At 44.1% G+C, this 288358-nt stretch overlaps 3 protein-coding genes and 2 long non-coding RNA genes across 16 annotated transcripts in view; 1 reads left to right on the top strand and 4 right to left on the bottom strand.

Moving 5' to 3' along the window:
- The window catches only part of LOC139575827 (uncharacterized), an 11690-nt gene extending 3672 nt beyond the window's left edge, over positions 1–8018 (top strand). For both annotated transcript variants that reach the window (XR_011675017.1, XR_011675018.1), the window contains exon 2: positions 7032–8018. This is a non-coding gene — a long non-coding RNA (uncharacterized lncRNA). The remainder of the gene's footprint in view (positions 1–7031) is intronic.
- A 58090-nt stretch (positions 8019–66108) lies between these two features.
- LOC139575826 (uncharacterized) lies at positions 66109–68104 on the bottom strand. The gene is made up of 2 exons (XR_011675016.1): positions 67831–68104; positions 66109–67456 (listed from the first exon to the last, which is right to left on the bottom strand). It is a non-coding gene; the product is annotated as an uncharacterized lncRNA (long non-coding RNA).
- Positions 68105–75425: 7321 nt separating this feature from the next.
- Positions 75426–90082, bottom strand: LOC139575824 (retinoblastoma-like protein 2). 2 transcript variants are annotated; one of them, XM_071401173.1, is made up of 15 exons: positions 89945–90060; positions 81803–81915; positions 79988–80114; positions 79563–79675; positions 79378–79481; positions 78927–79064; positions 78487–78657; positions 77985–78282; positions 77663–77820; positions 77373–77549; positions 77120–77191; positions 76938–77016; positions 76610–76800; positions 76191–76355; positions 75426–75997 (listed from the first exon to the last, which is right to left on the bottom strand). In XM_071401173.1, exons 3-15 carry the CDS (start codon positions 80035–80037, stop codon positions 75752–75754), a joined length of 1962 nt encoding a protein of 653 aa, XP_071257274.1. In that variant the 5' UTR covers positions 80038–80114; positions 81803–81915; positions 89945–90060; the 3' UTR covers positions 75426–75751. The 2 variants fall into 2 exon arrangements, with proteins under 2 accessions (XP_071257274.1, XP_071257272.1); XM_071401171.1 differs by lacking the exon at positions 81803–81915 and having other exon boundaries at positions 89945–90082.
- A 2046-nt stretch (positions 90083–92128) lies between these two features.
- LOC139575823 (chromodomain-helicase-DNA-binding protein 9-like) lies at positions 92129–213354 on the bottom strand. 9 transcript variants are annotated; one of them, XM_071401161.1, is made up of 40 exons: positions 213265–213354; positions 199465–201229; positions 171373–171821; positions 147157–147268; positions 145771–145920; positions 145234–145302; positions 144499–144554; positions 143945–144062; positions 142231–142317; positions 138661–138798; positions 138447–138568; positions 136540–136783; positions 132042–132218; positions 131570–131713; positions 130223–130321; positions 129932–130088; positions 128302–128512; positions 125152–125347; positions 124637–124810; positions 122322–122507; positions 121974–122084; positions 121630–121826; positions 120178–120377; positions 119825–119984; positions 108830–108919; positions 107614–107717; positions 107075–107192; positions 106608–106665; positions 106378–106426; positions 103541–103811; positions 103166–103371; positions 101974–102870; positions 101646–101812; positions 101162–101431; positions 100077–100263; positions 99478–99626; positions 98912–99145; positions 98499–98648; positions 98307–98411; positions 92129–97867 (listed from the first exon to the last, which is right to left on the bottom strand). In XM_071401161.1, exons 2-40 carry the CDS (start codon positions 201103–201105, stop codon positions 96872–96874), a joined length of 9249 nt encoding a protein of 3082 aa, XP_071257262.1. In that variant the 5' UTR covers positions 201106–201229; positions 213265–213354; the 3' UTR covers positions 92129–96871. The 9 variants fall into 9 exon arrangements, with proteins under 9 accessions (XP_071257262.1, XP_071257266.1, XP_071257267.1 ...); XM_071401165.1 differs by having other exon boundaries at positions 101213–101431; XM_071401166.1 differs by having other exon boundaries at positions 100077–100260; positions 101213–101431.
- Positions 213355–214832: 1478 nt separating this feature from the next.
- Positions 214833–223514, bottom strand: LOC139575822 (AKT-interacting protein). Of its 2 annotated transcripts, none has more exons than XM_071401160.1 (10): positions 223296–223514; positions 222267–222374; positions 220400–220611; positions 220000–220064; positions 219587–219687; positions 218105–218193; positions 217302–217400; positions 216494–216601; positions 216241–216301; positions 214833–216004 (listed from the first exon to the last, which is right to left on the bottom strand). In XM_071401160.1, the coding sequence occupies exons 2-10, from the start codon at positions 222312–222314 to the stop codon at positions 215897–215899; spliced, it is 891 nt and encodes a 296-aa protein (XP_071257261.1). In that variant the 5' UTR covers positions 222315–222374; positions 223296–223514; the 3' UTR covers positions 214833–215896. The 2 variants fall into 2 exon arrangements, with proteins under 2 accessions (XP_071257261.1, XP_071257260.1); XM_071401159.1 differs by having other exon boundaries at positions 222138–222374; positions 223296–223506.
- Positions 223515–288358: the final 64844 nt, after the last annotated feature.

Below are 288358 nucleotides of genomic sequence, written 5' to 3'. Positions count from 1 at the left end.
TTCGAGAATTTGTGAAGGGAATTGAACAAAGCCTATAACAAAGGTAACCAATCTGTCCGACACAGAATTAAACAGTATAAAATGTATCTCTTCTCTGCCCCCCTTCTTCCTCACAATACACTCCTTTACGGTCTCATGGTTAGCATCACAATAAAGCCTTTTAATTGACATATTAAATAAGGAAATCAGGAGAAAAAACAGGAGTCTCAGAGGAGTGTGTTTTGTGTTTGGCTGGGCCTTGATGCAGTAGCACTGTTCTCCTAATCAGATACTGTATGAATGCATGACTGGGAGAGAGTGGCCCCTCTAATTGGCTGTGTGTGTGTGTGTGTGTGTGTGTGTGTGTGTGTGTGTGTGTGTGTGTGTGTGTGTGTGTGTGTGTGTGTGTGTGTGTGTGTGTGTGTGTGTGTGTGTGTGTGTGTGTGTGTGTGTGTGTGTGTGTGTGTGTGTGTGTGTGTGTGTGTGTGTGTGTGTGTGTGTGTGTGTGTGTGTGTGTGTGCCTGCGCATGCTTGTTTATGTGTGTGTGTGTGTGTGTGTGTGTGTGCGCGTGTGTGTGCCTGCGCATGCTTGTTTATGTGTGTGTGTTTGTCTGCCGATGGCTCTGCCTCCTTCAAGGACCCGGCAGCGTCCCATTGGTATTCACCCAGGGTCACAGTGTGCTGTTCTAATAGTGACGCACCACACCATTAGTGAGAGACCCCGGAACCTTCCATTTCCTTAACAAGGGGGACTCTCTCTCTACACTGGGCTGGACTTGATCCTCCCAAGGCATGTCAAACGTTCCCAGAACCCCTTCTTTACAGCAAAGACACCTTGAAAAATGTTTGCTGCTAATTTCTTGATATGTAACATACAGAAGAAGTATTTCATTCCAATAATCGTTGTTTTGTAACTGACCCTGTATCGTTTTGTAACAGACGGATTATAAAGGTTTTCATCTATTTAATTGGCTTAATCTATTTTCATCTGTAATTGGAAACTTCGGGTGCAACCCCTTTTAATGTTGGCTCGGTGTTCAATCTTTTATGAAAAATAAGTCAAATCATCAGATTTCAGTTAATTATTGATATTATCCCATTTTTTCTTATCAGTTTAATTGCACTGAAATGTACTCCGCTTTCTAAATCAAAATGGCTCAAAGTACAGTATCAGGGTATCACAGATATGGTTATACATTAGTCGCTTAATCAGAATTGGAAATACATATTCTCGTCCACAGATACATGTTATAACTGAGACACAGGGGAACTAAACTAAACCATAACTCGATCAACAGGTGTACACATGAAACAGACAGAATACAAACAGTACCCATAGCACAAACAGTACCCATAAGCTGTCTACAGAGCAATTGCATAATCAAATTTAAGCTTTATTTGAACAAAACACCTCATGGAATTCACAGTAGCCCAAGGACTGAAATGACAACCCATGGAATCTGTTCTCATCTATATTTAATTTCTACAAATGTGAAAAATGATGCCAGGCCATTGTTCTACTGAACTGTCTGCCATGCCATTGTTCTACGGAATTGTTTAGCACGCCATTGTTCTACTGAAATGTTTAGCACGCCATTGTTCTACTGAAATGTTTAGCACGCCATTGTTCTACTGAAATGTTTAGCACGCCATTGTTCTACTGAAATGTTTAGCACGCCATTGTTCTACTGAAATGTTTAGCACGCCATTGTTCTACTGAAATGTTTAGCACGCCATTGTTCTACTGAAATGTTTAGCACGCCATTGCTCTACTGAAGTGGTCTGCGATATCGCTATATTCTATAAGTATTCAGCAGTGTTAGACAAGTGGTTCTGTCCAGCAGTAAAACATCACAATTACACCACAGGAGAAGTGCATCAACTACCTATTAGGACAAGTGCCCTAATATACTACTATTCACTTAGAAAAAAAGGTGCTATCTAGAACCGAAAAGGGTTCTTCGGCTGTCCCCATAGGAGAACCCTTTGAAGAACCCTTTTTGAGCAGGTGAGTAGGTCCTATTCACCCATGCTTCGCTTACCAATGATCTGCAGGCTTTAAAAGCATACAGCTAAAAGTTGGCAGACAGAATTGCAGAACAGACGAGTACTTTGATATTTTTTCCAATATAGTTCTCCTCTTATAGTTCTCTGCTTTTTGGTTCCAGGGAGAACCCTATTGGGTTCCATGTAGAAGCCTTTCCCCAAAGGGTTCTACATGGAACCCAAAATAGTTCTACCTGAACCAAAAAGGGTTATCCTATGACAGCTGAAGACCCTTTTTTCTAAGAATGGATGTCGTCAATGTTCCCCAGCTCTGCTACAAGAGGAGAACTATATTCTTCATTGGAAATAAGGTCAAAGTACTCGTCTGTTCTGCAATTCTGTCTGCCAACTTTTAACTGTATGCTTTTAAAGCCTGCATATCATTGGTAAGCGAAGCATGGGTGAATAGGACCTTCTCACCTGCTCAAAAAGGGTTCTTCAAAGGGTTCTCCTATGGGGACAGCCGAAGAACCCTTTTCGGTTCTAGATAGCACCTTTTTTTCTAAGTAATAACCGCTCAAATGTTCTGCTTTATTTCATGCCAAAATAACTGCATAACCTACAGCCTAGGCATGATTATGCAACCATTTGGATCAGTTTAGGTCTATTCTCTACAGTTTAGAAGTTCATGAAAGGTACATTAGCAGGCCACTCATATGGTGTAGTCCGTTGTTAAGATAGGCCTTCTTTCCAACTCCCCACCTGTTCTTAATGCTGTAGCCTATTTTACATTCAGCAAGCAAGAGCAAGCGTGCTTCTATCCTCCAATAGACTATTAGTATATAAAATATGGCGAAATAAGTTTCCAACAAACTTTTGTAGTCTGACTTTTCCTGGGACTACCCCCCCGCACTCCTTGACCATCCCATTGGTTGCTGCATGAACGACCCCCTCAAGCGCGACATATTCATGCTTGTGTGAAACTTTTGAATATGGGCCAAAAAGGAGCTAGGAGTCCAAGGAGCGCCTATAGGAGTCCTCCTTGCTAGCTAGCGGGAGCGACACCGGTAGACAGTGTCCTTCGCTCCCGCCTGCCCTGACTGCCATTAACAGAACTGCGGGAAAACAGAGCCTGACAGATGGAGGCAAAGGACACAGTCTACCGGTTGCCCCTGCCTCCCGCTAGCACAACAGGTGGGAGATTGGGGCGACACTGTGTGCTAGTTAGCTTAGTCTACTAGTTAGCAACACTGTGTGTTAACTTGCTAGTTAGCTAGCTAGCACACGGTGTCACCCCCGCCTCCCGCCTGCATATTAGCCCATAATTCATTAACTTAATGTTAGCCTTAATACTGGAGTAAATTGTCATAGCTGAATCAGAGTTAGTTAGGTAACATAGATAAATAAGATGTTTAATCTATTTTATACTTGTCATTAGAATGTCTTCTTTTGGACTATACTGTTGGCAGTTGCATTTTCCTTTCTCTCTAGGGAAAAGTCACTTGGGGCGCAGAGAGGGGAGTGGTCAGGCTTGTCTTTTACATGTCTGGTAATAGGCAGAATATCAGAAAGGGAGAAGTCAGGTTTGAACATTGTCTTCATAATGAATATATCTGTGAAACCATGTGAAGGGCTCCACTATGTCTGTACTCCAGTCATTCCCTCCTTTTCCCATTGTGGGGAGGAGTATGGCAGTGTCTGGAACCATTATACCACCCCTCTGATGTTGAACTTATCTTTCATAGTATATGACCTAGAGGTTCACTCCCCTTAGTGAGCTTCTCCAGGAGTGGGGAGAAGAGGGGGTGTATTTGAGATGGGGGTATCTAGAATTGACAATTGATATATGCCATTGGATGAGGTAATGTTTTGGTACTAAGAAGTACCAAGAACGAGATTAGAACCTCGTCTTAGAATGCAAACTGAACGATAATTTATAGCTAATGCTATCTGGCTATGGAATACTCCTCTCTCAAGTAAAAGTCTTTCTTTGTGAACTGTTCCTGAGATCTGTGGTTCGTCATGTAAATTGAGAGGGGTGTATCTTGGCTATAAAAGATACTAAGAATTGTTTTGTAAGCACTCTCAGAGAATTCATTTATAGACACTGAATTGATCTGAGAGTCAAAGGGCTATGGTGAAGCTCATATAATTAAAGATGGACTTTAAAATATAACTCTGACCTGTGTGTGGTTTGCTCTCTCATCATTTAGTAATAGCCGAGTGGATACCACATCTCGAACTGAGTTTTTTTTAAAGAAAGAGGTGAGCGAACCATACACACTTGAAGTCGAGTTTTTAGAAAACCCTCTGTTACGTTGGCTCTGATTGTATTCCTTTGAAAGAGAGGGCACCTTGGAGGCGTAAACAGGGCCAAGTCAGAGGAGAGTAATCTGAAAGTTTGCGGACTCAAAGAATACTCTGCTATTGGTCGGTTGCGGGCGAGTTAGAGCCGTCCCGACACTGAATTGATCACAGTGGGGATTGGTACGGTCTGTGGGGGTGAGGGGCCAGGGTGACTGTGTGTTCTGTGTGAAACACGGTACTTGGTGAAGCCCTATTGGTAGAAGGACCTCATTCTGAAAGTGTCTGTGTGACTGTCTAAGTGACCCTCAGAGGTGGTGAATTCCAATTATTTTAAATGTGCTAGCCAGGTATGCCCTGGGTTACTCTGTGTGAGTATTTTGTCATGGGATCACTAGGTAATATTTGTAGGAGCGTTCTGTGTGAGCGGGGTAGGTTGACTCTGTGTGGGTAACCTTTTAATTATGTTCTGATGTTCTGTGTGAACATCTGACCAATCCTGTGTGGGGGATCCTAAAGTTCTGTGTGAGTACCTAAGCATTTCTTACGTTTTATATGGATTCTGTGAATATTTGAAAATATGATAAATTGTATGTGTGTATAATCGATTACTAGAGAATTGATAAAGTAATGCTGAGAATATAATTAGATACAATTTAAACCACCCATTCGTAGACGTACGTAGGTTTTGAGTTGGTATCTTTAATGGATAATTTGATAAAGATGAGGGTTTAAGCACTATTAAACTAGTCTACAAAATCTGGGAAATTGAGCTCTAGAAGCTGATTAGAGTGTGTCGACTTTTACCCTAACGATGGAACTATAAAACGCTTATTGGATTATCTCCGTCTGGGTACAACATTTGAAATAAAACTGCCCTTAAGGTGTGAAAATGTTTTATATTTTCTTCCCAGTATGAGAGGAGTTGTGGGATTTATTGAATAAACCATTTTCCATAAAGTTAGAGCAAATTTAAAGGGAATCTCGACGTAATTCATATTGTCGTACAAAGCCTAAGGTTTCCACTAATTATCATTGCGTGAGTAATGTGATGTAGTAAAGTAATTGAAATGAGTAAACATAATCTACTTTTATTAAAAGGCGCAAGATCTGTTTCCTAGTCTATAAATGTCGATTTTAATCTTTGATTGCTAATCTATTCATTTGCCATGTGAGAATCATAGCCAGAATAACGCTTGGACCTTTACATTAGGGCTATTTTTCTGGGAAGTGTCTTGATTTTACGAATACAGACAATTGTAAAGTGGGTTTATTTGCGGAGCGTCTTAGTCATTCAAATAGCATTGGTGATTCAGTGGTTAAATAGCTGCCTTCTAAGCTTGAGACCTGAGTCCGGTTCCCGGCAAATGCACTAACTAAAATCAGAGTTTTTGATTGTAATTCAACTATTTGTTTGTTTTGCCTGGAAAGATACGGTCGCTAGTGTTTGTATAAGATATAAACTGAACGTTTTAATAGCTTGTTTGGTTCAAATTGAAAGAAGGGATAAATTGAACTTTTTAATAGATTGTTTAGGTTAAATTGATAGACTAATTCATTCAAAATAATAGCGAAGCGAATTTCGATGCAAGACGGTGTCTGTTGCCTAAATGATCTGCTGGAATAATGTATTGAGAATGTAGTCGTATTTAAATTACTGTATCATAGAGGAGACAGTTACCTAAATTAAAGTAATTCTAAATAATAGCGGAGAGATAATGGCGATAGAGTGGTGCCCACCAAAATGTTTTTCATTCTTATGGATTGACTGACATATGTTATAAATTTGGCGGTGCGTGGTATTTTTTTAAAGTCTTGGACATTTCATAAGTGGGAAGAGGAAAGAGAAGAGAAAGTTGTGAAGTTTGGTTTTAATCTTACGATAAGAGGTAAGACAAAACGTTGTTGGAGAGGGGTTATGTTTTGCCCACTGGAAAGAAAGAAAAATAGGATATGTTAAGCTGAAAGTGATTTAGATGTGAGTAAGGAAACATTGTGATAATGTATTCTGATGGTTATTGATTATTGGTTTGATTGTTTAGTTAACACCAGTGAATTTGAGCAGAAAGTTCATGTAGTCTAACATTGTGATCTGTTTCCATTACGTGGAACAATGTCAGGTCATTAAAGTTGATTGCAGTTTGAGTAGTTTTTATTTTTACAGGGACAGTGCATCATTAATCACAGTTGTGTGTGTCTAATGGCAGGGTAATCCAGACATGGGAAGCTCTCAGACTGAAAGCAGATTGGCTAAAGGTACTTTTCCTTAAAAACAACCTGAGGATTGATTATAAAAAACATTTGACATGTTTCTACGACCATTACGGATACTTTTTGGAATTTTCGTCGAACGGAACGAGGCTTTGGTTTTCTGAACATAACGCGCAACCCAAATGGCGTTTTTTTTGTTATAAAAGTAATATTTATCGAACAAAAATAACATTTATTGTGTAACTGGGAGTCTCGTGAGTGCAAACATCTGAAGATTATCAAAGGTAAGCGATTAATTCTATTGCTTTTCTGACTTTCGTGACCATGCTAATTTGGTGCTAGCTGTTCTAGCATTGATTGATACACTCACAAAAGCTTGGATTTCTTTCTCTGTAAAGCATATTTTCAAAATCTGACACGATAGGTGGATTAACAACAAGCTAAGCTGTGTTTTGGTATATTTCACTTGTGATTGTGCAATATACCAAAACACACCTTAGCTTGTTGTTAATGAACTGAACTAAACTGTTGTTCTGATCTGTTCTTTTGAGGTTATCATGAAAAGTGACATCAGACGGTATCTTAATGCATGGAAGAGATAATTGGACCGAACAGTGTGTGTACCTCAAAACCTCCTCTAACTGGCTGAAGAAGAGTGGCAAAGGCGTTGAATATAGCCCTGTCTGGACCACTTCTACCGGGAGAAGGGAGCCAAGCCAGAAATCGGTGTACAGTATCCGATCGAAGCTATCAACTGCTTTTCTCTCATGTTTCTCTCAGTAGTGTGAGAGGAGTCCACGTGGAGTGAGCATGGAGAGAGATCTGTTCGAAACTTTTCTTATGTTGCTGGTATATTGGTTGACGAATGGACAAGACATAATGAGTGGTAAAGGTAGAGACATTGAAATTGGGACATTATCATGGGCCATCCACTTTGAACTGTAAAGTTATCTGAAGAAGAACGAAAAGGACGCCAGAAGAATCAGTGCCTGAAGGAGGGGGTTGGTCAACTGTGCCAATAAATTGTTTTAGACCTTTGGGGTATCAGGTTGATTGTAGAGGTCTACACCACATAAAATTATAGTAATTTAGATTAAGAAATGCATTGAGATACTGATCTGTATTATAATCGTGATTAAAAAGTTAATAGTAGAATTATGGGATAATTATACTGAATGTTAATATGAATGTAAATTCTGCCAATATTGATGTGTGTTAAATTGAGTTTTTTACTTTGAGTGACAAGACCAATTTGAATCACCGAGGAATGTCATTCAAAATTTTGGTTGAATAATTAATTGGGTTTTTAATTATGATTTGGAATATGAATGATTTCCCTGACCTATTCTGAGCATAAGGACTTAGAGGGAAGACTGTCCTATATGTTGTGATGAGGCCTGTGTTTAGATACTGGTTCTCATGTAACTTAGGGAGCATTTCTATGTTCTGTTTTATATTTTTATTTTTCTCAACAATGGATTATTCTGTGTGATTAAACCTGTGCAAGTCTGTCTTGTAGAATAAAGGTTGTAAACTTAGTTTCAGAAGGGAGAAAGCTTACATATAATCTAAGGTACTTGACATTGAAGGGATTTGATTCTTTATTTTCTTTTACATATTGATACATTTGTTAAATTCATATACTCTGTAACTACTGTTAGTAAGGTGTAAAGTTACTGTTCTGATTCTCCAGAAGGGACAGAGTCCCTTGAGAGGGGAATGTAGTAGCTGAATCAGAATTAGTTAGGTAACGTAGATAAATAAGATGTGTTTATCTATTTTATACTTGTCATTAGAATGTCTTCTTTTGGACTATACTGTTGGCAGTTGCATTTTCCTTTCTCTCTAGGGAAAAGTCACTTGGGGCCCAGAGAGGGGAGAGGTCAGGCTTGTCTTTTACATGTCTGGTAATAGGCAGAATATCAGAAAGGGAGAAATCAGGTTTGAACATTGTCTTCATAATGAATATATCTGTGAAACCATTTGAAGGGCTCCACTATGTCTGTACTCCAGTCATTCCCTCCTTTTCCCATGGGGGGGGGGGGGGGGGGAGTATGGCAGTGTCTGGAACCATTATACCACCCCTCTGATGTTGAACTTATCTTTCATAGTATATGACCTAGAGGTTCACTCCCCTTAGTGAGCTTCTCCAGGAGTGGGGAGAAGAGGGGGTGTATTTGAGATGGGGGTATCTAGAATTGACAATTGATATATGCCATTGGATGAGGTAATGTTTTGGTACTAAGAAGTACCAAGAACGAGATTAGAACCTCGTCTTAGAGAGCAAACTGAACGATAATTTATAGCTAATGCTATCTGGCTATGGAATACTCCTCTCTCAAGTAAAAGTCTTTCTTTGTGAACTGTTCCTGAGATCTGTGGTTCGTCATGTAAGTTGAGAGGGGTGTATCTTGGCTATAAAAGATACTAAGAATTGTTTTGTAAGCACTCTCAGAGAATTCATTTATAGACACTGAATTGATCTGAGAGTCAAAGGGCTATGGTGAAGCTCATATAATTAAAGATGGACTATAACTCTGAAATATAACTCTGACTTGTGTGTGGTTTGCTCTCTCATCATTTAGTAATACAGGAAATTACCACAACAAAATGTATCCAGTTAATCATAGGTAGCCTACGCTATGTGCACTCCTAGTCCCCGGGAATGCAGCTCGAGAAGCTACCCTATTGATTCAGTTTTTTAGGGTCAATAAATGTATCCTACCTAGGCTACAACAAAACAATGTAATGAAGAATGTTATTATTGTTTTAAGTGAGTAAACAACTCTAGTCTAGGCTGTAAACTGAAGTAAATAGCCTACGTCACTTCAATAACCACTGAAAAGCCTGGCATTTTGAATGCATATTAATTAAGAAATAAGTGCATCTAGCCTACCTGATTGGGCAACCATTTGGATCAGTTATGGGGGTTTTCTCGTTAGTTTAGCCTACAAAGTCCAGGCACATTAGCAGGCCAGTAATATGGTGTATTTTGTCAGGATGTATTGGCTAACAGAAACATGCTAGTGCAGGGATTTCTAGTGGCGCGACAATCATTGAGGGAGTTGTATCCATAGTTTCCCTGTTTGCCTTCTGTGTTTACAAAAGTGATTGAAAATGGGATGTCAAAGGATGTTTTCACCACATAGGTTAAGGTTAAGACCAAACTCTTTGTGTTTCAGACCCTTATCCCCCTGTATCACTGTGAAACCTTGTTCTATCTTACAGTATCTCAACTGTCAACAATGATACTCCTAGCCTGGTTCCGGATCTGTATGTGCTGTAGCCTAGCGGTTAGAGCGTTGTGCCATGCAAAAAACACATTTCCATTTCACCATACACTGTACAGGTTACACACTTGTACATGTGTGAAACAGAACAAATATAAGCACCCCCACTTTGACTTGTATTGCCAACACCATAGGAGTTAGACATTAGACCATCTTTAAACAGCCCATACTGTCTGTGTTGAATTAATGGGATATCATCTGCCACACCATACCACAGCACCACAAGAAGTATAGGTCCCCCCTGTCTTGGCACGAGATGGGGGGTAGTACCCCGTGGACGTTCACCGGCCTATATCAAGCCCTGATCAGTCATCTCCCAACACACCCCCTGAAGTATGGGGCCCATTGATTGGCCGGCCAGATCTCCTTCAGAAGGTTTGGAAGGGGGATTGGATGTGGGCTTGTGAAGGGCGCTGTTATTGACCTGGTCCTGCAGTTCTGAGTTCTCTGAAGAAAATTCTGTTTGTAAATCCATTTATGGAGGCATGTTAGGTTAATAAAAAACAACGGAGACAGAACAAAGGGAAAGAGCTTCGCTGTGAGAAAATATCCTCTCTTGTTTCTGCTTCCTCTGGCTTGAAGGCAGACAGAGTTGTTTTGATAGACACAGTGCATAAGAGAGATAGAGGATAATTATGATCTCTGTGTCAATTAGTTTTCACATCCTGGGATGGGAGCAGTAATGTATGCAGACGGACTCTCTCGTCAGCTGCAATCCCACTCAGAGTTAGGTACATCAGAGACGGAAGAAAGGTGTGTAATGAGCGTGCACCACTGTATTTACAGTTAGATCTCAATTCAATGTCTTCTGATAGCACTCGTTCTCTCTCTCTCTCTTTACAGATATTTAAATTCCAAACCCAGATGAGATCAATTGGCCCTGATAACCTGGTCCATGCAGTTCTCTCTCTGTCTCAAAGGAAAATAAGAGATCTTATATTTAAAACATTACTATACATTATGCACTCAGATCATACATTATTAAACCTGTGCTGCTGATATACACTGCAATGGTGAGATGCAGCAATGTGCTTTCCATCCAGAGACAGAGAGAGATTCGAGGTAGCTCGCTGCCTTTAGATTGCGCTTCACACATTGTGGCAGAATAATAAGCATCAGTACACAAAGAGAGAGAGAGAGATGAAGGAAAGACAATAAACAATTTGACATCTATGGGGTGCAACCAGGAGTACTTGCCTTGTTGTGTTTGGCTTGCATTGCCTGTTCTACGATGATGGGGCTCGGAGAAGAGCTAGAACTCAGATAGCGGTAGGGGGGGGGAGTGAAGAAACTCACAGATCCGGAGTGTAGATGTTGATTTGAAGGAAGAAAAGAAAGAATAATAGGCTTTGATGTGAAGAAATAAAAGCAACCAATTCTCGGCTTTGATGGTTGAATGTCAGGAAACAGCCAACTAATTGGTGTTGTAATCTCCAAGGAAACGGATAGGCTGAGGCTTTGTACCCCACATATAGGGGTGATGGGGCTTTATATACCCAACACTTTGTACCTCAAATCTACTGGTTAAAGGGATGATGGTGATGTATACTCTGTGGCTGAAGGTATAACCAATAGTTTGAACTCTACATCCACTGACTATAAGGGATGAGTGTAGATATAGCTGGAATTTATTGACATTGACATGCAGGTCTAATGTTGATACCAGATGATGTTAGGATAGAAACTTGGTACGGTACAGTATTTAGCTAGTTGCGAGTTGCATCCAAGAAAGACTTTAGTATACTGGAGTCATAACATTGTTGAAACAAGCTGAATTTGTCAGGTCAATGCTTTCAACTTGAACAGATTGAATTAAAACACAGACATTCCACAACAGGCTGCTTGTATTTATTTACATTTCCCTAGCCGTACCTTTATGATCAAATGAATAATTTACTATTCAGATCATATTACTAATTCAACTCGGCAACAACACTCTCTCTCGCTGCATGTTAAAATATTGATTTCATCTTTTATAAACAGCAATTTAAAACGACAGCATCACCTCGACAGACTCAGCACTGAACCTCAACAAGCAAGCAGAGACAGGCAGAGCTAGTTTTATTTGCTTTCAATTAGAGACAGGAGAGAAAAACACTTGCTATAATTGTATTTACAGCAATGGAGATATTTCTAGTAATTAAGTGTCTCTGTACTATAAAAACATTGATAGTACAGTAATGAAATAAGCCATGTTACCACTGAGGCCTTGGACTCCAGGACAGTAGCTAGGAGAGTAATTGTAAATGAGGAGCCAGTTGTGTTACCCAAAGCTCCATTAAAATTTCATTTCCCATGAATGGCATTATTCAAATGAGGTTAAATCACATCAGTTAGCCTGCTTGGCAATGCAAAGACTCACGTGACTATGACTGAGGTGAGATTTCCCAAAGTCTAGAATGTGCCGTATGTCGTTTATGAGGGTACTTCATATTTAGAGCATAAAATATACTGGTGATTCCTGGCCTTGGGCCTTCATGTATTTGTAACAGTATAAAGACAATGGACCATAGAAATTCACTATAAGACCTAAAACCTTTTTTTTATTATCCCTCTAAGACAAACCTTTCTTATTGCTTTACAAAATTATTAGAAATATGATATAGCGATTCTTGAATTGAATTGACAAGCTAGGTAATGGGTCACAATGCCAGATCAAGTTGATTGTATTTACATACATTTTGGGTGGCCCACTGTTACCTGCTGACTGAATGAGAATGTGTATTTCTGATCTCTAGTTCACCCTTTGAGTAACGTTATAAATCCCCAGTACAAAACGCCTCAAATCTGATGTCACTGGGCACCGGTATGTTCCTTCTGAATTGTATGAAAATATCAATGTGAAGGAGGTACAAAGACAAAAGCCATATTGGATGTAGGGCCAGCCTCAGCATTTGATCCAGCCCTCCTGCCTTGCCCATGTACTATACACCCATAAGTCACCCTGGTAACAGAGTGAGTGTTGATTGTTTTAACTCTGGCCACAGGAACATCATTAGGATTATAATGAGTGTGATTTTATGATACTTGGTCATTAATAATCTATGATAAATAGCAGTGAGAAGGGAACAAAGCCATGTGTAATATTAGGTGACCCTATGTTATTAGTGCTGAGAGAAACCATTAGGGAGTTACCTTAACCTGTTTTAATGAGGTCTCTCTGCTCATGGGGGAAAAAAGCCTGATTCGTGCATATGTTATAAAGGAGCCAGCAAACGCAGCGCAGGCAGGCATATTGTAGGTCTAACCACGTACAGAGGTGTTAACAATACGGCCTCGATCACTGCTGCTTTACTGCCATTTCTACCTCCATCGAGGACGTACTTTATCACTCTTTGTCAATGGGCGTCTCAGGGTTAATATACAGCAAGCCAACATTGTCTCTAGGCCCTAAATGAATGTGCTAACAACACTACAGTGCCACAGAATCAGCTATTCACACACACACAGACATACACACATACTATGTTATGTTCTTCTATCCTCGTGGGGACATAAAATTAATTTCCATTCAAATTCCTATTTTCCCTAACCCTAACCTAACCCTTACCATAACTCAAACCTTAACCCTAACATGGGACGTGGGAACTGTCCCCACAAGGGTGAATTTTTCCTGTTTTACTATCCTTGTTGGGACTTTTGGGGATTTTAGGTCCCCACAAGGACAGAAGAACCAACACACTACTACTACTACTACTACCGCTACTACCGCTACTACCACTACTACCACTACCACTACTACTATTACTACTACTACTACTACTACTACTACTACTACTACTACTACAACAACAACAACAACTACAACAACACACCTCTCTATCAGTTTGGACAGAGTTGAATAGATAGTTTGCTGGTTTAACAGAGCAGTTCATGTCAGCTAAATGATACAGAGCTTTAAATATACAGACTGAAGTCATGAAGCTAATTAAGTGAGCCGAGTTAATTAACAGTGTGGCCCTCCTTATGGTCCTGTCTAAATGACTGGCAGGAAGGACGGGACTGGGAAGGAATGAATGAGGGAGCAGAGCAGGCTGACTGATGGACTAACAGAACCTCCAGCAGTGGGCCAGGTGGCAGGAGTGACAGCAGACATGAGAGATGTCTCACAGAGTGTGTACTGGATGTGCAGTATGTGCATGTGTGTGCATTTGTTTTGTGTGTGTGTGAGTGTGACATGTGACTGCGTACCTGAGTCGGTACATGCACACGTCAGTATTTATGTGTGTGCACATGTATGTGTCTTTAATAATGGACATTGGGGGTGGGGGGGGGGGGGGGGGGGGAGGTACAGGGTATGAACATGGGTCCTACTTGGAGACACCAGGGCATTGGTCTGCAGATGCGTGATGGGGCCTCATTACACACACACACACACACACACACACACACACACACACACACACACACACACACACACACACACACACACACACACACACACACACACACACACACACACACACACACACACACACACACACACACACACACACACACACACCAATAAAACAGAGACTTTCCCAAGAGCGTTTATTACATTGGGTTGTGGGGGAAATCGATATGAAATGACAGCTGCTTAGTCCATTCGTGAACAAGTGAGAGTTGACCTGTACACATTGGGACTCTAGTCACCCAAATGACAGTCTACATGAAGCCTCTGCAGTGGTCTTATAAAGTAATGGACAGCTAGGGAAGGGGCCATCAACACTATTACTATATTCATTCTAAAGTGCGTGGGACACATCCATTGATATGATAAGAATATGCTCTTTTAATAGTTTGGTGTGACTGTGGTGTATGACATTGCTTTGTGACACACTGCCTATAACATGAGAACTGTGAAGCTACCGCACTCTCTTTTCTGGGCTGTTATGGCTGCTTCTAGTTGTTCTCATCTATCTTTAAGAAGAGAGAGAGGGAGATAGAGAAACAGAGAGGGGGGAGAGATAAAGGGAGAGAGAGAGAGAGAGAGAGAGAGAGAGAGAGAGGTGGGAGAGATAAAGGGAGAGAGAGAGAGAGAGAGAGAGAGAGAGAGAGAGAGAGAGAGAGAGAGAGAGAGAGAGAGAGAGATGATTTTCCCAGTTCACAAGAAGACAGCCAACTACACTCAGGCCTCACTGAAAAGTAGAGGGTATCAAATGGTACCTGATAGCTCTAGTACTATATATTATCCACTATAGAATTCAAAACATCCATACTGCACATCTATACTTCTATCACTATCAATGTTATCAATCTCTGGTGAGTGCAGGGCATGGTAGGCCCCTGCTGTTTGTTAGTTTTAGTGCAGCCATTGTCCAGAGCCCTCCTATGGCAGCCAAATATTTATCATTGTTTTGACCTACAAAGTATAGGACAGCATGGTGTATGTAGATACTGTGAGAGAGAGGGATAGAAGACCTCTGTAGCAGAATAACTCACTAGTAAAGGACCTTTGTATGTGCTACGGTCTTGTGGATTTCACAAGAACCCATGTTTTCACTCCTTACTTTTTCTGTAGCTTAGCGATCTCTGATCGCCATTATCTCCTCCCCCTAAAGCCTTTAGCATTGAGTCAGTCTTGAGTCAAACTGGCTGAACAGTATGGCCATCATAGGGCAGAAATGAGAGGTGCTATCTATGCTGCAGTAAGCTGATGATAACCTTGATATTGTGTTTCTCTCCCTCTCTCTCTCTCTCTCCCCCTCTCTCCATGTCTTTCTCTCTCTCTCTCTCTTTCTCTCTCTCTCCCTCTCTCTCCTTTCTCTCTCTGTCTCTTTTCCCCATTTAGTCTTTCCTCTCTGGCAGTGTATGCAGCCAGGACAGTTCTGCTTTATTCTAATTGCATATCTTCGATTAAAGAAGCTTGTTTTCCTTGATTACTTTGATGTTGAAATGGGAGCAGGGGAGCAATTCACATTCATTCGTCAGTATGTTTCCCCCCCTCCGCTCTTTTGTGCTAACAGCAGAATTCCTATTTATATATTGGCACTGGAACTAAATTACTGCAAACATCTCTGTGTGCCAGCCAGACAGAACGGATCGGGATTGGATTGTATAACATGTCAGTGCCCCCTGCTGGTCACCACTGGAAAAGCACCATGCCCGGTCATTCCAAACACGTATAGCACGAGGGCCAAAAGGAACACATTGGAATGGGTATCATGAATCTTTTCTGAATGAATTCCTCATGGCTAGATTCTTGACTGTGATCTCAAGACATCACACATTTGTGCTCCCATATTCACAGAGCAGTGGAGCGGTATGAATGTCAAAGCTCCTTCAGAAGAACATAATGACAGGGTATAGGATTCAACCAATATAAAGATGACAAAGCTATTCTTCTCCATATGTTTTAAATGCCATGACCACATACAGAAGTCTACAATGAGACCCTCTTGTCTTGTGTTATTGAGAGGACACTTTTTCAGGCCTCTTCCAGAGATGATCTGAAGCACAAAGCATCAGATGTCCTTCTTTAATGAGACTTTATCACAGTGGAGTCTTGGAGCCTCCTGCTGTGCTCCCTACTGGGATCTGAGTGCCTCTCCCCAGCAACTCCCCAGAGTCCTATCACACACGGGTAACAACACAGGAACACATCAAGGGGATTCTTTAACTTTACCAGGGTCCCCATTTCTCCCCATTCTGATTCTGAGAGCCTGCGTCTGTGTTTTACCCAGGCCTATATCAACTGTGTGGAGAGTTATATAAGTGTCCACAAAATGCAACAAACACTTTGGCTAATTAGAAGTTTAGCAGTCAGATATGGGTCAATTAAGGGTTTGATTTAGCTGCTGAGAGCCCAGCTGGAGTCAAAGCCCAGAGATTAAAAGGTTCCTTTTTTCCCATGTATCTAGAGAGAGAGAGAGAGAGAGAGAGAGAGAGAGAGAGAGAGAGAGAGAGAGAGAGAGAGAGAGAGAGAGAGAGAGAGAGAGAGAGAGAGAGAGAGAGAGAGAGAGAGAGAGAGAGAGAGAGAGAGAGAGAGAGAGAGAGAGAGGATGGGGGAAAATAGAAAATACATCCCATTGAGCTCCAGCATCATTCGCAATAAAGATAAACACGGTGCAATTCAACCCTTGAAACTAACCAGTTATTTTATTTAGATCTTCAGAATCAAGCCTTTCTTCTGAGAATGTTATCTACAGATCCTTACATGAACACCTCTTATATTACACAATAGTAAAGCTGTGGTAGCCTGTTATAGCATGTTACAATATACAGTATCTATTCTATATAATAATTGATAGTGCAGAATGCCGTTGCATGCCTTAATTGCTTGAGCCAATAATACCATTATGTGTGTGGCAGCACCTGGGGAGAATAAGAATGATTGTCTTCATTAGTATCCTGTGTTTTCTCTCTCCAGTGTTGTGTTGTTTCACACAGATGAGATCCCCCACTGTTCTGTTCTGCCTATTGAAAGGCCAGAGACACAACAGTATGTAGGTCATGGTTTAATCGTTTTTGCGGTATCTCTGTCATTCTAAGAGGTGTTTGTTTTCTATTAGCCCGGATGAATTTCCCACACTGGGGATGGAGGGATAGAGCAGCTGGTACTGCACAAACCCTGCTGCCAACCTTGAGAATAGTCGAGTAGGAGGACAGCAGGTTTCCCAGGGGCTCCGTACCCACCTGGATATACACCTACATAAACAACTGTGATGCTTGTTGTACTGTTCACAAGACAAAGTGAATGAATCAGATACTGTAGATGAAGACCTCCTGGGCTGACAGGGACATCTTCCCTTTAATATGCTTTCATTGTACATATAAAGGTCACTCTGCCAACACTAAACATGTCAGACCAGATGTTGTTGTTGATACCGCGCCTGTCACGGACAGGGAGTTCAGGCATATAAACATACATGCACCTCCACACACACACACCAATGTAGACACACACGCAAACACACACACTCAAATATAGGCCTACACACACACACACCAATGTAGACACACACGCAAATACACACACTCAAATATAGGCCTACACACACACACACCAATGTAGACACACACGCAAACACACACACTCAAATATAGCCCTACACACACACACACCAATGTAGACACACACGCAAACACACACACTCAAATATAGGCCTACACACACACACACACACACACACACACACACACACACACACACACACACACACACACACACACACACACACACACACACACACACACACACACACACACACACTAACAGATACGCCTGGAGTAATATCGGATGTGGATTAACCTCTATAATGGCTTCATCCATAAAGCAGATGCAGATATGAGATCTGCATAATCATGTACATGTAGCATATCCCATCTCCACTGTATTCAGCCTGCTGCTGAACGGAACTAATGACGTGAAAATGTATGCAAAACCATTATACAATGTGAACTTTAATTAAACCAAGAAGCAACTTAGAGGAGGTGGAATTGTTCAATTTAGACTTCATTTACAAGTATTACAACTCAGTCCTAAAAAGGAAAACATCAAGTAATGACAGCAGTTTTATGAACCTCTCAAACTGTTGTTTCAACCAAACACTGTTCTATGGGGCTATCTGTTCTCCCCCCTCCCTCTCATCAAAACTGACTGTAGATGGAGAGCTACTGTCCTGCTCTTCACTGAGAAGTCAGACTGATTAGCATTTGTGATTTAAGCTCATCCTTAATTAACCTTGATCTTAATTCTCTCTCCCGCTAATTTCCCTCTGGAGACAATGGGGATACTGCAGTGAAGGCTCATGGGATTGCCCATCCTTACCACTCTCTGGGTGATAGAGAGACTGTGTGTCTTTATTCGCCATATGTCAGCGTAGCACATTATGGCATCTCTTGCTGTACTGTACAAACAACCAGCAATCAAGACAAAATCACACTGACGATTCAGTAGCTCTAGGTCTGGGAAAAGAAGCTGTCAAATTCTAATGACAACACGTTTACTTAATATATCACGTAATATACTGTAAATGTATAATAATATAATACACTGTATGCAATTTAGCAGACACTTTTATCCTAACTTACATACATTTTAGGTATGGTTGGCCCCGGGAATAAAACCCACAACCCAGGCGGTGCAAGCAGCATGTGCTACCAACTGACCCATACAGGACCACCAACTATACCAACTGACCCATACAGGACCACCAACTATACCAACTGACCCATACAGGACCACCAACTATACCAACTGACCCATACAGGACCACCAACTATACCAACTGACCCATACAGGACCACCAACTATACCAACTGACCCATACAGGACCACCAACTCTACCAACTGACCCATACAGGACCCCCAACTATACCAACTGACCCATACAGGACCACTAACTATACCAACTGACCCATACAGACCCACTAACTCTACCAACTGACCCATACAGACCCATAACTCTACCAACTGACCCATACAGGACCACCAACTATACCAACTGACCCATACAGGACCACCAACTATACCAACTGACCCATACAGGACCACCAACTCTACCAACTGACCCATACAGGACCCCCAACTATACCAACTGACCCATACAGGACCACTAACTATACCAACTGACCCATACAGACCCACTAACTCTACCAACTGACCCATACAGACCCATAACTCTACCAACTGACCCATACAGGACCACCAACTATACCAACTGACCCATACAGGACCACCAACTATACCAACTGACCCATACAGACCCACTAACTCTACCAACTGACCCATACAGACCCATAACTCTACCAACTGACCCATACAGACCCACCAACTATACCAACTGACCCATACAGGACCACCAACTATACCAACTGACCCATACATGACCACTAACTCTACCAACTGACCCATACAGGACCACCAACTCTACCAACTGAATCATACAGGAAAACCAACTATACCAACTGAATCATACAGGAAAACCAACTATACTAACTGACCCATACATGACCACTAACTCTACCAAACTGACCCATACAGAACAATCAACTCTACCAACTGACCCATAAAGGACCACCAACTATACCAATTGGGCCATACAGACCCAACAACTATACCAACTGACCCATACAGTGCCACCAACTATACCAACTGACCCACACAGTGCCACCAACTATACCAACTGACCCATACAGACCCACTAACTCTACCAACTGACCCATACAGACCCACCAACTATACCAACTGTTTCATACAGGACCACCAACTATACCAACTGACCCATACCGACCCACTAACTCTACCAACTGACCCATACAGACCCACTAACTCTACCAACTGACCCATACAGACCCACTAACTCTACCAACTGACCCATACAGAACCACCAACTATACCAATTGACCCATACAGACCCACTAACTCTACCAACTGACCCATACAGACCCACCAACTATACCAACTGTTTCATACAGGACCACCAACTATACCAACTGACCCATATATGACCACTAACTATACCAACTGACCCATACAGACCCACTAACTCTACCAACTGACCCATACAGAACCACCAACTATACCAACTGACCCATACAGACCCACTAACTCTACCAACTGACCCATACAGACCCACCAACTCTACCAACTGACCCATACAGGACCACCAACTATACCAACTGACCCATACAGGACCACCAGCTCTACCAACTGACCAATACAGACCACCTAACTCTACCAAATGACCCATACAGACCCACCAACTCTACCAACTGAATCATACAGGACCACCAACTATACCAACTGAATCATACAGGACCACCAACTATACCAACTGAATCATACAGGACCACCAACTCTACCAACTGACCCATACAGGACCACCAACTATACCATCTGACACATACAGGACCACCAACTCTACCAACTGACCCATACAGGACCACCAACTCTACCAACTGTTTCATACAGGACCACCAACTATACCAACTGACCCATACATGACCACCAACTATACCAACTGGGCCATACAGGACCACCAGCTCTACCAACTGGGCCATACAGGACCACCAACTATACCAACTGTTTCATACAGGACCACCAACTAAACCAACTGACCCATACAGGACCACCAACTCTACCAACTGACCCATACAGGACCACCAACTCTACCAACTGACCCATACAGGACCACCAACTCTACCAACTGACCCATACAGGACCACCAACTCTACCAACTGACCCATACAGGACCACCAACTCTACCAACTGACACATACAGGACCACCAGCTCTACCAACTGACTCATACAGAACCACAAACTCTACCAACTGACTCATACAGAACCACAAACTTTACCAACTGACCCATACTGGACCACCAGCTCTACCAACTGACCCATACAGGACCACCAGCTCTACCAACTGATCCACACAGGACCACCAGCTCTACCAACTGACCCATACAGGACCACCAGCTCTACCAACTGACCCATACAGGACCACCAGCTCTACCAACTGACCCATACAGGACCACCAGCTTTACCAACTGACCCATACAGGACCACCAGCTCTACCAACTGACCCATACAGGACCACCAACTCTACCAACTGGGCCAAACATCTCTTGAATATCTGAAAATACGTTTTCTTCTTAATCCTTATTGTTGACTGATTGAACTATACATCACTAAATTAATTTTATCAGAACAAAACAAGCTTTATCTTTTACAAATTGAGAAGCCAATTAAACTCTTTCTGCAAAATGGAGTTACTAATTCCATGCTCCCATTTTAGATTTGCATTGTGTTCATCATTTTACATTATACACATTATAAATATGTCCACAGTAAATTTTTCCTAAGAGTAGTTAATCAATCTCTATTGATTAAGCTTTTCTCTGGGCTTTTCTCTGGGCAAACAGTTATATTTACCAAGGCAGTTGGTGAGACAGAAAAAAGAATGAGGGAGGCAGGTCCAGATAAATGCTCTGCATGTAATGAGTGTTTGCATCTCAAATGGCACCCTATTCCCTATATAGTGCACTGCTTTTAAACAGAACCCTATGGGTCCAGGTCAAAAGTAGTGCTCTATGTGGGAATAGGGTACCATTTGTGATATAATCAGTGAGTGTTAGTTCAGCAGGCTGGCTGGCTGTAGAGCAGAGGCAGAGGCCACAGAATTAGGTCGCCCTGTTTACTGAGCTGCAGTGTAGTCGTCCATACCCCCAGAGATCCACGGAGCTAATATTGTTGTTCAGAGAGGGAAACAGACTGAAAGGACCATAGAGAGACCACGACAACATGTATCAGCTACCACCCAGGAGCCCACCACATAGGGCTTCACAATGGATCTTGTGACACAATATGGAGCGTCAGTAGTGTATGGTTCAGGAAATTCTGCTATGATTATGCAAGAGCCTAGCTCAATAATCTAGCTTTTTGCATACATCAATGTAGAATGTGCAATTTGTACAGAATACAGTATGTGTTTATTTCTTTGGTTAGAGTGAGAATCAATTCAAAAACTGATTTTCAGATATTAACATGTTTTTGTTTCTTAGTCTAATTCCATGAAGATGAACGTACAAATTGTCTGGTGGAAAAGAAAGCATTCACATGACATAAAACATCAAAAATAATCAACATCCTAATCCCTCACACAGTAAATAGAAATCACAAATTTCAACTGTAATGAATTAAATTATATACACTGCGTAAACAAAACATTAAAAACACATTCCGAATATTGAGTTGCACCACTCTCTTTTGCCCTCAGAACAGCCTCAGTTCGTCGGGGCACTGTAAAAGGTGTCGAAAGCGTTCCACAGGGATGCTGGCCCATGTTGACTCCAATGCGTTCCACAGTTGTGTAAAGTTGGCTGGATGTCCTTTGGGTGGTGGACGATTCTTGATACACACGGGTAACTGTTGAGCATGAAATCCCAGCAGCGTTGCAGTTCTTGACACACTCAAACTGGTTGTGCCTGGCACCTACTACCATACCCTGTTCAAAGGCACTTAAATCTTTTGTCTTGCCCATTCACACTCTGAATGGCACATACACAATGTCTCAATTGTCTCAAGGCTTAACAATCCTTCTTTAACCTGTCTCCTCCCCTTCATCTACACTGATTGAAGTGGATTTAACAAATCAAATCAAATTTTATTTGTCACATACACATGGTTAGCAGATGTTAATGCGAGTGTAGCGAAATGCTTGTGCTTCTAGTTCCGACCATGCAGTAATATCTAACAAGTAATCTAACCTAACAATTTCACAACAACTACCTTATACACACAAGTGTAAAGGAATGAATAAGAATATGTACATAAAAATATATGAATGAGTGATGGCCGAACGGCATAGGCAAGATGCATTAGATGGTATAGAGTACAGTATGTACATATGAGATGAGTAATGTAGGGTATGTAAACATTATATAAAGTGGCATTGTTTAAAGTGGCTAGTGATGCATATATTACATCAAGATGGCAAGATGCAGTAGATGGTATAGAGTACAGTATATACATATGAGATGAGTAATGTAGGGTATGTAAACATTATGTGAAGTGGCATTGTTTAAAGTGGCTACTGATACATTTATTACATACATTTTTCCATTATTAAAGTGGCTGGAGTTGAGTCAGTATGTTGGCAGCACCCACTCAATGTTAGTGATGAGTGTTTAACAGATGGCCTTGAGATAGAAGCTGTTTTTCAGTCTCTCGGTCCCCGCTTTGATGCACCTGTACTGACCTCGCCTTCTGGATGATAGCGGGGTGAACAGGCAGTGGCTCGGGTGGTTGTTGTCCTTGATGATCTTTTTGGCCTTCCTGTGACATCGGGTGGTGTAGGTGTCCTGGAGGGCAGGTAGTTTGCCCCCAGTGATGCGTTGTGCAGACCTCACTACCCTCTGGAGAGCCTTACGGTTGTGGGCGGAGCAGTTGCCGTACCAGACGGTGATACAGCCTGACAGGATGCTCTCGATTGTGCATCTGTAAAAGTTTTTTGTGACGAGACGAATTTCTTCAGCCTCCTGACGTTGAAGAGGCGCTGCTGCGTCTTCTTCACCACGCTATCTGTGTGGGTGGACCATTTCAGTTTGTCCGTGATGTGTACGCCGAGGAACTTAAAACTTTCCACCCTCTCCACTACTGTCCCGTCGATGTGGATAGGAGGCTGCTCCCTCTGCTGTTTCCTGAAGTCCACGATCATCTCCTTTGTTTTGTTGACATTGAGTGTGAAGTTATTTTCCTGACACCACACTCCGAGGGCCCTCACCTCCTCCCTGCAGGCCGTCTCGTCGTTGTTGGTAATCAAGCCTACCACTGTAGGGCCATCTGCAAACTTGATGATTGAGTTGGAGGCGTGCATGGCCACGCAGTCATGGGCGAAGAGGGAGTACAGGAGAGTGCTGAGAACGCACCCTTGTGGGGCCCCAGTGTTGAGGATCAGCGGGGTGGAGATGTTGTTACCTACCCTCACCACCTGGGGGCAGCCCGTCAGGAAGTCCAGGGCCCAGTTGCACAGGGCGGGGTCGAGACCCAGGGTCTCGAGCTTAATGACGAGTTTGGAGGGTACTATGGTGTTAAATGCTGAGCTGTAGTCGATGAACAGCATTCTTACATAGGCATTCCTCTTGTCCAGATGGTTTAGGGCAGTGTGCAGTGTGATGGCGATTGCGTCGTCTGTGGACCTATTGGGGCGGTAAGCAAATTGGAGTGGGTCTAGGGTGTCAGGTAGGGTGGAGGTGATATGGTCCTTGACTAGTCTCTCAAAGCACTTCATGATGACGGAAGTGAGTGCTACGGAGCAGTATTCATTTAGCTCAGTTACCTTAGCTTTCTTGGGAACAGGAACAGTGGTGGCCCTCTTGAAGCATGTGGGAACAGCAGACTGGGATAAGGATTGATTGAATATGTCCGTAAACACACCAGCCAGCTGGTCTGCGCATGCTCTGAGGACGCGGCTGGGGATGCCGTCTGGGCCTGCAGCCTTGCGACGGTTAACACGTTAAAATGTTTTACTCACGTTGGTTGCAGTGAAGCAGACCGTGTCAGTGGCACTGTATTGTCCTCAAAGCGAGCAAAGAAGTTGTTTAGTTTGTTTGGGAGCAAGACATCGTGGTCCGCGACGGGGCTGGTTTTTCTTTTGTAGTCCGTGATTGACTGTAGATCCTGCCACATACTTCTCGGGTCTGAGCCGTTGAATTGTGACTCTACTTTGTCTCTATACTGACGCTTAGCTTGTTTGATTGCCTTGCGGAGAGAATAGCTACACTGTTTGTATTCGGTCATGTTTCCGGTCACCTTGCCCTGATTAAAAGCAGTGATTAGCGCATTCAGTTTTGCGCGAATGCTGCCATCAATCCACGATTTCTGGTTGGGGAATGTATTAATAGACGCTGTGGGTACAACATCACCGATGCACTTCAACATCACAGATGCAATTGCTAATAAACTCGCTCACCGAATTAGCGTATTCATCAATGTTGTTGTTCGACGCTATGCGGAACATATCCCAGTCCACGTGATCGAAGCAATCTTGAAGCGTGGAATCCGATTGGTCGGACCAGCGTTGAACAGACCTGAGCACGGGTGCTTCCTGTTTTAGTTTCTGTCTATAGGCTGGGAGCAACAAAATGGAGTCGTGGTCAACTTTTCTGAAAGGAGGGCGGGGGAGGGCCTTATATGCGTCGCGGAAGTTAGAATAACAATGATCCAGGGTTTTGCCAGCCCGGATCACGCAATCGATATGCTGATAAAATTTAGGGAGCCTTGTTTTCAGATTAGCCTTGTTACAATCCCCAGCCACAATAAATGCAGCCTCAGGATATGTGGTTTCCAGTTTACATAGAGTCAAATGAAGTTCTTTGAGGGCAGTCGATGTGTCTGCTTGGGGGGGAATATACACGACTGTGATTATGATCGAAGAGAATTCTCTTGGTAGATAATGCGGTCGGCATTTGATTGTGAGGAATTCTAAGTCAGGTGAACAAAAGGACTTGAGTTCCTGTATGTTGTTATGATCACACCACGTCTTGTTAATCATAAGGCATACACCCCCGCCCTTCTTCTTACCAGAGAGATGCTTGTTTTTGTCGGCGCGATGCGTGAAGAAACCAGGTGGCGTTACCGACTCCGATAGCGTGTCTCGAGTGAGCCATGTTTCCGTGAAACAAAGAACGTTACAGTCTCTGATGTCTCTCTGGAAGGCAACCCTTGCTCGGATTTCGTCTACCTTGTTGTCAAGAGACTGGACATTGGTGAGTAGTATGCTCGGGAGCAGTGCGCGATGTGCCCGTCTACGGAGACTGACCAGAAGACAGCTCCGTCTGCCCCTTCTGCGGCGCCGTTGTTTTGGGTCGCCGCCTGGGATCCGATCCATTGTCCTGGGTGGTGGGCCAAACAGAGTATCCGCTTTGGGAAAGTCGTATTCCTGGTCGTAATGTTGGTGAGTTGACGTTGCTCTTATATCCAATAGTTCCTCCCGACTGTATGTAATAAAACCAAAGATTTCCTGGGGTAACAATGTAAGAAATAACACATAAAAAAACTAAATACTGCATAGTTTCCTAGGAACGCGAAGCGAGGCGGCCATCTCTGTCGGCGCCTGGATCATAGCTTTCACAAGGATTCACCTGGTCAGTCTGTCATGGAAAGAGAGCAGGTGTTCATAATGTTTTGTACACTCAGTGTATTTCCTTCTGTGTGCTCCATTTATAAATTCATTAATAACAGACACACAATGTTTGACAGACAGTTTACCTGTAACGATTTCTTAGAAGTAGTGTGAGTGTGTGTAGTTTGTATGTGTGTGTGTGCGTTCGAGTCTTTGTGGGTGGTGTGTGTGTGTATATGTACGCATGAGCGTGAGTGCCACTGTGTGTGTTTGTGTGTGTGTGGTGTGTGTGTGTGTGTGTGTGTGTGTGTGTGTGTGTGTGTGTGTGTGTGTGTGTGTGTGTGTGTGTGTGTGTGTGTGTGTGTGTGTGTGTGTGTGTGTGTGTGTGTGTGTGTGTGCGTGCATGCGTGAGTGTATGTTTCTCACTGTAAAGGTGATGATTATTCGTATTAGAAATGTGTTGTGTTCCAGGGACTGTAACAGCACAACAGGCAATGTCATCTGCCAATGTCATTTCACGCTCGGTCGGGTGTGAATCAATTTCATTCCATAGAACAATTACTCAAGATTGCAAGAATTTTTCTCAGTCCAATCATAATACTTGAATCAGATCATTGTGCACAGCTTCAACATACAGTATCAGGATGGGAATAGACAGGTCAGGCTCAGTGCTTTGAGAGTGTGACAAAGCAGACCATGACAGGTCATTTCCACAGAGCCAGCCACAAAAATCATCAATCTTTTGATTTTTTGTATTTTAATCTACAGCTGAAGTGAAATATTTCCCATTTCTTTTTTTTCTTTTCTGGCTAAATGAATAAATACCACTCGTGATCCCTGTGAACTCTGAGAATCCTGCCGTTTACATAGTGGAGGCAGGCTAGTCAAACAGTACACTGAATGGCTAGAAGATAAAGGCTCTCAAACTTTCCCATTACTCACAAGAAGAATGTTATAGCCTCTGGCTGAGAAGAGGAACAGAAAACCTGGGGTGCGTCCCAAATGGCACTCTATTCCCTCTATAGTGCAATACTTTTGACCAGTCCACTGGACAAAAGTAGTGCACTATATAAATCAAATAAAAATAAAATAAAATTGTATTTGTCACATGCGCTGAATACAACAGGTGTAGTAGACCTTGCAGTGAAATGCTTACTTACAAGCCCTTAAAACTTATCTGGGATATGTGGGACGGTAGCGTCCCACTTCGCCAAAAGCCAGAAAAAATGTAGCGCGCCAAATTCAAATATATTACTATAAAAATCAATCTTTCATGAAATCACACATGAAAGACACCAAATTAAAGCAACACATGTTGTGAATCCAGCCAACATGTCTGATTTCAAAAAGGATTTACGGCGAAAGCACACCAAACGATTATGTTAGGTCAGTACATAGCCACAGAAAAACACAGCCATTTTCCCAGCAAAAGATAGTAGTCACAAAAAGCAGATATAGAGATAAAATGAATCACTAACCTTTGATGATCTTCATCAGATGACACTCATAGGACATCATGTTACACAATACATTTATGTTTTGTTTGATAATGTGCATATTTATATCCACAAATCTCGGTTTACATTGGCGCCATGTTCAGAAATGCCTCCAAAATATCCGGAGAAATTGCAGAGAGCCACGTCAAATAACAGAAATACTCATCATAAACTTTGATGAAAGATACATGTTTTACATAGAATTAAAGATACACTTGTTCTTAATGCAACCGCTGTGTCACATTTCAAAAGAACTTTACGTAAAAAGCACACCATGCAATAATCTGAGACGGCGCTCAAAAATAACAACATTTCTCCGCCATGTTGGAGTCAACAGAAATACGAAATTACATCATAAATATTCCCTTACCTTTGATCATCTTCATCAGAATGCACTCCCAGGAATCCTAGTTCGACAATAAATCGTTGTTTTGTTCGATAATGTCCATTACTTATGTCTAAGTAGCAACTTTTGCTAGCATGTTTAGTGCACATGTCCAAACGCTCGCGCAGAGCGAGGTCGAATAAACTGGTCAAACTAAGTAGAGAATCAATCTTCAGGATGTTGTTATCATAACTATCCAATAACGTTCCAACCGGAGAATTCCTTTGTGTCTATAGATGTTATGGAAAGCAAGACGATATCGTTTGGAACGCGCGTGACCAGGAACTGGCATTCTGCCAGACCAATGACTGAAACACCTCTCATCCGGCCCCACATCACACTAGAGGCTTCATTCCACGTTCTACAGACTGTTGACATCTAGTGGAAGGCAAACAGATCCATATCTTACAGGGAATTGAATAGGCGATGAGTTGAACATTGACCAGTCTCAGAATTCTCACTTCCTGTTTGGATTTTTTCTCAGGTTTTTGCCTGCCATATGAGTTCTGTTATACTCACAGACATCATTCAAACAGTTTTAGAAACTTCAGAGTGTTTTATATCCAATGGTAATAATAATATGCATATATTAGCATCTGGGACAGAGTAGGAGGCAGTTCACTATGGGCACGCAATTCATCCAAAAGTGAAAATGCTGCCCCCTATTACAAAGAAGTTAACCAACAATGCCATTTTAAGAAAATACCTTAAAAAAAGTAAGAGGGAATAGGGTGCCATTTGGGAAATTTGGGACATAATCTGGATTCTTATAAGAAACGCTTATAAGAAGTCCCGCTGTGCCCTCCGACGAACCATCAAACAGGCAAAGCGTCAATACAGGACCAAGATCAAATCCTACTACACCGGCTCTGACGCTCGTCGGATGTGGCAGGGCTTGCAAACCATCACAGATTGCAAAGGGAAATTTAGCCGCGAGCTGCCCAGTGACTCAAGCTTCGAGGCAAGAAACACTGAACCATGCATGAGAGCCCCAGCTGTTCCAGACGACTATGTGATTACGCTCTCCGTAGCCAATGTGAGTAAGACATTTAACTTCTTAGGGCTGCAATCCCGTTAACGGGATCGATATGACAACAGCCAGTGAAAGTGCAGTGCGCCAAATTCAAACAACAGAAATCTCATAATTAAAATTCCTCAAGCATACAAGTATTTCACACCATTTTAAAGATACACTTCTTGTTAATCCCACCACAGTGTCCGATTTCAAAAAGGCTTTACAGCGAAAGCACCACAAACGATTATGTTAGGTCACCGGAAAAATCACAGAAAAAAACAGCAATTTTTCCAGCGAAAGACAGGAGTCACGAAAAGCAGAAATAGAGATAAAATGAATTAATCACTAACCTTTGATGGTCTTCATCAGATGACACTCATAGGACTTCATGTTACACAATACATATATGTTTTGTTCGATAAAGTTCATATTTATATCCAAAAACCTCAGTTTACATTGGCGCCATGTTCAGAAATGCCTCCAAAATATCCAGAGAAATTGCAGAGCCACATCAAATAACAGAAATATTCATCATAAACTTTGATGAAAGATACATGTTTTACATAGAATTAAAGATACACTTGTTCTTAATGCAACCGCTGTGTCAGATTTCAAAAAAGCTTTACGGCAAAAGCACAATATTCAATAATCTGAGAACAGCGTTCAGCCACAAAAGCAAGCCATACAGTTACCCGCCAAATTGTGGAGTCAACAAAAGTCATAAATAGCATTATAAATCTTCACTTACCTTTGCTGATCTTCGTCGGAATGCACTGCCAGGACTCCCACTTCCACAAGAAATGTTCGTTTTTTTCGGTAATGTCCATCATTTATGTCCAAATAGCTCCTGTTGTTAGCACGTTTGGTAAACAAATCCAAAGTCTCGAAGCGCGTTCACTAAAAGCAGACGAAATGTCAAAAAGTTCCGTAATAGTCAGTAGAAACATGTCAAACGATGTATTGAATCAATCTTTAGGATGTTTTTAACATAAATCTTCAATAATGTTCCAACCGGAGAATTCCATTGTCTTCAGAAGTGCGATGGAACAGAGCTCGCTCTCACATGAACGCGCATGGTCAGTGCATGTTCAGGTCAGGGCAGACCTTACTCATTCCCCTCTCCTTCGGCCCCACTTCACAGTAGAAGCATCAGACAAGGTTCTAAAGACTGTTGACATCTAGTGGAAGCCGTAGGAAGTGCAAACTGACCCATATCCCACTGTGTATTCGATAGGCGATGAGTTGAAAACCTACAAAGCTCAGATTTCCCACTTCCTGGTTGGATTTTTTTCTCAGGTTTTTGCCTGCCATATGAGTTCTGTTATACTCACAGACATCATTCAAACAGTTTTAGAAACGTCAGAGTGTTTTCTATTTAATATTAATAATAATATGCATATATTAGCAACTGGGACTGAGAAGCAGGCAGTTTACTCTGGGCACCTCTGGGCACCTTTTCATCCAAGCTACTCAATACTGCCCCTGCAGCCATAAGACATTTTAAACAGGTTAACATTCACAAGACGGATTACCAGGATGCGTACTCAGAGCATGCGCTGACCAGCTAGCAAGTGTCTTCCCTGATATTTTCAACCTCTCCCTGACCCAGTCTGTAATACCTACATGTTTCAAGCAGACCACCATAGTCCATATGCCCAAGAACGCCAAGGTAACCTGTCTAAATGACTATCGCTGTAGCACTCACATCTGTAGCCATGAAATGCTTTGAAAGGCTGGTCATAGCTCACATCCACACCATCATCCCAGACACCCTAGGCCCACTCCAATTCGCATACCGACCCAACAGTTTCACTGATGACCAATCTCTATTGCTCTCCACACTGCCCTTTTCCCACCTAGACAAAAGGAACACCTGTGCGAGAATGCGGTTCCTTGACAAGAGCTGAGAGTTCAACACCATAGTGCACTTCAGCCTCATTACTAAGCTAGGGACCCTGAAATTAAACACCTATCTCTGCACCTGGATCCTGGACTTCCTGACGGGCCACCCACAGGTGGTTATTAGGGTAGGTAACAACACATCCGCCACGCTGACCCTCAACACGTGAACCCCTCGGAGTGCATGCTTACTCACCTCCTGTACTCCCTGTTCACCCATGACTGCAAGGCCGTGCACGACTCCAATACCATAATTAAGTTTGCCGGTGACATGGCGGTGGTAGGCCTGATCACCAACAACGATCAGACAACCCACAGGGAGGTCAGAGACCTGGCAGTGTGGTGACAGGACAAAAGCCTCTCCTTCAATGTCAGCAAGACAAAGGAGCAGATTGTGGACTACAGGAAACGGAGGGCCGAGCACTCCCCCATTCACATCGACGGGGCTCAAGTGGTCCAAACACACCAACACAGTTATGAAGAGGGCACGACAACACCTATTCCAACTCAGGAGGCTGAAAAGATTTGTCATGGGCCCTCAGATCCTCAAAAAGTTCTACAGCTGCACCATTGAGAGCATCTTGACTGGCTGCATCACCGCTTGGTATGGCAACTGCTTGGCATCTAACCCTAAGGCGCTACATAGGGTAGTGCGTATGGCCCAGTACATCACTGGGGCCGAGCTCCCTGTCATCCAGGACCTCCATATCAGGCGGTGTCAGAGGAAGGCCCTAGAAATTGTCAAAGACTCCAGCCACCCAAGTCATAGACTATTTTTTCTGCTACCGCACAGCAAGCGGTACCGGAGCACCAAGTCTGGGACCAAAAGATTCCTGAACAACTACCCAGACTATTTGCATGAATCCCCTTTTTTTTACTGACCCTCTTGCACTGGCTCTATACACACACTCACCGGACTCTCCACACACACACACACACACACACACACACACACACACACACACACACACACACACACACACACACACACACACACACACACACACACACACACACACACACACACACACACACACACACACACACACACACACACACTCACTCACTCATAGACACACTCTTCACATACAGTACGCTGCTGCTACTCTGTTTATTGTCTAATCTGATTGCCTAGTCACTTTTATCCTTACCTCAATGTACTGTACATATTACATCCATTACCTCAACTGCCTCTGCCTCGTACCCCTGCACATTGACTCGGTACTCCTTGTTTATAACCTTGTTATTATTTTATTGTGTTACTATTTCCATTTTTTTTGTGCGAAATTGTCTTACTTTTTAACTCTGCATTGTTGGGAAAGGGCTCATAAGTAAGCATTTCACGTTAAAGTTGTTTTCCACGCATGTGACAAATACATTTGATTTGATTTTGATTCCACCACCATTACTGGACCAACTGACAGTTATTTCTGGCCTCAGAATGGGAAGGATTTCAAATGAGGTTCTAGAACAGAACGGCATGAGGAGAACGCCATGGTTGAGCAACTAAAGAGGTTGATCAGTTAGATTAAGAGATGGTGAGTGAAATCTTGTATCGTTTGAATCAGGGCAGTATTTGAAATCCAATGGTCAGAGAGCAAGGTTAATGATCATATGGATTGAATCTCACAATTATTGGCATAGGGATAGCTCACCAAAATAACAAAATTACATTGGTTTCTTTATCCTGTAAGCAGTCTATGGACAAGGTGTGTCAGCAATACAATCTTTGGTTTTGTTTCCATGGCACAGTTTCCACATGCTAACGTTTTAGCATTTGCGGCACAAATCCCATTCATGTCATGGTACCGATATTAGCATTTCTCATGCATCATGTTCAAATCTTCTATTAGTGACTTTGTTGAGCTTCACAATACATTTTAGACCCTTTTGGCTGATTTGGACATGATGCGCGACAAATGCTAATATCGGTACCATGACATGAATGGGATTTATTCCACAATTACCAAAATGTTAGCATGTGGAAACAGTGCTAAGGAAACTAAACCAAAGTATGGATTGTTGTCATACCTTGCCCATAGACTGTTTACAGGGTTAGGAAACCAATATGTAATTTGAGTGAACTACCTATTAGTTTAACACTTTAAAAAGGACAGGGTAATGCCTGAAGTGGGCCATCTCTAGTTGACATTTGCAACCAACTGGGCACAGACGTCAGTTCATAGTCTATTTTTTATTTACATTTTGTTGAGTTGTCAAGTAACTCAAGTAATTCAATGTGAAATCAACAAAAGATTTCAACATGACATTAGATTTACAGTGCCTTCAGAAAGTTTTCACACCCCTTGACTTTTTCCACATTTTGTTGTGTTACAGCCTCAATTTAAAATGGATGAAGTGTAGAATCTTTTAGTCACTGGCCTACATACAATAATTATGTTTTTTGACATTTTTACAAATTAATTAAAAATGAAAAGCTGAAATGTCTTTAGTCAATAAGTATTCAACTCCTTTGTTATGGCAAGCCTAAAATTTAATTCAGAAATAGAAATGTGCTTAACAAATCACACAAAAGTTGCATGGATTCACGCTGTGTGCAATAATAGGGTTTAACATGGTTTTTGAACGACTACCTCATATCTGTACCCCACACATACAATTATCTGTAAGGTCCCTCAGTGGAGCAGTGAATTTGAACCACAAAGACCAGAGAGGTTTTCCAATTCCTCGCAAAGAAAGACACCTATTGGTAGATGGGTAAAAAGAAAAGCAGACATTTAATATTCCTTTGAGCATGGTGATATTAATTACACTTTGGATGATGTATCAACACACCCAGTCACTACAAAGATTCAGGCATCCTTCTTAATTCAGTTGTCGGAGAGGAAGGAAACCTCTCAGGAATTTCACAATAATTTTTTTTTATCTATATATTTAACCTTTATTTAACCAGGAAGGTCTCATTGAGATTTTAAATCTCTTTTTCAAGAGTGTCCTGGCCAAGATAGGCAGCACCAAGTCATTACACAATTTCAGACAGAAAACATGAAAAACTACAAGTAATTTAGTAAAAAACATAGAAATCACAGAAGTATAGCGAAATCATAAAACAGCAAATTAAAAACATTGACAGGTCAAGGAATCAGCCTCAAAATCCTTATCAATGATTTTTTTTTTATAATCGGGACAACTCTTCCCGTTTAAAACTATTTGTAAGGTGTTCAAAGCCGATGGCGCAGAGTACCAAATTCATGAGGCCAATGGTGACTTTAAAACAGTCACAGAGTTTAATGGTTGTGATAGGAGAAAACTGGGGATGGATGAACAACATTGTAGTTATTCTACAATACTGACCTAACTGACAGAGTGAAAAGAAGGAAGCCTGTACACAATAAAAATATTCCAAAACATGCATCCTGTTTGAAGAAAGGCACTAAAGTAATACTGCAAAAAATGTGGCAAAGCAACTCACTTTTTTACTACAAAGTGTTATGTTTAGGGCAAATCCAATACAACACATTACTGAGTACAACTCTCCATATTTTCAAGCACAGTGGTGGCTGCATCATGTTATGGGTATGCTTGTAATTGTTAAGGATTTTTTCAGGAGTTTTTCAAAAAGAAACTTAGCACAGGCAAAATCCTAGAGGAAAACCTGGTTCAGTCTGCTTTCCACCAGACACTGGAAGATGAATTTACCTTTCAGCAGGACAATAACCTAAAACACAAGGCCAAATGTACACTGGAGTTGCTTACCAAGAAGACAGTGAATGTTCCTGAGTGTCTGAGTTACAGTTTGACTTAAATCTGCTTTAAAATGTATGGCAAGACTTGAAAATGGTTGTCTACCAATGATCAACAACCAATTTGACAGAGCTTGAAGAATTCTAAAAATAATATTGGGCAAATATGGTACAATCCGGGTGTGCAAAGCTCTTAGAGACTTACCCAGAAAGAATCACAGCTGTAATTCCTGCTAAAGGTGATTCTAACATGTATTGACTCAAGGGTGTGAATACTTATGTAAATTAGATAATGTAAATGAGATCATATTTTTCAATACATTTCTAACGTTTCTAAAAAAATATGTTTTCACTTTGACATTATGGGGTATTGTGTGTAGATGAGTGATATAGAAAAATCTATTTAATACATTTTTGAATTCAGGCTGTAACATAACTAAATGTGGAATAAGTCAAGGGGTATGAATACTTTCTGAAGGCACTGTAGATTACAAGCAGTGGAGGCTCCTCAGAGGAGGAAGGGGAGGAACATCCTCCTCAGTGAATTTCACAAACATTAAATTTGTAAAACATTTTAAAAGTTATGCTTTTTAGATAAAACTATACTTAATATAATCACATCATCCCCCCAAAAAATGTAAACACACTATTTTGCAAAAAAGGTCTACAGTAGCCTCGACAGCTGTCTTCTGTCCCCCCTGGGTACATTGACTTCAATACAAAACCCAGGAGGCTCATGGTTCTCACCCCCTTCCATAGACAGTAATTATTACAACTTCCAGGGGATGTCCTCCAACCTATCAGAGCTCTTGCAGTATGAACTGACATGTTGTCAACCCAATCAAAGGATCAGAGAATTAATTACATTTACATTTAAGTCATTTAGCAGACGCTCTTATCCAGAGCGACTTACAAATTGGTGCATTCACCTTATGATATCCAGTGGAACAACCACTTTACAATAGTGCATCTAACTCTTTTAAGGGGGGGGGGGGGGGGGGTTAGAAGGATTACTTTATCCTATCCTAGGTATTCCTTAAAGAGGTGGGGTTTCAGGTGTATCCGGAAGGTGGTGATTGACTCCGCTGACCTGGCGTCGTGAGGGAGTTTGTTCCACCATTGGGGTGCCAGAGCAGCGAACAGTTTTGACTGGGCTGAGCGGGAACTGTACTTCCTCAGAGGTAGGGAGGCGAGCAGGCCAGAGGTGGATGAACGCAGTGCCCTTGTTTGGGTGTAGGGCCTGATCAGAGCCTGAAGGTACGGAGGTGCCGTTCCCCTCACAGCTCCGTAGGCAAGCACCATGGTCTTGTAGCGGATGCGAGCTTCAACTGGAAGCCAGTGGAGAGAGCGGAGGAGCGGGGTGACGTGAGAGAACTTGGGAAGGTTGAACACCAGACGGGCTGCGGCGTTCTGGATGAGTTGTAGGGGTTTAATGGCACAGGCAGGGAGCCCAGCCAACAGCGAGTTGCAGTAATCCAGACGGGAGATGACAAGTGCCTAGATTAGGACCTGCGCCGCTTCCTGTGTGAGGCAGGGTCGTACTCTGCGAATGTTGTAGAGCATGAACCTACAGGAACGGGTCACCGCCTTGATGTTAGTTGAGAACGACAGGGTGTTGTCCAGGATCACGCCAAGGTTCTTAGCGCTCTGGGAGGAGGACACAATGGAGTTGTCAACCGTGATGGCGAGATCATGGAACGGGCAGTCCTTCCCCGGGAGGAAGAGCAGCTCCGTCTTGCCGAGGTTCAGCTTGAGGTGGTGATCCGTCATCCACACTGATATGTCTGCCAGACATGCAGAGATGCGATTCGCCACCTGGTTATCAGAAGGGGGAAAGGAGAAGATTAATTGTGTGTCGTCTGCATAGCAATGATAGGAGAGACCATGTGAGGATATGACAGAGCCAAGTGACTTGGTGTATAGCGAGAATAGGAGAGGGCCTAGAACAGAGCCCTGGGGGACACCAGTGGTGAGAGCACGTGGTGCGGAGACAGATTCTCGCCACGCCACCTGGTAGGAGCGACCTGTCAGGTAGGACGCAATCCAAGCGTGGGCCGCGCCGGAGATGCCCAACTCGGAGAGGGTGGAGAGGAGGATCTGATGGTTCACAGTATCAAAGGCAGCCGATAGGTCTAGAAGGATGAGAGCAGAGGAGAGAGAGTTAGCTTTAGCAGTGAGGAGCGCCTCCGTGACACAGAGAAGAGCAGTCTCAGTTGAATGACTAGTCTTGAAACCTGACTGATTTGGATCAAGAAGGTCATTCTGAGAGAGATAGCAGGAGAGCTGGCCAAGGACGGCACGTTCAAGAGTTTTGGAGAGAAAAGAAAGAAGGGATACTGGTCTGTAGTTGTTGACATCGGAGGGATCGATTGTAGGTTTTTTCAGAAGGGGTGCAACTCTCGCTCTCTTGAAGACGGAAGGGACGTAGCCAGTGGTCAAGGATGAGTTGATGAGCGAGGTGAGGTAAGGGAGAAGGTCTCCGGAAATGGTCTGGAGAAGAGAGGAGGGGATAGGGTCAAGCGGGCAGGTTGTTGGGCGGCCGGCCGTCACAAGACGCGAGATTTCATCTGGAGAGAGAGGGGAGAAAGAGGTCAAAGCACAGGGTAGGGCAGTGTGAGCAGAACCAGCGGTGTCGTTTGACTTAGCAAACGAGGATCGGATGTCGTCGACCTTCTTTCCAAAATGGTTGACGAAGTCATCCGCAGAGAGGGAGGAGGGGGGGGGAGGGGGAGGAGGATTCAGGAGGGAGGAGAAGATGGCAAAGAGCTTCCTAGGGTTAGAGGCAGATGCTTGGAATTTAGAGTGGTAGAAAGTGGCTTTAGCAGCAGAGACAGAAGAGGAGAATGTAGAGAGGAGGGAGTGAAAGGATGCCAGGTCCGCAGGGAGGCGAGTTTTCCTCCATTTCCGCTCGGCTGCCCGGAGCACTGTTCTGTGAGCTCGCAATGAGTCGTCGAGCCAGGGAGCAGGAGGGGAGGACCGAGCCGGCCTGGAGGATAGGGGACATAGAGAGTCAAAGGATGCAGAAAGGGAGGAGAGGAGGGTTGAGGAGGCAGAATCAGGAGATAGGTTGGAGAAGGTTTGAGCAGAGGGAAGAGATGATAGGATGGAAGAGGAGAGAGTAGCGGGGGAGAGAGAGCGAAGGTTGGGACGGCGCGATACCATCCGAGTAGGGGCAGTGTGGGAAGTGTTGGATGAGAGCGAGAGGGAAAAGGATACAAGGTAGTGGTCGGAGACTTGGAGGGGAGTTGCAATGAGATTAGTGGAAGAACAGCATCTAGTAAGATGAGGTCAAGCGTATTGCCTGCCTTGTGAGTAGGGGGGGAAGGTGAGAGGGTGAGGTCAAAAGAGGAGAGGAGTGGAAAGAAGGAGGCAGAGAGGAATGAGTCAAAGGTAGACGTGGGGAGGTTAAAGTCACCCAGAACTGTGAGAGGTGAGCCATCCTCAGGAAAGGAACTTATCAAGGCGTCAAGCTCATTGATGAACTCTCCAAGGGAACCTGGAGGGCGATAAATGATAAGGATGTTAAGCTTGAAAGGGCTGGTAACTGTGACAGCATGGAATTCAAAGGAGGCGATAGACAGATGGGTCAGGGGAGAAAGAGAGAATGTCCACTTGGGAGAGATGAGGATCCCAGTGCCACCACCCCGCTGACCAGAAGCTCTCGGGGTGTGCGAGAACACGTGGGCAGACGAGGAGAGAGCAGTAGGAGTAGCAGTGTTATCTGTGGTAATCCATGTTTCCGTCAGTGCCAAGAAGTCGAGGGACTGGAGGGAAGCATAGGCTGAGATGAACTCTGCCTTGTTGGCTGCAGATCGGCAGTTCCAGAGGCTGCCGGAGACCTGGAACTCCACGTGGGTCGTGCGCGCTGGGACCACCAGGTTAGAGTGGCAGCGGCCACGCGGTGTGAAGCGTTTGTATGGTCTGTGCAGAGAGGAGAGAAGAGGGATAGACAGACACATAGTTGACAGGCTACAGAAGAGGCTACGCTAATCTAGTACTAAAAGCATAAGCTACAGTTAGCTAGCACTGCAGTGCATGAAATGTAATTGACGCAAAGAGAGAGAAAGACAGTAGTTGAACAGTTTTGAACAAATTAATTTCTTCCAGAATGTAGGAGAAGCAAGAGAGAAATAGAGAGAGAGGGATTTCATCATTTATTTTCACTTTCAGTTTCACTTACTTAGCTAGCAAATGCAGCTAGCTAGTTTAGCCTACTGAAACACCCTGCTCAAACAGAGGGATGCTATGTTAGCTAGCAAGGCTATGATTTTCCAACACACCACTGGAACTCTTCCAAGTCAAGGTAAGCTTTTGGTTTTACTCATTTATTGCCATACGTGAATGTGTCCAAACTCTCGTTTGCGACCGTTGGACTAATGATTACACTCAATATCCGCTAGATGCAGGCCGTGTGTCACTGTCTGTCACCTCAGATTTGTCTATCGACCTGCGCGCACGTACGTTGTAAACTGTCATTCATAGGCTAGGTTGTAGCAACCCCATGATGGGTGTAGGCAAAATGTGAGTATCATGTAGTAGCCTAAACCTATCGATGTTACATTGAAATGGGTGAATGAAATATGAATGACAGTCATCCAATATGCTGTAATAAAAATAAGCCAATGCTCATGAGAAAAATAAAATGTAAACGGCACTGACCACCAGTGGTTGGTTACAAGGTGGGTGAGAAAAACATTATCCCTTACGTTGATGACTTATTTCAAATCCAATCAGTTATCCACATTGATTCAAATTCATCACATTGAATTTTGTTGTTGAAATGATGTGGAAATGTTTCTTTTTTTTAACGTTTTTGCCTAGTGGGTAGGGTTTTAGACCAGAGACATTGTTGTCATTTCTATCATGAACACAGGAAAGAGGATCACAAACGGGAGTGTGAACATGAATTCAGAATGCTGCTTTATGTGTGTAGCATGGGGGACAGGTGATGTTTCATTGTGTAGCTATTCCCCTTACACCCACAGTTTGCAAAGCACAGCTTCGGCAGAGTCTGAAGAAAGACACCCCACTTGTTGCGTGTTGTGTTGCCACAGAAATATTTATATTTATCATGGAAGACAACTATACAAATAGATGAAGTACAACAACATAACATTTTCTGTACTTCAATTACTTTACAGGGCTGAGCCACGTGGGTTAAAAACCAACAAACCATAACTTTCCCTGAAACTTCCTCCCCTCACGGTGACCGTTGATGGATTCTCCCTGACAAAGCGTTCATTGTCGCAGAGAACAGAGTGCACTAAAATCTCTTCTCCTTTTTTCTCTTCCCTCAATCCTCTAGCTCTCTCTCTCTCTGTCCAAGTCAAGATGAACACTGTCTGGTTGCAAAATGCAATCTGACGCTATAGTGAAAAAACTGCTCTGACGCTATAGTGAAGGTAGTGACTATTCCATGACAATCAGAAAATAATATATTTTATAGCTGTAGCTGGTACCATTATTGTGCTCTGCTGCATGACCAGAAGTGCAGATCAAATGGAAACAACTGCTGAGTGCCAGTTAGGAACTGATCCTGGTACAATGGGAGAGACTGCTATGGAAATGAGAATGAGGAGGCAGGATCCTGTGCTACTGCAGATTAGACTCTTTTATTGTTTATCTGGGAGTTCAATGCACTGGGCCTCAATGGTATCCAGACACACACAGTAGGTCCAGACCCAGCAGTCTACACCCCATCAAAAGATCACAGCTCTGACTGAGCCAGGATATTATGAACATTTAAGAAATATACAGTACATGTTGCTTAGTCAATTCTGTTGGAATCGTTCACATTACTGAAGCACTAGTTTCATTTAATAATTGGTTGTGGCAGAATCTTTTTGTAAAAATTATATATATTTGTTAATAGAAACATATTTCCACATTAAGAACAATGTCAACATGAGTACAGTATGAGCCAATGAAACACCACAAATATGCTTTTTAATACATATACAGTACATACACCCAGCATTGTAGGCCTCTCAGAACTGATTGTGGCAGATGCAGTAGAATTATAATTATTTCCTAGGCCTGATAGAACCAGTGTAGAAATCAAGATTTCTTCAAGAGCTTCACATCGCAGAGAGAAACCTACCAATTCACTCACTGCAGGACAGCAAATACTGTAAATAAAAGAGTAACCCTGTGGCAGTAACAAGCCAGTAAAGTATGGCTATGTTTTACAGGTGAGTGAGAAAATGGAGCAAAAAGGATGGTTACCTTGCCAAATGTCACTCTGTACTTTTACAAGGCATGGACAGAGTCTGTCCAGCAGAGCACTCTCTGTTATTAAGGGTTAGGATCTGACAGAGAACTGTGGTTCCATCAATAACCCTGTGATGGAGATTCTGTGTGATGTTGTGAATGGTTGTGATGATGATGATGATGATGATGATGATGATGATGATGATGATGATGATGATGGTTGTGGTGGTGGTGATGGGGATGATGATGATGAGTATTTGTTAGGTTTAGGTATAATTTATAATATACCCTTTGCAAATAAAATATAGTATGTGTGCTAAGTAAGAACTAGAAAACCAAAATTCAAACATGGAATGAAATATGAATTAATCTTAGCCAACAACAGAAAACCAAAGCAGGGATGATACTGTACGTAGCTACAGATGTATGATCTTAATTAAAACCAGTTTGCTAAAGCAGGAAAATAACCCTGAAGCAACAGGAAATGTGAATTATTATGTGGATTATACTGAATGGGCATTTTTGTAGGTGTTGAAACGTTTCTCGTAAGGGAAAATCAAGTCTTAAATTTCAAAGTGAAAATAACAAACTTCAGAAGCCAGTTTTAAATGTCCTGCATTGCAGGAAAGTTCTCCTGCGACAGGGTGATCAAATTAAGACCCTACATCTGTACTGCTAGTCAAACAGCACTTACTCTACCTCTGCCTACTGTGTTTACACGGCTTGTTTTACCGAAAGCACAAAAACAGCAATGCACTAACTCACAGCCCTCAATTACCAGGAGCCGCTGAGCAGCCAAAACACTGGCCTCATCATGTCAGCATTAGCCTTCTCCAGTCCACCGAGACTGCAATCACCAGCGCACAACACAAATATAAACACATTAGACTTAATTAGATCACGGCCAGGGCTTTGACTCAATCAAATCTCATACATATTATGTTGAATTTAATCCAGTTGGTTTCTATGGTGTTGTTGTTTCAGTATGTGGGGAATGAGGCAATGAGGCAATGCAGTGCTGCTGTGGGCTGGAGCTTTGTTTATGTCTCTCTGGTCCAGCCATTGTTTGGTGGGTGTGTGTGCGTACGTACGTGCGCGTGTGTGTGTGTGTGTGTGTGTGTGTGTGTGTGTGTGTGTGTGTGTGTGTGTGTGTGTGTGTGTGTGTGTGTGTGTGTGTGTGTGTGTGTGTGTGTGTGTGTGTGTGTGTGTGTGTGTGTGTGTGTGTGTGTGTGTGTGTGTGTGTGTGTGTGTGTGTGTGTGTGTGTGTGTGTGTGTGTGTGTGTGTGTGTGTGTGTGTGTGTGTGATCCTGCGTACACATGCGTGTAGGTCACTGTGAACATATGCTCCTTTCCAGCTCTCCTCCTAACTATGTTGAACACTGACCTCTACCACATGTCAGGCCTCTGGGTGTGAGTTGATCCAGGGGGACACCATTGGGGTGGGTCCTGGTGCCACGGGTGATGGGTGGGGGGTTCTCGGAGGGGCTGGAGGGGGGCTGTCACAGGTTTGTCCATCTGCCTGCTCACAGCCAGACGGTACTGGTTTACTCAGCCGACAACTCCACACAGAGAAGAGAAAAAAGGAGGAGGAGAGAGGAGGGGAGGGGCAGGGGGGAAGAGGAGGGGTCAGAGCGGTGGAGGCAAAGCAAGTTAGAGAAGATCAGAGTGAAGTGGACAGGGGCACCATCACTAGTGAAGTCACTGTAGACTGATCGTAGCCCCCCGTTCATACCCATCGCTGTCCCTCCTTGTGTCTGCAAATGCCATGCCAGTGTTAACTCTACATGACACCATGGATCACAGAGATCAGTGCTAGTGCTCCTGAGAGAGACCAGCGGCCTCCCTCATCTGTACCATTAGAACAGCAGGCAGCACCAGGCGCCCTACAGACATCTCTCTGTCCACACCCTGGAATCAATTAGACACCTCTGTCTGCCTTGGCACTGGGCAGGTCCATACCACTGACATCATCCTCACCCTCAAGTCATTATTAACATCTGGAGCTGGTGCTGGTGGGAGAGGAGAGAGGAGACTTTTTCACTGTAAAAAGTTAGACGGTGCTGTTGTTCATGTGAAGTGCTTTTACTCAATCTATTCTATTAAATGTGTCTCATTTCAAATAATAAATTCAAGCCACGCCTCCAATTATTCAAAATGGCTTTCAACACCTCATGCGCATGCCCATTGCATAATGGTGGGGACAATGTAGCGGCGGCAGCCTATCAGAATAATTGGGGGTGTGGCTTATTGGGGGTGTGGTTTTCAGTTTGTTGTTTTGGCCACCCGTGATAGTGAATGTCATTCTAATTAATGTGTTCTGTTCTCTTCGTTAGACAAGGTTAATCTTGTACATTGCCAGCACTGAATCCATAATGATACTTGTATAACTGCATGTGATATTAAAGAGTCTGGTAAGGTTTCTATTGTTTTAAGGATCTCTACAGATTGGTGTTCCACCCACGGCATGGTTGAGCTAACGTAGGCTAATGTGATTAGCATGAGGTTGTAAGTAACAAGAACATTTCCCAGGACATAGACATATCTGATATTGGCAGAAAGCTTAAATTCTTGTTAATCTAACTGATTAACAAATTTACAGTAGCTATTACAGCGAATGAATACCATGCTATTGTTTGAGGAGAGTGCACAGTTATGAACTTGAAAAGTTATTAATAAACCAACTAGGCACATTTTGGTAGTCTTCATACAAAATTTTGAACATTAATGCAATGGTTTGTTGTATCAGTCTAAAACTTTGCACATACACTCTTGCCATCTAGTGGCCAAAATCTAAATTGCACCTGGGCTGGGATAATATATTATGGCCTTTCTCTTGCATTTCAAAGAGGATGGTATAAAAACAATTTTTTTTAAATGCTTTTTTTCTTTGTATTGTCTTTTACCAGATCTAATGTGTTATATTCTCATACATTCATTTCACATTTCCACAAACTTCAAAGTGTTTCCTTTCAGTTTCCCTTCAGGTCCTGAGCTTCAGGCAGTTAGATTTGGGTATGTCATTTTAGGCGAAAATTGAAAAAAAGGGGCGGATCCTTAAGAGGTTTTAAGATAGTCAACATTTGGCTACAATATAATTGAAAAGTCATGTAATAAATATGTTTGGAGTCATTATTTCATGTTATTGAACTAACTTAATTTATTGATTTACAGGGAATTTATTAAATTGCTTGTAACCCAGCTGAAGAAATTAGAATAGGTAATTTCAAAGTTTAAAATAGATTTGGAACAGGATGAAAAATGTGTATTTACGAGAAATATTAGTTTGTATTTATGTTATTTATTAGGTTTAACGAAAGGGGAAAAGTAAGTTCAATGTTGAAAGAAATAAGTTGTAACTTGAAAAATAAGTTTGTTAATAATCAAATACAACAATTGATATCGATTGAATCATATACTTGGTTTTCAATTGAGAAAACCTAACTTATTTACTTGTAACCACTTTAAGTAATTTTTTAGGTTGACCCAAAGAGTAATTTTTTACAGTGTTGTTTGTAGCAGACCAGGAGGAGCATGATTATGATCGATATGCCCCTTAATTCACAGGCCAGACAGAAAACGCCAAATGGTCATCCATCTGGCGTTATCATGATGGACCCTCACGGCTCTGATTTCTCACCTCTCTCACAGTGTGTAACCTTTATTTAGCTAGGCAAGTCAGTTAAGAACAAATTCTTATTTACAATGATGGCCTACCCCGGTCAAACCCGGACGACGCAATGCCAATTGTGCGCCGCCCTTTGGGACTCCCAATCACGGCCGGATGTGATGCAGCCTGGATTCGAACAGAGAGACAGAAGTAGGTGTATCTGCTGCTAGTAACCTGACCAGAGCCTGCTGCCTGCCATCCTCCCGCCGGCCTCTTTCCCACACTATGAAACCACTCAAATGGCACAGCCGCTGCCTCAGCAGCTTCCTGGCCAACGGACACAATGAGTGACGTTAAGAGGCCCATTGCAGTAATGTGCAAACATCACTGTTTGGGCTGTTTGGCTGGACCCAGCCATTCTCTCCCCCCAGAAGGAATCCCAGAGCAGAGCAGGACCCAAAACTGTGTGCAGTTACAAATCTCTAATCCTGTAATTACTGGCCCATCAGCGCCTAGTAAAACCATAATTGGAAACAGCTGTCTGTTTGTTTTTCCTTTTCCTCTCTCCCCAATCTGCAGCCATGACCAATCTGACATTTGCTAACGCATCTCTGGACCGCCAATAGAGGGGTTTGGGTTCGGGTTGAGAGATCCGGTCCAAATTACACTTGGCTGAGTCCCCGTGCCAAGGAGGGGTAGAGTGAGCAACCTCAAGTATGGCAGCAGCTCTTACTCAAACATCCCATTGTTCCAAAGGCCAGTGTTGACTGGAGTGTGATCTCAGAGAGAAATGGATACAGAAACTAAGCTGAAAGAAAGACAGAGAAACAAAAGAGGGATGTACAGACAGACAGTGAGATACCCCAAGGGCAGTCTTTGCTCTGGACTCAGATGATCAATAGAGACATGTCTAACTTCATTCCGTTCTGTTTTCTCAGTGAAGGTCATTGTTTGCTTTTCTCTCTTTGTACATGTTACATTTCACAGTCTATTGCGTCATTATCATATAATGACTTGAAGGCTCCTCCATCTCATTTGCAAGAAATGATAGCAGACATGACAGACAAAATGACTTCAATTCAGCTCCACAGTAAGAAATACATTATGCACCATGTAAAGTAGCCTACAGCAGATAAATATCAAATGGAAAAACAGAGACAAAAACTGTCAAGAAATACAATCAAAAAACAATAAAGCCAAACAACACAATCAGACCACAGAGGAATGACATGAATAAAGTTGTTTATGATACCAAAATGGAAATTATTTTTCTAAATTGTCTTTCTACAATATTGCTTCTTATGTGGTTAGGGAGACAGTGCAACCTCATATACTGGGTAATTCTGCATACCGGTATACGCACAACATGTTATTAAAATAAAAGAGGTGCAGAAAATACACACCTGATATTATGTATGAATAAAGGTAATACGGCATACGTTAATAAGATCATGACATATAATCTGTAGACTTCATAAACTACTGTACACTGGTTTGTGAGATAGGCTACCTTATCCCGCATTACCTCTGGGTTCTGGCAACACAGGATCATTTAATGGGTTTCATTCCTGCCAATCCCCAGGAGTCAGCATCAGACAGAGACAGGAGACAGGCAGGCATTCTAATGTGCTGCTTGGCTCTCTGTCCTCACTCTGCTGTAGCAACGCTGATAGAAATGATGGTTTTTATATGTATCTCTCTGAGTGGCAGCAGATGTTTCTCCATTCTACCGGCAGCGCTCTATTCCTGAGGGAAATCAGGGAAAACTACACACTATAAAATTAAACCACTGACACTTCACCAGCCCTGAAAGCAAGTTGGCCTGCAGCATCGGCAGCTAGCAAGCTGGAGCGAATCCATCATTTCTCATTCTAGTTGCTGGTCTTCTCTCATCTGCAGCTAATGTTCATCAACAGTGTTGGGATCAACAGTGGACTTTTTAATGGATAAATACAGTCTTGTTTTATACAATGGGTCAATTGTATATGATATCAACTAATAACATACTGTACTGAATATAGGATTAAAAGAATCCCAGATGAGAATCCTGGCAGCTGCTGTACACTGTACACACAAACACTAACTATTTACATTAGCTGGTGCCACAGTTGATTTTCTGCTTCTACACCAAAATGCAATTGTGTTGAACATCAGTGTGTTCCAGTTCAAATCTGGTCTTCTCTGGTTTTGAAGATGTTGAATTGTTATTATACACTATTGTTGAAAGACATCTGAAGATGTTGGATTGTCATTATGCTGTAACTAATGTTGGAAGAATCTTGAAAGATGTGGGTTTTATAAAACAATTGCTTGGTGAAACTGAAACCATGTTCTTCTGGCCGAGCCAAAAACACTATAAACATGAAACCTACTGTACACTGTGTGTACAAAACATTAAGTATTTCCATGACATAGACTGATCAGTTGAATCCTGGTTAAAGCTATGATCCCTTATTGATGTCACTTATTAAATCCACTTCAATACGTGTAGATGAAGGGGAAGAGGTTAAATAAGGATTTTTAAACCTTGTGACAATTTAGACATGGATTGTATATGTGTACAATACAAAATATTCAAGTTTCTTTGAAAGAGGTATGGTAGTAGGTACCAGGCGCACCAGTTTGTGTCAAGAACTACTTTTTATGCTCAGCAATTTCCCGTGTGTATCAAGAATGGTCCACCGCCCAAAGGACATCCAGCCAACTTGACACAACTGTGGGAAGCATTGGAGTCAACATGGGTCATTATCCCTGTGGAACGCTTTCAACACCTTCTAGAGTCCATGCCACAACAAATTGAGGCTGTTCTGAGGGCAAAAGAGGGTGCAACTCAATATTAATGTTTTGTACACTCAGTGTATGACTGTGTCTTATTAAAGAGCAAATGAATGCAAAAAAACGACTTCTCTGATTGAAAACAACATATGTGGCATCAATATTAGTCAGAAACATTTATTCCAGTGCCAACGTTTACAAAAAAGTGTAGAAAGAATAATTTTGGTGATAAAGGGAGTATATTATTGTGAGATTTGTGTAACTGAGGTTGTCACGCCTTACATGAGGGTTGGGTTTGGATTACAATCATGCCCACTTGCCCACTAACACGAAATGAACAGCTGCGCTGATTGTGCTCTATCCAATCGTAGCCTCCAGACAGTGAGACAGACCTGTCTATTAGGCAGTGCCTCGGACTTGTTTACATAAGACAACACGTCGCCAATGTTATGTTGATGGAACACTAGGCCCCTAAGACTTTTTTTTTTCAACCCACCTCCACCCCCAAACATTTAAGGGACTAAACTATTTTATTATTAATTATTATTATTTGTTTTTATTTTTCTTTCCTTGTCTTTTTTACATATTTTCTTAATCATAGGCATGTACCATTGACAGCCGTTACAAATAACCATCCCATAATAGGGGAAATCTTTTGGAGTGGCCACTTGCTGATGTGTTTGATAGAGACCACAGTCTGCCACTGTTTAGGGCAAAATGAGAATTGCGACGATTCACACTTGCATCCTAACTGCCACTTGTCAATATTCCAAAATTCAAAACCCATTCACAAGCATCTTGTGTCACAACCTTTGTAACATGATTCTCTATGAAACAGCTTGTGCTTTATTTACCATAGTTTGACAGCTTGCTGATGAAGTTGTGCTCAGAAATCAGTTCTGAGCACAGCCAGAAACAGTTGACTCACTTTATACTGTCTGCAGTGCACTGACTTTTTTATGCAAATTTTTTTACTGGAGAAATATTGCACTAAACACCAGCTAGACGTTTTTGAGGTAGTGGTAGTCAAGTGGCTATGTTGTCGCTACTGTGCCTCAAGATGGACAAACAACAGTACCTGCCAGGGTACGATATGCGAACATAACACAACCACATCCATAGAGCGGCGCACAATTGGCCCAGCGTCGACTGGTTTAGGGGAGGGTTTGGCCAGAGTAGGCCGTCATTGTAAAATAAGAATTTGTTCTTAACTAACTTGCCTAGTTAAATAAAGGATAAATAAAATACATTAAAAAAAAATTTTGCCGATCTTGGTGTTCTCTGGCAAATGCCAAACGTCCTGCACGGTGTTGGGCTGTAAGCACAACCCCCACCTGTGGACGTCGGGCCCTCATACCACCCTCATGGAGTCTGTTTCTGACCGTTTGAGCAGACACATGCACATTTGTGGCCTGCTGGAGGTCATTTTGCAGGGCTCTGGCAGTGCTCCTCCTTGCACAAAGGCGGAGGTAGCGGTCCTGCTGCTGGGTTGTTGCCCTCCTACGGCCTCCTCCACGTCTCCTGGTGTACTGGCCTGTCTCCTGGTAGCGCCTCCATGCTCTGGACACTACGCTGACAGACACAGCAAACCTTCTTGCTACAGCTCGCATTGATGTGCCATCCTGGATGAGCTGCACTACCTGAGCCACTTGTGTGGGTTGTAGACTCCGTCTCATGCTACCACTAGAGTGAAAGCACCGCCAGCATTCAAAAGTGACCAAAACATCAGCCAGGAAGCATAGGAACTGAGAAGTGGTCTGTGGTCACCACCTGCAGAACCAGTCCTTTATTGGGGGTGTCTTGCTAATTGCCTATCATTTCCACCTGTTGTCTATTCCATTTGCACAACAGCATGTGAAATTTATTGTCAATCAGTGTTGCTTCCTAAGTGGACAGTTTGATTTCACAGAAGTGTGATTGACTTGGAGTTACATTGTGTTGTTTAAGTGTTCCCTTTATTTTTTTGAGCAGTGTATATACACACACCACCATTCAAAAGTTTGGGGTCATTTAGAAATGTCCTTCATTAAATAGTACCCTCAAAACACCAATCTCAACGTCAACAGTGAAAAGGCGACTCCGGGATGCTGGCCTTCTAGGCAGAGTTGCAAAGAAAAAGCCATACCTCAGACTGGCCAATAAAAATAAAAGATTTAGATAGGCAAAAGAATACAGACACTGGACAGAGGAACTCTGCCTAGAAGGCCAGCATCCCGGAGTCGCCTCTTCACTGTTGATGTTGAGACTGGTGTTTTGCGGGTACTATTTAATGAAGCTGCCAGTTGAGGACTTGTGAGGCGTCTGTTTCTCAAACTAGACACTCTAATGTACTTGTCCTCTTGCTCAGTTGTGCACCAGGGCCTCCCACTCCTCTTTCTATTCTGGTTAGAGCCAGTTTGCGCTGTTCAGTGAAGGGAGTAGTACACAGCATTGTACGAAATCTTCAGTTTCTTGGCAATTTCTCGCGTGGAATAGCCTTCACTTCTCAGAACAAGAATAGACTGTCGAGTTTCAGAAGAAAGTTCTTTACTTCTGGCCATTTTGAGTCTGTAATCGAACCCACAAATGCTGATGCTCCAGATACTCAACTAGTCTAAAGAAGGCCAGTTTTATTGGTTCTTTAATCAGCATAACAGTTTTCAGCTGTGCTAACATAATTTCGAAAGGATTTTCTAATGGTCAATTAGCCTTTTAAAATTATAAACTTGGATTAGCTAACACAATGTGCCATTGGAACACAGGAGGGATGGTTGCTGATAATGGGCCTCTGTACGCCTATGTAAGTAGATATTCCATAAAAAATCTGCTGTTTCCAGCTACAATAGCCATTTACAACATTAACAATGTCTACACTGTATTTCTGATCAATTTGATGTTATTTTAATGGACAACAAATTTGCTTTTCTTTCAAAACAAGGACATTTCTAAGTGACCCCAAACTTTTGAACTGTAGTGTATATATATATATATATTTCCCTCTCTCTCATTCTCTCTCTCTGGCTCTATCTCTCTGACTCTCTTTCTGGTTCTCAATTAAATTCAAAGGGCTTTATTGGCACGGAAAACATGTCTCTCTCTTGCTCTCTTTTGCTCTCTCTCTTCGCCCAGAGATCACAGTTAGCATTCAACAACAGGAAGCTACAGAGAGATTATCACAACACACACACACACCTACACACTGCCCATGGTTGAATCAACGTTGTTTTAACAGAATATATCAACATATTGTGATGTGGAATTTCTGTGTAAAATACATTGGATTTGCAAAAAGTCATCAACGTAAACAATAGTTTTGAGGGTGAAATTTCAACCACAGGATTATGTCATCATGGTTACAAATTTTCAACATAGACAAAACATAAAATATGTTGATTTTGTACCTGAAACAACATCAGATCTCCAACGTTTTATATCCACTATCAGAAAACAACTAAAGGCTGGGCAGCACCTCCTACTGGATGATTGATCTATATACAGCTATCCCTTTGGTCTCCCATCCAGAGATTCAACCAAGCCCAGCCCTTATTAGCTCTGATATTTGTCTCTGACTATTACCCCATCCTATCGTGAGAATGTGTGTTGAGAGATCTCCACTAAATAGATTCACTGTTGCTGTTAAGTCATTCCAAAGGGAAGGTTTAACAGAGCAAATGAAATGTGACCATACTTTACCACTCATATATCATCAATGATGCTATTTAGGACTATATAGCATTTTCAAAATAATCAACAGCTATTGTTTCATTTCAAGCCAGGATTCAACAAAAAATGTACAATTAACAAAATTAACAAGGCCTAGGGTTTCAAGCTTTGTTTGAGATCAAATTTAATCTAGAATTTAAGAATGTATATGTTAGATTCACGTCTCAACCAAAAATCTAAGTTATTAAAGAACCAGATAAAATAAAACGTTATTTAAAGTGGATTTAAGTTTGATTTGATTTGATTTATTCTTTAACTTAGATTTTAGGTCGAGATAGAGACATGAATCTAACATATCAATTATGAATTATTAGACAGACAGACAGACAGACAGACAGACAGACAGACAGACAGACAGACAGACAGACAGACAGACAGACAGACAGACAGGAGTAGCTCTAATTATTTTCACTGAGATGAGGTCAGACCCAGCAGCCAGCGCCCAGTCATGAAGAGAGGCCCAGGCTTGTTATCTTGAATCTGCAGACAAACAAACAAACATGCACTCTAATATACAGCCAGCTCCCTTCAGCCTTCCAGCTCTAGTCAAGTTTATTTTTTGTGAAGAAAAAAGGAGGGTGGTTTGCGTCCGTGTATTGATTATCGAGGTCTCAATTCTATCACTGTGGGTTTTAGTTACCCACTACCTCTCATCACTACGGCGGTGGAATCACTTCACGGGGCGTATTCGGGAGGGAGATGAGTGGAAAACCGCGTTTAGTACCACATCTGGCCATTATGAGTACCTCGTCATGCTGTACGGGTTAAAGAAGGCTCCAGCCATCTTTCAGTCCTTCGTCAACGAGATTCTCAGAGACCTGCACGGACAGGGTGTGGTGGTGTATATTGACGATATCTTTGATCTACTCCGGCACACGCGCCGCGCATGTGTCTCTGGTGCACAAGGTTCTTGGGCGACTGCTGGAGCATGACCTGTACGTGAAGGCGGAGAAATGTGAGTTTTCCAAACGAGCCGTTTCCTTCCTGGGTTATCGCATTTCCACCTCTGGGGTGGTGATGGAGTGTGACCACGTCAAGGCCGTGCGTAATTGGCCGACTCCGACCACGGTAAAAGAGGTGCAGCGGTTCTTAGGGTTTGCGAATTACTACCGGAGGTTTATCCGGGGTTTTGGCCAGGTAGCGGCTCTCATTACCTCACTGCTGAAGGGGGAGCCGGTGCGTTTGCAGTGGTCAGCAGAGACGGACGGAGCTTTCCGTCGTTTGAAGGCGCTGTTCACCGACGCGCCAGTGTTGGCGCATCCGGACCCTTCTTTGGCGTTCATAGTAGAGGTGGACGCATCCGAGGCTGGGGTTGGAGCCGTGCTTTCACAGCGCTCGGGTACGCCACCGAAGCTCCGCCCCTGTGCTTTTTTTTCGAAGAAGCTCGGGCCGGCGGAGCAAAACTATGATGTGGGGGACAGGGAGTTGTTGGCTATGGTTAAGGCCCTGAAAGTGTGGAGACACTGGCTTGAGGGGGCTAAGCACCCTTTCCTCATCTGGACTGACCACCGTAACCTGGAGTATATCCGAGCAGCTAGGAGACTGAATCCTCGTCAGGCAAGGTGGGCCATGTATTTCACTAGATTTCGATTTACGATCTCGTATCGGCCAGGTTCCCTCAACACTAGGGCCGACGCGCTGTCCCGTCTCTACGACACTGAGGACCGGTCCATCAATCCTACTCCCATCATTCCGGCGGCTAGGCTGGTGGCACCGGTAGTATGGGAGGTGGACGTGGACATCGAGCGGGCGCTAAGGGAGGAACCTGCGCCTCCACAGTGTCCGAAGGGTCGTAGGTACATGCCGCTCGCTGTTCATGATCAATTGATTCGATGGGCTCATAGTCTACCCTCGTCAGGTCACCCGGGTATTTCGAGGACAGTGCGAGGTCTTAGGGGGAAGTACTGGTGTCGCACCTTAGTGAGGGACGTGCAATTCTATGTCTCCTCCTGTTCGGTGTGCGCTCAGAGTAAGGCTCCTAGGCACTTGCCACGAGGGAAGTAACAACCCCTCCCCGTTCCACAACGGCCGTGGTCCCATCTATCGGTGGACTTTCTCACTGACCTTCCCCCGTCTCAGGGAAACACGGCGATCCTGGTCGTTGTGGATCGGTTCTCGAAGTCCTGCCGTCTTATCCCGTTGCCCGGTCTCCCTACGGCCCTACAGACTGCGGAGGCTCTTTTCACCCATGTCTTCCGGCACTACGGGGTGCCCGAGGACATCGTTTCTGATCGGGGTCCCCAGTTTACCTCCCGAGTGTGGAGGGCGTTTATGGAACATCTGGGGGTCTCGGTCAGCCTGACCTCGGGGTATCACCCGGAGAGTAATGGGCAGGTGGAGAGAGTGAACCCGGAGGTGGGTAGGTTTCTGCGGTCGTATTGCCAGGACCGACCAGGGGAGTGGGCGAGATACATCCCCTGGGCTGACATGGCCCAGAACTCACTAAGCAACTACTCTACCAACATGTCACCGTTTCAGTGCGTGTTGGGGTACCAGCCGGTCCTGGCACCATGGCATCAGAGCCAGACCGAGGCTCCTGCGGTGGGTGCAGTGGGTGCAGCGCTCTAAGGAGACCTGGAGGGCCGTCCAGGAGTCATTACGTCAGGCGAGTGGACGGCAGAAGAGGAGCGCTGACCGTCACCGCAGTGAGGCCCCCGTGTTCGCACCGGGGAACTGGGTCTGGCTCTCGACCCGAAACCTGCCCCTCCGCTTGCCCTGCCGGAAGCTGGGTCCGCAGTGTGTGGGGCCATTTAAAGTCCTGAGGTGAATAAACAAGGTTTGTTATCGATTATTACTTCCTTCGTATTATCGTATTAACCCTTCGTTTCATGTGTCTCTCCTCAGGCCGGTGGTAGCTGGTCCCATGCAGGAAGGTGAGGTTCCGGAGGTCCCTCCGCCCCCTCTGGACATCGAGGGGTCCCCGGCGTACACGATACGGGCCATTCTGGACTCGAGACGCCGGGTGAGGGGCCTGCAGTACCTCGTGGACTGGGAGGGGTACGGGCCGGAGGAGAGGTGCTGGGTCCCGGTGGGGGACATATTGGATCCATCTATGCTGAGGGAGTTCCATCGCCTCCATTCGGATCGCCCTGCGCCTCGGCCCCCGGGTCGTCCCCGAGGCCGGTGTTGGCGCGCTGCGGGAGCCGCGCGTCGGGGGGGGGGTACTGTCACGAATATCACCGAAGGTGGCTCCCCTTCCCGTTCGGGTGGCGCTCGGCGGTCGTTGTCACCGGTCTACTAGCTGCCACCGATCCCTTTTTCCCTTTTCACTCCACACCCATTCACTCTTTGAGCGTTACAATAACAAATAACAATAATGAGTTAAAATAACATGGCTACAAATGCCTTCAGAAAGTATTCACACCCCTTGACTTTCTCCCCAAAATAGTTTTTTACAAATTGGAATAAAATAAAAATGCATCTACACAAAACACTCTGTAATGTCAAAATACAAGAAAAATTATACAAATAAAAAAAAGATAAATGCAATATAAAACACTAATATGACTTCATTAGATAAGTATTTAACCCCCTGAGTCAGTGCATGTTAGAATCACCTTTGGCAGCGATTACAGCTGTGAGTCTTTTTCAAAATTCTTCAAGCTCTGTCAGTGTTACGGCTGTCGTCTTCCTCCTCCTCCTCGGACGAGGAGAGGAGAGAAGGATCGGTGGACCAATACGCAGCGAGGTAATTAGACATAAATGATATTTATTGAAACACGAAGACGAAATACGAAAACACTTGGAAATTACAAAATAACAAACACGACGTAGACAGACCTGAACATGGAACTTACATAACTACACGCAGAACTCACGAACAGGAACAGACTACATCAAACGAACGAACAGCCAAGACAGTCCCGTGTGGTGCACATACACAGACACGAAAGACACAGGAGACAATCACCCACAAACAAACATTGAGAACAACCTACCTTAATATGACTCTCAATCAGAGGAAATGCCAAACACCTGCCTCTAATTGAGAGCCATACCAGGCAACCCTTTAACCCAACATAGAAACACAACACATAGAAATGCCCACCCCGCTCACGCCCTGACCAATAAACACATACAAAACAAGAGAAAACAGGTCAGGAACGTGACATAACCCCCCCCCCTTAAGGTGCGAACGCCGGGCGCACCAGCACAAAGTCTAGGGGAGGGTCTGGGTGGGCATCTGACCACGGTGGTGGCTCAGGCTCCGGACGCTGTCCCCACACCACCATAGTCACTCCCCGCTTCTGTATCCCCCTCCCAATGACCACCCTCCAACTAAACCCACCTAAATGAAGGGGCAGCACCGGGATAAGGGCCAGCACCGGGATAAGGGGCAGCACCGGGATAAGGGGCAGCTCCGGGATAAGGGGCGGCAGCTCCGGGCTGAGGGACTCTGGCAGGTCCTGGCTGAGGGACTCTGGCAGGTCCTGGCTGAGGGACTCTGGCAGGTCCTGGCTGAGGGACTCTGGCAGGTCCTGGCTGAGGGACTCTGGCAGGTCCTGGCTGAGGGACTCTGGCAGGTCCTGGCTGGACGGCTCTGGCAGGTCCTGGCTGGACGGCTCTGGCAGGTCCTGGCTGGACGGCTCTGGCTGGTCCTGGCTGGACGGCTCTGGCAGGTCCTGGCTGGACGGCTCTGGCAGGTCCTGGCTGGACGGCTCTGGCAGGTCCTGGCTGGACGGCTCTGGCAGGTCCTGGCTGGACGGCTCTGGCTGGTCCTGGCTGGACGGCTCTGGCTGGTCCTGGCTGGACGGCTCTGGCTGGTCCTGGCTGGACGGCTCTGGCTGGTCCTGGCTGGACGACGGCTCAGTCCAGACGAGCAGTTCATGCGGCGTTGGGCAGACTGGCAGTTCAGGCGCCGCTGGGCAGACGGGCAGTTCAGGCGCCGCTGGGCAGACGGGCAGTTCAGGCGCCGCTGGGCAGACGGGCACACCTGTAGGGAGGAGACGGAGAGACAGCCTGGTGCGTGGTATAGGCACTGGCTGCGCTGGAGAGGAGGAAAGCTCTGACAGCGCTGGACAGGTGGGAGCAGCTGGAGAGAGAACCCGGAGAGACAGCCTGGTGCGGGGGGCTGCCACCGGTGGACTGGTACTTGGAGGTGGCACCGGGTATACCGGACCGTGAAGGAGGACACGTGCTCTTGAGCACCAAGCCTCCCCAACCTTACCAGGTTGAATGGTCCCCGTAGCCCTGCCAGTGCGGCGAGGTGGAATAACCCGCACTGGGCTATGCAGGCGAACCGGGGACACCACCTGTAAGGCTGGTGCCATGTACGCCGGCCCGAGGAGACGTACTGGAGGCCAGATACGTTGGGCCGGCTTCATGACATCCGGCTCGATGCCCAACCTAGCCCTCCCAGTGCGGCAAGGTGGAATAGCCCGCACTGGGCTAAGCACGCGTACTGGGGACACCGTGCGCTTTACCGCATAACACGGTGTCTGACCAGTACGACGCCCTCTCACTCCACGGTAAGCACGGGGAGTTGGCTCAGGTATCCTACCCGGCTTTGCCACACTCCTCGTGTGCCCCCCCCCCCAAGAAATTTTTGGGTCTGACTCTCGGGCTCCCAACCGCGTCGCCGCGCTGCCTCCTCATACCAGCGCCTCTCTGCCTTCGCTGCCTCCAGCTCCGCCTTGGGACGGCGATATTCCCCTGGCTGAGCCCAGGGTCCTTTGCCGTCCAGGATCTCCTCCCATGTCCATGAGTCCTGGTTGCTCTGTTGAGCTCTCCCCCGCCGCTTGGTCCTAGTTAGATGGGTGATTCTGTTACGGCTGTCGTCTTCCTCCTCCTCCTCGGACGAGGAGAGGAGAGAAGGATCGGTGGACCAATACGCAGCGAGGTAATTAGACATAAATGATATTTATTGAAACACGAAGACGAAATACGAAAACACTTGGAAATTACAAAATAACAAACACGACGTAGACAGACCTGAACATGGAACTTACATAACTACACGCAGAACTCACGAACAGGAACAGACTACATCAAACGAACGAACAGCCAAGACAGTCCCGTGTGGTGCACATACACAGACACGAAAGACACAGGAGACAATCACCCACAAACAAACATTGAGAACAACCTACCTTAATATGACTCTCAATCAGAGGAAATGCCAAACACCTGCCTCTAATTGAGAGCCATACCAGGCAACCCTTTAACCCAACATAGAAACACAACACATAGAAATGCCCACCCCGCTCACGCCCTGACCAATAAACACATACAAAACAAGAGAAAACAGGTCAGGAACGTGACAGTCAGATTGGTTGTTGATCATTGCTAGACAACCATGTTCATGTCTTGCCATAGATTTTCAAGAAGATTTAAGTCAAAACTGTAACTCGGCCACTCAGCAACATTCACTGTCTGATTGCAACTCCAGTGTAGATTTGGCCTTGAGTGTTAGGTTATTGTCCTGCTGAAAGGTGAATTTGTCTTCCAGTGTCTTTTGGAAAGCAGGTTTGCTCAAAGGGATATTCAGTATCTGTTTGTTTTTTTACCCATCTACCAATAGGTGCTCTTCTTTGTGAGGCATTGGAAAACCTTCCTGGTCTTTGTGGCTGAAACTGTGCTTGAAATTCACTACCCGACTGAGGGACCTTAAAGATAATTGTATGTGTGGTGTACAAAGATGGGGTAATCATGCGCATGTTATGTGTGTGTATGTATGTGTTGGGTTGTCAGTGTAAGTATGTGTGAGTGTGTGGGTGAGTCCAGTGTTTGTGCATAGAGTCAGTGCAAGAGAGTTAGTGCAAAAAAGGGTCAATGCACACGCCCACAAGAGCGGAAATTCAAATGAAAGACGATGCCTCTAGCTTACCGATGATGTTGCACAAGAATTTAAAGGGCAACTCCACCATATTTTCAATATCTCCAGCACAGAAACGGCACATTTCTACGTTTTGTAGAAAAATGTTAATTAAAAGTTTTACCCTATGACATCATCTAATGTTTAAACATTTTTAAAAACTGTGATTTACAAACACTATGAGATTTGCGGGGATGTGGGGAGCAAGAACATACCCTCCTTTGGGCTAGAAAGTCATTGCAGGTTTTGATGATCACAGTCTTTTACTTTTAATCCTACTCTGTGATGTCACAGGGAAGCATTTTTTTTAGGACGTTTCTTTTTATCTTTTGAACCACAGATAGAAATAGAAATGCACTGTTTTTACATGTAGACACTGGTTTGGTGCTGGAGATGATGAATAGGAGGTTGAACAGTGGGGGTTGAAAAGTGGATCATTTGTCAAGTTTCACTTATTTCAGAGCTAGTTTGTATTTAGAAATATATACAGTACCAGTCAAAAGTTTGGACACAACTACTCATTCAAGGGTTTTTCTTTATTTTTACTATTTTCTAAATCGTAGAATAATAATGAAGACATCAAAACTATGAAATAACACATATGGAATCATGTAGTAACCAAATATAGTGCACTACTTTTGACAAGAGCCCTATGGGCCCTAGTCAAACGTATTGCGCTATAAAGGGAATAGGGTGCCATTTGGGACGTGAACCACACCGCCTGTGTAACCTACAGCTTGTAGAAAATCTATCAGGCCCTTCACATGCAATCAGATCCATGCCCCCTCTTATGAATAATCTCACTGTATTTGTAGTTATCGGTTGACGGGCCACGGGCTTGGTTTGTATTTAGCGCTCCCATTAATAACTATTTTCCTGAAGCGGACACATAAATATTGAGGGGGACTAATAGTTGTAGAACAGTGACTTCTCTGTGTTTAGGGTTGCAGCTGGGAGTGGGGCATTCAGAACACACACAGACACACAGACAGACAGACAGACAGACAGACAGACAGACAGACAGACAGACAGACAGACAGACAGACAGACAGACAGACAGACAGACAGACAGACAGACAGACAGACAGACAGACAGACAGACAGACAGACAGACAGACAGACAGACAGACAGACAGACAGACAGACAGACAGACAGACAGACAGACAGACAGACAGACAGACAGACAGACAGACAGACAGACAGACAGACAGACAGACAGACAGACAGACAGACAGACAGACAGACAGACAGACAGACAGACAGACAGACAGACAGACAGACAGACAGACAGACAGACAGACAGACAGACAGACAGACAGACAGACAGACAGACAGACAGACAGACAGACAGACAGACAGACAGACAGACAGACAGACAGACAGACAGACAGACAGACAGACAGGAGTAGCTCTAATTATTTTCACTGAGATGAGGTCAGACCCAGCAGCCAGCGCCCCGTCATGAAGAGAGGCCCAGGCTTGTTATCTTGAATCTGCAGACAAACAAACAAACATGCACTCTAATATACAGCCAGCTCCCTTCAGCCTTCCAGCTCTAGTCATAATCCTATCAAACTAAACACAAATCTAAACATATTAATATACAAGCACAAAGATCTAACCATGAATAGGAGTTATACAAACACGATGATGACTGCAATCCTATAGTTTATTTTTCTTCCACAGACCATGCTGTGCTGTTTCTTTGGCATGATGACACATGAAGCAGTAGAAATGCTATTAGGTTGCTTCCCCTCATCTTGGATGTCTACAAGGAAACCATTATCTAAATGCCTCAGTAATGTTCCCTGATGGTTGGCCTTGGCCAGTTGTCATGGTGAAAGCTATAAGTGTTAAATCCGTGATATGAATGGTTACATATGAGTAGTTTGTTTTTCAGTGAATAGACAATAAAATACATGGCATATTCTAATACAAATCAATGTATGTCCATGTAGATCCGTCAAGGACTCGCTTCATAATGTGGTAAAAGGAACTCCAAATCATCATATCACATAATCAAACTCTATCATAACAAATATTGCACGGCATACAGTGAGATGACAGCACTCTCTCAAGGCACATCGAACACAACAACCCTTTGACATACGTAGTCATTTATGATGTAGGGAGATATGCAGTATGCTCCTGTAACAGTAATGTATGGCCTAACACTTAGGGAAACAATTTTTCTGCTTTTTTCCGCCTCCTGCACATTAGGTTGTTGTTGTTTTTTTAAATGTGTACAAATTGTCCTTCTATTTGTGCAAATGAACATAGTAAAACATTCCGATGGTCATGACCAGAGAACAGAACAGACTGTTAAACCATAGAGCAGCTCCAGAACCAGTTCACCTCCCCCATATCAGCCATATTCTGCTCACCATCAAGGCTCCATCACGTGGACTCCCTTTCTTATCAAATTTGATATTTTGCAGAATCCACTTGTCCGCATTTCCAAAAGGGAGAGATGATTCTCTTGAAGGTCACCTCGACACTGGTGCTGAATGAATGACATTTAGACTACATTTTCCTATTTTTCTCCATTTGCTTTGAAAGGACTTTCTCTCTCTACCCTCGCACACTGCACCAATCAAAACAGATGTGGAAAGATGAATAGCTACACCTGCCGCTGTAGCTTTTGTATTGTACTTCACTGGGTCTCCCATAATTACACAGCAGCTGCCTGCCTCGGCCTCAGCCCCTCACTCACAATCCAACCCTCACCTTAAAGAACATCAGGCTCAACAACATGCTTGATAGAAACAGAAACATCTACAACACAACGTGATTCACAATGTCCACTCTGTTCTCAGAATAGAGTAAACAACTGTGTAAAGAGTGTAAGTAGGGCCTAGTAAATGTAAACCTCAAATGAGCCCAGACGCCTTGCTATAATCATGAGCCAATGGTTAAAACAAATGGATTAGAATTATCCCAGTGAGCACAATACTACTTTTTACATCATGTACTCATAGGGGTGTATGTGTTGTGCAAAAATGGATGCTATGTAGGTAAAATTTCTATAGCACATACTAGTCTTTACCACAGACAACATTGATAACAGCGTACCTACAGTGAACCATATCAACATGGTACCTTGAAATATGTAACAAAAACAACATGTCTTCTTGTGTTTCCTATCCAGAATAATCAAGTTATCTTAATCCATATGTCCGAGCCTTCCTCCAGCTACCTGACCTTTTTCTCAGGCTAAATCTTATCTGCCTTCAGGATTTCTACTCACTCATAATCTATTTGCGATGTCCTACAGACGTTTCATTGGCATGACATTTAACGAAAACCTAATGGTAAGATCAGCGATATGATTAATTTTGAGGTTGACTTTGCCTGGATACTGTAGGATATAGTAGGTTATACCTCTGAGGATATACCTGTGAAGTGAATAAGTTCACTCACTCAGGGTCTCAGGCCCCATTTCTCTGAAGTCTAAAGAAATTACCTTCTGGACACAAGCTCCATTAAACAGCACTGACTGTCCATGGCTTCTTCTCAAAAAAACTCAAATATGTTCTGTGCAAATAAACTTAGTCTAGTTCCGATTGTTCATTGTCCACTAACAGCAGTGTCTAATGGACTGCATTAAAGCTGATGAATCACCAGCTAGCTTTAAGTGTTGTCTCTAGCAGGGATTTTCTTTGTCATCTCCATGGTGACCTTTCCTTTTCTACTATTACTTTAGAAACAGAGAGAGAGAGAGAGAGAGAGAGAGAGAGAGAGAGAGAGAGAGAGAGAGAGAGAGAGAGAGCGTGCGTGCGAGAGAGAGAGAGAGAGAGGAGAGACGGTGCGAGAGAGAGAGGAGAGACGGGGGAGAGAGAGAGAGAGAGAGAAAGAGAGAGAGGAGAGACGGTGGGGGAGAGAGAGAGAGAGAGCGTGCGAGAGAGAGAGAGAGAGGAGAGACGGTGGGGGAGAGAGAGAGAGAGAGCGTGCGAGAGAGAGAGAGAGAGAGAGGAGAGACGGTGGGGGAGAGAGAGAGAGAGAGCGTGCGAGAGAGAGAGGAGAGAGAGGGGGAGAGAGAGAGAGAGAGAGAGAGAGAGAGAGAGAAAGAGAGAGAGGAGAGACGGGGGAGAGAGAGAGCAGAAAAATTAAGTGCTGTGGATTCAAAGGGGCTAAACACCATTATCAGGTAGAGCATGCACTGCAGTATATGAGGGATTCATACAGGTTTTATTTGTGTATAGTCAGAGAAAGTATGACACAACCACTTAGAAGTATTAGCTTCTGTTAACAGTTGTTTACTTATTCGTTGGTAGAAATTCCACGTAAAATGAGTCAGAGTTTGTTCTGAATACCATCCTTCCACCGTGCAGACCAAATAAAGATCAGACTCAGAAAAACAGAAATGTTCCAAACGTCCCCATTCTGTAAGGCAGAAACCTAATGCTTACATCTCAGTCTCCAGCTCCTAGATAATACAGACAGCATTTGGGGTGTATACATACGCTTCCAGAATCACAAAAAAGGGGGAAAACGCTGTATCTGACTTGTCTTTAAATGAAAGTTGACCTCTTGGCACACATCTGTTTTTTTTGCGCTCAATCAACTGGTGATGTGAACAGGCCACTCCAAAGGAACCACTGTGACACTTCAGAACAGATGGCTTTGACAAGCAATTATGAATATCTGGGTGATTTCATAGTGAAATAAAGTCCCCATAAACAAACAGTAGATGTGATCCACACGCACACGCACACGCACACGCACACGCACACGCACACGCACACAATGTGGATTTGATCAGCGCCGCTCCCTGCAGTTACAGGGAGATCAGTGACATTCTTCAAGGCCAGAGAAAGATTAAAGATGCTCTCTGTCTGTCAGGGTTCTGATCATATATTCACAAACGAGGCCTGTGAAGAACACATCTTTAAAGAGTGGCTTGCAGGAAATAACATGAATACTTATTCTAATGACAGACCATTATACTAATCATAAACTCAGTAAAAAAAAAAATATTTGTACTTATTTGTATGAACATAAGATTCAGCAACTGAGACATAAACTGAACAAGTTCCACGGACATGTGACTAACAGAAATAGAATAATGTGTCCCTGAACAAAGGGGGAGTTAAAATCAAAAGTAACAGTCAGTATCTGGTGTGGCCACCAGCTGCATTAAGTACTGCAGTGTATCTCCTCCTCATGGACTGCATCAGATTTGCCAGTTCTTGCTGTGAGATGTTACCCCGCTCTTCCACCAAGGCACCTGCAAGTTCCCAGACATTTCTGGGGGGAATGGCCCTAGCCCTCACCCTCCGATCCAACAGGTCCCAGACGTGCTCAATGGGATGGAGATCCGGGCTCTTCGCTGGCCATGGCAGAACACTGACATTCCTATCTTACAGGAAATCACGCACAGAACGAGCAGTATGGCTGGTGTCATTGTCATGCTGCAGGGTCATGTCAGGATGAGCCTGCAGGAAGGGTACCACATGAGGGAGGAGGATGTCTTCCCTGTAACGCACAGCATTGAGATTGCCTGCAATGACAACAAGCTCAGTCCGATGATGCTGTGACACACCGCCCCAGACCATGACGACCCTCCACCTCCAAATCAATCCCGCTCCAGAGTACAGGCCTCGGTGTAACGCTCATTCCTTCGACGATAAGCGCGAATCCGACCATCACCCCTGGTGAGACAAAACCGCGACTCATCAGTGAAGAGCACTTTTTGCCAGTCCTGTCTGGTCCAGCGATGGTGGGTTTGTGCCCATAGGCGACGTTGTTGCCGATGATGTCTGGTGAGGACCTGCCTTACAACAGGCCTACACAGTCCAGCCTCTCTCAGCCTATTGTGGACAGTCTGAGCACTGATGGAGGGATTGTGCGTTCCTGGTGTAACTCGGGCAGTTGTTGTTGCCATCCTGTACCTGTCCCGCAGGTGTGATGTTCGGATGTACCGATCCTGTGCAGGTGTTGTTACACGTAGTCTGCCACTGCGAGGATGATCAGCTGTCCGTCCTGTCTCCCTGTAGCGCTGTCTTAGGCGTCTCACAGTACGGACATTGCAATTTATTGCCCTGGCCACATCTGCAGTCCTCATGCCTCCTTGCAGCATGCCTAAGGCACATTCACGCAGATGAGCAGGGACCTTGGGCATCTTTCTTTTGGTGTTTTTCAGAGTCAGTAGAAAGGCCTCTTCAGTGTCCTAAGTTTTCATATATGTGACCTTAATTGCCTACCGTCTGTAAGCTGTTCGTGTCTTAACGACCCTTCTACAGGTGCATGTTCATTCATTGTTTATGGTTCATTGAACAAGCATGGGAAACCGTGTTTAAACCCTTTACAATGAAGATCTGTGAAGTTATCTGGAGTTTTACGAATTCTCTTTGAAAGACAGGTCCTGAAAAAGGGAGGTTTCTTTTTTTGCTGAGTTTATAAATGGCACATTACAAGAGGAGCAGATTACACCCCAGAGTAGTGTTCAGATGCCCTTTTTCATTTTAGACTGCCAGGCTAGCCTTTATTAGTTGGCACATCTCTGTTTGAAAATGATGTTTCTAAACCTAATATTCACAATATTCCCTTATCAACAGCTAGACTTCTGAACCACTATGGTTTAGTGACATAATCATCCTCTATAATGTTTGTTTTAGTCATGAAGCATGTATATCATTCTAATGTACAATCATACGATCAACCATAACAACATCCACTGCTATGTGAAATTTGGCTCAAACCATAAAGATAAAAAGCTAATGACATTGTGTAATGTGCATAATACAGAACATATGCTGAGGGCCATTTATGCACAACTGGAAAGATATCCAGTCAGACTAGTTTCTATAGGACTTCATATTTCACTGATAATACAATATGCACTTATGGCAGTGGAACATTGAAGATCAGGACATAAATTAATTTGACTTTCACCCAGGTTTTGCTTCAACGGGTGAGGCATTGGATTCTCTAATAGCCAAACCCTGGCAGAGTGAGGAATTTAATATCTTAGTCCCTTATGTATGTCTTTCAAGTAAAACATTTCCATATCACTCTTCAAAACATCTCTTTCTTAGGTATACACAGTGCACCAAATGGCTTGTTTCGTAAAGCTACAGTACCATAGAATAGCTGCTAACTTAAATACAGCCAATCAAATAAGAGTTGCTGTGTTTAAAGATACACCTCCCAGAGGGGAATGGTGATGTCATATTGAATATGATGTAAAGAATTTGTTTTTCCTTTTTATTTTATTTTAATTAAATTGTCTCTTACAACAATTAAAGACAATGTCAATCATGTGTCTTATTTCTCCATAAAGCAACAGAGAGAGAAGTCATCCATTCCAAGGCCATTACAACATCAATGTCTCAATTCTGCTAAATGGCAGAGGAAAGATAATAGACATGTGTGCATGCATATTAATTAACTGATAATGAGAAGATAAGAGCCCTTCTCTCTGCAGGTGTGGAACCACTAATCAATTGCCAGTGAAAATGGAGTAAAAATGTGTTTTCTTTTATCCCACATCTGAAATTAAAAAGCTATTTAGCACCACATTTTCTAACAAAGTGCTTTCCATTTATCTTCTCAAACACATTATTCAATCACACTTTCCATTTGTATAATGGTAATATTTTCATGTAATTTCCCGCTTCCTCTGTGATGGGTATTTGTGATATGGGCTTTGTGAAATGGCTATTCCCTTCCAGCTCTATTCACTCGCTGGTAATACATTTACAACATATATTTCAGATTAAATGTCTTGAGTAAATGGACCAGGGCATTGGATAGCCCACCAAATACTGATGGATCACTTCTGCACCCTGGTGGTGACAAACATAACTGCAGCTGTGTTTACATGCCACCTGGTGGCAAAAAAAGGCATTGCAGTATATAGTATTTATATCTATGGGAACCATTTCCTTTACGGGTAATAACAAGCATGCTGCTGTCTACCCAAACACAGAGCTGTAACAGCTTCCTGATGCAGTGTTATGTAGTGTTGGAGCCTAGGACCGCTGGAGTGATCAGTAATATGCTGTACAGCTGCAACAAAAACTGCCTATAAAGCCTACTGATTTGGCTGCTGTTTGGTTTAGCCTGCGGCAGGGTTGGAAGCTTTTGAAATAACTGATTGTAACTGCCACCTTGGAAGAGAGGTGTGTGATAGAGAGTGAGATAGAGATGGAGGTAAGAACAATAAAGGACATTAGTCAGATTGAATCTGTACATTTACTACCATGTCTCATTGTTGTTACAATGACAATACTGGCACATTAACAGGATATAAACATGGCACTGTGGACACTGAAGGTCCAGTTGAGAGATTGAGAGAGAGAGTGTTCTGGACCAGCAACAGTAGACAGAGTAAGGAACCTGTGGCTGGTAGGTTACATCACAGAGTGGAGTGGGGGTGTGTGGCTGGTAGGTTACATCACAGAGTGGAGCGGGGGGTGTGGCTGGTAGGTTACATCACAGAGTGGAGTGGGGGTGTGTGGCTGGTAGGTTACATCACAGAGTGGAGTGGGGGGTGTGGCTGGTAGGTTACATCACAGAGTGGAGCGGGGGGGGTGTGGCTGGTAGGTTACATCACAGAGTGGAGCGGGGGTGTGTGGCTGGTAGGTTACATCACAGAGTGGAGTGGGGGGTGTGGCTGGTAGGTTACATCACAGAGTGGAGCGGGGGGTGTGTGGCTGGTAGGTTACATCACAGAGTGGAGCGGGGGGTGTGTGGCTGGTAGGTTACATCACAGAGTGGAGTGGGGAGGTGTGGCTGGTAGGTTACATCACAGAGTGGAGTGGGGAGGTGTGGCTGGTAGGTTACATCACAGAGTGGAGTGGGGGGGTGTGGCTGGTAGGTTACATCACAGAGTGGAGTGGGGGGGGTGTGGCTGGTAGGTTACATCACAGAGTGGAGTGGGGGTGTGTGGCTGGTAGGTTACATCACAGAGTGGAGCGGGGGGTGTGGCTGGTAGGTTACATCACAGAGTGGAGCGGGGTGTGTGGCTGGTAGGTTACATCACAGAGTGGAGCGGGGGGGGTGTGGCTGGTAGGTTACATCACAGAGTGGAGTGGGGTGTGTGGCTGGTAGGTTACATCACAGAGTGGAGTGGGGGGGGTGTGGCTGGTAGGTTACATCACAGAGTGGAGCGGGGGGTGTGGCTGGTAGGTCTACATCACAGAGTGGAGTGGGGTGTGTGGCTGGTAGGTTACATCACAGAGTGGAGTGGGGGTGTGTGGCTGGTAGGTTACATCACAGAGTGGAGTGGGGAGGTGTGGCTGGTAGGTTACATCACAGAGTGGAGTGGGGGGGTGTGGCTGGTAGGTTCCATCACAGAGTGGAGCGGGGTGTGTGGCTGGTAGGTTACATCACAGAGTGGAGTGGGGGTGTGTGGCTGGTAGGTTACATCACAGAGTGGAGCGGGGTGTGTGGCTGGTAGGTTACATCACAGAGTGGAGCGGGGTGTGTGGCTGGTAGGTTACATCACAGAGTGGAGCGGGGTGTGTGGCTGGTCTGGTCCCAGATGACACAGGGGTTGATGTACAGTTGTGCAGCATTGCCTTCCTCTGCAGAGAGAGAGACCATTTCCTTTACCTGCAGACAGGCCAATTTGTACATACACACACACACGCACGCACGCACGCACGCACGCACGCACGCAGAGATAGAGAGACCATCTCACTAGCTATACATCACATCTGGTCATGTCAAATAGCCACAGACAGACAGAGAAGTAATAGAGGTGATTGTATCATAGTGTTACCCAATGGGATAGTCATCATTTGTTCAACTTGTTTATGGCTTAATCATTAGAATAGCTAACTTCCATTTGATAGAATAAAGAAAGTGACCCAAAACGTCATACAGATAATTGTATTTGTCCATATTTGGGTGATGAGATATACTTTTATGCTAACTGTCAGAATGACAGATATCTTACTTTGAGGAGTTTGGATTAAGAAGAAAGATGGATGTCAGTCGCAGCTTGATATGCCTTCTGTTTCATCTTTGTCTTTCTCTGTAGTTTCTTTAGCCTCCTCAGCGGTGGCCTTACTGGTTGAGCTGGCCGACGCTGGTCTGGTCTCTGGCTTTTTAGAAGGGTCCACCACGACAGCATCCCTGCTGGTGTTGCATCCCATGGTTCGGTCCAGTGGGAGACTGATTAAAACAGACGTCCTGTTGAGGTTGTTGGTTGTTGATGAAGTCTGAAAAGCGTCTGAAGTTATTACCAAGCAGAACTTTACCTTAAAACCTCCAGGACTGTTGTGGAAGCAGGTCCCCCTGGTTTCCTGTGTAACCATAGAAATATAATCCCTAGAACGGACATTCCGATTAAAGTTAATGGGTCTGAGGGCTTGCCCATTCTAGGGATTCTATTTTCTTTAATGGCCTCTCAGGGTTTTAGTTTACAGGCCTTTGTTGATTGGTTCTTAGAGGATTATTGTGATTTGCTTGCCAAGCAACATGGGTTAAGAATCAACTTCCCATAGCGTGTCAGGACATAGTTACTGATAAACAGTATGGGTATTGTTACTCAATCACTAGGCCGTCATGGAAAACTATTTTCCCCACTATGAAAAGTGAATGGCCATTTGTTCGGATGTTTTTCAAAATATGCCATTTTGAAAATTAACAAAATAACCATTTTACTATATCAACATGAGACTAATATACCAAGACTGATATGTCGCATTCTGTTTATGACCTTGTTGTCTCTGAGTGCAAAAATATCCAACATGGAGCTATGTTTCTTTTCCACAGTGGCTCTCACTATGTTGTGGTAATGTTGACGGTAGGGTAAGGAGATGTTTGAGTTTATTTTATTTTTACAGGGGCAGTGCACATTAAAACGTCTCTAGGATAGGGGGCAGCAAATTCACTATTGGATAAATAGCGTGCCCAATTTCAACTTCCTTCTACTCATCCCCAGAATATAAAATATGCATATTATTAGTAGATTTGGATGGGAAACACTCTGAAGTTTCTTAAACTGTTTGAATCATGTCTGTAAGTATAACAGAACTTATGTAGCAGGCAAAACCCCGAGGACTAACCATAATTATTTTCTTTTTTTTAAGTCACTGTCTGTTCAATGAGTTTTCATTGGAATACTGGATTTCTAATCACCCTGTTTTCAGTTCCTACCGCTTCCACTGGATGTCACCACTCTTTGGAAATAGGTTGAGGTTATTCCTTTGTGCAATGAAGAAGTAAGACCACCTGGAAACAATGTAACGTCATGTGTACTGTTTGAGAGTTGCGCAAGACTAGAAAAGTAGCGTTAATTTGTTGATCTCCTGTATTGAAAACAGATAGACCCGTCTTCAATTTGATCGATTATTAACGTTTACAAATACCTTAAGTTGTATTACAAAAGTAGTTTGAAATGTTTTGGCAAAGTTTAGAGGTAATTTTTGAGATATTTTGTAATGACTTTGCGCAAATTGGAAGCTGTTTTTTTCTGGAGCAACCGCGCCAAATAAATGGACAATTTGGATATATATGGACGGAATTAATAGAACAAAAGGACCATTTGTGATGTTTATGGGACATATTGGAGTGCCAACAAAAGAATCTCGTCAAAGGTAAGGCATGATTTATATTTTATTTCTGCGTTTTGTGTCGTGCCTGCAGTGTTGAAATATGCTACACTCTCTTTGTTTACTGTTGTGCTATCATCAGATAATAGCATCTTATGCTTTTGCCGAAAAGCCTTTTTGAAATCTGACATGGTGGCTGGATTCACAACGAGTGTAGCTTTAATTTGGTATCTTACATTTGTGATTTAATGAAAGTTTGATTTTATATATATTTTTTTAATTTGGCGCTCTACATTTTCTCTGGCTATTGGCCAAGTGGGACGCTACCGTCCCACATATCCCAGAGAGGTTTAATCAACGTTTCAGTAAAAGTGACGGTTTTAGCCGGCCGGCTAATTTTCAACCGCAGTCCCTGGGCAGGTTATTAAAAACAATTACAATACAGACAATCAATGAGCAGTGAGCACACGCAGATCAACATAGGACAAGTAAGACATAGCATATAGACAGAGCAACATAGCACAAAAAGCTACAAGACAAATGTAAAAACAGAGATATGTTTATCCAACATCACAACACAAAGAAGTAAAGGATTTGTACCACAGACCAGTACAAATTCAACACTGGTAGAGAAAAGAATGTGCCAATTAAACAGAATATTATCTAACATCTGGTCCTAACAGATACATTACGCTGTATAATAATTTTAAAAGGCTCACCTATATACCTCCAATGTACTCACATCCTACCTTACCTTTGTCTGTACACTATGCCTTGAATCTATGCTATCGAGCCCAGAAACCTGCTCCTTTTACTCTCTGTTCCGAACGTGCTAGACGGCCAGTTCGTATAGCATTTAGCCGTACCCTTATCCTACTTCTCCTCTGTTCCTCTGGTGATGTAGAGGTTAATCCAGGTCCTGCAGTGCCTAGCCCCACTCCCTTGGTGCTCTCATTTGTTGACTTCTGTAACCGTAAAAGCCTTGGTTTCATGCATGTTAACATTAGAAGCCTCCTCCCTAAGTTTGTTTTACTCACTGCTTTAGCACACTCTGCCAACCCGGATGTCTTAGTCGTGTCTGAATCCTGGCTTAGGAAAACCACCAAAAACCCTGAAATCTCCATCGTTAACTATAACATTTTCTGCCAAGATAGAACTGCCAAAGGGGGCGGTGTTGCAATCTACTGCAAAGATAGCCTGCAGAGTTCTGTATTACTATCCAAGTCTGTACCCAAACAATTTGAGCTTCTACTTCTAAAAATTCACCCTTCCAGAAACGTCTCTCACTGTTGCCGCTTGCTATTGACCTCCCTCTGCCCCCAGCTGTGCCCTCGATACCATATGTGAAGATGAGCTCGTGCTACTAGGTGACCTAAACTGGGACATGCTTAACACCCCGGCCATCCTACAATCTAAGCTTGATACCCTCAATCTCACACAAATGATCAATGAACCTACCAGGTACAACCCTAAATCCGTAAACACGGCCACCCTCAAAGATGTCATCCTAACTAACTCGCCCTCCAAATACACCTCTGCTGTTTTCAATCAAGATCTCAGCGATCACTGCCTCATTGCCTGCATCCGAAATGGGTCTGCGACCAAACGACCACCCCTCATCACTGTCAAACGCTCCCTAAAACACTTCTGCGAGCAGGCCTTCCTAATCGACCTGGCCGGGGTATCTTGGAATGACATTGACCTCATCCCGTCAGTAGATGATGCCTGGCTATTCTTTAAAAGTGCCTTCCTCACCATCTTAAATAAGCATGCCCCATTCAAAAAATGTAGAACTAGAAATAGATATAGTCCTTGGTTCACTCCAACCTGACTGCCCTTGACCAGCACAAAAACATACTGTGGCGTTCTGCATTAGCATCAAATAGCCCCCGTGATATGCAACTTTTCAGGGAAGTTAGGAACAAATATACACAGGCAGTTAGGAAAGCTAAGGCTAGCTTTTTCAAACTGAAATTTGCATCCTGTAGTACTAACTCAAAAAAGTTCTGGGACACTGTAAAGTCCATGGAGAATAAGAGCACCTCCTCCCAGCTGCCCACTGCTCTGAGGCTAGGAAACACTGTCACCACCAATAAATCCACTATAATTGAGAATTTCAATAAGCATTTCTCTACGGCTGGCCAACCTTTCCACCTGGCTACCCCTACCCCGGTCAACTGCCCGGCACACCTCCACAGCAACCCGCCAAAGCCCCCACCATTTCTCCTTCACTCAAATCCAGATAGCTGATGTTCTGAAAGAGCTGCAAAATCTGGACCCCTACAAATCAGCCGGGCTAGACAATCTGGACCCTCTCTTTCTAAAATGATCTGCCGAAATTGTTGCAACCCCTATTATTAGCCTGTTCAACCTCTCTTTCTTATCGTCTGAGATTCCCAAAGATTGGAAAGCTGCTGCGGTCATCCCCCTCTTCAAAGGGGGTGACACTCTAGACCCAAACTGCTACAGACCTATATCTATCCTACCCTGTCTTTCTAAGGTCAAGTTAACAAACAGATTACCGACCATTTCGAATCCCACCGTACCTTCTCCGCTATGCAATCTGGTTTCAGAGCTGGTCATGGGTGCACCTCAGCCACGCTCAAGGTCCTAAACGACATCATAACCGCCATCGATAAGAGACATTACTGCGCAGCCATATTCATCGAACTGGCCAAGGCTTTCGACTCTGTCAATCACCACATTCTTATTGGCAGACTCGACAGCCTTGGTTTCTCAAATGATTGCCTCGCCTGGTTTACCAACTACTTCTCTGATAGAGTTCAGTGTGTCAAATCGGAGGGCCTGTTGTCCGGACCTCTGGCCGTCTCTATGGGGGTACCACAGGGTTCAATCCTTGGGCCGACTCTCTTCTCTGTATACATCAATGATGTTGCTCTTGCTGCTGGTGATTCTCTGATACACCTCTACACAGACAACACCATTCTGTATACTTCTGGCCCCTCTTTGGACACTGTGTTAACTAACCTTCAGACGAGTTTCAATGCCATACAACTCTCCTTCCATGACCTCCAACTGCTCTTAAACGCAAGTAAAACTAAATGCATGCTATTCAACCGATCACTGCTCACACCTGCTCGCCCGTCCAGCATCACTACTCTGGACGGCTCTGACTTAGAATACGTGGACAACTACAAATACCTAGGTGTCTGGTTAGACTGTAAACTCTCCTTCCAGACTCACATGAAGCATCTCCAATCCAAAATTAAATCTAGACTCGGCTTCCTATATCGCAACAAAGCATCCTTCACTCATGCTGCCAAACATACCCTCGTAAAACTGACCATCCTACCGATCCTCGACTTCAGTGATGTCATCTATAAAATAGCCTCCAACACTCTACTCAACAAACTGGATGCAGTCTATCACAGTGCCATCCGTTTTGTCACCAAAGCCCCATATACTACCCACCATTGTGACCTGTACGCTCTCGTTGGTTGGCCCTCGCTGCATACTCGTCGCCAAACCCACTGGCTACAGGTTATCTACAAGTCTCTGCTAGGTAAAGCCCCGCCTTATCTCAGCTCACTGGTCACCATAGCAGCACCCACTCGTAGCACACGCTCCAGCAGGAATATCTCACTGGTCACCCCCAAAGCCAATTCCTCCTTTGGTCGTCTTTCCTTCCAGTTCTCTGCTGCCAATGACTAGAACGAACTGCAAAAATCTCTGAGCTGGAAACACTTATCTCCCTCACTAGCTTTAAGCACCAGCTGTCAGAGCAGCTCACAGATTACTGCACCTGTACATAGCCTTTCTATAATTTAGCCCAAACAAATACCTCTTCCCCTACTGTATTTATTTATTTATTTTGCTCCTTTTCACCCCATTATTTCTATTTCTACTTTGCACATTCTTCCACTGCAAATCTACCATTCCAGTGTCTTACTTGCTATATTGTTTTTACCTCGCCACCATGGCCTTTTTCTCCCTTATCTCACCTCATTTGCTCACATTGTATATAGACTTATTTTTCTACTGTATTATTGACTGTATGTTTTGTTTATTCCATGTGTAACTCTGTGTTGTTGTATGTGTCGAATTGCTATGCTTTATATCTTGGCCAGGTCGCAGTTGTAAATGAGAACTTGTTCTCAACTAGCCTACCTGGTTAAATAAAGGTGGTTTTTTTTTTTTATATATATATATATATATATATATACAGTGGGGAGAACAAGTATTTGATACACTGCCGATTTTGCAGGTTTTCCTACTTACAAAGCATGTAGAGGTCTGTAATATTTATCATAGGTACACTTCAACTGTGAGAGACGGAATCTAAAACAAAAATCCAGAAAATCACATTGTATGATTTTTAAGTAATTAATTAGCATTTTATTGCATGACATAAGTATTTGATACATCAGAAAAGCAGAACTTAATATTTGGTACAGAAACCTTTGTTTGCAATTACAGAGATCATACGTTTCCTGGAGTTCTTGACCAGGTTTGCACACACTGCAGCAGGGATTTTGTCCCACTCCTCCATACAGACCTTCTCCAGACCCTTCAGGTTTCGGGGCTGTCGCTGGGCAATACGGACTTTCAGCGCCCTCCAAAGATTTTCTATTGGGTTCAGGTCTGGAGACTGGCTAGGCCACTCCAGGACCTTGAGATGCTTCTTACGGAGCCACTCCTTAGTTTCCCTGGCTGTGTGTTTCGGGTCGTTGTCATGCTGGAAGACCCAGCCACGACCCATCTTCAATGCTCTTACTGAGGGAAGGAGGTCGTTGGCCAAGATCTCGCGATACATGGCCCCATCCATCCTCCCCTCAATACGGTGCAGTCGTCCTGTCCCCTTTGCAGAAAAGCATCCCCAAAGAATGATGTTTCCACCTCCATGCTTCACGGTTGGGATGGTGTTCTTGGGGTTGTACTCATCCTTCTTCTTCCTCCAAACACGTCGAGTGGAGTTTAGACCAAAAAGCTCAATTTTTGTCTCATCAGACCACATGACCTTCTCCCATTCTTCCTCTGGATCATCCAGATGGTCATTGGCAAACTTCAGACGGGCCTGGACATGCCCTGGCTTGAGCAGGGGGACCTTGCGTGCGCTGCAGTATTTTAATCCATGACGGCATAGTGTGTTACTAATGGTTTTCTTTGAGACTGTGGTCCCAGCTCTCTTCAGGTCATTGACCAGGTCCTGCCGTGTAGTTCTGGGCTGATCCCTCACCTTCCTCATGATCATTGATGCCCCACGAGGTGAGATCTTGCATGGAGCCCCAGACCGAGGATGATTGACCGTCATCTTGAACTTCTTCCATTTTCTAATAATTGCGCCAACAGTTGTTGCCTTCTCACCAAGCTGCTTGCCTATTGTCCTGTAGCCCATCCCAGCCTTGTGCAGGTCTACAATTTTATCCCTGATGTCCTTACACAGCTCTCTGGTCTTGGCTATTGTGGAGAGGTTGGAGTCTGTTTGATTGAGTGTGTGGACAGGTGTCTTTTATACAGGTAATGAGTTCAAACAGGTGCAGTTAATACAGGTAATGAGTGGAGAACAGGAGGGCTTCTTAAAGAAAAACTAACAGGTCTGTGAGAGCCGGAATTCTTACTGGTTGGAAGGTGATCAAATACTTATGTCTTGCAATAAAATGCAAATTAATTACTTAAAAATCATACAATGTGATTTTCTGGATTTTTGTTTTAGATTCTGTCTCTCACAGTTGAAGTGTACCTATGATAAAAATTACAGACCTCTACATGCTTTGTAAGTAGGAAAACCTGCAAAATCGGCAGTGTATCAAATACTTGTTCTCCCCACTGTATCTGTGTTTAATTTGTTTTAAATTAGTTATGCTTTTTTTATTTTGAATACTGCACTGTTGAGTCGGGCTTGCAAGTTAAGCATTTCACTGTACTTGTGCATGTGACAAATTAAACTTGAAAATGTAAACTAATTACGTACTGTATGTTCCAGAGAGAGACATCTCTTGTCTCCTCCCTCTCACCAAACACAAACTGTACACAGTGCTCAGTACCAACACAAATCCTTTACTGCTTCCTTAGGATGAATATATACTGTATATGATATGATATTTGATACAGAGCCCTAGTTACCCTCAGATTATTACATTACCCTCATTATTATTACAAATCAGCTTTTTTAATCATGAATATTGTTTGCTAAGAGAACTTCACTGAGTGCTAATGATGCCAATTCTTTCTAACATTTCTAACATTGTAGATCCACAGCATCCATTCTCCCATCATCAGTGTCTGTTGTCCATATTCTTCCAATGAGTGTAGACCTGCAAGAAGTATGAAGCATGACGGTAAGTCAAAGAAAGTGAGAAGTCATCGATGCGTCCCATTGTGTGCTGTTGCCTGGTGCTGTGCCTTGGCCCTGGTCTGGGCTTGTTGCTGGTTCTGGGCCCTCGTCAGTGCCTGGTCGAAGTCCCTGAGCTTTCTCTGCAAGTTTGACGGTCTATCCTGACAGGGTCTCTTCGCAAGCGGCCCACCATCCTCCTGCAGCTGGGCTGCACAGCGCTTCCTGGTGCGTGACTGAAATGTCTTCATCATGTCGCTGATCTCTCTCAGACTCTGTGGGATACAACGATTAGCAACACACATGACTAGTTATGTACTGTGTATTCACGATGACTAGGCCTTTTGCTTTTCACAGTTACTGAAGTTAAAATATGTGTAATGTTAGTTAGGCTTCAGACAGGAAGTATAGAAGAGGGTCAGTTAGGGAACCGTTAGCAGGGTTAGAGAGGTATGTCCAACCTCTGACCTTTGAGAGGCTTCTGCTGAAGATGTAGAGGACCCCAGTGCAGGGGGAGGGGTGTGTGCTGGGCTTGTGGGGGGAGATGTAGAGGGAATGGTGGTTGGAGGGGCGGAGTCTGCGCAAGGATCCAATACGCTGGCAGGGGTATGGTGAAAGGGGAGGGGTTTCAACCTGTGCATGGAAAAATAATCCGAATGTGGTCAGAACCTCTGTTGGACAATGATGATAGCACTGGGCCTAGGAACAATGCACTGCATCTGTTCAAGGACTTCTCTTACTTATATTACAGGATCAGATGACCTGTAAGTACCCATGATATTATACCAGAGTTTGGACATATCTGAGACCACTGGTAAATTGTTTCCTACGTATTGTGTATGACGACTACTGACTCCATTAGGTAGTATATGAAAATGTCCCCTCACCCCGGCTATGGTCAGAGAGCTGGAGTTGTAGCGCAGGGCAAAGTCTTTCATCTGTTTGACATAGACGGTGTTGTAGAAATAGATGAGGTGTCTTCTCTCCCCCTGGTCCTGTCTACAGGGAGCTCTGGGTCCTGTAGGATGGGTGGGAGGGCTCTGGTATGTAAGCAAGCTACTGCTGGGGTCTACATCAACTGGGAAACAGAGCAGCATCACCATCAAAAATTATCCGTTTAAATACTTAATTATTTCATTAAATTATTTGTTAATTCATGCATATTATGATGCAAACATATCCATGTGAATGTATGTATTTTTCTATTTGTCTAACTGTTTTCTCTGTTGGATCCACCAGGAGAGTTTTGTGAGGTCTTGGTGTTTCTCCCTGAGATCAGAACACTTCTGAATACCTGACAGGAGGACAATACAGACTTCATCAACTACACAATAACAAACAAGCTGGATTTAACTCACTTACACACACAAAAGCAAGCAAAACATTTATCTCCTTACACAGTTGCTTGCTTGAGGCTGAGTCTTGTAGCACTGCATGATGAGCTTGAAGGGCATGTCAACGTTGGTTACCTGCACAAGCAACACACAGCATAAACATGGAAATTAAGGTATTATAATACATTATTATCATCAATACACAGCTGAAGAAGTATAGAAGGCTGAATGCCTTGCTGTCGATCACCCAAGTCATAAAACCATCTGCATTAAGGAAGTATAGCAAAAACTCTAGAGGAAAAGCAAATAGTGCTACCTTGGCCATGACATAGATGGCACACATGAGTATTTGGTCCAGGTGTCGGTCTAGCATGAGGTCAGTGCAGTGGACCAAGGAGTGTTCAACGCAGGTCCAGATCTTCAGCCGCAGCGCCTCACAGATGTCCAGTTTAACACAGATGTCCCTCAGACGCATGCTCACCAGGTGGTAGACCTGAGACAGAGGGAAGGAGTATGGCCTTTGTCTTGTGGATCTTGTAACTAAATATCTAGGCTCATAGCATTCAGGCCAGCTCAGGTATGTAGAAATCTGTGAGTAAAGCCTACCTTGCGGAGGAACAGTGAGATGGAGCCCTTACTCTGAGGTCTGTGTGTGACTGGGTTCTGGGGCTGCTGGGTAGAGGTGCTGGAGACTTGCTGTGGAGGAATGGGCTGACCCACAACACTGAGGGTAAATGTGATGGCTCCCCGGTCATTGGCAATGCCTGGGTGTGGAAGAGGTTTAATTGAACAAAGAGCACTGGTTGTTGTGATATGTAAACAAGGTATATAACATGTTTATTACAAGATGTATTACATTATGTCAGTATTCTATTAGAGTTGTCATTTCTATGGCCATATTGGGTTTCATCTGAGGGAAAGTCTTTACCTCGAACCGGTATGGTGACTGACTGGCCATTGTTGGTGGTGACAGTGGCTGATGCCATGGTGACTACAGTCTGTCCAGTAACAATGACAGAGGAGGACTGGGATGGGCTGACTGGTGTGGTAGGGCAAGCAGCCATCTTTGAGCCAGCAGGGGGTGAGCTGTAGCGTTCATGGTGGGTAATCGGAGGGTTCAGGTCATTTCCATGGATCCCATTCAGAAGGCTTGAGGTCAAGTGTGAAGGGGTGGGAGGGATCTTGGCCATCTTGTCTGTGTCCTCTGAGTATTGGGGGAGCATCACCTGGAACACACATAGAACCATCTGTTACCTCAAGTTTGGGATCATTTTGTTTCCTCTTTTTAATGGAACGACAGCCGCCATGCTGCCATATTAGACCAACGTGTTTCGAGTGCGCCAGCGGTGTTGCTCTATATATTTTGACAGGGTGCACTGTGTATTTTGCCCAGTTGACAAACAGGTGAATTTGAACCGTTGCCCACTGACCTGATGGTATGCAGGCAGCTGTCCCTGTCCCTTAGCAGCTCTGATCTGGTCCCAGAGTGGTGAGTCTCTCCTCCAGGCCAGACTCTCCAGGACCTGCTCCTCTATATGGGTCAGATGCCTGACCACACCCGGCAGCAAGCCCTCCTCAGCCCGCAGCACCAGCTCTATCACCTGGCACACACCACACACAGTAGAGGGTTAAACAGCACCTAAACAGATCACTAAGATTACAGTAGACGTGTTTGAACCCAGGACGTCTGTATGCCCCAAGACTGTGTAAGCCCTCTGAGCCCAAGCCTAGGCATTAGCTTGAGGAGCTAACACAATGCTTCAGTTTTCAGGTAAGGTTACTTATCACGTGAAACCACCTCCTTTATACAAAACCTATGATGTTACAGTACAGTATGACATGTACTGCAGGTGTTTTGTGTAGATGTTACCTTGTAGAAGTCGTATGGCGCCAGGCTAAAGATGTCAATGACCAGGGGGAAGCTGCCTGGTGGCTGATGGGAGAAGTTGACCATCTCCAGACAACAGGCCACTAGAGAGCGCTGGAACAGATCATGCTCCAGAATGCCCTGCCAAGAAACAAGTCATCAAGGACAACCTCTATACTATACATGTCTGTACAACATTTTGTCTGATATTTATATTGTATTTATTTATTTTAATCCCAGGCCCCTGTCCCCGCAGGAGGCCTTTTGCCTTTTGGTAGGCCGTCATTGTAAATAAGAATTTGTTCTTAACTGCCTTGCTTAGGTTAAATAAAGGTTAAATAAAAAATACATAAATAAAATACAACAGTGCCCCCAGAGGGAATTGTAAAGTGAATGCTTAATGACACTAAACAGTGCAGTTCCATTCGTACACAGCAGAGGGCAGAGGACTCACTAAAAGGTCTTTGGCTCCCAGCCTCTTCCTCTCTTGATTGATGACAGCCTCTAGAACCCTGTAGTACAAAGCCTCTGTCTGGCTGGAGAACTTCACTCCTCTCTCTACAAACAACAGGAAGTTACTGAAAAGTGCACATTAATGTCAATATATCAACACATGCATACACACAGACACACACACACCTCTGTCTAGGCTGCGGTTCTCTTCCCATGGTTCCTGGTAGTGCTGGATGAAGGTGTGGAGCATGTCTCTCAGTCTAGTGGAGATGACCTCACTAGGGTTTCTGGCACAGAACCTAAACAAAATACACCTTAAAGAACCATACAGTCACTTTTCCACCCCCATAGACTACTGATAGATATTGCCCACCCATAGGTATGGATAAGCTTATCTTCCCCCAAATCATAATCTTCTCCATAATGGGAAGAATGTGTAACATAGTAAAAAAACATGTATTTTCTTACTCTTCTACAAACTCAACACCGACCATAGATCACAGTGTACTCTATCATAGGCTACAGGCCCAAATACATTTCCCCTGCGGCACATTACAGTCTACTACAGTTACGTATGAGGCCCACACAGGCACATGCCCACCATAGCTGACCTGAATGTTCTAGCCAGACTGTCACTGGGTACATGTCTCTGGGTTGCCATGACGACCTCCAGCCGCTCACAGCACCTCCGCTGGTAGAGTGTAGCTCCGTGTCAGTCAGTGGAGTAGCAGTGGACACCTGTACATAATTCATACACCAGGCAGAGGTTTGAAAACCCTTTAGAGCGGTACATGAGACCGTATAAATAGGATCATCATTATACTTCCTTGCATGAGAAACATGTGAAACAACGGTTTAAATTTATAACACGAACCACACAATAATTATACTAAGTCATCTCAGAGATTATTGGGCCCAAGTTAATGTGTGTGTGTGTGTGGGGGGAGGGGGCTGGCCTTCAGTTATGAGATGACAACGATGATGAACTGCCAAAATACAAATATTTCTCTGTTTGTCAAGCAGTTCTACAGTTCTGCTGTGGAAGGATTCAGAGAGAGAGAGTGAGAGAGAGAGCCCATATCCCATCATGGAATATACAAGGTCTGAAGTCATCTGCCTTTGGACTAAAGAGCAGGAACCCAGACTTCCCCACTATTAAATAAATCAAAACAGGAACATTTTACATCTGCTTAGAAATAAATAAATAAAGAATCTCAACAGATAAAAATGTTGTCCTGTGTGCTACCTACACACTTACATTTTTTTTGCTATAGAACCTTAAAGGGTTCTTCGGCTATCCCCATAGGAGAACCGTTTGAGGAACCATTTTTGGTCCAGGTAGAACCTTTTTGGTTCAAGGTAGAAACATTTTGGATTTCATGTAGGACCCTTTCCAGAGAGGGTTCTACATAGAACCCAAAAGGGTTCTATGTGGAACCAAAACGGGTTCTCCTACGGGGACAGCCGAAGAACCGTTTGGGAATGTACAGTACTGTATATCCCCCCACTAGAAATCCCCCATACTTTAATAAAGACAGCTTCTCCATCCTAAAGGGGGAGCTCAATCATTTCCAGACCAAGGGACATGTCCTAGTCTGTGGAGACCTAAACGCCAGAACTGGACAAAACCTGACACACTCAGAACACAGGGGATTAAAACCTACCTGGAGGTGGCAGCATTCCCTCCCCAATTTGCCCAACAACTATGACAAAACAACCAACAAAAACGGGTCACACAACTCCTGCAGCTCTGTCGCACGCTGGGTCTGTACAAAGTCAATGGTGGGCTTCAAGGGGACTCCTATGGTAGGTACACCTACAGCTCATGTCTTGGCAGCAGTACTGTAAACTACTTTATCACAGACCTCAACCCAGAGTCTTTCAGAGCGTTCACAGTCAGCCTACTGACACCCCTATCAGACCACAGCAAAATCACAGCCTACTTGAACAGAACAAAACTCAATCATGAGGCATCAAAGCCAAGTAAACTGCATACTATTAACAAATGATATAGATAAAAGGAAAGTAGTGTGGAAACCTACCAGAAAACAATTAGCCAACAACAAAATCAATCCATTTTAGACAATTTCCTGGACAAAACGTTTCAGTGCAAACTTAGCAGTAGAAAGCCTAAACACTAAACAAACAACAACATGAAGAGCTATCTATCCAAAATGGACATGCATGGATAAATGACTTCTCCAAACTTTTCTGGCACTATAACAAACAGCAAAAACAAATAGTTCGGAAAGTATTCAGACCCCTTGACTTTTTCCACATTTCGTTACGTTACAAACTTAATCTAAAATGTATTTGTTTAAAGTATTATCCTCAGCAATCTACACACAATACCTCATAAGGACAAGGCAAAAACAGGTTTTTAGAAATGTTGGCAAATTTATAAAATAAAATAAAAACAGAAATACCTTATTTACATAAGTATTCAGACCCTTTGAAATGAGACTTCAAATTGAACTCAGGTGCATCCTGTTTCCATTGATCATCCTTGAGATGTTTCTATAACTTGATTGGAGTCCACCTGTGGGAAATTCAATTGATTGGACATGATTTGGAAAGGCACACACCTGTCTATATAAGGTCCCACAGTTGACAGTGCATGTCAGAGCAAAAACCAAGCCATGAGGTCGAAGGAATTGTCCATAGAGCTCCGAGACAGGATTGTGTCGAGGCACAGATCTGGGGAAGGGTACCAAAACATTTCTGCAGCATTGAAGGTCCCCAAGAACCCAGTGGCCTCCATCATTCTTAAACGGAAGAAATTTGGAACCACCAAGACGCTCCCTAGAGCTGAGCCTAAGCACACAGCCAAGACAACGCAGAAGTCGCTTCGGGGCAAGTCTCTGAAGGTCCTTGAGGGGCCCAGCCAGTGCCCGTACCTGAACCCGATCGAACATCTCTGGAGAGACATGAAAACAGCTGTACAGCAACGCTCCCCATCTAACCTGACAGAGCTTGAGAGGATCTGCGGAGAAAAATAGAAGAACCTCCCAAATACAGGTGTGCCAGTACTGAGTAAAGTGTCTGAATACTTATGTAAATTTGATATTTAATTTGTTTCATTTTTTATAAATTAGCAAACATTTATTTAAAAAAAAACGTTTTTGCTTTGTCATTATGTGCTATTGTGTGTAGATTGATGGGGGGGGGGGGGGGGGGTGTAAAAAGTCAATGGGTCAGAATACTTTCCGAAGGCACTGTACATGATAATTAAAAAATCTTAGTGAGCTATTAAAGAGTACCAGAATCCACTGGATTCTCCAATTACACTGAATGAACTACAGGACAAAATACAAACCTCTCAACCTAAAAAGGCTTGTGGTGTTGATGGTATCCTAAATAAAATGATAAAATATACAGACCACAAATTCCAATTGTCTATACTTAATCTCTTTAACATCCTCCTCAGCTCTGGCCTTTTCCCTAATATTTGGAACCAATGACTAATCACCCAAATCCACAGAAGTGGAGACAAATTTGACCCCAAGAACTACATTTCTTCAGTGAAAACAGTCCTGAGCAAATGTCAAATTGGCTTTTTACCAAATTACCGTACGACAGACTACGTATTCACCCTGCACACCCATTTTGACAAACAAACAAACAAAACAAAAGCAAAGTCTTCTCATGCTTTGTTGATTGCTTTTGACTCAATTTGGCATGAGAGTCTGCTATACAAATTGATCTAAAGCGGTGTTGGGGGGAAAAACATAAAATCCATGTACACAAACAATGTGTACAAGTACAGTTGAAGTCAGAAGTTTACAAACACTTAGGTTGGAGTCATTAAAACTTGTTTTTCAACCACTCCACAAATTTCTTGTTAACAAACTAGTTTTGGCAAGTCGGTTAAGGACATCTACTTTGTGCATGACACAAGTCATTTTTCCAACAGTTGTTTTAGACAGACTATTTCACTTATAATTCACTGTATCACAATTCCAGTGGGTCAGAAGTTTACATACGCTAAGTTGACTGTGCCTTTAAACAGCTTGGGAAATTCCAGAAAAGGATGGCATGGCTTTAGAAGCTTCTGATAGGCTAATTGCATTCATTTGAGTCAATTGGAGGTGTACCTGTGGATGTATTTCAAGGCCTACCTTCAAACTCAGCGCCTCTTTGCTTGACATCATGGGAAAATCAAAAGAAATCAGCCAAGACAAATTAGCCAAAAATTGTAGACCTCCACAAGTCTGGTTCATCCTTGGGAGCAATTTTCAAATGCCTGAAGGTACCACGTTCATCTGTACAAACAACAGTACGCAAGTATAAACACCATGGGACCACGCAGCTGTCATACCGCTCAGGAAGGAGATGCGTTCTGTCTCCTAGAGATGAACGTACTTTGGTGCGAAAAGTGCAAATCAATCCCAGAACAACAGCAAAGGACCTTGTGAAGATGCTGGAGGAAACAGGTACAAAAGTATCTATATCTACAGTAAAACGAGTCTATATCGACATAACCTAAAAGGCTGCACAGCAAGGAAGGAGCCACTGCTCCAAAACCGCCATAAAAAAGCCAGACTACGGTTTGCAACTGCACATGGGGACAAAGATCGTACTTTTTGGAGAAATGTCCTCTGGTCTGATGAACCAAAAATATAACTTTTTGGCCATAATGACCATTGTTATGTTTGGAGGAAAAATGGGTAGGCTTTCAAGCTGAAGAACACCATCCCAACCGTGTAGCACTGGGGTGGCAGCATCATGTTGTGGGGGTGCTTTGCTGAAGGAGGGACTGGTGTACTTCACAAAATAGATGGCTTCATGAGAAAGGAAAATTATGTGGCTATATTGAAGCAACATCTCAAGACATCAGTCAGGAAGTTGAAGCTTGGTTGCAAATGGGTCTTCCAAATGGACAATGACCCCAAGCATACTTCCAAAGTTGTGGCAAAATGGCTTAATGACAACAAAGTCAAGGTATTGGAGTGGCCATCACAAACCTCTGACCTCAATCCTATAGAAAATTTGTGGGCAGAACTGAAAAAGTGTGTGCGAGCAAGGAGGCCTACAAACCTGACTCAGATACACCAGCTCTGTCAGGAGGAATGTGGAAGGCTACCCAAAACGTTTGACCAAAGTTAAACAATTTAAAGGCAATGCTACCAAATACTAATTGAGTGTATGTAAACTTCTGACCCACTGGGAATGTGATGAAAGAAATAAAAGCTGAAATAAATGATTCTCTCTACTATTATTCTGACATTCTTAAAATAAAGTGGTGATCCTACCTGACCTAAAACAGGGAATTCTTACTAGGATTAAATGTCAGGAATAGTGAAAAACTGAGTTTAAATGTATTTGGCTAAGGTGTATGTAAACTTCCGACTTCAACTGTATGCAGCTAAAATTGGCACACAAAAAAATTGCCCCACTCTCTTCAACATTTATACCAACAAATTGGCAAGGGCTCAGTCTGAAGCACCCGGCCTCACCCTACGAGACTCTGAAGTCAAATGTTTACTGTTTGCAGATGATCTGGTGCTTCTGTCGCCAACTGGGGGCGGCAGGTAGCCTAGTGGTTATTGCGTTGGACTAGTAACTGAAAGGTTGCAAGATCGAATCCCCGAGCTGACAAGGTAAAAATCTGTCATTCAGCCCCTGAACAAGGCAGTTTTAAATTAACCCACTGTTCCTAGGCGGTGATTGAAAATAATAATTTGTTCTTAACGGACTTGCCTAGTTAAATAAAGGTAAAAAAAATTCTAATAATGAAGCAGCACCTAGATCTTCTGCAGATTCTGTCAGACTTGGGCCCTGACAGTTAATCTCAGTAAAACAAAAATAATGGTGTTCCAAAAAAGGTCCAGTTTCCAGCCCCACAAATACAAATTCCACCTAGACACTGTTGCCCTAGATCACACAAAACAATATACCTACCTTGACCTACACATCAGCACCACAGAAGCCCTCTATGGTTGTGAGGTCTGGGGTCCTCTCACAAACGAATAATTCACAAACCCCAAATTGAGACTCCATGCAGAAATATGAAAAAATATGTACAATGTAAAACTGCAAATAATGCATTCAGAGCAGAATTAGGACAAATACCGCTAATTATCAAAATCCAGAAAAGAGCAATTAACTTCCACAACCACCTAAAAGGAAGCGATTCTCAAACCTTCCATAACAAAGCCCTCACCTACAGAGAGATGAACATGGAGAAGAGTCCCCTCAGCCAGCTGGTACTGGGACTCTGTTCACAACAGGACAGCAACACAATTAGACCCAAACAAATCATGAGAAAACAAAAAGATAATTACTTGACACATTGGAAAATATCAACAAAAAACTGAGCAAACAGTAGCAGAATACCTGACCGCTGTGACTGACCCAACATTAAGAAAAGCTTTGACTATGTACAGACTCAGTGAGCATGGCTTTGCTATCGAGAGGTCAACATCGGCAGACCTGGCTCTCAAGAAAAGACAGGCTATGTGCACACTGCCCACAAAATGAGGTGGAAACCAAGCTGCACTTCCTAACCTCCTGCAAAATGTATGACCATATTGGAGACACATACAGAGCATTCAGAAAGTATTCATACCCCTTGACTTATTCCACATGATGTGTTACAACCGGAAATGTTTGATGTGTTACAACCTGAATTCATGGATTAATTGATTTACACACAATACCCCATAATGAAAACATGTTTTTAGAAACGTTTGCTAATTTATTGAAAATTAAATACAGAAATCTCATTTACACAAGTATTCACACACCTGAGTCAATACATGTTAGAATCACCTTTGGCAGCGATTACGATCTACGAGCTGTGAGTCTTTCTGGGTAAATCTCTAAGAGTTTTCCACATGTGGATTGTACAATATTTGCACATTATTATAAAAAAGATATTCAAGCTCTGTCAAGTTGGTTGATCATGGCTAGACCGCCATCTTCAAGTCTTGCCATAGATTTTCAAAATTGTAACTAGGCCACATTTAATGTTGTCTTGGTAAGCAACTCCAGTGTATATTTGGCCTTGTGTTTTAGGTTATTTTCCTGCTGAGAGGTGATTTTGTCTCCCTTTGTCTGGTGGAAAGCAGACTGAACCAGGTTTTCCTCTAGGATTTTGCCTGTGCTTAACTCTATTCCGTTTCTTTTTACTCTACAAAACTCCCTAGTCCTTGCCGATGACAAGCATACCCATAACATGACGCACCCACCACCATGCTTGAAAATATGAAGGTGGTACTCAGTGATGTGTTGTGCTGGATTTGCCCCAAACATAATACTTTGTATTCAGGACATAAAGTTCATTTCTTTGCCACGTTTTGCAGTTTTGCTTTAGTGCCTTGCTGCAAACAGGATGTATGTTTTGGAACATTTCTTTCTGTGTAGGCTTCCTTCTTTTGACTCTGTCCTTTAGCTTAGTATTATAGAGTAACTACAATGTTGTTGATCCATTCTCAGTTTTCTCCTATCACAGCCATTAAACTCTGTAATAGTTTTAATGTCACCATTGGCCTCATGGTTAAATCCCTGAGCGGCTTCTTTCCTCTTCTGTAACTGAGCTAGGAGGGACGCCTGTATCTTTGTAGCGACTGGGTGTATTGATACACCATCCAAAGTGTAATTAATAACCATGCTCAAAGGGATATTTAATTTCAGCTTTTTTTATTTGACCCATTTACCAATAGGTGCCCTTCTTTGCATTGGAAAACCTCCCTGTTCTTTGTGGTTCAATCGGTGTTTGAAATTCACTGCTTGACTGAGGGACCTTACAGATAATTGTACAATATGTGTCGGTTACAGAGATAAGGTAGTCATTCAAAAGGTAGTCGTTCATGTTAAACACTATTATTGCACACAGAGTCTATGTAACTTATTATGTGACTTGTTAAGCACATTTTTACTCCTGAACTTATTTAGGCTTACCATAACAAAGAGGTTGAATACTTATTGACTCAAGACATTTCAGCTCTTAATTTTTAATTAATTTGTAAACATTTCTAAAAACATAATTCCACTTTGACATTATGGGTATTGTGTGTTGGCCAGTAACACAACATCTCAATTTATTCCAAATAAAAATACAGGCTGTCACGCAACAAAATGCAGAAAAGTCAAGGGGTGTGCACATTTTCTGAAGGCACTATATTTCCCTCAGATTACAGACCCACAAAGAATTTGAAAACCAATCCAATCTCCCATATCCATTAGGTGAAATACAACAGTATGCCAACACAACAGCAAGATTTGTGACCTGGAGCACAAACACCATTGTAAATACAACCTATATTTATCTGCTTATTTATATTACCTTTCATACCTCAACTATTTGCACATTGTTACATAGCACTGTACATAGCCAGCGATATAACATTTGAAATGTCTATATTCTTTTAAAACTTTTGTGAGCGTAATGTTTACTATTCATTTCTGATAGTTTATTTCCCTTTCCCTTTCCATTTTGTTTGTCTATTTCGCTTGCTTAGGCAATGTAAACATATTTCCCATGCCAATAATCGCCTTTGAATTGATTTGAAATTGATGGAGTAAAAGAGAGATTGTGCTGATTCAATGGTAACTCAGTCTCCTCTCCACAGCGATAATCATTTGCACGTGTTCTCCATTTCTCTACCATGCCAAGTTACTATCACAGACTGTGTGAGTGTGTGGTGCACAGATGCTGCCTGGGGTAGAGGATCTGTCTCTCTGAGTGTGTAAAAATGAAGAAGTTAAACTGTGGTTTTGAATATAAACCAGATATGTCAGTAAGTGGGGAGGTGGATGCTGATTCCGAACATGTTGTGTACTATATCTGAGGACTAATTCAAATTATAGTAAGTCAGTGAGATACGCTGGGTGTGGTTATTGGGAAGGTATTTGAGGATGATGCTAGCAATGACTGTTGTTATGGGTTGCAGGTGATAATCAGTTTTACTTTGTCCACACTAAGGAGTACCACTTTGGGTAGAGACCAACACAGAGAGACAGAGAGGGAGCAAGTGAGAGCAACAGAGAGGTAGCGAGAGAGAGAAAGAGCAACAGAGAGAGAGAAACAGAGGGCTACAAGCTAAGCTGTAAGGTTATACCAGGTGAAGTTCTCGATATTCTGACGTGACTCATAACTGTACACCTGTAAATTACAGCCAGAGCCAGGCTGAGGCTGGACAGGCCAATGTTGAACCACATCAATTCCTGTGTTCTGTCAGAGTCAAACCTGTACACTACGTTCCTGTTCCTGGGCACTGTCACACAGTACACCGCTGTCACACAGTACACCGCTGTCACACAGTACACCGCTGTCACACAGTACACCGCTGTCACACAGTACACCGCTGTCACACAGTACACCGCTGTCACACAGTACACAGCTGTCACACAGTACACAGCTGTCACACAGTACACCGCTGTCACACAGTACACCGCTGTCACACAGTACACCGCTGTCACACAGTACACAGCTGTCACACAGTACACAGCTGTCACACAGTACACCGCTGTCACACAGTACACAGCTGTCACACAGTACACCGCTGTCATTGAATCTAATAATACCTTCCATTCATTCCCTACGAGCAACCGTACTGTTCAAACCCCAGACACTGGCCAACAGGCCTGGGTTGCCTGCGGCCAACAGGCCTGGGTTCAAATACTATTTGAAATCTTTCAAACACTTTAGCTGGGCTTGATTGAGCTTGCTTTGCACAATTGAACCAATAGAATAGCCGTATAAGTGCAAACCCTGCTCATATGGCATTACAGGCTTGTTCTAAAGCAAACACTAAAAGTATTTGAAAGATTTCAGATAGCATTTGAATCCAGGTCTGCTGGCCAACCTATCCCTCTCTCACTCTGCAGTATTGGGACGAAGCCTTGGTTGGCTTGGCTCTACTCCATCCACTACCAGGAAAATGGATTTAGCTCACCTCCCACTGAGTCAATTCAACCTTCCTATCTGTTCTGTGTAAGTTGATGGTTATAGTAAGGCTTTAACTCTCACTGTAACATCCCTCCTGAGAGCAAGCCAGTCATAAGGGAGAGGTAGCTACTATGAGCCATGTGCTCGGTACTAATATTACTATGCATATGCTCTCACCCATGTGGGGTACACACCGGATGTGGGCTAGTGGCCCACCAACTGACAACGTGTGTCACCAGCTGCCAACTCCTTCAGAATCAGTTTATATCATCTTACCCACCACCACCACGCCTCTCTCTGTTCCCATGTTGGCTCTCTGTCACACTGCAATATCTTTAGAACTGACTGACTGCAGCATCAGTGACAACCTCCAGAATACTTTTACTTTCTACAGTCATTTTGGGGCACACACATCATTCAAAATACATATACAACTGAAGTGTTTTGCATCCATTTCAGAGAAATGGAACAGAAAATGTTGCATTTTATCTTGGAAATCTAACAACTCCTACCAGCCACAAATCATACATGATCATCATCCATAATAACGTTCTCTTCCCGTCAGTTAGACACACATCAACCCAGGACAAATAACATCCTGTGACATGTTATTTCCTGTAGTGTTACAGAGACAAAGAGAGACAAAAGAGCTGCAGTGATGCAACAAGCTACTTACAGAGGCTCAGGAGAAGGATCTGATTCTGTTTTGTAGAGGCTTGGAGACACACAGCCTCTCTGCTTCTCTCTCTGTGGGGCTAGCCAGGCTGAACAGCTGTGGGTGTGTGGGTGAGCATCAGAGCAGCACAGAGCAGTGAGCACCACTATAAGTGTACAGGCAGGCAGCAGCAGGCTGCAGTGCACTGAGACAGAGAGGAAGCTGAAGCTCTGGCTCAGCCCATTGGCTTACAGCTCACAACAGACAAGCCCCAACTTGTCATCTGCAATGGGTTGCTATGATAAGAGGCCTGAGGGCTGAGACTCACAGAGCAACAAGCGCCCCCTGGGGTGGAGTAGGAACATAATAGGGCATAAAGGAAGCAGAAGAATAGCAGTACATTAATCAGTAATGCTTTACAACAATATACAGTAGGGCAAAAAAGTATTTAGTCAGCCACCAATTGTGCAAGTTCTCCCACTTAAAAAGATGAGAGAGGCCTGTAATTTTCATCATAGGTACACTTCAACTATGACAGACAAAATGAGAAACAAAATCCAGAAAATCACATTGTAGGATTTTTAATGAATTTATTTGCAAATTATGGTGGAAAATAAGTATTTGGTCACCTACAAACAAGCAAGATTTCTGGCTCTCACAGACCTGTAACTTCTTCTTTAAGAGGCTCCTCTGTCCTCCATTCGTTACCTGTATTAATGGCACCTGTTTGAACTTGTTATCAGTAAAAAAGACACCTGTCCACAACCTCAAACAGTCACACTCCAAACTCCACTATGGCCAAGACCAAAGAGCTGTCAAAGGACACCAGAAACAAAATTGTAGACCTGCACCAGGCTGGGAAGACTGAATCTGCAATAGGTAAGCAGCTTGGTTTGAAGAAATCAACTGTGGGAGCAATTATTAGGAAATGGAAGACATACAAGACCACTGATAATCTCCCTCGATCTGGGGCTCCACGCAAGATCTCACCCCGTGGGGTCAAAATGATCACAAGAACGGTGAGCAAAAATCCCAGAACCACACGGGAGGACCTAGTGAATGACCTGCAGAGAGCTGGGACCAAAGTAACAAAGCCTACCATCAGTAACACACTACGCCGCCAGGGACTCAAATCCTGCAGTGCCAGACGTGTCCCCCTGCTTAAGCCAGTACATGTCCAGGCCCGTCTGAAGTTTGCTAGAGAGCATTTGGATGATCCAGAAGAAGATTGGGAGAATGTCATATGGTCAGATGAAACCAAAATCTAACTTTTTGGTAAAAACTCAACTCGTCGTGTTTGGAGGACAAAGAATGCTGAGTTGCATCCAAAGAACACCATACCTACTGTGAAGCATGGGGGTGGAAACATCATGCTTTGGGGCTGTTTTTCTGCAAGGGACCAGGACAACTGATCCGTGTAAAGGAAAGAATGAATGGGGCCATGTATCGTGAGATTTTGAGTGAAAACCTCCTTCCATCAGCAAGGGCATTGAAGATGAAACGTGGCTGGGTCTTTCAGCATGACAATGATCCCAAACACACCGCCCGGGCAACGAAGGAGTGGCTTCATAAGAAGCATTTCAAGGTCCTGGAGTGGCCTAGCCAGTCTCCAGATCTCAACCCCATAGAAAATCTTTGGAGGGAGTTGAAAGTCCGTGTTGCCCAGCAACAGCCCCAAAACATCACTGCTCTAGAGGAGATCTGCATGGAGGAATGGGCCAAAATACCAGCAACAGTGTGTGAAAACCTTGTGAAGACTTACAGAAAACGTTTGACCTCTGTCATTGCCAACAAAGGGTATATAACAAAGTATTGAGAAACTTTTGTTATTGACCAAATACTTATTTTCCACCATAATTTGCAAATAAATTCATAGAAAATCCTACAATGTGATTTTCTGGATTTTTTTTCCTCATTTTGTCTGTCATAGTTGAAGTGTACCTATGATGAAAATTACAGGCCTCTCTCATCTTTTTAAGTGGGAGAACTTGCACAATTGGTGGCTGACTAAATACTTTTTTGCCCTACTGTATACTATATCAGTTTATATCAGTTGAAAATGACTTTTTAGCGACACTATTAACTGAGACATTATCATCCTATATTTACATCACCAGTGAACAATAAACAACATTGTAATTGTGGATACCTTAAAGTGCCTGTAACTGGGTCAATGTGAAATAATAGAGAAAGACAGGCTTCATGGATAGTCAGAATATGTTTAATAAAAATAATTAAACTTCAATTTCCTCTATATAACTTCATAGAAAGTAATCCAATAAATTACAAATGACTTTTTAAGACGCTTGTCCTCCCCACTACATAACATATTATTTGACTACACAGACCACAACTTGCAAATATTGCAACTGTCCAAAAAACAACCAAACAAAAACCAGAACAGACTTGATGACTTTAGGATATTATCAAGCTTGAAACAAAAAATACAATGCCAATAATCTATTTTCATCATTTCAGCAACTACTTTACCCAAAATGAAAATTCTAATTAACGTGTAGTAGTGTGTGCTTTATTAGTCTCTGTCTGTTGCATATTGGTCATTTCATTGTGCCAGTGAGGCGAGTCTATGACTGCTTCTAATCAGTCAGTTCAGCACTGTAGATGTATGTGACATAGGGAGACCTATAACAAACTACCAGAAATATCTAATCATAATACATAATAAAAACAAATATATTGTTCCATCTTTAGTCAAATACAGCTCTCCCCTCAGTACTAACATTTCAACTTAAACAGAGCTATCGGTCTGCCTATAGCAAATTCAGCAGGCTTCTTGTCACACCAGTAGGAATGAATCCTTGTCTGCCTGTTGGGTCTGAAAATAAAGCCTGTAAAACAATCATATTTGGGTCAATATTGTAACCTGGAAGCAGCAAAGGCTGGGCTTCTGCCAAAGTGCACTGGTCGTTTTAGGGATCGACTAGGTATGAAGTGGAACAAAATGACAGTTGAAGGTTGTTCTATTGAATTCACTAGGCTTGTGAGACCTAGTGGTCGGAACCAGCTGAAACTAAAGTGGCAAACTGACAATGTTAAATCTATTTAGGTTGACTTTCAGGACGAGTAACAACCTGGCTGTCTCTGAGTTTACACACAGAAACCATGGTAAAGGACATCACAGGTGAATGGGAAAAACAAAACACCTTTAAAGTAAATGTTATTTCAGTGAGTGGAGTGTCTTCATCGGTCTTGGTTTAGACAACAGGGCAGGGCTGTCTGTCTGGTGGGCTTGTATACGTTGATGAATGGGTTCAATATAGGCTCAGTGAACAGCTACATGCAGGCTGAAAGAGACTACATGAATGTCTCTACCACAGATGTAACCTGTTGTGACGTTTTATTGTCACCATGTAAAATAAAACGTCCCATTCCTCTTCAAGATCATTTCCAAATGTGTGCCTGCCTAGCAGTCCAATGTGTACCGACAGTTCACCTACACGGTGCTGTATCAATCCGGAAAGCACTGTTCCACTAAATATAATTACAACAGGTACTTAGGGTATACTGAATTCCAGTCTCAGTGTCTCCCTTGGTTACCACGAGGATGAGCACAGATGAGCCATGTCATATGGTAATGAATAAATACACCGCCATTGAGCCGTAGAAAATAAGGAACATAAAACATCTATCTATTAAATCACATCAGATACTGACTGGAAGTTGAGTGAGAAAGTGAGGGTGTGAAATACACAGAGGTACAGCGAGCGTAAGGACACTTCTACATCAGCATCAGTCTGTCTGCAGATCAAGTCATCAGTGGATTGATCAGTAAGACATATGGAGAAATTAACTAGCCTGGTGAAACCAGACTGAACAATGTGTTTAGTGATGAAACAGCATATCAGTTTGGATTCCAGGCTAGAAATTAACACTTAAAAGCCTCCAATTCCCATGAAACAGAGAGATCATAGTCAGCAAAGCAGCTCAGTTCTAAAGGAAGGTCTGGATATTCAGTCTTACTCAAGCCTAAACTTAACCTACCATAGCCAACCCAATACTATTCAGAATCACTGCAATCGATGTATAAACTATGCTTTTCTACAGTCAATTAAGAAAAGAATTTTGATGACTCAGTAATCTACAATTATATCAGAGACAATACAAACCCCTGTGATCCCTCAATACACATACGGTGTAGCTACTTCATTACTAGTTTATGATAGCAAGGTAATTCAATACAACAGGGACACACTGTGTTCAGAATGGAAGACTACAGACATCACCCACAGTCAGAGCTCATTGGAGATTCTTCAGCTCACTCGATAGCAGAAGGCGGCACTACGAGTAGAACACAGATACTGATGGGCTTTTAAAGTATTAAAGATGACTCAGGGGGTGTTGATTATACGATGTCGACTATACCAGCAGTCACTGTTTATGTGACTTCACTTTTGGTTGTAGAACCCAATGCTCTAGCCTCCCCAATACACACCACCATACACAATGGCCCGATTGATGCTGCACCGCATGGGACACAATCAGTACAGGGCCTGAAGAACACACTGACTCAGCCAAAATGTAAAGAAACGCCCACGCAAACAAACACACACAGCCAGAACACAGTGAGTGGTAGTCTCTCTCGCAGACTCAAGGCGTTGGAAGAGACTAAGCGAGTGGAAGCTCTCAAGAGTATGCCATGAAGAACACACATTCCAGTGGGGACGAGTGAGCCAGCCTTGCCAATACACACACAACGGGATGTATTTGCAGTGTACTCAATCCCTTCTATACTCCGCTGAGGTAACGATGCAGTCAAAAACACCGGGGTGGAATTGTGTCTTTTCTGTCCCAGCGAGAGCAGCATTTGGCGCAGCCTGTCAGTTTGCTGTCCTTTCAGTCCTCAGGGGAGAAGACCCAACTGGTTATGTGCTAGCGAGTGTAATATGGGAAACTAAAGAACCATGTGTGTTGGTTGTGCGAGACAAGCAGGGGAGACTACATTCCAAAATGCACACTAGCATACTACTTAGAATGAATGTCCAATACATTTCTTCATTGGAATAACTGTGTTAGTGTGGACATTGGAACAGAGACTGAACACCTCTCCCTTGTGTGAGAAACATGGCTGATGAGGGATCTACAGCTTCAGTCACATTCATTAGCTGCCCGAGTTATTGCTGACTTTTCCAAACGTATGATCCGCAAAGTATACTGTAAGTGTCAAGAAGAAAACCTGTAAAAGTACTTACAAAGAAAAGCTAAATATTCAGGGTCTTTTACTCCCACTACAAAATATATTAAGAGTACAGCTCAGCAGAGAGCCTATATTTATTTCCTCTTTTTTAATCAAATTAAATCCCAACATAATAATTACAATAATGCCATTTTGATTTCTTTTTCTCAGTTTGTTGCAATTGTACATCAATGTGTGTAGGCCTAATACAAGTTCACAAAGTTCAGAAATCTACTAAAGTTTGACATGCAAAATGTCTCTCAAAACAAGATTGTACCTTTTTGAACAAAGACTGAAAGTTCATTTCAGTTTATCCGAGGTCATGGTTCTTCTTTTTTCATTTTTGTAGTCTTTATTACACAACATTTTAGTTCGTTTTCTATATTTACATTAAAAGAAATCACAATGTAAGTGCAGGGAAATCCATATATATGTGTAATATATACAGTACTAGTCAAACGTTTGGACACACCTATTCATTCCAGGGTTTTTCTTTATTTATACTATTTTCTACATTGTAGAATAATAGTGAAGACATCAAAACTATGAAATAACACATATGGAATCATGTAGTAACCAAAAAATTGTTAAACAAATCAAAATATATGAAGGTCAGTCAATCCGGAAATTTTCAAGAACTTTGAAAGTTTCTTTACAACAATCAAGCGCTATGATGAAGCCGGCTCTCATGAGGACCGCCACAGGAAAGGAAGAAACAGAGTTACCTCTGCTGCAGAGGATACGTCCATTACAGTTAACTGCACCTCAGACTAGAGCCCAAATGAATGCTTCATTCAGACACATCTCAACATCAACTGTTCAGAGGAGACTGCATCAGGCCTTCATGGTCGAATTGCTGCAAAGAAACCACTACTAAAGAACACCAATAATAATAAGAGATTTGCTTGGACCAAGAAACATAGGCAATGGATATTAGACCGGTGGAAATCTGTCCTTTGGTCAGATGAGTCCAAATGTAAGATTTTTCGTTCTAACCGCCATGTCTTTGTGAGGCGCAGAGTAGGTGAACGGATTATCTCTACATGTGTGGTTCCCACAGTGAAGCACGGAGGAGGAGGTGTGATGGTATGGGGGTGTTTTGAATGTGACACTGTCTGTGATTTATTTAGAATTCAAGGCACACTTAACCAGCATGGCTACCACAGCATTCTGCAGCGATACGCCATCCCATCTGGTTTGCATTTGGTAGAACTATTAGGACCATGACCTCAGAACAGACCTCCTGGCTGTGTAAGGGCTATCTGACCAAGGAGAGTCACGGAGTGCTGCATCAGATGACCTGGCCGATGACCTGGCCGATGACCTGGCCTCCACAATCACCCGACCTCAACCCAATTGAGATGGTTTGGGATGAGTTGGACCACAGAGTGAAGGAAAAGCAGCCAACAAGTGCTCAGCATATGTGGGAACTCCTTCAAGACTATTGGAAAAGCATTCCAGGAGAAGCTGGTTGAGAGAATGCCAAGAGTGTGCAAAGCTGTCATCAAGGCAAAGGGTGGCTACTTTGAAGAATATAAAATATATTTTGATATGTTGAACAATTGTTTGGTTACGACATGATTCCATATGTGTTATTTCATAATTTTGATGTCTTCACTATTATTCTACAATGCAGAAAATAGTCAAAATAAAGAAAAACCCTTGAATGAGTAGGTGTGTCCAAACTTTTGGCTGGTACTGTATGTGTGTACATTTCTAATAGATCCATAAATAGATTTATATTTTCATTAGGCTCAGTCTTCATCGCTGGAGTCTGATGACCCATCAGATGATGAAGAAGAGCTCCCAGACTCTGATGAAGAAGATGAATCCGCCTTCCCCGAGCCTTCTGGACCACTGTTCTCCTCCTTGTGTTCCCCTGACTCCTCCCTCTTGTCACCAAGACTCTCCTCTTCCTGACACTCTGGTGTTCTCCTTGGCGACAGAGGTTTTGAGGGGGCGGTCTTAGAGGTCTTAGTGGGCTTGTGGTCACTCTTTGAGTCACTGTGTGGCGGCTGTGTGGTGGACACAGGAAGGTTAAGGCCTGGAGTGAGAAGCATCCCTGGGTAAAGCATACTGGAGAGTAACAAGGGGTTAAGAGACAGAGGGTGACTGGAGGCTGCCTGGGCAGCAGAAGCACTTAGTGGGGTGGTGGTGGAGGTGGTGGCAGAGGAACTGGAGGGGGAATGGACACTGGGAATGCGGCCGTCCCCGTCCCTGCTTTGACCTTCTGTCCTTTCACCTTTGGTGTCCGAGGTGTGGGAGAGGCCGTGGGAGTGGGAGGAGGAGGGGGCTTTGGAGGAGGCAGATGAGGGCTCCCCTCCTCCTCCTTTTCTGCTTCCCTTCCTCCTCTTCCTCTGCTCAGCTCCCCCCGTAGTGTCCTGTGGGGGCTTTCCCAGCAGACCCCCCATGCTAAGGAGGTTGGGAAGCCCAGCCATACCAGAGAGCATCATGGGAAACATGGCGGCCAGGTTGTTAGCATCGGTGGGCAGGCCCATGAGGCCGGCAGTGAGCTGCAGTGACTGGAGACTTTGGAGGTTCTGCTGGAAGGCCTGTAGACTAGATAGATCCATGCCAGAGAGGAGGCCGTTGGCCAGCAGGGGGTTGAGGCCCAGGGATGGGGCCCCCTGGTTGGCTGTAGCTGCAGCCTTGGCCAGGGCGCTCTTGGGCCTCCGTCCACGCCGACTCACCTCCTCTGGTACGATGGGTCCTGTCAGGATCCGGTCAAACATGCTCTCTGGGAGGTAGCCCTGAAGGACAGACAGGGTTAGCACTCTAATCAACAACTTCATTAGATAACCACAGTTAGAAACTGGGTAGTTCCGGCCCCGAATGCTGATTGGCAGACACCCGTGGTATGTCAGACCGTATACCACGGGTATGACAAAACATGTATTTTTACTGCTCTAATTCCGTTGGTAACCAGTTTATAATAGCAATAAGGCACCTCAGGGGTTTGTGGTATATGGCAAACCATATTGCGTTGTGCATAAGAACAGCCCTTAGCCGTGGTATATCGGCCATATACCACAGCCCATCGGGCCTTATTGCTTAACTATAAAACAGCTACTGCACTGACAACTAGCCAAGCTAGATACATGTAGTTCTATTATTACTCTTTTATACACGTCAAGTAGACTTGTGGGGTGTTCTACAGCATATGAAGGAGGTAAAGGCTATCAGACTTACCGACTGCTTGACGACGTCGGCCCACTCTGGTGGAACCCCGTACTCTGGGTTCTCTTGAAGAAACCGACACAGGTCCTTTAGAGGGGGGGCGAAGGCCCCACCAACCTGGGGAGAGGACAGGAGGACAACATGAGACAAAGTAGAAGTTGTACAACACACACACACACACGCACAAGTCTACTGCCGCCTCACCTTGCGTGCATTTCTCCTGTTGATGATCTGGACCCTCTCCTCTCCTGTCAGACTGTTGACATCGATCTTGTTGGGGTTTCTGCAGCGATGCCTCTTCTGCTTGGGTCTACCATCCTGCTGGAACTGCTCCAGCTGCCTCTTATTCACTCCCTGAGGAGGAGATGGGAGGGTCAGGGATACAGAGGTTCAACTACAGGACTACATACAAAACAATATCTACTGTCAATGAAAAGTTGATTCAAATTGCAAATGGAATTTCTGTTTATGTCATGAACTGACTGAATGGAAATGCCCGTAACCCTGACGGATGTCTATTGTAGTTGTACAGTATATTCACAGCCCTTAATAAACCCTGGGTTAGGGATAGAGGAATGGAGAATCAGAGGGTGAGGAAAAGGAAGGGAGGGACTCACAGGGATGAAGGCCCCTGTGTCGGCCACAAAGCCTGGGTGTTCTTTTAGCCACAGCTCCAGCTCCCTCCTCCTGGGGGCATCGTCTCCGGCCAGACGGGTCCCATCTTTCAGGTTGATGACAGAGACCCTGCTCTCTGTGTCCATAGGGCCCTGGCCCCCTAGGGGGTTACCCTGCCCTGAGGCAATAGACAGCCCAGTGCCAGCCTGACCCATACCACCCCACGCCGGGGGCACCTGGAGATGCAGGGTAGACATCATCCCATCAGTGAATATCAAGTGGCTAGTGTTTGTATAGGCATGCTAGCATACCCCTCATACGGCCTCCTATACTTCAGTACACACAGTAAATCCTAGATTTTATTTTCAATTGCTAGGTAAATACATTTAGGCATACTCTTCAAACTTTAAATATCTCTTAAAACCATGCAATCACATGTAGCTTCTCAGTACCCAGTGTTTAAGGACTAAATGTTGAAGGACCTAAGATAGCAAGATAGGAGTGAGAGGATTGACAGTGAAGACGTTGAGGCCCAAAGAGAAGAGAGAAAAGTAAAGTAAGATTTTACGCTTTCAGGCACGGCTGGTCCTCTTTTCCTGTTCATATAGAGCAGGTCCATCCCCTCCACATTCTTCCTCCTTCCTCTCCTCCTCTTCACCACCGGCTGGCCATCCATACCTCCGTTCAGCTTCATCTGACCCGCCAGACCTGTAGAGGCTGGAAACACACAAACAACGTGTCCCTGATTAAAACAGAAGACTAAAGCAGTACACACCATCACAATCATGAATGTACAACACAAAGGGAAATGTATCTTTGCTGCCATCTAGTGGTAGGAAATAAAAAACACACAGTTTAGCTTTGAGATTTCTCATTACCAGACAGGAATTTTATTTTTTTTAACCTTTATTTAACTAGGCAAGTCAGTTAAGAACACATTCTTATTTTCAATGATGGCCTAGGAACAGTGGGATAACTGCCTTGTTCAGGAGCAGAACGACAGACTTTTACCATGTCAGCTCGGGGATTCGATCTTGCAACCTTTCAGTTACTAGTCCAACGATCTAACCACTAGGCTACCTGCCTAGTATGAACTATCAATTGTATAAACTAACAATACATTGCTGTAAAAACAGGACTTTGTGGTCAGCCCTAGTCTGTATGTACCCTGTGGGAAGCTAGCAGCCTGGGGCTTGGTGAAGTCAGCCAGACTGGTGTCTGAGGCACTCTGGAGCTCATGGAGCCTTGTAAGGTACTGCTGCTGGCTCAGGGGCCCCTCCTCAGGCTCCAGGGGCCTCTTCAGGGGCTGGCCGGGCCCCTGCTTCTGGAAGGTCAGCTTCAGACCCCCCTCCTGCTGTAGAGAGAGAGACTGTCAGTCAATTACACAGAAATACGAGGTCACACTGTCTGATGGCATTGGAGCCCCTTCTACAGAGAAAAAACTAACCAAAACATAACAGAAAAAAGGGAGGTGGTCTAAGTGCTTGTTTTGATTTTCACTGCATTGGCACAATACTTTGTTGGCTTGTCATACAGAGCATTCTGTATGCTTGGAAGTAGGGATAGTTATGGGTAGGGACACAGCATATACTGTAGCAACTAGAAGCATATAGGGGAAGTTGTCTATGCAATGTCAGGAGTTTACTGAAGGACTATGTCACAGGGAAGGCTGCAGCTTTCAGCATATTCCTTATTAAGGTCAAGATTCCAGCCAAACCGGTCAGGAAAGCCCCAGCAACCCTGTAGCAGCAGTCAGTGGCCATTTTTATAGAATATTTGACACAAATGCTCCTCCCTCTGTTGATATGGCAATTTAGGCTCATAGCTAGCTACTGTAGTATTAAAGCAAGCAGGAAGCAGGCCTGCATGGTTAATAGCCCAGCTGCTATCAGCCCCATTAGAGACAGAACACCCACAGTACTAGAGCCCCATCACAATCCCCCACAATAGCGAGCCAGCCCCATCTCAATCAGATCAACCCTCTCAAACCCCAGTGTCTCTCCACACTAAGCTTCTTATTAGCTTCCCATCCATGAATGACTGATATATGTAAAAATTTAATTACAGCCCCGGATCCCAATCCACATGGAGTGGGAATAAATTAAAGAGGGTATTACTATTAAACAAATCAGTTTAAGGCAGCAGACAAAACAACAAAATCAAAATCCCCAACAAAACATGCTGAAACACCACAATTAGGCTTTGGAGTGGTGTGGGGTCCTACGAGAGGGGAGTAACGGAAATCAACATACTTCATTCATTTTCACTGAGAACTCCTTTTCTCCTGCAACATGCTTCTTCACCTTTGAACCCTGAGGGGAGACAGAGGGGTCCTCTGAGGCCGAGGCGGAAGCTGAGCAGAGGTTGCTGCTGTTGTTGGCCGCAGCTGCATTGTCCAGCAGCTTGGTGGTGTAGAAGGAGGCTACGGCCCCTCCTGCCTCGTACGACCGCCGGGCCCCCGGCCACTTCCCCTTCAGCACTGCTTGGCAGATACTGTCCAGACGGTTGATCATCACACGGTCCTACAGGGGGACAGGGGACATTATAAAACAAGTTGTTTGGATCCTGGATGCTGATTGGCTTTTGCCTGGACTATATCGTCTGGTGGAAGGATGAAATAAAACTGGATTATCGTGAACAGCACCCTCCTAAGGGCTGTTTCAACATGGTTGGGATTCTCAGGAAACTAACTCAGGCTAGAACTGAAACACAAAGAGGTTTGGTGTGTGTGTTTACCTTGGGCCAGTAGGATGCAGCCAGCATGTATCCTCCCTGGAAGGGGTGGTGGTGGGAGTTGTTGCTGCCGTTCTCTGTCACGTGACTGTCCTGCATCTCATCCTGAGTGGTGCTGAGAGACGCCACACTGTCTTCGTCAAATCCCTTCACGATGGCCACTGTCGGGACTGGAAGAACATGCAATATAACTCTACTTTAGAAAACCTCAAAGTATACAACACAACTTCAGACAGCCTAACAACTTTGGCAAAATTACAACATTGATTGCCTCAACAGTACTGTAAAAGTCTTTCACTGCAAGAACCAAAATAATAATAACAGCACTCACCCTTGATCTTTCCTTCCTCTCCCTCACTCTCACTGTCAACAGAGGAAGATGAAGATGAGGAAGATGAGGAGCCTGATGAGCAGGATGAAGACGAAGAGGAGCTGGATCCGGAGCGGGAGGAGGAAGAGGACGACGATGATGAAGAAGATCGTGATGAAGAGCTGGAGGAGGAGCCGTCCGAGTCGGAGTCTGATGCTGCGGAGGCGGCTCGTCTGGCCTCTCTTCGACTTCTTTTATTGGCTTTCTTCTCTTTCCTGGCGGCTGAGTTGGGTGTGAGTGGCTTGGTCCGTGCCGCCACCAAGTGGCTCTCGTTCTCTCCTTTCACCACCCCCAGGTCAGGCTTCTCCTCTATCCCTGTAGGAGTGAGAGGGGCAGGCTGGGGACTCCACCTCTCCCCCTCCACCTGACCCCCTCTCTCCATGCGCTCCTCCCCCTCCGAGAGAGGTTCTTCTTTGGGCACTGCCCCCGGGATGTCCTCCCTCTCCATCTGGGCTGGGGTTGGCACTGGGGACTCTGCCAAGGCTGGGTCTCTACTAGCCTGGTACTGGGGGTTCAGGAGCGGAGTAGGGGTCTGAGATGGCTGTTGGACTCCTTTATTCTGGCTGTAGTTGCGCTGGGAAGCCATGAAGCAGAGCTCTGGGTCTCGGAGGATGTGGTAGTCTGTGCGGCTGACGCCGTGCTTGGCGGCCCCGATTAGGAGATCTCGGTCGTGGGTACCGGTCTCCCACCACACGGGCAGGTCCGAGCCCAGCTGGCACAGGGGCAGGCGCTCATAGAGCGAGGGGTGGCGCAGGACCTGTTCCCTGACCTGGCGTAGCAGCTCTACTCTGTAGAGGGTACGAGATGCACGCTCCTCTGTGATGGGCTGAATGGACAGAGAGGGGTCCACCGCTGTGTCTAGAGAGAGGGAGAGAGAGAATAAGGCTGTCCTGCATAATTCATACATCTGTGTTTTCATTTTGTGTGAACTCATTCCACTCTCTGTTTAACTTTCCATTGATCGTTAACCTTATCACTTGCTTGTTTCCCCAGCATTTCCTGAAATCATTAATCTTGAAATACTGTAGCACATTATCAGCAGGTATTAGTAAGCACACAACTCCTCTAATAAACAACACAGTATACAGCTTATAAGTATATTGACTTCCACACCTTTTCTACAGGTGGCACAGATGAACAGTATCTCTCTCACCTCCTTCTCTGGGTGGCAGGCGACACACTCTCCTGCACATGGCAGTGAAGGCCCACAGGTACTTCTGCAGACTCTCATCTGTCTTCTTGTGCAGCCGAGCCATGGCTCTGAACTTGGTCCAGTCGAAACAGCCCAGGTCTGGGTCAAACACCACACCAAAGGTAGACACCACACGGTAGAAATCAGCTTCCTCTCGCCTCGTCCATCTGGGGAGAGACGGAGGGAGAGAGAAACAGAGAGAAATAGAAATAGGCGTAGAGATAGAGATATACACAGAGAGAGGGGGGAGAGAAAGAAGACAGAAGGAGACATTGGTATAAGTTATAGACCGTGGCTAACTTTATGTTTCTGTCCAGGCCTTGCAGCTTCACTCACCTCTGCTGGCGTTCTATCTTGGCGGCCATCTTGGGGTTGATAGTGTCGTTGAGGGTGGGTGGCAGGGGGCACAGTGAGGGTGTGACCTGGGTGGTGTGCTGTGTCTGGGTCTGGTGGATGTGGAGGATCTGTCTGGACTTGGTGTAGCGCTGAGAGGCTGTGATCAGACGTCTCAGTCTGGCTGTTAGTACTGAGGAGGAGGGCCAGTAGGCTGCATCTCCTCCTCCTCCACCTCCACCACCTAACTCCTCAATCATCATTGGAGCACCCTCTGGAGAGCACAGACACAACACACACATTGTTTAACCAGGGAGAACGCTTTTTAAGTTGTTTTATAGTAGTGGAAGAAGTTGTAGTAGTTTCAGCAGTAGTAGCACTAGTAGTATTACTATTACTGTTTGTAATAGAAGTGACTGTTGGTAATAAAATATATAGTAGTTGTTGTTGTTGTAGTAATAGTAGTGACTGGTTGTAGTAGTAGTGACTGGTAGTTGTAGTAGTGGTGGTGACTGGCAGTAGTAGTAGTATTAACTAGCTGTAGTAGTAGTGAGTAGTAGTGGTAGTAGTGAGTAGTAGTAGTAGTATTAGTCGTGACTGGTAGTAGTAGTGGTGGTGGTGACTGGTAGTAGTAGTAATAATATTAACTGGTAGTAGTAGTAGTATTAACTAGTTGTAGTAGTAGTGAGTAGTAGTAGTAATAGTAGTATTAGTAGTGACTGGTATTAGTAGTAGCAGTAGCTGGTAGTAGTAAACTCAGTAAACAACTGCGTTTATTTTCAGCAAACCGAACATGTGTAAATATTTGTATGAACATAACAAGATTCAACAACTGAGACATAAACTGAACAAGTTCCACAAACATGTGACTAACAGAAATGGAATAATGTATCCCTGAACAAAGGGGGGGGGGTCAAAATCAAAAGTAACAATCAGTATCTGGTGTGGCCACCAGCTGCATTAAGTACTGCAGTGCATCTCCTCCTCATGGACTGCACCAGATTTGCCAGTTCTTGCTGTGAGATGTTACCCCACTCTTCCACCAAGGCACCTGCAAGTTCCCAGACATTTCTGGGGGGAATGGCCCTAGCCCTCACCCTCCGACCCAACAGGTCCCAGACGTGCTCAATGGGATTGAGATCTGGGCTCTTCGCTGGCCATGGCAGAACACTGACATTCCTGTCTTGCAGGAAATCACGCACAGAACGTGCAGTATGGCTGGTGGCATTGTCATGCTGGAGGGTCATGTCAGGTTGAGCTTGCAGGGTACCATATGAGGAAGGAGGATGTTTTCCTTGTAACGCACAGCGTTGAGATTGCCTGCAATGACAACAAGCTCAGTCCGCTGATACTGTGACACACCGCCCCAGACCATGACGGACCCTCCACCTCCAAATCGATCCCGCTCCAGAGTACAGGCATCGGCGTAACGCTCATTCCTTCGACTATAAACGCAAATCCGACCATCACCCCTGGTGAGACAAAACCGCGACTCGTCAGTGAAGAGCACTTTTTGCCAGTCCTGTCTGGTCCTTTGACGGTGGGTTTGTGCCCATAGGTGACGTTGTTGCCGGTGATGTCTGGTGAGGACCTGCCTTACAACAGGCCTACAAGCCCTCAGCCCAGCCTCTCTCAGCTGATTACGGACAGTCTGAGCACTGATGGAGGGACTGTGCGTTCCTGGTGTAACTCGGGCAGTTGTTGTTGCCATCCTGTACCTGTCCCGCAGGTGTGATGTTCGGATGTACCGATCCTGTGCAGGTGTTGTTACACGTGGTCTGCCACTGCGAGGACGATCAGCTGTCTGTCCTGTCTCCCTGTAGCTCTGTCTTAGGCGTCTCACAGTACGGGCAATGCAATATATTGCCCTGGCCACATCTGCAGTCCTCATGCCTCCTTGCAGCTTGCCTAAGGCACGTTCACGCAGATGAGCAGGGACCTTGGGCATCTTTCTTTTGGTGTTTTTCAGAGTCAGTAGAAAGGCCTCTTTAGTGTCCTAAGTTTTCATAACTGTGACCTTAATTGCCTACCGTCTGTAAGCTGTTAGTGTCTTAACGACCGGTCCACAGGTGCATGTTCATTAATTGTTGATGGTTCATTGAACAAGCATGGCAAAAAGTGTTTAAACCCTTTACAATGAAGATCTGTTAAGTTATTTGGATTTTTACAAATTATCTTTGAAAGACAGGGTCCTGAAAATGGTCCGTTTCTTTTTTTGCTGAGTTTAGTAGTAGTAGCGGTGACTGGTAGTAGTAGTGACTGGTAGTAGTAGTAGTGACTTGTAGTAGTAGTATTAGTAGTAGTTACTGGTAGTAGTAGTGACTGGTAGTATTAGTAGTGACTTGTAGCAGTAGTATTAGTAGTAGTAGTAGTAGTGACTGGTAGTATTAGTAGTGACTTGTAGTAGTAGTATTAGTAGTGACTTGTAGTAGTAGTATTAGTAGTAGTAGTAGTAGTTACTGGTAGCAGTAGTGACTGGTAGTATTAGTATTAGTAGTAGTATTAGAGACTGGTAGTAGTAGTGCCTGGTAGTAGTAGTAGTGACTTGTAGTAGCGATATTAGTATTAGTAGTAGTAGTGACTGGTAGTAGTAGTAGTGACTTGTAGTAGCAGTATTAGTAGTAGTGACTGGTAGTAGTAGTGACTGGTGGTAGCAGTATTAGTAGTAGTAGTAGTGACTGGTAGTAGTAGTAGTGACCTGTAGTAGCAGTATTAGTAGTAGTAGTCGTGACTGGTAGTAGTAGTGACTGGTAGTAGTAGATATTGTAATATGATGTGTATTGGTTGTGATAGTACAAAAGCTGAGTAGAAAGAGACTTGAATAGAAAGATGTAACTGACCTCCAGGGTTGTCTGTGACAACCAGGTCTCCAGGAGAGGAGGCGTCATCCTATGGAGGAGAGAAGTGTGTGTTCAAACACTGGACACAGTACTGGACACAATAACACTCAAAACAACCTGTATTGTCTAGTCTCTACAGGGGCAGAGAATACACATGCCAGTCAGTGTGTACAGCAGCCTTATCTGTTGCTGTGCTGGCTCTGTTCTGCCCCCCTTCGTTGTGGCCTCACCTCCATATCGTCCTTCAGCAAGGCTGGGGCAGGCTTGTATTCTGGGTCATCCACGTCCCTGCAAACACAGATAACAACCGTCAGTCAGCCAGCCAGCCAGCCAGCCAGCCAGCCAGCCAGCCAGCCAGCCAGCCAGCCAGCCAGCCAGTTATTCAGTTATTCAGTCAGTCAGCAAGGGCCACACAAGGTAACAGACAGGGGAACTTGCAGGCAGCTCCTAACAGCTCTGAACTAAACACGGACTCAGATTCACTTCAGAAAAGGTTTTTTACAATAATATCAGTTTCTGGTTTCTTCCTTTTCTATCATAGCTTTATGACTGGTTATAAAAAGTGTTACAACAACTGAAACTTTTTAAGTGTGTCATTGTGTGTCTAAGCCCTGTCTGACTCAGTGGAGGAGACCGACAAGCTAACTAGCTGACTCAGTCAATCAGTCAGTCAGCCATGATGTGTAATGTTACCTACCCATCCATGAAGTCATTGGCTCTCTGTTCAGCAGCGATGGCCTTCTCGTCTGGCCGGCCCACTCGCTCTAGGAAGCAGAAGGCAGGGTCTGCACGCACCGTGTTGTACTTCTCATAACCTGTATGAGTGGACCACAGTGGAGAGGTAAGCAAACAGAGCTTAGAACTTGGAAACTTGAAGAGATAAAAAACAAACATACAGATGGCCACTTTCCCCCAAAGGTGAGTGTGACAGCTGTCATCCAGTGTAAACTACATCCCCATGGAGGAACACCTACAGTGCATTTTCCACATGACACTAACTCAGAATTGTACATACTATACCGTATCTGATTAATTCCCCCTGACCCGTTTTCACTCTCTACATTTGTCTAGGCTCTGTTCCTATATCCATTCTAGTAAACCCACTTAGAATACATGCCCAATACATGACTTTATGCTAAGTGTTATGTTAGTATCGTAGCCCTAGTATCACACATTCCTAGTTGTCTCAGGCCTGTGGGTCAGTTAGTACATCCCTGGTCCCTGTTGTCGACTCACCGTGCTTGTAGACCCCCAACAGCAGACACTTGTCAGAGATGTTGTCCCACCACAGGGCTGGTAGCTCAGAGCTGTCGGGCTCAGGAACCCAGATCTTGATCTCACTGATGAGGAGGAGGGGGCGTGGACACAACATGTCAGGAGGAACAGGTCTATATATGTATAGCATGGGGGACTCATGGGTACTACGACAGCTGGGTTTCCATCCCAACATAGATGCTCAGATAAGCAACAGCGTGGTACAGCCAAAACCATGAGCTCCGATAAGACTTTTAGGTCAGCATCAAGGCTGAAAATGTGTCTGGAGGCTAGAAATACTCAACGTTTTTCCACAGCCACCTCTGTATATCCTCAGCAATAGTATTGGTTTTAAGAAGCTGCTGATCCATCTTTAAACAGCAGGTGGAGTGACTACTGACTTTCCTTCCCTGAGTCTGACTAGCTGTGCCCTCCGTTATACATGGACTTTCCTTCCCTGAGTCTGACTAGCTGTGCCCTCCGTTATACATGGACTTTCCTTCCCTGAGTTTGACTAGCTGTGCCCTCCGTTATACATGGACTTTCCTTCCCTGAGTCTGACTAGCTGTGCCCTCCGTTATACATGGACTTTCCTTCCCTGAGTCTGACTAGCTGTGCCCTCCGTTATACATGGACTTTCCTTCCCTGAGTCTGACTAGCTGTGCCCTCCGTTATACATGGACTTTCCTTCCCTGAGTCTGACTAGCTGTGCCCTCCTTCATACATGGTGATAGATAGAGACAGCTACAGTATGTATGGGAACAACCTGTCATGTTTGGTCTATGTCCTTACCATGGAAAACATGAACAACATGGGCCTATGAATGAACAGGTTTTTATTTAAAAAGTGAATGTAAACGGAACCTTCTCAAACGATGTGTCAGCTGAATTTGAGTGCCAGCAGCTTACCAGAAATACCAGAAAACTTAAACAAATACTGGCATAGTGCTGGCAGCCTGGCTGAACTGGTTGGCATAACATTCAGTCTAGCCTGAATAGCCACCGATCAATCCGACCATCTCAAAATAATGGCGTAAATAGTGTAATCCTCTTCAAATAATCTAACAACTGAAATGACCAATTAGAGGATAGACAGAGAGAGCATTAATGAGCTTTGGAAATGTTGTGTACTCTACTCTAAGGGTGTCTGTCAATGTTCAGAGCTGTTTGGTTGTAAAAAAGGTGAAAGTTCAGCTCACCTGGAGTCCACGCCGTCTAGTATCTTCTGTGACTGGCTTCCCATCACCTCTTGTTTCAGGTAGTAGAGCATTCTAACCCGCAGCAACACCCTGCACACAGACACAGCCCCGCCCGCGGTCACCACAAAGCCTCAGCACGCACAAACGCTGAGAGAGCAGAACGGCTTTCACACGCACTCACGTCCGTAAATACACACACACACACACTCACACATTCGCGAACGTACAAACTCATGTATATACACGCAATCAAAATATCACACTCTCTATCACACACATTCTCACTTTCCTCCTGGATGACTGAAATGCTGTGCCTAGCTCGTCACGGTAGCTGACTGAAATAATGTGCCTAGCTCGTCACGGTAGATGACTGACATACTGTGCCTAGCTCGTCACGGTAGATGACTGAAATACTGTGCCTATCTCGTCACGTAGATGACTGAAATACTGTGCCTAGCTCGTCACGGTAGCTGACTGAAATACTGTGCCTAGCTCGTCACGGTAGATGACTGAAATACTGTGCCTAGCTCGTCACGGTAGCTGACTGAAATACTGTGCCTAGCTCGTCACGTAGATGACTGAAATACTGCGCCTAGCTCGTCACGGTAGATGACTGAAATGCTGTGCCTAGCTCGTCACGGTAGATGACTGAAATACTGTGCCTAGCTCGTCACGGTAGCTGACTGAAAAACTGTGCCTAGCTCGTCACGGTAGCTGACTGAAATACTGTGCCTAGCTCGTCACGGTAGATGACTGACATACTGTGCCTAGCTCGTCACGGTAGATGACTGAAATGCTGTGCCTAGCTCATCACGGTAGATGACTGAAATGCTGTGCCTAGCTCGTCACGGTAGATGACTGACATACTGTGCCTAGCTCGTCACGTAGATGACTGAAATGCTGTGCCTAGCTCGTCACGGTAGATGACTGAAATGCTGTGCCTAGCTCGTCACGTAGATGACTGAAATGCTGTGCCTAGCTCGTCACGTAGATGACTGAAATACTGTGCCTAGCTCGTCACGTAGATGACTGAAATACTGCGCCTAGCTCGTCACGGTAGATGACTGAAATGCTGTGCCTAGCTCGTCACGGTAGATGACTGAAATACTGTGCCTAGCTCGTCACGGTAGCTGACTGAAATGCTGTGCCTAGCTCGTCACGGTAGATGACTGACATGCTGTGCCTAGCTCGTCACGGTAGATGACTGAAATGCTGTGCCTAGCTCGTCACGGTAGATGACTGAAATGCTGTGCCTAGCTCGTCACGGTAGATGACTGAAATGCTGTGCCTAGCTCGTCACGGTAGATGACTGAAATGCTGTGCCTAGCTCGTCACGGTAGATGACTGAAATACTGTGCCTAGCTCGTCACGGTAGATGACTGACATACTGTGCCTAGCTCGTCACGTAGATGACTGAAATGCTGTGTCTAGCTCGTCACGTAGATGACTGAAATACTGTGCCTAGCTCGTCACGTAGATGACTGAAATACTGTGCCTAGCTCGTCACGTAGATGACTGAAATACTGTGCCTAGCTCGTCACGGTAGATGACTGAAATACTGTGCCTAGCTCGTCACGTAGATGACTGAAATGCTGTGTCTAGCTCGTCACGGTAGATGACTGAAATACTGTGCCTAGCTCGTCACGTAGATGACTGAAATACTGTGCCTAGCTCGTCACGTAGATGACTGAAATACTGTGCCTAGCTCGTCACGGTAGATGACTGAAATGCTGTGCCTAGCTCGTCACGGTAGATCAACTGTCCACACAAAGGGAATCATTTTGTATTGTTGTATATACTGTATAAATGTTGACTTCAATGATACACACATGCCCAAAATGGAGTGGGATAGAAAATATGCAGTCAGTACAGTCACTGTGTAGTCAGTCCCTGAGAGCGAGACAGTGTCTGTGCCAGAGAGCGAGACAGTGTCTGTGCCATAGAGAGCGAGACAGTGTCTGTGCCAGAGAGAGCGAGACAGTGTCTGTGCCATAGAGAGCGAGACAGTGTCTGTGCCATAGAGAGCGAGACAGTGTCTGTGCCATAGAGAGCGAGACAGTGTCTGTGCCATAGAGAGCGAGACAGTGTCTGTGCCAGAGAGAGCGAGACAGTGTCTGTGCCATAGAGAGCGAGACAGTGTCTGTGCCATAGAGAGCGAGACAGTGTCTGTGCCAGAGAGCGAGACAGTGTCTGTGCCATAGAGAGCGAGACAGTGTCTGTGCCATAGACAGCGAGACAGTGTCTGTGCCATAGAGAGCGAGACAGTGTCTGTGCCATAGAGAGCGAGAGTGTCTGTGCCATAGAGAGCGAGACAGTGTCTGTGCCATAGAGAGCGAGACAGTGTCTGTGCCATAAAGAGCGAGACAGTGTCTGTGCCATAGAGAGCGAGACAGTGTCTGTGCCATAGAGAGCGAGACAGTGTCTGTGCCATAGAGACTGAGACAGTGTCTGTGCCATAGAGACTGAGACAGTGTCTGTGCCATAGAGATCAGTGGTGTGATATGATGTGATCTCTGGGCTGGCAGGGAGAAGAGAGAAGAGAGAGGCAGGCTGAGTCAGAGGAGAGATGCTGTTTCCATGACACATCCATTTTTTAAAATCTGTCTAACAGTGTGGCAGGTTAAAAGGTCCAGTGTAGATTTCTTCAGATGGTGTGTGTGGCCCTAGCTTTACACATCCATTATGACACTAGTGGAAAGGGAGTGACATGAGAACACCCCCTCTTGCAGGCAGGGCTGTGAGCTCCAGTGCTGAGGTTCAGGTCCAGGCCTCTCCCCTCCCTCCCTGCCTCTGAGGGGCTGTGCCCTGGGTCTCCCCGCAGCAGCTGCTGTTTCCTGTGGCTGTCAGCAAGGCCCTACATCACTCTTTCCCTCTCTCTCTCTCTTACACTCAGACAGACAGCCTGGAGTGTGGGAGGTATCTGACAGAGAAGGGAACCTCTCTGCACCAGACATAGAGCTCACACACACACACACACACACACACACACACACACACACACACACACACACACACACACACACACACACACACACACACACACACACACACACACACACACACACACACACACACAGACTTGGAAAATACCAACACACTCATGTACATACTGTACTTACTATACACGCACATGATACATAAAGGTAAACACACACCCACAATCATATGCATGTACTAGCACAAGTCATACTGAGAATGTTACACATATCCCAACAGAACACAGGCCTCGTCAGTCTTAACCTTACATTTCCTAACAGGCCAGTACTAGTAGCTACACAGTATTGAACACATATCTTCTAAATGTCATTATCATAGGACAGGGTTCTGGATCTCTGTGTGGGACAGGGACAGTAGGGGGCCATGCCTGTGCATGCCCCATCCCCACGTCAGTCCACATTCCTCCCTGAGGGGAAAACGCGGAGGTCAGCAAATACACAGACTGTGTCCCCGTTTGACCAGCGTGCCTCCCATCGGACGATCCCTGGCTTCAGCACTACTGCTCTGGGAACAATGGGGAACTTTCTGTGGAAGCCCTGCATGACTCTGTGTTTAAAGCAGGACGGCAGGAGACAAACCCCCAAACAACCCCCTTTAGAAAGACAGCAACCTGAATCTATTTACTGTAGTTTAACACATTTCAACATCATCTTTTTGGCTGTGTTTTATATCTCATGTGTTTTATATCTCAACAACCATCATCTATTTGACTATGTTTTATATCTCAACAACCATCATCTATATGGCTGTGTTTTATATCTCATGTGTTTTATATCTCGTGTGTTTTATATCTCAACAACCATCATCTATTTGGCTGTGTTTTATATCTCATGTGTTTTATATCTCAACAACCATCATCTATTTGGCTGTTTTATATCTCAACAACCATCATCTATTTGGCTGTGTTTTATATCTCATGTGTTTTATATCTCATGTGTTTTATATCTCAACAACCATCATCTATATGGCTGTGTTTTATATCTCATGTGTTTTATATCTCAACAACCATCATCTATTTGGCTATGTTTTATATCTCATGTGTTTTATATCTCAACAACCATCATCTATTTGGCTGTGTTTTATATCTCATGTGTTTTATATCTCATGTGTTTTATATCTCAACAACCATCATCTATTTGGCTGTGTTTTATATCTCATGTGTTTTATATCTCAACAACCATCATCTATTTGGCTGTTTTATATCTCAACAACCATCATCTATTTGGCTATGTTTTATATCTCAACAACCATCATCTATTTGGCTGTGTTTTATATCTCATGTGTTTTATATCTCAACAACCATCATCTATTTGGCTGTTTTATATCTCAACAACCATCATCTATTTGGCTATGTTTTATATCTCATGTGTTTTATATCTCAACAACCATCATCTATTTGACTATGTTTTATATCTCAACAACCATCATCTATTTGACTATGTTTTATATCTCAACAACCATCATCTATTTGACTGTTTTATATCTCAACAACCATCATCTATTTGACTGTTTTATATCTCAACAACCATCATCTATTTGACTGTTTTATATCTCAACAACCATCATCTATTTGACTATGTTTTATATCTCAACAACCATCATCTATTTGACTATGTTTTATATCTCAACAACCATCATCTATTTGACTATGTTTTATATCTCAACAACCATCATCTATTTGGCTGTTTTATATCTCAACAACCATCATCTATTTGACTATGTTTTATATCTCAACAACCATCATCTATTTGGCTGTTTTATATCTCAACAACCATCATCTATTTGGCTGTTTTATATCTCAACAACCATCATCTATTTGACTATGTTTTATATCTCAACAACCATCATCTATTTGGCTGTTTTATATCTCAACAACCATCATCTATTTGGCTGTTTTATATCTCAACAACCATCATCTATTTGACTATGTTTTATATCTCAACAACCATCATCTATTTGGCTGTTTTATATCTCAACAACCATCATCTATTTGACTATGTTTTATATCTCATGTGTTTTATATCTCAACAACCATCATCTATTTGACTATGTTTTATATCTCAACAACCATCATCTATTTGACTATGTTTTATATCTCAACAACCATCATCTATTTGACTATGTTTTATATCTCAACAACCATCATCTATTTGGCTGTTTTATATCTCAACAACCATCATCTATTTGACTATGTTTTATATCTCAACAACCATCATCTATTTGGCTGTTTTATATCTCAACAACCATCATCTATTTGGCTGTTTTATATCTCAACAACCATCATCTATTTGACTATGTTTTATATCTCAACAACCATCATCTATTTGACTATGTTTTATATCTCAACAACCATCATCTATTTGACTATGTTTTATATCTCAACAACCATCATCTATTTGGCTGTTTTATATCTCAACAACCATCATCTATTTGGCTGTTTTATATCTCAACAACCATCATCTATTTGGCTGTTTTATATCTCAACAACCATCATCTATTTGACTGTGTTTTATATCTCAACAACCATCATCTATTTGACTATGTTTTATATCTCAACAACCATCATCTATTTGGCTGTGTTTTATATCTCATGTGTTTTATATCTCAACAACCATCATCTATTTGGCTGTTTTATATCTCAACAACCATCATCTATTTGACTATGTTTTATATCTCATGTGTTTTATATCTCAACAACCATCATCTATTTGGCTGTGTTTTATATCTCATGTGTTTTATATCTCAACAACCATCATCTATATGGCTGTGTTTTATATCTCAACAACCATCATCTATTTGGCTGTTTTATATCTCAACAACCATCATCTATTTGACTATGTTTTATATCTCAACAACCATCATCTATTTGGCTGTGTTTTATATCTCATGTGTTTTATATCTCAACAACCATCATCTATTTGGCTGTTTTATATCTCAACAACCATCATCTATTTGGCTGTGTTTTATATCTCATGTGTTTTATATCTCAACAACCATCATCTATTTGGCTGTTTTATATCTCAACAACCATCATCTATTTGGCTGTTTTATATCTCAACAACCATCATCTATTTGGCTGTGTTTTATATCTCATGTGTTTTATATCTCAACAACCATCATCTATATGGCTGTGTTTTATATCTCAACAACCATCATCTATTTGGCTGTTTTATATCTCAACAACCATCATCTATTTGGCTGTTTTATATCTCAACAACCATCATCTATTTGACTATGTTTTATATCTCAACAACCATCATCTATTTGACTATGTTTTATATCTCAACAACCATCATCTATATGGCTGTTTTATATCTCATGTGTTTTATATCTCAACAACCATCATCTATTTGACTATGTTTTATATCTCAACAACCATCATCTATTTGACTATGTTTTATATCTCAACAACCATCATCTATTTGGCTGTTTTATATCTCAACAACCATCATCTATTTGGCTGTTTTATATCTCAACAACCATCATCTATTTGACTATGTTTTATATCTCAACAACCATCATCTATTTGGCTGTTTTATATCTCAACAACCATCATCTATTTGACTATGTTTTATATCTCATGTGTTTTATATCTCAACAACCATCATCTATTTGACTATGTTTTATATCTCAACAACCATCATCTATTTGACTATGTTTTATATCTCAACAACCATCATCTATTTGACTATGTTTTATATCTCAACAACCATCATCTATTTGACTATGTTTTATATCTCAACAACCATCATCTATTTGGCTGTTTTATATCTCAACAACCATCATCTATTTGGCTGTTTTATATCTCAACAACCATCATCTATTTGGCTGTTTTATATCTCAACAACCATCATCTATTTGGCTATGTTTTATATCTCAACAACCATCATCTATTTGACTATGTTTTATATCTCAACAACCATCATCTATTTGGCTGTTTTATATCTCAACAACCATCATCTATTTGGCTGTTTTATATCTCAACAACCATCATCTATTTGGCTGTTTTATATCTCAACAACCATCATCTATTTGACTGTGTTTTATATCTCAACAACCATCATCTATTTGACTATGTTTTATATCTCAACAACCATCATCTATTTGGCTGTGTTTTATATCTCATGTGTTTTATATCTCAACAACCATCATCTATTTGGCTGTTTTATATCTCAACAACCATCATCTATTTGACTATGTTTTATATCTCATGTGTTTTATATCTCAACAACCATCATCTATTTGGCTGTGTTTTATATCTCATGTGTTTTATATCTCAACAACCATCATCTATATGGCTGTGTTTTATATCTCAACAACCATCATCTATTTGGCTGTTTTATATCTCAACAACCATCATCTATTTGACTATGTTTTATATCTCAACAACCATCATCTATTTGGCTGTGTTTTATATCTCATGTGTTTTATATCTCAACAACCATCATCTATTTGGCTGTTTTATATCTCAACAACCATCATCTATTTGGCTGTGTTTTATATCTCATGTGTTTTATATCTCAACAACCATCATCTATTTGGCTGTTTTATATCTCAACAACCATCATCTATTTGGCTGTTTTATATCTCAACAACCATCATCTATTTGGCTGTGTTTTATATCTCATGTGTTTTATATCTCAACAACCATCATCTATTTGACTATGTTTTATATCTCAACAACCATCATCTATTTGACTATGTTTTATATCTCAACAACCATCATCTATATGGCTGTTTTATATCTCATGTGTTTTATATCTCAACAACCATCATCTATTTGACTATGTTTTATATCTCAACAACCATCATCTATTTGACTATGTTTTATATCTCAACAACCATCATCTATTTGGCTGTTTTATATCTCAACAACCATCATCTATTTGACTATGTTTTATATCTCAACAACCATCATCTATATGCCTGTTTTATATCTCAACAACCATCATCTATTTGGCTGTTTTATATCTCAACAACCATCATCTATTTGGCTGTGTTTTATATCTCATGTGTTTTATATCTCAACAACCATCATCTATTTGACTATGTTTTATATCTCAACAACCATCATCTATTTGACTATGTTTTATATCTCAACAACCATCATCTATATGGCTGTTTTATATCTCATGTGTTTTATATCTCAACAACCATCATCTATTTGACTATGTTTTATATCTCAACAACCATCATCTATTTGGCTGTTTTATATCTCAACAACCATCATCTATTTGACTATGTTTTATATCTCAACAACCATCATCTATTTGACTATGTTTTATATCTCAACAACCATCATCTATTTGACTATGTTTTATATCTCAACAACCATCATCTATTTGACTATGTTTTATATCTCAACAACCATCATCTATTTGGCTGTGTTTTATATCTCATGTGTTTTATATCTCAACAACCATCATCTATTTGACTATGTTTTATATCTCAACAACCATCATCTATTTGGCTGTTTTATATCTCAACAACCATCATCTATTTGGCTGTGTTTTATATCTCAACAACCATCATCTATTTGGCTGTTTTATATCTCAACAACCATCATCTATTTGACTATGTTTTATATCTCAACAACCATCATCTATTTGACTGTGTTTTATATCTCATGTGTTTTATATCTCAAGAACCATCATCTATTTGACTATGTTTTATATCTCAACAACCATCATCTATTTGACTGTGTTTTATATCTCAACAACCATCATCTATTTGGCTGTTTTATATCTCAACAACCATCATCTATTTGGCTATGTTTTATATCTCATGTGTTTTATATCTCAACAACCATCATCTATTTGACTATGTTTTATATCTCAACAACCATCATCTATTTGACTATGTTTTATATCTCAACAACCATCATCTATTTGACTGTGTTTTATATCTCAACAACCATCATCTATTTGGCTGTTTTATATCTCAACAACCATCATCTATTTGGCTATGTTTTATATCTCATGTGTTTTATATCTCAACAACCATCATCTATTTGACTATGTTTTATATCTCAACAACCATCATCTATTTGACTATGTTTTATATCTCAACAACCATCATCTATATGGCTGTGTTTTATATCTCATGTGTTTTATATCTCAACAACCATCATCTATTTGGCTGTGTTTTATATCTCAACAACCATCATCTATTTGACTATGTTTTATATCTCAACAACCATCATCTATATGGCTATGTTTTATATCTCATGTGTTTTATATCTCAACAACCATCATCTATTTGGCTGTTTTATATCTCAACAACCATCATCTATTTGGCTATGTTTTATATCTCATGTGTTTTATATCTCAACAACCATCATCTATTTGGCTATGTTTTATATCTCATGTGTTTTATATCTCAACAACCATCATCTATTTGGCTGTTTTATATCTCAACAACCATCATCTATTTGGCTATGTTTTATATCTCATGTGTTTTATATCTCAACAACCATCATCTATTTGACTATGTTTTATATCTCAACAACCATCATCTATTTGACTATGTTTTATATCTCAACAACCATCATCTATTTGGCTGTGTTTTATATCTCATGTGTTTCATATCTCAACAACCATCATCTATTTGGCTGTTTTATATCTCAACAACCATCATCTATTTGGCTGTGTTTTATATCTCATGTGTTTTATATCTCAACAACCATCATCTATTTGACTATGTTTTATATCTCATGTGTTTTATATCTCAACAACCATCATCTATTTGGCTGTGTTTTATATCTCATGTGTTTTATATCTCAACAACCATCATCTATTTGACTATGTTTTATATCTCAACAACCATCATCTATTTGACTATGTTTTATATCTCATGTGTTTTATATCTCAACAACCATCATCTATTTGGCTGTGTTTTATATCTCATGTGTTTTATATCTCAACAACCATCATCTATTTGACTATGTTTTATATCTCAACAACCATCATCTATTTGGCTGTTTTATATCTCAACAACCATCATCTATTTGGCTGTGTTTTATATCTCATGTGTTTTATATCTCAACAACCATCATCTATTTGGCTGTGTTTTATATCTCATGTGTTTTATATCTCAACAACCATCATCTATTTGGCTGTTTTATATCTCAACAACCATCATCTATTTGGCTGTTTTATATCTCAACAACCATCATCTATTTGGCTGTGTTTTATATCTCATGTGTTTTATATCTCAACAACCATCATCTATATGGCTGTGTTTTATATCTCAACAACCATCATCTATTTGGCTGTTTTATATCTCATGTGTTTTATATCTCAACAACCATCATCTATATGGCTGTGTTTTATATCTCAACAACCATCATCTATTTGGCTGTTTTATATCTCAAGAACCATTATCTGATAACTTATAGGTTCATATTTCAAACCATTTCATTGGATGTAAGAGTTGTTTTCTTCTTCCCATCATCTATGTAGCTTTATATAAAATATAATAAATCCCTGGCTGTAGTGTAATCTGTTTTTTCTATCTGTCAATAAAAGATCAATGACAGCTATTAGTTTGGGTTAAAATCCCATTCAGATGATTATCATTCAGCAGTGTAATCTATAATCTGATTCACGGTCATTAATAGAGGAAAGCCACAGATGGAGAAGATGGCTGCTTCAATTTGTCTTAATTACAGACAGTGGTGTTGATGTGCAGGAGTCAACACTCTGCTACTGACAAAAACATACAATTATGTTTTCACACAGGCTAGCGTCAATACACTGAAGCCAACTGAGGGAAATACAAAATATGAGACGTTTCAAAAATGTTCTCTCAACTCTATATACGACAGAGACAAGAACCTATGTTAATTTCCAACATCAATAAAAACCAAGCTAAGCCACATTTACAAAGACAAGTTGTTTGTTCCAATGTAACTATTTAACAACAACACCATTAAAAATCTAAAAGTGTACTGAATATATTTAATACTATAGGCCTATAGTACCAAGAGTAGCTTCTTACTTGTTGCAGTGGTGTTTGAGGTGCTTCTTGTATCCCTCGTCCTGCAGCATGTGTTCTGGGTTGTGCTTCCTGATCCACTCAGCCTTCTGGATGTCAAACGTGCTAGACTGAGTCTTCATCTTCTTCCCCTTCCTGCCTCTGGGGACCGGGGTCGACAGACCTGAGGGAGGAACACAGATTCAATTTGTGGTTATGGATACCGGTTTATAAACCCACATTAAAACCATTAACAGTAAACCAATAGCACAGTGGTAAGGGGAAATGTCCTTTAAAGGAAGAATTCTTTGAGAGGAACCAGATTCTAATCTGTGGTTGGACCCCTGAGGTTTGGTCATTGTGAGGTTGTAACGTACCCAGGTGGTTCTGTAGTTCCTTGGTCTGTCCGTCCTCGGAGGGGGCGATCAGGTCCCACATGAAGCTCTTGATCTTGTCGTCACCGCGGTAGTGAACCAGACAGTAGGCCAGAAGGGCTCTGCAGATAGACTCTACATCACGCTCTGTCAGCTGCTTCTTAAAACGACCATGGAGCAAGATGTCCTTCCAACGACCCCACCTGGACGACACAGGAGGAGAGGGTCAATACTGGAGACAAATACTGTACAATATAGATGGACAACACAGGAGGAGAGGGTCAATACTGGAGACAAATACTGTACAATATAGATGGACAACACAGGAGAGGGTCAATACTGGAGACAAATACTGTACAATATAGATGGACAACACAGGAGGAGAGGGTCAATACTGGAGACAAACACTGCACAATATAGATGGACAACACAGGAGAGCTTCAGTACAGACACAATACTGTACAATATAGATGGACAACACAGGAGAGCTTCAGTACAGACACAACACTGCACAATATAGATGGACAACACAGGAGAGCTTCAGTACAGACACAATACTGTACAATATAGATGGACAACACAGGAGAGCTTCAGTACAGACACAATACTGTACAATATAGACGGAGGACACAGGAGAGCCTCAGTACAGACACAATACTGTACAATATAGATGGACAACACAGGAGAGCCTCAATACAGACAACACTGTACAATATAGATGGCCAACACAGGAGAGCCTCAATACAGACAACACTGTACAATATAGATGGCCAACACAGGAGAGCCTCGATACAGACAACACTGTACAATATAGATGGACAACACAGGAGAGCCTCAATACAGACAACACTGCACAATATAGATGGACAACACAGGAGAGCCTCAATACAGACACAACACTGTCCAATATAGATGGACAACACAGGAGAGCCTCAATACAGACAACACTGTACAATATAGATGAACAACACAGGAGAGCCTCAATACAGACACAACGCTGTACAATATAGATGGACAACACAGGAGAGCCTCAGTACAGACAACACTGTACAATATAGATGGCCAACACAGGAGAGCCTCAATACAGACAACACTGCACAATATAGATAAACAACACAGGAGAGCCTCAATACAGACAACACTGTACAATATAGATGGACAACACAGGAGAGCCTCAGTACAGACACAACACTGTACAATACAGATAAACAACACAGGAGAGCCTCAGTACAGACACAACACTGTACAATACAGATAAACAACACAGGAGAGCCTCAGTACAGACACAACACTGTACAGCAGTAACACTAAGAACAAGATGGGGTTGGTCTGGGCTGAAACTCAAGTCTGCACATCCTGTGGGTCCCCAAGATATGTATTAAAGAACATTGTTATTTAGGTTCAATGTTGGTTTGTATATTATCTAGCATAAGTGGTACAGTCACTGACACTGACCCGTATACTAGTAGGTTCTTCTCCACTCTGAAGCACTCTGTCCTGCCGTAGCTGTTGAGACGGTCGTGGGGCCGGCGGAGCTTGGGCTTGTCCTCGTTGTCACTCTCCCCCTCTGACAGCTCTGCCAGCTCGTCCTTAGTGGCACTGAAGGGTCGGGTCTGCTTCCTCACCCTCGGAGTGTCAATTACCAGGCTGTTCTGTTGTGAAATAGGAGAGGAACACACACAGATACTCAGATACTATTGTAGCAAATTCACTCATGGCATTGATCTTATCTCCTATATAACATATCTCATCATGGCCAGAAAGAGCAGGTTCAGTGTTTAAACTAAAGCATTACTTACTCTGCCATTGGCAGTGTCCATGTCAATCTCAGCCTTCTTGGCCCACTTGTCCCAGAAGTTGGGGTCATCCAGAGAAATGTCTGTGCGGTTTCCGGATGCCACAAAACTGGCCTGAGAGAGAAGAAGACATTATATCACATTAAACCTTGATAATCTGATTCACTGTTCCTTCCTGAGTCTCCTTCAATGAGAAGTCTGAGTCTCCTAACAGAGCTGAGAGTCTGTGATGAAGAGTGACATGAGAGTAGACAGGAGACACGGGTTACTACTGCTAGTCATGCAGAAAGGAAAAGGATAGCAACATTCAAACAATGACCACTGTGTGGTGCTCTTTCAGTCACTGGGTACCTTGGCAAAGGTAGATCCCCGTCCCTCAGACTCGATGGTGATGGTCTTGGTCCTGCGTTGAAGGATTTGGTCGATGTCCTCCTCACAGAACTTGGCCCCCTCATCCTCATCGTCCATCAGAGCTCCATACGCCCCTTTCCTCAGCAGGTCCTCGATCTCCTTCTTAGACAGCTGCTGCTGGGTCGGCTGGAGAGAGGGGAGGGGGAGAAACAGAGAGGGTGTCAGGGGAACTGATGATGGACTACAGTAGATCACAGACTACACATTACATCATTGTACACACAAACATGTGCACAACACATGCACATGCATTAACACCACACAAAAACAAACAGACACTCTAGTGTGAGAAACGCCGAGGAGAGAGACAGTTAGTTGAACTGAAGCTGAACTGGATCACATGCTAGACCTTTTTAAATCTGAAAGAGTAGCAGCAACCACCAGCTGACCCATGGTGTGTTAGTATGCAGCTGGTGGTGCTAATGTCTGCTCAACACTTTCTTCCTGATAGTCCAGCTAATCCAGAGAGAGAAACAGCTAAGCTCCTCCTACACACTGATGATGCACTAAGAGGATATCTCAAAGCTGTGTTTATTATATTGACTAGTCCATTTTCTACACTCTCATTTCGTAGAATGGACATAACATTTTTTGCCTTCAGAATATATTCTGACCCCTTGACTTTTTCCACATTTTGTTACATTACAGCCTTATTCTAAAATTGACTAAATAATTTTTTCCCTCATCAATCTACACACAATAACCCATAATGACAAAGCAAAAAACATATATATATATTTTTTGCAAATGTATATATAAAAAAAACTGAAATATGACATTTACATAAGTATTCAGGCCCTTTACTCAGTACTTTGTTGAAGCACCTTTGGCAGCGATTACATAATTGAGTCTTCTTGGGTATGACGCTACAAGCTTGGTACACCTGTATTTGGGGAGTTTCTTCCATTCCTCTCTGCAGCTCCTCTCAAGCTCTGTCAGGTTGGATGGGGAGCGTTGCTGCACAGCTACTTTCAGGTCTCTCCAGAGATGTTTGATCGGGTTCAAGTCCGGGCTCTGGCTCGGCCACTCAAGGACATTCAGAGACTTGTCCCGAAGCCACTCCTGTGTTGTCTTGGCTGTGTGCTTAGGGTTGTTGTCCTGTTGGAAGGTGAACCTCCGTCCCAGTCTGAGGTCCTGAGTGCTCTGGAGCAGGTTTTAATCAAGGATCGCTCTGTACATTCATCTTTGCCTCGATCCTGACTAGTCTCCCAGTCCCTGCCACTGAAAAACATCCCCACAGCATGATGCTGCCACCACCATGCTACACCATAGGAATGGTGCCAGGTTTCCTCCAGATGTGACGCTTGGCATTCAGATCAAAGAGTTCAATCTTGGTTTCATCAGACCAGAGAATCTTGTTTCTCATGGTCTGAGAGTTTTTAAGTGCCTTTTGGCAAACTCCAAGCGTGCTGTCATGTGGCTTTTACTGAAGAGCGGGTTCCGTCTGGCCACTCTACCATAAAGGTCTGATTGGTGGAGTGCTGTAGAGATGGTTGTCCTTCTGGAAGGTTCTCCCATCTCCACAGAGGAACTCTAGAGCTCTGTCAGTGACCATCGGGTTCTTGGTCACCTCCCTGACCAAGGCCCTTATTCCCCGATTGCTCAGTTTGGCCGGGCGGCCAGCTCTAGGGAGAGTCTTGGTGGTTCCAAACTTCTTCCATTTAAGAATGATGGAGGCCACTGTGTTCTTGGGGACCTTCAATGCTGCAGAAATGTTTTGGTAACCTTCCCCAGATCTGTGCCTCGACACAATCCTGTCTCGGAGCTCTACGGACAATTCCTTCAACGTCATTGCTTGATTTTTGATCTGATACGCACTGTCAACTGTGAGACTTTATATAGACAGGTGTGTGCTTTTCCATATCATGTCCAATCAATTGAATTTACGACAGATGGACTTCAATCAAGTTGTAGAAACATCTCAAGGATGATCAATGGAAACAGGATGCACCTGAGCTCAATTTCAAGTCTCATAGCAAATGGTCTGAATACTTATGTAAAGAAGGTATTTATGTTTTTTATTTGTAATACATTTGCAAAAAACTCTGAAAACCTGTTTTTGCTTTGTCATTATGGGTTATTGTATGTAGATTGCTGAGATTTAAAAAAATATTTAATCCATTTTAGAATAAGGCTGTAACATAACAAAATGTGAAAAAAGTCAAGGGGTCAGAATACTTTCCGAATGCATAGAGCATCCACTGGACTGATACAGGTGCTGCAGTGTGTGTGTATGATGAACACAGCAGACTCACCCCTCCTCCCGGCACGCTGTTCTCTCTGCCACTCATGCTCTGCAGCACAGCCTTGTCCAGGCCCAGTTTGAGGCTGGCCCGGTCAAACATCTCACGCTCGTAAGAGTTCCTGGTGATCAGACGGTACACCTTCACCGCCTTGTTCTGACCAATCCTATGGCAGCGAGCCTGGGCCTAATAATGAAAAATAACTTGGTTATGACCAACCCAATACATTTTATATTTGTCCAATAAAAATCACTTTAGGATCAAGATCGTTGCTCTGCTATAATAATATAATATATGCCATTTAGCAGACGCTTTTATCCAAAGCGACTTAGTCATGCATACATACATTTTACTATCCAAGCTGTGCCAATGAAAAAGTTAAACTATTATAATAGGATATAAAAGACACTTCTCAATTCAAGGACTTTCTGAATTGACTGAATTTAAATAGAAAGTGACCACACCTTTGTTGCTAATTTATTACAGTGGAGGCTGGTGTCACTTTAAATGTCTGTGTGTGTCTTTACCTGCAGGTCGTTCTGTGGGTTCCAGTCTGAGTCAAAGATAATACAGGTGTCAGCAGCAGTCAAGTTGATGCCCAGACCTCCAGCCCGGGTACACAGCAGGAACACAAAGCGGTCCGAGTCTGGTTTGCTGAAACGGTCTATAGCTGCCTGACGCAGGTTACCTCTCACTCTGCCATCGATACGCTCATACAGGTACCTGAGGAACACAGGACCATGCAGGGTTGGAGGAGGATCTTCTAGTACACATAATTACACATGTTCTAGTGTCACATCCAAGTATCATGAATGTCAACATTTACATACAGTACGACACAGAGTTTTACAGTAGCTGATACAACACCAACCATCACACATTAAGGGGCCTCCAATTGCCACACAATATTTCCAGGAATTTGTTTTTGTCACCCACTTTCAAACAACATTCACTAGTTCTCTCCTTCTTTCCTCCATTCCTGTCTCTCTTTTCCCCTCTCTCTATTCTGCTCCCTCTTCCTCCTTTCATCCTTCCTCCCCCTCTCTCTGGCAGAGAACAAGGTGGTTTAGCTCGCTGATCACGGGCAGCCTCTTTCCCAGGAGCCCTGCCCTCGCCCCTGCCTTACCCCACATCCTACCCCTCATCTTCTTCACCTTACACACCTCACCCCCTCACCTCTACAGTGACCCACTTCCCTCCGCCCGCCCACAGACTCCTCTCTCCCTCTGTCTGATGTGGGAGTGCCCCGAGGGAGTCTGTGACCTGCCGCTGATCCCCGGCTAAGCCTTGCCTAGCCACTGAGCGGAGCGACTCGCCTTGTGTGTTTACACTGGTTTTGTTCGGGGTTTGAGTGCCAGAAAGAAGCAGGGAGGGGAGAAGAACACAGGGCCAGGCCCGGGATAGTGAGAGAGACAAGAGAGGATAGAAAGAGGGAGAAGAAGAGAGAGGACAGAGATATCAGGAGGGAAAGGGAGGAAGATATAGAGAGACCACACAGACCAGGCCAGTCGCCCGCTTTCCTCAGCTTAGACGGGCTGCTGGGATAATATCCTTTTCATTTAGCGTGCAAACAGGAAGCTCATTAAGCCAGGAGATTAAGACCTTGAATGAAAGGGTCTTGGTACATTCTTCTGCTTCTGTTACACAGTCTTTATCATCTCCCTGCTCTGGGTAGCATTATGGAGTGATGAGCACAGGGGGCTTTAAAAGGCTCTTTCTCAGACAGTCACTGGAGAGAGAGGCTAATGCTTAGAGATTCAGCATTTCTCTTCAACTACATTCAATTTAATAAGGGAAAGTACTGGAGTGATTCAGCTTTTGCTGCACTGCAAACTGCTAGCTAGCTAACACCAGATAATAAACCATAAATACATCACTTTGAAAATGGAGCTGAAAAATGGATATTACAAAGTCTATTACCCTCTCAAGCATGATTCTGCATGATTGCATGATTGTGAGAATGCTGTTCATCGACTACAGCTCAGCATTTAACACCATAGTACCCTCCAAACTCGTCATCAAGCTCGAGACCCTGGGCCTCGACCCCGCCCTGTGCAACTGGGTCCTGGACTTCCTGACGGGCCGCCCCCAGGTGGTGAGGGTAGGTAACAACATCTCCACCCCGCTGATCCTCAACACTGGGGCCCCACAAGGGTGCGTTCTGAGCCCTCTCCTGTACTCCCTGTTCACCCACGACTGCGTGGCCATGCACGCCTCCAACTCAATCATCAAGTTTGCGGACGACACTACAGTGGTAGGCTTGATTACCAACAACGACGAGACGGCCTACAGGGAGGAGGTGAGGGCCCTCGGAGTGTGGTGTCAGGAAAATAACCTCACACTCAACGTCAACAAAACAAAGGAGATGATTGTGGACTTCAGGAAACAGCAGAGGGAGCTCCCCCCTATCCACATCGACGGGTCAGTAGTGGAGAAGGTGGAAAGTTTTAAGTTCCTCGGTGTACACATCACGGACAAACTGAATTGGTCCACCCACACAGACAGCGTTGTGAAGAAGGCGCAGCAGCGCCTCTTCAACCTCAGGAGGCTGAAGAAATTCGGCTTGTCACCAAAAGCACTCACAAACTTCTACAGATGCACAATCGAGAGCATCCTGTCGGGCTGTATCACCGCCTGGTACGGCAACTGCTCCGCACACAACCGTAAGGCTCTCCAGAGGGTAGTGAGGTCGGCAGAACGCATCACCCGGGGCAAACTACCTGCCCTCCAGGACACCTACACCACCCGATGTCACAGGAAGGCCATAAAGATCATCAAGGACAACAACCACCCAAGCCACTACCTGTTCACCCCGCTATCATCCAGAAGGCGAGGTCAGTACAGGTGCATCCAAGCAGGGACCGAGAGACTGAAAAACAGCTTCTATCTCAAGGCCATCAGACTGTTAAACAGCCACCACTAACATTTAGCGGCCGCTGCCAACAAACTGACTCAGCTCCAGCCACCTTAAAAATGGGAATTGATGGAAATTATGTAAAAATGTACCACCAGCCACTTTAAACAATGCCACCTAATATAATGTTTACATACCCTACATTACACATCTCTTATGTATATGTATATACTGTACTCTATATCATCTACTGCATCTTGCCATCGTATGTAATACATGGACCACTAGCCACTTTAAACTATGCCACTTTATGTTTACATACCCTACAGTACTCATCTCATAGGTATATACCGTACTCTATACCATCTACTGCACCTTGCCTATGCCGTCTGTACCATCACTCATTCATATATCTTTATGTACATATTCTTTATCCCTTTACACTTGCGTGTATAAGGTAGTAGTTGCGGAATTGTTAGGTTAGATTACTTGTTGTTATTACTGCATTGTCGGAACTAGAAGCACAAGCATTTCGCTACACTCGCATTAACATCTGCTAACCATGTGTATGTGACTAATAAATTTGATTTGATTTGATTTGATGATTCCTGTCTTTTTCTGCATCAGCCTAGCTGAAACTGCAGAGGGCGTTTAAAATTCTACATGCACTGACACAAAGTAATAAACATTATATATCTCATCTCAAACTACATCATCTCACAATATGAAATATCTGAGGAGAGAGAACCTTGATTTCCAGGCTTCTATTGGAGTGGAGTACTTGGGAGCATAGTAATACAAGACGAGAGGCAGGCAGCAGTACCTTCTCTGGATGAGGTAGTCCTCCAGGATATCCAGACAGCGGACCATCTGGGAGAAGATGAGGACCTTGTGTCCCCCGGCCTTCATCTTGGGCAGCAGCTTATCTATGAGGACCAGTTTACCAGCCGACTGCACCATGGCCTGCAGGTGGAAATCAAAGGCAACAGGGCTGTACACCTCTCGGAAGTCCTCCAAGATCTTCTCCTCAGCACCTGGGAGAGATGGACAGACAAATAAACTCAGTGATGGTATCAGTGTTTCTGCTACAATTGTACAAGCAGGGCGGGGCCCCCGTCTAACGCTGTTGCCACCAGAGTTTGGCTTCTATTGGGAAAAGACTGGATGACACAATCTGGTACCATGCTACCATTTTGACCTAATCTGTATACAGTACCTACTTTAAGACAGATAGGAATAGCAACTCAGTCATGGAATAGATTTTGTACAATATGGTACTGGAAAAAAGAGGGTGGACCTGAGTGAGGTGGCGGTACAAGGAACTCTCTCTCTGGTCACTGGTTAGAAGGATAATGACCAAGCAACTGAATGACCAAAGAGACAGGTCACACACACAGCTCACTGCCTCAAACTCACAAACCAGCATTGATGAAGAAAGGTACCATAACTACACTAATCTGTATGCAGGTCAAAGACAATATGAGAATTAGGACTTCTATAATGCTTATCAAGTCTAACAACCCCTTTTTTGATTTGACATACTAAAAACTCCCGGATATGAAAAACTGGGTGGTTTGAGCCCTGAATGCTAATTGGCTGACAGCCGTGGTATATCCGACCGTATAACATGGGTATGACAAAACATTTATTTTTACTACTCTAATTACGTTGGTAACCAGTTAATAATAGCAATAAGGCCTTATTGCTATTATAAACTGGTTACCAACGTTTATTTATTTATTTAACCTTTATTTAACTAGGTAAGTCAATTAAGAACAAATTCTTACTTACAATGACGGCCTACACTGGTCAAATCCGGACAACGCTGGGCCAATTGTGTGCTGCCCTATGGGATTCCCAATCACAGCCGGTTGTGATACAGCCTAGATACGAACCAGGGTGTCTATAGTGATGCCTCTAGCATCAGTGTCCTAGACCGCTGCGCCACTCAGGAGCCCATATACCACACCCCCCCGTGACTTATTGCTTAATTAGAAAGCCTTCATATTTCCATTTGGCAGTTTATCAACTCTAAAGCTGATCCTTTAGTTGTCCTAGCCCTCATTAAAACTGTTACACACACACACACACACACACACACACACACACACACACACACACACACACACACACACACACACACACACACACACACACACAGTGTAGTACCTTTGATGAGATGAGGTAAGGCTGGTTACAGCAGCTTCTCAGCTCCATCATGGTGTTGACCAGATTGAGTTAGTCAGGCTTGGGGCAATTCCATGTCAATTAAGGAAGTAAACTGAAATTCCAATTCCAATTCTCTTCAATGCTTTTCAATGGGGAAAATGGGAATTGGAATTTGGTTTACTTTCTGAATTGACTAGAATTTCAATGGAATTGACCCCAACCCTGGTTACAGTTAGGGTTAGGTAGGGGTCAGGGTCAGGGTCAGGTAGTGGTGTGTTCAGTACCTTTAATGAGGTAGGGGTGGTTGCAACACTTCCTCAGCTCCATCATGGTGTTGACCAGGTTGGGGACATTGGCCTGGCCGACTCCTTTAGACAGGAAGGAGAAGTTCTTCTCTAGGATGGCTCTGTAGTACTTCTTCTGGATGTTGGTCAGCTCCACCTGACCACATTATATAGAAACATTCAATTATATAAGACAATACACAGAAACCACATCAGTCAGCAAAACTAAGACAAAAAAACACAAAAACTCAATCTCAAGCACACACACAACGCAAACACGCACATACACACCTCAATGATGGTTTCCTCCTTAGGAGCCAGCTTCTTCTCCACGTCCTCCTTGAGACGACGCAGCATCATGGGCTTCAGGATGGCCTGCAACTTCTGGACCTGAGAGAGACCGAGATATGCATGTTCATATATGGATGGACGCATGCATACGCACTCATACACACAGACACAGTTTACAGTAATACGTGAAGCTTTTTGACCTGAGACACAGAGAGACGGATACAGAGAGATGGAAGATACACGTTAACATGTGGAGAGTCTGGAACAGGAACGCCCACTTTCACACACTCACGCACCCACACATGAACCCACACACGCACCCACACATGCACCCACACATGCACCCACACACGCACCCACACATGAACCCACACACGCACCCACACATGCACCCACACACGCACCCACACATGCACCCACACACGCACCCACACATGAACCCACACACACACGCACCCACACATGCACCCACACACGCACCCACACACGCACCCACACATGCACCCACACACACACCTACACACACATGATTTTAACAAGAGGTGCTGAAGGATTAGCAGGATTAAGAGGGGTTGACCATGGGCCGGTCAGTGGTATGATTGTCAAACCAGTACAATACACTGAGTGTACAAAACATTAGGAACACCTTAGAAATCCAAAATATTTAAGTGCCTTTGAACGGGGTGTGGTAGTAGATGCCAGGAACACCTGTTTGAGTGTGTCAATAACTGCAATGCTGCTGGGTTTTTCACACTAACAGACTGATGAAGTCCATGAGGTTGATTATAGGGTTTCTAAATAACTGTAATTACATGAGCATAATGCTACAGGGCCTTTAACATAACTTTCCAAACCTGCCTGCTTGCCTGCCTGCCTGCCTGCCTGTCTGCCTGTCTGTCTGTCTGTCTGTCTGTCTGTCTGTCTGTCTGTCTGTCTGTCTGTATGTCTGTCTGTCTGTCTGTCTGTCTGTCTGTCTGTCTGTCTGTCTCTGTGTGTGTGTGTGAGCTCTATTCTCCTTCAGAGTTCCATCTGTACCAACAGGATCATTATCTCCACACACTGACACACTGTTCAAACACCAGGTGGGGTGAGTGGGGAAAAACACACTCATGTCCCCTGATACCATATGAAAACAAATTAGCTTCTGTATTAATAATCATATTCATTATGATCAGTGATGGTAAATGACACACTCACACACAGGCAGAGACTAAACTATAACACACAGTATTTCTCACATACACTTTGTTGATAGGAACCCAACAACATAATACTCACACAGTCACACTGACAGCGACACACTTGATACGAACCCAACAACCACATGATAGAATCACACAGCCTCACCTGCTCCTCAGTCTTGAGGTCTCCAAACTCCAGCATGAAGGTGTTCTCTGAGGGGAAGCTTTGAGGCTCCAGGAAGTGCAGCAGACTGAACAGCTCCTCTACCGTGTTCTGGAGGGGGGTCCCTGTCAGGAGAACTTTGTATTCCTGGAGAGAGAGGAGAGGGAAGAGAGAGATGTGAGTTAGAAACAATACAAGACACACAGCATTGGAACTCCAACCTACAAGCTGTGCCTCCACTGAACACAACTACAGAGAGGGGAGACCTCAATCACAAACAATCTTAAGATCCAACCAGATTGGTGTACAGTGATGGTTACCATTAGGGCACGTTTCACTGCTTCTCTCCACACACAAATAAGATATTGATTGGAGACACACTAGGCCTAGGATCTCAAACATTCAAGCTGTAATGGCTGCATTTCTACCCTTTGCTCAGTTCTGCTCTACAGTATGCTCAGTGACTTGGACATACCAGATTCATGAGCTTGAAGCCCTCTAGCAGCTTGCAGTTCTTGTTCTTGAGGCGATGGGCCTCGTCGATGATGACGCAGCGCCACTCGATGGCGTTGAGCTCTGGACAGCCGCCCAGGATCATCTCAAATGTGGTGATGAGGGCGTGGAACTTGTAGGCTCCCCGCACCACACGACCCTGGAGGGAAACCAGGAAGAAACGCACAGGGAGTCAATACAACTCTTCCATTCATTCCCTGTGTGTTAAGGTGATTCCCTGTGTGTTAAGGTGATTCCCTGTGTGCTAAGGTGATTCCCTGTGTGTTAAGGTGATTCCCTGTGTGTTAAGACATCGATGCAAGACATCGAAGGTGGTGAATCGCATCTCTGCATGTCTGGCAGACATATCAGTGTGGATGACGGATCACCACCTCAAGCTGAACCTCGGCAAGACGGAGCTGCTCTTCCTCCCCGGGAAGGACTGCCCGTTCCATGATCTCGCCATCACGGTTGACAACTCCATTGTGTCCTCCTCCCAGAGTGCTAAGAACCTTGGCGTGATCCTGGACAACACCCTGTCGTTCTCAACTAACATCAAGGCGGTGACCCGTTCCTGTAGGTTCATGCTCTACAACATTCGCAGAGTACGACCCTGCCTCACGCAGGAAGCGGCGCAGGTCCTAATCCAGGCACTTGTCATCTCCCGTCTGGATTACTGCAACTCGCTGTTGGCTGGGCTCCCTGCCTGTGCCATTAAACCCCTACAACTCATCCAGAACGCCGCAGCCCGTCTGGTGTTCAACTTTCCCAAGTTCTCTCACGTCACCCCGCTCCTCCGCTCTCTCCACTGGCTTCCAGTTGAAGCTCGCATCCGCTACAAGACCATGGTGCTTGCCTACGGAGCTGTGAGGGGAACGGCACCTCCGTACCTTCAGGCTCTGATCAGGCCCTACACCCAAACAATGGCACTGCGTTCATCCACCTCTGGCCTGCTCGCCTCCCTACCTCTGAGGAAGTACAGTTCCCGCTCAGCCCAGTCAAAACTGTTCGCTGCTCTGACACCCCAATGGTGGAACAAACTCCCTCACGACGCCAGGTCAGCGGAGTCAATCACCACCTTCCGGAGACACCTGAAACCCCACCTCTTTAAGGAATACCTAGGATAGGATAAAGTAATCCTTCTAACCCCCCCCCCTTAAAAGAGTTAGATGCACTATTGTAAAGTGGTTGTTCCACTGGATATCATAAGGTGAATGCACCAATTTGTAAGTCGCTCTGGATAAGAGCGTCTGCTAAATGACTTAAATGTTAAATGTAAATGTTAAGGTGATTCCCTGTGTGTTAAGGTGATTCCCTGTGTGTTAAGGTGATTCCCTGTGTGTTAAGGTGATTCCCTGTGTGTTAAGGTGATTCCCTGTGTATTAAGGTGATTCCCTGTGTGTTAAGGTGATTCCCTGTGTGCTAAGGTGATTCCCTGTGTGTTAAGGTGATTCCCTGTGTGTTAAGGTGATTCCCTGTGTGTTAAGGTGATTCCCTGTGTATTAAGGTGATTCCCTGTGTGTTAAGGTGATTCCCTGTGTGTTAAGGTGATTCCCTGTGTGTTAAGGTGATTCCCTGTGTGTTAAGGTGATTCCCTGTGTGTTAAGGTGATTCCCTGTGTGTTAACCTGTCTGGCCCCAGCGTTCCGCTAGCGGAACTCCTCCCACATTCCATTGAAAAGGCAGAGCGCGAAATTCAAAAAATATTTTTTTGAAATATTTAACTTTCACACATTAACAAGTCCAATACAGCAAATGAAAGATACACATCTTGTGAATCCAGTCAACATGTCCGATTTTTTTAATGTTTTACAGCGAAAACACCACATATATTTATGTTAGCTCACCACCAAATACAAAAAAGGACAGACATTTTTCACAGCACAGGTAGCATGCACGAAACCAACCAAACTAACCAAGAACCAACCAAACTAACCAAGAAACAACTTCATCAGATGACAGTCCTATAACATGTTACACAATAAATCTATGTTTTGTTCGAAAAATGTGCATATTTGAGGTATAAATTAGTTTTACATTGCAGCTACAATCACAGCTACCATCAAAAATAGCACCGAAGCAGCCAGAGTAATTATAGAGACCAACGTGAAATACCTAAATACTCATCATAAAACATTTCTGAAAAATACATGGTGTACAGCAAATTAAAGAAAAACATCTTGTGAATCCAGCCAATATTTCCGATTTTTTAAGTGTTTTACAGCGAAAACACAATATAGCATTATATTAGCTTACTACAATAGCCTACCACACAACCGCATTCATTCATCAAGGCACGTTAGCGATAGCAATAGGCACGTTAGCGTTAGCGAATAAACCAGCAAAATATATTAATTTTCACTAACCTTCATAAACCTTCATCAGATGACAGTCCTATAACATCAGGTTATACATACACTTATGTTTTGTTCGAAAATGTGCATATTTAGAGCTGAAATCAGTGGTTATACATTGTGCTAACGTAGCATCTTTTTCCCAGAATGTGCGGATATTTCTATTAGACTCTCACCTATTCTGACCAAATAACTATTCATAAACATTACAAAAAAATACATGTTGTATAGGAAATGATAGATACACTAGTTCTTAATGCAATCGCAGTGTTAGAATTCTAAAAATAACTTCATTACGACATAAGGCTTACGTTATGGCGAAATAGTGCCCAAAACCTGGGCGCAAAACTAATAGTACACAGTTCGACAGATATATGAAATAGCATCATAAAATGGGTCCTACTTTTGATGAGCTTCCATCAGAATGTTGTACAAGAGGTCCTTTGTCGGGAACAATCGTTGTTTGGTTTTAGAACGTCCTTTGTCCCTCTTGAATTAGCAAGCACACTAGCCAAGTGGCGCGAAGCTCTCCATCGTCAACAAACACAGACAACGCAACACGCCTAACGTCCTGAAAAAAATTCAATAATCTAATAAAACTATATTGAAAAAACATACTTTACGATGATATTGTGACATGTATCAAATAAAATCAAAGCCGGAGATAGTAGTCGCCTATAACGACAGCTTTCCAGAAGGCAAATCCAGGTCCATCCTCGCGCTTTCCAGAAAACAGGAAATGGGTGACACGTCATTCCAAGAGGATTTATTCCACCTCAGACCAAGATAAACACCCCATTTCTTCTCTCACTGCCTCTTGACATCTAGTGGAAGGTGTATGACGTGCATGTATACTAATACGTATCATGCCCATTTATAGGCAGGCCCTAGAACAGAGCATCGTTTTCAGACTTTCCACTTCCTGGTCAGGAAGTTTGCTGCCAAACGAGTTCTGTTTTACTCACAGATATAATTCAAACGGTTTTAGAAACTAGAGAGTGTTTTCTATCCAATAGTAATAATAATATGCATATTGTACGAGCAAGAATTGAGTACGAGGCTGTTTAAATTGGGCACGATTTTCCCCCAAAGTGAAAACAGCGCCCTCTGTCCTTTAAGGTGATTCCCTGTGTGTTAAGGTGATTCCCTGTGTGTTAAGGGGTGAGCCGTGCTGTAAGAATAAGCCCTGTGGTGCCACAGTGACATCACAGTCTTCCTGGTGGCAGCTCATCTTTCCTCTCCTCCCTCATCCGTTCTTCCCCTCCTCCCTTGTTACATTTGCATACTAAGATCTCCTAACCGCTGTCTGTCATTCTACATTACTCTGCCAACAACTGCAGAAAAAACCTTTTCCCAGGGCTACCGCCTGACATGTGCCACCCTTCAAACCCTTCTCATGTGCCTTTAAATTGAGTCCTGCTTTCAAGTTTCAAGCTTTAACGTCACATGCACAAGTACAGTGAAAGGCCTTTCTTCCAAACTCTAACTCCAACAATGCGGTAATCAATAACAATGTAATAGTAAAAATAACAAGGTAGAACAAAGACACACGAGATATGAAATAAGAAGAACACGATAAAGTAAGTAAGCATACTATATACAGGGTCAGTTCCAGTAGCATATTTATAATGTGAAGGGATACTGGATTGATAGAGGCAGATATGTGTTGGGGTAAGGTGACTAGGCATGCTGGAACATGACAGTCATGCTACTCAATCTCAGTATCTCTCTCTCTCTCATTATGTGGCCTGCAAGCTCTCCTTGGACAAATATCTTTGTCCGACTGAGCATCTCTGATATCATGTCACTATTCCCTGATACACAATATAACAAATACTGTCATTACTTTAATGGAACAGAGAAACACCTGAGTTTCACTTAATCTTTCACAGCTAATGATGTGCATCACATTATCTCCTGTTCTTCGTCCCCATTATGAGATGCTGGCTGCCAGCGGGTTTCAAGGCCCTTTTGCTGTTGTTTCTGACAACCACCACCTCCCCTCATCAGAGAACAACTTTTGAAACTTCAAGGACTCACCTGTTGTTGACATTGTTGTTTATCTGTGGGTCCCTGACTGTACATCTTGTACGGCTAGCCTGTGTTGTTTATTTATGTTGTTGTTTACCTGTGTGTCCCTGGAGTACATCTCATACTGCTGCAGCATCTGCCTGCTGACCATGGAGCCGTGGTAGACAATGACGTTGAGGTGGGTCCACGTTCTGAACTCCCTCTCCCAGTTGGCGATGGTGGAGAGGGGGGCGATGATGAGGAAGGGGCCCCTGATGCCCACACGCCAGATCTCCTCCAGAAACGTGATGGACTGGATGGTCTTCCCCAGACCCATCTCATCTGCCAGGATACAGTTCCGTCTGTCAGGGAGGAAGAGAGTGGTGGGGTGCAGGGAAGGAGTAAGGAATTGTTAGGTTAGATTACTCGTTGGTTATTTCTGCATTGTCGGAACTAGAAGCACAAGCATTTCGCTACACTCGCATTAACATCTGCTAACCACGTGTACGTGACAAATAAAATTTGATTTGATTTGAAAGGAGTGAGAGGAAGCGAGAGGGGGGTTGGCGGAAGAGAGAGAGACATTACAGTCCCAAAACATGTATAGAGTAGTTGTGGTCCTGTCTGATATTGATATTAAGTGATGAGACTGGGCTGAACAGAATCCTTCCTCTAGTAGCCAGGCAGAACATTAATCTGGTTGTCCAGAGGGTGGGGGTGTTACAGTGAATCTTGACATTAATTGCAAAGAGCAGATACTCCCACTTGCTTCCTATACTTTTTTCCTTAATCTTAAAGGCTCGGTGCAGTCAAAAACAGGATGTCCTGTGTTTTATAAATATTTCCACAATATGAGGATGGAATAATACTCCGAAATTGGGAAAATTATGATAATGCCCTTTTAGTGTAAGAGCTGATTGAAAATACTGGCTGAAATTTCAGCCTGTTTTGGTGGGACGTTGTTTTGGCCTGCCTGGTGACATCACAGTAAATTAGTTGATAGACCAATAAAGAGAGTTCTAAACCTTTCTGCCAATAACAGTTAGTTTTCCCCTCCCCACTCAGACCCATCCCAGGCAGTCCTAGCAAAATTCTTGCTTGAGAAATTGCTCTTTGCTAAGAAGCTATTTTTGTTTCTTTCTGACCGTTTTAATTGACAACAATCACAATCAAGGTACTTGATTGTTACCGAGAAATGATTTGATAGAGATAAAAAGTGCTGCATTGGACCTTTAAGAACTTCACAGCACTCTGAAACACAGTCCCAGTAGCAACACTACAGCCTGGCTACAGACAAACAGATGATTTGGGATGTGTTCCACACTCACTCGCTTTCTCTCTCTCTTGATCTGTCTCTCCATCTTTCTCTCTCCTTTGTTCTCTCTCATGCAATAAAATGCAAATTAATTACTTAAAAATCATACAATGTGATTTTCTGGATTTTTGTTTTAGATTCCGTCTCTCACAGTTGAAGTGTACCTATGATAAAAATGACAGACCTCTACATGCTTTGTAAGTAGGAAAACCTGCAAAATCGGCAGTGTATCAAATACTTGTTCTCCCCACTGTATATACGACATACCGTCCAAGCCTATTAACCACATTCTTCACAGGTTTTGCATACTAAACCAAGCTAGAAGTCAGCAGGCTCTGGGCAAGCGTCTCCCTGTCTCGGTACAGACATGCTGTCAGCTCACTGCTTCACTGGCTTCTCTTCTGCACTACTTAGCAATCTGACAGTCCAGCCCTTGTCTCTCTGGCTGGATGCAGTATGCTACAACCACAGAGCTGAAACCTAGGATCTGAAGTCTGGAACAACCCTGTGTTTCTGACTGTCAGAATCTGTTCAGGGCAGTAGAACACTGTGTGTCTGTTTGTTTGCACATGCATACAGGTACAGTGTGTGTGTGTGTGTGTGTGTGTGTGTGTGTGTGTGTGTGTGTGTGTGTGTGTGTGTGTGTGTGTGTGTGTGTGTGTGTGTGTGTGTGTGTGTGTGTGTGTGTGGCCTTGGGGGGCCCTACTGACCTGTTGTACCAGTTGAAGAGGAGCCAGTTGACTCCCTCTAGCTGGTAGTCCCTGAGGACGTTACTGTTCCTGTACTCCCTCGACTGATCCCTCTTCTTCCACAGGCTGGCTGGGGGACGCTCCTGTGGGGTAGAGAATGTTAGAGGATGAGAAGATGAGAAGATGAGAAGAGAAAAGAAGAGAAGAGAAAGGAGGTTGAATAAAGGGGGCTTACCGTCCTGCGGGAGTCTGGCCTTGCTGCCTGCAGCAGCTCAAACTCCTCTATTTTACTCTGGTCCACATCCCCCTTCAGTTCCCACGTACTGTCTTCATAGGGCAGAGAGCACCACTTCACCAGGTAGTACACCACCTGCTGGGGGAAGAGGGACGGAGAGAGGGGGAGGAGGGAGGGGGAAAGAAAGAGATATGTTGTGAGTTAACACAAAAAAACATAGAAACTTCACCTTTTAGTAGCTACTAGTGTCGTCACTAGCGTCCTGTTCGCCCAGTATCCCGTTTTCTAAACCTCCTGCGCATGAGCTACGCAAAAACCTGTCACTGAAATTCACACTTTTACTCAATACAACACATATTGAATTTAACTTCACACTGTTCAGTGTTTAATAGAATACTGCATAGAATGGCTGATTTGCTCATATTTGCAAAGGCCTACCTGTGATTTGGCTGGAGGAATGGGTGGCTGGAACATACATGCATAATGATCTGCATGTCATTGTGTCAGTAAGGAGAAAACACTGCATGAAACCTTCTTTACTCTTCAGTTAAAATAGACATGCACACTCTCCATCCCTTCCTCACACTCAATCCCCCTCCCTCTCGTAAACACACACACACACACACACACACACACACACACACACACACACACACACACACACACACACACACACACACACACACACACACACACACACACACACACACACACACACACACACACACACACACACACACACACACACACACACACACCACTCACTCTCTCCCACAAATACACACTGCTCTCAACTTTTAAAACGCTAGACACCAAACAGAATTTAAGGAGCACCAGAAAGAAACAGATTTTTGAACCGTTCAGGCTAGGGACAAGTAGGGCTGTGGCGGTCACGAAATTTCGTCAGCAGGTGATTGTCAAGCAAATAACTGCCGGTCTCGCGGTAATTGACCATTAATTAACATAAACACATTTAGCATCTCCTGGCTTCCACACATAGCCTACAAGCCACTGATGCTGACCTTTGGAACATCTACATTTTAAAAAGTCTAATAAATCCATGTAACATAGCCTACACCTTCACAATAAATATATAATTTGTTTTAAACAGGTTTAAAAAAACATAAGAAGAAAATGTAGTCTATTTCAGAAGAACAGAATAGCATACTCTGAGTTGTCCTTATGTTAGGTCCTGATCTGGCTATGCCAAATGGCTGTAGGCTACACTAGTTCATTTAGCAGACAAGATTTGCTTAGAATTCCGTATGAAGAATACAACTGAACATAGCTGAATAAAATAGGAAGGATATTTTCTCTATTCTGTGTTGAGCGGTTAACAAAGAAACAGGTACTCCTATATGCTTAATTTAGAGTTATTAATGTAACTTTAGTTGTGATACAAATGTTGGGCTATATGTTTAGATTTTTAATACATTCTAAGGCTGCATGATGCGACTCTAATGATGATTTGAAAAAAGTCGCATGAAAGGCATGAGCTCTGCTTTGTTTCTTGCGCAGGCTGAACACACTTCATCAGTCTCTCACTCAAGCAGTTAATAATGCCTCAAATTTCCCGGCTGCATCCCCTTTGTGTGGCCGTAATGCCCCCTAAAAAAATCCATGCCTTTTGCGGCCAGCGACCGTTGTGCCCTTGGGCTGAATATAATAAGTATAAATCCCTTCTCCCGGCTGCGTGCTGAATCACCTCTCACTCACATGGCTCTCCGTCACGTGATCGGGTCTTTCTCACAGGCTTCAAGTGAAGACAGACACACCGTGGACCTTATCCAATACCAAGGTGCATATTGAAGATGTTGGAAGAACTGTCCACATTTACTTTCGTCAGACAACAAGATGAGTAGGCCTGACGAACAGCAAAAGCACTAGCATATGTCAATCTACTATTCCCCATAGTACAAAGGTCGACCTACTCTATTCTGTGCAATAAATAAATATTCCAAACATAGTCTTGGACAGTTGTGGGATGCGATAGATCCCAAATTAATACAACTACAACTACACTACAATCAAAAAAACCTGTTTTAAGCAATAAGCCTGACGCAACAGATGAGAATGTTTAGCTTAAAATGTTGATAAACTATTAGGCTATTTCTTCACATTATAAGCGCAGCAATGCGCACACGGCAGTAGGCTATAAGTGTGAATGTTCCATTAGCGGGGAAACACCACTCTCAAAAGTAACCCAAATGCAATTATGCATGTATTGCTTTTATTATAAAGGTGCATTTTTATGGTGACAATTATCTTCCCCAAACTTGATCTCACGCGCTGCGTATGTATGTCATTTAGAAGTGGATGAATGTGCTTAATTTTAAGAAGTTATTTGGCCACTATATGGCTATAGGCTATATGAGGTGTGCGAATATGATTTGAAAAAGTAGCAAAAAAAAGAATGCGCTGTTTGCCTGAAGCTGGGTATCATTCACAAGTGATAGGCTAATATTGTCACCCAGCAGACTATTCTTGATTTAATCTTGTCTTTACATATACTAAATAATATATGTGTGAAATTTGTTTTGATTTAGAATGGACCATTATCATGCACCTGTATCAAAACAGGGGTAGCTATGCACTTAAATAGAGAATGGAGGACGCTTTTCCCGTGGTTTATTTTCATGCCAGCCAGGTAGGCTATACTCCTGTTGTAAAGAGAAGCAACGTACTTAATATTATGAAAGTTGAGAAATAAATATAGTAGGCCTAGCGTATACAAAGCTGATGGGATCTTCCTCTTTTTAATAGAGGCCATCACTCTGTTCTAACGCAATTGCATAGCTTATTGAAATGTTGTCAACATGAGCTCCTCTCATGAAGTGTTTGATTAGATTTTCAACCACATTTGTATTGATGTCAGAGTGATTAGAGGGACAATAGAGTGCGGAGTACCAAGCAGTTAGCAAGTTTGGTAGGCTATTAATGACCATCAGCAGTATCAGAGCTTGGAGAAGCCTAATTACCGTGATTAAACGGTCATGTGGAATTTGACTGTCGTCATGACTCGTGAACGCAGGTGTGGCGGTAATATGGTCACCGTAACAGCCCTAGGGACAAGCCATTTTCTTTGCTGTAAAGCTGTAAGCATGCCTGTCGCGAAGTGCTGCTTCATTTCCCCTCTCTGACACTCAGGAGCAGCATGACAGTGAACTTGCAAAGTCAGATCAAACTGGCCTGTGCTCTTGGTTATAACAGGTGATGAAATTATATTATATATATCATGAGGTTTTGGTTTTGGTACCGTGGTATTGCCGTGGTATTAACGTGATGTTACCGTGGTACCGGTACACCAAGCAACACTAGTAGTTACACCCTCAGCTAAAGTAGCAGAGACAACAACCATAATACACATGTATGGAATGACCCCATGCTTTACAATAGTATCTTCTACAAAGGAGGAGATGAGACACACTCAAGGACATACACACACACGCACGCACACAATTTACAGACATACACACTCTGTCTCTCTCTCTTTCCAACAAAAGGCAGTCTAATCATCTCTCCGTTGGAGGTCATTTGTTGTGAATGAAAGAGCCCACCCCCCACTCTTACCTCTCCTGTGTCCTTGTCTTCACAATAGGACACCTCCAGTACTCTGTCTACCTCCACATAGTCAGGGTTAAAGGGATCCTCCTCCATCTAAAACACACAGGAAGACATAGTCAGGGTTAAAGGGATCCTCCTCCATCTAAAACACACAGGAAGACATAGTCAGGGTTAAAGGGATCCTCCTCCATCTAAAACACACAGGAAGACATAGTCAGGGTTAAAGGGATCCTCCTCCATCTAAAACACACAGGAAGACATAGTCAGGGTTAAAGGGATCCTCCTCCATCTAAAACACACAGGAAGACATAGTCAGGGTTAAAGGGATCCTCCTCCACCTAAAACACAAAGGAAGACATAGTCAGGGTTAAAGGGATCCTCCTCCATCTAAAACACAAAGGAAGACATAGTCAGGGTTAAAGGGATCCTCCTCATTCTAAAACACACAGGAAGACATAGTCAGGGTTAAAGGGATCCTCCTCCATCTAAAACACAAAGGAAGACATAGTCAGGGTTAAAGGGATCCTCCTCATTCTAAAACACACAGGAAGACATAGTCAGGTTTAAAGGGATCCTCCTCCATCTAAAACACAAAGGAAGACATAGGCAGGGTTAAAGGGATCCTCCTCATTCTAAAACACACAGGAAGACATAGTCAGGGTTAAAGGGATCCTCCTCCATCTAAAACACAAAGGAAGACATAGTCAGGGTTAAAGGGATCCTCCTCATTCTAAAACACAAAGGAAGACATAGTCAGGTTTAAAGGGATCCTCCTCATTCTAAAACACACAGGAAGACATAGTCAGGGTTAAAGGGATCCTCCTCCATCTAAAACACACAGGAAGACATAGTCAGGGTTAAAGGGATCCTCCTCCATCTAAAACACAAAGGAAGACATAGTCAGGGTTAAAGGGATCCTCCTCCATCTAAAACACAAAAGGAAGACATAGTCAGGGTTAAAGGGATCCTCCTCATTCTAAAACACACAGGAAGACATAGTCAGGGTTAAAGGGATCCTCCTCCGTCTAAAACACAAAGGAAGACATAGTCAGGGTTAAAGGGATCCTCCTCCATCTAAAACACAAAGGAAGACATAGTCAGGGTTAAAGGGATCCTCCTCCATCTATAACACACAGGAAGACATAGTCAGGGTTAAAGGGATCCTCCTCCATCTAAAACACACAGGAAGACATAGTCAGGGTTAAAGGGATCCTCCTCCATCTAAAACACACAGGAAGACATAGTCGGGGTTAAAGGGATCCTCCTCCATCTAAAACACACAGGAAGACATAGTCAGGGTTAAAGGGATCCTCCTCCATCTAAAACACACAGGAAGACATAGTCAGGGTTAAAGGGATCCTCCTCCATCTAAAACACACAGGAAGACATAGTCAGGGTTAAAGGGATCCTCCTCCATCTAAAACACACAGGAAGACATAGTCAGGGTTAAAGGGATCCTCCTCCATCTAAAACACACAGGAAGACATAGTCAGGGTTAAAGGGATCCTCCTCCATCTAAAACACACAGGAAGACAAAGTAAACCACCTTCATGCCACCCGGGAGCCTGGGGGAAAAACACACTGTATGACTGCATGGGTGGGTGGGATGAACATATCAAGGCCTAAAGCACACTACAGAGATGCATGCAAACACGCCTGTGCTAAACAGGCAAACACACACACACACGAACACACACACACTGGTGTGAAAGGGTCTTACATCTGCAAAGAAGTGGGCTCTCTGTGCCTGTTTAATCTTGAAACGTTTGATCTTCTGCTGAATCCTCTTGTCTTTCTCCAGCTGCTGCTCTACGGCCCACTCACAGTGGAGGTAGGAGCTGAAGGAGACCGAGGGACAACACACAGAGTAAGGAATGCACGAGAACATACACATATAGTACAAACTTCAAATAAACCTTCAATGTCTTTTATGATGTCGTACATCTTTCAAATGGATATATGTTTACTTTATGTATAATGTTCCATTTGTGTGCCATTTTGTACATTTTACATTTGTATAGGATTTACAATCTACTACACACCAAATTAGTCTTCATTTTAGAGTGACCTGGATTTTGTTCTACTGAAACTACAATGAGGTCACATGTGAGTTCAGTCAAAGGCATCTCAAAGTGGTAGTGCAAGAACTAGTAATGACAAGCTGTGTTTTACATCACTCTATTTAACATACTGTATTTGACTTTTTCGGTTGAATACAATCATTTAAAAATGTGAATGCAATTATCTTAGCTGGAATGAAAAAGAATGCCTTACTAGTTTTTGTATTTTACAAAGAACTCTTCCACTTCTATGATAACTCCTGGAGCGACCTAGAAGAGGAACCAATATTATAGAACAGAATACAGACTAAAAGCTCTTCATACACTGAGTGTACAAAACATTAAGAACACCTGCTCTTTCCATGACAGACTGACCAGGTGAATCCAGGTGAAAGCTATGATCCCTTATTGATGTCACTTGTTAAATCCACTTCAATCAGTGTAGATGAAGGGGAGGAGACAGGTTAAGTAAGGATTTTTAAGCCTTGAGACAATTGAGACATGGATTGTGTATGTGTGCCATTCAGAGAGTGAATGGGCAGACAAAATATTTTATTTCCTTTGAACGGGGTGTGGTAATACGTGCCAGGCGCACCGGTTTGTGTCAAGAACTGCAACGCTGCTGGGTTTTTCACGCTCAACAGCCAACTGTGGGAAGCATTGGAGTCAACATGGGCCAGCATCCCTGTGGAACGCTTTTGACACCTTGTAGAGTCCGTGCTCCAACGAATTGAGGCTGTTCTGAGGGCAAAAGGGGGGTTGCAATATTAGGAAGGTGCTCTTAATGTTTTGTACACTCAGCGTATAGTAGGAAAAGACAGAGGATTGAATTCAACCAAACCCACATTGCAGAAGGTAAGTAGATGTACTACTGCAAACTAAGATACTATAGTACTACAAAGAGTGGTATGAGTGAGTGTGGCATTAAAGATAATGATTGTAATCCTACCTCATTCTTGACTATTCGAGATGACATGATCTTGTCAACAACCGCAGCATCCTCCTCACTGGGGTTTTCCTGCAACATTGACAAGATGGAAACAAACCACTTTAACAGCACCATGTACAACTTTCATACTCCACACACCAGTTTCATGTATTTTCAATGTATATCTGAATGAAGTATGGCCTTGAGATGCATTGTACTGCTATAACACACATATTAGACTAGATAGAGCAATGATAGAGCAATGAAGAATGTATTGGTACTGTAGAACCTATCAGTCTTACAGTGTTTCCCAACTCCAGTCCTCCAGTACCCCCAACAGTACACATTGTTGTAGCCCCAGACAAACTCACCTGATTCAACTCATTGAGGGATTGACGATTAGCTGACAAGTTGAAATAGATGTTTTTGTCTGGGGCTACAGCAAAAATGTACTGTTGGGGGTACTGGAGGACTGGAGTTGGAAACAACTGGTCTAGAACAACTGAATGTTATTGAGAGTTATTGATTGCTGCCTGGGCCAGGCCAGTATCTCCTCACCACAAACAGCTGCTGTGCTGGCTCTTTGCGTGCTGCAGCAGTGCTGGTCCTCTTGGCTTTAACCATGACCTTCACCTCCTCATCAGACACCCTGGCCTCTCCCTCCTCTGCATACTTCTTCCTCTTCACCTGGCGGTTCGACCGACGGGTCTACAGGGGGGTAAGGGAAAGAGGTTTAGTATTACGGAGGTTCTGTATTATACAAATCAGTACAGCCAAAATATCAGTATAACTCTTTTCCTATGTTTTATTTGGTTAAGGCAGTCCTGTCTATTCTCAATAGTGTGTGTGCATGTGTCTGTGTGTTGTATGCACTCCGCAGCAATGTATGACATTCAAGTGTGCTTAGTGTTTATTATTAGGAAAACACATCAGAGACCCTGCTAATGACAGCCACAGTTTAATGAGATACTAAATACCATTCAGTTGAAACTAATAACGTGTCTGTGTATGAGAATAACCCAGGCTGACCATAAAAGACTCGGGCCTGCCAGGCCGAGGGGTCCCTCCTTCCCTGCCTGTCAGGTTACCTCCCAGGCTGAGGGGTCCCCTGTGGTGATGATGCTGTAGCTGTCTGTCTACTAACTCCACCACTTATAGTGCAACATACAGGAATGGAGGATCATTCTAAATGACATCTTCAGACAGCTCTAATTAAGACTGGGTGAGGGGGGATAATGAGGATAATTATACCCACACATGGGCAGGGGGGGTAATCCCCAGTCGCTCCATACTATGACACAACCAGGGGGAGAGTAGTCTTTCATCCCCACTCACTGAATACTCTGTCAACTGGAACAGAGCAGATCGTCCCCCTCACTCAACACCAGTGTCTACGGATGAGGACTGTCCTCATGGTATAGAATAGGCCTACCCCTACATAATCCTCAGCTCTACCAACAACAACAGTAAATTACACTGGAGCTATTCGTTCTTGAGTTGGTTAGGCCCTGAACTAACTCTGAACCACCCGGTGTACTTTGACTCCATACCACAGCTGTGATTCCTGTATTCCACTCAGCATCAGCATGGCCAACAAGAGAGCCCAAGGACAGGGACTCTCCATGGCTTTAACTATCACAACAACACTGTCATAAGAACCAGTCTATATGACATGAATCTTTAAACATAAAGGCCTGCGTTCTGCAGACTGAGGAAATGGCCTCTCCATGCCTTTTAATAATAATACTACAATATATAAATAAATATATTTGCCTACCCCTGCCTTAAACATCACAAAAACACTATCATAAGAGTTCTGCAGCCATAAAGAACCTGCATGTAGCCTTGGAGACATGGGGAGGGACTCCATGCCTTTAATAATCACAATAACACCGTCATAAGGCTTTTGCGTGCTGCAGCTTGGAGACTGGGGGAGGGACTCACCGAGTCATCGTCTTTAAAGGATCTTCGAGGCGGACGCTCTTCATCAGACCCCTCCTCTGAAGACTCTGTCTCCCTCTTCTTCTTCATCCCTCCAAATTTAATGACGATTTTCCTGAAATAAAGATAACAGGACAAACATTAAGGATCAACGTCTGTTAAACGAGATAAAAAATAGGAAAACTGGACTCTATTTTCTCCTCTTTCCCTCTGCTATGTTTCATGGAAACGATAATATAAAGATTGTCCTTGTTGTGCTAAATAAATGACCTCAGGAGTGTGTGCGCTGCCGTGTGGTGCAGTACAGTGTGCCGTGTTCCTCACTGCATCTTCTAAAGGCAAAAAGGAATTATTACACAAAGAATTAGAATTAAGTAAGAATAGTTATTTTGTTTCACTGTTATTACCAGTCCAGCTCGGTTTATTTTGCCTCACTTAAAATTAATGATTTAATTGTTTCCATGGTTGCTTAATGCCTTATTAAATGCACTTTCATAACCTAGAGACAAATAGTGACTGATTCAAGTAGGCTGCAGTACATTTAAATTATAGAACATCAATACATACATTTTCATGGGAAGTAACCAGGCAGTTAGCTACAATATTAACACATATTTTAAATAAATACTTTAGCATGACCTAATGACCTCAAAAGGGATTATCACATTTAACAAATCTCCAATAATATAATCATGTCCCTCTTGGTTATTGTGTGAAAATCAGCTTCTAATATGTCCATGACTGTGGTGACTCAATATCTCATCATGTGCAGAATGCAGAGATATTTTTCAGGGAGAAAATATGTAGTGTGTGTGTAGTGTGTGTGTGTGTGTTTGTGCGTGTGTGTGTGTCAGAGTGTCTGCAGACAGGGAAGATATGAACCAGTAGACTGATACAATAGATCTCTGCTATGTACAGTTTGAGAGAGAGACACAAATACAGTCTCTCTCTCTCTTGTGTGCGCCTGCCTGCCTGTCTGTCCGCCCCAGCCTGCTGTGTTCTTATCAACATGTAAGACTGCACTTCCATTGCTCCATTTGTCAAGCTCTATATTGGATCAAAACAGAGAGATATAGATAGTGACTGAGCCTCCTCCCTTCTCCGTCTCTAGCTCTCTGTCTTGCCATAGATGATCCATTATATTGACCAGATACTCAAGTGGTCGATCTAACAATGAAAATACATGTCTTCAAAAATGGAAGGCAGTCGTGAGGAGGCCAGATCAGGTGGGACCATTCTAGCCAATGAGAGGGCAGGTACGTGTGTGAACAACAGACAAAACTCAGACTTTCTCTAAGATGCCGGGATGTCACATGTCCTCCTAATATCATTAGACTGGTAAGAACCTAAGCATTACCAAACTTCTATCAGATCAAATAAGCCACATCTAACACATTTTTATTTAACCTTGATTTAACTAGGCAAGTCAGTTAAAAACTAATTATTATTTACAATAACAGCCCATAAATAAGCCATTACATTTTTTGTTAACTAAATTCGACACTCATTGACCTCCATACAAAATCTCCTCTTGGTGAGCGATAATTTAAAAAAAATGTACCGCCACCTGCTGGAGAAGACCGGTTTTAGACCCAGTTATCCCCCTCACTTCTTCCTCTCTGGTCTCGCTCTCTTCCCCCCCCCCCCCTCTCAGTCACCGCCTCCTGCCACCTACCTCTCTCTCTCTCTCTCTCGTCTCTCTTCCATCGCTCTCTCTCTTCCAATCCCTCCATCCCTCTCCACTCTTCCCCTCCCTCCCTCTATGGCTCAGAAAACACATAAACATGGATATGATTCAACTACCTACACAAAGAGCCAGTCCAAACTCCAAATCCACATACAGGCAGACAGACTAGCGTGGCTGGATCTAACAGGCTAATACTGTAGATGCGGTAAAGAGGTCAATTGAACTCAATTGCCATGGAATAGAGTGGGGGAAAGATCCCGAGTCTGCTCACTGAATCCCAGCAAAATTAGCATACATTTAGGATATTGTTCATATGTGTATTTCACACTATGTTGAGGTAAAAATCTGAGCAGGAGGAACACATGTTCATGGCATCATCACCAATCAACTTCATTACAGTTAAAAACGACTTTGACTACCACCACCAATTTCTGTATACCAGCTATGCTACCATCTTATACGAGCGGGAGTTAGCTATGCTAACCAGCTTATACGAGCAGGAGTTAGCTATGCTAACCAGCTTATACGAGCAGGAGTTAGCTATGCTAACCAGCTTATACGAGCAGGAGTTAGCTATGCTAACCAGCTTATACGAGCAGGAGTTAGCTATGCTAACCAGCTTATACGAGCAGGAGTTAGCTATGCTACCAGCTTATACGAGCGGGAGTTAGCTATGCTAACCAGCTTATACGAGCGGGAGTTAGCGTTTAACAGTTACTTCTTTTAAACCTGAAAAGGGACAACTTATAAATATTATGCAGTGAAAACAGCCAAATATATCAAAATTGGACTTAAATAAGCACATTGTGGGCCTGTTACAATACATAACTCATGACGGATTTGAGGAATATCCACTTTGCTAGATCCAATTTGTTGAATGTGTGCCAATCTGGTCAATGGAATGGTCTGCATTCTATTAACTCCTTTACCGCATCCACATTTTGTTACATTACAGTCTCATTCTAAAATAGATTCAATTTAGTTTTTCTCTCAGCAATCTACACAAAGTACACCATAATGACAAAGCGAAAACAGATATTTTTTTGGGCACGTGTATTAAAAATAAAAAACATAAATACCTTCTTTACATAAGTATTCAGACCCTTTACTATGAGACTCGAAATTGAGCTCAGGTGCATCCTGTTTCCATTGATCATCCTTGAGATGTTTCTACAACTTGATTGGAGTCCACCTGTGGTAAATTCAATTGATTGGACATGATTTGGAAAGGCACACACATGTCCATATAAGGTCCCACCGTTGACAGTGCATGTCAGAGCAAAAACCAAGCCATGAGGTCGAAGGAATTGTCCGTAGAGCTCAGAGACAGGATTGTGTCGAGACATAGATCTGGGGAAGGGTACCAAAACATTTCTACAGCATTGAAGGTCCCCAAGAACACAGTGGCCTCCATCATTCTTAAATGGAAGAAGTTTGGAACCACGAAGACTCTTCCTAAAGCTGTCCGCCCAGACAAACTAAGCAATCGGGGAATAAGGGCCTTGGTCAGGGAGGTGACCAAGAACCCAATGGTCACTGAGAGCTCTAGAGTTCCTCTGTGGAGATGAGAGAACCTTCCACACGGACAACCAGCTCTACAGCACACCACCAACTAGGCCTTTATTGTACAGTGGCCAGACAGAACCCACGCCTCAGTAAAAGGCACATGGCAGCACGCTTGGAGTTTGCCAAAAGGCACTTAAAAACTCTCAGACCATGAGAAACAAGATTCTCTGGTCTGATGAAACCAAGATTGAACTCTTTGGCCTGAATGCCAAGCGTCACTTCTGGAGGAAACCTGGCACCATCCCTACAGTGAAGCATTGTGAGCATTATGTTTTTCAGCAGCAGGGACTGGGAGACTAGTCAAGATTGAGGCAAAGATGAATGGAGCAAAGTACAGAGAGATCCTTGATGAAAATCTGCTCCAGAGCGTTCAGGACCTCACACTGGGGCAAAGGTTCACCTTCCAACAGGACAACAACCCTAAGCACACAGCGAGGACAACACAGGAGTGGCTTCGGGACAAGTCTCTGAATGTCCTTGAGTGGCCCAGCCAGAGCCCGGACTTGAACCCGATCGAACATCTCTGGATAGACCTGAAAATAGCTGTCCAGCGACGCTCCCCATCCAAAGGATGAATATATTTTTTTTTAACAATATGGGGATGAGGTAGTTGGATGGGCTATTTACAGGTGGGCTATGTACAGATGCAATGATCTGTAAGCTGCTCTGACAGCTGATGCTTAAAGTTAGTGAGGGAGATATGAGTCTCCAGCTTCAGTGATTTTTGCAATTCGTTCCAGTCATTGGCAGCAGAGAACTGGAAGGAAAGGCGGCCAAAGGAGGAATTGGCTTTGGGGGTGACCAGTGAAATATACCTGCTGGAGCGCGTGCAACGGGTGGGTGCTGCTATGGTGACCAGTGAGCTTAGATAAGGCGGGGCTTTACCTAGCAAAGACTTATAGATGACCTGGAGCCAGTGGGTTTGGCAACAAAAATGAAGCGAGGACCATGTCTGTTATATGTCAGTATTGTACAGGCCTATGTCTGTACTCTATGTCTGTTCTCTCGTATCTGAAGAGGGAGATAGAGGAGACAGAGGAATCCTCCATTCAGAACAAGTTCAGAGGTTTGGTGTAAAGTGCTCTAAACACCATACATAGCCTGAGGTCTTCTCTCTGTGTGTGCTCCTGATCAGTCCTCCCTCATTCCCTCTGTCATGCACATTATCTCTCACCTTGTCTTCCTCCACCCCTCTCCCCTCCCTGTACTCTCTCACACAGCAACAGGAACAGAAGCTCTCTAGCTCTGTCTGATACCCTCCAAAACACAGCAACGCTCACACGAGCAGACACGCAGTAAGTAGATTCCTTCTCACACAACACCAACTACTCTGAAAGAGGTACTCACACATACACACGCACACAGAGCTAACTACAGTGCCCTCTGTAATTATTGGGACAGGGAAGCATTTTTATTATTTTGGTTCTATACTGCAACAGTTTGGATTTGTAATCAAACAATGACTATGAGGTTAAAGTGCAGACTGTCAGCTTTAATTTTAGGGTATTTTAAATGAACTTATGTGTATTAAGGTTAAGTATTTGGTCCCATATTCAAAGCACGCAATAACTACATCAAGCTTGTGACTCTAGAAACTTGTTGGATGCATTTGCTGTTTGTTTTGGTTGTGTTTCTGATTATTTTGTGCCCATTAGAAATTAATGGTAAATAATGTATTGTGTCATTTTGGAGTCACTTTAATTGTAATTAAGAATAGAATATATTTCTAAACACTTCTAAATTAATGTGGATGCAACCATGATTATGGATAATCCTGAATGAGTTGTGAATAATGACGAGTGGGAAACTTACAGAAAAAGGCTAACCTCCCGTTATTATAATCGTGAGAGGTTCGCATGCCTTGGGGGTATGATATTTGTGCGTCTAACTTTCTCACTTTAATACACATAAGTGAATTTGTCTCAATACTTTTGGTCACCTAAAATGGGGGGACTATGTACAAAAAGTGCTGTAATTTCTAAATGTTTCACCTGATATGGATGAAAATACCCTCAAATTAAAGCTGACACTCTGCACTTCAACCTCAATGTCATTGTTCGATTTCAAATCCAAACTTTTCCAATACAGTATAGTGGAGCCAGGAAAACCAGCCAGCCAGTCAGTCCTCCAGCCAGTCATTCAACCAGCTAGGCAGGCATTCATCCTGCCCTGTGCTTACAGCCATTACCACAGCCTAGCCTGTCTGTCACACTAAGCTGGCCTCGGCCTCACACACTGGTTCTCGGCCACACGCCAGGCTAGGTCTAGGATAGGACACACACTATGCTAGGTCTAGGATAGGACACACACTATGCTAGGTCTAGGATACACTATCCCCTCTGGACATTTCCCACTAAATCAGGACTGATATTGGCTCTGGTGGTTTATTGGCTCTGGTGGTTTAGATGGAGACAAAGGGAGAGAGAGGGTGCTAGAGAGAAGGCACGAAACATACACACAAAACCACACAGCACACACAGTGATCTATACAAATAACCATGCATTTATGTGTACACACACACACACACACACACACACACACACACACACACACACACACACACACACACACACACACACACACACACACACACACACACACACACACACACACAGTGGTCTGTAGGAGGCTGAGCGTTTCTCCCACTGTCTGTCAATACTAGAGCTTTCATGGTCTCCAACATGTAGTGTTGTTGTAGGACTGAAGCCATCTTTCTCATTTTACTCCTCCTCCTCTGGATGATATTACACTTCCACAATGACACTTTGGGGTTGCCTGGCAACGCGCCCCAGGGAGTATAGTTGGCAGCGTGGGTGGCGGATGTGACATCACTTCCTGTGAGTGGCAATGGACCAAATGCTCTACTCTGCTACGCAATGAGCAGCTGAGGAGAATGTGAAACGGCAACAAGACCGCTCTAATATCAACCAGTCCAGGAAATATGGACACAACAGAATGTTCTCCCACACACGGGCAGGACTGAAATACTGAAATAGAGAAATCCAGCAGTTTCACCCCGTATCATCAAACAGTAGGCCATATTATATTCTCTCCTATAGACATGTTGGTTGTTTAGCAACAAAACCAACGTGTGCGCAACTATGGGGCAAAACAGACAGGGTTGCCTTAGATCGTTGACAACACATAACTACATTTCATTTCCAATGTTTATTGAAAACATAAATACATTTGCACAAAGAGCACTTGTTGTCTCTCAAATACATTGTTACAGATGTGTGTTAGCTAGCTAGCTAATTTTAGCCATATTAGCAGCGACATAAAATCAGTCAAAACAAGACATGGTATCCAGAACAAGATGAAACTAGCTGAAACGAGTCACCTACGATTCCCCACATGGCAGTTTCTTGTCATTGTTGCTAGCTATCTGGCCATCCAGAATCACAACAACACAAGGCCTTCTGCCCCATTGACGCGTGCACATGGTTTCCGTGATGTTGTGAGCTAACCCATCCTTAGCAAGACACACTTGCTTTATCTTAACCTAACATGGCCATTACATACTGGTGACTGTTAATGGCGTACTGGACTATAGCAAAACACCCCCCCCCCCTTCAAAACCACCATATCTGACACGTAAACCAACAGGATTACTAAACTGTGAAATTAGTGACACTTCTTCAGTTTACTTTACTGTGAAATCGTTGATTTGAGAGAGGGGGAGGAAGTAGGGCTGGAAGCGATTTGGCCAATATATTATTTCACGGTATTTAAAAGAAATTGGACGGTATGACGGTATTTGACGGTTTTGAATAATAAATCACCACCTTCCGGAGACACCTGAAACCCCACCTCTTTAAGGAATACCTAGGATAGGATAAAGTAATCCTTCTCACCCCCCCCCCCCCTTAAAAGATTTAGATGCACTATTGTAAAGTGGCCGTTCCACTGGATGTCATAAGGTGAATGCACCAATTTGTAAGTCGCTCTGGATAAGAGCGTCTGCTAAATGACTTAAATGTAAATGTAAAAGTTGTACATTTGCTTTATGAGTAGTGAGTGATCCTAGGGTGGCAACACACATTCTAAGTGATTTCAATGAGTCTTTCTCCATTCTGATTGTTTTATACTGTTCAATTCAACTTCAATCAAAACACATTTCAGCACTTTTATAATTTCTGCATTTCATGCACTCAATTGCAGTGGTGGAAAAAGTACACAACTGTCATACTTGAGTAAAAGTAAAGATACGTTAATAGAACATAAGTAAAAGCGAAAGTCACCCATTAAAATACTACTTGAGTAAAAGTCTAAAAGTATTTGGTTTTAAATATACTTAAGTATCAAAAGTAAATGTTACTGATAAAATGTACTTAAGTATCAAAAGTAAAAGTATGAATAATTTCATAATTCCTTATATTAAGCAAACCAGATGCCACCATTTTCTTTTTTCTTTATGGATAGCAAGGGGCACACGCCACACATAATTTACAAACAAAGCATTTGGGTTTAGTGAGTCCTCCAGATCAGAGGCAGTAGATGACCAGGGATGTTCTCTTGACAAGTGTGTGAATTGGACCATTTTACTGTCCTGCTAAGCATTCAAAATGTAACGAGTACTTTTAGGTGTCAGCGAAAATGTTTAGAGTAAAAAGTACAGTATTTTCTTTAGGAATGTAGTGAAGTAAAAGTAAAAGTAGTCAAAAATTAAAAATAAGAACAGATACCAACAAAAAAAAACTTAAATACTTTTAAGTACTACTTAAGTACTTTACACCACTGCTCAATTGAGATAATTCCCACACTACCACGTAGGGCTGCACGATATGGGCAAATAATCTAGGACTTATTTTTAACCAATCGCAATTGCGATTTGACTTGTGAATTAGAGCAAAACTGTTGGAATCATGGAAATATAATGACTATTCTAATTCTATAGTTAGAATATAATAGTGGGCACTTTGAATACAGTGTTGTTTGAGATGACAACGAATTAAAATGCCAGGGAGGAGTTATTGTGACAGGGTAGGAAGTAAAGTGTTGATATATGTTTCCTAGGGGACCCTATAAGCTTTGGCTACATTGCGTGTTCTCTCTTAGCTACTTCATGTAGCTAACATATTCTTGCTTTGCATATTCCTCTGATTTAGAAGACACTGTTGCACAAACAACATGCTGATTTAGCTCTACACCATCACTGGTATTATTAGGCTGTATTAGCTAGCTACGTTTGCGCTTACTCAGTACGTTTATTAGCTAGCTAGCTATTAGCATTAGTGGCTAACAATTAGCATCTCACAAGATTTAGGGCAACTTGCTAAGAAAAGACAAACTAGCTGTTTGCTTATGTAAGAAACACAAACTAATAGTGTCATTATAGAACGCTGGTGGATTTATATTAAGAAGCAAAGGGAAACAGCATTGTTGTCATCATCACTGTTGCAAGTGTCTCGTGGTTGAGGAACATCAAATGCGCTCCTTGAGTGACAGGGGGCGTGGCTAGGTCTGTGTGGAAAGTGGCACAGAGAGAAAGAGCAGAGAGAGATGACTCAAGTAGCAAAGTAAACTATAAAAATTGACATTACACATGGCGTATCACATTTAACAAACCAACTATTCAAATACCGGTAAAAAGGTAAAGCAAAAACCCAAACTGGTCCCTGCATCAATACCGGTATATCATAAAATACGGTATACCTCCCAGCCCTAGGAGGAAGCATTCTACAGGTTGGCAGCTGTGATGTGCGTCAGTGTTGTTGGAATGTGTACGGAGGTTTAGCAAGCCCTCAGAGAGCATGATGGGAGGACGAGGAGGAACGGAGGAGGCGTGACGCAGACACACGTGGAGCTCATCCCACATCACACAGGCTTTACAGCCTCAGAACCCAACCAAGACCATAGACTGGCTTTATACAGGCCCACCCACAGTTTACTACTAATACCACCACTACAGACGTTTCATAGGTATTACAGTTGATACATACACAGGGACACACCAACACACATACAAAGAGCAAATAACAGACCAATAGCACCATTACTGAAACCACACAGACACCGATCAGGCACCCAATACTTAGGTTAACTACAGAGGTGCCATCTCTCATCTTCTTTCTCTCTACATGTCCTTCTCCTCTCAAGTCCAGCTGTCCCCTGTGCGGTAGGTGAGTTAGGCCTTCACTCCAGCAGACAGGCTAGATAGTCTGATGGAGTGTTACAGTGATTCCCAGAGAGAGCTGTACTTCTAGTTCTAGCAGTGGCCCCGTTTGGCTCCCACGAGCAGATCCTCATCCTGCCTGGTGCCTAATAATCCAGCATTCTCCTCTCCATGCTCAGCCCCCCAGCACTGCCCTGTCCTAGTTGGCACACCACCCACCATTCTGTGTGTTTGGAGGGAGAACAGTGTGACAGTATTTTGTAGGCCGAGGGCACACTGACGTCTTCCAGGGTCCCCCGTGAGGAATGAGAACCTGTGACAGACCAGCCTACACAAGGTGCCAGTGTTACCCCCAAGTTCACTGTAGCCAGGGCCGTAACTACATATGAAGACACAGAGGTCCTCAACATGTAAAGTGTTGGTCCCATGTTTCATTGAGCTGAAAAGCTTATTTCTCTCAAATGTTTACATCCCTGTTCGTGAGCATTTCTCCTTTGCCAAGATAATCCATCCACCTGACAGGTGTGGCATATCAAGAAGCTGATTAAAAGGCATGATCATTATACAGGTGCACCTTGTGCTGGTGACAATAAAAGGCCACTCTAAAATGTGCAGTTATGTCACACAACACAATGCCATCAAGTAGGAATGTCTACAAGAGCTATTGCCAGAGAATTTAACTTCTTTGGGCTGCAAGCCCGAAGCCGGGCACAATATGACAACAGCCACTTCAAGTGCAGGGCGCGAAATTCAAAATATATATTTTTTAAATATTTAACTTTCACACATTAACAAGTCCAATACAGCATATGAAAGATAAACATCTTGTGAATCCAGCCAACATGTCCGATTTTTAAAATGTTTTACAGTGAAAACACCACGTATATTTATGTTAGCTCACCACCAAATACAAAAAAAGGACAGACATTTTTCACAGCACAGGTAGCATGCACAAAACCAACCTAACTAACCAAGAACCAACCAAACTAACCAAGAAACAACTTCATCAGATGACAGTCTTATAACATGTTATTCAATAAATCTATGTTTTGTTCGAAAAATTTGCATATTTGAGCTATAAATCAGTTTTACATTGCAGCTACCATCACAGCTACCGTCAGAAATAGCACCGAAGCAGCCAGAGTAATTACAGACACCAACGTCAAATACCTAAATACTCATCATAAAACATTTCTGAAAAATACATGGTGTACAGCAAATGAAAGACAGGCATCTTGTGATTCCAGCCAATATTTCCGATTTATTAAGTGTTTTACAGCGAAAACACAATATAGCATTATATTAGCTTACCACAATAGCCAGAAACACAAGCCATTTACCAGCAGCGAAAGTTAGCGATCGTAACAAACCAGCAAAAGATATATAATTTTTGACTAACCTTGATCAGCTTCATCAGATGACAGTCCTATAACATCAGGTTATACATACACTTATGTTTTGTTCGAAAATGTGCATATTTAGAGATGAAATCAGTGGTTATACATTGTGCTAACGTAGCATCTTTTTCCCACAACGTCCGGATATTTTTCTGCCACTCACATATTCTGACCAAATAACTATTCATAAACATTACTAAAAAATACATGTTGTATAGGAAATGATAGATACACTAGTTCTTAATGCAATCGCTGTGTTAGAATTCTAAAAATAACTTCATTACGACATCCAGCTTAGTTATAGCGAGAGAGTGCCCAAAATCTGGGCGCAAACTACTAGTACAACATGTTCGACAGATATATGAAATAGCATCATAAAATGGGTCCTACTTTTGATGAGCTTCCATCAGAATGTTGTACAAGGGGTCCTTTGTCCAGAACAATCGTTGTTTGGATTTAGAATGTCCTCTTCTCCAGTCAATTAGCACGGAAAGCTAGCAAAGTGGCGCGAAGCTCTCCTTCCTGAACAAAGGCACACAACGCAACACGCCTAACGTCCCGAATAAATTTCAATAATCTAATAAAACTATATTGAAAAAACATACTTTACGATGATATTGTCACATTTATCAAATAAAATCAAAGCCGGAGATATTAGTGGTCTATAATGACAGCTTTCCAGAAGGCAATTCCAGGCTCCTTCTCGCGCTTTCCAGAAAACAGGAAATGGGGGACACGTCATGCCAAGAGCTTTTATTCCACCTCAGACCAAGATAAACACTCCATTTCCTCTCTCACTGCCTATTGACATCTAGTGGAAGGTGTATGACGTGCATGTATACTAATACGTATCAAGCCCATTTATAGGCAGGCCCTAGAACAGAGCATCGTTTTCAGATTTTCCACTTCCTGATCAGGACGTTTGCTGCCAAATGAGTTCTGTTTTACTCACAGATATAATTCAAACGGTTTTAGAAACTAGAGAGTGTTTTCTATCCAATAGTAATAATAATATGCATATTGTACGAGCAAGAATTGAGTACGAGGCCGTTTGAAATGGGCACATTTTATCCAGGCTACTCAATACTGCCCCTGCAGCCCAAAGAGGTTTTAATGTTAATTTCTCTACCATAAGTCGCCATCAACATTGTTTTAGAGAAGTTGGCGGTACGTCCAACCAGCCTCACAACCGCAGACCACGTGTAACCCCACCACCCCAGGACCTCCACATTACATTTACATTTACATTTTAGTCATTTAGCAGACGCTCTTATCCAGAGCGACTTACAGTAGAGTGCAAACATTTTATTACATTTTTACATACTGAGACAAGGATATCCCTACCGGCCAAGAGCAGACGCTCTTATCCAGAGCGACTTACAGTAGAGTGCATACATTTTATTATTATTTTATTTTTATTTTTATTTATTTTTTACATACTGAGACAAGGATATCCCTACCGGCCAAACCCTCCCTAACCCGGACGACGCTATGCCAATTGTGCGTCGCCCCACGGATCTCCCGGTTGCGGCCGGCTGCGACAGAGCCTGGGCGCGAACCCAGCCCAGCCTGGGCGCGAACCCAGAGACTCTGGTGGCGCAGCTAGCACTGCGATGCAGTGCCCTAGACCACTGCGCCACCCGGCACATCCAGCTTCTTCACCTGCAGGATCGTCTGAGACCAGCCACCCGGACAGCTGATGAAACTCTGGGTTTGCACAACCAAATAATTTCTTCACAAACTGTCAGAAAGCGTCTGAAGGAAGTTCATCTGCGTGCTGGTATTCCTCACCAGGGTCTGACCTGACTGCAGTTTGGCGTCGTAACCGACTTCAGTGGGCAAATCCTCACCTTAGATGGCCACTCGCACGATGGAGAAGAGTGCTCTTCAAGGATTAATCCCGGTTTCAACTGTACCGGGCAGATGGCAGACATTGTGTATGTTGTCGTGTGGGCGAGCCATTTGCTGATGTCAACGTTGTGAACTGAGTGCCCATTGTGGTTCTGGGGTTATGGTATGGGCAGGCATAAGCTAAGGACAACAAATACAATTGCAATTTATTGATGGCAATTTGACTGCACAGACGAGATTAGATCCTGAGGCCCATTGTTGTGCCATTCATCTGCTGCCATCACCTCAAAGATCAGAACGCTTATATTCATGATCTGACTGAGTTCTAATCGCGCCTGTCTCTTTGCGAACGAGTGGAATCATGAACAGTGATTTGTTTATGTTCCCCTGCATCCTCCTGATTTTCCTCCCTGGTTTGCCTTTTTAACAGCATTATTCACCACTCTCTCAAACGGCTAACTCCGCCCTCCCTTGGCACAGGCCCGACGGTGTGAGACCTGAAACAAACTACCCCAGCTCAGAGTCGGCTCAATTAGGCAACGAGAGACACTGCTGACAGTGTGTTTGCGAGATGCAAAAACAGACTCTGGGAGAATGAGTGCCCGACTGGTAAATAGTCGCTCAGTCAGTCAGGTGGCTAGATGCCGGCAGAGACTTCTATTGCAGTAACTTTGAAGGGCTCTGGCTAGTGTTACTTACCCAGCTAGAAGGATGAAGTAAGAAGCGAACGTTAAAAGAAGCCTACCTAAATAGGCTACTAAGTTCTCATATTAACTTTGCTGTACAGAGAGTAGGCTACTTAGACAGACAGTGAGGTGGTACTCAGTGGTGAGGCTGAGGCAGCCTGAAATGCATGCAGGAGGAAGTAGACGAGACAGAGAGAGAGAGAGGAAGCAAGAGAGATTACTATGGTGGTTCCCAAACTTGGGGTCGGGCGTAGGGTAGGGTACCCTAAGAAAATCTATACTAATTAGGGGTGTAACGATTCATCGATACACATCGTCCTTGATTCAAATGTTTAAGATAGGACAGCATTGGTCGGTGTAGCCCAAACCAATCCACATATAACCCGCATAATCAATTCAAACATTACGAATCACCGATTCTCTCACACACACACGCACACACACATGCACGCACGAACGCACGCATATAACACGCATAATCAATTCAAACATTACGAATCACCGATTCTCTCACACACACGCACACACGCACGCACGCACGCACGCACACACGCACGCGCAAACAGATCCAGCTCAGAGAGGCCCAGCTCTATCAAACTGTATCCCACTGAATCATTTTAAACTGAAACGGATCGTTCCTGTATTGTATCCGAGCCCATGTATCTAGATACGTATCGAATCATCCTGAAAGGGAAACATACATCCCTTTTACTAATCTTATCAAACAAGTTAGGAACTTAAAAAAAACAAGACATGTTTCAATATGAACACCTCCACATGGTCTATCTTCCCTACAGGCCTACATTAAAATGCTATCATAACGGAAACAATACAGCTCTAAAAACATCATACGTTTACGTAACGTCATACGTTACCCACCTTTTTTACCACTACATCACTGATATTATTACAGAATCGTAAGTAATATTCTAATAATTCATCTGAACGTGATAATACGATAATCTGTATGCTCCATTGATGTCAGTTTGTGTGGCACTTGATTAGTAATGCCTAGGAATACAAATGTCAACGCTATGTCATTTGAGAAAAGAGATGTATGTAGAGTTGATGATTTTATGTCATTCGTCATTAGAACTGACTAAACAGTCACTGATGCTACGTGTCAGTGTGAATCAGTTCTCCTATTCCCCCTTTCAGGGTATAACATTACAACTGTATAGCTAAAAGGCTACGTGTTTGTAGATGGACTGAGATGAATGAACCTCCGGCAGCGGATGGAGTGTGTAGAATGTGTGTGTGTGCGTGTAACACAGTGGAACCTATCCTGAGGGGATTACAGTGACAGTGGTGCTGCTGGCTCTGTGCTGCCTGGGATCCGTGAGAAAATCCCCCTCCTTATGAATGGCCGTGTAATCTTCCCCCTCTCCAACACACACACACACACACACACACAGCTTGGTGATGGAAAATATCAGCAGAGTGCAGGAACCTGCACAAGGGATTTATGCTTTGTTCTGCATGCAGTCGACTTATGAGCTCACACACACACACACTAACATATTGACAAAACACACACACACACACACACACGCACACATGCATACACACAAGCAAAAGCATTCACACACCCATATGCCCGCATATGCTCACATACCCGCAAACACACACACACACACACCATTCGCATGCCCACGCACGCTCGCACACATGCACACACACAAAGGATTATAAAAAACACTTAATTAAGAAAACAGCTTTGGGATTTTTAATCAGAGTGTGAGTGAAGAGGATTAGATAGGAAGACTATACTGCGTGGCAGGCAGGCATGGAGATATGAACCCAACCCGCTCTACACTGACTCTACTGTAGTCTATAGGCCTACCCTAAACCCCCATTTTATATTGTAATTGATCTCGCTTGCACCATTTTGTTAGATGTTTCACAGTAGACAACAGTGTACTATCAGCACATTCAGATCACGCCTGCTGCCCTGCACACACGCACACGCACACACAGAGGAAGCTTTCTGCTAACAGCCCCCAGCATGTTAGGAAGAAACCATATCTGGGGAGGAATATTTAGTGAGAGAGGGAGGATGAGAAAAGGAATAAAGAGGCAGGTGCTTTACACTAATGTTTTCATCTCCTGATGAGCTTGTTTTTCACCAGGTAGGTAGCTATAAAAACACTGTGCAATTTCAGAAAGAAGTGTGTGATCAGCCAACCCTGACTTCTAGCTGTAACCCCCTCAGGACATTTGATTTGAGGCTTTCCCCTCCATCCCCCCTACCCTCCATCCCCCCTACCCTCCATCTCTCCCTACCCTCCATCCCCCCCTACGCCCTACCCCTCCTACCCTCCATCCCCCCCTACCCCCCCACCCTCCATCCCCTCAATACCTACCCTCCATACCCACCCTCCATCCCCTCCCTACCTACCCTCCATCCCTTCCCAACCTACCCTCCATCCCCCCCTACCCTCATCCCCTCCCTATCCCTCCATCCCCTAACTACCCTCCATCACCTACCTACCCTCCCTACCATCCATCCCCTCCCTAACTACCCTCCCTACCTACCCTCCTTACCTACCCTCCATCCCCTCCCTACCTACCATCCATCCCTTCCTAACCTACCCTCCATCCCCTCCCTACCTACCCTCCATCCCCTCCCTACCCTCCATCCCTTCCCAACCTACCCTCCATCCCCTCCATTCCTTCCCTTCCGTACCCTCCATCCCCCCCCTGCACCCCCCCCCCCCCACCCCCATTTTACTGACCCATGTGTAACACTGCACATGGAGACTGACTGGGAGGGGGGGGACTCAGTCTGTCCCCTCCCTCATCTTGTCCTCTAGTCACATACCCCTCCCTCACCTTGTCCTCTGGTCCCATACCCCTCCCTCACCCTTGTCCTCTGGTCCCATACCCCTCCCTCACCCTTGTCCTCTGGTCCCATACCCCTCCCTCACCCTTGTCCTCTAGTCCCATACCCATCCCTCACCCTGTCCTCTAGTCCCATACACCTCCCTCACCCTGTCCTCTGGTCCCATAACCATCACTCACCCTGTCCTCTGGTCCCATACCCCTCACTCACCCTTGTCCTCTGGTCCCATACCCCTCACTCACCCTTGTCCTCTGGTCCCATACCCCTCACTCACCCTTGTCCTCTGGTCCCATACCCCTCCCTCACCCTTGTCCTCTGGTCCCATACCCCTCCCTCACCCTTGTCCTCTGGTCCCATACCCCTCCCTCACCCTTGTCCTCTGGTCCCATAGCCCTCCCTCACCCTTGTCCTCTGGTCCCATACCCCTCACTCACCCTTGTCCTCTGGTCCCATACCCCTCCCTCACCCTTGTCCTCTGGTCCCATAGCCCTCCCTCACCCTTGTCCTCTGGTCCCATACCCCTCCCTCACCCTTGTCCTCTGGTCCCATAGCCCTCCCTCACCCTTGTCCTCTGGTCCCATACCCCTCACTCACCCTTGTCCTCTGGTCCCATACCCCTCCCTCACCCTTGTCCTCTGGTCCCATAGCCCTCCCTCACCCTTGTCCTCTGGTCCCATACCCCTCCCTCACCCTTGTCCTCTGGTCCCATACCCCTCCCTCACCCTTGTCCTCTGGTCCCATAGCCCTCCCTCACCCTTGTCCTCTGGTCCCATACCCCTCCCTCACCCTTGTCCTCTGGTCCCATAGCCCTCCCTCACCCTTGTCCTCTGGTCCCATACCCCTCACTCACCCTTGTCCTCTGGTCCCATACCCCTCCCTCACCCTTGTCCTCTGGTCCCATAGCCCTCCCTCACCCTTGTCCTCTGGTCCCATAGCCCTCCCTCACCCTTGTCCTCTGGTCCCATAGCCCTCCCTCACCCTTGTCCTCTGGTCCCATAGCCCTCCCTCACCCTTGTCCTCTGGTCCCATAGCCCTCCCTCACCCTTGTCCTCTGGTCCCATACCCCTCCCTCACCCTTGTCCTCTGGTCCCATAGCCCTCCCTCACCCTTGTCCTCTGGTCCCATAGCCATGTCTAAAGGCGTCCGCATGCTTCCCATCCGAAACAGTTCGGAACAGTTTGTGCATATATTACGACAACATTTTGTGATGTTTTTGTTTGTTTTGTTCTTCGGCAAGGGTTTTTCGGCTGTTTGTGCACATTACATTTTTTCTTGAGGCAAGCTGAAGTCGGTGGCTGAAGTCTATGCCCATTCGTCAATGATTGGTCAACAGTAGACTCTTCAATTAAGAGACGACTTGTTTACATAGCAAAAAAGTTACTGGAGAAATACTGCACCAAACATCTTAGTTAGATGTAAAATTACTGGATAAATACTGCACCAAACAGCTTAGTTAGATGTAAAATTACTGGAGAAATACTGCACCAAACATCTTAGTTAGATGTAAAATTACTGGAGAAATACTGCACCAAACAGCTTAGTTAGATGTAAAATTACTGGAGAAATACTGCACCAAACATCTTAGTTAGATGTGAAATTACTGGATAAATACTGCACCAAACATCTTAGTTAGATGTAAAATTACTAGAGAAATACTGCACCAGACATCTTAGTTTGACTGTGTGACTAAGATCTACCTCCTCTGCAAAAACGTCTAAATTAATGACAGATGTCTTGAGTTATCTTAGATTAATTCTGACTATTTTCAGGAAGTGTATACTGGCTACGGCATCTCAAAATGGACAAACAGTACTATTGCGTTTTTTTCTTGTTTTTCAACCGAAGGTCTTTTAAGGGAGTATGTGAGCACACTCGTTCTGTTCAGCTAGCCAAGTTCAGCTAGACGCCAGCCGAGCTGAACCATGCTGACACCTTAACAATCATTGTGCTGGGGTGGTCTTACAGTACACACAGGCTACTCCCCCCCCACCCGCAGGCTCCTACAGCCAGCCTGATAATACTATTAGCTCAGTCCCAACCCCCCACTCAGACAGGCATGCTTGTCACATGGCAGAGAAACATGCAGGCACATATGCATGCACACAGACACACAGACACTTATGTTGTGGATTATACTCACACACAATCACGTACATACACCCTTATATTATACTGTATAACTACCATATAAACACACACATTCAATAACACATCTAGAGACAATTACGAGCACACACACACACAGCAGAGGCAGGAAGGTTAGTGCCTCTGCAGCGGTGCGGGTGCTGACAGGGAGAAGGCTGAGCGTTAATATTACATGAGAAGACCCTGTGAGGGCAGAACACACACACTGTGGTTCCTCTGTCTGCATGAAACCTCCCCAGAGCAGCATGTACTCCTGCGGTCTTCATTACCCTGCACGAGGATGATCCCTCACACTGTACTGCACCACACCTCACACACACACACACACACACACACACACACACACACACACACACACACACACACACACACACACACACACACACACACACACACACACACACACACACACACACACACACACACACACACACACACACACACACACACACACTGCACTGGCACACACATGTACACTGGCCACATTGGCACACAGTGACAACAGAAAGCACAAACACAAACGAGACAGAACAGAGGACACAAACATACAAACACATGCTATGCTACTGTACCAACCCACTCAAAGCAACGAAAACATCCTTTCATATAGACACACTGTAGAACAACAGTCTTCAACACACACACACATATAAACAAAGGCTAAAGCCTTGCGAGAGGGGTCGGTCAGAGTAAAACATCCTCTTCTCTCCTCTGCATTGAGACAACATCCCTACAGTGACCATCCCTCCCTATAGCGAACAGAGTCCATGCCTGGTTTTCTAGTGTATGGCCTGGCACTGGGGTGTCAGCCCCTCTCTGCTCTCCCTGCTCTGGACAGATCTCCACAGACACTACTGTAAATCAGACACCTGGGGAGGAAGGCTTTGTGACTCATAGGATCACTAGCACAATCCTACATGTCAGAGAGGAGACTGAGGAACTCTGGGATGGATCAACCTGTACTGAAGGAAGTTCATTCTTTAGATGCAGGACAGGACTAAACTTGTTTTTCATTTAGCAACATTATGTACAGGCAAAAACACTTAACTATAATGAATTTAGGCTAAGGTATGTAAGAGATGACGCTACATGTTAAAAGAAAGAGTAAAGAGCTTTGATATACTTTGATATTTCAAAATGGCTGGAATGTATGACATAACAAGCTTCATGAAAGAAGCATTGAAACAATAGTGGAAAGACTAGGTTTCATTTTGTGTTTAGCCTAGTTTCACAAATCAGACCTTTGCTTTACAAGTTCTACACTGTGTAAAAATAGGTTAGGTTACATACAATAGCATATCATATAAAGTAAGGCTAGGGCATACTACTAACTTAATGATGTTAGTAATAATCTCAGACATGACAAAGAAATAACACCTTAATGAGAATAGGGAAAAGTTCAAATAAATAGGCCTAAGTCAACTTCCAGTGATACAACAAATACTGTGGGTTTAAATGCTAATACTGTAGCTTCACTTCCTTGGTACATTTTGGAGAAAATGTATGCTCAGTTTGTCACGCATGGCATTGGGGTACAGCTAGCAGCATTTTAGCCAAAGACTGTTATACTAGCTGTCTAGTCTGTGTTTTATAAATGTGCCATAAGCATAAAACACATATATAGAACTGTCAACTCATTCTCATTCTGAGAATTAAGGTAGGCCACTTGATTTCAACATCTGAATAAAGTGGACATGATAACATGCTGTTAAACAGTTGGAGACAGAAGGGTGTGTTCATAACGATTCACTAACAATTCACTAACACGTGGACTTCAGAGATTGGTGATGAGACCTGTGTTAATTATCTATAGCCTAATGTCTGCTACAAGAAGTTAGTCGTTATTAGTGAATGTGCATTAGTCATGATTCTAGTTAAACTTGTAAAAAAAATAGCCTTTACATAGACGGACTTGAGAGCCAGATCATTGATTATTGCAAAAAAAAGCAGGTTAAACTATTTTGATCAAATAATTAAATTATTATTGGGTCTTATGGTTGTGGAAGGCTTACATTTAGCCTAAGTATAACTTCACAAGCCCTGAATTAGATTATTGCTGACTGTTTGAAATGAAGTGTCTCATTGTACAACAACGCTTATTTAGAGAAAACATGAGGGTAGGCAACAACACATCCGCCATGCTGACCCTCAACACGGGGCCCCTCAGGGGTGCGTGCTTAGTTGCCTCCTGTACTCCCTGTTCACACATGACTGTGTGGCCACACACAACTCCAACACCATCATTAAGTTTGCCGATGACACAATTGCTGGCCTGATCACCAATGACGATGAGACAGCCTATATGGAGGAGGTCAGAGACCTGGCAGCGTGGTGCCAGGACAACAACCTCTCCCTCAACGTGGGCAAGACAAAGGAGCTTATTGTGGACTACAGAAAACTGAAGGCCGAACACCCCCATTCACATCGACGGTGCTGTAGTGGAGTGGGTCGAGAGCTTGAAGTTCCTCTGTGTCAACATCTCTAAGGACCTATCATGGTCCAAACACACCAACACTGTCATGAAGAGGGCAAGACAACGCCTCTTCCCTCGGGGAGCTGAAAAGAGTTGGCATGGGCCGTCAGATCCTCAAAACGTTCTACAGCTGTACCATTGAGAGCATCTCGACGGGCTGCATCACCTCTTGCTATGGCAACTGCTTGGCATTCGACCGCAAAGCACTACATAGGGTAGTGCGAACGGCCCAGTACATCACTGGGGTCGGACTCCCTGCCACTCAGGACCTCTATACCAGGTGGTGTCAGAGGAAGGCCCAAGAAATTGTCAAAGACCCAGCCACCCCAGTTTTGTTCCCTCTGCTACCGCACGGCAAACGGTAGCGGAGCGCTAAGTCTGGGACCAAAACATTCCTGAACAGCTTCTACCCCCCAAGCCATTAGACTACTAAATAGTTAACCAAATAGCTACCCAGACTATCTACATTGACCCTCTTTGCACTAACTCTTTTTGACTCTGTACACACACACTGGACTCTACCCACACACTCACACTCCAACACATGAACACACACACTTACTCACACAACACGTACACACAGGCACATTGTCGCCACACAAACACTTACACACTTATCACAGTCACTGCTGCTACTGTCTGTTATCTATCCTGTTGCATAATCACTTTAACCCTACCTACATGTACATATTTACCTCAATTTCCTCGTACACCTGCACAGACTCGGTACTGGTACCCCATGTATATGGCCAAGCTATCATTGGTCATTGTGTATTTATTCAATATTATATTTATTTTTTATCCTGCATTTTTAGGAAGAGCCCGTAAGTAAGCATGTCACTGTTAGTCTACACCTGTTGTTTAAAATGTGATTTCATTTTTATTTGATTTGTTGTTTATGTTGGCCAATCAAAGCGGCATATAGTCTCAATGTGTAGCAAGTGGAGTAAGTTCACTAATGTAATGCAAGATGGAATAAAAATGACAGAATTAAAAGTTAGCAAAATGGGAAGTAGTAGGCTACAAGGAGCAACCAACAGGTATGTAGGCTGTTGTTTTATCTGAATGGGGTTGGGGAGAAAGCACAGCATGTGGCCTCAATTAGCCCAGATAGCTAGCTTCTCTAGGCTACTCCAGTCAAGACCGGCCGGCACTGTTATATGGGATGATAAATAACATTGTGGCTGCTACAAGTTAGCTAGTCTTGGCTGTAACCGAGTTGGCGCCTTGACGTCTCTTTCTTTCCCTCCGTCTGCTCACTCCCATTTCACAAACACCGCCCCCTCTGCAGCTGCAGCAATAGAGCACCAGCCTCTCTCCCTCGCGCAGCAGTACTCAGGTTAAAAACTTTAAAAAATATATTAGAATAATGAATATCTGACAAAAACTATTCTAATAGTGAAATTATTAGTGTTCAACATCAGGCCCATTGGGTTTCCTGAGTATGAACCATACAGACCTGGTTCAGCCCAACCCTCCTGACAGATGTCTATTCTCCCTCATTAACATCTGCACCACACTATCTCTCTCCCTCTATTTCTTACTATCTCTCACAAACAGAGCAAAATCCATTATCTGTTACTGCCATTTCCACATGCAGCAACCGAGCTCATATAATCATTAATCATGAGGCAGGGAAGCAGGCAGGGAGACAATATAGTCGGCCATTGTTGTCCTCAGCCCTGCTCGCTTAATGAGAATATGAAACTAGAGTGTCTCTCTCTATCCCTGGTTGGTTCATTTCACAGCTTCCATAACCGCCCTGGTGATGACCTGAGTGACAATATACACATTCCTCCTCCCTGCCTCCCAGCTTGCCTGCATGTCTTCCTGCCTCCCAGCTTGCCTGCATGTCCTCCTGCCTCCCAGCTTGTCTGCATGTCTTCCTGCCTCCCAGCTTGCCTGCATGTCTTCCTGCCTCCCAGCTTGCCTGCATGTCCTCCTGCCTCCCAGCTTGCCTGCATGTCCTCCTGCCTCCCAGCTTGCCTGCATGTCCTCCTGCCTCCCAGCTTGCCTGCATGTCTTCCTGCCTCCCAGCTTGCCTGTATGTCTTCCTGCCTCCCAGCTTGCCTGCATGTCTTCCTGCCTCCCAGCTTGCCTGCATGTCCTCCTGCCTCCCAGCTTGCCTGCATGTCTTCCTGCCTCCCAGCTTGCCTGCATGTCTTCCTGCCTCCCAGCTTGCCTGCATGTCTTCCTGCCTCCCAGCTTGCCTGCATGTCTTCCTGCCTCCCAGCTTGCCTGCATGTCTTCCTGCCTCCCAGCTTGCCTGCATGTCTTCCTGCCTCCCAGCTTGCCTGCATGTCCTCCTGCCTCCCAGCTTGCCTGCATGTCTTCCTGCCTCCCAGCTTGCCTGCATGTCTTCCTGCCTCCCAGCTTGCCTGCATGTCTTCCTGCCTCCCAGCTTGCCTGCATGTCCTCCTGCCTCCCAGCTTGCCTGCATGTCTTCCTGCCTCCCAGCTTGCCTGCATGTCTTCCTGCCTCCCAGCTTGCCTGCATGTCCTCCTGCCTCCCAGCTTGCCTGCATGTCCTCCTGCCTCCCAGCTTGCCTGCATGTCCTCCTGCCTCCCAGCTTGCCTGCATGTCTTCCTGCCTCCCAGCTTGCCTGCATGTCTTCCTGCCTCCCAGCTTGCCTGCATGTCTTCCTGCCTCCCAGCTTGCCTGCATGTCTTCCTGCCTCCCAGCTTGCCTGCATGTCTTCCTGCCTCCCAGCTTGCCTGCATGTCTTCCTGCCTCCCAGCTTGCCTGCATGTCTTCCTGCCTCCCAGCCAGTCAGCTTGCCAGTCTTCTTGACTCCCAGCCTGCCTGCCTTCTTCCTGTCTCCAAGCCTGGCTGCCTTCTTCCTGTCTCCAAGCCTGGCTGCCTTCTTCCTGTCTCCAAGCCTGGCTGCCTGTCTTTCTCCGCCTCAGGTCAGATATTACATGAGCTCACACTGGGTGTGGCTTACAGTATAACAACACAATTTCATTGTACAGGGGGAAGGGAACTGCATACAGTGTATACTACATCCCTATATCCACTAGTCTCTGTCATAACCTAGCTGTCCTATTTTCAGCAAGCTAGCCTAAATGCTAACAGCAGCAGTTGTTGCTCATTCCTGTCTGTCTGTGTCATGAATTTTAAAATGAACTTTGAGCTGCCATCTTGGCAGCTACTATTTTACGAGCAGCTATGTCTGTCAAGCTAGCAGCTGCTAGCAGCTAGTCATCTAGCTATTCTATTGTGCTCCAGAAATGAATGGGCACTAAGGAAGCCAAGCCGTAAAGGAGAATTGACAGTGTAACACAACTTGCTTTAGACAGGATGCAGAGCAAAAACAAAATGGTAGATTAATGTGGAAGGCCACTGAAATTACTTTTCAAAAGAAATACAACACCGTGGCCCTATATCATGCCATACAGCTGTGGTGTTATAAGGGCATAGTGAGGCATATGAGAACAAGGTCAGTGAGACACCTACCCGATCTTGGCCTTCTGTTTGGGCTTGGACGAGGGCACAATGCGGGCCTTCTTGGAGGCCTTGGTCCTGGTCTTGTTGCCTCGGTCCCTCTCCCTGTCTCTGTCTCTGTCCCTCTCCCTCTCTCTCCTGTGGGCCGAGGAGCTCCCAGAGGGGAAGCTCTCTGGACTCATAACCCTGGGGATGTTCTTCTCTCCTCTCTCCCGGGCCTTAGCAATGGCCTCATGGATGATCCTGTTAGCCTTCTGCTGCTTGTCCTCCCCAGCCTCCTCCATCAGTTGCTGCTGCTGCTGCTCCCTCTGCTCCTTCACCAGCCTCCGCTGGGCCCGCTTCTCCAATGACGAGCTGTAGGAGGACGAAGACGAGGAGGATGAGCTGCTCTTCATCGGGGGGCTGAGGACCCGCGCTGCTGTGTGGCTGTTGGGACCATTAGCATTCTTGTTCTTGGGAGGCTGGAGAGAAGAGGAGAGAGAGGAGGGGGGATATTAATCAGACTGAGGGAACACATATACCAACAGGATGATGTCATTGTAACATACATACATCTGCATTAATAGCAAGACTGGAAAGAGCTGTGTATTACAAAGGACTCTCGGCCTGATCTTAATGTCATTTCCTGTGAAGTGGATGATCTTATGATCGTTAACACACACACACACAATAATCCCCCCACCCCACTATGCTCATGTTCTCATGTAGCCAAACCAAACCTACATTCCTGAATCTCAGACTGAATAGTTAGATAATTTAGCTCCTAGTTCTCACATTCCCCTTCAGTTAACCCTCCACAACCTCTCTCACACATCGTTAACCCTCCACAGCCTCTCTCACACATCATCTTCCCCCTCAGTTAACCCTCCACAGCATCTCTCACACATCATCTTCCCCCTCAGTTAACCCCCCACAGCCTCTCTCACACATCATCTCCCCCCTCAGTTAACCCTCCACAGCCTCTCTCACACATCATCTTCCCCCACAGTTAACCCTCCACAGCCTCCCTCACACATCATCTTCCCCCTCAGTTAACCCTCCACAGCCTCTCTCACACATCTTCTTCCCCTTCAGTTAACCCTCCACAGCCTCTCTCACACATCTTCCCCCTCAGTTAACCCTCCACAGCCTTTCTCACACATCATCTTCCCCCTCAGTTAACCCTCCACAGCCTCTCTCACACATCATCTTCCCCCTCAGTTAACCCTCCACAACCTCTCTCACACATCATCTTTCCCCTCAGTTAACCCTCCACAGCCTCTCTCACACATCATCTTCCCCCTCAGTTAACCCTCCACAACCTCTCTCACACATCATCTTCCCCCTCAGTTAACCCTCCACAGCCTCTCTCACACATCATCTTCCCCCTCAGTTAACCCTCCACAGCCTCTCTCACACATCATCTTCCCCTTCAGTTAACCCTCCACAGCCTCTCTCACACATCATCTTCCCCCTCAGTTAACCCTCCACAGCCTCTCTCACACATCTTCCCCCTCAGTTAACCCTCCACAGCCTCTCTCACACACCATCTTCCCCCTCAGTTAACCCTCCACAGCCTCTCTCACACATCATCTTCCCCCTCAGTTAACCCTTCACAGCCTCTCTCACACATCTTCCCCTTCAGTTAACCCTCCACAGCCTCTCTCACACATCATCTTCCCCTTCAGTTAACCCTCCACAGCCTCTCTCACACATCATCTTCCCCCTCAGTTAACCCTCCACAACCTCTCTCACACATCATCTTCCCCCTCAGTTAACCCTTCACAGCCTCTCTCACACATTTTCCCCTTCAGTTAACCCTCCACAGCCTCTCTCACACATCTTCCCCTTCAGTTAACCCTCCACAGCCTCTCTCACACATCATCTTCCCCCACAGTTAACCCTCCACAGCCTCCCTCACACATCATCTTCCCCCTCAGTTAACCCTCCACAGCCTCTCTCACACATCTTCTTCCCCTTCAGTTAACCCTCCACAGCCTCTCTCACACATCTTCCCCCTCAGTTAACCCTCCACAGCCTTTCTCACACATCATCTTCCCCCTCAGTTAACCCTCCACAGCCTCTCTCACACATCATCTTCCCCCTCAGTTAACCCTTCACAGCCTCTCTCACATCATCTTTCCCCTCAGTTAACCCTCCACAGCCTCTCTCACACATCATCTTCCCCCTCAGTTAACCCTTCACAGCCTCTCTCACATCATCTTCCCCCTCAGTTAACCCTCCACAGCCTCTCTCACACATCATCTTCCCCCTCAGTTAACCCTTCACAGCCTCTCTCACATCATCTTCCCCCTCAGTTAACCCTTCACAGCCTCTCTCACATCATCTTCCCCCTCAGTTAACCCTCCACAGCCTCTCTCACACATCATCTTCCCCCTCAGGAACAGAAGTGTGAAATGTACCATATCAGCTTTGCTGCCTGGAATAAGAGTCAAGTCACCCAGGCAGGCTCAATAAGGAAATGTTGTAAACACAAAGGAATGGGATTACAAAAGTGAATCAGCGAAGCTCTGAAAACCCCCATGTGCATAACAATCAAGCTGTATACTTACACTGCTGCTTAGTGACGTGGGGAGAGAGAGAGACATAGACAGAGAAAGACTAGAAATGATGAAGCAACATGCTATGAGCTATGTGTAGTTTGTAGTCGTAGCCTTTAGCAGTAGCTGACAGAGGAGAGACATACTAAGAAATCAGCCTTCTCAGGAAGCTTAACTCATAATTTCCAAGAAATGGCAGATGAGGAAAAGTACGCATTTTCATTGCACTCTTAAGGCCGTATGATATGAATGTGATTGTCGAAAGGGAAGTTACACTGATCGATCTAGAAAATAGAACACTGAAAACAACAGCCAGCTGGTCTAGAAAACACACACAGTAGAAGTCACAACAACACTGTTAGCTAGTTGACTGTACCTCTTCTATTAGGCCCTCTAAGCCTTATTAATGATATAGGCTTGATAGCCTTTTAAAGACAAACAACCAGTCACCAGAATATCCCATTCTGCTGCTGTGTCTCTACCCCACTACCTCAGACATACTGAAAGTCTTGCTCTCTGAACTTTCTGCTAGCCACACATTTTCCCCCCTAGTCACATAGATTGCAGCAGCACAAACTTTCATTAAGACAGGCAGAAAGAAACAAGAGACAGGCAGGACCGGCACACTGACATTCAGCCAAACTAGAATAAATAATATAGACAAGGCTGATACGTGATAAAATGGGAATAAAACATGGGCTGAGTTTTATTCCCTTCGGCTGGGCCCAGAGCCTATAAATGGATGAGCTAATCTCAACGTGTTGCAGTCAGAGCGGATGGCTACATGACCCGAGGCCGAGCCACAGCACGGCACAGCCAGTTGCTTTCCTGACTGCTAAATAAAGAGAATTATCTTGAACTGCCACAAACAAAGCGGGGGAGGGGAGAAATAAATGACAGTTTATTTGGAAGATAAACAAGAGCTGTAGCTACAAAATTATAGGTTTAACGTGTGCTGTGATGCCCAGACTATTAGTGGAAATCATTGCCCAGAACTGAAATATTCTCATTATTCAAGTTGAAGGTAAAAAAAGAGGGGGAGGAAAGAGAAAGTCAAGGTAAAGAACAGGGAAGAGAGGGAAGTAGCAAAGGGGAGAGAGGGCAGAGGGCGGGAATGAGAGCAGGAATGAGAGTTTGTATAAAAAGTGAGTGAGAAAGGGAGAGAGAAGAAAAATGCACCAAAACCAAGTGTTCTGCAGCTGTGTAATATGACTATAAATAACTGAAATTACAAGCTGCCAGCACTGCAGTGATTTCAATCTCTCTCTCTGCCACCACACGCTCCCATGAAAACACGTTGCACTAGTACAGTAAGGAAAGACTACAGAGAGATAGAGATAGCCAGGACATTTGGGCCAGTTAGTCCGCTCACTCACTCACTCACTCACTAACCCCTTACTTCCCTCAGTCCCTCATGCAGTGAACGCTGTGTGACTGATGTACTCATCTTATGTGACACACACACACACATATCGCCTTTTGCATCGAACCAGAGGTGGGGAGGAATCTATAGAGGGAGGGGGTGTGGGAGATGAGAGGAAACGATGGATAAAGTGAAAGGAGGGGGGTAGTGAAGGGAGAGCATAGCTAGCACAGCTAAGCAAATTAGTATGGGAAAGAGCAGCAACAAGGAGTTCAAGATGGCGACAGTGGAGCTGCATCAGGCAGGCAGCATGAGCCAGTAGCAGAGGAGGTTGTTCAGTTCCTGTCGTCCGGCCCCTCCTCCCTCCCTCCACTCCCTTCCTCCCCTCTCTCTCTCTCTGTGCAGCTCACTTACCCTTCCTCTTGGCCTCTTCACTGTAGACATGTTTTTTTCAATTTTTTTTGTTCTTCCTCCCCCTCTCTCTCCAACCACCTAACAAAAGCCTTGCCCTTTTGCCGGGTTTTTTCTCTCTCTCTCGCTCGCTCTCTCTTTCGATCGATGGTCTGTCTTGCTTGAGCTGCGTGTCCACCCCCTCCCCCCTCCACAGGCAGCGTACAGGCGGGGGCGGTGGAGCCTCCTCTCCTTCACCTCCACTCCTCTCCTCCCCTAGCGGGCAGGGCTCAGGCTCAGTAGGAGTACATGGGGCTGGGCTGTTAGATCACTGGGAGAGCTGTGAGCAGGGCTGGTTCCGCCAGAAGAGGTGCGAGGCAGTGGCAGTCCAGGAAGCTCGTCTCATTCTGCTGCTACTGCGTGCGGTTCGTGGTGTGAGTCTCAGCGTTGCTCTCTTGCTCTACCCTCTTCTCTTCCCTCCCTTCTCATTGATTCCCCTCCGCCAGCAATCGCGTGCTCTCTCCGTCCGCTCACTCTACTCTCTCAACTCGTTCCTTTTTCTTGCTCTCTTCGTTCGTGCCTCGTTCTCTTACATCCCAGGGTAAGGTAGGCTACTCCTATGTACACAAAAATGGTTTTGTGCTAGCTAGCTTGCTTGGTTGTTTTCCTTTTCCCACTAGTTTTCCCCTCCTCTTCCCTCTCTGCCCTCCCTCTCCCGTGCTGGGGTGTGTATGGCGAGGAGCTGGAGTCTCCAGCAGCAGAGCGGTGGAAAATGAAAGCAGCACAAAGCAGCAAAATGCATCAGCATGAATATTAGAGATGTCGTTAAAATCCAGACTCGTTCTCTCTCTCTCTCTCACTCACTCACTCTTTGTGAGGAAGTAGGCCAGCAGATGGTGCTAGCAGTTATTACATTAACTTTCACAACTTAACCCCAAAAGCACTGAATTTCAACACAAGCACAGAGATTAACATAAATGGAATGCAGGCTCGCATGTGTTGCACATTGCTCTATACATAAAACATTATACACAAGAAACTGAATGACACCATATTATGTTGTACAGAGTCATAACATGAAAATCCACTATGAGAAAAAACTAAACAATACAATATTAAAAGTCCAAACAGCAAACAACCAACGTGTGCAAAACCATGAAACCATGAGGCTAAAAAGCCACAGCACTGTCCCTAGTACAGCACACTAACACTCCCAGAGACTGTCAGTAAAGCAGTGATCTCAGACACACTCTGGTGGGGAAAGAGAGACGCAGATAGATTCTGGCCACCCAGCCACACAGGAAGAGAATCGCTCTCGAAAGAGGTGACAGAATAGCCCCCCACACACACAAATGCGTGCGAGATGTGAAAGGACAGGCCGTGATGAGCCTTCTGTCCCTTCCATGACTGACAGTCACTGGAGAGGCGATGGAAGAGAGGGAGGGGGCTCCCTGAAACATGATGCAAGGGCCATGTGCTCCAGCAGGCACATGGTGCTGGGAGGGGAACACACAGACATGCCTGGCTGGCCTGGAGCCTGCCTGGCACAGGGTTAGGTCCCAGAGTGGAGACACACACATCACCAGACAGACACGCACGCGCTCACACACAAACTTAAAGAGCCATACATCTTGCTCTAAAGCACATGACTGTGTTTTTACAGTGAACCCTCGTTTGAAACCTTGTGCACAACATATAAGCCCCTTCTCAGGTTACACAAAGGGCTACATAGCCTAGGGGTTGACTGTTAGCTCCCTGCTAGTCAGAAGTAACCGGGAACAGGTTGGTAAGCTACAGGCTATGGCTAGCCTCAATGGCTATGTGGCTAGGTGGAGGCCAAGTACCTGGAGATGGATAGTTAGCTCCCTGCTAGTTAGAAATAACAGTAACAGGTCTGAAGCTACAGACTAGTAAGCTACAGGCTAAAGGCTACATGGCTATGTGGCTAGGGGGAGGCCAAGTACCTGGAGATGGATAGTTAGCTCCCTGCTAGTTAGAAATAACAGTAACAGGTCTGAAGCTACAAACTAGTAAGCTACAGGCTAAAGGCTACATGGCTATGTGGCTAAGGGACGGACATTTGCAGCAGAGCAGCAGCTCTCTCCCTGTCTGAAATGTAACACTGTTTAATGATATTAGAGCAGAATTATCTCACATGGATAATAGCTGAAAGGGGCACTGAGCTCTTAAGGACATAGGCCTAGTAAACTTAGCTGATCTGTGTTGCTTTATCGGTTTAATAAGTAGACTAGTATGATTAGTAGGCCTTAAGTAAGTCAGAATGTATGTAAATATTCCTAGCTTTCCATTAGGCTTTGGGGAAACTACAGAGAAAGAGAAGGGGAGAAAGAGGTAGGAAATAAAGAGAGACTGACTGATGTATTTAACTGGCCCTCTCATCAGTACTGGCAAACAATGTTGAAAGCCCTCCTTCCTGACTGGCTAAATAAACAGCAGCTTAGCTGCAATATCATTTGGCTCTGCTTTCTCCAGCCTGTCTGAGCACAACTCTCTTAAAAAACCTGCCAGACACCTAACTCTGTGGAAGAACATTGGAACTACAAACATTGGAACTACAAACACGACAAAATATTGAACTGTACAACTGTAGGAATAACATACGACTGGTTAAAGTCCAACGTACAGTATGTGTGGGAGGTCACAATGTACACAGTAGGTTGTGTTAACTCCAATCTAGTGCCCATGTGTTTGTCCCCATGCCCATATCTAGATAAATAAGCCTGTGTTGTGCGTTTGTGTGTGTGTGTGCGCATTCATGTGTCTGTGTATGTGCTTACTATTGGTAGGCTATATGTGTGTTCTCCCCATGTTTGAGTGGGCATCTGATATAGGCTAGCTGTCAGGCTAGGCCTTGGGAGTTTGGACTCCTGTTCTAGGAGAGACGGAACGAAGGGAACTAAATGACACAACATGCCAATTACCGTCCCTGCAGTGGAGCGAGAACATGTCACATGCCAGATGGGAGCATGCCATGCAACAGGAATAAACTATAGCATAGTGGCAGTGGGCCTCACTCTCACAGAAACAGAGCCTCACTCTCACAGAAACAGAGCCTCACTCTCACAGAGACAGAGCCTCACTCTCACAGAGACAGAGACTCACTCTCACAGAAACAGAGCCTCACTCTCACAGAGACAGAACCTTACTCTCACAGAGACAGAACCTCACTCTCACAGAGACTCACTCTCACAGAGACAGAACCTCACTCTCACAGAGACAGCACCTCACTCTCACAGAGACAGGACCTCACTCTCACAGAGACAGAACCTCACTCTCACAGAGCCCCTGAAAAAGATCAATGCACAGCTGTAGAACACTGTCAAGAACACAGGTAAAAATACTGTATGTATAGTGTAATTCAGGGAGCTGTTTTAACAACAGTTCTTTCAGAGACAGGGCCTAAACGGTATGCAACCATGTTATGTACTGCATGTTGAGCATGAACATTTGAACACCTGATCACCTGATATGGAGTACAGTGCGCTGATGTGTAGTACACTGAAGGGTTCACTGTGACGGACAGACAGCATCCTTTAAGTCTGGGACGACATCATAATGCAAAAGACTACATAACAGGCTGTTCAATGAGAGAGAGAGAGAGAGAGAGAGAGAGGTAGGTAGGTAGGTAGGAGCAACAGATAGAGGTAGATAGAGAAAGCTAGGGAGAGATTCAAGAACACCTATGTATACGTAGATTCATACACAGGAAGGCTTTTAGCTGCCAGCGACTGGCTCTGCACAGGGTGTATTGTCTCTCTAGGCTGAGGATGTGTTGGTGAAAACAAGGGAGAAACAGGAATAGTGAACGCAGGCAGGCAGCCAGGCACACATGCTGAAATGGTCACATGGCTTGGTGGAGCTGTGGCGCCTTGGCAACCCAACGGTTAACATGCAAATAGGCCTCCCGGCAGAGACATTAGTGTGCTGGGGGGGCTTCCCTCTAAAGTGAGAGAGAGAGAGAGAGAGATAGAGAGAGAAATGAGGTGGAAACTGAGCTGCACTTCCTAACCTCCTGCCCAATGTATGACCATATTAGAGAGACATATTTCCCTCAGATTACACAGATCCACAAAGAATTCGAAAACAAATCCAATTTTGATAAACTCCCATATCTACTGGGTGAAATTCCACAGTGTGCCATCACAGCAGCAAGATTTGTGACCTGTTGCCACAAGAAAAGGGCAACCAGTGAAGAACAAACACCACTGTAAATACAACCCATATTTATGTTTATTTATTTTAACTTGTGTGCTTTAACCATTTGTACATTGTTACAACACTGCATATATATAATATGACATTTGTAATGTCTTTATTGTTTTGAAACTTCTGTATGTGTAATGTTTACTGTTCATTTTTATTGTTTATTTGACTTTTGTATATTACCTACCTCACTTGCTTTGGCAATGTTAACACATGTTTCCCATGCCAATAAAGCCCCTTGAATTGAATTGAATTGAATTGAGAGAGAGAGAGAGAGAGAGATAGAGAGAGAGAGAGAGATAGATAGAGAGAGAGAGATAGAGAGAGAGAGAGAGAGAGAGAGAGAGAGAGAGAGAGGAAGAGTAAAAGAGACAGAACGAGATAAAGAGGGAGCCAGAGGCACAGGTGTGAGTCTCTAAACAGTCCATAATAACCTCATCACAAACTCAGAGCCTGTATTAGTGTGCCTGCCACTCTTACTTCTGCCTCCCCCTGAGGGCCTTTGAGTAGGACTCCACTAAAACACCGTTAGGGAAATTGACATTTATCATCCTAGGACAGAATGGAACTTGCACTATAACTGTGCACACACTATAGCCAATCATAGAGCCCACAAGACCCACCATATCAACAGTTAGCCTATATTTTCACCCACTAGGTAGTGCTGTAATGCTGGTTGTATAGGCTAGTAGGAGAGTGCATCTGTTGTAACAGAGAGAGCTGAGCAAGTGAACATAGTGTTCCTTCAGAGCAAATATAGGAGACAGTGTGTGGTACTGGTCCCTAGAAATTTAAATAATGACAGCCTACTTTTTTTTTAATGACTAACAAAGTGCATAGTACAGGAATAATAGAGATGATCCACTGCTTCTCTCTCACTTCAGCCTTTGCCTAAACGTTTTCCTTTTAAAAATATCTTAAGTCTACCTAGAAGTCAACCTTTGAGGTCGACTCTTCCTTAAAAATACTCCTCACAGCAAAGTGTGTCGTGTCTTTGTGCATAATGTCCCTAAGAATAGTTATTGGCCTTGTGTTGTGAGTGGGATAATACCAGCAGTATACAACACTACTCACCTTCCCAGTTCCCAACCATAGCCTAACCAGAGACCAAACCTACTGCCTGGTTAATGGAATATAGATTAGTCTGTCAGGAGGTGGGGAAGAGATTAGGCCTGTTAATTAGGCCTATGGCTATGGGCCAATTTAAAGTCATGCATGGAGAGTGAGGAAAGAGGTAGAGAGGAGAGAGAAGAGAGATGTAGTGTGTATATGAGAGAGAGAGAGATAGAGAGAGGGGGAGGTAGAGAGGTGTAGTTGATAAATGAAAGGGGGCACACTGCACGGCGATGCTTCCTGAACCAATTAAAAAGAGCATCAAGCCTTAATGATCCTTCACAGGGTTGGAGAGGGAAGGTAAGGTGTGCTGGTGCTAACCTCTTGTCCCGGGGAGAGGCTAATAACAGAAGTGACACTCAGTGGGCTAACAGGGCTTACAGGTCCTCCGTCCTCACTCTCTGACCTGGTCCACTTTGACCTGTGCTGTCACAGCCTGGCTGGCACACAGCTCTAGCAGGTCACATGGCAGCAGGGCCTTAGTGAGAGCTGCAGTAGTACAATATATGGCATTTAACTGGGCTGTATTCACATAGGGTTGACCCAAACCATACTGTCTGGCTCTGATACCACTATTTTCTTATTCTATGTTGGATGTGTAACCAGGCAAATGGCCAGCCCAGTACAGCTCGGATTAAGTTGGCTCAGTGTGAAAAGGGTACTGGTTGCCTGTATCTGGATGGAAGAGCGGATGTGGAGAAGTGTAGGTGGCAGAAGGACGGACATGTTACAGAGTTAAGTCTAATACCATAGCCTAATTAGGCTAATGTTCTGCAGAGCATGTGTAGTAGGCCTAGGCCTACAGATTAGGAAGGGGGAAACTACAGGGAATTATCCATTCTGTATAGAAACAGTATCAATAAAGTTGTATTGATTTAAAGAATCTAGTGTTCTTATTCCATTTGTGAATGATAATCAACAAGTGGCTATGCGTTCTATGGGAAATAATGGATGACGTGGAAGGTGTGTTCCACGATGCGCTAGCGAAGTGGAACTGACCTTCAACAGAGTTGCATTATTTTCCTGAGGCGTTCTCAGGAAAATAATGCAACTCTGTTGAAGGTCAGTTCCACTTCGCTAGCGCATCGTGGAACACACCTTCCACGTCATCCATTATTTCCCATAGAACGCATAGCCACTTGTTGATTATCATTCACAAATGGAATAAGAACACTAGATTATGAATAAATTCATTAAAATGTTTTTAATTAAAATATGTCAATCATTATTTGAATATGTTGGTAACTCGTTGTATAAAAGTGATACTGCCCTCAAAGCCGGTGTTTAGAGGATATATTGGCTTGGTCTCGGGCCTGACAACACCAGTGCCAATATATCCTCCAAACACCGGCTTCTCGGCATTATCACTTAAATAACTCACACTCTAGAATGCCCTTCAAGCCAATCAGAAACAAGTATTCAACAATGCCATGGTATAAACATGAATAACATTTTGGGTTGGCGCCCCCCCTTGGGTTGTGCCGTGGCGGAGATCTTTGTGGGTTATACTCGGCCTTGTCTCAGGATGGTAAGTTGGTGGTTGAAGATATCCCTCTAGTGGTATGGGGGCTGTGCTTTGGCAAAGTGTGTGGGGTTATATCCTTCCTGTTTGGCCCTGTCCGGGGGTATCATCGGATGGGGCCACAGTGTCTCCTGACCCCTCCTGTCTCAGCCTCCAGTATTTATGCTGCAGTAGTTTATGTGTCGGGGGGCTAGGGTCAGTTTGTTATATCTGGAGTACTTCTCCTGTCTTATCCGGTGTCCTGTGTGAATTTAAGTATGCTCTCTCTAATTCTCTCTTTCTTTCTCTCTCTCGGAGGACCTGAGCCCTAGGACCATGCCTCAGGACTACCTGGCATGATAACTCCTTGCTGTCCCCAGTCCACCTGGCCGTGCTGCTGCTCCAGTTTCAACTGTTCTGCCTGCGGCTATGGAACCCTGACCTGTTCACCGGACGTGCTACCTGTCCCAGACCTGCTGTTTTCAACTCTCTAGAGACTGCAGGAGCGGTAGAGATACTCTCAATGATCGGCTATGAAAAGCCAACTGACATTTACTCCTGAGGTGCTGACCTGTTGCACCCTCGACAACTACTGTGATTATTATTATTTGACCATGCTGGTCATTTATGAACATTTGAACATCTTGGCCATGTTCTGTTATAATCTCCACCCGGCACAGCCAGAAGAGGACTGGCCACCCCTCATAGCCTGGTTCCTCTCTAGGTTTCTTCCTAGGTTTTGGCCTTTCTAGGGAGTTTTTCCTAGCCCCTGTGCTTCTACACCTGCATTGCTTGCTGTTTGTGGTTTTAGGCTGGGTTTCTGTACAGCACTTTGAGATATCAGCTGATGTAAGAAGGGCTATATAAATAAATTTGATTTGGAATAACATTAGGTTCCCAGTCCAAAGTTACATATTATACTGTATAAGCCTAGGCCTCATTTCCTCAGAAATGCACTTACACTACTAGGTGGTATAATGGTATTAAACTCTGTAGATCTATACACAGGAGAACTATAGCTTCAACCAAGTACACACTCCTAGTACGCTAGGCTGTGTGTGTGGGCCTCCCTCTCTGGTCTGTTGGAGATATTTATAGTTATTACCCAGAAAGCTCTAAGGCCCAGGCCAAGACACACACACACGCTGGCACATGCACACACACAGCTTGGCATGTTAATTCCTTGCAAATGCAGCGATTAGCAATTCACATAGGTTATGATATCATTAGCCGTACCTGCCATGGCAGAGAGAGAGGGCTGCACCATCACACCCATTACACATCCTCAAATAGCTCCCAATGAAGAAGCTTTACTAACAGCCACCTATTAGCTTTCCATTAGTCATTCAGCTAACGGACACCTTCATTTCATTAAGAGAGGCATGCGATGGCCATTTGCATCTGTGAGAGGATTGGTGATAGGAGTGGTTCATGGATGGACTGGGACTGGGGAGGGTAAGGTAGTTTGGGCCTGGTCGTGCTGGATTCTATAGGATAGCAGAGGGGTGACAGAGGGGAGAGGGCAGTCTGAGGTCATTGAAGATGATGCTGTATCTGTCATTAGCACAGTATGGGGAAGGTCTGAGAGAGCCTCTATGATACACCACAAGTTAGGCGCTAAGCACCCAATGATACAGGCAAACTAATGTTCCCCTTGTTGTGTAGTGACACACACAAAACCTTAAGGTTTTTAGGCCACTCCAGACAAATAAGCTGGATGGTTATTACATTATCCTAGCAAGCATTACAATGGGCAGACATTCAAGGTCATTGCAGAATAACTTTCAATATAGCCATCAAAACAACCTGCCAATGAGCAGCCTACTTACTGGGGAGCAGAGATGGAGGGAGGGGATTCCAACAACAGTGGTTCCCTTAGGGCTTAGACCAGCGATTCTCAACAAATTTGGGTTGGGGGAGGTTTTGAATGGGTCGCGCGCAGGATGTCTGAGTAAAAAATGAAATAATAATGAAAAAGATTGTCCAGTCTGAACTTAACCAACTTAAACCAGGTAGAAAGTGTGTAGAAATTATAATGAACTTAATGAACAAATTTTCTTCAATCACAGTATTTCAATATAGAGCTATTAGCAGCGGTATTTGGGTCTCAAACCAGTGAGTTTATTAACATTCTTCAACATTCTGTTTTCAACATGTTTATTAAGATTCTGTCCATTTAATTAATTATTGACAATGAAAGATGTAGGAATGTTGTTTCCTTTTCATATAATTGATACATTTACTATCAACATAGCATTAAAAATTGTTTCCCATATTGTATTTTGGATATTCTTTTTCACAATGCGAATATTGGTTCGTAACTGAGACAACCTGGTTCAATTTTGCTTAGACCATCTCATCTTTACTGCTTGTTCAGAGACAGAGAGAGACAGAGACAGAGACAGAGACAGAGAGAGAGAGCGGTGCAGTCAAGCGGATTTAAGAGGGCATTTTAAGGCTGGCATAGGCAGGTCTGTGTGTGTGTGTGTGTGTGTGTGTGTGCGTGCGTGCGTGCGTGCGTGCGAAAAATGAGAGAGAAACTGAGAGCCAATTCATCTAGAGAGGATTTCTCCTCCACAATCACTAGATGTAACAGTGTAACCACAGCCCAATCATCTGTCAGCCTGACCGACAGGTTCATTTCAGCACAGCTCCCAGCAGACTGCATGGCCCTCTATGATGGACTGAGCTGATTCAGGAGAACATAAGAATGAAAACATCTATCAATGGGTGTTACCCCACAATTGTCAAATATATGGTCATAGGCACCCCCAGACTCAATGTATAATTGGAACTATGAGCTTCAGAGCGCAGAGCCAGGGTGGAGGTCCCTATGGGTCTGCAACGTTAGGCACAGGTGGTTGGTGGCACCATAAATGGGGAGTACGGGCTCGTGGTTTCATAGGGACCATTGGCTCCCTTCCAGCCATTATTATGAGCCGTCCTCCCCTCAGCAGCCTCCACTGGCGTTTGGCTATGATGGAGTAAAGAGGTGTAGGTGGGGGAAACAGCAGGGGGCTCACATCACTGTTAGACCTTTACAGTTCCTTCATTATTGAAGCTCTGGAAAGAGAGAGTATAGCTGCTGGCTAGGAGATACACACGCGCACGCACACACACAAGTGCATACTGAGACAGCTGTGCATGCATACACATGAGTGTTGTGCACGCACACACAGATCATAAGCAAATTTACACACAAGAGCACACACAGACACAAACACACACGTCACAAACAGTGAGAGAGAAAGGCTGGGTTTAACTTCCTCCTCCAGATCAGGACAGAGCAGAGGGAGACAGGGGCCTGTGCGAAGGGATGGCTGTGTGGGGGGCGAGGAGGAGACAGGGAGGATGAAAACCATGCCAGAAACACAGGCAGGGGCACGAGAGGGAAAGGATTTTCAAATTGGCTCTATCACATAATTTAGACAAAAAGGATTTTCACAAATTTCTAAATGTAGGCCTATTCCTTGCTTGAGAACTGAACCAGCATTACCTGGAGGTAATATACAAAATAGTATGATTTATGCATGCAAATTAGCAATTGGTGGGTTCATTGCCAGGCTATAGTTCTCCATAATAAGAGGTTAAATCAGGAGACGGCAGGTTGTTAGCAGCAAAAAAGCAGACATCAGTGCTGCAACTGGGCGATTGCACCCCAACGTAGGCAGAACATATTTTTGCTATCTCAGATTGTTCTGGCAATTCTCACATATAAACTTTATTGAGAGGAAGGATGTTTGACATGCTTTTTACATTTGTATCACAATTTCAAAAAATTTAAATCATGATGAAAGTGGACATTTTAGGACACCTTTGAAGACCTATACATGACTCCTGTAAAACCTTATGATCCTTGAACCGTACATGATACAGACAACATATTGGTTCATTATACTCCTTATAGAGAATAGAGAATGTCTAGATTCTGAAATACACATTTTCACATTAATTAATTCAATATAAAAAAACATGCATATGAATATCTCAAAAGTACCCTTAACAAGTACATGACATTTCCAGTGGGTTCTCTGCTAATTCTGAAGTTGTGATACATTTTATGAGCACCGCCAACACAGTGAATGGGAAAATGGATTGAAAGGGCTGTGATTGGTTAATGACCTATAATGTACATTTCTACGTATAAAATGGATCATATCTACAAAAGTACCAGAGAACTCCCTCTGGAAATGTGACGTTTTTAACAAGTACATTGTTCTAAACAAAATGTTTAAAAAAATAAGCAAAATCAAAAAGGGTACTTTTGAGATATTTATATTAATATTTTTATGTTGAATAAATGAATGTGAATTATTTTTTCCAGAATCTAGGGGCGGCAGGTTGCCTAGTGGATAGAGTGTTGGGACAGTTACCGAAAGGTTGCTGGATCGAATCCCCAAGCTGACAAGGTAAAAATCTCTCCTTCTGCCCCTGAACAAGGCAGTTCCCCGGTAGGCCGTCCTTGTACATAAGAATTTGTTCTTAACTGACTTGCCTAGTTAAATAAAGGTTACACACATACTCCATATTTGAGATATTTATATTAATCATTTTAATGTTGACTAAATGAATGTGAACATTTGTATTTCAGAATCTAGACATACTCCATATTTTAGAGCCCACTATAAGAAGTATAATGACACCAAGATGTTGTCTGTATCATGTACAGTTCACAGATCATAGGGTCTTACAGGAGACATGTATAGGTCTAAAAAGGGCCTAAAATTGCCAGTTTTCAAGAAAATGGTTTGTGGTACAAATGTTACAGACATGTCCTACATCCTTCCTCCCAATTAAGTTTCTATGTGAGAATTGACAGAACAATCAGATCGTTGAAAAAAAAAAATCTGCCTAAGCTGGCTTGGAATCACCCAACTATGGCCACACACATTCAACTGAGGACAACAGACAGACGTGTAGTTCTGTTCTGAGCAGGAATGTCAAGAAAGTCTTTATAAATCAAATGAATGATCCACGCCACAACACTAACCATTTCATACTGACAACTCAGCAGACAGGACAGTCTTGAGACGAGGGCATACAAAATAACAGCAGCTTTGTGGCAGTATAGCGAGAGCAACCATGTGATTCAACATTCCACAGAGATTGATTTAATTTATATGAAGGCCAAATGCCACAGACCAATAGGCCAGTGAAAACATTGAAACCTGTAGCCTAGTAATTGCACTGAGCAGCAGCGGATTGAGTTATATAGGAAGGAATTCACAGGATTCTTCCAACATATTCACCTCAGTCATCCAAGCAGGACGTATGCCTACAACATTCTGAGAGAAAAGAGCAACCCTCCATTTTGTACTTTGAAATGTTAAAACATTAACTTAATGGCGGCAGCAGTCTCTGTAAACATGAGTCATAGTGCGCATAGTTAGTGACAGTAGGCCAACTGCATGTGTTGTAGACTAGAGGTATAAAACTAAACTTTATCCAAGGCAGACAGAAGACAGCATTAGCCTACATTTTGTCCCTTTCCACAGAGTCAGTGTAATGTTGTGAAATAAAGTGTTTCTCTGTGTAAACAAACCCTTGACTCAGGGCCCAGCGCCATGGAAACCAGTGGACATACCCGGCTAGGAACCAGCAGCTACCTGACAAACCTGTCTGATAGCTTTGGGACTCCTGTGTGAAAAATCACAAACTAACTATCACACACACACAGTAACAAACACACCAGGCAACTGTCATCTTCATGGAATAGCTAACACAAACACAAACCAACAAGTGTTCCTTAGACATAAAGGCAAAACAGGCACACTGTATGAAGTATAGCCGACACATAAAGCACAATTAGCCAGAATATCCGACCTGCTTACTTACAGCTGCACTAGGGTCGGACAGCACGACCGTATAGATCAGGACACCGTGGAGCCGGCTTGGAAAATGTACTTCAATCCAGGGATGAGAAATTAGTTGTACTCCGAATTGTGCTATTATCCCAACTGTTACAAGATTGAATAACTGCTACTTTCCCGGAACGCTTCCCTTTCCTCCTCATGCTACGTAGCAGAAGCCACGTGCGTTGAACAACAAAGGATAGTCAGCCTACGTTGTCGCGCTGTGATAATGTCAAAATAAAAGTGGTGTGGGGAATGGCTTTGTATATGTCAAACTCTCCCAAAACTATGGCTGTACAATAATTCATTGGTCATCCATTATTATAATGAATTGGTAATAATTTATTGGTAAGCCATTGTTATAATTGGTAATAATTCATTGATAATTGGTAATGTCAATGTTGTCAAGGGTGCATTAACAAAGGCAAAATTGTTGGAACAAAGAAATAAACTATTGAAAGACAAACACAACAACTTTCTAGTGTGTGGCTGTTTATTGCCTTTGTTAATCCACCCTTGACAACAATGACATGGATTACCAATTAATTATTGTACATCAGACAAGCATCCATAGTTTTGGTCAAGTTTGACCTATGGTCCTTTCAAGACAACTTGGAACTCTAGAAAGATGCCCAGTTGGATGACCATTCAAAAAACATTTCTGAGTTCACAGTTGTCTTGAACGCAGTGAATTCTGAAATGTCAGAGTTTCCAGTGTTTTTGAACGTGGCAATATACTAAACCAATCCCCACCCGCAACTTTTATTTTGACATTTCCACAGCGCGATGACGTAGTCTGCAGCCCGATTGGCTCCGTGCCATTTCAAAATGGCTGATGTGGCTTCTGCTACCTAGCATGGGGACGAAAAGGGCAGATTTCCAGAAAAAGTAGCAGTCGTTCAAACTTTCTGGTGTAACAGTTGGGTTAATGGGACAATTTGGAGTGCAGTGCATTTCTCATCCCTATATTGAGGTAGGTTTTCTGAGCCATATCTCGTGCTAGCTCCCCGGTGTCTTGATCTACACAGTCATGCTGTCCGACCCTAGCGCACCTGTAAGCAAGCGTGCCGGTTCTGCTGACTAAAAGCATAATGTCATGATCCACAGTCCAAATGCCTTTCCCCTATTCCCCTTGCCCTATTTAGTGCTAAACTAAGTCTAACAATGACAGCCACTGAAAGTCTCATTAGAGTCCCTGTAGAGTAGACGGTGTAAATCTGTTCTCCACTTTCTCTCCCCAGAGACAGACTATGCTAGGCAGGCTAGCGTTCAGCAGGCTGCCTGGTGGTTGAGCTGAGTTCATTCCTGTCAGCCAGTGAAAGGTTAACCTGACTGCAGCTCAAGGAAGAGGTCACGTTGGGTTGTGTCACCCCTCACATTCCTCTCACACAAAACCTCATGTTAGCACTGAACCCGCTGGCTATCGCACGCTCCTCTCCAAACCCCTAGCCAGCCAACAAAGTCAAAGCTATTTAATCCCCTGTGAGCGGGGGAGAGAGAGAAAAAATGCAGAATAAAAGAGAATGGGTTTTTATTCAGACCTACTGTGCAGTTTGGGGCTGGCAAGGCTCCCACATGCTCCTCACAGTCTAGGCTAAATCCAAGTACAATTCTCTCACCCCTCCCTCTACTAACTAGCCACCCATTTCCTCCTCTGGTGTCCCCCCACAGCCCGCCCCTTCCGTCCACAGCCAAAACCACCCCGCTTTAAATAGAGCCGACTTCCTGTTCACCTTTGACCCCTCACTAGATCCCACCCACTCCTGGCAGGCCTCCACTACTAGCAGGCAGATGAGGCCGGGTGACTGGAGGAACAGAGAGAGGCAGTCATAAAGAGAGAGAGGCAGTCAGAAAGAGCTAGGGAGAGAGAGAGACAGGCTATGTGCACACTGCCCACAAAATGAGGTAGAAACTGAGCTGCACTTCCTAACCTCCTGCCAAATGTATGACCATATTAGAGACACATTTTCCCTCAGATTACACAGACCTAAAAATTATTTGAAAACAAATACATTTTTGATAAACTCCCATATCTATTGGGTGAAATACCACAGTTTGCAATCACAGCAGCAAGATTTGTGACCTGTTGCCACAAGAAAAGGGCAACCAGTGAAGAATAAACACTATTGTAACTATAACCTATATTTATGTTTATTTATTTTCCCTTTTGTATTACAACACTGTATTAGGAGATAATATGACATTTAAAATGTATTTTTTCTTTTGGAACTTTTGGAGTGTAATGTTTACTGTCAATTTGTTATTGTTTATTTCACTTTTGATTATTATCTATTTCACTTGCTTTGGCAATGTAAACATATGTTTCCCATGCCAATAAAGCCCCTTAAATTGAACATTGAATTGACAGATCGAGAGAGACTGATAGACCTACAGACCAGAGAGAGAGAACCAACTGCAGCCAGAGAAACAGCCAATCATATCTCAGCCTCATGGAGGGCAGGTTTCCCGTGGCAGGGACCCCTCCCCCTCCGGAGAGTAGAGCAGTGACTTGGTGTCAGGTTTCAAGGCTGACTGCAGCACTCTCTGCCTGGCTGACTGGCTGACTGGGAGTTACATAAACTTCACCCAGGAAGGTCAGGAAGCAACAAAGACAGCAATTCAGTGGGGGCCCACAGCCACAGACACCCTCGGCTGAGTCGGCCTCACACACGCCCCCAGAGGCCAGAGGAGGGGGTGAGGGGAGAGGGAGGAGGGGAGTCACAGAATAAACCTAAACCACTGATGCACTGAGTCAGACAGGAGGCACCTGCTGTACAGCACAGCAGCTCATCATCTTTTTTCCCTCACACTACACAGCTGATTCAAATAATCAACGCTTGATGATGACTTGGTTATTTGAATCAGCTGTGTAGTGCTAGGGCAAAAACCAAAACATGCACCCGGGCGGTGCCCAGGACCAAGTTTGGGAAACCCTGGTCTATAAAAATACTGAATCAGGTTATTACTACCCTAAAGGGTTGTGCCTGTCCCATCGATAACCCTATGGCAGTGTGCTGTACATAGGCCCACTGAGGACATCTTCGAACAGACCAAGCGAAGACTAATTCAAATTGCCTTGGTATGACCATATCCAAACAGGCCCGTTCATGCTCAGCTCCAACACCCTTTATCATACTGCTGTCTTCACAATGACTGGGAACAAAGGCCCTCTGTCTAGAAGTCAGTCTCTCTGTGTGACTAACAGTGAACAGAACCAGCCCATGTCACAGCCAAGCACTAGCACCTGAGGACTAGGCCTACAACTGGCTGGAGACTAGGGATGGGTGGTATACCATATTTTACTATATACCGGTATTGATGCACGGACCGGTTTGGGTTTTTACTTTACCTTGTAAAGCTATATATTATTGTTTGGTTTGTTAAATGTGTTACGCCACTCCGCCACGTGTAATAATGGCAGTTTACTCCGTTTGCTACTTGAGTCATCTCTCTCCCTCCACACACACCAAGCCCCGCATCTTGTCACTCAAGCAGAACAGTTTTTGCACTACCACAAGTCACAACAACCACTTGCAGTGACAGTCTGCATGTATCTTACTGTCTGCAAACAGCTAGTTTGTCTTTTCTTAGCAAGTTGTGGCTAAAATAAATTATGTTAGCCGCTAATACTAATCGCTAGTTAGTTGGCTAGCTAGCCAGCTAAATGTACTTAGTCAGAGCAAACGTAGCTAGAAAGCTAGCTAATACAGCCTGATACCAGTGCTGGTGTAGGCCTACATCAGCATGTTGTTTGTGCAACGGTATATTCTAAATCAGAGAAGAATTGGTAAATCATAAATATTTTAGCTACATCAAAGCTACAGTAAGAGAAAACATTTAATGTAACATTAATTAGGGTCCACTAGGAAACACTGACCAACACTTTGGTTCCTCCCCTGTCACAATAACCACTCCCTGGCTTTTTCATTTGTTGTTATGTCAAACAACACTGTTTTCAAAGTGCCCACTACATTCCAACTTTTGGTTGAAATTTCATTGAACAGTATAAAACAATCATAACAGACAAAGCTCTATTAAAAACACTTAAAATGTATGTGTTTCCACCCTAGGGTCATGCACTAGTCATAAAGCATGTTTAGAACTAAATTATTCAAAAACCTCAAATATCGTCAAAAATGTTTAACATATTGTGATATGATATTTTGGCCATATTGCCCAGCCCTACTTTATAGTACTGGGGTGAAAAAACATATTATTCATTAATAGTGACAATGTGCATGGCAAAACATTTGCTTGCTATCTCGGCAAGAGGACCAGAGCAGCATTGATCATGGCTGGGCCTCAAGAACAAGACAGAATCCATCCAGCTCTCCATCATTAAAGACAGACGGAAATCCTAATTAGCCACATGCAGTGCAGGCTAGGGACAGACACAGTGCTTCATTTGTCAATCGGGAGGTGCCGGAACAAAATGTGAGCGCGAGAGGGTGGTGATCTAGGGACCTCTGAGGTACCGGAACGCATTACAGAAAGAAGAAAATCACTGTTATAGTAAAGCATTGCATGCATATCATCACATTTGCGTAGTGGCATAGAGCAGTAGAGTAAAGGCACTTACAGAAGAAGTTGCACACATGGAGAACATGTTTAGTGGCCTAGGGTCTGGGAAAAAAATTGGCATTTCATGCAATTCTACATCATTTTACATGTCCGGAGATTTTGGCAGAATCTTTTTAATGCCGCATTCAAAACATGGGAACTCGGGACTGGGAAATCTCTGACTTCCGACTTCAGTGTGTTCAAGACAACTGGGAACTCTGGGAAAAAACAAGCTCCGAATGGGAAAATTTGATTTGAACGGTCATCCAACTCGGAATTCCAAGTTGGGAACTCTGGCCTCTTTCTAGAGCTCCGACTTTCCGACCTGAAGATCACTGGCGTCATGATTTGACTTAGTTTTTTCCCCAGAGTTCCCAGTTGTCATGAAAGCACCATAATACCGCACAAATGACGGAAATGACAGGCTACTTTGACACTGACAAACTGAGATCAATAAAAATGACCTTGTCTTGAATCCATCAATAGTCCAGGCCTAGGTGTGTGGAGACACATATTGTAGGTTACAATATGAAGAGGAAATGATAGTCCTAAAAAAAATCACTGGCGCACCCAATGATGCGCAGCTCACTGGCTGGTGATGGCCGATGCGCTCGTGCCAAAAGCCTCTCTCTCTTGATTTACTTTGTAAACAATAAGTCTATTTGGAAGTTGATTCAATATTTTGGTAGCCTACAGCAGAACAATTGGAGTCTTCTCTTTTCAGCAGTAGCCATTTGCTTTCCAATCTGTGTTTTCCAGCGATTCTATTTGAAGTATTGCAAAAGGCATTTTTTTGTCTGCATGCTGTTTATTAACTGACAGATTTCCCGCGCATTCCCAACTGTAGGCTATGCCTTGTTATTGCGCTACATTTCACAGCTAGGCACATTGTTTTTAAAGACGCTGATGTTCCTCTGTGGCTAAATGATATGCTTTCTCATGGTGTACTAGGCTATTCTGAATTATTTAATTTCTTTCTGAACAGAGAGCATTAACTCTATAACTTTGGCAAATGTATTTCAATTGATATGGGGTGCTGCAGCTCCTCCAGAACCCTTCGCGCGGCTATGATTCTATAAGGAAATAAATGATGAAGTGCAACACTGGAGAGATCAGCGTTGCAGGCTCATTCATGTCTATCAGAGCAGAGAGGCAGAGAGATCATAGAAAGTGAATCTCGTTCCAGTTCTGTGAGAGACAGAACCGGCACCTCTCCTTTTTGGACTGTTTCGTTGGGCTTATGGTTTGCAAATTAAGCGCTGGACAAACACAGGGCCATGGGGTGAGACAGGGCCAGACACAGGACCAGGGAGTGAGACAGGGCCAGACACAGGACCAGGGAGTGAGACAGGGCCAGACACAGGACCAGGGAGTGAGACAGGGCCAGACACAGGGAGTGAGACAGGGCCAGAGACGGGACCAGGGAGTGAGACAGGGCCAGACACGGGACCAGGGAGTGAGACAGGGCCAGAGACGGGACCAGGGAGTGAGACAGGGCCAGAGACAGGGAGTGAGACAGTGCCAGAGACAGGACCAGGGGGTGAGACAGAGACAGGAACAGAGACAGGACCAGAGACAGGACCAGGGAGTGAGACAGGGCAGAGACAGGACCAGGGAGTGAGACAGGGCCAGAGACAGGACCAGGGGGTGAGACAGGGCCAGGAACAGAGACAGAGACAGGACCAGGGGGTGAGACAGGGCCAGAGACAGGACCAGGGGGTGAGACAGGACCAAAGACAGGCAGTGAGACAGGGCCAGAGACAGGCAGTGAGACAGGGCCAGAGACGGGACCAGGGAGTGAGAAAGGGCCAGAGATAGGGAGTGAGACAGGACCAGAGACAGGACCAAGGGGTGAGACAGGACCAAAGACAGGCAGTGAGACAGGAGCAGAGACAGGCAGTGAGACAGGACTAGGGGGTGAGACAGAGCCAGAGACAGGCAGTGAGACAGGGCCAGAGACAGCCAGTGAGACAGGGCCAGAGACAGGCAGTGAGACAGGACTAGGGGATGAGACAGTGCTAGAGACAGGCAGTGAGACAGGGCCAGAGACAGGCAGTGAGACAGGACTAGGGGGTGAGACAGGGCCAGAGACAGCAGTGAGACAGGGCCAGAGACAGGCAGTGAGACAGGACTAGGGGATGAGACAGGGCCAGAGACAGGCAGTGAGACAGGACTAGGGGATGAGACAGGGCTAGAGACAGGCAGTGAGACAGGACTAGGGGATGAGACAGGGCCAGAGACAGGCAGTGAGACAGGACTAGGGGATGAGACAGGGCTAGAGACAGGCAGTGAGACAGGGCCAGAGACAGGCAGTGAGACAGGACTAGGGGGTGAGACAGGGCCAGAGACAGGCAGTGAGACAGGGCCAGAGACAGGCAGTGAGACAGTCCCTATGTAACTTACAATCAAAACGTCAATGACCGTTCGTCTCAGTAAAGATCCATCCAATTGATTGAAAAACATGGAAACTAGGGGACTAGGGGATGAGACAGGGCCAGAGACAGGCAGTGAGACAGGACTAGGGGATGAGACAGGGCTAGAGACAGGCAGTGAGACTAGGACAGGGGGGTGGGCACCACTCTATCCCCTGATGCCCTGCCTGTTCAGCAAACACACTATCTGTTGGCTCTTCACACACCAGTGGACATGAATAGAGCAGTCTACCCATAAGCATCAACACAAGGGTGGATGTTGACACAGACTGTAGGGAAGCTGGGCCCGTTTGCTGGTGTTCCATGTCCCATTTCAATTAGCGGATGGACAAATTGGACAAATTGTCTGCTGGGTCAAAACACCAGTCTCTGCTTGAGTATTTCTACTTGCACATCGTCATCTGCAGATCTTATCACTCCAGTGTTAATGCTAAATTGTAATTATTTCGCCTCTATGGCCTATTTATTGCCTTACCTCCCTAATCTTACTACATTTGCACACACTGTTCATAGATTTTTCTATTTTTTTCCTATTGGGTTATTGTCTGTACGTTTGTTTATCCCATGTGTAACTCTGTGTTGTTGTTTTTGTCGCACTGCTTTGCTTTATCTTGGCCAGGTCGCAGTTGTAAATGAGAACGTGTTCTCAACTGGCCTACCTGGTTAAATAAAGGTGAAATAAAAAATGTAATACAAATTCAGCCTACCTGTTAGTCTAAGTGGTAGAGTTGAGCGAGACAGAGCTATGCTGTAGAGACAGGGTAAAGACGTAGCGACTTGTGAATCACCACTCACCACAGAGTAGCTGTGTGTGTGCGCGCGCGCGCATGCGCACTTGTTTACAGTTTACAGAGCCAGTCAGAGGGAGTTCTGATGAGTGCTGAGCTGCATGTGCCAGCACCAGGGCCATGGAAGGGAACAGACACACTGTGCTGCTGCTGATCAGACATGGGTTCAAACACCATTTCAAATCTTTAGCCTGCCTGGAGTTCCAGATGGGTGGGGTTAGTAGTTTTGGGACTATTCTATTGGTTCCATTAATCAAGCACAGTTTAAGTATTTGACATAATATCAAAAAGTATTTGAACCCAGGTCTGACATGAAGTACAGACTGCTGCTGACGGTCCTCTTTGCCTGGCTGTCTGAGTCACTGTGGAAACAGGCTAAGAGAGGTGTGTGGATGGATGTTGCTATGCTACTGGCCAGCTCTGCTCCAGGATCCGCCTTGTGCCTGTCAGAGCCAGAGCAGCACACTAATGCACTCTCTACCTCTCTCTGTGTCTGTCATTAGCCTCCCTCCTTCTCTCTCTCTCTCTCTCTCTCTCTCCTTCCCAAGCTGTCCCTCACTCACTCTCTCTGTCCATCTCTATCCCCTCTCCCTCCCCCTCCTCTCCCTCTCTCACTCACTCCATCTCTATCCGCTCTCCCGCCCCCCTCTCCCTCACTCCCTCTGTCCATCTCTATCCTCTCTCCCCCCCTCCTCTCCCTCTCTCACTCACTCCCCCTGTCCATCTCTATCCCCTCTCCCTCCTCTCCCTCTCTCTCACTCCCTCTGTCCATCTCTATCTGCTCTCCCTCCCCCCTCTCCCTCACTCCCTCTGTCCATCTCTATCCTCTCTCCCCCCCTCCTCTCCCTCTCTCACTCACTCCCTCTGTCCATCTCTATCCCCTCTCCCTCCTCTCCCTCTCTCTCACTCCCTCTGTCCATCTCTATCCTCTCTCCCTCTGTCCATCTCTATCCCCTCTCCCCCCCCTCCTCTCCCTCCCTCACTCACTCTCTCTGTCCATCTCTATCCCCTCTCCCTCCCCCTCCTCTCCCTCTCTCACTCACTCTCTCTGTCCATCTCTATCCCCTCTCCCTCCCCCTCCTCTCCCTCCCTCACTCACTCTCTCTGTCCATCTCTATCCCCTCTCCCTCCCCCTCCTCTCCCTCTCTCACTCACTCTCTCTGTCCATCTCTATCCCCTCTCCCCCCTCCTTTCCCTCCCTCACTCACTCTCTCTGTCCATCTCTATCCCCTCTCCCTCCCCCTCCTCTCCCTCTCTCACTCACTCCATCTCTATCCGCTCTCCCTCCCCCCTCTCCCTCACTCCCTCTGTCCATCTCTATCCTCTCTCCCCCCTCCTCTCCCTCTCTCACTCACTCCCTCTGTCCATCTCTATCCCCTCTCCCTCCCCCTCCTCTCCCTCTCTCACTCACTCTCTCTGTCCATCTCTATCCCCTCTCCCTCCCCCTCCTCTCCCTCTCTCACTCACTCTCTCTGTCCATCTCTATCCCCTCTCCCTCCCCCTCCTCTCCCTCTCTCACTCACTCTCTCTGTCCATCTCTATCCCCTCTCCCTCCCTCACTCACTCTCTCTGTCCATCTCTATCCCCTCTCCCTCCCCCTCCTCTCCCTCTCTCACTCACTCCATCTCTATCCGCTCTCCCTCCCCCTCTCCCTCACTCCCTCTGTCCATCTCTATCCTCTCTCCCCCCCTCCTCCCCCTCTCTCACTCACTCCCTCTGTCCATCTCTATCCCCTCTCCCTCCTCTCCCTCTCTCTCACTCCCTCTGTCCATCTCTATCCGCTCTCCCTCCCCCCTCTCCCTCACTCCCTCTGTCCATCTCTATCCTCTCTCCCCCCTCATCTCCCTCTCTCACTCACTCCCTCTGTCCATCTCTATCCCCTCTCCCTCTCTCTCACTCCCTCTGTCCATCTCTATCCTCTCTCCCTCTGTCCATCTCTATCCCCTCTCCCTCTCTCTCACTCCCTCTGTCCATCTCTATCCTCTCTCCCTCTGTCCATCTCTATCCCCCCCCCCCCCTCTCCCTCTCTCTCACTCAAAGACACACACACAGAAAACCACAATAGTAACCACCCCCACACTCTATCTAGCCATGTAGTGAGTACAGTGCGCAGCAGCAAGACAGACAGACAGTCAGGCAGTGTCTCTAGCCTCTAGCCTGCCCTGACCCACATCTATAGCCTTGAGTACGCTTAGTTGCTGTAAGTCCTGGAGACACTGCTGCCACTATTAATCAGGCCCTGGGACACAGCTAGGCTACTGTAGTTACCTACTGTCTGTCTCTGTCCCAAATGGCACCCTATTCTCTATTTAGTGCACTACTTTTGACCAGGGCTTTGGTCAAATACAGGGAAAAGGGTGCCATTTGGGACACAATACTGTAAGGATAGCTAGAATAGGCTGTATTATTATCATTTAAAGGAGGGCTGAGCCTCCTTCCCCTCCCTCCCTCACTCCCTTCCTCCACCTCCCCCCTGATTGCAGGTGCACCAAATATGCTCATGCTCTTCCAGGGCTAGTTAAACATTACATGGGTGGGTGGCTGGCTGGCGTCTGAGAGGAGTGAAAGCATGGCAAGGCTCTCTCTAGTCTCTACGTCAGTGCAAGAGATTTATCCATTAATGTAGCTGTCACAAATACATGTCTCACTGTCAATTCTTTCCATTAATTTCCAACATAGTTGGAACTGAATAGATAAAACAACCTGGATGAGATGCAGATATAGATTTAAATGGGAATGGAATGAGAAATAATTGGACAATTCGCTTGTCCAATCCCCTCCTGCCCATGTGGTCAAGTGGAAGGACAACTATTAGCACCAACAACCACAACTATTCTATACATCCGCAATGTGTATTTCTTCCCCTGTAGTAATACATTAAAGCTGCAATATGTAACTTTTTGAATGACCTGACCAAATTCACATAGAAATGTGACATAGATCTGTCATTCTCATTGAAAGCAAGAAGTCGTAGATCTGTTCTATGTGGGCTATTTCTAAGTTTCATTTTTGCGTCTTTTACTTACGGTTTTGTACACCAGCTTCAAACAGCTGAAAATACAATATTTTGGGTTATTGAAAATATATTTCACAGTGGTTTAGATGGTACAATGACTATACTTGCTTGTTTTGTCACATAAACTGAAATTAGAATTGTAGCAACCAGGAAATGGCGGAGCGATTTCTGCATAGTGCATCTTTAAATAGATGAATGAAGGAGAACTCTGCGGAATCTGGATAACTAGGTACTTCATCCATATCATCCTTTCTGAGTCTGTCAGCATATGTCAGCCTAGCCAGCCTCAGACTGAATGCAAGTGTTAATGGCCCAGTGGGTTTACCTGTTTCTTGTAGTCCATGGATATGGAGATCCTGTCTTCCTCCTTCATCTCTTCTTCTTCCTCTCCCTTTCCATTCCTCTCTCCATCCCCACCATTGATCCAGGAACAGTTGGAGTCGTGGTGGTCGTGCTGACTGAGGGCAGCCTCCAGCTGAGGCAGCAGCTCATCAGCCAGCAGGTCCGGAGCCTCCAGGCCCTCAAAGCCCCCTCCTTGGGCCTCCACCTCCCCTTGCAGCCCTGCCAGGCTAACCTCTAGAGACACGTAGCCGTTAGTGGTAGTGGTACTGGCCGGAGGTCTGGTAACTTCCAAGTTAGATCCACAGTTCTGGGGCTGGTGCTGGTCTGGAACGAGCTGGCTGACTGCACTGGGGTAGCAGCTCATGGCCTGGCCAAACATCTCAGATGAGTCGTAGTTCCCTAAGGTCTGCCTGGAGCAGCGCAGAGCCCGGAAGGGACATTCGTCCTCAGCCTGGCTGACTGGGACCTGCTTGGGCTGATGATGCTGAGTCATCCCTGGAGCAGACGAAAACGCACATCCAGCTCCCACGAGAGAGAGTTCAGGCACTGAGGAGGGCAGGGGAGTGGTGGTGGTGATCATGGACACTGGGGCTAAAGAGAGAGGCTGGCTCAGGCTGGAGGTGCCAGGCTGTCCCTGGCCAGGGAAGGAGTACTGGGAGGGAGGGTAGGCGGTGGTGGAGCTCACTGAGCAGGAGGACAGGGTGTGAGCCATGGGGGAGCAGGTCTGCATGGAGAAGGACATGCTAGAGCCCTCTGGCCCTACCCCAGGAAAGGCCCCCTGAGTCCCCTGCACCAGCTGGTAGCCACCCTGCTGTGGTGGGGTTCCAGCCAGCGAGGCATTGGGGGTTTCCACATTAGCTTTGGCCAGAGCCCCTGAGTTAGGCACAGCCCTGGAGTGGAACTGGGTCCCCCCGGTGGTAAGCTGCTGGTTGTGGGGAGCTGGCTGTTGGTTGGCCTGGTGGAAGGGGAAGCTGTGGTGCTGCTGGGGCAGAGACTGAGGGTTCACTACCTGTTGATGAAGGTGCTGCTGCTGCCGCTGGTTCAGAAGCTGGTGTTGCTGCTGCTGAAGTTGTTGTTGACAAGGGTGGTGCTGCTGCTGTGGCTGTTGCTGTCGGAGGTGATGCTGTTGGTTGTGGAGTTGCTGCTGCTGTTGTTGATGTAGTTGTTGTTGTTGCTGGGGCACTGAGTGGTAGAGGTTCCCGTTCTGGTCCTGGTTGCCCCACATGGGGCTGCTGTTGGAAAACAACGCGTTGGATTGGGGTGCCTGACCAATTGAGCGTCCATGGAACTGGGTATGCTGTGCTGCTATCATCCCTTCACCACCCACACCCTCAGAGGCAGCGAAGGGCTGTCCCATGGAGTTCTGAGCCTTCATGCCCGGAAAATGCCCCATCTGCTGTCCATAAGTCATGCTCTGTTGGGTGGAGGAGGGCATGGAGGTGGGGATCATCCCAGGGTGTTTCCCTGCCCCCATCGGCTCCACCTGTAGGGGCTCAAAGCCTGCGCTGAGGTTGAGCTCATCCACCAGCGAGGGTCCAGGGGGGAAGCCCTCCTCAGCCAACCCGTCCAGCCCTCCCACAAACAGGTTGGGGTCGTCAAAGAAGTCCATGATGGGATCTGTCATGGCCCAGGGGCCAGGGTCAGTCTTCCGGAGACCAGTCCCCCACGTTGGACCTCTGCTGGGTTCTAGCTGGTGCTGAGGAGCGTCACGTGTTACTGAGCTACAGTATGTCCATCACAGACTGGCTCTGGAGAGAAAAACGAAGACAAAACCTCAAGTCAGATTTAACAGAGAGAAGAAAAACATGCATCTTTAAACATGTCTTGTTCATACTGAGCTGTGTGTGGGCTGCACAATAAAGACATGTTCAGTTGTCAAATAGATTTGATGCAATTTAGCCCGTCTCTTTTTGATGTTCATCCTGTGTTTTTCAAATCAATACACTTCTAGTTGTTTTCAAGATCTCCATACACCTCTACCTCATATACACTACAATAAGCAATTTATTACCATAACAGACGCTCTCAGCCACGTAAACGTCATCAGTGAAAACAGCGGCTGCCAAAAAGCCAAGTAATGGCTAGGTCAGACAGGCCTGGGATAAATTTGGCACCGTCAATTATCTCTGGTTGGCAGCAGGTAGTTGTGTGGTAACGCATCTGATCTGATCTAAACTGAACCAACTGCCAGACAGACCAGCAGCCAGGTGCCTCTAGTCTTCCTCGGTTCAAAGCCCCCTGATCCGATCAGCCTCAGCCCTGTGACTGTGCTGTGCCTGCTATCTACCGAGCCGTCTGCCTGCTAGTAGCTACTGAATGTGTGGGAGGAAGGTGCAGACAGACAGATAGACAGCTGATGCTGTTTGTGTCAACAGCCAGGGAGGTTGGCTCAGGATGCATCTAGCCACAGACCAATGACCAATAGAAGATGACGGAACACTTGTGTTAGTCAAGACCTGCTGACTCATACTCACCACACACACTCACCTCACTACAAACACTTTGACATGTTCTGAATGTACAGTCATGGCTCTCACAAGTCTTCTGATACAGAGGGGGGGCATACAACTGAGATCCAATGCTTCAACCACAACTCGTGAACCTCTGCTAAGGTTAAGTGGGGTAGTGGGTAGGCTTGGGCAGTATACCGGGGTATTTGGAAATAGCCACGGGATGGTTTTTCATTACCGTTAACTATTTATTTCAAGTTTTTCTATATATTTTAATATTTGTAGCTACTTTGTAAGTAAATACTTTCAGTCAACTTGGGCAATATGTTAGAAGATAAAGCGTTCTTCATTTCACTTGTCACATTATTTTACATTATGAAGCTCACCGTAGTTCCCCAGAACAGTTGAGCCAGTCACGTGTTTGCTTGTAAATGGCACAAAGCAGGAGCAGGTGAGTCGAGCTGTGTATTGACAGGGGTTGAGTTTTAAATTGAAAGTCAAGTGTTTTTTTGCTTCAATAGAGTGATCAGGGACGTGCAACTATAGTTTTCCTTCACAGAAAATACATTACTACAACACATTCATCAGAATATAGCTTCATTTTCATCAGATGACAACAGAAGAGAAACGCTATTAGGCTGGCAGTCACACAAGTAGGCTAAATGAGCTTACAATGAACATGCAAGGTATTTTTTTGCAAAAACAATGCATGGCCATCATATTTCTGTTTATTATAGAAAGAATGTAGCTAGCTACATTTCCTAATGTTTTTCTTAAAGTTAATCTGGAGAAAAGTAGGCTGGCTACACCGAGAAAAGCACCACAGAAAAGTAGCTACATCAGAACGCTGTCTGCTGATAGAATGCTCTTAGCGAATTCTCTTCCAAGTGGAGAAGTGCAACTGAAGCACAAAATTAGTCTGATGCCAAGTAGAAATTACGGAGCATTTTAGATTTGTGTTTACAAAATGCAGCAATATATTTCTTATGCGTTTTATCTTTTCTTCCTGCATGGAAAAGCGAAGAATTCTGCGTTAACGTGACCCCTAAGTTTAACTTGATGGTTATCTAAGTAAGTGGCAAAATGAATAAGGTGACGGGGCATCCATCATATTGTGTTGGCTTTCTGCCGTGTTTGAAAAGTCAAAGCCCTTTGGATGAGTTATCTGTACAGCTGCCACTGCTGTCTTTTGATTTCCTTGTGTTTTTTTCTCCTCTCCGTTCTCGGCCTGTCTTCTTCTCTAAGCAGAGCAAGCAGGCCTGTTGCCCTAGAGACTCCAGACTCCACACAGATACAGCACGTACACATGCTGCTCCAGAACCAGTACTGTTTATTGCACAATGTATCTCGTTCACATTCGTTTGTAAATGTCCAAACTCACAAAAAATTCAGTAGCTCTTACATATAGATGTATAACTTTATAACTGGGCTGCCTGTCTTTGCAATATTTTTTTTTCCATTTGCGCTTGTTAGCATATTTAGCTAGCAGCCTCCATGGTAAAACCGTACATCTCGGGATGAGAGAAGGACGATATGAAGATATGAAAATCTGCATACTGCCCAACACCTAGTAGTGGGTCTGTCCCTGGCTATGATGAAACCTTACTTTTTACTCATTGTTACAAAGGCCCAGTATGCCATATGACACAAGCACACAACCAAGACAATACACAAGATTCATACAGGAAGCATCAAGACTTAACCCTAACCTGGTTACTGTGAATCATTAATGTAGCCTTACTCATCTTCATAAATGACAGGTGTTATGGAATGGAGGTCCAGCACAACATGGACAGCTATAGCACTTAGAACTGTGTTTAACAGGAGCACCAGATAGCAGGGGCCAGATCATATCCCATGCCCAGCTCTTGGCTATACTAGAGCTCTGTTCTCGTGTGACTAGCAGCCAGCCCAGGAGTAGGAGAGTATTCTCTTCTCTTGCAACACAGACCTACATCTGAGGGCAGGCTAGGCATGAAAAGAGAACTCCCATTGCTCTCAGCCACTTAGCAGGGCTCCATTGTAACTGACAATGAGCAGAATGGCCAGGCCTAATTCTCCCAAACAGACATGAAAATCTGATCACTCAGTTAGAGGTAACATCAGACCAGAATCCAACCCGGGCCGCTCAACGGTCTGAATGAGTAATCAGAGGTAGGTTAGGTAGCTTATCTGAGCCGCATAGTTTTTCCTGCTGCTGCTTCTTCGTCTTGTATTAGTTGGGACCAATGATGAACTGTAGAACCTAAGCTATATGATGTACAATACAACCGGTTATAGACTGTCTATGGTTGAGACTAGGGCTGTCCCACACTAAATAATAGCTTGGTCGACCGAAAGTCGTAATTTTTAAACGTGTATTTTTCCATATATAGACACACCCAATGTATTTTAATAAAATCAACTATATATGCATTGAGCTTGTCTGATGCTTTAAGAGCAGTTTTTGATTAAATAAGACACAAATGACTCGAGGGAGCCAGAGATGAAGATAATCAGGAGACTAAAAACTTAACCTGACCATCCTCCTCCCGCTCCTACTGGCTTTTGCAGATTCTGCCGCTACTCTCCTGAAGTTGCCGGTAATAGGCTACACGAGTCGGTAACCTTTCTGAATTGAAATGTCATTTTATCTTACAATTTCTACTGACCTGCATGCCAGTTATGGTTTTTTGATTACAAGATGGCACCAGGAGGAGATGGCCGCCGTTTTACGGTCTCCTAACCAATTCTGCTATTATGTGGTTCTTTTCACAATATTTGTAAATTATTTTGTACATAATGTTTCTGCAACCGTATCTTACGGCAGAAAAGAGCGTCTGGATATCAGGACAGCGATCACTCGGATTAGACAAAGATTTTTTCAACACCAACAAGCAGGACTCACACGATATTCTCCAAACACCCCACAGGGCAGACATCCCAATTATTCGCAAAAGGAAGCGACGCAGAGGACGAAGAGGCGGATGTCTCGTCCGGACTTGCAGAAGGCGAGTAGGAAAGCTGCCGTTACCGTCAATATTACTCGCCAACGTGCAATCATTGGACAATAAACTAGACGAGGTACGATCACGAATATCCTACCAACGGAACATCAAAAACTGTAATATCCTATGTTTCACGGAATCGTGGCTGAATGACGACATGGATATTCAGCTAGCGGGATATACGCTGCACCGGCAGGATAGAACAACAAGACGTGAGACGAGGGGGGCGGTCTGTGCATATTTGTAAGCAACAGCTGGTGCACGAAATCTAAGGAAGTCTCTAGATTTTGCTCGCCTGAAGTAGAGTATATTGTGATAAATTGCAGGCCACACTACTTGCCTAGAGAGTTTTCAGCTATACTTTTCGTGGCTGTTTATTTACCACCACAAACAGATGCTGGCACTAAGACCCCACTCAGTCAGCTGTATAAGGAAATAAGCAAACAGGAAACCACTCACCCAGAGGCGGCGCTCCTAGTGGCCGAAGACTTTAATGCAGGGAAACTTAAATCAGTTCTACCAAATCTCTATCAACATGTTAAATGTGCAACCAGAGGGAAGAAAATTCTAGATCACCTGTACTCCACACACAGACGCGTACAAAGCTCTCCCTCGCCCTCCATTTGGTAAATCCGACTACAACTCTATCCTCCTGATTCCTGCTTACAAGCAAAAAATGAAAGCAGGAAGCACCAGTGACTCGGTCTATAAAAAAATGGTCAGATGAAGCAGATGCTAAACTACAGGACTGTTTTGCTATCACAGACTGGAACATGTTCCGAGATTCTTCCGATGACATTGAGGAATACACCACATCAGTCACTGGCTTTATCAATAAGTGCATTGAGGACGTCGTCCCCACAGTGACAATACGTACATACCCCAACCAGAAGCTATGGATTACAGGCAACATTCGCACTGAGCTAAAGGGTAGAGCTGCGGCTTTCAAGGTGCGGGACTCTAACCCGGAACCTTACAAGAAATCCCGCTATGCCCTGCGACGAACCATCAAACAGGCAAAGCGTCAATACAGGCCTAAGATTGAATCATACTACACCGGCTCCGAACGCTCGTCGGATGTGGCAGGGCTTGCAAACTATTACAGACTACAAAGGGAAGCACAGCCGCGAGCTGCCCAGTGACACGAGCCTACCAGACGAGCTAAATCACTTCTATGCTCGCTTTGAGGCAAGCAACACTGAGGCATGCATGAGAGTATCAGCTGTTCCAGACGACTGTGTGATCACTCTCTCTGTAGCCGACGTGTGTAAGACCTTTAAACAGGTCAACATACACAAGGCTGCGGGGCCAGACGGATTACCAGGACGTGTGCTCCGGGCATGTGCTGACCAACTGGCAGGTGTCTTCACTGACATTTTCAACATGTCCCTGATTGAGTCTGTAATACCAACATGCTTCAAGCAGACCACCATAGTCCCTGTGCCCAAGAACACAAAGGCAACCTGCCTAAATGACTACAGACCCGTAGCACTCACATCCGTAGCCATGAAGTGCTTTGAAAGGCTGGTAATGGCTCACATCAACACCATTATCCCAGAAACCCTAGACCCACTCCAATTTGCATACCGCCAAACAGATCCACAGATGATGCAATCTCTATTGCACTCCACACTGCCCTTTCCCACCTGGACAAAAGGAACACCTATGTGAGAATGCTATTCATTGACTACAGCTCAGCGTTCAACACCATAGTACCCTCAAAGCTCATCACTAAGCTAAGGAACCTGGGACTAAACACCTCCCTCTGCAACTGGATCCTGGACTTCCTGATGTGCCGCCCCCAGGTGGTGAGGGTAGGTAGCAACACATCTGCCACGCTGATCCTCAACACTGGAGCTCCCCAGAGGTGCGTGCTCAGTCCTCTCCTGTACTCCCTGTTCACCCACAACTGCATGGCCAGGCACGACTCCAACACCATCATTAGATTTGCAGACGACACAACAGTGGTAGGCCTGATCACCGACAATGACGAGACAGCCTATAAGGAGGAGGTTAGAGACCTGGCCGGGTGGGCACTGGGCAGCTCGCGGCTGTGCTTCCCTTCCCAGGTGCTTCTACACCTACATTGCTTGCTGTTTGGGGTTTTATGCTGGGTTTCTGTACAGCACTTTGAGATATCAGCTGATGTACGAAGGGCTATATAAATACATTTGATTTGGTGCCAGAATAACAACCTATCCCTCAACGTAACCAAGACCAAGGAGATGATTGTGGACTACAGGAAAAGGAGCACCGAGCACGTCCCCATTCTCATCGACCGGGCTGTAGTGGAGCAGGTTGAGAGCTTCAAATTCCTTGGTGTCCACATCAACAACAAACTAGAATGGTCCAAACACACCAAGACAGTCGTGAAGAGGGCACGACAAAGCCTATTCCCCCTCAGGAAACTAAAAAGATTTGGCATGGGTCCTGAGATCCTCAAAAGAATCTACAGCTGCAACATCGAGAGCATCCTGACCGGTTGCATCACTGCCTGGTACGGCAATTGCTAGGCCTCCGACCGCAAGTCACTTCAGAGGGTAGTGCGTACGGCCCAGTACATCACTGGGGTTAAGCTGCCTACCATCCAGGACCTCTACACCAGGCGGTGTCAGAGGAAGGCCCTAAAAATTGTCAAAGACCCCAGCCACCCCAGTCATAGACTGTTCTCTCTACTACCGCATGGCAAGCGGTACCGGAGTGCCAAGTCTAGGACAAAAAGGCTTCTCAACAGTTTTTACCCCCAAGCCATAAGACTCCTGAACAGGTAACCAAATGGTTACCCGGACTATTTGCATTGTGTGCCCCACCCCCCCAACCCCTCTTTTACGCTGCTGCTACTCTCTGTTTATCTTATATGCATTGTCACTTTAACTATACATTCATTTACATACTACCTCAATTGGCCCGAACAACCAGTGCTCCCGCACATTGGCTAACCGGGCTATCTGCATTGTGTCCCTCCACCCGTCAACCCCTCTTTACGCTACTGCTACTCTCTGTTCATCATATATGCATAGTCACTTTAACCATACCTACATGTACATACTACCTCAATAAGCCTGACTTACCGGTGTCTGTATATAGCCTTGCTACTCTTATTTTCAAATGTATTTTTACTGTTGTTTTATTTCTTTACTTACCTACACACACACACACACCTTTTTTTCGCACTATTGGTTATAGCCTGTAAGTAAGCATTTCACTGTAAGGTCTACACCTGTTGTATTCTGCGCACGTGACAAATAAACTTTGATTTGAACAAATACAAGTAACAATGGAGGTGAAGGCATGGTTGGATACTGTAGGCTAAATGCTTTAGGCATAAAGAGAGACAACAGGTTAGAGAACCAATGTACCTGTCAGTCAGACCTGTCTGCCTGCTCAAGCGAATGGGATAACTTGTGACAATGTACAAGGTTAACAGATTAAGCTAGCTGGCTGCTTATAACTTTAGTTTTGGGCAACAGGGTTCGGTAGCTGGCTAGCTAGTTATTTCAATAGGAGAACAACAAGGATTCCTTAATCATTTTCAAACCCGTATCCGGGATCAGTACTAACTAGAGGTTAAGAATATTGAAAATGACTGCAGTTTCTACTGGTCATTGTTTTCAGGCTGGTTGGATTGGTGCTAGCTAGGTACCAAGCTAAAGCTAGCTAGCTAACCCAGAAGTTTCTAATAACGTCTGTATCTAAGAAACAGTTGAAGTCGGAAGTTTACATACGCCTTAGCCAAATACATTTAAACACAGTTTTTCACAATTCCTGACATTTAATCCTAGTAAAAATTCCCTGTCTAAGGTCAGTTAGGATCACCACTTCATTTTAAGAATGTGAAATGTCAGAATAATAGTAGAGATATTGATTTAGTTCAGCTTTTATTTCTTTCATCACATTCCCAGTGGGTCAGAAGTTTACATACACTCAATTAGTATTTGGTAGCATTGCCTTTAAATTGTTTAACTTGGGTCAAACGTTTCAGTTAGACTTCCACAAGCTTCCCACAATAAGTTGGGTGAACTTTGGCCCATTCCTGCTGACAGAGCTGGTGTAACTGAGTCAGGTTTGTAGGCCTCCTTGCTCGCACACGCTTTTTCAGTTCTGCCCACAAATTTTCTAAAGGATTGAGGTCAGGGCTTTGTGATGGCAACCCCAATACCTTGACTTTGTTGTCCTTAAGCCATTTTGCCACAACTTTGGGAGTATCTTTGGGGTCATCGTCCATTTGGAAGACCCATTTGCAACCAAGCTTTAACTTCCTGACTGATGTCTTGAGATGTTGCTTCAATATATTCACAATTTTCCTACCTCATGATGCCATCTATTTTGTGAAGTGCACCAGTCCCTCCTGCAGCAAAGCACCCCCACAACATGATGCTGCCACCCCCGTGCTTCACGGTTGGGATGGTGTTCTTCGGCTTGCAAGCCTCTCCCTTTTTCCTCCATACATAACGATGGTCATTATGGCCAAACAGTTCTATTTTTGTTTCATCAGACCAGAGGACATTTCTCCAAAAAGTACGATCTTTGTCCTCATGTGCACTTGCAAACTGCAGTCTGGCTTGTTTATGGAGGTTTTGGAGCAGTGGCTTCTTCCTTGCTGAGTGGCCTTTCAAGTTATGTCGATATAGGACTCGTTTTACTGTGGATATAGATACTTTTGTACCAGTTTCCTCCAGCATCTTCACAAGGTCCTTTGCTGTTGTTCTGGGATTGATTTGCACTTTTCGCACCAAAGTACGTTCATCTCTAGGAGACAGAACGCGTCTCCTTCCTGAGCGGTATGGCGGCTGCGTGGTCCCATGGTGTTTATACTTGCGTACTGTTGTTTGTACAGATGAACGTGGTACCTTCAGGCGTTTGGAAATTGCTCCCAAGGATGAACCAGACTTGTGGAGGTCTACAATTCTTCTTCTGAGGTCTTGGCTGATTTCTTTTGATTTTCCCATGATGTAAAGCAAAGAGGCACTGAGTTTGAAGGTAGTTTGAAGGCCTTGAAATACATCCACAGGTACACCTCCAATTGACTCAAATTATGTCAATTAGCCTATCAGAAGCTTCTAAAGCCATGACATAATCTTCTGGAATTTTCCAAGCTGCTTAAAGGCACAACTTAGTGTAAGTAAACTTCTGACCCACTGGAATTGTGATACAGTGAATTATAAGTGAAATAATCTGTCTGTAATCAATTGTTGGAAAAATTACTTGTGTCATTCACAAAGTAGATGTCCTCACCGACTTGCCAAAACTATAGTTTGTTAACAAGAAATTTGTGGAGTGGTTGAAAAACTAGTTTTAATGACTCCAAACGAAGTGTATGTAAACTTCCGACTTCAACTGTATTTGCAAACATTTTTTATCCTGATCTAATTTCAAATGCTCACACAGATATTTTCTCATTCGGTCAAACAAATAATGCCTTATTACCAACGCAGTATTGTACAGCTTTGACAGTAATGGTGGCACTTGGCTTACACGTGCAAATTCAGCACACACAACATTCTATAATAGAATTGTTATTTGACGTGTCAAATTAAAAGCTTATTTGACACGTAAAATAGTGTAATTTGACATAAAAACCCAAACGGCGATCCATAATTTATTCACATTGCTTTAAAAAAAAAAATCGCTTATTGTGTATATTACATTTGTTTTATTTGATGACTTTAATATTTCATTCCAAGTCATCTCATCTCTATAGAGCTGCAACCTATGCTGTCTGACAAAATCACTATTTTGTAGTTCTTCAAAGTAAATAAGACATACTTTATGACTGCTGAATACCAACTATCAATCACTTTGATCATGTATTTTCAAGTAGAGATACTGCACAAAGCAACAGCTGCTCTCTATATCACCTCACGATTGCGCATTCTTCTGTCTCTACAGTAGCTGGCGTAAAAGAAACACAGACCGGACTAGTAGATGCGCAATGGATTATGGTCATTGTAGTTAATTACCACATGTTATGCACTCAACTATGTAGAATATAGGCCTGTTGGAAAAAACTCCCTACTACATTGAACAGTTCAGGCTAGATCTGATTTATCTCTAGAGAAACTGTGCAATGTGCGCATTAAGCTCACCGAAGAAGAAAAAAACGTCTGTCAATCAGTTATTTTGGTTAATCGCTCAGCACTACCCTTGGGTGTAGCTTTAGCAGAGATGCCAACAACCGTAAATTTCGGTTTTCAGGGGAAATAGAAGAGAGAGCCTGTGACACGACTTCCCTTCCATTAACAAGGTGACACTCCATCTTAACTCTTCCTTCACATTTACTAGATTGATTGAACAGTGCAGAAGGGAACATCTCCAGACATTTATTTTATTCTCATCAAGACCAGAATCTTCAGGATCTAGTTTCAGGCGTTTTTTATTGCATGTAGTAGGTATGCTATGACTTTGCTTATAAATGCTAGGTTTGTGAAGCATCTATGTAGTTCTTATGAAGACTTTATGCAGTCTAGAAAGTCTTTATGAATGACGTTGAACCCAGATCTGCAGTGAAACTAGCTCTAGTTAATATCTGGAGTTAAGTTTTAGCTACAGTGAAACCCACTTTAAAATGTAAAACATAATTCATAGCCAAATCGAATGTAGACTATTTGTTTGGCTGGTTTATCTGTAGGCTCTACCCTCAAAGTATTGGGTAATAACCGGCCCACCAATAACAAAAGACCCCCAACTGAATCAACTTTTATTTAGTTAAAAAAGCATCATTGAACAATGGAGATTAATTTAACTCTCCAAGAAAACTGATCAAGGGCCATTCCAGAGCACATTCAACAGGTCCCATCAAAGTCTGTGCAATATAAATGCATTCGTGTTTGTGCTGCGCTTCCTGCTTACATTTAGTCTCCCACTGGTCACACATTGATTGAATCAACGTTGTTTACACATCATTTCAATAAAACTACGTTGAACTAACGTTGAATAGCCGTTGAATTGAAGTCTGTGCCCAGTGGGCTAGCTACCTCTGCAAGATGCTTGCTTCTTTGTTTATCATGAGTCTATGCCTCTTTGCCTAAAGTAGCATGATATCGCCAACCCACTATACACAACAAACAAATAGGCGTTGTCAATTTCAGAGTCCCGGTGACTTATCTAAGCACCCTAAACAAAAAAATACATATAACAAGTGCAGCCACAACAACAACAACGAAATAGAGACAGAAACAATGTAGCATCAAACTGTCCAAACTCACAAACCTGTCGTCTGTCGACGATCCCACTCCATGGATTCAGGAATCAAAATATTATTTGCACAAACTACATCTACGTGCAACGGACGTCCATGATGATCATCAATCAGTTTGTAATGACGCTAAATAGGAATAATCCCAAGAATAGCGGTATTATTACTAGGTAAGAAAGGTTAATAAGTATCGTATTGCATTGTTGAATTTTACTTTAGAATAGGTTCTAGAATCCCTCAATTAACCACACCTGGTTTATGTGGCACAGCGAGAATCTGTAACAATGAACCCATGATAAAAAGAAGCCAGTCTGTCATGGCCACTAACCTCAGCATCCTCTGAGTGCAGCTATGGCTCGTGGCTATCTGAGCATCGAATCTTCACAATAGCCTTGCTGCACCTCCTAGTAAAAGGCTGCTTGGCACTCGATGTGTTTCCCTGTCACAACAGGTAACTAGCTACCTAGTTAGAGAAATTAGCTGAATCTTAACTTTCTGAATCTGAAAGACAGGTGCCAAGCCTTAGGGATTTTTTCCCACCATCTGTTCTTCTCGAGACTCGAATCGTACACGTGTCCCCACTTGTCTTTCCTTCCAAGCCCCTCTCCTCTCGACTTCAGTGGTGTCGTGACGCCTCTGCTGAGTAGGAGAGGGAAGAGCTGGATGGGGGTCGACAGTCATTCATTAGGAACAATGCAATAGATTGACCACAGACAATTAAACCAGTTGTTGATGGACCCGACCGAGTTTCGTTGAGACTCCCGATTTATATCACTTTACCCTCTGCATGCACATTCATGGTAACGACGCAGAGCTGGCTCGAGGCTCGTACCATCACAGCGGGTCGCTGTCAGTTCAGGACCACCATAACGAAGCGCAGTCAATAACTTTAGTAACACGAGCGCAATATTTCGAACTCTGAGAAACGATTATGGAAAAGGTATAACTTACAATGTTCCGCGAGCCATTTGATTGATATTGTAGCTAGTTGGGCGCTTTTCAGACCGGGATTCCCACTGCTAACGTAACGTTAGTGACCACAGCTGAGCGTCACTGTCTCTGTCATTAGAATTAGTTTGCTCCCAGAGTTAAAATCTCTGTGTGGAGCCAATACTTTCTATTTATGACGAGAAAATTATTTTATTACTTACCGAAGTGAAGCAAAATCCGTTGACTGAAAATTATAAGAGCGAAGTTAACTAGTTGACCACAGCGGTTCTACTGCTGCTGACGTGACGAATCGATGATGACACAATTTGCATATCAGTTACTTGCTCTCTGATTGGACAGTTGAGGACTCGTTCAATTTTTATAATCTCAGATTACATTTGGAGCCGGTTCCACATGGACAAAATGTCATATTCAATTTTGTGTCATAACTCCTCATATGTAAAATAAAATAACAAATATTAGACTAAATTGGTTATAAAGGCATGACACACAAGATGGCCGCGGTAGGGTTGAAGCCAATCCGCGGAGGTTTTACTTTGATTACACAAACCTGTAGTCTCCCGGATAATAATGTTGACTGACAGGCGAGATAGTGTGAAAATAACATGGCAACCTGTCGTTAGTGTGTGGTGACCCCCAATGGCTCTTGACAGTACTGTACTGCTAAACCAAGTCACTATGGTCTTGACGTGGAACCGTAAATCTATGCATGACAGCATGAGACCAGAAATAGTGAAACGGTTTTCTACAATCTATGAGATCCAACCAGATTTTTCACACATGCGCTCCTTTCTATTAATCTGAAAGTTAAATCAAAGCACATGCCTTCATTTCTGAAAGTATTACCGGGGAAAGTTAATCAACTTTTTTGTCCTCTGCGTGCCTCTGGTGGCCTCGAAACTGCGTCACACCCTCCAACCACATTTTTAGATTAAGCATAAATTGTGTCTTAGCAAACGTGTCAGTACATTTTTCAACACTAACGTCGTTAGTATGTTCACCCCTGGTTATCAACCTCTCCAGCTAATTTACTAAGAGCAAATGTATGCTTGACCTGAAAATGTGGTTGAAGGCGCCATATGGATGGTGTGACGCATTTGCGGAGTCTCTGGAGTCACGTAGAGGCCAAGTTGAGCTCTGTACCACATTGCCCTGCGCCTCAAGTTTTGTAACAATGAAGTGTGCTCCATATAGCTCCGCATTGACATGATCGGTTGACGGTAGGTGTGGGGGGGGGTCCTGTATTAAATACAACTCGTTTCCTTGACATCAGCTCTGGGCTGTTCCACAAAGCGCAAGAAGTATGAATGCCCTGGCTTCTGAAGAGGCATATCACCATAAATGCTACATGACCAATGCAGACATCAGATTGACCATGCAGTGCCTTTAAGAGTTGAATACCCCTGGTCTATAGAGCCAACATTAGTAACCCATCTACCGTTTAAATCACTCCTTGAGGAAATCCAACATGACCCACACACCCTTATGTGATGAATAAAGGCTACTTAGATCGCCACAGCTAGTCCAATGAAAACAGTTCTTACCTCAAACCTAAATCACAACATACATGTACATCGCAGCAGACTAAGGCATTACATCTCAGAGCTTGAGGCGTCACTAGACGCCCTGGTTCGATTCCAGGTTGTACCATAGGACAGCGTACAATTGACCCAGCGTCGTCCGAGTTTGGCCATCATAGTTAAGAACAAATTCTTATTTACAGACTTGCCTAGTTAAAGGGGCTAAATAAAAAATATATATACAGTCATTGATATGCATTGTCGTGTTTATTTCCTTTCAAAGAAAAGCTTTCGAAACTCATTGCCTATACAGCACAAACTGTTGACTGAGGTTTGGGTTCCATATAGGAAAGGTAAAATGAGAAGTATAAGTACACATTGTTTTGCCAAATTCAACAGTCCAGACGGCAGCATGTGTTTACATCATTTCACAGCAATATAAATTGTGCCAAATATCCAACAGCTTTGAGCAAAACAATGTTGTCTGTGGAGGGCTGCCATTCCCACAGCAGACATGTTTTATATTTATACAAACCTTTAATAAGCTCAATAAGGGTAAATAGAACATTCAAAAAGAATTAAAAGCAACGTAAAGATGGATGTGATTATTTAACTTAGCATATTAATTAAAACCACACTTGCCTGCTGCTCAGTCTGCAATATATATTATCCATCTTACCTATAGTTTACATATAGTTTACACAGTAAAGAGAAATATAAGACACTAAACCGTAATCCAAAAGAACAAAATTTCCCTCGCCCAAAAAATGTAGTGTTGCTCTAATTTGATTTCAGTCAAATATGTTTGGGGGGAAAAAGAACACCCAAGGTTAGAGTCCATCTTCAGTCCCAATAATAAACAATAACTGTCCTGAGCCCACCTTAACAAGCGGTCATGAATCCATAGTCCACCCATACAGTATATCTATAATTAATGCTGATTTTTATTCTCACCTTTCAACCAGCTTTGAGTGATTATCTTCATAGACCAAACCCAAGCATGTGCAAAGAGCAGAGAAGAAAATAAAGGGAAAAAGCTCTGATTGCATTGTAGTCTGTGTTACTAAGACAACCAGTTGTCATTGTTGATTTACTTACATAATATACACATTTTTAGTTCTATAGCTGTTTGAGCACAAGATGCCTATAATGCTTTTAAAGCTGAGCGCAAGTGTTGCAACGTAAAATTAAGTACATTCAACTTGTTCAGTTCCTATTCATACGACTGAACGGCTGCTGAAGCTAGTCTGTGGCGTGGCATTCTGCTCTGCATCTTCCGCTAGTGGCTGCTGACTCAGACTGCAGGATCAGCTCAGCTCTGGGGAGGGTTGTCATCTTTGCTAAAGGGTTGTGTGGATCCGGGCTTCACCCAAGACAGTCCTGACACCTGCAGCCCCTTGTGGTGATCCTCAGGCCGTCTCTAGAATAACAGACACGCATTACCACACTGGTCAGCTAGCACCATGGAAACAAATGGCAGCTCACGCAGCTTCACCAATCACAGCCCTGCTGGCTCTCATTGGGGTAAAACAAGCCTCTTTTGGGAGAGTGAGCTCAGAGGGAACCTGACTCCTTGGACCATAGCAGACAGACTCAGAGCTTTGTGTCCTTTTACATAAGTCTGAAAAGCACACTGCTGGGGTTTAGAAAACTCACTTTATGTGTGAACATCCGTTCCTTCGCCTCGTCGTGGATCGCTGGGTTCCATGAAGAGAAACTGGAAAAATAAGTACAAAAACACAAAGAAACAAAATTCTCAACCATTTATTGCATCTCCTTTCATATGCTGCAGGTTTCTTATTGGCGTCAATAAAAAATAAATAAAAAAAGACTGAATGTTCAGATTGTTCATGAGCTATGAGAATGAGAAAAGGAATTCCAGGAATGAGGAGCATTTCCTACTACCAACCTTATTGCATAAGGATCGTCCATCTTGGGCTGGTCGAAGAGGTGACTGTTGCATAGTTTGACGCTGTCTATCACCTTGCTTTTGAACAACTGCACATCCTTGTCGTACCTGAAAAAAACAGTATGATTATACAAACAATTTGCCAGTCAATACAGTGTGGAGTGATAATTGCCCCCACCTGGACACAATCTAATTCATTAGGTCAGGGAACTAAGATTTTTTTTACTCCTAACAGAATACCTCAACATTTCAATTAAACAGCAAGTCTCAAACAGCCGCCTGTCCCTTTTAGTAGCTGGGCATCGGCACACATTTCAGCAAATAAACAATGGGTCTAAATTAATTGTTTACGAAGTTACCATGGACACAGCTCTGATAATCCCAGTCATGTGCATTAAAAACATTGCTCGTCACCAAAAAATAAACACGTCAAATTCAAGCTCTCCATGGTGCCGGAGTGCCAAATCGGGAGTGTATGATCTGCGATAGATTTATGTTTATACTGGTCACAATTAAGTTTGGTAGTCTTCAACATTTTGTGCAAAAGCTGTGTACATTAAAGAAATACACACCTGGCTCAAATAAACAGAAGCCCGTCTCTAATAAGCACCGGTTGTGTTCAGTGATTGAAGCAAATAAATGTGTGGGCTATTAATTGAAGTTTCAGGGTACACAATAGGAGCACAAAGACTAGCTTGCTTGTTGACCTATATAAACTGACCCAGGTCACATACGTACACGTGGCCCAGTATCCATCTACAGGAGGAAGAGAAGGCTTTGAGGAGAAAGTGAACAAGTACAGACTTACAGCACAGCAGCTTCTGGGTTGAGTGGTTCCATAGTGTTGATCTTGTAGAACACCGTGCGTGCATACATCAGGACTTGCCAGATGTGGTTGTGATTACGCCTTCATGTCCACAGGGAGACATTTATGATTATCTCAACATAATGGCAAACCAAATACAACTCCAGTCACAGTAAATACACAAATATCATAAAGGCAATCCATGGTGCATAGGTTCATCTCAGACTAGTGAAATACCCAACAGTAGCACTGCTCAAACACCAGTAGTGCACAGCCAAAGTGTGACAAATAGACCATAATGACAGACAGGTTTCCATTGAGAATGTCATGGACAACTTTCCCCACTCATTAAAAGGTATCCACCTCCAGCTGATAGAGACTGAGGTTTAAGAGAAGACCTTACAAGGCTGTGTCACTGTCCAGCTGAAGAAACAGGCCATGAGGAACAGAAGTCAGAGTAAAGAATGGGCCTTGATGTAACGCATGCCAGTTCTAACCAAGGCACACTACAGACACCCCCACACAGTTCAACTCTGTGACAGCACTGTATCACTATTTACCACCAGAACTACAACATCCTGAGAGAACACACATATCAAACACAACATCATAGCTCAAAAAGTAGTAACTGCATTTAGCCTATCATGGGATGTGTAAGGCTGTGTAGTAGTGACTAGTACATGGTGGAGCAGACTTTACACTAAACGGGAAAAATATCAAGCCACATGTACCTGACAAACACCCATTTCTAAATCGTCCTCATTCATTTGGATGTAATGATCTGGGCATAGAAGCCATGTACTGACCTCCACTTGGTGAAGGCTCTCCTGACATCAAGCTCTCCTGAAACAGGGTCCACTAGTGGGTGGAAGACTGGGATATCAAACACCACTCTCTAAATGGTGGTACAGGAGAGAACATGGTATTTATGCAATATTCTAACAGTACTAAAACACCACATTTCAATGTACCACCATACAGTGCATTCAGAAAGAATTCAAATCCCTTAACCTTCACATTTTGTTACGTTACAGCCTTAATCTAAACTTGATTAAATAACTACACACAATACCTCAATGAAAAAGTGAAAAGAAGTCGAAGGAATTGTCCGTAGAGCTCAAAGAAAGGATTGTTTCGACGCATAGATCTGGGGAAGGGTACCAAGAAAATGTCTGCAGCATTGAAGATCCAAGAACACAGTGTCCTCCATTCTTAAAATGGAAGTTTGGTGGGTGGTTCCAAGACTCTTCCTGCAGATGACCGCCCAGCCAAACAGAAAATCGGGGAGAAGGGCCTTGGTCAGGGAGGTGACCAAGAACCCGATGGTCAAGCTGACAGAGCTCCTCTGGAGATGGGAGAACCTTCCAGAAGGACAACCATCTCTGCAGCACTCCACCAATTAGTTTCTCTGGTCTGCTGAAATCAAGATTGAACTTTTTGGCCTGAATGCCAAGCATCATGTCTGGAGGAAACCAGGCACCATTCTTCACTTGGCCAATACCATCCCTACATTGAAGCATGGTGGTGGCAGACATCATGCTGTGGAGATGTTTTTCCAGAGGCAGGGACTGGGAAACTAGTCAGGATCGAGGGAAAGATGAACAGAGCAAAGTAGAGGTCCTTGATGAAAGCCTGCTCCAGAGCGCTCAGGACCTCAGATTGGGACAAAGGTTCACCTTCCAACAGGACAATGACACTAAGGCACACAGCCAAGACAACACAGGAGTGGCTTCGGGACAAGTCTCTGTCCTTGTGTGGCCCAGCCAGAGTATCTCTGGAGACCTGAAAATATTTGTGCAGTGACACCATCAAACCTGACAAAGCTTGAGAGGATCTGCAGAGAATGGGAGAAACTCCCCAAATACAGGTGTACGAAGCTTGTAGCATCACACCCAGGAAGAACTGAGGCTGTAATCGCTGCCAAAGGTACTTCAACAAAGTATTGAGTAAAGGGTCTGAATACGTATGTAAATGTGATAGTTTTATTTTGAATCAATTTGCACAAAAAACATGTAAACCTGTTTTGTATTGTGTGTAGATTGAGGGTAAAATCTATATAACATATTTTAGAATAAGGCTGTAACGCAACAATGTGGAAAAAAATTCAAGGGGTCTGAATAATTTCCGAATGCACTGTATGACAGTCACAAACCAATCACAGTCTCAGCCTTTGCCACCAAAGCAGGAAATGCCAAACACAATAACCTTTGAAATGTGCCAAAGAAATTGCTTTATTTTGTGTAAACAGCTGTGTTGTAGTGTTACAGCAGGTCCCCTGAAGTACTCACAGGACATTCACCATCAGGATAGTTATCTGGAATATACACAGTGAACTTGAAGACTCCATCCTGGTACAAGCCATGTCTGATGAAAATGACCCCGAACCACACTGGAAAGAAGAGAAAATCATACATTTTGTAAAGGTTATGTATAGATTATGCAGTCAAACAGGATGACAGATTTGGGCTCCCAAGTGGCACATAGGTCAAAGGCACTGCATCTCAGTGCAAGAGGTGTCACTGCAGTCTCTGGTTCGAATCCTGACTGCATCACATCCGGCAGTGATTGGGAGTCCCATAGGGCGGTGCACAATTGGCCCAGCGTCGTCCGGAGTTTAGCCGTCATTGTAAATAAGAATTTGTTCTTAACTGACTTGCCTAGTTAAATAAAGGTTAAATAAAATAAGAAATTAGGCTCTTACTCAATGCTGATTTGTAGGATGGCTGCACATAGATTCCAGGCAGTTTTTGCTTGATCACTAGGGTGCTGTGGGTCACAAGGTAACATGGAATTAAATCAATGCAGAAGAAAATGGATATGGAAATTAACAGTGTGTTTTCGTCAAAAGCTTCTCTAAATTAACTACATAATTGGCCTCTGTTCAAATATATCAAAGATGCATCCTTCCTTTCCTTCAGGTAGGCTAATCAATGATCTGACATGGTTGGACTGGTGAAAACAAATCTTACCTTCACTTATCCAGTCACAAAGATCAGTGATTACCTTTAGCAAAGGAGGGAGGAATGACGCATTTTAACAGAGCCAGTGCGTCTACTACATCCACTACCCAAAATAAAGTCTGATCTGGGGCCAGTACTTACAACTCAGCCAGCAGCGAGTACTCCAGGTAGAATGGACCGTAGGAGGCATGTGTTCCGTTGGCCAACTGGGCCGTGGCGGCAGGAGAGGCCGGCTTGGTGATGGGGACTGCATTCTTGGGGATGGAGGGAAGCTGCTTCTTCCCAAAGCTAGGACGGGCTGGACTGGCTCTTTGTTGCTGCTGCTCTCCACTCTGTTCATCACCGTCAGATCTCTGCTCAGCAGAAGAGTGAACAAAAGGCATTTAACAACTCAATATATATGTCAAGAAAATAAAAACTGGTAGCATTGATTATTACAAGGAGGGGATTATGTTTAGATTGAAACCACTTAGCCAAACTTTTTTCACCATGTTGCAGAATCACAAGAGACAACGCAGACTACCAATTTCAAGCAAGTCTGTTAGTTACATCTATCTGCATAGACAGAGGCAAGCTCTGTTGTCAAACTACAAGGCAACAGACAGCAGTGGGAGCACATATTGAGCCCTGGGCAATAAATAGGCATGAGGTGACGACCTCTCAGGTTTCATAGTCTCGACTGGCATCAAACTCCTCGTTCCACGGGAGGTGCGAGAGAGCACCCACAGAGAGCATCCCTAAATACAGCCTGCATCATATCCTGCCAATGCTAGCTCAGTGGGAAGCACAGGGGAGGAGGATAGGCTAGTTCACAGCAGGAGGGATGCCTGTAAGCAAAGGAACACCTAAGCAACAAACCCTCAAGGCCCATCTCTGCAACTACAGAAAGAATTCAGGTTCACACAGAGCGAGTGCCATTAAACCACGTTGTAGAAGTATTAATGTTTTGAGGCACAGAACAATGAGTGAACCATTCATCTGACAAGGCAGGGCAGAGAGTATTTACACCTATGTTACTACGGGCAGAGCTACCTCTCCAATGTGACGCCTGTATGCTAAACTAGAAGTTGGTACCTCCCTTTCTCGCCGAAGTCATTGAGGTACGTAGGCAACAGACAATGGCAATAACAAACAGCAGATGCATGGCAAACAGCTTTTCACCCAACTGAATCTTAGCAATTAGCAAACAAAACAAATGCACTGCACAGTTGAGAAGTTCACCATTGCTCTGGTCAAACTAAAGTTTAACATCTAATCCAAGTGGATTTTCCAGGAGCAACAGGCACCTCCTGCAACAACCACGCATGTGTTGTGACAAGTCACGTCTGACTATAGCGGCAACCTCCAGAGCACTACGGCTGGGACAATACCAGTATCGCGATACTCGTTAGTATAGTGGCAAAGAAACAAAACAGATTTAACTTTTAGGAAAACAGCCATAATGTTGGAAACAACCACTGTCATCCAGTCAATTGTATTTATTTTCCAAGCTATAGCACAATATTTTACATACAGCAGGTTATTAAATGACCAAAGAGTTCGGTCGGCTTTGCGTCTTCATTTTTGAAATATTGCGATACTGGTATCGTCACAGCACTACAGAGCACCAGGTAGTAAAAGGCAACCCTGAAACAGCCCTCTTTCGGGATGAGATTGCAAAGGAGTGTCCCTGGCAAGGAGTTGGAGAAAAGGCATGAGTAGGCCTAATGCGTTATTAGAGGACACCACAAGATAAACATTCCCATGCCACAATTCCAGTCCTCCAAGATTTTTCTCAAACTAAAGACAGATGGTAACAGGTGTAAAAGGCACAAAGCTCCAAGGAAGCCATGCCGTCTTTATGGGAAAACGTTAGGGGGACAGACCACACTAGGCTTACTTTCAGTGTGTGGGTGTCTCTTTGGGAACTTTTGAAGATCCTGTTTTTTTGTCTCTCTTCTCGCTTGTGTGTTGGGTGAACTTGACAGAAGTTGGCTTTCAGTGCAGAAGAGGAAGAGCGCTCCCTTACCTTGCGACCAGTATTGGTAGACATGCTCCAGAATGGGTTCAGGTTCATTAACTTGTCCGTCTATGTCGGTCCCACAACAAGTGTTGCCTGTGCCATTCGCTGGCGTCACTGGGGGTAGAATTGACAGAACAAATGTTACATTTTTATTCATTTAGGGCCATTTTCGTACTGGTCTCCCATGACAAATCCAACCCACAACCCTGGCGTTGAAAGCGCCATGCTCTACCAACTGAGCCACACAAGACCAAATGACTGATGAGGCCCTCTGTTCAGCACACACACAATGGGGCAACCTGAACTCAATGACAGCTGCTGACTCTCTGATCTACGGACCATCCTGCTGCTCAGACAGACGTGCCTCATTCATGTCATGACGTCAAACAGGCCTAACTGTTACGTCTCTGCCAGGCAAAGCACTTTAAACCTCACCGGGAAATAATCCAAACATCACAAGCTTGAACTGGTGTTAATGGTTGTTTAACATGGAGGTTGAATGTTAGCCTAGCGAGATTCATTATTTTATTCGCATATTACCAAAGGTCATTGTTATTGCCGTTGGCTACAGCAGTTGACAAGTTAGTTAACTAAGATCTTTGCTTAGCCAACTACTATGCCAACTAGCAATGTTGCCATTGCATCCGTGTTTTTTCACGTGTTTCTACGCAGGCAACTAATTATGCAAAATGCCTTGAGCGCATAGCTAGTTAGTTAAGCTATATATAGTTACAGTAACTAGTTAGATTGTTAACAAGATACGTCAACAAGATACGTCCAGTTTGTTAGCTGAACGCCAGGTTTGCAATAACAAATCAAGCATACATATTCATTTGCGATGGAATCTAGCATTGTTGCATATAATCCATAATGAAATAGGCATACTTAACGACTCGATAACCGAATGAAAAGAACGTTATTCACAACAAACTTAGTAAACTAACCAGTTCTACTACCTTGCAAACTAACCAGCTAACGTTACCTAGCTTGAAAGCCAACGGTAGCTAGCTAGCTAGTATCCAGTTGCCAGCTTACCTTCCCTGGACGAAAATTCCGACAAGTACCCGTTCAAAAATTGCCCATTTATGTGAACAATTTCAAAATGTGCGTTTTAAAGGACGTTGTTACAATCACCACTGGTCAAAACAAACAAAAAATGTGCACCGCAATTATTTGGGTAACTGGCTAGCTAAGCAATCTCACAGACACCGGAAATCAATCAAAGAGCTCATGATGGGCGTTTCCTATTCACCAGGGATATTTCTATTGGCTTTTAACAAAGCGTGGATAAAGTATCTGAAATATGATTCGCTGACGTTCTATCACTTTTTAAGTCATGCTGTTATGCCGCATTCACGTACTAGTCGGAACTAGGAAACTCAGAAATGTCCGAGTTGCTGATTTGTAGAACGCAGAACGTGTATAGATGGGTCGGTTTGTTTAGCATGCGCAACTATAGGGAAAAACAGACGGGGTTGGCTTTGATTGTTGACAACATGTTAACTATATTTCGTCTCCAATGCTTATTAAAAACATAAATGTGGTCAATAAGCGCTTGTTGTCTCTCAAATACAAATCGGTCACATACATATGTTTAGCAGATGTTATTGCTGGTGTAGCGAAATTATTGTGTTTCTAGCTCCAACAGTGCAGTAATATCTAAAAAGTCATGTCTAACAATTTAACAATACACACAAATTTAAAGAAAAGGAATGGATTATATAAATATTAAGATGAGCAATGTCGGCACGGCATAGACTAAAATACAGTAGAATATAATAGAATACAGTATATATATATATATATATGAGATGAGTAGCACAAAATATGTAAACATCAAAGTGACTTGTGTTCCAATTATTAAAGTAGCCAGTGATTTCAAGTCTATGTATATAGGGCAACAGCCTCTAAGGTGCTAGTGATGGCTATTTAACAGTCTGATGGCCTTGAGGTAGAAGCAGTTTCTCAGTCTCTCGGTCCCAGCTTTGATGCACCTGTACTGACCTTACCTTCTGGATTATAGCGGGGTGAACAGGCAGTGGCTCGGGTGGGTGTTGTCCTTGATGATCTTTTTGGCCTTCCTGTGACATCGGGTGCTGTAGATGTCCTGGATGGCAGGTAGTTTACCCCCAGTGATGCGTTGGTCAGACCGCACCACCCTCTGGAGAGCACTGTGGTTGCGGGCGGTGCAGTTGCCATACCACGCGGTGATACAGCCCGACAGGATTCTCTCAATTGTGCATCTGTCAAAGTTTGTGAGGGTTTTAGGTGCCAATACAAATTTCTTCAGCCTCCTGAGGTTGAAGAGACGCTGTTGCGCCTTCTTCACCACCCGGTCTGTGTGAGGTGTACGCCGAGGAACTTGAAGCTTTCCATCTTCTCCACTGCGGTCCCGTCGATGTGGATAAGGGCATGCTCCCTCTGCTGTTTCCTGAAGTCCATGATCAGCTCCTTTATTTTGTTGATGTTGAGTGAGAGGTTATTTTCCCTCACCTCCTCCCTGTAGACTGTCTCGTCATTGTTGGTAATCAGGCCTACTACTTTTGTGTCATCTGCAAACTTGATGATTGAGTTGGAGGCGTGCATGGCCATGCAATCATGGGTGAACAGAGAGTACAGGAGGGGGCTGAGCACACACACCCTGTGTTGAGGATCAGCAAAGTGGAGGTGTTGTTTCCTACCTTCACCACCTGTGGGCGGCCCATCAGGAAGTCCAGGAACCAGTTGCACAGTATGGGACCCTGGGCCCCAATCTTAATCATGAGCTTGGAATGTACAATGGTGTTGAATGCTGAGCTATAGTCAATGAACAGCATTCTTACATAGCTATTCCTCTTGTCCAGATGGGATAGGGCAGTGTGCAGTGCGATAGGGATTGCATCGTCTGTGGATCTATTGGGGCAGTCAGCAAATTGAAGTAGGTCTAGGGTGTCAGGTAAGGTATATGTGATATGATCCTTGACTAGTCTCTCAAAGCACTTAATGATGACCGAAGTGAGTGCTACAGGGCAATAGTCATGTAGTTCAGTTACCTTTGCTTTCTTGGGTACAGGAACAATGGTGGACATTTTGAAGCATGTGGGGACAGCAGACTGAAATAGGGAGAGATTGAATATTTCCATAAACACTCCAGCCAGCTGGTCTGCGCAGGCTCTGAGGACGTGACTAGGGGTGACTAGGGATGCCGTCTGGGCCGGAAGCCTTGCGAGAGTAACAATGGTTAAATACGTTGTACAATTGTTGGTTAGTTAGTGTATTTTTGCCATATTAGCATAGAAGTGACACATCAGTCAAAACACCTCAAAACAAGACATGGTATCAAGAACAAGATAAAACTAGTTGAAACGGCACTAGTAACAGACCAGAGATATCAACCCAGTGAAACCCTTTGGCTATCATCACAAAGAAAAGCAAAGGTAAAGGTATCCAACAATTATTTATTTCTGAGGTATGACCATAGACATTAAAAACAGTATATCGTGATAATGACGTCATCCACAATTCCTACGTAAAATTCCCGATTGCGCGATATTGCTGAGTGGCACCAAAGACTATGGATATACTGACATTGGAAGTCGTTGACCACAAAGTGGCACGGCGGGCTGTCTCACGCCCACCTATCCTTTCTTTGGATTTTTTTTTTTTTTTTTTTTTTTTTTCATTTCACCTTTATTTAACCAGGTAGGCTAGTTGAGAACAAGTTCTCATTTGCAACTGCGACCTGGCCAAGATAAAGCATAGCAGTGTGAACAGACAACACAGAGTTACACATGGAGTAAACAATAAACAAGTCAATAACATGGTAGAAAAAAAGAGAATCTATATACAATGTGTGCAAAAGGCATGAGGTAGGCAATAAATCGAATAATTACAATTTAGCAGATTAACACTGGAGTGATAAATCATCAGATGAACATGTGCAAGAAGAGATACTGGTGTGCAAAAGAGCAGAAAAGTAAATAAATAAAAGCAGTATGGGGGGTGAGGTAGGTAAATTGGGTGGGTAGTTTACAGATGGACTATGTACAGCTGCAGCGATCGGTTAGCTGCTCGGATAGCAGATTTTTAAAGTTGTTGAGGGAGATAAAAGTCTCCAACTTCAGAGATTTTTGCAATTCGTTCCAGTCGCAGGCAGCAGAGAACTGGAAGGAAAGGCGTCCAAATGAGGTTTTAGCTTTAGGGATGATCAGTGAGATACACCTGCTGGAGCGCGTGCTGCGGGTGGGTGTAGCCATCGTGACCAGTGAACTGAGATAAGGCGGCACTTTACCTAGCATAGCCTTGTAGATGACCTGGAGCCAGTGGGTCTGACGACGAACATGTAGCGAGGGCCAGCCGACTAGGGCATACAGGTCGCAGTGGTGGGTCGTATAAGGTGCTTTAGTAACAAAACGAATGGCACTGTGATAAACTGCATCCAGTTTGCTGAGTAGAGTGTTGGAAGCTATTTTGTAGATGACATCGCCGAAGTCGAGGATCGGTAGGATAGTCAGTTTTACTAGGGTAAGTTTGGCGGCGTGAGTGAAGGAGGCTTTGTTGCGGAATAGAAAGCCGATTCTCGATTTGATTTTGGATTGGAGATGTTTGATATGAGTCTGGAAGGAGAGTTTGCAGTCTAGCCAGACACCTAGGTACTTATAGATGTCCACATATTCTAGGTCGGAACCGTCCAGGGTGGTGATGCTAGTCGGGCGTGCGGGTGCAGGCAGCGAACGGTTGAAAAGCATGCATTTGGTTTTACTAGCGTTTAAGAGCAGTTGGAGGCCACGGAAGGAGTGTTGTATGGCATTGAAGCTCGTTTGGAGGTTAGATAGCACAGTGTCCAAGGAAGGGCCGGAAGTATATAGAATGGTGTCGTCTGCGTAGAGGTGGATCAGGGAATCGCCCGCAGCAAGAGCAACATCATTGATGTATACAGAGAAAAGAGTCGGCCCGAGAATTGAACCCTGTGGTACCCCCATAGAGACTGCCAGAGGACCGGACAACATGCCCGCCGATTTGACACACTGAACTCTGTCTGCAAAGTAGTTGGTGAACCAGGAAAGGCAGTCATTAGAAAAACCGAGGCTACTGAGTCTGCCGATAAGAATATGGTGATTGACAGAGTCGAAAGCCTTGGCCAGGTCGATGAAGACGGCTGCACAGTAATGTCTTTTATCGATAGCGGTTATGATGTCGTTTAGTACCTTGAGCGTGGCTGAGGTGCACCCGTGACCGGCTCGGAAACCGGATTGCACAGCGGAGAAGGTACGGTGGGATTCGAGATGGTCAGTGATCTGTTTGTTGACTTGGCTTTCGAAGACCTTAGATAGGCAGGGCAGGATGGATATAGGTCTGTAACAGTTTGGGTCCAGGGTGTCTCCCCCTTTGAAGAGGGGGATGACCGCGGCAGCTTTCCAATCCTTGGGGATCTCAGATGATACGAAGGAGAGGTTGAACAGGCTGGTAATAGGGGGTGCGACAATGGCGGCGGACAGTTTCAGAAATAGGGGGTCCAGATTGTCAAGCCCAGCTGATTTGTATGGGTCCAGGTTTTCCAGCTCTTTCAGAACATCTGCTATCTGGATTTGGGTAAAGGAGAAGCTGGGGAGGCTTGGGCGAGTAGCAGCGGGGGGGGCGGGGCTGTTGGCCAAGGTTGGAGTCGCCAGGAGGAAGGCATGGCCAGCCATTGAGAAATGCTTGTTGAAGTCTTCGATTATCACGGATTTATCGGTGGTGACCGTGTTACCTAGCCTCAGTGCAGTGGGCAGCTGGGAGGAGGTGCTCTTGTTCTCCATGGACTTTACAGTATCACAGAACTTTTTGGAGTTAGAGCTACAGGATGCGAATTTCTGCTTGAAAAAGCTGGCCTTTGCTTTCCTGACTGACTGCGTGTATTGGTTCCTGACTTCCCTGAACAGTTGCATATCGCGGGGGCTCTTCGATGCTATTGCAGTTCGCCACAGGATGTTTTTGTGCTGGTCGAGGGCAGTCAGGTCTGGAGTGAACCAAGGGCTATATCTGTTCTTGGTTCTGCATTTTTTGAACGGAGCATGCTTGTCTAATATGGTGAGGAAGTAACATTTAAAGAATGACCAGGCATCCTCAACTGACGGGATGAGGTCAATATCCTTCCAGGGTACCCGGGCCAGGTCGATTAGAAAGGCCTGCTCGCAGAAGTGTTTTAGGGAGCGTTTGACAGTGATGAGGGGTGGTCGTTTGACCGCGGACCCGTGGCGGATACAGGCAATGAGGCAGTGATCGCTGAGATCTTGATTGAAGACAGCAGAGGTGTATTTGGAGGGCAGGTTGGTCAGGATAATGTCTATTAGGGTGCCCATGTTTACGGATTTAGGGTTGTACCTGGTGGGTTCCTTGATGATTTGTGTGAGATTGAGGGCATCAAGCTTGGATTGTAGGACTGCCGGGGTGTTAAGCATATCCCAGTTTAGGTCACCTAACAGAACAAACTCTGAGGCTAGATGGGGAGCGATCAATTCACAGATGGTGTCCAGGGCACAGCTGGGAGCTGAGGGGGGTCGGTAGCAGGCGGCAACAGTGAGAGACTTATTTCTGGAGAGATTAATTTTTAAAATTAGAAGTTCGAACTGTTTGGGCATAGACCTGGAAAGTATGACAGAACTTTGCAGGCTATCTCTGCAGTAGATTGCAACTCCTCCCCCTTTGGCAGTTCTATCTTGACGGAAAGTGTTATAGTTGGGTATGGAAATCTCAGAATTTTTGGTGGCCTTCCTAAGCCAGGATTCGGACACGGCAAGGACATCAGGATTGGCAGAGTGTGCTAAAGCGGTGAGTAAGGCAAACTTAGGGAGGAGGCTTCTGATGTTGACATGCATGAGGCCAAGGCTTTTTCGATCGCAGAAGTCAACAAATGAGGGTGACTGGGGACATGCAGGGCCTGGGTTTACCTCCACATCACCCGAGGAACAGAGGAGTAGTAGGATGAGGGTGCGGCTAAAGGCTATCAAAACTGGTCGCCTAGAGCGTTGGGGACAAAGAATAAAAGGAGCAGATTTATGGGCGTGGTAGAATAGATTCTGGGCATAATGTGCAGACAGGGGTATGGAGGGGCGCGGGTACAGCGGAGGCAAGCCCAGGCACTGGGTGATGATAAGAGAGGTTGTATCTCTGGACATGCTGGTCTCAATGGGTGAGGTCACCGCATGTGTGGGGGGTGGGACAAAGGGGGTATCAGAGGTACGGAGAGTGGAATTACAGGGTCCATTGCAAACCAAAACAATGATAATGAAAACTAGCCTGAACAACAGTATGCAAGGCATATTGATATTTGAGAGAGACATACAATAAGGCATAAAGTGATTGCAGGTCTTGATTGGGAGAGCTAGCTAAAACAACAGGTAAGATAACAGCAGCAATAACAGGGTGCTAGTCTAACACAGCAACAACAGGTAAAAATGGCGACGACTAGGCAGAGAGGGTCGGATTAACTACACACAGATCCTGAGTTAAAGCACAGAGCCGACAGGTAAAACACAAATAAACAGAATGGAGTACCGTGAATTAATGGACAGTCAAGCATGCATCAGCTATGTAGCCAAGTGATCATAGTGTCCAGGGGGCAGCCATAGATGGAGCAGAGGAGGCCTCCACTAAGCTAGCACGCGGCGTTTAAAGTTAGTAGCCCGGGGGGTGGTCTGCTCAGACGGAGGGGGTCTGCTCAGACGTGGTTGTGTCGACAGAGAATCCAAGCCAGATGGCGATGGCGAAAGAGAGGTTGTGAATTGTAGAATTGTGTTTGCTAACTGGTGCTAGCTTCGTGGCAGTGGCAGTGGCGCTAGCTCTTCAGCTAGCCGGCAGATGGGCCTAGCTCGAGGCTAGCTCAAGGCTAACTGGTGCTTGCTTCGGGACAGAGGTGTTAGCCAGTAGTAGCCACTCGGTTGCAGCTAGCTAGCTGTGATGATACGGTGTAATTGTCCAGAGCTTGCGTCAGGAATCCGGTGATGTGGTAGAGAAAAAGCAGTCCTATATGCTCTGGGTTTATATCGCGCTTGCAGCTAGCCGGCAGATGGGCCTAGCTCGAGGCTAGCTCAAGGCTAACTGGTGCTTGCTTCGGGACAGAGGTGTTAGCCAGTAGTAGCCACTCGGTTGCAGCTAGCTAGCTGTGATGATACGGTGTAATTGTCCAGAGCTTGCGTCAGGAATCCGGTGATGTGGTAGAGAAAAAGCAGTCCTATATGCTCTGGGTTGATATCGCGCTTGCAGCTAGCCGGCAGATGGGCCTAGCTCGAGGCTAGCTCAAGGCTAACTGGTGCTTGCTTCGGGACAGAGGTGTTAGCCAGTAGTAGCCACTCGGTTGCAGCTAGCTAGCTGTGATGATACGGTGTAATTGTCCAGAGCTTGCGTCAGGAATCCGGTGATGTGGTAGAGAAAAAGCAGTCCTATATGCTCTGGGTTGATATCGCGCTTGCAGACTGGCAGGTATTGGCCCGGTATTGAAGCTGGCTGTGTCCGAGTTGAGGGTGAAGACCGCAGCAGTGGCTAACTGACTACTAGCTAGTAGCTAGTTATCTGGCTAGCTTCTGCTTGGGGTTACGGTTCTAAAGTATAAAAAAATAGCAGGTCCGTACCACATTGGGTGAGGCGGAATGTAGGAATGTATATTCAGTTCCTAGATGGAAAGTGAAATTAAAATATATACGAAATGTATACGAAAAATACGAAGACTATTTACTATTTACTATTTACACGCGACAGGACAATACAGGACAATACAAACACACGTCCGACTGCTACGCCATCTTGGATTGGTGGATACATCAGATTGTTGAATGTATTTTGAATATTCGATGAGGGTTGTTGACACCACCGCCTGTATTCAATGGCAAGAGATGATATGCTACTAGTCTCAAGTCATTTAATTATTTTTATTTAACTAGGCAAGTCATTAAGAACAAATTCTTATTTACAATGACGGTCTAACCCAGCCAAACCCTAACCCGGACGACGCTGGGCCAATTGTGTGCCACCCTACGGCACTCCCAATCATGGACGGTTTTGATACAGCCTGGAATCGATCCAGGGTCTGTAGTGATGCAGTGCCTTAGACCGCTGCGCCATTCGGGAATCCTGAATATGCATAGCCAAAGTAGCCTGGATGTCACGTGTCCTAGTACACGAGTATACTCGTAACAATTTAAGCATTATGAAACTTCTATTCGATCAAATAAACGTCACGTCGCAAATAAGCAATTCCTTTTTAAGTTGACCAAATTCGACACTCATTGACCTCCAAACAAAAACTTCTTGCTTGGGGGGCGAAGGAACCCCCCCCCTAAAAAAACACCTACTACAGGGAGACAGATTTTCCGCCGAACCTCCTCTACGATGGCATCAAAACAACGCTATGGATCATGGTGAAAGTGGCCGTAACTTGCAAAGGTTCATGGTCAATGTAGTCGTTTTCATCCTTTTTAATTTTTTAATTTGTAATTTTATGAACAACAAATCAATACAGAAAGTACATAAGGAACACGAGTATATATAGATTATATATAATGGACAATCGAGCTAGGGGGTACAATATCACATTACAATTACACAAGGACCTTAAGGGACATACATACACTTACAATTCTAACAGCTTTTTTGTTAGTAGAGTATTTAACTGTCTTAAAATACAGTTCAATTTATTTTTGTAGTGTAAGAAAATGTGTTTTTTTGTTAGTAAATTTACATTTGTGTATATGAAATTTGGCCAAAAGAATAATGAAATTATTTACATAAATGTTTCCGCTTATTTCTATCGTATGTAAAAAATCCAAGCAGTACATCTCTCCACAATAGTGTAAAATCTTCATAAATGTGTTCAATTATAAATCTACTGATGTCTTGCCACAGTTTTCTTACATGAATACAATGCCAAAAAAGATGCAACACTGTTTCTGGGGGGTCATTACAAAAGGACAATTTGAGTTGATGTTTTCCTTAAACTTCTTCATATAGTGGTTGGCAGGATAATATTTATGAATAATTTTAAAGGAAACTTCCTTAATTTTGTTAACAAGTAGGTATGTGTGTGGCAACATCCAAACTTTTTTCCAACAGATATTATCAATAAATCCATTCCAATAAGGCATGACATAAGGTATAGATACAACATCCTGCTGAAACAACCCTCATCCCTCTGTTGTTGAATGGACCAAAAGAAAAACAAATATATCCTACTGATGAGTCAACAGGCTCTGAGGGTCAGGTCTTAATACGTTCCTGAATAACAGAGCAACACCTGAGGGAATGGCGTCTAAAACAATTGCAAAATCTTTAGGTGTTACAGGGACCTTGTAAAGTGATAAGAATTCCTTATAACTGAGTAAAAGAGTCAATCGGGAGTCTCGTCATAGCCTGCCGGCTGGTGTCAGCACGTGGTGCAGTAGTCAGAATGGATGACAATTTATTTAAATATTTAGATTTGTAGTGAACTTTAAAATAATTTACATTTGGGATCAAATTTTAGAGGCCAAACATCCGTAAAAAAAATTTGGGGCCTTTCAGGCGATCTTAATTTACATAGGACAGACCTGTTTTTATTTTTAAGGCATTCATGGTAAGATCGTTTATTATTTTTCGTTTAAGATTTTTTATTGCAGAAAAACCAGTATACATACCAGCAGACCTGTTTTTTTGCGCTGCTAGGTCGCTACCAATGACGTAATAGACCCTGGATTGCAGATGCTATGTTTTGGCCATATAGAGGTTTTGAAGCCACCGGTGGACCATGTTGGCAATCATCAGAAAAGCAGTCTTCCATAGGAATGAATGGAATTTTCAGTATTTCCTTTAAATGTTTCAAGGACAAAATATTACGTATTTTTTGTGTTGTAGTCACAACAGTAGTGGGGACAGTAGCATTAGTACTTTCTAAAAATGCTAGTGTAAGGATTTAAAAATATATATATTATATTTTTATGTTTAGCTCACAATATCTAGCTAACAAGGAGCTAGCTAACAAGGAGTGTCTAGTTGGCAGAAGAGAAGAAGGGACAAAGAAGGGACAAAGTGGGACAAAATAAGGACAGAAGAAAAGGGAAAGGGGACATTAAGGTGAAGCAGTCCTCTAAAGACACAAAAGACAATAATACAAGAAACAACACTTCTATTGCCTCTCCCTCTACGATACGCACTTCCGGTTTGGTTTGGAGCGAGTAGTTGCATTCCGCTTTGCTCCACAGGTAGTATTACAGGTAGTATTACATTTCATTTCATTACAGTACAACAGTTTGATTTGTTTGATCTTAGCTGGCTACATAGCCGTCTTTGTATCCAAGATAATTGTGTAGTCTAGAGTAATTGTCGAGGTTACCTAGCCAGTTAGAGGTTACCTAGCCAGCTACACTTTCAAACAAAGTCAACAACGCAGCCACTGCTAGCTAGCCTATTTCACCAGCCAGCAGTACTATATCATTTTAGTCAATAAGATTTTTTGCAACGTAAGCTTAACTTTCTGAACATTCGAGACGTGTAGTGCACTTGTCATTCCAATCTCCTTTGCATTAGCGTAGCCTCTTCTGTAGCCTGTCAACTATGTGTCTGTCTATCCCTGTTCTCTCCTCTCTGCACAGACCATACAAACGCTTCACACCGCGTGGCCGCTGCTACTCTAACCTGGTGGTCCCAGCGCGCACGACCCACGTGGAGTTCCAGGTCTCAGGCAGCCTCTGGAACTGCCGATCTGCGGCCAACAAGGCAGAGTTCATCTCAGCCTATGCTTCCCTCCAGTCCCTCGACTTCTTGGCACTGACGGAAACATGGATTACCACTGATAACACTGCTACTCCTACTGCTCTCTCCTCGTCTGCCCACGTGTTCTCGCACACCCCGAGAGCTTCTGGTCAGCGGGGTGGTGGCACTGGGATCCTCATCTCTCCCAAGTGGACATTCTCTCTTTCTCCCCTGACCCATCTGTCTATCGCCTCCTTTGAATTCCATGCTGTCACAGTTACCAGCCCTTTCAAGCTTAACATCCTTATCATTTATCGCCCTCCAGGTTCCCTTGGAGAGTTCATCAATGAGCTTGACGCCCTGATAAGTTCCTTTCCTGAGGATGGCTCACCTCTCACAGTTCTGGGTGACTTTAACCTCCCCACGTCTACCTTTGACTCATTCCTCTCTGCCTCCTTCTTTCCACTCCTCTCCTCTTTTGACCTCACCCTCTCACCTTCCCCCCCTACTCACAAGGCAGGCAATACGCTTGACCTCATCTTTACTAGATGCTGTTCTTCCACTAATCTCATTGCAACTCCCCTCCAAGTCTCCGACCACTACCTTGTATCCTTTTCCCTCTCGCTCTCATCCAACACTTCCCACACTGCCCCTACTCGGATGGTATCGCGCCGTCCCAACCTTCGCTCTATCTCCCCCTCTACTCTCTCCTCTTCCATCCTATCATCTCTTCCCTCTGCTCAAACCTTCTCCAACCTATCTCCTGATTCTGCCTCCTCAACCCTCCTCTCCTCCCTTTCTGCATCCTTTGACTCTCTATGTCCCCTATCCTCCAGGCCGGCTCGGTCCTCCCCTCCTGCTCCGTGGCTCGACGACTCATTGCGAGCTCACAGAACAGGGCTCCGGGCAGCCGAGCGGAAATGGAGGAAAACTCTCCTCCCTGCGGACCTGGCATCCTTTCACTCCCTCCTCTCTACATTCTCCTCTTCTGTCTCTGCTGCTAAAGCCAATTTCTACCACTCTAAATTCCAAGCATCTGCCTCTAACCCTAGGAAGCTCTTTGCCACCTTCTCCTCCCTCCTGAATCCTCCTCCCCCTCCTCCCCCCTCCTCCCTCTCTGCTGATGACTTCGTCAACCATTTTGAAAAGAAGGTCGACGACATCCGATCCTCGTTTGCTAAGTCAAACGACACCGCTGGTTCTGCTCACACTGCCCTACCCTGTGCTTTGACCTCTTTCTCCCCTCTCTCTCCAGATGAAATCTCGCGTCTTGTGACGGCCGGCCGCCCAACAACCTGCCCGCTTGACCCTATCCCCTCCTCTCTTCTCCAGACCATTTCCGGAGACCTTCTCCCTTACCTCACCTCGCTCATCAACTCATCCTTGACCGCTGGCTACGTCCCTTCCGTCTTCAAGAGAGCGAGAGTTGCACCCCTTCTGAAAAAACCTACACTCGATCCCTCCGATGTCAACAACTACAGACCAGTATCCCTTCTTTCTTTTCTCTCCAAAACTCTTGAACGTGCCGTCCTTGGCCAGCTCTCCTGCTATCTCTCTCAGAATGACCTTCTTGATCCAAATCAGTCAGGTTTCAAGACTAGTCATTCAACTGAGACTGCTCTTCTCTGTGTCACGGAGGCGCTCCGCACTGCTAAAGCTAACTCTCTCTCCTCTGCTCTCATCCTTCTAGACCTATCGGCTGCCTTTGATACTGTGAACCATCAGATCCTCCTCTCCACCCTCTCCGAGCTGGGCATCTCCGGCGCGGCCCACGCTTGGATTGCGTCCTACCTGACAGGTTGCTCCTACCAGGTGGCGTGGCGAGAATCTGTCTCCGCACCACGTGCTCTCACCACTGGTGTCCCCCAGGGCTCTGTTCTAGGCCCTCTCCTATTCTCGCTATACACCAAGTCACTTGGCTCTGTCATATCCTCACATGGTCTCTCCTATCATTGCTATGCAGACGACACACAATTAATCTTCTCCTTTCCCCCCTCTGATAACCAGGTGGTGAATCGCATCTCTGCATGTCTGGCAGACATATCAGTGTGGATGACGGATCACCACCTCAAGCTGAACCTCGGCAAGACGGAGCTGCTCTTCCTCCCGAGGAAGGACTGCCCGTTCCATGATCTCGCCATCACGGTTGACAACTCCATTGTGTCCTCCTCCCAGAGTGCTAAGAACCTTGGCGTGATCCTGGACAACACCCTGTCGTTCTCAACTAACATCAAGGTGGTGACCCGTTCCTGTAGGTTCATGCTCTACAACATTCGCAGAGTACGACCCTGCCTCACGCAGGAAGCGGCGCAGGTCCTAATCCAGGCACTTGTCATCTCCCGTCTGGATTACTGCAACTCGCTGTTGGCTGGGCTCCCTGCCTGTGCCATTAAACCCCTACAACTCATCCAGAACGCCGCAGCCCGTCTGGTGTTCAACTTTCCCAAGTTCTCTCACGTCACCCCGCTCCTCCGCTCTCTCCACTGGCTTCCAGTTGAAGCTCGCATCCGCTACAAGACCATGGTGCTTGCCTACGGAGCTGTGAGGGGAACGGCACCTCCGTACCTTCAGGCTCTGATCAGGCCCTACACCCAAACAAGGGCACTGCGTTCATCCACCTCTGGCCTGCTCGCCTCCCTACCTCTGAGGAAGTACAGTTCCCGCTCAGCCCAGTCAAAACTGTTCGCTGCTCTGGCACCCCAATGGTGGAACAAACTCCCTCACGACGCCAGGTCAGCGGAGTCAATCACCACCTTCCGGAGACACCTGAAACCCCACCTCTTTAAGGAATACCTAGGATAGGATAAAGTAATCCTTCTAACCCCCCCCCCCCTTAAAAGAGTTAGATGCACTATTGTAAAGTGGTTGTTCCACTGGATATCATAAGGTGAATGCACCAATTTGTAAGTCGCTCTGGATAAGAGCGTCTGCTAAATGACTTAAATGTAAATGTAAATGTAAATATCATTTAAAAGTATGCATTAAGGCTAAAACAAATGAAGGCATTAGTACATGCATTTCTATAGCTTCCAAAATATGTTTTACAATGGTGGGGGGAGTGCCAAGATGGAGGCGTTAGCTTCCAAACAGCACCCTCTGTCTGTTATCTAGTGTATATATAAACCATTGGTTGCTATGCAGTAGCCCAAACTGGTCTTAGAGCATTTCGTATTATTATGTACGTAATTCAGAGAAACTACATTTAGTATAATATGTTACGTTTAACCAACCTTCTTTAGTTTTTGCCTTAAGTAATGACTTGTTTTATGTAACCATACAAACTTAACATATCATACGAATTTGACTGTCCCCGATTTACATCTACTATGTTACTTTTAGTCTATGAGACCAGGCTGGGTTTATAGAGCAAAAACTATTTTAGGTGCAGCAGTAAAATTATTGTAGGGAATACTCAGTAGGTTTTGTAGAATATATTCAGTGCCTTCGGAAAGTATTTTGTTAGGTTACAGCCTTATTCTAAAATTGATTAAATCGTTTTATTCCCCTCATCAATCTACACACAATACCCCATAATGACAAAGCAAAAATATTTGTAGACATTTTTGCTAATTTATTAAAAATAAAAATTTGAAATATCACATTTACATAAGTATTCAGACCACTTACTCAGTCATTTGTTCAAGCACCTTGGCAGCTATTACAGCCTCGTGTCTTCTTGGGTATGACGCTACAAGCTTGGCACACCTGTATTTTGGGGAGTTTCTCCCTTTCTTCTCTGCAGATCCTCTTAAGTTCTATCAGGTTGGATGGGGAGTGTTTCTGCACAGCTATTTTCAGGTCTCTCCAGAGATGTTCGATCGAGTTAAAGTCCGGGCTCTGGCTGGGCCACTCAAGGACATTCAGAGACTTGTCCCGAATCCACTCCTGTGTTGTCTTGGCTTTGTGCTTAGGGTCGTTGTCCTGTTGGAAGGTGAACCTTCGCACCAGTCTTAGGTCCTGAACACTCTGGAGCCGGTTTTCATTCAGGATCTCTCTGTACTTTGCTCTGTTCATCTTTGCCTCGATCCTGACTAGTCTCCCAGTCCCTGCCGCTGAAAAACATCCCACAGCATGATGCTGCCACCACCATGCTTCATCGTAGGGTTGTGGTGCCAGGTTTCCTCTAAACTTGACGCTTGGCGTTCAGGCCAAAGAGTTCAATCTTGGTTTCATTAGACCAGATAATCTTGTTTCTTATGGTCTGAGAGTCTTTAGATACCTTTTGGAAAACTCCAAGCGGGCTGTCATGTGCCTTTTACCAAGGAGTGGCTTCTGTCTGGCCACTCTACCGTAAAGGCCTAATTGGTGGAGTGCTGCAGAGATGGTTGTCCTTCTGGAAGGTTCTCCCATCTCCACAGAGGAACTCTAGAGCTCTGTTAGAGTGACCATCGGGTTCTTGGTCACCTCCCTGACCAAGGCCCTTCTCCCACGATTGTTCAGTTTGGCCGGGCGGCCAGCTCTTGGAAGAGTCTTCGTGGTTCCAAACTTCGTCCATTTAAGAATTATGGAGGCCACTGTGTTCTTGGGGACCTTCAATGATGCAGCATTTTTTTGGTACCTTTCCCAAGATCTGTGCCTCGACACAATTCCTTTGACCTCACGGCTTGGTTTTTGCTCTGACATGCACTGTCAACTGTGGGGCCTTATATAGACATGTGTGTGCCTTTCCAAATCATGTCCAATCAATTACATTTACCACAGGTGGCCTCCAATAAAGTTGTAGAAACATTTCAAGGACAATCAATGGAAACAGGATGCACCTGAGCTCAATTTCGAGTCTCATAGCAAAGGGTCTGAATACTTATGTAAATAAGCTATTTCTGTTTTTTATTTTGAATACATTTGCAAAAATGTCTAAAAACCTGTTTTTACTTTGTCCTTATGGGGTATTGTGTGTAGATTGCTGAGGATTGTTTATGTATTTAATCCATTTTAGAATATGCTGTAACATAACAAAATGTGGAAAAAGTCAAGGAGTCTGAATACTTCCGAAGGCACTGTATATGGTGTCATTTCATGGGGAACTGAATAATACTGAGTGTTGCTGGCCTTTTACTCCACCCATTCCATTGGCCACAATGCAAATCACTAAATATGGATTACACATTGGCTTATAGAGCAAAAACTATTCTCGGTGCCGCAGTAAAAGTATTGTATGGAGTACTCAGTAGGGTCTGTAGAATGTATGCTGTATATGATGTCTTTTCATGGGGCATTGAAAGGTATGGAGTGTTGCTTGCCTTTTATTCCACCCATTCAATTGGCCACAATGAGAATAACTTTATATGGAATACATATTGACTTATAGAGGAATATGTATTCCATATACACTATCGTTCAAAAGTTTGGGGTCACTTAGAAATGTCCTTGTTTTTGAAAGAAAAGCACATTTTGTGTACATTAAAATCACATCAGAATGATCAGAAATACAGTGTAGACATTGTTAATGTTGTAAATGACTATTGTAGCTGGAAACAGCTGATTTGTTATGGAATATCTACATAGGCGTACAGAGGCCCATTATCAGCAACCATCACTCCTGTGTTCCAATGGCACGTTGTGTTAGCTAATCCAAGTTGACCATTTTAAAAAGCTAATTGATCATTAGAAAACCCTTTTGCAATTATGTTAGCACAGCTGAAAACTGTTATGCTGATTAAAGAAGCAATAAAACGGTCCTTCTTTAGACTAGTCGAGTATCTGGAGCATCAGCATTTGTGAGTTTCAAAATGGCCAGAAACAAAGACCTTTCTTCTGAAACTCGTCAGTCTATTCTTATTCTGAGAAATGAAGGCCATTCCATGCGAGAAATTGCCAAGAAACTGAAGATCTCGTACAAAGCTGTGTACAACTCCCTTCACAGAACAGCGCAAACTGGCTCTAACCAGAATAGAAAGAGGAGTGGGAGGCCCCGGTGCACAACTGAGCAAGAGGACAAGTACATTAGAGTGTAGTTTGAGAAACAGACGCCTCACAAGTCCTCAAGTCCATATATTTGTAGTGGCCTCTGGCCGTGTTGAAGGCAGTCTTCCACTCATCCCCCTCTCGTATCCGCATCAAGTGGTAGGCGTTTCATAGATCCAGCTTGGAGAACACAGTGGTCCACTGGAGCGGCTCATTGGCAGAGGAAATGAGTGGTAGCGGATACCGGTTCTTTACAGTGATGTCATTGAGTCCCCGGTAGTCAATGCACAGGCGCAGGGTCTTGTCCTTCTTCTCCACGAAGAAGAACCCTGCGCCAGCGGGAGAGGAAGAGGGACAGATAAATCCAGTAGCTAGGGAGTCCCCAATGTAGTCCTCCATAGCTTTGGTTTCAGGTCCCGACAGCGAGTACAGTTCGTACAATCAGGTATGAAGGTAAGACCCAGATGCAGACCACGTCGAATAAACAATAGTTTAATATTTCAACACGGGCAGGCGATAGACAGGTCAAGGCAGGCAGGGGTCAGGGGGGTGGAGACAATCACAAAGACAGGTGAAACAGATCAGGGTGTGATAGAAATGTCTTGGTTGTAGAGCCTTTCACCTTTCTAAAATCCATCCTGAATGCACCCTTCCAGTGCGATCAAAACCATCCTTATTCAACTTTGAAAAATGCATACAGAACATTTGATCCTGATTTAAAGGTCAGATTGGAGTACCAGATCCGAATCCCTATCCTCTCATTATTCAGTTTTTTTTTAAGCAGTTCTAACATTTTAATCCTATCTGATTGACAAAATCTGATCAGATATCTTTTGAAAAACTGGGCCCTGAGGATCACGTGATCCAACTTTCTAAAATAATGGTGGACAACAGTGTGGCAGCAGTTAGGCAGTGTAAGTAGTAACCAACCAAAGTATTATTGTACTACTTCACTAGCTCAATAAAAAACAGATATTTAGAAACAACAAAGGAATTGAACATGTATTGATGTCAACCAGTTTGTTTAGCCAGAGAGTATAGCTAATATTTGGTTTACCTGAATGTTAGAAGCTAGCAAACTAGCTAACCTAATGTTAGTTAGCAAACGTTGTGGCAGGGCATAGCTAGCTAAATTATAAACAATGTAATGCAAAATATATAAATGTGGCTAGTGTACAAAATCTCAAATTAATCTGTTGATAAGTGAGAGTACTCTGCACAGATAACACGAGAATAGCTAATTTTGCATTTTGATTTGTTTGGCAAAGTAGAGGAGCAGACATTGTTGTTTAGCTAGCTAGCTGGTTTATGTCCATAAGGCCAAGTCTCCTGTGATGATGAACCTAGACTGTAGTCCTACTATCTCTGCCTACATGACTCCAACATTCCATTGCCCCCCATAATGGATCTTTCTGTATCATTGACCTTTTGATGGACTACAGGATAATTTAATGTGTTGTTTTACAGGTCAGCCATAGTAGTACGGGACCCCTGGAGCAAATTAGTGCCTTGCTCAAGAGCCCATCGAAAGATGTTTCACCGTGTCGGCTCAGGTAATCGAACCAGATAACTTTCTGTTACTGGCCCAACGCTCTGGTGCCCACATTTCACTTAATTTAATTTCATATTTCACATTTGGAGCACATTTCACTGCACCTATCCGGTATTCAGTATGTGACTTCTTATCCTGTTAAATCCTTTTAATGAAGTCACAGTGATTGACAACTAACATTGAGTGTGGAGTCGGACAGGGACAAATTCATGCTTCCAAAAATGAAACAAAAAATGAAATAAAAGTCCATAGGAGAAAGTATTTTGTCCTAGTGTGATGCACAGACTTGGTCCAGAGAGGTTGACACATCCAAGCCTCTTGTTTGTAATCACATTGTTTTATTTTTGGTCCACGCTTCAGTAGCCATTGCTGCTTGATGATGATTGATTGATTTGCTGACAATTAAGCTTAATTATGATTCAGAAGAGAAAAACTAATTTAATGCATCACCGATTGAATTAATTAGAGGAAATGACATTGTCCAAGTTTGAAACTAAAGACGAATTATTGACTTCATTATTGCTATATTATCTGATTCTATTTTGTCCTCAAGTTCACTTGAGTGCCAAAGGTAATTAGCGTCCAGTTTCTTTATTGGGGCAGTCAACAACACAAGGTCACTGACTCCTTTGACTCATACAAATCAAAGACCAGAGCAACTACAGAAATAACTTGGTGTCTGTTTTGCCTTCCCCCAACATTGAGATAATCTCAGACATGGAGAAAGTCACACATCTACCCCACTGATTTCCTAATGACTTTTTTGTCTTTGGCATTGATTCCTTTTATAATCAACTACTGTGACCTTTGCATGGTTAGACAAACACATTAAAACAATCAGAGAAGAAAGATTGGGCTTAATCATTTCCTGAAATGTCCCTTAAAAGTATGATAGCATCTCCCCGACTGATAATAATGTGTATGGTAATAGTCATAGGGTAATTATCTCAAACCGACCCTCACTACCAGGTCGATGGTTCTTCTCTAGAACTGTTGCCCTTCATTAGTAAGGACATGAAAGACTGGAGAGTGCTGCTATGGTCAGTGTTATTGAGATTACATTTGATAGATTGAAAATGGTTACACAATGATTAGTCCTTTGACCTGTCTACTACTTTGATATCAAATTAATTTTGACTACAGATATAGATTTCAACATCACTTTAACACATTATTTGCCTTTCAGTCTTATGTAAGAAACAATTACAGCAACAAAACAATTAATCTAAAGTTAGTCTGTAGAGCTAATGTTATCCTTTCACATTAGTGATTCATTAATCAAGTACCATGAAATCCCCCTGTCTACTATGGCAACCATGAGTAGCCTATTCTGATCCCCTTTTCACAGTGGTTTAAAGTGCAGCTGTGAGTTAGGCTACAGACACACAGTGCAAAGACATGCATCAGATCTGACAACCCAACATCACAGAACCATTTCAATCGGACTATTCAAAACAGCTGTTTGAGACAGGTCCATTGGCAAGTGTCAGTAACTATTTGTCAAATTTTACAAACATATTTGGTTCTATTTAGGAATCTATTAATTGCGTTTTTATAAAACATTTAGTGTTAACATGGTCATGGTCAGTCTATATACATAAACTTCCAATAAGAGGAGGAACAGTATAAGTAAGCCCCTGAATTTGAACTGAGGTGAAATATGTCCTGTAGTTATACCTCCTGTCAGTCCATTCCTTCAGAGAGTTTGAGACCCGCCGATTCAGATCTGCAATTTGGTTTAAATGACAGTTAAAAATTGCAATAGTCAGCCACCGGTGAAATTTGCCTTGACAGCACAGACATAAAAAAGTGAGAACGGATGACTCCACGTCCAGATAATAAGTAATAACAATGTTAGTTTAAATAAGAAAAGCCAGAGCTGGATTCAAATGCAATATTCATTTTAGGAAGGTGAGCGGAAAAGGCACACACACACACAAAATCTACCAGATCCTTCATATAGCAATAGTCTTGTCTTATCCCTCAGGCTAGGGCCAGGCTAACATCTCAATGCAGCAATTATCTGCTGTAATGACTGCAGTTCAAATATGCCTGGAGATTTTAATAAACCAAATGAGAGAATCATCTGTGTATTATCACCTTGTGATTGACAGTGACAAGTGTTGGGCAGACACGGATGTGAGCATGATGAAGAAGCTCCCGGCAAAGCTCTCGATAATGTTACCCCTGATAAAGTTGCCCAGGCAGCAAGATCCTCAGCCAGGAAACGAAGGAGTAGGATCTCCATGCATATTAATTCCAATTGTCAGATCCTGCCGTGACAGTGGGGGAGAGATGGGGGAAGGGGTTAGTGTAATCTGCTGGGTCATCCCCTGATACCTAACACTCACTGACTGGCATTTTACACAACTAATGAAAAAGAAATCCATTGTGCTGATCATGTGCATAGATTTCACTATATAATAATGAAAATAAATATTCATAATAAAGGTAAAGGTCACTTTGTGAAACTGCTAAGCTTCCTAAGCTGCAACCTTTACATGAGCAGTTGTCTGATTCCTCTGGTAAAATGGGAGGGGGAGAAGCATGTCAATGCTTTAACCCTGAAGGGGCAAAGAGGGGATCCAACATTCTACAGTCCTGCTTTCTTTGCTCCGAGGAGGGTATATGTCTCACCTTAGCAAGCAGTAGGCCTACTGATGTTCAGTTGATGCCACTCAGTACAGAGCAGAGGCACATAGTGCCATTTTTATTGTCCTGAAATGAATGATCCACTCAGTGTTGTTTTTCCAAATGCCAATACAGCAGGTCTCAAAGGTCAGCAGACATATATTGAAAAGGAGAGGATCAAAGCCACGGTCTTCTCTCTGGGTGTAAAAACCATGTCCAGAGCCATATCCAGCCAAATCAATATGGGAAATAGACTGGTCAGGTCACCTGGGCTTCCTCAGACCTATAGGAGAGGGGGACGGAGGGGTGGAGGGAGACGTCAGCCCAGCACGATTACTCTGAAGGACACTCTGAGTATTATTGCCTGCTGTGACTCAAGCGAGTGAGACCCTTCTGCATATGCATCACAGCTAGGCTGGCATTTATTAGTGCCATGCACTAAGTACAGGCCGTGTTATTGGATTTGAATATCAGCTCCCAGCCACATTCCTCGGCCCTAGAAATATATTAAGATGAAGCAATCTCATTTAATAACACCCAAACTAATAAAAGGAGAGCGGATTGGAAATTTAATTTATGAATATTGCTCGGCAGCAGGAGTGATCCAAAAAGCCCGGCTTCAGTGGTCTGTCATCTCCAATGCAGACAGTTCTTGTGCTGTCATAAGCCCAGGCACTAAAAATATTTGAGTTTGAGTGTCTGTTGAGATTCAGAAAAAAGGGATGTCTGAGATTCTCCGAAATCATACATTTACTCTAATATGAGGTTTATAAAGGAAAGCCATACCCGTGGACTAGTTTTCATGCCATAAACAATGTAGATCTGTCTGGAGAGAACTTTTCACTATAGGCCAAGTCACACGAATATGCATCCAAAGAAAAAGTGCAAAATCGGCATGTTCTAAACACACTTGTCAATGTAGAATAATGGTCTATAGGCCTACATCACTGTTGTTTTTACTGTTTTTAGCAAACTAGTTTTTAACTTGTTTTTACTGTCATTAGGCTATGGTCTTTTCATATTCAATCCTGGAAGGCAGCTGGGTGTACAGGAGATGAACATGACATTTCCACAATACTTTTTATCAATTAGATCATACCTTTGACCTGTAATTTATTTATTACTCTACAACATTCGCAGAGTACGACCCTGCCTCACGCAGGAAGCGGCGCAGGTCCTAATCCAGGCACTTGTCATCTCCCGTCTGGATTACTGCAACTCGCTGTTGGCTGGGCTCCCTGCCTGTGCCATTAAACCCCTACAACTCATCCAGAACGCCGCAGCCCGTCTGGTGTTCAACTTTCCCAAGTTCTCTCACGTCACCCCGCTCCTCCGCTCTCTCCACTGGCTTCCAGTTGAAGCTCGCATCCGTTACAAGACCATGGTGCTTGCCTACGGAGCTGTGAGGGGAACGGCACCTCCGTACCTTCAGGCTCTGATCAGGCCCTACACCCAAACAAGGGCACTGCGTTCATCCACCTCTGGCCTGCTCGCCTCCCTACCTCTGAGGAAGTACAGTTCCCGCTCAGCCCAGTCAAAACTGTTCGCTGCTCTGGCACCCCAATGGTGGAACAAACTCCCTCACGACGCCAGGTCAGCGGAGTCAATCACCACCTTCCGGAGACACCTGAAACCCCACCTCTTTAAGGAATACCTAGGATAGGATAAAGTAATCCTTCTAACCCCCCCCCCCCCCCCCTTAAAAGAGTTAGATGCACTATTGTAAAGTGGTTGTTCCACTGGATATCATAAGGTGAATGCACCAATTTGTAAGTCGCTCTGGATAAGAGCGTCTGCTAAATGACTTAAATGTAAATGTAAATGTAATTATCAGTCTATTCCAGTGGCATGAACCCTGCTTCTCCTCGCTGTGTTGGATGGACATTCTGTCAATGTATTTCCTTGCTTGTGTGTCATGGGGAAATTGAGTGACATCTGTTTGTGATGTTGCGCACGCTATGCTTTCAACTGCCAAGAAGTCTGCTAGTCTGTGCGTAATAGTTGTGTCCCGGTGGAGCGGTGACTGTCACTCATTATACGGGCAGTCGAACTGCCAGGCATCGATATACACTTATATCTTACTCTGCACTTCCACAAACTTTCATCAACAGATGCAGCCACTAGGATTGATTAGTTAGCAGCAGCAGGCAAGTCATTGAGCTATTCTCTTTGGAAACATTTATTCCTGTGTGTATGTCGATAACTTAGAAGTCCATTACTGTGATTACCTTTGAGGGTTGGCTGAACAACAGATGTTCAAGGACAACTCATTCCATTTTACTCAGTTAAGAGTGAGTAGTGACTGGTGCCAATATAGAGAACACAGGAGAGAGAGAGCGAGCGAGAGAGAGAGAGACTCAAATAAAATATGTTATAATAACACACAGATTATCAAGATATAATTTGGTAAATCAACCAGTGCCTAGTGGTGGACAGTTTCCATTTTGATAATCAAGCCATTTTATGAAATTTAGCAATATCCAATATCACTGGAGGACAACGAAGACAACGATATGCAAAGCTGCAGTTATGATGGGATCGGCGTTTCCATAAATACCCAGTTGTACAATCAGCTATAGTGAACAGAGGATAGTAGAGAGTGGACGATGGCCTCTAAATGAGTCATAAATATATCAAGTAGGCCCATATTCTCACATCTCTGTTTTTAGGCTAATTTACAAATGGCCGTGTTTTACAATGTAATTTACTAAAATTAAAATACTACAAACTGGCCTTTTTAATTGGGCTATTTAATTCGGAATTAAATGTGTTTCTTTCATAGTTGTTTTGCCATTGTTATATGCATGCACTTGTCTAAATCGATGTTAAGAGAATGATGAGTTTGGACAATACATTTTATGTGACAGAAAATGAATGCGTAAAGAAAATACATTATTGAAATATCCGTTTGATAAAGCTATTTCTATAGTTGAAATAATATCAATTCAGCACAAACTGTATTATTATTTTACTGAGGAGACCATAACACTGTTCTTTCTTTTTTATTAGCTCATTTTCTCTCTTGAATCAATATATCACAAGTACATGTCTGTTGCGGATACAGACAGTCTGCCCATTAACTTCACGCCTCATGCTTCTTATCTAAAAACTGTTTTATTAAAATTAAGTCAGAACACAAAATGGTATTTAAAAAGTTTAAGTGAAACAATTTGCATTGGGAGTGGGTGAAATGCTAATTCATTCTCTCACTAAGCCCCACAATCATTCTCATCCATTTTGGTGGCTGATTGTTTTCCACATGGTTGCCTTCATTCATTAAAGCAAATTTATAAACATAAAGAATATCTCAGTATTAATAATACTGCTTTTTGTTAAAGCTCAATCAACCATAATGTCCTAATATTTTCTATGTGAACCTCATTTCACATGATCTCACTACTCAAGAAATGAGTGTCCCATAAGGGATTTATTTCATCAGGCCTATCGGGATTATTGAATTAAATTAAACCAGACACTTACCGCAGGCGGAACAGGGCTACACTATCCACTTAAAGGTAGGCCTACTCTTGAGTATGATTTAGGCAAACACATTAGGCAGCAAATGCTTTAGAGGCTACTCCATAATTCATTCATTAAGAAAGTGCCTATAGGTAAACAGAAAGGTCACGTGTTGAAGGGATCTTTAGTAATTACTTTACAACCATGTTTACACGCAGACGACATGGCCAATGTGTTGTTTGTGTATAAGGCTACATAGCATTTTTAAATAGAAAATGAGGCCAATGCCTTATAAACAACAGGAACATAACAGTGTAATTACACTGCCCCTGAGAGGTAACAGTGGTTGACTGACTTAAAACAACATAACATAGAAATTGTGATTTTAGAATACAATACTGTCAGAGCAAAGTAATTTCTTTCAAACAGAATAGGAAATAACCTACAGTGGGTACATCAACATTATCTATAGCATGCAGTAACTATTTTACATAGGTCTATAATAGACTACTAGACAATACTTGTCTTTGCCATGCAACAGATATACAATATTATAATATCTATAATGAACTATAATATAATAATGCACTGAAATGTACTGGTAATGTACTGTAACTGTACTGTAATGGTGATAATTATCAAGTCAACAAATGCCTCTCCTGATAATCCTCTCGATCACCAGTAGGTGGTAGGCTATCTCCACGGTTGGAGGCTCCTTCAGTCTGAGCCGAACTCCTGCGCCCCAGTGGTGCTGTGATGTTGGTTTCCTGAAACCTTGCTGCTCTCGCCTGTGAAATACATTCCCATTAAAAGGCCTTTTAAAAGCCAACACCAGTGCTATAACGATCATCTCCCTGTTTCCCAAGCCTGGGAATGCAGGCAGGCAGTACAGTGCCACACAGGCAGACATGTGGTGACTGCCACAAACAAAGGCATGGCATTCTCCTCTCCCCTAACCCATGTTACAGGCCTGCCAGAGGCAATTACACCCACAGCCCAGTGTGAGGTCTGAGAGACCCCAATCACCACTAACAAGATCAAGGGTAACACTCACCCTCATTTTCTCCTCTCCTCTCCTCTCCTCTCCTCTCCTCTCCTCTCCTCTCCTCTCCTCTCCTCTCCTCTCCTCTCCTCTCCTCTCCTCTCCTCTCCTCTCCTCTCCTCTCCTCTCCTCTTCTCTTCTCTTCTCTCCTCTTCTCCTCTTCTCTCCTCTAACACCTCTCTCTCTCATGGGAACACTCTGAAATTATCACACCTTTTGGGTGGCTGTGAAAAATATACCGCTTGGTTCAAGTCACTGTGTGCTGCAGAAATAACATCACAGACGGGTGACTATTATACTTCGCTAAAAATGACATCTGATTTCACCCTTTTGTCACTTGATGAAGTTATAAACAATGATTGCTGCAACGACAGCAGAAACGGACTAAAAGGATGTGTTATTACTAGTCATCAACACCCAAGATGTTGGTCTGTCTTACTCCACCTGTTTACCTCACAAATTAGTCTGGTGTTTAAAAACATAGTGGCCTAATGAACCTAATGGAAAACACCCACATGCAGCTTTTCCACCTCTTAAAAGTAACGGGTAACCAGTAAAAGTCACACTACTATCTGAACTCAGTGGCAAAGGCTATAAGGTCAGCATCCCTCACAGAGCAGGTCTTTCGAGGTCTCAGCTTCAGTTGCATCTGGATTCTGGTTTCTAAAAACACTAATTTTGTCACTGTTGCTAACAAACAAGCGGTTCAATTATACCCTACTCATCTCATCTAATTTGGTGTGTGTGTCTGTGTGTGTGTTTGGACATTGGCCAGGGAGGGAAACCATACCCTTGTACCCTGATCTGATCCTGCCATGAATACACTCTCTTTGTCATGCAGCAGCTCAGTGTGTGTGTGTGTGTGTGTGTGTGTGTGTGTGTGTGTGTGTGTGTGTGTGTGTGTGTGTGTGTGTGTGTGTGTGTGTGTGTGTGTGTGTGTGTGTGTGTGTGTGTGTGTGTGTGTGTGTGTGTGTGTATGTGTCTGCTTGCCTGTGTGTGTCTGCCTTAAGCAGGGCTCACATGCCTCCTCTGATACTACAGTCAGTGGGAACGGATGCCTCATGCCCTCACACCAAACGCCGATCTGGCAGCTCGCTAAATAATTTGTGTTTCTTTACTGGGGTCATTGGATAGAGAAGCCAACGCCGTGAATAATTAATCCACAGACACAATCTGAGCAGGCTGCTCCTGTTTCCTTTCCTCCAGGTTTTAGCAGGATTGTCTGGCTGCACTGTTCTGTTCTGTATTGTCTGGCTGCACTGTTCTGTTCTGTATTGTCTGGCTGCACTGTTCTGTTCTGTATTGTCTGGCTGCACTGTTCTGTTCTGTATTGTCTGGCTGCACTGTTCTGTTCTGTATTGTCTGGCTGCACTGTTCTGTTTTGTATTGTCTGGCTGCACTGTTCTGTTCCCTTCATTCATACGCCTTGTGTCTAATTCATTTGGATGGGAATAATCACAATAAAAAGACAGGGAAGGCTGGTGGTGGTGGTGGTGGTGATGTGTCCTGAGCATGACCTACAGAGGATCCAGAAAAAGAACACAGACAGACACGCTGCTCAGCCACAAAATGTATTTTCATTTCAAGTTACAAAAATAAAACAAAGGCCCATTACTGTGGGGTTTGTATAGCGACATAATTACCTTTCATTATTCAGTACACAGTTGATACCCACCACAGTGTAGGTTGAAAGAAGTACAGTTGTTCGTGTTAAGGTTGAAATTAGGTATTTTATTGATATTGCTGTGTCGTCTCAGATCTGACGCTTACAAACACTGAGTGCTGGAACCGAGCCTGATGGTCTGTCTGTCTCAAAGAATACTAATGTCATTTTGCGTGCTGTTATAGAGGGAGTTGTAGACAGTCTTACACAGAGCAGGGTAAATGGTTAGATGGCTGGGACACAAGTAGAACCATGCCCTTCAGGGTTAACTACATTGTTTTGGCAGCCCAGAGCTAAGTCTGATTTTTGCTTTCCCATCATCATAAAACCCCAACTCACATTTGGCTGTCCACTAGCTCACGGATATGATTCCACATGTACTTAATGTGTCACATTGACTTATACTCTTATTTTGTCATTCCACAGTAGTGACCAGGAGCAGTGGTATTTAACAGGGGCCAGGACCTGATAAGCCCCTAGCATGGCTGTCACAACATCCAGGAAATAAGTGGAGAAAATCACACATCCCTGAGTCCACTCGTGGAAGTTCATGGTCGACCTACTGTATGCTACCCAAAGAGAGAGTCAAACAAGCCATGGCTGTCAGAGTGTATGACCCTTTAGGATAGAGAGCAGTAGGGGCTAGGCATAAAGGACACTAAGATATTATTGAGTCATTTATAGCAATAGGCCTATGATGCCAAGGCATGAGGGACACCATTCAGCCCTTAATCATCTTCATGTCAACTGGGAGTTCTGACACTTGTGTATACTGCAGATAATGGTCTTTTCCCCACCGTATATCTATGACGTAAAGCTCTGTAACAAATGTATCATTATGTGACATTATGTTGCTAGATGGTGGTGTCATGGCGCATCATATACTGACAGCTAACATGGCTTCTACTTGATATGGATAGAGAACTTTATGATCAAATTCTCTCACTGGTAGTTGGGGTATAGCACATCTTGGGCATTATCACCATGCAGTACAGTCTACTAAGTAAGAAAGTCTGAGAGGAGACGTAGGCGTTTGTGGACATCTTGGACCATATATAAATGGGTCTTGGACCATAGTCTGTATGACATTTGTTAATAATGTTGAAAGGCCTCAATATTAGGATCACCTCATTCATTGCCTCCATCACACTCTATCTACACATGGCAGCAGTAATACACCAAATGTCAGTTCTCTCACTGCTATTAAACCAGACAAAAACAAGACCAAGATTCATGTTTCCGAAGAGAAATCAGAGGCAAAGAACTACAGGTATGAAAATGTTTCTGTGGGATATGTCTTTGACTGGTTAGGATCTCTGGCAGGCTGTCCAAGCCAGTTGCATAGTACAATCAGAGAGAGAGAGAAACAGAGGAGTGAGAGAGAGAGAGAAAATATCCTTCCCGACCGTCAGATAACCACACCAGCTTGGATCTGTCCAATCGCATCAGCCGTTATCCATTATCCTCCCTGAGGAGACCCGGCCCTCGCCACATCCTCCGCTGGTTTAGGGGACTTCCTGTTTGCTGGAAAACAGCACAGACAAATTACATAATTATAAATGGCGGCCCCAGAACAATGTGAGAGGGTGCTGTCCCTGCCGCTCCCCGGACCTCAAAATTCTGAAGCTGCTAATTTTGTTTCAACCCAAAACAAGCTGAACAACATGACAATGACCAGGCTTTTTCTGTCTCCACACTAAATGGTCTCAGGGGTTTGGCTCACTCTGAGAGACTGCAGATTTATACTTATCCACTTTATGTTCCGTTATTGTCGAGCAGTTATGAGAATAAACTCGATGTAATATGTCCATGAATGTGCATTTATTTGGAGCAACTTTGTCCTTTTTTGTGACCATACATGTTGGGGTGCAGGCAGCAGGATGGCACTAGGTTTGCCTTTTGACAGCCTTTATCCTGACTTCTTCAGTCTAGGTTCTAGCTTAAGGACATCTAATGAGGAGAAAGCCAGTCAGCTAGAGAAAGCTGGGCTTGGCCACACTTTAGAGGGCTGGGATGGAATATGCCAGTTCTATCCAACTGTATCAAACAATATATTGTTCACTGGATTTACCATGGACAAGGTTGCCAGTGTACTGTTCTGACATTTGGGTTGCCATCGTCTTGGGCTGCTGTGGTAGTAGGAAAGTCATATCATTTACCATGGACAAGGTCGCCAGTGTACTGATGCTGCAACAGGGTTGTTGGTGTGAATCTAAAGATGCTGGGGTTGTAGGATTGTCATAGCACTAACACTGATGTTATTCTGTAGGTACACCTAGTGCATACCTAGTTTAAAAAGATACAAATTAGAAAAGTGTCAACACTCACCTTGGTAGATTGTCGCCTAGACACAGAAGGTCTCTCTATGCTTCTCCCTCCCAGTACATCAACACATCAATATTGGATGGAGATGATGGAGACGTCCAGAGCCCTCATATGTGTGGAGGCTGTTACACAGATGGCACTCTGACCATGCACACATATTTGGGTGCTCAGTTTTGCCAGTGAACTGTAATGAATTGTCTGGTGATCTGTTCAGTCTCCTGACCATTAGCAGCCTGTGAACACTCACTAATACGAGGCGCAGGCTTCATTTTCCAGGCCTCTGATCTCACAAAGCAGTGGGCGCCTAATTCACTACAATGAAATGAGCCATGATTACTGAGGCAGAGATTTAATATATCATGGAAAATTAGGTTGATTTTAATAAATGACCCATCCAGTTGAATAGCCCACATATGCTTACCATGGAGGGGGATGTGCCAATGGGGAGGGCGGGCTATTTTAACATGCGTGTTAGAAGATAGGGTTGAGGAGGGTATAGGGGAACAACAGTCACCAAACCCCCCAGGAAACAACCTGATAGAAGTCAGCACTACTTGATGTGCTTCTGTTTGGTGCTGGGTGTGTCTTCATAAGCAATGGAGGGACAATTTAAGCAATGGGGTTTGCTTCAGTCATCTCAATGGCTTGTATGGACTATTACTTTTAGGAGTTTATCTGGTTAAAATTCCGTATATAACCCCTGCCCTCCCAAACCCACCATACCCACCCACCCCCCCTCTAAGTTGGAACACTCATGTCAAAATAGCACACAGTAAGTAAAAGATGGTTTGGTGCGTTTGCTTATGATGGAGGGTGAGGTAGAGAGAAGTAGAAATGCCTTCATAAATCATTCTTCATGTTCCAACTCAAAATAGTGCTCACATGATAAACGCTCCCAGTTTACTGGAACCTAGTTGAACTGTGAACAATGAGCCTGTGTGTGTGTCTGTGTGTGTGTATGTGTTTATGTGTGTGTACTGTGTGTGTGTGTGTGTGACAAGTCTGGAAGCAGTTTATGGCTAGCCACACCGCACTCTGTGATTTGACAAACCGTGTCAATCCTAGTCTTTAAAGGACTGCACAACATGGAGGGCATCCGAGAGTCATGGTTCCGACGTTCTATTGTTCCATCTGTGAGTTCCATTGTTCCATCTGTGGGACGGTAACATTCCACAGCATCCATCACACCATTCATTTCTCTCCAAATACTTATTCTTTCTCTCCCTGCTGCCTGCTATAGTCAGACACATGAAAGGTTTGGTTAATTTGTGACTGTGGCGGTATACATTATCAATATCTGTGACTTACTGTACTGGCGCTAACCCCAGAGAAACACAATCACCTGGAAATGGATTATTTAAATGAAAGGAAGATATCTCTAAATCACATATTTCCTCTTTAATGTTTGTCTGGCAATGTGACTGTGGTGCATTATAAAATGTAGACTATGTCAAGAATTGTTATTTTCTTTGAGAAATAGAATCAAAGAATAAAGTGAATTTGATATTGTGATGTTGATATGATGTACAGTATATTTATTTTCTTCATAACAGCTCTGCTGCAGAACTTTAGTCAAATGTATTAGCTGTGATATTGCATAGCACTGTGCATAAAATAAAGACAAAACCAGTGTTTGTAAAACCATAAAACTTAATTGAAATCCATTTGTCAAATACATGACATTTAAAATGAAACCTGGTGGTGTACTGCTGTAGTCAACATCAATGAATTTACCAACATATAGTACAGTTCTCACATACAAAGAGCAAGTTGATCATCATATAAAACATTAGTCTATACATGTTGCAATATATTTACTGATACATTATTTTCAGTGTTTGTCTTTCAACTGAGCAAAGCAGAAATCCCAAAACAGAGTGTAATAAAATCACAGCATTAATCAGTCATATTCCACAAGACCCATTCTAAACATCCCCCCTCTGCTCTCTATACTTCCATTCCAGATAAATATGAAACCATCCAAATGGAGAAATTCATGCTTGAAGCAAAGGAACTAATCTCCCTTCTGCCTGTTTCACTCCTCTGTATTTAATTGATAGAAATTGCACGCATCAAAGAAAACGCACACTGAGATTTAATGGGCATAAAATGGACATTAGCATTTTAAAGAGTTGGATTAACACATTAATCCAAGCAATTTTCATCCAGCTCCTTCCAATGAGATGGTCACAGCCGCACAGGCCCCTAATGGGGTTTAACTGGCGTTCTCATTTAGCTCCGCTTACAGGGATAACGCCAAACTTTTAGTTTTTAGGAAGGGAAACGAAGGGCTTAATTCCTCCTCTGACTCTTTGAAAAGCAGGTTTTATTAGAAATTAACAGACGTTCACATGACACATTACACAAGTGGTACAGGAGTGGAGTGATGTGGGACATGCTGAAGTTTCGTAGCTGTAGCTGTGACTGAGACGTGAAGGCACCAGATTCAGATGGTCTATCTGCTGCTTAGGGAAACTGAGATGTGGTCGGTGTAACAGAAGAACACTTTGAAGTAGGTTTGCCATACTGTACATGCTGCTAACATCTGTGGTTGGTGTGTTGTGCTTGTGGAAAGGCTCAGTGCATTGTTGAGTACAGAAGTGAGTACGTGAAGACTGGTAGGCCTACATGAAGTACAGTAGGGCTGTCCAAGAGCATCAACGTATTCTTACTCTGCTCACCACGAGACACACAGATGAGACTCATTTTCATCGATTTGCTGCGGATGTCGTTGTAGAGATGGGACAGCAGCAGTAGATCAGTGCTCTTCAATGCTCTACCAGTGAGACATGCTCATGTGTTTGTGGTGTTGAGGAGAGGATCGAGCAGAAAGTGACTGCCGGGAGGTCCCTGAGGAGTGCGGGATGTGTTTCATGTGCGAGGGACAGAGTCATCACTATCATTCACGCAGCAGCACACCACCCATGCTACGATCCAACATCAATAACATGAAGTCCCTCCATGGTGGTATTTAGACTACACGCAGCGTCTTGTGATGCAACATGTCCCCCACAATGGTACATGCTTTCATTTCCCTTCCCAACACAGACGCTCTTCCCTTTTGTTCTAGTCATTTACACCACATTTTATGCACACACAACATGTAAGCCTTGGTGTACCTCCATGCTAAGAGAATGTAATATGTAGGTCATCAAACAGAGAGACTCGACTGGGAAGAGAAGGCAGATGTTGATTGTGAGAAGGGAGGAAGCCTCAGGAGAGGAGGACTGACTGGGGGGGACAAGAGAACGAACAAACAAGAGCTCCTTCCTTCGACAAACTGTTCAAACGTACTTACAGTGGGCTGTTGTCACCAGGTAGAAGTACAGAAATACCCCCATCTTCCTCTCCGGTGAATACTTTATGTTATACCTCCCATTCTCCTCCTCGATCCTCCCTGTGCCATTATCGCTCCTACATGAGATTGCACTCAAGACAATGTCAGGAATTTTTTATTACATGGATTGTGAAAATTAAACACTGTTTCTGAATGAATAAACAACAGTCTGGAGCTTTTTAGAGTGAATCCCCTTTTTGGGGCACACATTATTAGAACAGTATTATTACTATTTAATCTTGAGGAGTCGTCACTGACATCCCTGATCACACACAGAATATAGACCCGTACTAGGGACAGAGAGCTCTCAACTCCTCCTGATTGGTCCTGGGCTGAGTGGTTCTACAAACACGTTTTTTTTTGAAGGATGTTGTGATTTAAATGACCTTTGGAAGGCAGCACGGATGACATGTGAACAGACAGGGAACACATACTGAGTGAATTTAAACATTACTTCTGCAAAACTCTGTCTGAAAGTGTGGAAGTCAGCACTTTACCCTCGAGGGACGGGATCACCACAGCATGCCATTGAGGTGTATTCATATCTTACATATCTTAAAGTATTTTATTAGGATGGTCATGAAAATAGACCCAGTGGCTGGACATGAGCACTTTTCGTGCTAGGACCCGTTTTTCCTTTTAAACCATAATGAATAAGAAGGGGGGCCTGATCCTAGATCAGCACTGCTACTCCGTGACGCTTTGTGAATACAGGCCCTGATCAACATGATGGCCGTCTTGTCCCTAAATGCTCCCACTCTGCTGACAGTGACAAACACCTCAGTCGTCTATCTACAGTACATACCATTCACACACATGTTAAACAGACAATGGGCTTAAGAGGAACAGGAGAGACCCTAGACCTCCACCATGAGGGATGAGTGTTCACATTCCAATGGTAATCACTCTGTCACGGTCAGCACTTTGACTGCAGCCAGAAAAAAACCTTAGCTTGGCTCGAACCCCCATCCAAAACGTCAAAAACAAATCGACAACACCACCCACCACTACCATTCCATGCTCAATGGATAAATCACAAACGCTTCGCCGTGTTCCAATCTTTTTCATCCCCTCTCTCCCCTGTTAAACCTACAACTGAAATAGAAAATCTGGTACAAATTTACTAAAAGAAGAAAAATAGTGATAAAGGAAAATGTTCACCCAGGGGGCAAACAATGGGCTGGATATTTGAAACAATATCCAAGCTCTGTTTTCCTTTCCATCGTTTTGTGTATAATTGCAGCTATCTACTCTGTCTGATGTGCATTAGCGGCTTGAGCGATAGCCAAGGCACTTGAACAGACTAAAGGACCAAAAATTGTATTGCAAAGTGCTTGTCTTTTGACGTGCGTGGAAACGCGGGTAAGCTCTGACGCTTTCAACCTCCAGGTAAGGATCACCTTAAGTCCGTCAGACACGAGGCTGAGTGGAATCCAATTGTACATAACAGCCCTCAAAGAACTCTCTTCCAGTAATTGAATATATACAACTATTAAAGCCCTGTGCTTGTAAAGTTAATGGAAATAAATAAAACAAAAATCATATTTGTTTTTTGTCAGTACTAATGACATCTCAAATGATGCTGTTACACTGTTTTATAGCATATATGTGTCTTTTTAATCAGGATCATAGTCAAGATAGATAGGTTTCCTTCCAGCAGAAATCACAAGGCTGTGAACAGGTCTGAATGGTGGAAACAGATTAGTAATAGCCTGTTTAATATAACTAAGCATGGTGTGTGTGTGTGTGTGTGTATACGTGCATGCGTGGAATAGATCCATCCAGCCAGCCCAGGGCTGATGTGGCTCGCCGGCAGCAGTTGACTCGACAGCCCTGCCAACTGTTGTCATTTCCTGGCAGCTAGATTACTCTTGGGGTGGGATTTTCACAGTTGTCAAGTGAGGATTTAATGGCCAATTATCCTCAGATAAATATATCTCTGCAGAGATGAGGGAACCATCAGACGATTGGGAGAATATGGGTTCTTCTAATTGTTGGGCTAAATAAAGAGGAGAAAAGAGGGACAACGTGTCTGGTCAGAGCCCCAGGAGACTGGCTCCCTTTCCTACTACCCATCAACCACCACTTCATCAGACCCGAGACAGAGGCGGCTGTGGAACTAGCCTGTAATAAACATCACTGTCTGTACTGTAAATCATGTGTTACACTCCTACAGTACAAAGTTACATGGCTTTATTAAAAAGGGTGTCAACACCGTTCTCAGAGAGAGAAAGAGACGCCGCTGGTCTTTTATTTCCACTGGCAGCATCTGTGACAGGGAGGGAAAGAAACTGCTCACTCAGAGGGTGACAGAGGTGACAGAGGTGACATCCAGGCCAGTATGACTGTACCGCAGGAGCCATTTAGAAAGTCACTGAGTTCACCAGCAGGCCAGTGTAGGGTTACGGAAATGACATACAACAAAAGCCCCAACAATTTCCCTCTCGATGCCCAACTTCACCACCTTACTCGCCCCCTTCCAAACCCTAACACTCTGAGCCTGGTAGTATAACCAGGGAAACACTAAGGCTAGCTAGCCTAGCGGTGACAGAAAAAGGCTGGTTTAAGATCCATGTAGGTGGTCTATGTCACTAGCAGGTTTGCAGTGTATTGCTGTCTGTCAGTGGGGATCTGGGGTGGCGGGCTGAGTGGCCTGCAGAAATGTCAGCTCAGGTTAATGACAGTGGCAGTCTCAATCGCTGTGGCGGGCGAGGGTGTATGTGTGCAGGGTGGTGGAGGGGATTTAATGCCTTTGGCACCAGGAGGCTCTGATAATGATGCTGGGTGGCAGGGAGCACGTGTCCTCTGACTGCAGTGATGATTTAACCCCCTGCTACAAACACAAACACACACAAACTCCTGCCACAGTGAGCCACTGTACCACTAACATGTGTTACACATGACGAGCCAACATGGGCAGTGAGGCTTATCTGTGTCACTGTGTCATCTCCTCCCAGCCAAGAGTACAAGTATAGCTGATATGACTCTGAGCTTACTGTAACACTGAACCTTATGCTCTGGGGTTGAACATCACTGACAATGGCTATGTCTGTCCCTCCACAGTTTCAAACTTAATAAGTAACCTCACTGTCCCTCTGCAGGATTAATGAGTGTGATGTTAGTGCTGTGTGTTATGAACAACACAAATGTGATGTTACATCACATGTTACACACTACTGATGCAGGTAATGAGAAATTACATCAACAGGAAAAGAGAGCAGTCATCATAATCTCTGCGACTTATTCATAGATTTTATCAGAGCTGACATATGCAAATAGGACCCTCCAAAAAATACATTCTTATTATGTTGCAAAAAATCTGAGTATAGAGTTTCAGCTGAGACATGACAATAAGCGATGTATTTAACAGAATGATTAAGTTCTCCCTCTCATCGGCTCTATCATCATCTTTGTTGTGTACAGTCACGGCTCAACCCTGCCACTCTATTAATTATACCGCAGGCCGCCCTTCAGGTAAATCTCATTTTTATCAAAGATAATATTCTGCTATTCAACCTGAATCATACCACCAAGACATGACTGATTATACCCTCCTGACACGCAGAGGAAACCACCAAAAGATAGCGAGAGAGAGATAGATAGATAGAGAGAGAGTGAGAAAGAGTGAGTGAGTGAGTGAGTGAGTGAGTGAGTGAGTGAGTGAGTGAGTGAGTGAGTGAGTGAATGAGTGAGTGAGTGAAAGAGTGAGTGAGTGAGTGAGAAAGAGAGAGAGAGTGAGAAAGAGAGATAGAGAGAGAGAGAGAGAGAGTAAGAAAGAGAGATAGAGAGAGAGAGTAAGAAAGAGAGAGAGACTAAGAAAGAGAGAGATACTCTGGGAGAAAGGGACCGGAAATCTATTTGTCTGACTGTGGCCCTATGAGTCCACATTTGTCCAATTTGTCTCAGTAAGTCTTAATGTATTGTAATCACAATCATGTACAGTATCTAGATCATCATTATACTCCATGTCTTCACCGTCGTCGTCGTCTTTATCATCACCACCATTATCTGCTCACTCTTCCTCCCATCCCTCCCCCTCGTCTCCTCTCCTCATCTCCTCCCCCAGTAGTGGTGTGTGGGTAAAATCACTTGGGAAGCCAAGCCAGGAAAAATAGCCATAATACAACCTATGTGTTGTGATAATTGCATTGTTTGGTCTATAACCTGTTAGTTCATATGCCTTGACACCGTGATATATTGTCACGGCAGTTGAATGAAGTGGACCAAGGTGCAGCGTGGTGAGCGTACATTTTCTTTTTATTAGAAAAGACGCCGAACAAAACAATAAACACTACAAAACAAACCGTGAAGCTTAAGGCTAATGTGCCACAAACAAAGTCAACTTCCCACAAAGACAGGTGGGAAAATCAGAGACAACGATAGACAGCTGTCCCTGATTGAGAACCCTACCCGGCCAAAACATAGAAATACAAATAATAGACCATAGAATACCCACCCCAAATCACACCCTGACCAAACCAAATAGAGACATAAAAAGGATCTCTAAGGTCAGGGCGTGACAGTACCCCCCCCAAAGGTGCGGACTCCGGCCGCAAAACCTGAACCTATAGGGGAGGGTCTGGGTGGGCATCTATCCGCGGTGGCGGCTCAGGTGCGGGACGCAGACCCTGCTCCACCACTGGCTCACCCCACTTTGGTGGCACCTCTGGTGCGGGGACCCTCGTCGCCGAACCCGGACTGGGGACCCTCGTAGCGGGCCCCGGACTGGGCAACCTCGTTGCGGGCCCCGGACTGGAGAACATCGCTGGAGGCTCCGGACTGGAGACCGTCGCTGGGGACTCCGGACTGGGCACCGTCGCTGGGGGCTCCGAACTGGGCACCGTCGCTGGGGGCTCCGAACTGGAGACCGCCGCTGGGGGCTCCGGACTGGAGACCGTCGCTGGGGGCTCCGGACTGGAGACCGTCGCTGGAGGCTCCGGACTGGAGAACGTCGCTGGAGGCTCCGGACTGGAGAACGTCGCTGGAGGCTCCGTGCCATGACTCCTCACTGGAGGCTTCGTAGCGGGCCCCGGACTGGGACTGGGCACCCTCGTTGCGGGTCCCGGACTGGGCACCCTCGTTGCGGGCCCCGGACTGGGCACCGTCGCTGGGGGCCCCGGACTGGGCACCGTCGCTGGGGATTCCGGTCTGGGCACCGCCTCTGGGGGCTCCGGACTGGAGACCGTCGCTGGGGGCTCCGGACTGGAGACCGTCGCTGGAGGCTCCGGACTGGAGAACGTCGCTGGAGGCTCCGGTCTGGAGAACGTCGCTGTAGACTCCGGACTGGAGAACATCGCTGGAGGCTCCGGACTGGAAAACGTCGCTGGAGGCTTCTTGCCATGGATCATCACTGGAGGCTTCGTGCCATGGATCATCACTGGAGGCTTCTTGCCATGGATCATCACTGGAGGCTTCGTGCCATGGATCATCACTGGAGGCTTCTTGCCATGGATCATCACTGGAGGCTTCGTGCCATGGATCATCACTGGAGGCTTCTTGCCATGAATCATCACTGGAGGCTTCGTGCCATGGATCATCACTGGAGGCTTCTTGCCATGGATCATCACTGGAGGCTTTGTGCCATGGATCATCACTGGAGGCTTCTTGCCATGGATCATCACTGGAGGCTTCGTGCCATGGATCATCACTGGAGGCTTCGTGCCATGGATCATCACTGGAGGCTTCGTGCCTTGGATCATCACTGCAGGCTTCGTGCCATGGATCATCACTGGAGGACTCGTGCCATGGATCATCACTGGAGGCTTCTTGCCATGGATCATCACTGGAGGCTTCGTGCCATGGATCATCACTGGAGGACTCGTGCCATGGATCATCACTGAAGGCTTCGTGCCATGGATCATCACTGGAGGCTTCTTGCTATGGATCATCACTGGAGTGAGGAGACGTATGGGCAGTCGGGTACGTGGAGCTGCCACAGGGCTCACCAGGCTGGAGAGACATACAGGAGGCCTTGTCCTTGGCAGAGGCACCGGATACATTGGGCCCTGGAGGAGCACTGGAGGTCTCGAGCTTAGAGCCTGCACAACCCGTCCTGGCAGGGTGGTTATCTTCACCCTGCAAATGCGGGGCGCTGGCACAGGACGCACTGGGCTGTGCAGACGTACCGGAGACACAGTGCGCAGAGCCGGCGCAGGATATACTGGGCCGAGGAGGCGCACTAGAGGTCTGGAGAGCAGGGCTGGCACAACCCGTCCTGGCTGGATGCTCACCCTAGCCCGGCAGATGCGGGGAGCTGGAATGTAGCGCACCGGGCTAAGAACACGTACTGGAGACACCGTGCGCTCCACCGCATAACACGGTGCCTGACCAGTATGACGCTCGCCACGGTAAGCACGGGGAGTTGGCTCAGGTCTCCAACCTGAATCAGCCAAACGCCCCGTGTGCCCCCCTCCCACAAAAACATTTCGGACTAGTAAACAACTATTGATTTAGAACCACGGAGAGTTAGGCTACCACAAGTCACACAAAAAACAGAAGATGTCTCCACTACTACATCTAGTTACATATTGAACTTCCATCCTCTCAGACCAGGGGCTCAATGTATGAATTAATGGTTGGATCAGAATAGCCGTTATAATCATTGGCCAGTAGACCTATGGAGAATTAAGTAAAACCACACGTTCAAATAACTATCGACGTCCATGGCTAATTTAGGAAAGGGACAATTTTAGCTAGCTAGCCACTGGAGGACAACAACACAACGAGATGCAACAATGATTTTTTTTCTGTAAATGACATTTGGCTTTTGATGTGATTCGTGTGAAGCCAAATCCAAACTGACTTCCCCTATTACTTTTCTTTGGTGCACCAGGACCATTCACAGTTGAACTCGCTCAGTTTAGCGCAACGCTGATTTTAGTATTTTTTTTATCAAGGGAGGCCAAGTGCTCGCTGCTTCAATGCTATGGGCGGCAACAATATCTTACTCTTTTTGACCAGACAGCATCAGTTATATGGACTACACATACAGAGACAGAGGGGCGCTGTTTCACATGCTTGGATGCTTTCTCCGGTGAGATACATTCAGCCACTTTATTTTATGTTTTCTTTTTGGTACATTGTTTGGGGAAGCCTGGCTTCCCTTGGCATCCATGAATACACGCCACTGTCCTCCCCAGTCTCCACCATCACACTTGTCCTATTTACATGATCACCATTGACATTGTAATGATTTGTCCCATTATGCATGCAGAGCTGGACTGAACAGGTCTGAACAGCCAACAGCCGTGTTGACACAATCCTGACAGCCTGGCACGCTCGGTCACGTTCCTCCCCAGCCTGTCTCAGGTGGGATCTCTGGTTCCCTGGTTCTGCATAGCCCTTCATTTACATTGGATTACGGTAATGTGCAGCCTTATGGGTGTCACTTCCTCTCCTCTTCACAATTTGGGGAGCGGGTGCAGCCGAGCCAGGGTGTACAGGCCTAATTGTGGTGCTGCTGCTACCTGGGCTGGCTGCTCACTGAGCCCTGCTGGCAAATCAAGTGGGGCAGGCAGAGGCTACATCCCAAATTGCACCCTACTCCCTATATAGTGCACTACTTTTGATCAGAGTCCTATGTGCCCTGGGTCAAAAGTAGTGTACTATGTAGGGAATAGGGTGCCATTTGGAACACAGACAGAGAGTGTTACTGAGCGTGGCTGGCGGTTGGTGTCTGATGGCTGCCTCCCATCCTGTCTCACTTCCTTCCCCAGGCTCATTTGTTTGCCTCCAGTTGTCAAGCGTGAATATCACTGTGTGCAAATTACCTGCCTACGCCTTCAAGGAGACCCCTCCTCCCCACCCACCCCGCTCAACTGACGCCTGTTATGTCCAATTAGACTCCCAGCAGCTCTGATCAGCTTCCTCCAACTAGGACTGCCTGCACTACAATCTCTCTCTCTCTCTCTCTCTCTCTCTCTCTCTCTCTCTCTCTCTCTCTCTCTCTCTCTCTCTCTCTCTCTCTCTCTCTCTCTCTCTCTCTCTCTCTCTCTCTCTCTCTCTCTCTCTCTCTCTCTCTCTCTCTCTCTCTGCCTGCTGATTGGGCCCTCTTGCCTACACTCTAAAAATTAGGGTTTCAGCAAGGGTTCTTCTAAGATTCTCAAAGTTCTTCGAAGTACCTTAGAGTTCTTGGCACTGACAATTGCCCCCCAAAAGGTTCTTCCAAGAACCCCATAGTAGGTGGAGTTCATCGAGGAACCTCCTTAGTTGGTGTTTTTTTTTTAGGAACCTAACTGCCCAGCTGGAACATTTGGATTTGAATTTGAAAGGACAGTAGGAGCAGGCACTTACTGTAACTGAAAAATGTAAAAATCTCCTCAATTTAAGGTAAGGTTTCTGAATTGATATTGTTTTATGATGATACCATCTATCTTTTCATACTTGTGCAAATCTTTCTAAATCAGAAAATGGACACAATTCAATGGATATCAATCAACAAAGAGGTAAGAATATGTACTGTATGCTAGAATAATATGTTGAAGGCTAGCTGTGTTGCGTGCAGATGACTGAACTGCTCACTTTTGTGTCTGTAGGTATCTGAACAAAATCTAAACAAAATCCAAGGTATGAATACTGTCATGTGCATGTTTTGTTAATCAACTGTATAATATATATTATTGTATTCACAGATTTCACCCTCCCTATACCGCTGATAAATATAACTGGAAACCTGTTTGATCACCATGCACTGCAAAATCATTCTGGCTATGGATACGAAGGATATCAACACATTAACATCAACACCTCAGAGGACATACCCATTGGACTTGGGGCTCTGCTGGGAGTTTGCCTCATATTTGGAATTTTTTATTCTGCTTTGACATTTAAATCATAATAAACACTGAGAACTAAAATATAGTGTTATTGTTGTTATTGTTATGCATATTATTATGAATCATAATATGGGAGGGGGGGATAAAAAATGTACCCAAAACGGTTCTTCAAAAGGTTATTTGAGGATCCATAAAAATTTTTTTTTTGAAGAACCCGTTTAAAGGTCTATTGGAAGAACTTATAGGGGTTCCCCTAAAGGATACTCCAGGAACCTTTCATTTTTAAAGTGTAGACTCTCTGCTGGGTTTCTGCCGTTTCCTACGCACAGCTTCTAGGGATGAGTTACTCAGCGATAGGATCTCAAGAAGAGAGAGGGACAGACACTATTTTAGAGCCAATGCATCCCTAAGCACACACTGTACATGAACTTCTTGATCCTGACTCTGAGTGCATACGTTTGTGATCAGTATGTCCACTGTTCTCAGAGTAAAGAGAGAACTGTAGTAAACTGTACAGTCAATACACTCTCTATCACAGGTTTAACAATGCCTCTGGTATTTACTGTATCATGTTTCTAGTGTATTGGTGTATTGCATAAAGACTATGGTGGTGCATTATCTGGGACTGCGCACACTGACTGGATTGGGTTTACTGTTTTACTGATGCTGTTGTTGTTTCAGTCTTTGGATAGTTGTGGTTTTTGACATAGTCCAATTGTAGAAGCAGCATTACTCAGACTGTGGCCACGTGTGATACCCACATTACGATGAGCAGCAGCTCTCGGCTCGGACCACCCCTGGCCTTTAGCTGTACCAAACAAAGGGAGGCAGAGAGAGTTCAAAGATGGTTTGTTATGTGTGCTGTCATGGTGGCCCAGGCTGGATGCTTTCATCCTATCTCTCAACGATGCCTCTCTGCCCAGAGGGATGATGTCACAGTGGGGTCAAGCATGGATATGAAAGAGATGGCAAGATGGCTGCCAAGAGGCTTGTTGGAAGAAACACATTTACCTCAGCTATACCCTGAGAGTGCAAGCAGCTAGACACCATGTGGCACACACAGGCTTACACACGCCCACAGAGCCTGAACATAGGCCTTCTGTAGGCCCTGTGGAGTGGCCATAGGCCTGAGTACAGAGCACCGTCTCTCATCAATAACAAGCGTTATAATTCTAGATTTCCAGTTTGTGAATAGAATGGATGCAGTCAAGGAACATGAGAATCTTATACATTTTTTTTTACAGTACAATCATACAGGTATTGACAGTACAGACTTTTGAAGGAAAAAGGAAAAAGACAGGCGTGCTCAGTATGGTGTTAGAAGGGTGTCTAGCTGTTGGATGCCAAACATGGCCGTAAATGTCAGTGTTGAGCTGAGTGGCGTGTCGAGGAAATAATAAAACTGCTGAAACTAGATTCCCATTTCTTTTGATTTCTTAAGCCACTTGTGTCACAATGTTTTATACATGTCTTTCATCGCTTGTACTTTTGCCTCCACATCACATAAAAACACAACACATGCAATCATGCAAACTAGCTGCTCCTTGTGAGGCATTCGTTCTGCCTGGGTAGCTAGCATGCCCTTTGTTTTAAAGAATCCCCAATGTTTTCTACCCACACCCACTTTAGAGAGGAGCGCAGAGGAAAACACAGGTACTCAGACTGGCGCTAGGCTCCATGTGTGAGTGTGTTGTGATTGCTGTCTACACTATCTCCCTATTCCTTTCTTCTGGAAACTGTACATGCACGTAAATCTCATGTTTTAAAGATTCCTTTAATGGGAATCAAAGTCTAAATATTTCAATAAGGCTGTTGTATTATTCAGTAGAGTCATCTGACAGAGGTAGAAATCCATGCACCACACTCCACTGCCATGCAGGTACATGGCTTCAGCCGGCAATATTACAAGGATTAGCATGGCATATGAAATATTTAGTGGATTTATCTTCCTTCTAAAAACCTAATAAATCAAATGACTGCCAAATGTCGTTAAAGTGATGGTCCTTTGACTGTGTAAGAAAAGAAGGCTTTTCATATTCAAATGTGGGGAGAAAGAAATGAAAAGGAGGAAAGGTTACTTGGTTTAGCTGACAACCCCCAGTGCCCTACATTGGCGGGTAAGGGGTAGAGGAGCGATAGGAGGAGAGGGGGGTGGTGATTGAGAAGGTATTGTCTGACGTGCCACGTCTTGCTGGCACGTCGTCCCCCCTCTCTCCCGGCGCGGTGCAGGGAGAGAGGCTTGTTGTTTTGATTAGTCAAGCACTCCTTTAGTGAGGTGTCACCGCCCGGAGCGGCGGGCGAATCACATGTGGGACTAGTGGGACGACCAGCTGTCTCTCTGGGTGTGTCCCAAATTACACCCTATTCCTTATATAGTGCACTACTTTTGACCAGGACCCATAGAGCTCTGGTCAATCGTAGTGCACTATGTAGGAAATAGGGTGCCATTTGGGAGACAGCCTCTCTCACCCCCTGTCACCGCCATTGTCTCCTCTCCTCCCCTGGATGAACAGATGATGGACAGATGAATGGCATGTCCCTTTCTTTCTCTCCGCCCGCTCTCTCGCTCCGCCAATACAGAGGATTCATCGATATTCAGCCCATCACCCACTCCACCCGCCCCCCAACCCTCCCTTATGTGTTCTCTGTCATTATGATTCATTCATATGTAAACACAGAGATAAAACATATGGGACTCATTTCCAACAAATCATCGGTGACCCAGGCAAACTTCACTCAACGATATCCATTGTGAAGGATGCAAGACACTTGGCATCTGTCTGCGCTTCAAGTATTATTGCCTTATTCATTACTAAAGTGTGTCATAGAACAATAACCAACAAATGAAAATGGATGTTTCTTTGTAATCCTAGTGTCATAATACTCATCAAGGAAAGTAAGTGATTTCCGCTATGAAGATGAGGTTATGATTATGCCCCTGGTCCAGGTCTCTTGAGACAATGGGGGGAAATGATCTGATTACAGGAACATTAGACAGTGTTTGTTATAGGAGGTCTACAGGGAAAGAGGCTTCACCATTCACTACATCTGAACACCTTGACTGACACCTGTCCTAGTTAAGAACATCGTCAACAATGACATGAATTTAAAAAGAATGCACTGAACCAACACAAACGTATATACTGTACCTTTGCATATACATGATAAGACTCCCAAGGTATGGAAATCAAAGTGATAAACAGAATAAAACACACATCTGGATGGAGGTGAAAAGAAAAGCCTAGCTAGCTCCAGGACAAAACAAATGTCCATTTTTGATGTCGTAAAAAATGAACAAGGGGAGCTCTTTCTTAATCAATGCATTATACATCAAATTGCTAATGTTAACTCCAGATAACTTGAATATGTAAAATATTCATGCAGAGCTGTCCAAAGTTTTTTTTTCTTTTCTTCTTCACGTTAACTTGACTTTTTTTCTCCATTAATTATCATGCCCAGGAGGTTTTCAGGGAGACCAGGGAGAGGAGAGGAGCAGCCATCAGCCTGAATCATCTTGACAAGGCGGCATGGCCCAATTACACCAGAGCTCCATCCAGCTTTGATGTGGCGGAAAAGCAGAGAGATAGGGGCAAATCGCACAGCCATTTTATGGTAATGATGCGATTTAATCCTGCCACTAAACTTTATGTAGCTTGTTTAAAGAAATATGCTTACACTAATTACAGAGACTGGGAGAGAGAGGGGTTTGGTGAGATTGGGTGGGTCGGAGGGTGGGGGTGCTGGTGATGGGGGGGGGGATATTTCGACTCTAAAAAGTGCAGCTCATAGATGTTGTAAACGAAAATGAGACAAAGTGAACTTATCTCAGTTTAATTATACATCCAACATTGGTGAAAAGGTGAGGGGGGGGGGGGGGGGGAGGTGGAGGAGGAGTACATACGCAGACTCAGAACCTATTGGGTGATCATCTTTAATTAACTAATCACAGGAAGAGAGAGAGTAGTAGAAGATAGAGAGATACAAAGAGAAAGGGAAAGAGGGATCCAGAGAGAGAGGGAAGAGAGAGAGAGACTGTGGGAAAAAGAGAAAACGGAAGAGTGGGTAAACGAGGGGGAGATCCAGAGAGATATGAGAGAGTGGGAAAAGAGAGGGAAAGGGGGAGAAGGGGGGCTACAATGAAAGCATGATAATAATCAGGCTGTAATTAACTTGTCACTTCAATTACAGCTCTTCAGATTGGAATTGTCTTGGGTTGCGGCAGCGAGCCCTGTCTATACGCCTGGTTAATTAGTCCAGCGAGTGGCCGTGCCCGCTGCCGCTGCATCTCTCCCCACGCCGCCGTCACGCCTGCAGCACATTCCTTTATTGTTACAGGTGATTGGTCATTGGCTAGCATGGAGCCGCTATACACACACACATCAAATACATTATGAAGCTGTGTGCTGATCGCTCATCAGAGAGAAGCCATCAGAATCACCTAGACATCCTCCAACAGAAACTAACTGAGACGTCAGTCTTGATAGGTTAGAATATGGAGACTAAAGATGATGACTGAAATCCACTGAATTATGAATAAATACATCAGAGAATATCCACACAGCTACAAGTGCCAGAGGAGGAGTTGAGGAATCAACCCAGACTGGCTAAGCTAGCAATGAACTCACCTGGCTGGCACATCTGATATTTATTCTGGTCATCATAGGTCAACACTGAGAAGTGCAATGAGATCCGTGAACCCCAGACCATCTCCACAGGTATCTGTACATAGCAGCGGGGTGGCCACCATTACAGCTAAAGTTACAGAGAGCAAATGACCTGAATATGGAAGCCATGTTACATCGAAATGACACCAAACACATGTGTCTTTGATCTAAAAACATTGACCAAATTTGAACATATCCTTTACTTTGGTAATAATGTTCCCTTGTCCTTTATCCCAGGGCTTTATGTCCTCATTTATCAACATTCCACCTGGTTGGTCAATCAATCTCCAAAGCAGCAGGCCTCAACCCATATGTTCAAAAGGTGACAAGGTACAACACATGGAATCCCAGACGGTGTCAGTATTCAGACTCTCTTATCTAAAGTAGCAACAGTGGGAGTTAGGGTTTAAAAGCCCATATGAATATCACTAAAAACAATACTAACACAACGCAGAATAGACACCTATCTGTATGCTTTCTAGGGATACAAGTGTGCCTTTAGTAGTATCTGCTGTATATTCATGTATTACTATGGTAAACATCAACTGGTATCAAGAGGTACAAAAGAGGCAACATCAGGAACTGTTTTGCATCTTTCTTAGAAGTGCAAAACAGAGGTTAAGGATTCTAAGAAATACTTAACTACATGAAAGTGCAGTGATAAAAATACACTATTTAGACAAATAGTACAATCTCTAGAACATTCTGTCCTCTGTGTTACCTCTCTTTCTCTCTCTCGTTGTGGAGAGACGTTTCTCCAGGGACTGATGAATTCTTCTCACTTTGTTAAGATTCCTATCCAACAGAGCACATTGTTATGACTGCATGTACAGTTGAAGTCTGAAGTTTACATACACTTAGGTTGGAGTCATTAAAACTATTTTTTGAAACAAGTAATTTTTCCAACAATTGTTTACAGACAGATTATTTCACTTATAATTCACTGTATCACAATTCCAGTGGGTCAGAAGTTTATATACACTAAGATGACTGTGTCTTTGAACAGCTTGGAAAATTCCAGAAAATTATGTCATGGCTTTATAATCTTCTGATAGGCTAATTGACATAATTTGAGTCAATTGGAGGTGTAACTGTGGATGTACTTCAAGGCCTACCTTCAAACTCGGTGCCTCTTTGCTTGACATCATGAGAAAATCAAAAGAAATCAGCCAAGACCCCAGAAAAACAATTGTAGACGTCCACAAGTCTGTTTCATCCTTGGGAGCAATTTCCAAAATGCCACGTTCATCTGTACAAACAATAGTACGTAAGTATAAACACCATGGGACCACGCAGCCATCCTACCGCTCAGGAAGGAGACGCGTTCTGTCTCCTAGAGATGAACGTACTTTGGTGTGAAAAGTGCAAATCAATCCCAGAACAACAGCAAAGGACCTTGTGAAGATGCTGGAGGAAACAGGTACAAAAGTATTTATAGCCACAGTAAAACGAGTCCTGTATCGACATAACCTGAAAGGTCGCTCAGCAAGGACGAAGCCACTGCTCCAAAACCTCCATAAACAAGGCAGAGTACGGTTTGCAACTGCACATGGGGACAAAGATCATACTTTTTGGAGAAATGTCCTCTGGTCTGATGAAACAAAAATATAACTGTTTGGCCATAATGACCATCAATATGTTTGGAGGAAAAAGGGGGAGGCTTGCAAGCCAAAGTACACCATCCCAACCGTGAAGCATGGGGGTGGCAGCATCATGTTGTGGGGGTGCTTTGCTGCAGGAGGGACTGGTGCACTTCACAAAATAGATGGCATCATTAGGTAGGAAAATTATGTTGATATATTGAAGCAACATCTCAAGACTTCAGTCAGGAAGTTCAAGCTTGGTCGCAAATGAGTCTTCCAAATGGACAATGACCCCAAGCATACTTCCAAAGTTGTGGCAAAATGGCTTAAGGACAACAAAGTCAAGGTATTGGAGTGGCCATCACATAGCCCTAACCTCAATCATGTAGAAAATTAGTTGACAGAACTGAAAAAGCGTGTGCGAGCAAGGAGGCCTACATACCTGACTCAGTTACACCAGCTCTGTCAGGGGGAATGGGCCAAAATTCACCCAATTTATTGTGGGAAGCTTGTGGAAGGCTACCTGAAACGTTTGACCCAAGTTAAACAATTTAAAAGCAATGCTACCAAATACTAATTGAGTGTATGTAAACTTCTGACCCACTGGGAACGTGATGAAAGAAATAAAAGCTGAACTAAATCATTCTCTCTATTATTATTCTGACATTTCACATTCTTAAAATAAAGTGGTGATCCTAACTGACCTAAGACAGGGAATTTTTACTCTGATTAAATGTCAGGAATTGTGAAAAACTTAGTTTAAAAGTATTTGGCTAAGGTGTATGTAATTGTCCGTATTATCACATTATCACTGTATTATTACAGCTCTCTGTGAATGTGAGTACACAGGTAGGCTTAGCAGAACTTCCACTACTGTTATACATTATTTATAGTGTGTTAAGCTTTCTGGGCAAGGTAATGCACGCAATGGGGCTCATTATACTTTATTAATGTATCTGTCTACATTCAGGCACAAGCACAAACAAGTCGATATAAACAAGAAGTTGTGCTTCCACTTAACCCCAAAATAGCTTCACGTTTTATGTTGTCTGAAGCAATATGCTCTTAAAACATTTGTTGGTTCATCCACCCCAAACCACTGCTGTAACCCACCTGGCATGGGGCAGCCCAATGTGAATGGGCCAGTGTTGGCAGATGGAGAGTATTGATTTATCCAGCTCAGTTGTTGCCAGAGCATCTTCACCATCAGAGGAAGAATCCTGAACCAGTCTGCTATTTCCTGTCTTCTTTATTTCTTGATCCATTAGCTGCTGCCTATGAACACCGCTGCAGGCAGGCACATGAGAGATGTCTGTTACAGCCGAGCTTGAAAGCAGACAGCTTGTATGAGGCTGGCCAATGTAAGCTCTGGCGATTGTTGTCCTGAGCTAAACAGTCGATTTCAGAAACGGACAGTAACAATTTACCATTGGAGGCAGGGAATTTCTAATATCAGGGGTCAGGCAATAAAGTTCATAGCCAACGTGGCAGAACTTTGTAAAAATCAAGCTGAACAATAGATTATAATAGCAATGTATTATTACAGTCAGTATTGATCAAGCTGATGTCAGAGTAAAGGTTAGCTTCATAAACACGATGATTGATGGTTTAGAGGGAGTCCTAGGGGAATGGTAGGTCTCTGGTTAGAAGTTACACCCTTGTACGAAAACATTGTTCCTCTGTGAATGTCTGCCATTAGAAATATGTCATCCACTTGAGGTCATGCTGTCTTGGTCACTGGAGAGGACTGGAGAGGACTTGGCTATGAGCTGCTGGTTGGTGGTTTGAGAGGAACTTGATGACACAAACAAATGGCTGCTGGACTCTCTGAAGTTGTCTCAAATGGTGTCCCAAATGGCACCCTATTCTCTGTATAGTGCCCTATGGACCCTGGTCAAAAGTAGTGCACTACATATGGAATAAGGTGCCATTTGGGACATAGCCTGCGAGTCGAGCCTATTCTTATTCACAGTGGACATCTGTCTGACAGTGGTCGAGCTCCGACCTCAAGCCTAGCTAGGCTTCTGAAGTGGTATTGTCTGATATTGTCATTGCTGGACAACATGCAAATCTAGTGGTGATCTGTTTATTGTTAGCGGTTTAAAGTCTTGAGTCTTGGCCCAAAACAGCACACCTTCCCCTTTCTTTAGTGGGCCTCTGGTGCGTTTCAGATACTGGGAGAGGCAAGTGATAATTGCTAGAGCAATCTGTTTTTGATATTGTTATAATCATCCATGTGAAAGACACCTAACACCAGGGATGACAACAGAGAAGGGAAATGCATACTTCATGTTTAACCTGGCATGAAAAACCTGATGGGAGTCGAGAAGAGAGAGAAGATTCAAATTAGCCCTCTTATCATATTAGCTCTTCCACGGTGACTAGCCAACAGAGTTGGGTTCAAATAATATGTGAAATCATTCAAATACTGTTAGCGTTTGCTCTAGCCTGCCTGGACTGCCAGATGGGCGGGTTTACAGTTTTCGGGCTATTCTATTGATAAATGTAGCCAGGGAAGTTCAATAAAGAACAGATAAAGTACTTGAAAATATTTTTTTAAGTATTTCCACCCAGGTCTGCTAGCCAATGGGTGGACTGCTAACCTGGACCTGACCCAACCCTACAGTAGATGGAGGCTCTCTGCTGTGTCTCAGATCTTTTGGACAATATTACACAATAGCAACATACCATACTGCACTAGCTTCGAATAGTCCCCACGATATGCAACTTTTCAGGGAAGTCAGGAACCAATACACACAGTCAGTTAGGAAAGCAAAGGCTAGCTTTTTCAAACAGAAATCTGCATCCTGCAGCTCTATCTCCAAAAGTTCTGGTACACTGTAAAGTTCATGGAGAATAAGAGCACCAAGTTAACAAACAGATCACAGACCATTTTGAATCCTATCGTACCTTCTCCACTATGCAATCTGGTTTCCGAGCTGGTCATGGCCACGCTCAAGGTCCTAAACAATATCATAACCGCCATCGATAAAAGACAGTACTGTGCAGCCGTCTTCATTGACCTGCTAAGGCTTTCGACTCTGTCAATCACTGCATTCTTATCGGCAGACTCAATAGCCTTGGTTTCTGAAATGACTGCCTCGCCTGGTTCACCAACTACTTCTCAGATAGAGTTCAGTGTGTCAAATCGGAGGGCCTGTTGTCCGGACCTCTGGCAGTCTCTATGGGGGTACCACAGGGTTCAATTCTCGGGCCGACTCTTTTCTCTGTATATATCAATGATGTTGCTCTTGCTGCGGGTGATTCCTTGATCCACTCTATGCAGACGACACCATTCTGTATACATCTGGCCCTTCTTTGGACACTGTGTTAACAAACCTCCAAACGAGCTTCAATGTCATACAACACCCCTTCCGTGGCCTCCAACTGCTCTTAAACGCTAGTAAAACGAAATGCATGCTCTTCAACTGATCGCTGCCCGCACCCACCTGCCCGACTAGCATCACTTCTCTGGACGGTTCTGAATATGTGGACATATACAAATACATAGGTGTCTTCCAGACTCATATTAAGCATCTCCAATTCAAAATTAAATCTAGAATCGGCTTCCTATTTCGCAACAAAGCCTCCTTCACTCACGCTGTCAAACATACCCTCGTAAAACTGACTATCCTACCGATCCTCGACTTCGGCGATGTCATTTACAAAATAGCCTCCAACACTCTACTCAGCAAACTGGATGCAGTCTATCACAGTGCCATCCGTTTTATCACCAAAGCCCCATATACCACCCATCACTGCGACCTGTATGCTCTCGTGGGCTGGCCCTCGCTACATATTCATCGCCAGACCCACTGGCTCCAGGTCATCTATACGTCTTTGCTAGGTAAAGCTACGCCTTAGCTCAGCTCACTGGTCACCATAACAACACCCACCCGCAGCACGCGCTCAAGCAGGTATATTTCACTGGTCATCCCCAAAGCCAACACCTCCTTTGGCCGCCTTTCTTTCCAGTTCTCTGCTGCCAATGACTGGAACAAATTTCAAAAATCTCTGAAGTTGGAGACCTATATCTCCCTCACTAACTTTAAGCATCAGCTATGTGAGCAGCTCACCGATCGCTGCAGCTGTACACAGCCCATCTGTAAATAGCCCATTCCAACTACCTATCTCATCCCCATATTTTTTTTATTTACTTTTTTTGCTCTTTTGCACACTAGTATTTCTACTTGCACATCATCATCTGCACATCTATCACGCCAGTATTAATTTGCTAAATTGTAATTACTTTGCTACTATGGCCTATTTATTGCCTTACCGCCTTACTCCATTTGCACACACTGTATATAGATTTTTACATTGTTATTGACTGTACTTTTGTTTATCCCATGTGTAACTCTGTTGTTGTTTTTTGTCACACTGCTTTGCTTTATCTTGGCCAGGTCGCAGTTGTAAATGAGAACTTGTTCTCAACTGGCCTACCTGGTTAAAAACTTCTTGACGCACGGATCCCTTTAGCGGGATCATTTTCGTAAACAACCGCCGAATTGCAGAGCACCAAATACAAAACAAATTGCTAAAAATATTTATAATCATGAAATCACAAGTGCAATATAGCAAAACACAGTTTAGCTTGTTGTTAATCCACCTGTCGTGTCAGATTTTGAAAATATGCTTTACAGCGAAAGCAATCGAAGCGTTTGTGAGTTTATCGATCACTAGACAAAACATTAAGAACACCTAGCAGCCATGTAGATTGGTCACAAAAGCCAGAAAAGCAATAAAATGAATCGCTTACCTTTGATGATCTTCGGATGTTTGCACTCACGAGACTCCCAGTTACACAATAAATGTTCCTTTTGTTCGATAAAGATTTTTTTAATATCATAAATATCAAAATCAAATCAAATCAAATCAAATGTATTTTATATAGCCCTTCGTACATCAGCTAATATCTCGAAGTGCTGTACAGAAACCCAGCCTAAAACCCCAAACAGCAAGCAATGCGGGTGTAGAAAACCTCCATTTGTTTGGCGCGTTACGTTCAGTATTCCACAGCCTTGGGCAAGTCATCAAGGCTTGATGAAAATTCCATATAGTATCCGTAAAAGTCGTAGAAACATGTCAAACTTTTTAATAATCAATCCTCAGGTTGTTTTTAACATCAATAATCAATAATATTTCAACCGGACTGCAAACTATTCAATACTGGAGAGAAAGAAAATGTGTGTCGCGCGCAACAACTAATGGAGGGACATCCGTGTATCCACTGACGCATTTTGATAAATCTAGCTAATTTTTCAAAATAACAGCTTGAAACTATGTCTAAAGACTGTTCACACCCTGAGGAAGCCACAGGAATATGGTTGATATCCCTTTAAATGGACGAAAGGCAGGCAATGGAACAGTGATTTTTCAAAATAGAGGTCACTTCCGGGTTGGATTTCCTCTGGTTTTCGCCTGCAAAATCAGTTCTGTTATACTCACAGACAATATTTTTACCGTTTTGGAAACTTTAGAGTGTTTTCTATCTTACTCTGTCAATTATATGCATATTCTAGCATCTGGACCTGAGAAATAGGCAGCTTACAATGGGAATGTTATTTTTCCAAACATAAAAATTCTGCCGCCTAGCTTCAAGAGGTTTAAATAAAGGTGAAATAAAAAAAATAAAAAAATGTATCATCAATCTAGCTCACTATTGCCACATAAAGTTGTAACCCTACTTACAAGTCATTATGGTCATTAAGGAGGATCCACCTAGCTAACTCTTCATAGCTGTCAGTCTGTGTCATCATTGATGGGGGTTGTTTTGGCCTACTATCTACACGGGAGACATCACATTAACGAGGAACACTTTGGAAATCAGTAATTTACTAGGGTTTGGTTTTGGTTTAAAAGACACAAGAATAAAGTCTGACAATAACTTGGTGATAGCAGCTGTTATGTTGAGCCACATCGTATCAAAGCATTCCATGTGTTTCTTTCTGGGAGGGTAAGATATGGAAGAAGCACAGCCAACATGTTTTAAAGTTGCCATAAAAACAAGACTCTCTCCTCACACAGTCATTATGTGGGAGGGAGAGAGTTCCAAACCCTCACAGAAACATATTGTTAAAAGCTGGAGCAATTAACGCTGAAAACTGCAAACAACAACAGAATACACGGCCATGTTGGAGAGGAGAGATGCAGGAATGTGAGAGGTGACTGTTCCCAGATTGATTTACGAGATAATGCTGATGATCTCCCACCGCTTAACACATCTGTACATGTACCCAAAAACATACACACGTGCAGGCACACGCATGTGCACACACACACAACAAGAAACACTGACACAAACATACAAGTAGTATTTCCACATAATCAGCATCCCAATCAATTAAACTACATTGAATTTATAGAGCACATCTCAAACCAGGCCTAAAAATGACATGAGAGACAGATGATGTAGAGTGACCACTCCCTATCTACCTTACCAAGTACATTCCACATGACAGTTGGTGCATCTGAGCTCGTCTTGTGTGAATTGTGGTCTGGCACATAGCAAGTATGGCAAGGAAGTGCTACAATCATGGATACAGATGTTCTCATACCTAGCTTGGAAATAAGGCATCAGATAGAGCAGATACACAGATACACTGAACACAACGGTCAAGCAGACATCCTTCAATCTGTCATTGCAGTAGTTTGTTAAAGTCAAGAAGTGATGCTTAAGAAAGTAAAATACAACCATAAAGTTATCACAGTCCTCAGATGGCGTTGAGTTTAGTTTACGAGAATGACGCCATACCAATACCAGATCTGTGTGTTATTAGAAGTGACATTGTCATTATGTACTGACACAGCATCCCTGCTCCAGTGAGGCATAAAAATGTCCTACTAAAACGGCAACATAAACACGCTGATAAATTACATTTATATGCCATCAAGCTGCGACATTGGCTGACACTAGAATGTTTCTTTCTGGGCTTTGAGCTCTGCTGAGGAGAGGAGGCCATGGTTCTGATTATCCACTCCGGGAGAACGAGTGCTGCAGAGATGCTAATGAAATATACACAGACAGCGACCTTTGTAAAGTCATACAGCAAATTAGAGACTGAACCAACTCTAGTCAGGAAGAGGATAGAGAAGAGAGGAAGTGATGAGAGGAAGCGAGTGATAAAACTATACCGGTGTATACATCGCTGAGGTTTCACTGTAAAGAGACGGGATGGTAGAGGGTCAGTTGTGTTTTTTCCCTTAACCTGTCTGATATCAACATTTTCAAATTGTATACCGTGATCTAAAAAAAATGATTTACTGAAAGAACTCAACCTGTTATCAAGGTGATATGGACTCTGGGTCAAGCGCTGTCTGACATGCGAGCTAGCTGTCTGTATTGGAAGCTGATGGGGGTAAACAGTTCACAAAGGTCACTCGCTCCTGTCTCTCTTCCAAAGATCTCAGAAAGAAAGCGATCTGTAATGTAATGGAACAAACCCTTGGGGCCTGAGCAGTGAGCGCAGATGCACCGACCGGGGAGTTGGAACAACACAAAAGACAAGGGCTTGAATCCACTGGGAGTGTTGGAGGAATTTCTATAACGGCTAATGTCTTAATTAGGCCATAAGAAATAATACAACACAGAGCATGACCACATGACGCCAAAATGTGAGAAAATGGCTAAATACTGTTTCACTCTGGATTCCTGAAAAATATGCAACTCATTAACCATTGAGGTAATAGGCTAATTTCCTATTTTGCAGACTTAGGTTTATGGGACAAATTTCAAACATACATTTTTATTAAAAATAGGTGTGTCCAGCAGACAGCGCCATAAAAATGATATTTGGTTTCCTTTAATGTATCACCAGAATAAGCTTGTATTCTTGCGGTATTATTCTACAACTGTAAAGGCACATTCAACAACAATTATAGAAATGGTCCAGATTTATTGCCAAGACCAAATTAATTTGCGTTTGACCTCCGGGTTCACTCAAGCAGTCATTTTCATAAATCCATGCTTGGACTGATTTATTGAAAAACCATAAGGAGGGTTCTCCAGACGATCTGTATATTTGCTGACTGAGTTGGTGATGGCTCTATGTGTTTTAGACTATGGTATATTACGGTTCTTTGAAGCTTAACTGGTCATTGGCAATGGAAGGGTCAGAATATAAAACTCTGATGGTTATGACTTTCACAAGGGCCTGTAGCCCTTAATAGTAGTATGATTATAATAGCCTCTAGTCTATAGTCATCTAAAATCAGTCAGAAAATAAAATATCCAGAGGTGGTAATGGGAAAGTTACCTCAAAGTCTTTGACGAATACGTTCGGCACTTTGTTCAGCGTCTTTTTGCCTATGGCAGGTGCCCTTTCTCACACTCTCACTGTGAGCATATGGGCCTGTCCAGGAGAGGCCCTAGTTGAAGCCAGAACCAACCGCAAGCTGCCAAAGCACTGTCACACCTGAGTACAGAAGATCAAAGAGACTAACAGTGCCTACAACCGCACAGCTGCTGCACGTGCCAAGCTTTCATCACTACTGCTGCTCCCTGCACCTTCACACATGTGTTTCCAAGGTCGGCCACTAACACTGCTGTTTACCTGTTATAGCTGGGTCTGGGGAACCAGTGACTGAAGGACGGAAGGACGGACAGACAGACGAACTGACTGACGGACGGTCATGGGAACTTTCACCCATGTCTCCCTGCTGTTATATGGGGTATCAGATTTCAGACCTCTGGTTTGTGTAAGTTTTTGTTTGTTTGTTTTCTTTTTTAATCGTGGAAAGCCACAAGCGGAGGGGAGAATGCCAGGAGAGAGCTTCTGCCATCTTGCTCAGCCAAACCAACCCAGTGGGGTTTAATTGCAGTGGGGTTTCCACTTGTAAAACAACAGCTTTGGCTGGCAATAGACAGAGAGACAGGCAGCTTTTCCTAGCAGCGAGCGGAGGAGCAAGGCGGAGGAGCAGTAGAGAGTTGTCGGCTCGGCACCGAGCTCGGCGGTGCTCCACATTGGTACCGTCATTAAGAGAATTCCGCAGGGACTTCTGGGGGATTAAACACTGAGTCAAACCAGGCAGCAACCTCTCTCCACACCACAAAACATCCCAGAAAAAACACTCTGCACTGTAAATTCATCCGAGCAACAACTAACGAACAAACAAACAAACAAATAAACAAAGAAGTTGACAGATATTGACAATCGTTTTGGCGAGAACAGTGTTTTGGAAATGTGTGTGTCATTATGGTTCTGTAAGAGATTTGGGGTCGTGGAGGTTGGAGGGAGGACACAGTAGTTTGTATAGTTTGTCTGCTGCAACGCAATCCCCATTTAACAAACATCATGTAAGTAATGTTATTGACTTCTCAATCTAACTAAACCTTTTTAGCCTGGATTGATCTGGAAAAAATCACCAAGGGTTCTCGTAATGCTATAAGCTCTTTTGTTTCCTGAGGGGAATTTATCTTAGTTCCTCTACAGAGAACAGACAGTGAAATGTGGGGCTCTGTTCTTACACTGTGTACTTTTCTTTTGCTTTAATCAAACCCACCTCTTAGAGAGAAAGAACATGTTGAAAGACACACAGAGGCCTACAAAATAAAAAACTATTATCAACCGTTCTTCGCAGTCTTCTTTTGTGACTGTCAACTTGTAACAGTGTATTGGCCTTTTAGCCATGTTGTTTGAATGTTACTGTGGCCATTTGGCCATGTTGCTTTGGACAAAATGTAGTTTGGCCTTCAGATCAATACCAATAATCCAACTTGCTCCATACTAATATGGGTCTGAAGACAATAACAATTAGGGACATTAGATTATTACAATGATATTACTAATCAGTACATAGTACAACATGGAAACTGTGAATGAGCTCACCCAGTCTGCACCCAATACATCACACTACAGTACAATATACTTTTGATCTTCTCCCTCATATTCCTCAGACAAATGGCTTGGTTGCATTACTGATATTCAAAGTATCATTACTGAGGAGAGGGGAGCAAGGCCACTCTATTATGATGCAGATGTTTATCAAAAATGAGTCACTCTACTTGAGTTAGATCTCAAAGAGAAGCAGCCATGATGTAACAGCATCTCTGTTGAAGAACTGTGACTGCCAGATGCACCAGTTTCAACTAAATGCTTTTATGACAGCAATAAAACTCCAGTACAGGCCCAGAGGATTAGTGTTTGCCCCTGGTCATATCTACACATTGTCTTTTCATGGAAATATTGACTCCAAGAAGATTACAATATCTAAAACTGTGTTAAGGTTATGACTTGTGACTGTACAGACTTATGACTGTAAATGTCCATTATATCTACCTACAGTGCTACATTTGAGACGTCGTGTAAATGCCAACATCCCTATTACCCATTAAGTCTATTGACCAGAACCATGGACTAAAAATCTGCCCCAAATATGAGGGCTACAGCTAAAACAGCCCTGGTCTGAAATTCCCTCTGGTGTGAATTTTCTCCAGGTACCATTTGTATTCCTACAGCCATTTAGCCTTTTCAAATAATAAACTAATGGAAAAGTTAATGGTCTCAACAAAAAAGTGAAAGTGTTTGATGGCAATGAGCAGAATGTGAGGAGCCAGGGTTTATGAGGGATTATACTTTTCTATAAACAGTCTGTCCCCCCTACATGGCTATGTCCAGGACCACAAACTGTTCTGGAAGGACTGGGTACAGTTTTCTGTGGTGAGGGAGCTAATTCATACTCAGTTTGCATCTCAAATGGCCCACTATTCCCTATATAGTGCACTACTTTTGACTAGGGCCTGGTCAAAGTAGTGCACTATGTAGGGAATAGGGAGAATGTTGTTCCCCGAGGAAGACCTACAACATGTAAATGTTAACACTACAACTTCTGCAAGGTAAGGAGAATGACAAACAAATAACCCAGGAACAGGAACATGCCTGTGGGAGTATTAGGAAAATACTTGATGAGATGTTATTATTTTCATCTACTGTAATATACTGTAACATTAGGCAATGTAGATTCAATGTATATATGGCAACCCAGAGAGATATGGAGTATAATACTGTTATATTTATTTATATTGGGCAGCCACTCCGTGATACTGTGTATGGAAGGGATGTTGTTTCAATGAGAGTCGTTATACGGGTCAGTTGGGGAGTAGTGACAATATGCCACTCACTAAGTCACCTCTAGTCTGTGTGCTGTAAAAATGAACTGTTTCCTTTATCCCTACCACAGCGGATTTGAGAGTGGCTGTGCAACATGGTCATGTGATGTCTATTTCAGAATTCAATAAGGATCCATTTCGCTCCAGAGAGTTGAACTGGCGTCTAGGAAGAGATTTCTTTCTTCCTGTGAGAAGAAATAAGAAATTAAGTGTAAATGTTGAACCTCTCCGAAAGGTTTAGATTTTGGGTTGTCATGCGCTCCGTGCTAGACGAGGGTTGAAAGAAAGCGTTTGGTCTAACGCCTAATGTGTTCGTGTTGGCGCGCGCCCGTTTCTATGGGAATGGGCGCCAGATGTCTTTTGTGGGCCGAGGACACAGGCAGAAAGCGGTGGGTGACTTACAGGGCCCTCACACCGTTCCAAAACCACTGCAGTGTACACGCAAACGGGCACCATTTAATGAGTCACACACAGTCTCTTCAAAGTAAAATTACATCCATTTAAACCTGTCTTACACGTCACCCAAAAGTAGAGGGAAAAAATAGTGTCTACCTTCAATTTATAGCTGAATGAAAACCACGAAGACAAAAGCAAGACATGTGCTAGTTATTATGGAAATGAGCCTTTTTCATTGATGAGAGCAGCATGTATAAACTAGAGGGGTACATCATCCCTCCCTTTGTCTATTTATGATACCAGACTTCCAAATGGGAAAATCAAAGCAAAGCCTTTTCTAACAAAATGTTCAGCTTTCTCTCTGTCCTTTGTTTCTCATTTCTTACTTCATGTTCTGCCTCTTAGAACGCAAATTACCTTTTCAACTGGTGGTGATTTGGCCCATCAAAGACTCCTTTGCATTATTACATTATTATAGTCCCGAGCAATGTTGGAGTGAGAAGAACCAGCAGGTAGTGACTGGGAGAGAGAGTTAGGTAGTGACTGATGGAGAAAGTTAGGTAGTGACTGGGAGAGAGAGTTAGGTAATGACTGGGTGAGAGAATTAGGTAGTGACTGGGAGAGAGAGTTAGGTAGTAACTGATGGAGAAAGTTAGGTAGTGACTGATGGAGAAAGTTAGGTAGTGACTGGGAGAGAGAGTTAGGTAGTGACTGGGAGAGAGAGTTAGGTAGTGACTGATAGAGAGAGTTAGTTAGTGACTGATAGAGAGAGTTAGTTAGTGACTGATAGAGAGAGATAGGTAGTGACTGGGAGAGTTAGGTAGAGACTGCGAGAGAGAGATAGGTGGTGACTGGGAGAGAGAGTTAGGTAGTGACTGGGAGAGAGTATTAGGTAATGACTGGGAGAGAGTATTAGGTAGTGACTGGGAGAGAGTATTAGGTAGTGACTGGGAGAGAGAGTTAGGTAGTGACTGGGAGAGAGTATTAGGTAGTGACTGGGAGAGAGAGTTAGGTAGTGACTGGGAGAGAGTATTAGGTAATGACTGGTAGAGAGAGTTAGGTAGTGACTGGGAGAGAAAGTTAGGTAGTGACTTGTAGAGAGTGTTAGGTAATGACTGGGAGAGAGAGTTAGGTAGTGACTGGGAGAGAGTATTAGGTAATGACTGGTAGAGAGAGTTAGGTAGTGACTGGGAGAGAAAGTTAGGTAGTGACTTGTAGAGAGTGTTAGGTAATGACTGGGAGAGAGAGTTAGGTAGTGACTGGGAGAGAAAGTTAGGTAGTGACTGGGAGAGAAAGTTAGGTAATGACTGGGAGAGAGAGTTGGGTAGTGACTGGGAGAGAGAGTCAGGTAGTGACTGGGAGAGAAAGTTAGGTAATGACTGATAGAGAGAGTTAGGTAGTGACTTGTAGAGAGTGTTAGATCGTGACTTGGAGAGAGAGTTAGTTAGTGACTGAGAGAGAGAGTTATGTAGTGACTGGGAGAGAGTGTTAGGTAGTGACTGGGTGAGCTAATGTCAGGGGAACAGAGAGGGCAGAATGTTTTGGCATGTTCAGCCCTGATTCACAGATTTGTGATTTGGGCTATAAAGCCTTTATAGTACAGTGCTGAAGGGATATGGAGAAAGCAGGAGCGTGACATTGAATGTCAGGCAGAACATGCATCCATGCAGATATCCCAGATCCAGCCTGTGCTAAGTGGTATGGGTGGGGGGGTGGTATGAGTGGTATGGGTGGTATGGGTGGTATGGGTGGGTGGGTGGTTGGTTGGTTGGAATAGGTATGGGGTGGTATGGGTGGTATGGGTGGGTGGGTGGTGTAGGTGGGGGGGTATGAGTGGTATGGGTGGTATGGGTGGGTGGAATAGGTGTGGGGGGTGGTATGAGGGGTATTTGTGGTATGGGTGGTATGGGTGGTGTGGGTGGGTGGGTGGGTGGAATAGGTGTGGGGGTGGTATGAGTGGTATGGGTGGTATGGGTGGTATGCGTGGGTGGTGTAGGTGGTGTAGGTGGGGGGTATGAGTGGTATGGTTGGTATGGGTGGTATGGGTGGGTGGGTGGTGTCGGTGGGGGGGTATGGGTGGTATGGGTGGGTGGTATAGGTGGGTGGTATAGGTGGGTGGGTGGTATGGGTGGTATGGGTGGGTGGCTGCACCACTCTCACCTCCACAGCATGGATGCCAGGATTAAGTTAAATTGTTTTATTTATTTCTACCATGTTGCAAGGAGCCAAAACACAATACTTCACAGGAAGCAGTGGGACATCAGAAAACTCAATACCCAACATGCCTGTGTGTTGTGTTGTGTGTCGTGCCTTGTAACCAGTAACCAGTGTCAGAGAGACTTCCCAGGAGCACACAACAACACAATGCGTGCATTTTATTATTAGTTTCAGAAGAGCTAGCATGTGAGAACTGGCTGGCACAAGGGAGCTAATAAAAGGATTTATAAAACCATACAGCCAATGAAAGTGACATGAAACAACTATATAGGTGACACTAATGGAACAGTACCATCACTATCATAACCATCAGCATTTTTTGGAGTTAAAAACTCACACTTCTAAATAAACAACGGCTTTCATGTTCTCTACAGGGCCAACTACTTCAGTTTAAATTGAGTGTGGTTTCTTTTTTGTGTGGAGGGGAATAGCCATAATAATGTGTTGCTATGCTTTTGATATACCTTCCAGTTTCCTGAAGTCTTGCCGTGTTGCGCTCTCATGTCCACCAGCTGGGCGAATCGGTCAAGTTTCAGCCGGCACCCCGGCCTTAATGTGTGTGTGTGTGTGTGTGTGTGTGTGTGTGTGTGTGTGTGTGTGTGTGTGTGTGTGTGTGTGTGTGTGTGTGTGTGTGTGTGTGTGTGTGTGTGTGTGTGTGCAGCCTTAATGCCTTCCATCCTCTGGGCCACAGCAGCTTCCACCTCCATCCTGACGGAGAGAAGAAAGAGAGAGGAAAGGGAGAAGAAAGAGGTTGGAGGAAGTAACACCTTGTTCCCCTGAGCCCCATGGACCCCATCAGTCGAGGCAGGCAGGCAGGATATCCTGTACAGGAGGACTGTACTGTATGAAGGTGTTTAACCAGCCCAGCCAGCTGAGGAGGGAAGTCTTAGCCAGACTCTATGGAGGATCTTACAGAGCTTCAGAGTCACAGCCATGATATCAGCAGCAGTTCAAATGCCTCTACTGGTGAGGTGTGTGTGTGTGTGTGTGTGTGTGTGTGTGTGTGTGTGTGTGTGTGTGTGTGTGTGTGTGTGTGTGTGTGTGTGTGTGTGTGTGTGTGTGTGTGTGTGTGTGTGTGTGTGTGTGTGTGTGTGTGTGTGTGTGTGTGTGTGTGTGTGTGTGTGTGTGTGGAAAGGCAGGGTGAAATCAGGTAATATGTCAACCACAAATCATTACAACTCTTCCCACATGTTCCACAGACATCCTGACTATGTCCCCATCCTCATGTGGCTGTCCCCATAAACATATCATCATCCACACGACTCACACACATACACACACACTTTGGTCAACATATGCTCTGCAACACATAGGACACAACGCAGGCCAAGTGTTTGATCATGACACATTGCGATTATGAGATGGCATGACCCTCTGTAGCTGGACCTTTTGGAGTGACTTCACAGGCGGCCTGCGGCCCCTCTTCCTCTCCCTCTCCCTCTCCTCCTGTCCTCTTCCTCTCTCTCTCCCTCTTCCTCTCCTCCTGTCCTCTTCCTCCCTCTCCCTCTCCCTCTCCCTCTCCCTCTCCCTCTCCCTCTCCCTCTCCTCCTGTCCTCTTCCTCTCTCTCTCCCTCTCCCTCTCCTCCTGTCCTCTTCCTCTCCTCTCCCTATCCCTCTCCCTCTCCCTCTCCTCCTGTCCTCTTCCTCTCTCTCTCCCTATCCCTCTCCCTCTCCTCCTGTCCTCTTCCTCTCCCTATCCCTCTCCCTCTCCTCTTGTCCTCTTCCTCTCTCTCCCTATCCCTCTCCCCCTGTCCTCTTCCTCTCCTCTCTCTATCCCTCTCCCTCTCCTCCTGTCCTCTTCCTCTCTCTCTCCCTATCCCTCTCCCTCTCCTCCTGTCCTCTTCCTCTCCTCTCCCTATCCCTCTCCCTCTCCTCCTGTCCTCTCCCTCTCCTCTCCCTAGTCCATCCCTCTCCCACTGTGATAAAGTAGAACCACATAGGGCCGTGGCCCCATCCTCACATCACATCTGGACCAGAGCGGAGAGAGAGAGAGCCATGGCGCTGGCTGCAGCAAAGGGCCACAGTTGTTCCTCAGCCTTCTCCTCCCTCTCTTCCACCAGCCCATTATAAATCCCATCTAGCTGTGTCCATGAATATACTGTAATTATTCCACTCTTATGGGCTTATGCAACAGTGCAGTAGCCAAGCCAAATGACAAACAGACCAGAACCATAAATTAAGAGTTTTGTTTTAATGGTTTTCACTCTCATAATGTTTGCCACTTATTTTTCTGCTGCAAACTGTGATGCATTTTATTTTCTCCCACCCCCCCCTCAAAACCCTTCGTCTCTTTTTAACAATAAGTATCCAAGCAACAAAACAAATATGACATAGGGTGGGATGGTGTTGTGAAAAGCATTTGTTTTTCCTGTTTATAACACTGAATGTAATGGGACTAAATGCTGCAGTGATTTTTAAAGGTGTTTAAAATATGTAAGTTCCATCTGACAAAGTAATTAGATCTGAAAGGCTTTCATTCATACACATCTGGATTAACTGAGAGGAACAGAGCTCAATCAAGACCATTGATTTAGTAGACTTCACATTCAGGAAACTTTGAAATCAAATTAATTACCAACCTTTGAGCCACACTAAAGTCCCTACAGTATACTGTGCTTCAGGTATTCTTTTTAGATATCCTCAATCTTTTTAGTTCTGTTATGAATGGAGATATTTATAATTATAGATATGTAGATATTCTCCATTTATCTATATCTAGGTTCTCACATCAAACAGAGACCAATGACTGGATCAGGGACTAAAAGACTCTGCTGCCCCTTCAGAAGATGCAACCACCTGCTTCCAATCTGTCCTGGTTTACCTCTTTAAACTGGCAGACATGGGCCTGACATCCTAGAGGGCCCACTGAACACCAGTGAGAGAGAGTTATCTTCGCTTCTCTTCCCCATCCCAGCAGCCCAGGGCTTGTCAGTCAGTGAGCCGTACCCAACACTCACTTAATCAAGCAGGCATGTGGCACGGTGTGGCAACTGCCTGGGCGCATAAGTACATGTCTGGTGGTCTAAGCTGGTTTAAGACGGGATGGATGTGGCACCAGTGGCAGATTCTCTCAAGTTGTTCTTGGTATGTTTGTTTTGACAGTCGACTAAGACCCCGGAGGGCAGGCCCTGGCACTAATATCGGGCTGATCCAATAAAAAAATACATTTGGTTTACAGAAACTACAAATAGAAGCCACTTTATGCCTTAAATATGGAAAACTGTTGGCCAAATACAGTTGAAGTCGGAAGTTTACATACACCTTAGCCAAATATATTTAAACTCAGTTTTTCACAATTCCTGACATTTAATCCAGGTACAAATTCCCTGTCTTATGTCAGTTAGGATCACCACTTTATTTTAAGAATGTGAGATGTCTGAATAATAGTAGAGAGAATGATTTATTTCAGCTTTTATTTCTTTCATCACATTCCCAGAAGTTTACATACACTCAATTAGTATTTGGTAGCATTGCCTTTAAATTGTTTAACTTGGGTCAAATGTTTTGGGTAGCCTTTCACAAGCATCCCACAATAAGTTGGGTGAATTTTGGCCCATTCCTCCTGACAGAGCTGGTGTAACTGAGTCAGGTATGTAGGCCTCCTTGCTCGCACACGCTTTTTCAGTTCTGCCCACAAATTGTCTATAGGATTGAGGTCAGGGCTTTGTGATGGCAACTCCAATACCTTGACTTTGTTGTCCTTAAGTCATTTTGCCACAACTTTGGAAGTATGCTTGGGGTCATTGTCCATTTGGAAGACTCATT

The sequence above is a fragment of the Salvelinus alpinus genome, chromosome 5 (assembly GCF_045679555.1).
Source record: "Salvelinus alpinus chromosome 5, SLU_Salpinus.1, whole genome shotgun sequence".
Lineage (NCBI taxonomy): Eukaryota > Metazoa > Chordata > Actinopteri > Salmoniformes > Salmonidae > Salvelinus > Salvelinus alpinus.
This window is presented reverse-complemented; position numbering and strand designations above follow the sequence as displayed.

Bases quoted from the DNA above. Each gene is read 5' to 3' on its own strand.
- LOC139575824 (XM_071401171.1), bottom strand. From the start codon at position 80,037: ATGGCAACCCAGAGACATGTACCCAGTGACAGTCTGGCTAGAACATTC. The intron at 77,550-77,662 runs GTAGGCTTTACT...CCTCTGTCTCAG, and splicing joins TCTCACTGTTCCTCCGCAAG to GTCTACCACCTGGTGAGCAT. The intron at 76,356-76,609 runs GTGAGGGGACAT...TTCCATGCACAG, and splicing joins GCTCTCTGACCATAGCCGGG to GTTGAAACCCCTCCCCTTTC.
- LOC139575823 (XM_071401161.1), bottom strand. From the start codon at position 201,105: ATGACAGATCCCATCATGGACTTCTTTGACGACCCCAACCTGTTTGTG. The intron at 145,921-147,156 runs GTGAGTCCCTCC...ACCCCCCTGTAG, and splicing joins CCTTTAAAGACGATGACTCG to ACCCGTCGGTCGAACCGCCA. The intron at 99,146-99,477 runs GTAAAATCTTAC...CTGCATCTCCAG, and splicing joins GACCAGCCGTGCCTGAAAGC to GTGCCCCCGGCGTGGGGTGG.
- LOC139575822 (XM_071401159.1), bottom strand. From the start codon at position 222,314: ATGAACCTGAACCCATTCTGGAGCATGTCTACCAATACTGGTCGCAAG. The intron at 218,194-219,586 runs GTGAGTACTTCA...ACCACCATTTAG, and splicing joins ATCCTGATGGTGAATGTCCT to AGAGTGGTGTTTGATATCCC. The intron at 216,302-216,493 runs GTTGGTAGTAGG...TTATTTTTCCAG, and splicing joins GACGATCCTTATGCAATAAG to TTTCTCTTCATGGAACCCAG.